Raw genomic sequence first — 268,977 nt, 5'->3', positions numbered from 1 at the left:
GGGGGCTCAAGACCTCTCGGATCAAGAGCCCCGCTGACTCATCCCAGGTTGCTTTTATTGAGTTCGTGGCTAACATTCTCAGGTTACACTCATAAACAATCAAAGGCCTCACATGACTGAGGCAATTATCTTTGTTTACTTCCTGGGTCTGAGTTGAGCAGGTGTGGATCTGAGCTGGGGGTGGAGAGCAAAACAGCCCTGGGGGCAGGAGACCTCTCTCAAAAGGATTAAGGGTCTGTGCCCCACCCGTGTTGGCCCCTCTGCGACTGTGCCTGTCTTAGGTTGTTCCTCCCTTGAGGAATCTTACCCGTCTCTGGCTAACCAGTCATCCTCCAGGGCCAAACACGGTGATATAAGGAAGGTTCTATGCACCACCCCTGTTGGCCCCTCTGCGGCTGTGCCTGTCTTAGGTTGTTCCTCCTCTGAGGAATCTTACCCGTCTTTGGCTAACCAGCCATCCTTCAGGACCAAACAGGGTGATGTTAGTCTCCACGCCCCGCACCCTCAGTTCCTCCACTGCTCAAGCAGGACATTCTGAATCCCATCGCTCGGCCCACATACTTCAACATTTTCAATGTTTCAAAAAGGTTCCAGAATGTCTTCCCACAGAAGAGAGATTTGAGGATGCTACATTGCTGGTGTGAAGATAGAGGAAGTGGCCAGGGGCCAGGAGCCAAAGGATGCAGGCAACTTCTACAAGCTGGAAAAGGCAAGGAAACACATTTCCTTCTCAAGCCTCAAGAAGGACAGCTGATTATTATTATTTTTTTAAATTTTAGCCCATTAAGACTGGCTTTGGACTTCTGACCTCCAGAACTGTAAGATAACAAATTTGTATTATTTCACACCACTGAGTTTGTGGTGATTTGTTATGACAGCAGTAAGACAATATGCCTATAGGTTCAGGCACTGAGAAATCAGAAATGACCCTGAGCAGGTTCCTTGAGATGCTATGCTAAGGCGGTGTCAACCCTTAGTTGCCAGATTGTGGAAGACCTGCATGGTCATGGAGGTGGGGCAGCACGGCCAGGGTGGGGGTTGACACTGGAGGGCTGGGGGCGTGGTTATTTACCAGCCACTGTGGGAATATTTCAATATTTTTGCAGTCAGAATGTGTGTGCCAGTGAATTTTTGCTGTGCATACACTTATATACAACTAAATCTAAAGAATATAGAGTAGATTCTAGCAACATTCTTGAATTTTTCTTCCCTAGGTCTCTGATATTAACTTTTTTTTTCTTTTCTGGTATTAACTTTTAATCAAAGGAACCAAGGCAATGATTCTAACAGATTTCTAGATTCTTTTCTATATATCCTACATGGAGCTTTTCCTGAGTGTGGACTGAGATGACTCCTTCTTGCTTAAAGGCTTTTATTACTAAGTTCTTAGTTTGTTTTTTCAATTTACTATCTGAAATTTCCATCTGTAAGTATTGAGGTTTTTTATTTTTAAATCTCTCTTGTATCCTTTTCTTTTTTACTCTGCCTCTCTAACCCCACTTGAAAACAAGTGAAATAAGGGGGAAAGAGAGTCAGCGACTTGCTCAAGGTCACATCACTATTGATAGTTATCAGCCAAACAGAGCCCTGGACCCGGGTCAGCACTCTCCATTCCCATCCAGTGATGTTTAGTTTCCTCTCCATTCCCATCCAATGATGTTCCCTCCATCAAGGGAACAGTGTTTAGTGGTCACCTTTTATTCTTAAAATGCAATCATTCCCCTCCAGAGCCCTTTTATGGCCGTCCACTGTGTTTTAAATAAAATCTGAACTCCTTCCATTGCTTTCAAGGCCCGGCAGGATTGCGCCCTGATAATTTCACCAACCTCATCTGTGCTGTGATCCCATTGGCTTCCTCTGTGTTCTGCAGATGCCAGCTCTGTCCAGCCTGAGAGACTTGATGAAACATAAATGTGCTGTCCACGGCCTGTAGCAGGTCTCTGCCCCACGCTCATAGGTTTTACACTGTCACTCACTCTGTGTGTATTGAGCTAATGAATGTGTGTTCTTTGTGTCCTGTAGCCCCTGTAGGCTTCATGCATGCAGAGAGCTCATTCATCTGTTCATTGCTGTGGCAGAGCCTGGAACACAGTAGTTATTCAATGAACAGTTAGTGAATGATGTTTGTGGTCATTCCTCATGGCCTCACCCTAAAGTCCTGCCACCACTCTCAAGCCACAGAATCCCTAGTCCACCTTGTAAACTACCGCGACAGGCTGGCCAATCAGACGCTGGGACTGAATAAAGGAAAGACAAGATGCCTGGTCACTTATAGAAAATATTGTAGCTGGTCCTAAAAGGAAGTGGAAACTAGCTTTCTGACCTCTGCAGTTATCCACTAACACTGTTCAGCAGGAGATTTGAATCATCTTATCTACTTCTAGACGAGAATATTATGTTTCATCACAGCTACAGCCTTTAGGACTGAAATACATTTTATGAGTAATAGCATCTGTAAGTAAGATAAAAGACATCAAAGGAAGAAAATGAATGCATTTAAAATACAACAATTACCAAAATAAAATCATCTTTAGGACATGCTTCTGACAAGTTCTCTTAGGCTTTATTAATTTCTTCTAATACCGTCATCATGAATCTTTTTTACGAGTGTTTGTATCCCGTGTGCGTTTATTCACTTGAGGCTAAGGCACAACAGAGTGCAGGATCTCAGCTGTTTCCTGCTTTTCTCTGTGTTAACACCTTGGAAATGGAAATAGTAAAGGTAGACTATCAAACGGTTTAGGAAACCTGTGCATGTACACGTTTTATAAGTAGAATAATGAAATAAGGACAGAATTACAAGACTCAAATTTCAAATGATGATATATACACGGCTTCAGTAATTCTAACATTTCGCAGTATTTCGTAATTTGTTTTCAGATATTTAAATTCCTTTCACTGTCTTTATTTATTCCCTTCAATTCTATTTCAGAACTGCTTACTATTACCTATTAAATAATCAGCTTATTCTCTGTTTAAAATGTTTCTTAGGGAACTCTTTTATTTAAATGCTAATTAATTGTTTCTTTTAACCATCTTACAGAGTTTCCGTATCCTATTATCAACACATCTGCAATGTCAAATAAAAGATAAGGTTTATGAGCCATGTAAACTATGGTAAAACATTTTGAACTGTCTATGGCATCATGAAGGGAAAATAATGGCAGTGTTTGGCTTTTATAATGTAATACTACTATACTAAGGCCACTAAATTCATTTTAAATGTTGGAAACATAAAGTAATTTTATCCTGACAAATGAGCAATTTTGCAAATTATTTTAAGAAGATATAGGATTTATGGTTCACTCTACCTGCACGTGTGTATGTACATATGTACATTTTTTAAAACTTTCCAAAGAGTCACTGTGAATAATTCATAGGAAGTAATAGAAATATTGAAATTTACCCCACATTTCCAAATAGTAACTATGATTAATTCACTGAAATTAATAGAAATTCTCATAAAAATTGTAAGCAAGAGATTAGAGTAGAATATATTGATTGTTGGTTTAAATTTGGACCTAATAACTCTTTAAATCAATTATTTACAAAGTAGCCATGCACTTATTAGGTAGGCAAAGAGTACATTAATAACTAAAATAAGTAACTGGTAAGAAAACAAACAAGCAAACAAAAAATCTTATATTTACCTTTTAATTCTTCCTATGTAATCCCCAACCTCTTAAATTTATTGTCATGGAAACTGTAACTTGATACAACCAGATTTAAAGCCCCTTGTTTATTCTTCTTTGTAATCCCAAATTCTTACTTGCCTTACATATAGTATATACCCACTAAATATTTATTAAATAAACAAATGAATTACACAAGGTGGAGAAGAGTGGTTTTAAGTTTTGTTTTATTTTTGTTTCCTGGGCCTGACAGTCTAACCTCTTGGGTAGGGCACATGGAGTAGCCCTCCTGGACCCTGTGCTGGGCTCTGGGCTCTAACAATGTGAAAATCAAGTTCACTAGATACACCACAGTTTTCTTCTTCCAAAACCTTTGGTATTAATGACTCCTAATGTGTTTATGAAATTTCTTCATGCAGTATATTTTACAGCCAAAAACAAAAACCTTCCCTTTCTTAATCAGTAATTAAGAATTGACAGTTTATTTTCATTTCTATTGTGGAAGAGTCCGAAAATAAAATTAACACCTTTAAGAATTTATGTTATATATAAATATGTATTTTTATTTTACATATGTATCTATATATGTATGTATGCATGTATGTTTTCTCTACATCTATCTACCTATCTCTGTGTGTCTCTCTTTGTCTCTGTCTCTCTGTGTCTTTCTACCTATCCATCTATCTATCTATCTATCTCCTTAATGGGGAAGGACTCTTGCAGTAGATGAATTGCCTGAGGCCTGCTCTATGCCCTAGTTGTTATACCTTTTCTTCAAACTCTTACTAAAAAGTTCAATATAGAAAAAAAGATAAAAGAGGAGTTGTTTTAACTGGAGTAGTTGAAAGCCACTGGTGAACAAAAAAGATCTTTTGTTGGAACAGAAGGAATTAGGAGGGAGTTCTAGACTTAGTTCTGACATTAATTGCCTGTGCAATGTTGGTGAAATCCATCATCCTCCAGGCCTCAGTGTTAACATCTAAAAAATAAAAGGATTGTGCAAGATATTTTCTAAAGTCCATTAAACCACTAAAAATGCTTTGATTGTAATATCAATAGAAATAAATCTTAAAATTAAAAAAAAAATAACTCTTTCCCACAACTTAACTTTTAAGGTTTGTTATGGTTTGAATTGCGATCCCCAATAAGATATGTGAAGTCCTAACCCCCAATAACCCAGAATGTGACCTTATTTGGAAATAGGGTTGTTACAGATGGAATTAGCTGAAATAAGGTCATACTGAAGTCGGGTAGGCCCTTTATCAAATATGACTGGTGTCCTTATAAGGGGAGGAGGACAGACAAAGAGGCAGAGACACACAGGAAGAACGCCAAGGAACAAGAGAGGCAGGGATAGGAGTGAGGCATTTGCCAAAGATTTTGGAACACCAGAGATTACCAGTAAGAACAACAAGCTAAGATGACGCACAGAAAAGACGCCTCCTCAGTGGGCCCAGAAGGAACCAACTCTGCTGACATTTTGATTTCAGACTTCTGGCCTCCAGAACTGTGAAAAGATAAATTTCTCTGGTTTTGAAACCACCCAGTTGTGGGACTTTGTTGTCACAGCCCTAGGACTCTAATAAAAATATTAAGAAACTAATATGGTACTTTGTATACTAATTTCATTTTTTTCATTTTACATATTAATATGTAGCTGGTTAAATAAGCATTTACAAGGCATGACTCATTCTCAATTATTTTTCTTTGTAACACATTTGATTTTAGTTTGTTATAGATGCATTGTGTTACTAATCCCAATTCTAGAAATCTGAAAATGTCTTTTAGAAAGACCTTAATTTGTTGATAAAAAGCATTTTTTAGGAAATGTATCTGTCTTGAAATATAACACAGCTGCTGAAATAGTCTCATTTTCTCTAGCCTCTTGTTTTTGGAGGCAGTAAATGAAGTGGTTAAGGGTTTCCCTTAAGAGACTATCAGGGTTCAAATCCTGATGCTTCTTAGCTAGTATATCTAACCTTGGACAAGACACTGAGTTCTCCCTACCCCCATTCTCTAATCGTAACGTGGAAATAATAAAAGCATGGATCTCATCGGACTGTTGGATTGATTAAAATTATGAAAACATGTCAAGGTCTCAGACAGGGGTTGGAACATAGCTATTAATAGATATTAGCTGTTAGTCTGTTTGGTTCTAGTGCTTCTAACCAATTGCCAGATTGACTGCATACAGCAATTCTGACATGCCACTCACCAGCTAGCAAACATTACGTGAATCTCCATCATGTATATAAAAATGTTAAACACTCCAAAAATTGGCCTCATGTAACTTTCTGCTTTTTTCCCTTACTTGCTATTTATTGAAGTTTCACCCTCCTTTAAAATTTTGCTCATATTTTATCCCCTCCTGAAAAGTCTTCTCAGATCACTTACATCTGACTTATTCTTTCTCCCTGTCATGTTTCCATAGCACCAGCGTTAAGCTCTTATACCCAGAGTTGTGCATGCTATATCCCATTTGATAGATTATGACCTCCAAGAGAGTAGGGCCTGTATCTTTCAATTCTGTATCCTCCATAGTACCTAGCAGAGATTTTACGCTTAGTAGATATTCAATAAATTGTTGTTAAACTTGGTTGAACCCACATTTTTTTTTTCTTCTTGGCAGATGCCCTAAGAAAATCATAAAACAAATGAATTACTTTTCTTCTTTTCATTGCAACATATATGCCCTGGGCTAGTGGGTATTTGCAAGCCTGGTTTAGAACTTAGGGAAGTCATCAATCTAAGAAAGGAAAGGAAATGCATTTTAAATCACAAGAGCAATATAGCCTTATATAAGGCCTTCTAGCAAAGCAATTATCGATGGCTCAATAACCCAGGTGCTAGTGTTATTATGAACAAAAATATGAGGTTGAGAGACAGTGAGTGATCTCAACTTTTATATTCCATAGGTACGCAATTCAATGAAACATGTACAGATGGAAAGTTTAGATCTGAAAATCATATGTGGGTATCATAATGCAAATAATTGGCTTTCTTTCTAAAGAACATCTGTTGAAACATCTGAAAGCAGTTGTTTATACTGCTGCCAAAATGCTGAAAAATATAATAATTCTCCAGTGAGGTTACAAATATCCGGGGGAAGAAAAATACTTTTTATGTAGTTCTGTTTTTATTAAATCCTGTTGTCGTTTCTCTAATACGGCACATAGGAGATGCTCAATAATATTTGTTGAATGAGTAGCAGAGACTCATTAAACAGTTGTTGAATGAATCATTTCTTTCTTTTTAGGTTTATAAGACACATTTTCAGAAAATAGAATGCCCTAGTTTTACCATGTTGTATATCATTTTTATTTGGCATGAATTTAAGTAATGCTACCCTTGCTCTGAACATTATAGAACATAATCAGCACATATATCTATAAGAAAAATATCTTAACGTTATGGGAAATATATGAATAAAGCTAGATATATGAGAGCAACATCTTAATATCTTACTATGTTACTCACTATTATGAAACACTTCTCAAATTTGAATTGTGACCTTGCATAATCATGTTTGTTTCTATAAATAAAAAATCCTGTTAATGCCTATAGTAATGGTAGCTCTAAGAAGACTCAAACTTCTTTGATTTTGAGATTTAAAAACACTTTGGATTTAAAAGCACCTAAACATTCCGGGATGTGAAGAAGACTACAGAAGATGAAGCAGCCATTTTTCCCATGCCCCTTTCCCAGAATTTCCAGCAGCGTTCCCTTCCATAACTCCTGTGTGAGTGAGGCGACTGGGCTCCCTAAAGGCTGCCCAAATTTCACTCTGCCAAGTTTCAGTACAGAAAGAGCATGTTAAATAATAAATGTGAGTTTCAGTGTAACTAATAAAATTGGAATGTTAAAGAGCAGCATGCTTTTGAAAACCAGCCTCCTTGTGAGGATGCTCCCTGTGCAAGTCCACGGGAAATAATTCTGGAGGGAGTGATATTAATTAGTAATATAATTTATCTTCTGGAAGCTCCTTCCTTTGATGGCTGCTGTGGCACAGTTCATAAGCCTCCAAACGAGTGCTCAAATAAAACGGTTCACCCCACAATTTCAGCTTTGTTTTCCATCCTTGAACAGATAAAAGAATCAAATTTATTTCAATATATCTAAATTTTACACGTGCATCCACTGATGGAGGATTATAAAGTTATAAAATTGTATTAACAAAGAGTTTTCAATGAAATGGTAAAATGCTTGTGATGTAATAAGAGGGAAAAAGAGCAGAATCCAAAGTCAAATTCATGCCCTCTGATTTCAGATTTCTTGATTTCAGATCTTGCTCTGACACATACCAGATATGCAACCTTGGCAAGTTCCGTAACGTCTGTGCATCAGTTTCCTCAACTATGCTATGAAGGTTATAGTAAAAATCATCCCAAAAGGGCTTACATTTTTCAGAATAGTACCTGGCAAATACTCAATAAATAATAACATTATTATTATTTATTCACAATATATTTGTAAAGAAAAAATGCAAAGTGAGGAGAACTACCTGAAGGCAATAACCAAAATGTAATTACTATTTGCTTCTGAATGATATATTTATGGGCAATCCTCTTCTACTTCATTACACTTTTCAGTATGTATTCTTTATAATAAAGTTTAAAAATTAAGTTTTATGCATACATAGCTTGAAATTTAGGTGGAAATTTGGAAAAGGTTAACATTTATAACCAATTATACTACAGCATTAATGGAATATTAAGTTTATTGTAAAGATGATGGGACAGAACTTACATTATCCTTTTTTTTTAGTAATACTAAATACATTTTTAAAGTTTAGCCAATTTCAATTTAACATTCAGATATAAAGTCAAATGTTTATTATAATCTTATAATAATTTTATAATCTATTTTGACCTACTAAAACTAAAAATATTTTATTTTTTAATTTAAAAATCCCATACCAAAGTCCCAAAGGTGCCTTTCATGTTTAAGCTTTAATTAGCAACCACTTTGGTCTCTGACACACATTGCGCAGATATTGAAGTGTTAATATTACTGCAGCTTGATTACAAAAGGCAATGATTAATTTTAAAGCAGACAAAAAAGATATGCCCTGATTACAAAGGAGTGATTAAGGCGAATGTCAGACATTGCACATTTATAGCAGTCTTTCCCATAGTCAAAAGATAAGACTTTGCAAAAGTTTATTTTTAGAATCACGGGTACTTTGTACTTTATTGTAACACTGGGTTCGTGCCTTGGAGATAGAGCACCCCAACTCCAAGCCCTGTCTAACACCTTTGGGGGCCACATGGCCAGAGCAAAACAAAGCAAAACCCCTGGACGCGCCATGGGCCCAACGAGACGCCGTAGTTTCACGTCACACGGGACCCAGCGACCTGAGGCGCCGGCCGCAGCCTGGTAGGAAGTCTCCAGTCCCCGGTGTCATTACGGGTACGTGTTTTGCTGAAATAAAGAGCACCTTGAGGCCCTTCTCCCCGAAAAGGCGGGATGTGGGGGATGAAAGGCAAAGGCCGACCACAGAAGGGGCTGCTGCCCAAACTGCTCTGAAGCCGAGCCCTCAGGGTCTCCTTTTTTTTTGTTTTTGTTTTTCCCTAGCAGAACAAAAAAATGAACCCGCACAGGGGCCAAGGCCTTGTGTGAGGGGAGCTGCGCTCAGCCAGGGGGAAAAGGGCAGTTTGAGACAGGTCACGGGAGAAAGGAGGGCTCAGGGGAGGGAAAAAAACGTGCTTGTCCATCCTCACGGAGGCAACGGAGGCCGCCGGAGCCTCGGGGCCTCGCCGCTCCCCGCGTGGGCCGGCCGTGGGTGTGGGCGGGGGACAGGCCGCCGGAGGCTGAACTAGGAGGAGGCCTGGGAAAAGCCTGTATGGTGCCTTCCAGGATCCTCAGACTCGGTTATAAAATGTTTAAGGCGAAGACGGGATCGGCAGGAGCCCGGCCCGAGATGAGTCTGGAGTCGTTGTTTCAGCACATCATCTTCTCCGAGCACCAGGCGGAGGAGAGTCGCCGCTTGATGAGAGAAGGTCGGCCGCTTGCGGGGGGACCTGGTCTTTGAGTTGGGGGCTTGGAGCCGGAGGGAACGGGGAGGCGGCTTTCCATGTGGAGGGAGAGGCAGCTGAAAGGTGTCTTATCACAGGCCCCAGAAATGGGGGCTCCGGAAAGATGAACGTGCTTACGCATTTAATTTGTATTACAGTGAGGTCGGAAAGAAACAGATGCCATGAAAAAATTAAGAAAGCAGTAGAGGAGCTGAATGAAGAGAAAATCAAGTTGGAATCTAAGGTATTGACATATAGAGCATTCAGATTATCACTTGAAAAAGCGTTTCGCTTGACTTTTTGAGGATATCTTACTACTTAACTGGTTGTCCTTCGATTACGAAGCACACTACTGTGCTAGTGAGTGTAGTTCCATGTTGTCTGGTAATATTCAAAGTTCTGAATCTGGCGACACCCTCCATCCTAACATGAGTTAGTCCTGAAGAAACCAGTTTAAGTGATGAAGAATTCATTGCCTGTTGTGGGCAATTCATTGCGGGATGGTTAATGTTTCAAAAGAGCACAATGCCGTTGGGAAAAGAATTATTCAATAAATAGTTGGTGCGGGAAATAAATTTTGGATAGTAAATAATTTAAGAAGTGTGTTGTGTTGATCTAACAATTGAATTGTAACTTTCAAACGAGTCTCTGCTATTTGTTTTTCAGTCCTCTGCCACATTTTGGACCTTTCGTCCAAAAGGATCATTTTTACACTTGCATGTCACTCTTTTCTGTAGCATTTATAAAGTTCTGTTCTTTTGCACAGAAGCAAGGGAATCTGATGGCTTCTTGAAGGAGGATTTTGAAGTGTGGGTGGAATTTTGGAGAGGCAAAGAGAAGTAGTAGGAGAAAAGTATTTGGGGAAGGGGGAGACTATGAACAAAAGGGAGGCATAGTCAGGCCTATTGGGAAGCTGAGGGCTGATACGTGGGAATAGGAGGAAACCGTTGCAGGCTTTTGATCAGGGAATGGTGTGATAAAAGCGAATTATAGGAGGATCTCTCTGAGCTCTGGGAGAATGGGAGCTAAGAACATCATCCAGATATGTCACAATGAAGGCCCTGCTATGGGTGGTGGGCAGACAGCCGTACAAAAATATTTATTCAACTCCAAAAGATAAACGATGTGAGCAGTGTGCAATGGGAAATCTGTTTGAGGAAGTCTGTTTGCTAAAATAAGTCAAATACACTTACCACTGTGAGAAATTTCCAGTTCTCTTTTTGGATAAAACAATCATAGATTTTTTCCCTCCCTTGCAGGTTTCTCCTTGTTGTTCCTTCCAAGCCTTGTTCAAAACATCACCTGTGAGCCCTCCCTTGTACATCTTGGAAAATTTTTTTGTCATAGCATTCGGGATACCATCTTACAATTAAACAATACATACTTGTGTTTATGTTTGTATCCCTCACTATTTTGTGAGCAGTACATTTGGAATTTTTTTCTTAACCGTCTTTTATTCCCACAGCCTGTATTCCATGCCTAGCACATAGTATATATTAGTGTTTTGAATGAATTAATGAGTACTGATAGCGAGATGATAGGGAGAGCGCTGTCTTTTAAAATATCAGTAGAAGTTGAGACCTTATGCAGTGAGACCTTAGGTCCTATTTTGCATGTGAGTAGCAGATAAACTGGCTGCTAAAAACTGATGGCATGGGCAAAGCATAAAGAATGTAGTGATGTAGCTTAAATTTTTCTTCATAAAGAATTAAGATTCTTTCAGGATTGGTAACTAGAAGCTAATGTAAGTAATAGGCAAAACATGCAGTTACATAATGCATTGCTAACACTTACTGAGCACTTGCTGTATGCTGGGCACTGTTCTAAATGATTCATTTGTATTAATGTTGCAGAAATCAGTCTGTTGAGAAACCAAGCACCACACTCGGAGGGTTGGAGGACTTGGGTTTATTAAGCTGGCGGCCCCAGAGGAGCTAACACTCCAAAATTCTAGGCCCCGAACTCAGGGTGAGCTTTACTTTTATAGTGCACATGTTCACAGAGCATGGAAGTTTCCAAACAGAAACTTACAAGAGCAGGTGCAGAACCTTCCATTTTTTAGCAAAACATCTTAAAGTTACTTTGGATTGTTAGGTCATCCTGTTTTCTGTTTTTCTCCAGGCAGCAAGCATATTTCACAAAAGCAAAACAAGCATGGAGTTATTTTTAGCTGAGTGTAAGTTTCTAACTTTCCTCTTCATTAACTCTTAATCCTGCTAGGGATCTTATGATGAGGCATGATCATGAATCCCCCTATTGGAGGAGGAAAGTGAGAAGTTAAATGACTTGTCTGTGGTATGTAATTTAAAAACAAATGGCAATAATGAAAGTAACAATTGAGTAATGACAGTGTATTTTATTAAACCAGATTTTTTTTTAGCTTATCTTAAACGTTCTTCTTCATGAAATTCACATATAATAGTGTCTCTGAAGCTTCTGCATCTAGTCTAGGGCAGTATTTTTAAAAGGTCACTCGTGTAAGTTCTTGTACAAATGTATTTTTCCTAGATTGGTGAAGATATTGACCCGACAGATAACAAATGTTAAAAAAAAAAAAAAGCTTTACTCTGAATATCTTCTTTGGAAAAAAGTAGGTTTGTTCTTTGTAATATTTTCTCAGTTAGCCTATTTTGCTGAAAATGGAAATGTAGTTTGTTGATATATACTCATACATAAAAAAGCTGATTCAAATAGTTACACTTAAGAGAAGACAGAGCAAATCCTTGGAATTGTTTAGAAACATTTGCTGAAATTACTAATTAATATAGACTCATAAATGCACATTGCTTTTTAATCAGCTCATATATGTGGTTAGTAATACAATTACTTTTTACTAGTAAAATTAACATATGAGGTTCACAGTTCATATAGTACTAATTTGCAATTGAAATAATTTGATTTATAATATAGTCAACATGGGGGGGTGGTATGTGTGTGTATATAAAGATTTTTAAAGTGGAGCCGCAATTACAATGTAAATGACTAACGAGAAGAACTGAAGAAGTAATCATAAATTGATTTCTTGTTTCTTTTATTCTCAGAGTTAATTATATGTCTGCCAATAACAATGAAAATATATTTACTTGAATATTTGATTTGGCATTTATTGACCAATTTATCAAGTAGAAGCAGCATAAGGAGAAACCAGAACATAATTTGAATAGGCCGGTGCTTGAGCTATTTGCACAGTGATACATTCAGAAACTGTTTTGGGCATTTATTTTGGAAGTTGCTCGTGGTCAAAAAATGTATTCAGGAAGTACAGTATTTATTTTTTTCTGTTCTGTAAAACCTAGGTAGCATGTAATTAGAACTTGAATAATAGCATTTGCCTTTCAGGGCTCAATGAGTCCTTTAAAATATATGGTTGCGAAAATCTCAGATTATATAGTATGAGTACTTTGTGAATTGGAGAGCCATAGTATGCCTGGTTAGTTTGGTAATATGAAAACAGAAAGACAAGAACACGCTCTAGATTTGCGTTAATGCTCACCAGTATACCTAAAGCGTCTGATCATTCAGGAAAGGTTTTATAGTATCGGTGACAGAGAACCAAAATCAAGGACTCAGAGAACATTTGTTGTTTCTTTTAAGCATCTGAAAGAGTTTTTTCTTTTAAAAAATAGTAGTATATATTTAAATTGGTGCATTTAATCTTTATAAACTTATTACATAAAACCTAACAAAAAGCCATGCTCCCTCAAGAGGAAGTAAATGGATGAAAGTCTGAGGCTATTTTGTTTACTTTTTTTCTTCTCCCAGTTTTAAACTATTGTATAAACATCATAACATGAATGAAATAATATTCTATGAATTTTTAAAGGAAAGTGATATTGAAAGAAACAAGTAACTTAAGATGGCTTAATTTACTTCTTTACTTCAAAATATACTTATTTTTTTTTAATTGATAAAAGTTAGCAACCCTCCCAGAACAGCAGGCAAAGTCATATCCCATTAGTACTCTATTACCTAATCAGGGAAGGAACAAAATCACAAATTATTTTCATTTATAATATTAAAAAAGAACTTTGAGATTTTTTTCCCTTTTTTAAAAAGTTTAATCAAAGAAAAATTTGTATCCTACTTAAGCTTAATTTTATTGTTGATTAAAAGCTGCTTAAACACATAGATAAAAGAAAGGCATTTTTTTCCCTCTCTAACATTTGTTTAAATAATAACATGTGAATCATTTAATCTTAATTTAAAAAAATAAAGTGGAATTTCTCCTTGTCACAATTTAATACATACCTATAGTTCTGTTAGGTGTAACCAAGACACTGTTGAGGATATTTATACTTAATTGCTTTTAGTCTCTATGACTTTTTCACATGAAATTCCTTTACACAGTTCTTCTGCCTTGAACATGTATAGCTGATTTTTTAAAGCTGTAATACAGAAGTTTAAGTATATTTCCCCTTCTACATTCACCTTGGTCAGTTGTACAATTCCATAGCCAGTCAGTATGTATCTGAGTCAGGAGTCTCTTCTATGGAAGATGGTTTTTCTTTCACATTCAAGACGCTTCATAGTTGATGAATCGATGGATGCCTTCCTGACTCCCCAGTGCTGCTTCCAGGATGTTATTTCTCTTTGTGCTTGTGGTAGTTAGTTAATGCTGTCTTCTAGATTCTGCCAACTTTCCCCCCTCCTCTTTGCTGTCATCCTAGTAACATAATTTCCCCTGTTCTTTAGAATTTGGCACCTGGCTGTGAGGCTTCCACTCTGTCTCAGCTCTTGCCACCACCTTCGATGATGTCATTGTCTATATGCACTGTTCAGCTACCAACCTGGCCTGTTAGTTTTTTGGTCTCCACATTTTCAGTGACCTTTTTCTCTGTTCTACCTCAACTACGTATTTCCATAATGATGAGTCAATTATTTGCTACTATGCCAGCACTCAGGAGATCCCAGGAGAGACTGGATCCAGTATACACACATGGACGTTAGCTTCAGCCTCAGCTGAGACTGCCACACTGCTTGGAAAGCTGCTGCATTTTTCTTTCTCACTCTCTGCAGTGACTATTGTAAATTTTTACTCTTCTCATGTATGTTATCCTCTCTTCTGAACTACTTAACTCTCATGATAACTTTGCCTTTTATTTCAAAGAGAAAATGGAAATCATCCAAAAGGAAAATTTTTATTTCCCCGCATACAGATCTCCAAACCTGCCTAAGTTGAAGAACCTTCTTCTCCCCTTTCTTTCCTGTTACGGAGAAGGTGCCCCCCCCCCCCTTTTTTTTAATTTTTTTTTCCTGACAGTGGACAGTTCCTCCACCTATGCTTCAAATTCTATCATCTCTTGTATCATCAGCAGCAGATCTTCATCATTATTATTGCTTTTATGCATGTTAGTGGGAAGGGGCCTATAGAGAGAGGTTGAAGATAAACACTAGAGAGGAAAGATAAGAAGATGGAATCCAGAGCATAAGGTAAGAACTGGCCTTAGACAAGAAGTGGGATACTTATTCTGTTGTAAAACTAAACAAAATAGGTAACATTTAGTAAATAATATATATCAAGCCTTATGCTAATCATTTTACAAACATTATCTCAGTTAATTCTAACAAGAACCCTGGGAGGTTGGTAGTATTTTTGATTCATTTGAGAAAATCAAGGCTCAGAAATTTAAGACACTTTCATGAGGTCACGTAAGCGGTAAGTAATAGCTCTAAGGTTTGAATCTATATTGGGTTAACTAAAGAGCCCTTGCTCCTAACACCTACAGTGTTGTGTAAAAGGAAGGAATAAGGAAAGGATGGGGATATAGAAAAGTTTAAAGACCTAGTAACAGGAAACTGAAGGTGTGATTCACATAAATTAGTCTCCTGGCTCTATTATCTCAGCTAGTTTGATGAGTATGTGTTACATATGTTTAATGACATTATTAATGTTTCATTTCTTTGTTCCTCAGCTTTACCAGTAGGATGGCCTTTGCAGCAAAGTTAGTACCTTGAGTTTGGAAAATCACGTGGCTACTCATTGCTCAAGATCCATATCAGTCAGGCAGCAGTTTAGGATGAATAGTATATGGCCTTTGCCCTTGAGGGACTTAGAGTCAAAGCAGAGGTATTATCCCTTCCTTGCGATGAGGCTCTGTCAGTTTAGGGTGCTCTTGATTGCAAGTCACAGAAATTCAGTTCAAAACGGCTTAAACAATATTTGAAAACCCAGCATTTAATTCAGCAGTTGTATCAGTTGAAATTGCATCAGGTTGCTTAAAATAAAAATCTAGCCGTGGTGGCTTTACCAAATAAGGATTTATTTTTCCTCGTGTAATGGGAAGTTTGGAGGTTGGCAGTCAAAGGCCATTTATTAAAGTGGCTCAAAGAAATCCTAGAAGACCCCAGCACATACTATCCTTTTGTTCCACCATCCTTAGCAGGTGGCTTTCATCCTTGTAGTCACAGGTACTGCTCCATCCCTAGTCATGATATCTGAATTCTAGCTAGAAAGAGAGGAAAGGATGAAAATCAAAAGGCTTTTTCTTGTATGGCTTTGTCATTGTTTTGGTGGAATGGAAGTCCTCTCCAATGACTTGGCCCTGCATCTCAAGGAATACAGTTTTGTCAAGAACCCTGAAATAGAATCTGGGAATATGAATATTTATAACTGGATGCATTATTGCTGTGAATAAAACTGGAATTTTATCCTTTATTAGTAAAGAAAAATGATAGAATGGCTGGTTGTCCTTGTGTTCTCCAAACAGTTACTAACAACTCCTAGAGTTACATGCTTTTCAAAATCAGGGAGAGAGAAAAGGAAGTTTCCAGAAGCTTTCTCTGAAAAGCAGGGAAATTGTTTTTGTCAGATACCTTCTTTCGTGTCATTTTCATGAACTGTGACATTTGGCTATCCCTGAACCAATAACTGTGGTCAAGGGGTAGTAACTTCCCCCAAATTCAGTGGGCTGTCTGGGGATGGTGCAGGTTTCCAAAAATAATTAACTAGGAAATTAATTACCAAGGAAAGGACGAATGCACATTAGGGAGACAACCGAATACAATAGTATTTACGACAAAGGTTCTAGTGGTTAAAACCAGGATGGCCATGTAGAGAGTCCCTGTAGTTGGTTGAAATATTTCATGTTAATTGTTATGTTTATTGTTTAATCTTACCATGATTTATCATATATTATGGAATATAATGCAAGTTTTTCCCCTCTAAGTTACCCCTCAGTCAAAAAGGAGTTGCTTTATGTCGGAGTCCTTAAAAAGCCTTTCGTGTTATGAAATGCACTTTAAATTCCCTTATTTTGAACAAGAACTCAATTAATGATGGTTTGGGATGCTTGGAGAAATCACCTGGCTGAATTGATAAAAGAGTAGGTAAAGCCATTTAACTGATTTAGTTATTATTCCTGGGAGTATGACCTCAGAATTCTAAGTGCTAGGTGTCATTGTAAAAAAGCCACTTGATGATATAAAAAAAAAATCATAAATTACTGAAACATAATATTGTGATAAAAAAGCAACTTATAAAAGTTACATAAGCATGATACCATTTAAAAACACAGAACAATAATACATCTTGTAAGGGATTTATACATGTATACTGAAAATATCATGACATACATGAGAATGATAATAGCACATCAACTTAGTGATTGTCTCTGATGGGAGTGGAAGATAAATTAATCAGGGAAGGGTTTACAGGGGATTCCAGCTGTATCTATAATGTTTTATTTCTTATGCTGGGGAACATAGCTATTAGGTTACTTTAAAAAATAAAGATATATTGGGTTGGCCGAAAAGTTCATTCAGCCTTAAGTAAAAATAAAAGACACATTTTTCATTTTCACCAAGAACTCTACTGAACAACGTATTCGTTAACCAAATGAACTTTTTGGCCAACCCAGTATTTTAAAAGTTGCAGAGCAGTGGCTTTTAGTCCATCCAAAAGGTTGTGCGACCATCACTATCTGATTCTAGAAATTTTCATCACCCCCAAAAGAAACTCTGTACTCATATTAGTCAGCGCCCCCAACCTCCTCAAGCCCCACCAGCCCTTGGTCACCACTAGTCTAGTTTCTGTCTCTGGACATTTCATATAAGTGCAATCATGCAATAATGGCCTTTTATGACTGTCTTCTTCCGCTTAGTATGTTGTCAAGGTTCATCGACATTGTAGCATATGTCAGTACTTGGTTCCTTTTTATGGCTGAATAATATTCCCTTGGATGGATGCACCACTTTTGTTTACCCATTCATCAGTTGATTAACGTTGGGTTGTTTCCACCTTTTAGCTATTGTGAGTAATGATGCTGTGAACATTTGTGTACAAGTTTTTGTATGAACATGTGTTTCAGTTTTCTTGGGTATTCCACCTAGGAGTGGAATTTCTTGGTCATATGGTAATTCCAGGTTTAACTTTTTGAGGAAATACCAGACTGTTTCTATAACAGCAGCAGCATTTTACATTCCCACCAGCAATATATGAGGGTTACAGTTTCTGTATATCCTCACCAACACTTATTTTCTTGGGATTTTTGGTTGGTTGGTTGGTTGGTTTGATAGCTGTCTTAGTGGGTGGGAGGTGGTATCTCATTGTGGTTTATATTTCCAGTTCCCTAATGAGATTAATGTTGAACATCTTTTCAGATGCGTATTGACAATTTGGCACATCTATTCTTAATATACTTAATTAATGGTCATATAATTGGTTGCAGTTCTCTTATGGAGGGGCCTTGTCTCTGAGAAGTAATCTCTCTTCATATTAATAGAACTGAAATGATTATATTTCCAAATGAAGTAAAAAATTATCACATATAGCATTTGTTGGACTCCTTTTTCTTTATTTTGTTTTCACGATCTTAAGAAAATCCGAAGAATGTTTCATGGTCATAGCAGTTTAGAGCAAACTGTATAACAGTATGCCAGATAGCCTTTCTATTTGCAAGTGCTTATAAATCACAAAAGTTGCATACTTCCTGGCTTGGATCCACAAAGTGGAAAATCTGCTGCACTGTTTCTAATTGTTAAATCTACTAGTGTGCCTCTATTCCTTTTTTTAGAAAGAGCTACTACAAATAAATTGTTTACTCTTAAATGTTAGGAATGTTTTGAACAGAAAAAAAAAAAATGCTTCCTTTAAGGAACTGAGAGAATGGTCTTCTAATTAAAGACAGTAAGTTTGTGGCTCAGTATACAAAAATCATGAGATTAACATTTAGTTTGCTAGCCTCGTAAGAATATACAGCACAAAAGAATGCCTTTTTAAAAGTTTACCTTTTGATTTGTGATTTCTCAGAAAATCAATTAGCTATGTTCTTCACCTCTCCTATTCATTCACTCAACAAACATTCATTGAGCAGCTCCTAAATCACACCAAGAGTAACTGGCAAATAAATTATATAACAGCTTTCTGCCTTAGAGGGTTGACATCAAGCAACTTCAGCAACATAGTCATAACTTTAAACTCAAAATTCTTGATGTTCTCATTTTTTAAAAATTATGTGATTTAAATTTTCTCTATGTAATTCTGTAAAGAATGGCTTATCACATTTGTCATGAATAATTATCTAAAATGTGGAAATAGAAGAGTTCACCAGATATCTTTTGAGTGAGGCACTGGGTATTTTCTAGTAGCCCATGTGCCTAGGGATAATCTGATTTTCTAGCATGTGTACCTTTGCAATGGGTTCTTTTATTCTTAAATACACCAACCATTATTTGACCTCAGGGCCTTTGTGCTTGCTGTCTTTGCTTCCTGAAATGCTTCTTCCCTCAACTGTTAGTGTTTTATAGACGCTCACTTATTTTAGCTCTCTCCCAGTAGGGTGGCCAACCATTTTACTAGAATTTGAGACTTTGAGTTCTAACATTGGGACAGTCCCATGCAAATACTGATGGTTAGTTACCTTACGTCTCAGCTTAGTTGCCACTTTAGAGCTGTAGTTCTCAAAGTATGATCTGTGATCCATAGGTATCCCTAAGACTCTTTCAGGAGTTTTGTGAGGTCAAGGTATTTTCTTAATAATACAAAGCTATTATTTTGCCATTTTCACTGTGCTGATATGTACATTGATAGTGCAGAGGCAATGGTGAGTAAAACTTTTGGCACCTTAGCACAAATTAAGGCAGTGGAAACAAACTACTAGTAGTGATTGTATTCTTCATTGCCACCCACTTACAGTAAAAAAACCAAACACACACAAAACCCACCAGTTTCAGTTTATGCGCTTGATTAAAGTGTAAAAAATATCGTTTTGAAAATGACCATTGTGTGTTTGTGTTTTTCATATTGTGTGTGATGAAATGGAAGGTTCACATAAAGTACTTCTGTATTCCAAAGTACAGTAATTGTGTCAAGGGAGAGTATTTGTATGGATTGCAGTATGAAATAGCTGTTCTTTGTCTGGAACACCATTTTTACCTGAATAATTGACAGATAAGTCTAGTTATTTAAACCTCAGTATTTGGCAAAATTTTCCCAAAAATAAATGAAATGACCCTGACATTTCAAGGCAAACAACTGATAATATGTAGTAGTAGTAGTTGTAGTAGTAGTTGTTGCAGTAGTAGTAGTAGTTGCAGTAGTAGTAGTAGTAGTAGTAGTAGTAGTAGTAGTAGTAGTAGTAGTAGTAGTAGTTGTAGTAGTAGTTGTTGCAGTAGTAGTAGTAGTTGTAGTAGTAGTAGTAGTAGTAGTAGTAGTAGCAGTAGCAGTAGCAGTAGCAGTAGCAGTAGCAGTAGCAGTAGCAGTAGCAGTAGCAAATTTTGCCAATGATAATAGTCAGCCTTTCAAACAAAAATTAGAATTTTGGAAGATTCAGATCTGTTATTGTAAGCTTGACAGTTTTCCAGTACTGAAAGACTTTTCTAGTGAGTTTGTTGGTGATATTAATATGTTATTTTTTAATATTGTATTATGAAGTGTATCAACATTTGGAAGATCTGAATAATTCAGTGAAGGAATATATTCCAAATGACAAGCACATAATTTTACAGAATTGTGCATGGATAAAAGATCTACTCAAAGCACAAAATAGACCGATGGTTTTTATTATAACAGAGGATGAAAAATTTATTGAAGTGGTTTCAGATTCCACATTGTGGTTTCATATTCCACATTGCAACTAACCTTTAAGGAACTACCACTTATTAAGTTCCTTAAGAATATGCGTAAATGTTCAGAAAGGGTATTAAAATAACGCTTCCATTTCCAACTATATATCTGTGTGAGGCTAGATTTTTTTCATATACTTCAACCAAGAAGCATATTGCAAAAGATTGAATAAAAAGAAGCAGATATGAGAACCCAGCTGTCTTTTATTAGAAGAGATTTGCAAAAAAAAGTAAATGCAACTCTTCTTACTATTTGTTTTCTTTTGGAAAATATTAGATTTTCATAAAAATGTATTTTAACATACACTGGATCTATTATTCCTAAATGAATTAAATATTTTCCAAAATTTCTCAGTTTCAGTCTTTGACACTGAAAATATTTATAGATATAACTCACAAAAATAATCAAAGGCCTCAATAATTTTTTAAGACTTTAAAGTCTTAAAGACCAAAAGTCATAAGGTCAGAAAGTTTGCAAACAACTGCTGTAGAGAACCCTCCCTTAGCTTTGTATATTAAATCATGCCATCACTATCTCTGTCTTCTATTCTGCTTTATTTTTCTTTGTAGCACTTACTTTCTCCTGATGTATTTTTTTATTGATCTTTTACTGTTTGTCTCTTCCCAGTGGAACATAAGTTTCACAAAGAATACATATTCATCTATTTTGTTCACTACCGTTATTCCCAGTATCTAGAACAGTGCCTGAGTCACAGTAGGTGTTAAATAAATATTATTGAGTGAATAAATTAATTTAATCTTTTTCTCTTAGAAGTCTCTGCTTTCTGTTTTCCTCTTCTGTGAATTCTGCTTGTTTCGTCTGATGGCCTTCTCACATGGTGGTACATTTCCTTATGAGCTTTAAAATTTTTTATTGTGAGCTTATCTTTAGTAGGGCTTTTCTTTCCTGGGAGTCCTACATACTATCTTGATAAAAAAGATATTCCTAAGGAGCAGTTTCACCCCTGTTGCCAGAACCTTGCAGATTTCATTTGTTCGGGACCAATTTTCATGTTAATTTTTAAGTTCAGGATTTCTGCACTGCATGGCTAGGAGACATTTGAATCTTACATTCTTGAACAATTCAAACTTGAGTTTGGGGTTTCTTGGGTATGATTCCTCTTCCACTCATGGATCAATAGAGGCAGCTCACTTTTATGCTGCATCTTTAAGCCAGTGGATGGAGTTTTGCTACTCCATGTACATAGCCAGAATAGGCAATTTTTTTCCTTAAAAAAACAAAAGCAACATTTTATTTGAAAAGAGTGATGGTTGTTGAAGTCTTTATACTCATTCTGCTGCCCCATTTCCAGGCTGAGGGGTAATCTCTTCATCAGTTTTCTTCCAAGCATTTTTTTTTTATTGAGGTATGGTTAATTTATAATGGTGTGTTAATTTCAAGTGCATGTGTGTGTGTGTGTGTGTGTGTGTGTGTGTGTGTGTGTATTCTTTTACAGATTATTTTCCATTATTGGTAATTATAAGATATTGAGTATAGTTCCCTGCACTATACAGTAGGTCCTTGTTGTTTACCTATTTTATATATAGTAGTGTATATATGTTAATATCAGACTCCTAATTTATCTCTTCCCTGTGCCTCACTATCCTCTTTGGTAAACGTAAGTTTGTTTTCTATGTCTGTGAGTCTATTTCTGTTTTGCAAATAAGTTCATTTGTATCATAGATTTCATAAATAATTGATATCATATGATATTTGTTTTCCTCTATGTGACTTACTTCTTTTAATATGATAATCTCTAGGTCCATCCATGTTTCTGCAGATAGCATTATTTAATTATTTTTTATGGCTGAGTAGTATCCCATTGTGTATATATACACCACATTGTCTTTATCCATTCATCTGTCAATCTCATTCTTGACATGCTTCCATGTCTTGGCTATTGTAAATAGTGCTGCTATGAACATTGGGGTGCATATATATTTACGAATTATAGTTTTCTCCACATAGATGCCCAGGAGTGGGATTGCAGGATCATATGGTAACTCTGTTTTTAGTTTTTTAAAGGAATCGTCCTACTGTTTTCCATAGTGGCTGTACCAATTTACATTTCCACCAACAGTATAGGAAGGTTCCTTTTCCTCCTCACCCTCTCTAGCATTTATTATTTGTAGACTTTAATGATGGCCATTTTGACTGGTGTGAGGTGGTACCTCATTGTAGTTTTAATTTGCGTTTCTCTAATAATTAGCAGTATTGAGCATCTTTTCTTGTGCCTCTTGGCAATCTGTTTGTCCTTTTTGGAGAAATGTCTGTTTAGGTCTTCTGCCCATTTTTTGATTCGGTTTTTTTTATATTGAGCTGTATGAGCTGTTTGTATATTTTGGAAATTAATCCCTTGTTGGTAATATCATTTGCAAGTGTTTTCTCTCAGTCCATAGGTTGTCTTTTCATTTTGTTTATGGTTTCCTTGGCTGTGCAAAAGCTTATAAGTTTAATTAGGTCCCATTTGTTTATTTTATTCCTAACTTTATCCAATGAGCCCTGTTTCGTCTCCCTTTGGCTTTGACTTTGAGTCTTATTTGGGCATTTTTAAAACCATAGCTCCTGCTTAAAACCATATCTCAAAGATACCCCTTGGATTTGAATTCTAGCATGAAGATTTCTGGCATGATTATTTCTCTCTTTTACTTTTTGGCTTACCTATGTAAATGATACATATTTTAAATTAGTTATATTTTATCCAGCATTTCTCTGTCTTTGAATACAAAGTGGGTCCTTCCCCTATTTGTTTGGACTGTCATATTAACCAGAATTCTTCACTGTAAAATTCCTTAATGCCTCAACTTCCTCATTTTTGAGTTCCTATTTTTTATTTATCTTTTGGTCAATCTGTATAATTTTTCAAGTAATTTTTTAGGAAGAATATGTGCATGAATCTATTCTAGTTCTTTTTTCTTCCCTAGTTGCTTGTAGAAATTGGTTTTTTTATCCTCATGATTCCACATTTGTGCACAGATACATGTACCTGTTGATTTTGTCTAGAACAAGGATAAGTCTCCCATTTTAACCATAACTATTATATTCTGGTTTATTTTTCAAGTACCCTTATTTCTTCTAGCTTGGATCTTTGTTCTCTGAATCTTTTATCTTCTGTTATTTGCTAGTTTTTAGTGGTCTTGGATGATTCTTTATACTTTACATCACTGATTCCATCTTTTGCAGTGTTAATTCTGTTATTGAATATTCTCTGTAAATTTAAGTTCTGTGTTGCTGTCTTTTTAACATTTTTTTAAAGGTTCTATATTTTTATCTCAGCTTGTGTTTTTATCTTATTTTCCTATGTCCTCGCTTACTCTTGTTTTTTAATGGGCATATTTTTGTTTGCATCCTCTTGAGGACATCAAGTAGTTGATTAACAAAAAAAATTTTTGTACTTTGTAGTAAAATTATTATAGATGCATACAGTACTCTTTCTCTGCAATCTGTCAGGCAATTCTCTTTTTCTCTTGTTACGGTATTTTTATAGGGTTTATATTGTTATTCTGTGAGAACTGTTCAGACTTACATTTTGCCAAGTTACAATATAAAAATTGTTCTTTGTCTCATTCTTGTTTTCTTGAGTTCTTGAGAATGAACCGTCTTTTTAAAACCAAAGCTGCTGTTTGACAAGTTGCTGTGAATATCCCTAACCCAATTTCTAGTATTATTGTGGAATATTTGACTGAGGTGTGATCTTTTCTTGCTTGTGTGCCAAGTGTTATTATGAGGAGGAAAATGTATGTTTTAAAGAATCTGTGACAATTTATAGATCTTCCATTAAAAGAAGTACACGAAAAATCACTACTCTCAGCATTTCATTGCTTTATATCCTGACAGAACAGGAAGATGTAATTATAGGTAAGATAAGGTACTGCCTCCTAAGTTGTCAAATTGCATGGAATTCACCTTATTTCAAAGGAGCTGCCCAGCGAGAGTCTTTCAGGTTAAGAAGTATCATTACAGAATGTTCTTGGCCTATCAGTATTTGTACTTTACTCTTCTTTCCCTAATCAGATTAATATCTAGCTGAATCAGCAGTTCTCTAGAAATGGGAGTTTTATTTGAGGAAAGGGGGGAGAAAAATTTTGGAGATGGAGGGTTATTTTGAGAAGTGTGAATTTAGGTTATGTATGGACTTTGGAACATCAATGGGTTCAGAAAAGGTATATGGAAACAGTCAAAGGCAAACTGGCTATGCATAGCTGTGCCTATGGTCTCCATGCTGCAGGAAGAATTTCTCACATAGCCTTTGGTGCTTGTGTGGTCTTATGAATTGTTATTGCCTGAATTAATATTTCAAGATAAGTTGAAAGGCTGCCTACCTCAGCTTCTTTTGATTCAAACTAGTTCCATGGCCTTAAATATAGTCCAGTTTCTCTTGGTTAAAACTCTAATCAGTTTCTCCCAAGAGAAGATAGAAAAGTGGAAGGAATGGGAGATATGTGACCACTACAGTAGGAAAGTAGTTCAGGCTGTTACTCTAAAATGTTCTTTTCCTTTTTATTATGAGCTCCTCTTCCTCTCAGTCTTTATTGAGAGTGCTTGCTTGTGTCCCTCCTGGAAGAGTGGATTATATTCCTAGGAAATTCTCAGGGTCTTCTGCCATTCTGTTTAGTGAACATGCAGTTTTTTGTTTGTTTCTTGCTGAATTGAACTAGCTTATTAACTCTTCATAAAAGTAATGCCTGTTTATTGCAATATTTAAAAAATAGAGATAGGCAAAAAGCGGAGTGAAAACCACCTATATTTCTGCCATATAGTTAATATTTTCAGAGGTTGTCTTTCAGAATTGTTTAAATGCATGTGTATTTTTTCTTAAATAATTTGCTTTTTTCCATTTACTACACCCTGGGTATATCAGTAAATACATATCTAAGTAAGCAATTTTTAATGGTAGCATGGTATTCCACTAAATGGCTATACCACATTTTAGTTAAGTAGTTTTCTATTGATAAATATTTACTATTACTATTAATACTGACTATTATTAATATCACTGTGATGATACTTTTATACATGCATCTCTGTGCACATATTTTTTTAGGATAAAGTCCTAGAAATCAGATTGCTTTGTCAATGAGTAGATATAGTTGACCCTTGAACAACATAGCTTTGAACTGCATGGGTCCACTTATGTGCGGGTTTTTTAAAATAAATACCGCAATACTACATGATCCGATTGATTGAATGTGCAGATTAGAACTGTGGATATGGAGAGCCAACTATAAAGTTATATGGAGAGCCAACTATAAAGTTATATGCAGAGTTTTGACTGCATCAAGGGTCAATGCCCCTAACCCCCGTGTTGTTCAAGGGTCAGCTGTACTTTTAAAGCTTTTGATAATTTCTAAATTGTCCTCCAGAAAAGTTCCAGTTTGTATTCCCACAATATCACTATTTGTACAATAGAAATTATTTTTTTACAAATACAAGAAAAATGGCATATTTTATGGTTTTAATTTGAACTTTTTAGTTTACTTATATTTTTTCATTTGTTCAGATTATTCATATTTACTTTGTATTTTGTCTAGTCATATCATTTCCTTGTCTTTTTCTTGTTGAATTCTGGCTTTTTATATGCTATAGATATTACCCTTTCTTTGTCATTTGTTGCAAATTTTATTATTTGTAGTTTGGTTTTTTAATGACTTTTTAAATCAAAATTTAGAATGTTTGTGTTGCTAGAATTTTTAACCCTTTTGTTTCTCAAATTCAGTGTCTTTTTTCCATTACTTTTACAGGTTTTTTTCTTTACTATTTTAAATAAAAATTTTCGCCTGGGTAAGTGTCACATGTTTCTCATTGATTGGAAACACTATGATATAGTTATATATATGTGTGTGTGTGTATGTGTGAAACTGTGTGTTTATGTCTGTTTTTAAATATTCTGTATTATTCTGTTAATCTACTTGTTTTGGCACCAGTATTATATTCACTTAATTACATTATATTTAAAATATCTTTGACCTCTGGAAAGACAATTTCTTTTTCAGAATTTTTCTGATTTTTTTTTTTTTTGGTTTGTTTTCCTAGATAAATTTGACATCATTTTGTGAAGTTCCAACAAAACAAAAGTATTGGGGTTTTAATTAAGATTATACTAATTTCATTTGGGCAGAATTGATATATTTACAACTCTGAATCTTCACATTCAAGAATACAGCATATCTTTCTATTTATTTATACCTTCTTTTATGTTCCTCAGTACAGGCTTTTTCATATAGGTCTCAAATACTTTATGTTAAGTTTATTTGTGTTTTGTTTATTTTGTTTTTGTTGTTGTAAATGGGATCTTTTCCATGCTTTTTTAAATTTATTGTTGGTAAATAGAAAAAAATACTAGCTTTTGATATTTATTTTGTTGCTAGCCTTTTTTACTGAACTCTTCTTTATTTCTAACGGTTTCTTGGATTTATTAGGTATACAATAATCACATTCACCCACATAAACAAAAGAGTGAGAGAATTGTGTGCCAGCTTTTTAAATAATTATATCTCTGTTCCTTTTCTTGACATATTGCATTAACAAGAGCTTCCAGAACAGACCTAAATACCGGAGGTCTTATCAGACATCCTGATAATCCTTAATGAAAAGATGAGAGATGAGCTAAGACTTGACTGAGGTTAAGGCATGAACCATGAGGAATCTGGGGAAAGAGATTTCCAGGCAGGGAACAGCCAGTGCAAAGGCCTTGCAGAGAGTGTGGCTAGATGTTCAGGGAATAACAAGGAGGCCAGTGTGGCTAGAGAGGAGTGATTGAAGAGAAGACTGGGAGGAAGATTAGATTAGAGAAGGAATAAGGAAGGGAGTGCAATCATGTAAAGCCTTATAAGCAATTGTAAGGACTGATATTTACTAATATTGAACCTTTCTTGCTTACTATATTAGGATTACTGTATCATAATGAGTTATTCTTTAAGCATTGCATCTGTGGTTAAGAAATGTATTTGTAAAAAATGGGTCTTTTTTAAAAAAAGTTAGTATCTGCAATTGATACAGTATTCATTGATGTTCTCTAGTGTTTAAATGTCTTTTGTCATAGTCATAACAAACACATTCTTTCCCCAGTTGCTGTGATTACAAATGTGAAATCTTCTAACTTTCATGCTGTTTTCTTATGTAATGTTGCCTATTTTACTATCGCAGAGTATTTAATCAGCAAAATATCAGTTCCTGAAGGCTGAAATTATTTTAAGCAACAGCAACCACAACAAAGTGTAGATTGTACTTTGTACTTTGCTTACTTGGACCCAAACATTAATTTCAGATCCTCAGTCATTCTCAATTTTCAAGTTATTCTGGTAGAAAAATACCTAAAGGCTCCCAAGCAGCAAGAGTAGTAGTGAAGGGTCACAAATCATGGCTATGCTGAAAACTGACCTAGTTGACCAGATAAGTCAGCTCACTGGGAAAACTACAAGCTCTGTTGATAAATCAAATATCCCAGGAGAAATAAGACAGGGAAAGGAAAAATAAAATCTTTATTGCTGAGAGAAGTAAAATTAACCAGAGTGTTGGCACTGTTATAAATTAAAATTTTCCAAAACAGCAATATTTTCTCACAAAACTTGGCTATTTGATTCTAGAATATAACTTTAAGGCTGCACGCAGATATTTTCATTTCATTTGTTCTCAGAGGAAGGAAAGAGATGAGAAAGAGAAATTTGAACCTTCCACCCTTTTCTTTTTATTGTTTGTAGCCCCTTGAGATCACTGGATAATTTAGCAGATACTGCTGTTAGTTTCTTCTTTTTTTTTTTTAAAGGCATTTTCACTTTTTATGTATTTATGAATTTATTTATTTATTTATTTATTTATTTTATTGGCTGTGTTGGGTCTTTTTTTGCTGTGCGTGGGCTTTCTTTTTAGTTGCGGTGAGTGAGGGCTACTCTTTGTTGTGGTGCGTGGGCTCCTCATTGCCGTGGCTTCTCTTGTTGCAGAGCATGGGCTCTAGGCGCGTGGGCTTCAGTAATTGCAGCATGTGGGCTCAATAGTTGTGGCTCACGGGGTCTAAAGTGCAGGCTCAATAGATGTGGCGCTTGGGCTTAGTTGCTCCGTGGCATGTGGGATCTTCCTGGAGCAGGAATCGATCCCGTGTCCCCTGCATTGGCAGGCGGATTCTCAACCACTGCGCCACCTAGGAAGCCCCAAGCTGGTAGTTTCTTAAGTTTTTATTTATCATGGATGTCCAGGCTACCATGGATATAAGATAGTGTCTCAATTCAAACCTGACTCAGGTAAGTTAAAAAATATCTGTTTAAATCACAGTTTTACATCTCTTATAGTATTTTCCCAGTTCTGATTCCCACCCATCACTTTTGCAACAAAAGAAAGATGAGAGACTTCTGATGATAATTTATTCTGTGAAATGACCTCATCTTGTGATCCTATCAACATTCTCAGGGTTATATTTGGAATATTTATATATCAGTAAGTCTGGTTTTCAAAAGCAAGAATGTGAGAAATAATTTAAGAAATGAGTTGTGATAACAGGAAGACAAAAGGAACAATGAGAAACATTCTGCAAATAGGTGGTCTTGAAAAGCTTTTTTAGTAGTGAAAGTTAATAATTTATACTTGGTAGAGTGGAACTGGATGGATCCTAAGGTGTTTGTCCCATTAGTTCCATTAAAACAGAAGGTCTAATAATATTAGACCCCATGTAGTTTCTGCAACCACAACTTATTGCCTTCCTCAACTTTTAAGTCAGTGGATCATAGGCAATCTGTTCTTTCTTGACCTTCCTAACTTGAACTTTGCCAAAGTCCTGCTTTTCTCTATTACTCTCTTTTCCCTACTTGCCAATTCCATTATGCATTAAATATTTTCATCACAGATCCTAAGTAAATTTAAAAATTAATGTTACTGTAATCTTTCTGTAGTTATTGATTCTCTGGGACTTTTTAGGTCTTGATTAAAAGAGGAAAATGTATGAGTAAAAGATAAAGATGGTGTAAAACAGAAAGAGTGAAGAGTACACCAATAATAATAATTAAAACAAAGAAGTAAAAAAGACCTCAAAATGGGTAATTGACATAGAATTTTAGGGAAGAGGAAAATTATAGCTATACCCTTCTTATAGATCTTTTGAACAGTTGTCTAATTTTCATTTGGGGTATTAGGGTTCATTTTTTCAAGTTATGCTATAACATTCTAATTAAATGCCAATATGTCTAATATCTCTCCTTAATAATTGTTATTTTCCATTTTAAGAAAGAAGAGCTCAGTGATAATTTTAGGTCTTGGTGATAGTTGGAACAGAACACCTTAATTTCTGAGTCCTTAACATAAGGCCTTTCTGAATTTGAGTAATAAATTTGCTTGTCTTATTTTAAAATTCTTTAGTTTGATAATATTTTCTCCATTTTTGGTTTTCAATGTAGGTTTGACTATAGACCAGTGGTAGAAACAGAATCAGAATTCCTAAATTAGGCATATTACATGAAATACCTGATTGTATTAAACCAAAATTTATCCAGCCTGATATTTGGTCTCAAAGCAGTTTTGTAGACATTCATGGTTATTGTTCTTAATTGCAACTCGGAGAGTTAGGAATATACTGCAAGCAACCTCCTCTCAATAAGTTCTGGTGGACCTACTATTTGGTAATTTTTCTGTCTCTTAAACTTATATGCTTTTAACTTATACTGTTGTCAGAGACAAGTCCCTTTTTAGTTCCAAAAGTATCTTTTTGTTACTTTGAAATAGTTCTCTTATTTCCATGTTAGTATCATGATTTAGAAGCAGTGAAATCAGAAGGCCTGAATTTTAGTCCTGGGTTTGCCCATAATTAATTGTATAACCTTTGCTGAGGTATTAACTTCTCTGGAACTCATTTTATTCTCATTTATATAACATATACTAAACAGCTCAGAAGTATTTTCTTATTCAAAATAAATGTGATAAAATTCGTGATCATACTCTTATTCACCTTTGTTACCAGTTTCTATATGATTTTATAGATCAGACCATATGTTTTCTAATTTCTTTCTTCTCAGATAGTAAAATGCTAATAACTGCCCCATTCTCCCTTCCCCTAATTTTGAAAGTATTTTCTGAATTCCTTTGGTCATGTAAATTGCACCTTTCTAATCTTTCTCTATTTGATATCTTTCTTGAGATAGAGTTGATAAAATCAGCACCAAGTGCTGAAGGTATGGGCAGATAGGGTATGATATTATATAAATTTAAGATCATGTTTTCTGTTTTATTGCAGCTGCTTTCTTTTTAATGCCAGTATTTCTAGGGCTTTTTAGCCATATCATTTCAAAATGTCTTTTAGGCCAACCCTTTGCCTCTGGACTAGACTATTCCTAAGCTTTTACTATTCAATATCTTCTGGGACAGAGATTTCACAACCTGTCTCTCACCTTGAGGAAGGTCTTATAGCTAACATAAATCTTGCTTTCTGCAATTTAAGTTGAATTTATTTCCTTTTTCTTTTCTCTGTGGAGATGGGAACAGCCCCAGACTTGAAGTGATGCTTTCTTATGAGGGCCAGTACTGAATGTAGTAGAAATATTATTTCCAGTCTGGCATCATTTTTAGCTTTTATATATTAAAGCTTCCTGACTTTCATTTCATTATTCACGGTCTCAAGAGATGCTATTCTTTATAGCCCAAATGAAATAACTGTTACATATCTATTATTTATTTATTATATCTTTTGCTAGTTAGAACCAAATGAGGTACTAAAATAAAAAATGAGTTCTCAAAACCCATTTGAGGACTTCAGCAGATTGGTGTTTTATTTGGTGTAACTATAGTCATGGGGGCTGGGTTTTTGCCTGTGGTTTGTAGGTTTTATCTCATTATTTTATTAGTCATATTGTATACATGATTTATTCATCCATATCTTCCATGTAAATGATGAGAATAGAAATTTGTTCTTTAAAACAAGCTGTCTTGAAGCAGATTTCAATGTGTGTCATCAAAAAGCTTTAGTACCTAAACTACAAAATGTGCTAGGTATTAGAAAGGAAAAAGCAAACATATTCTATGCCCTTGAGGTGCCTATAGTCTTATTAGGGGAAGAGTTATAAAAATTATAATTATAAAGTATTTATAAAATAATTTAAGATAGAGCATATAAAGTAAGATGTTTAATGTGAATTTATTTTGCATTTTAAAGATTAACATAAAAATTTTTATACTACACAGATCTGTTAACTAAGGTACCCAAAAATGTCTAATTGTTTCATTCTGATTTCTTTTTCTTTTTTTTTTTTACTTTAAAGGTTCAGCAGTTTTCTCAAAAAGCCTTCCTCTTACAGCTTTTGAAAACTCATGAAAATGCCTTAGAAAGACAGTGCAGTGAAATTAGAAACCAAAGGAATATGCTTCTCCAAACCTTTGTAAGTCTCTAGCCACTTAGAAAACTTTATTTCACTAACTGTATCAAAAAGTGTTAAAATATTCTTAGGTGTACTTTTAGAAAAATTATCCATATGCATATTGGCAGATAGTCCTGTTCAGATATGAAAGATTATTAAGTGCTATTTTAAACCAGTTGGTAGAGTAATATAGCGTGAAAGAATTTTATTGGCAGGGTGCAGTATAGAAATTATTTGCAATTGTAATAAGCATAAAAGAAATGGTGAAACTGATTTGAATTGCTCAGGCTTCAAGACCTTGGTTTCAATGCTTTTGAAAGGCAGAGAGATTCACACTTTGGGCATATTAATGGATGTGGGTAAAAGGATAGATTTTGTTTATCTTTTTATCATAAGTCAGAGGCAACAGACTCTCATAGTTTTAAATAAGGACAGTTTAGGAATATGAATTGTAACTAATAGACATTTTGAAAAAAATACATTTTAAAATATTAAAAACATATATCTAAAGTCAGAATCAACAGAATCAACCACCAAATGGTTATGAATGACATGGCCAGTTTCAAAATGTAGCTCATAATTAGTTACATTTCTTAGAAAAAAAGAGGAGAATGCAGTAAGGTTTAAGTTCTACCGTTGTCAAAATGTTTAGGTTCTAGCATTGCTTAAAGTTTTTGGAAATTCTTATTTCTACTCCATGTTGACATTTCATGAAATGTAACTATTATTTAGAACTGAATTTGAAATGAATATATAATTTTACCTTCATTGTTTGAATTTTAAAAGGTTTTCTTGGATTTCTTTGTTTGTTTGTTTTTAAATTCTGTAAGACAATAATTCCTTTGAGTATAGACTTTCATTTTCAACTTTGGTCATTTAATTATTTTACCACCCATTTTTCAATGACAAAAGAGCATATATGGCTGTAAGTTTAATACACAAACAAACATATACATAATGATGGATGGTACAATTTCTACCTCAGTAATTCTCCTAAAACATTGTGAGTAAATCTTTCACTCTCAAAATAGTTGCTTGTAATTATGTAATAACTTCAGTTTTTTAATTAATATTACTGGAGGAGTACAGCATTTTAATACAAGGAAGTATAATTTTCTATTTTGTTGTTAATATTTCCAAATGATTGCATTTTAAATCACTAAAGAAAAATATTGTTGCAATTATTACCTATATTTGATCCTTTGTCTCCTTTTCTCAGGAGGCTACAAAGAGAAAAGTGACAGAGGAGGAAGAAAAATTTATTAAGGAAATTACAGACTTCAATAATGAGTATGAAATAACAAAGAAACGAGAACTTTTGATGAAAGAAAATGTCAAGATTCAAATATCTGACTTAGAAAACGAGGCTAACATTCTGAAAATGGGTATGGATACATAGTACCACCTCATTTATCTGGCATTAATGAAAATAACTTATTAATTTAACTTTTTAATAAGTAAATTGGGTTATTGCATAGCTATTCTATTTTGTCATAATTACATGTATCTTTTATTGTGAGCAGTCTTAAATTCTTTAGACGTAGATGCGACGTGAGTGTTGGTCATTATTTAATAATCAAATTCTGTTAACTACCTGTTATGTGTTAGCTACTATTTAGGTCCTGGGGATAAAAAACTAAAAAGTAGAGGAATCAAATACATAATCAGATGTTTATAGTATAATGTGATAGAAGCTATAATAAGGTAATACTGATTCTGTGATCCTCATTTTACCATCAATCCAGTTTAAACTAGGAAACACAGTTACACAGTGGGGTGGGGAGAATTTTATTTCAGAAACACTAGTATGCAGGTTATTGCAGTCTTTGATAGGATCCTGAACTAAAGAAGTCACCAAAGAGAGGAGAAGATGAATTAAAAAGATGTTTAGGAAGAATGACAGGACTGTATTGAACTGTATCGTTGATTAATGTAAACAGATATATAGAAAGTCAAGCATGAGTCACAGTTTTCAAACTTCAGAGATTGGGCAGAATATGGTGCTAGTCAGAAGAGCAGAGGTAGAGGTGAACTATAGCCTTTTCTGGACAAAAAAGATTAAGTTTTGTTTCAGGTGGTTTTAGTTGGAGATGTCTAAGGGATGAGCAGGTGGAAGTGTCCAGGTAGCAGGTGGAAATTTGGTTGTGAAGCTGATACGTGAGATCAGAGCTAGACTATTAGGTGGGGAATCCAGAGGGGTTGGTGAAATAATTCAAAGAGAACATGGAGAGGGAACATAGAGGTGGAGCAAAGACCAAAGACAGAAACTGGGAAAGCATAGCATTTAAAGAAAGGAAGAGAAGAAGAATGAGACAGAGACATCAAAGAGGACAAAAGGAGAACCAGCAGAGAGTAATACGTGATTTGGGGCAAGATACATAAGTTTTCTTTGCCTCAGTTTCCTCATCTGTAAAGACGGAGGATAATAATAATGACCTTAACAAGGTTGTTGTGAGGATTCAATGAAATAATTTTTAAGTATGTGGAATGCTACCTGGAACATAATTAAACCCTTAAAAATACAGGGATCATGCTTTTTAATTAGTATAATTTTATAGATGAAGGAAATGAGGTTCTCAGGTAAATTGCTTTGGGTAGAGAGTATAGGATGGAGGTTCTTAACCACAGGCACACATCTGGGAAGTTTTAAAAAAATACATTAAATGCTTGAGTCTCATCCCAGTTTTATTGAATCAGAATAGGGAACAAAATTTTTTAAGTCCCTTAGAGAATATTCATGTTTACTGTTATTTAATGATCATAGGTGTAGAACACAGGTTTAAATAGGTATTAACCTTAGGAGATACTCTAAAATTACTTTTCTTTAAAAAGTCATGGATGTCACCACTTCTATTCACAACAGTATTGATAATTCTAGCCAAATCAGTTAGGTAAGAAAAGGAAATAAAAAAACACCCAAATTGGAAAGGAAGAAGTAAAATATCTCTGTTCCCAGATGGCATAATCTTATAGGTAGAACACCTAACAATTCCACAAAAAAATCAAACAAACAAACAAAACAAACACTTAAGCTAATAAATAAATACAGCAAAGTTGCAGAATGTAAAGTCAACACACAAAAATTATTTGTATTTCTATGTACTAACAAAGAGCAATATTTCAAAATTTCACTTATAATAGCACCAAAAGGAAGTACTTAGGAAGTACTTAGGAAGAAAAATAACCAAGGAGATGAAAGACTTGTACACTGAGAACTATAAAACATTACTCAAAGAAATTATAGAAGACCTAAATAAATGGAAAGATAAACCATGTTCATGGATTGGAAAATTTAATATTGCTATGATGGTATTATCCAAAGTAATCTATAGATTCAATACAATCTCTATCAAAATTCCAACAGCATTTTTTTCATGCATAGAAAAACCCATTCTAAAATTTATATGAAATCCCAAAGGATCCCAAGTGGCCAAAACAAGAACAAAGTTGGATGACTCACACTTCCTGATTTCAAAACTTAATAAAATGCTATGGTAATCAAAACAGTGTGATACTGGAATAAAGACAGGCATATAGAACAATGGAATAGAATAAGGGGCTCAAATATAAACCCTTATGTCAAATGATTTTTGATAAGGCTGCCAAGACCATTCAATGGGAAAGAACAGTCTTTTCAATAAATGCTGCTTAGAAAACTGGATACCACATGCAAAAGAATGAAGTTGAGCCTTTATCTTACACTGTACATAAAAATTAACTAAAAATGGATCAAAGTCTTAAATTTAAAAATAAAATAATGAAGCTTTTAGAAGAAAACATATGGGAAATACCTCATGACATTGCATTTGGTGATGATTTCTTGGATACAAAAACAGGCAATAAGAGAAAAAATAGATACATTGTACTTGTTCAAAATTAAAATCCTTTGTACATCAAAGGACACTATCAAGAGAGTAAAAACACAACCCACAGAATGGGAGAAAATATTTTCAAATCATATCTTTGATAAGGGAATAATATCCACAGTATAATAAAACTATAACTGAACACCAAAAAAATAAACATCCCAATTAAAAAATGAGCATAGGATTTGAATAGACCATTTTTCCAAAGAAATGGGCAATAAGCACGTGAAACATGTGCAACCTAAATAGTCATTAGGGATATGGAAATCAAAACCACAGTGAGGTATCACTTAACACCCATTTAGGGTGGCTATTATTTTGAAAAAATTCAGAATCTCCACAGCATGATATTCACACTGTTCAGGATGCAATCCAAAATTCCTTGACCTATGAAGAATCAGTGAAATGTGACCTAGTATCAAAAGAAAATCATAAGATGCCAAACCCATAGTGGTCTAGATATTGGAGTTGAAGACTTTATAGCAGCTTTATTAACTATGCTCAATGAGTTAAAAAAAATGCACTTGTAATAGATGAAAAGATAGGTAATCGCAGCAGAGAAACATAAAATGTAATAAAGAATCAAATGGAAGGATAAAAACCATATGATAATATCAATAGATGCAAAAAAAGCTTTTCGCAAAATTCAACATCCATTTAAGATAAAAAAATCCAGAAAATGGTCATAGAAGGAAATTACCTTAATATAATCAAAGCCGTATATGACAAACCAACAGCCAACATCATTCTCAATGGTGAAAAACTGAAAGCATTCCCTCTAAGAACAGGAACAAGACAAGGGTGTCCACTCTCACCATCATTATCCAACATAGTTTTGGAAGTATTAGTCATAGCAATCAGAGAAGAAAACGAAATAAAAGGAATCCAAATTGGAAAAGAAGAAGTAAAATTGTCACTCTTTGCAGATGACATGACATTACACATAGAAAACCCTAAAGATTCTATCAGAAAACTCCTAGCACTATTTGATGAATTTAGTAAAGTAGCAGGGTACAAAATTAATGCGCAGAAATTTCTTGCATTCCTATACACTAACAATGAAAGAGCAGAAAGAGAAATTAAGGAAACACTCCATTTACCACTGCAGCAAAAATAATAAAATGCCTAGGAATAAACCTGCCTAGGGAGGCAAAAGACCTGTACGCAGAAAACTATAAGACACTGATGAAAGAAATCAAAGATGACACAAACAGATGGAGGGACGTACCATGTTCTTGGATTGGAAGAATCAACATTGTGAAAATGACTATCCTACCCAAAGCAATTTACAGATTCAACGCAATCCCTATCAAATTACCAGCGGCATTTTTCACAGAACTAGAACAAGAAATCTTATGATTTGTATGGAAACGCAAAAGACCCCGAATAGCCCAAGCAATCTTGAGAAGGAAAGATGAAGTTGGTGGAATCAGGCTTCCTGACTTCAAACTATACTACAAGGCTACAGTGATCAAGACAGTAATGGTACTGGCACAAAAACAGAACTATAGATTAATGGAACACAATAGAGAGCCCAGAGATAAACCCACACACCTTATCTTTGACAAAGGAGGCAAAAATATACAATGGAAAAAAGACAGCCTTTAATAAGTGGTGCTGGGAAAATTGGACAGCTACATGTAAAAGAATGAAGTTAGAACACTTCCTAACACCATACACAAAAATAAACTCAAAATGGATTAAAGACCTACATGTAAGGCCAGACACTATAAAACTCCTAGAGGAAAACATAGGCAGAACACTCTATGACATCCATCAAAGCAAGATCCTTTTTGACCCACCTCCTAGAATGAAGGAAATAAAATCAAGAATAAACAAATGGGACCTAATGAAACTTAAAAGCTTTTATACAGCAAAAGAAACCATAAACAAGACAAGAAGACAACCCTCAGAATGGGAGAAACTATTTGCCAACAAAGCAACTGACAAAGGATTAACCTCCAAAATATACAAGCAGCTCGTGCAGCTTAATACCAAAAAAGCAAATAACCCAATCCACAAATGGGCGGAAGACCTAAATAGACATTTCTCCAGAGAAGACATGCAGATGGCCAACAAACACATGAAAAGATGCTCAACGTCACTAATCATCAGAGAAATGCAAGTCAAAGCCACAATGAGGTATCACCTCACACCAGTCAGAATGGCCATCATCAAAAAATCTAGAAACAATAAATGTTGGAGGGTGTGGAGAAAAGGGAATTCTCCTGCACTGTTGGTGAGAATGTAAGTTGGTACAGCCACTATGGAGAATAGTTTGGAGGTTCCTTAAAAAACTAAAAATGGAACTACCATATGACCCAGTAATCCCACTCCCGGGCATATACCCAGAGAAAACCATAATCCAAGAAGAAACATGTACCATAATGTTCATTGCAGCACTATTTACAATAGCCAGGACATGGAAGCAACCTAAATGCCCATCAACAGATGAATGGATAAAGAAGATGTGGCACATATATACAATGGAATATTCCTCAGCCACAAAAAGGAATGAAATTGAATTATTTGTAGTGAGGTGGATGGACCTAGAGCCTGTCATACAGAGCCAAGTAAGCCAGAAAGAGAAAAACGAATACTGTATGCTAACTCATATGGAATCTAAAAAAAATGGTACTGATGAACCCAGTGACAGGGCAAGAATAAAGATGCAAATGTAGAAAACAGAGTTGAGGACACGGGGTGGGGGCGGGGAGGCAAAGGGGAAGCTGGGACAAAGTGAGAAAGTAGCATTGACATATATACACTACCAAATGTAAAATAGATAGCTAGTGGGAAGTTGCTGCATAACATAGGGACATCAACTCAATGATGGGTGATGACTTAGAGGGCTGGGATAGGGAGAGTGGGTGGGAGGGAGTCACGGGAGGGAGGGGATATGGGGATATATGTATAAATACAGCTGATTCACTTTGGTGTACCTCAAAAACTGGCACAATAGTGTAAAGCAATTATATTCCAATAAAGAGCTTTAAAAAAAAGGATCAAATAAACATTCCTTTAATAGAACTGAAAGAAAAAATATCTGAAATAAAAATTTCACTTAATAGCAGAATGGAGTGACAGAGGAGCCAATGGCCATGAAGCTAGATTAATAGAAATTACCCAATCTGAAGAAGAGCAAAAAAGTTGGAACAAAACAAAATGAAAAAATAGAAACTCAGGGACCTGTGGGACAATTTCAAAATGTCTAACATGCAAATGATTAGAGTTTCTGAAGGAAAGAGAATGGGGCAGAAAATATTTTTGAAGAAATCATGGCAGAAAATGTCTTAAATTTGCTGAGAAACATTAATTCATAGATTCAAGAAGCTCAGCAAAAGCAAATAAGATAAATTCAAAGAACTCCATGCGTAGGGACATAAAAGTAGTCAAATAATTGAAAAGCTGAAGATAAAGAAAACATCTTGAAAATAGGGAGCAGTTAATCCAATGACCTTGTACTTGTCACTAGAAACCATGAAGTCAAGAAGACAGTGGAATAACATCTTGAAAGTGTTGAAAGAAAAGTAAATCTCTATATCCAGGGGAAAATCCTTCAAAAATGGAGGTAAAATAGACATTTTCAAGTAAAGGAAAATCAAGAGAATTCATTGCCACTGTGCCTGAACAACAAGAAGTGCTGAAGGAAGCCCTCCAAGTAGAAGTAAAAATGACACCAGAGACAAACTAAGATCTTAATGAATTAAAATAATCAGAAATGGCAAATGAAATATAAATACATATATATTCTCTTAATTTTTAAAAATACATATGACTTCTTAAAGCAAAAAAATGTATCCTCTTGTGGAGTTTATAATGCATGTAGAGGCAATTTGTATACATGTATGTCATATACATATATGACAACTAAAACATTAAGAAATGGAAAGGGGGCCTGGTAAGTGGATCTGTACAGTCCTATGTAACATTCAGAAAACCAGGAATAGAAGGGAACTTTCTCAATCTGGTAAGTATCCTGTATGAAAAGCCTACAGCTAACATTATACTTAATGGTGAAATATTGAATACTAACATCATACATAATGGTGACATATTAAATTCTTTCCCACAAAGATTGAGAATAAGGCAAGGTTGCCCATTAATACCACTTTTATTCAACATGACTCTGGATGTCCTAGCCATTTTAGCCATTGCAGTAAGACAAGGGGAATAAAGGCATACAGATAAGAAAGGATAAAAATAATTGGTAGATGGGTAGATTACATGATTGCTTATGTAGAAAATAAGTAAGGAATTTACAAAACAATTACTAAAATTAATGTCAATAAAGTAAGTTTGCAGAATGCCAGATTAATGTATAAAAATCAGTTTAATTTTTATGTGCTAACAGCAAACAATAAGAAAATGGAATAAAAATGCCATTTAAACAGGATCAAAAAATAATATAGGAACAAATTTAATAAAAGACATGCAGGACTTCTACACTGTAAACTAAGCATTACTGAGAGACATTAGGGAAGGATTTATCTATGTAAGTAAATAGATATACCATGTTCATAGATTGGAAAATTCAATTTTTTAATTATGTCAGTTCTCTTCAAATGGATCTTAGGTTCAACAGAATCTCAATAAAAGTCATGTTAAGGTTTATTAAACCTTGACAAGAAGATTCTAATATTTATGTGGAAATACAAATGACTTAGAATGGCCACAATTTTTTAAAAAAAGAACAAAATTCAGAGATTTATACTCCCTGGTTTCAAAATTGCTAAAAAGCTACAGTAATCAAGATAATGTGTCATTGGCTTAAGAACAGACATGTAGATCACTGGAATGGAAAAGAGTCCAGAAATCGACTTACACATATATGGTCAATTAATTTTCAGTGAAAGTAGCAAGGCAATCCAGTGGATAATGGAAATTCCTTTCAATGCATGGTGCTGGAATAATTGGACATCCATTACAAAACAATGATTCTTAACTCTTACTTCACACCATATTAAAAATTAACTCAAAATGGACATACAAGTAAATATAAAAGATAAATTTATGAAACTGCTAGGAGAAAACATAGGAAATCTTCACGATCTTGAGATAAGCAATGATGCCTTAGATAGGACACAGAAACATAAACCATAAAATAAAAAAATACATTGGACTTAAATATTTAAAATACTACTTAAAAATGAAAAAACAAAGCACAGACTTGGAGAAAATATTTGCAAATACACATATCTGGTAGTGTACTATTATCCAGAATGTAATGAACTCTTACAACTTGATAAGGAAGCAATGAAACATTGTAAAAGGGGAAAAAGGTTTGAACTTCACAAAAGAGTATATACTAATGACCAATGAACATGTGAAAAAATACTCAATATCTTTAGTTGTAAGGAAAATTCAAATTAAAACCACAAAGTGATATCACTGTTTATTCACTTTATTAAAATTAAAAAGATTGATCATAGCAAGTGTTGACAAGACTGTGGAGCACTTGAAATGCATATGATAATGATGCAAATGTAAAATAAATCATACAACCACTTTGGAAAATTGTTTTGCAGTTTCCCAAAAAGTTAAACGTACATTTACCATATGACCCAGACATTCCACAGCTAGATACTCCAGAGAAATGAAGCATATGTCCACACCAAATTTTTAGAAACTTTATTTATAAAACTGAACATAGCTTAAATGTTGAGGTTAATTAAGATAAAGAGATGAGTGGATAAACAAAATTGGTATATCCATGCAATGGAATACTTAATAAAAATAATAAATCTGCTGACACGCAACATGGATGCATCTCAGAATGATATGGTGAGTGAAATAAGCTAGACACAGAAAAATACATACTATATACAGTGCAGACTATATATGCCAGCAAGTGACAACAAGCAGATCAGTGGTTGCCTAAGTTGGAATGTATGAACTGCAAAGGGGCACAGGAATTTGGGGGGATTGATGGAAATACATGATTTATTAATTGTGGTAGTGGTTTCATGGTATATATGATGGTCAAAACTCATGAAATTGTATGCTGTAAATGGACAAACTTTATGTAAATTATTCTTCTATAAAAATGATAAAGAAAAAAGGTCCTTGATGCCACAAATAGTGTAGAAGCCCCCTATTTTATGTCCTTTCTTCAAGAAATATGAATTTATTTTAGCAGATTTGCTTCCATGGTACTTGAAACTGTTGGTTCTATACTTTCAAAAAGTATGTCTCTAGGGTTTCCATATGAAATGTAATCTCCATAATGGCGGGGACTTCATTTTGTTTAATGCTCTATCTCAAACAGTATAAATGAGATAATCATAAATTGATGACTGCTTCAGAAAGAGAAGTACAAACTGATATATGTACATGTAAGAGAACCTAACCTGAACTAGATAGTTAAGAAAGGACTACCTGAGCAAGTGACTTCCAGACGAGATATGAAGGGTGATAGGGATTAGCCAAGTGAGAGGTTTGGGTCTAGATGTCAGATAGTTGGATATTTAAGTTAAGAACTCAGAGAGAGGTTTGGGCTGGAACTATTAAATACAGGGAATTACCTAGGGAGACTGTATTGAAAGAAAACACTAGAACCCTGAGTAACACCATGACTTTCAAGAAGAGGAAAAAAAGCCAGCAGTGTGTGAGAAAGAGCTTGGAGAAATGTAAGCACATTCAAGAAAGGATACATTGCTGTGTGAGGTTGGAATCACCTAGGGGAGAGAGTATTTGAGAGTATTCAGCAAAGCTGCCAAACTGTCAACCATAAGGACTAAGAAGCAGCAACTGGATGTCCCTGGTGATCTTTAGGAAAAGCAGCAGATTGAGGTAATTAGAGAAGAAGGGCAGAAGCCAGATTGTAATGAGTTGAGTAGTGAGGAGAGGAAATGGCGGCCATGAGCGTAGATAAATCTTTGAAGAAGTTTCTCTGTGAATAATATAGAAAGAGGGTGTGAGGTCAGGGGAGGGTTTTTAGTGAGAAAGTGGGATTGTCCTTTTTTCTTTTATGAGATGGGAGATATTTGAACATATTTAAATATTGATGGATTGGAGCCAGTAGGGAGGTAGAGTTGAAAATTATAAAAAGAAGCTAAATTCCCAGTGAAGGTGGGAAACGGTACACAGGTGGTGCTACTGGTGGTGATTTGAGATGAAAACAAAATAAAATAAAAATTAAGAATCAACCTACGTGACCAACAACAAGGGCCTCTAATTATCTGCGTGTTATCTCTCTGTATTTTTGTGAATGTATTTGTGTGATAAAAATCTACTAAGGAAATTGTTAAGTCAAAGGGAAGTATTAAGAGGCTTAATACTAAATCCCACTCCTTATAGCACTGAATTAATTTTCCTACCAACTGCATAGGAATGCCTATTTTCCTAAATTATTATCCCTTACCATTACCAATCTGGGCATTATCGATGACTTTAATCTTTGCCAATCTGACAAATCAATTTTCATTGTTGGTTTAATTATCATTTCTTTTGATTTTGCACTGTGTTGAATTTATTTCTCCGAATTTATTGACCATTTATATTTTTCTTTTTCTTTGACTAATCTGTTTATATTCTTTGTTCATCTTTCTGTATTTTTACTCTTACTGATTTATATGAGCTTTTTGTAAATTAATGAAGTTAGCCCTGTGTCATGTGTTATAACTCTTGTGCCTTAGTTTATTGTTTACGTTTGTGCTTATAGTAAGTCTGTATGTATCTCTGGGGGTGTCTGCGTAGATCTGAGTGCCGTGCAGAAATTTTAAACTTTTGCAGTTGTCTTCATCATTCTCTTCCGTTATGGCTTCTGGATTTTGTCTCCAGCTTAGAAAGGCTTTCTCTGTACAACATTAATAATAATAATAATAATAATAATAATAATAATAATTCCACCCATGTTTACTTGTGGTAATTTTCTGTTTCATTTTTCCCACTTATATTTTATATCCACCAAGAGTTTATTTTTGTGTTAGAGGTTAGGAATTCAGCTTTATTTTTTTCCGAATGACTAGTCAGTTATTTAACACTATTTATTACATAATTCACCTTCTTCCAACTAATTTGAAATTCTACATTTATCATATATTAAATTCATACTTTATGTGTATGTGCATGCCCGTGTGTCTTTCTGTACTTTATCTTCTCTATTTGTTTTTTCTATTAGTCTAGTTTCATAGCATGATTTAATATCTAGCAAGGCAGTCTTCTCTCCTTAATCATCATTATTGATTCTTCTGTGCTTATTTTCCTAGATAAAATTGTCTCATTTAACAAGTCCAAAAAAATCTTGTATTTAATTAGAATTGCATTAATTTTATTAATAAATTTAGAGAGATTTGATAACTTCACAATTTTGAGTCTTCCTATCCAAAAACAAGATATGCATTTCAATTAAGTCCTTGCGTTTTTCTTGTTAGTATTTCTCTAAGTGTTTCTAACTATTGTAAATGGAATATTTTCCTGTTATTTTTTCTTACTGGGTGTTTGTTATTTATAGATAAATATTTTCATATTCTAATTTTCTAGTAAGCCACCAGACTGAATTCTCTTATTGTCTGTACTTGATTTCACTGATTTTTCCATATGTAGTTGTGTCATCTTCAATTAATGGTAGTTTTTTGTCTTGGTTTACTAATATTTATTACATTTTAAAACAATGTCATTGGCTGATCCTTATAGATCACTGTTAAATAGTAGTGACTGTGTTTGTCTGTCTAGGCTGCTATAACAGAATACCATAGACTGGGTGACTTATAAACAACAATAATTTATTACTCAATTCTAGAGGTTAGAAAGTCCAAGATCAAGGTTACAGCAGATTCAGAGTCTGTTGAGGACCTGCTTCCTCTTTCATAGACTGCATTCTTTCTGCAGTGTCCTCACATAGTGGAAGGGGGCCAGATAGTTCCTCAGGGTCTTTTCATAAGGGCACCTAATCACCTACCAAAGGCCCCACTTCCTAATACCCTCTCACTGGGGGCTGGGATTTCAACATGTGAGTTTTGGGAGGTTGCATATGTTCAGTCTTTAGCAGTGATGGTATCGGATACCCTTCTCTATTACTAATTTTCATGGAAATACTTCTAGAGGTTTACTGTTAATCATGACGCCAGATTGAAACCTTCTCTCTTTCTTCTTCTGCTGTCTCTCTCCCCTCTTTTTTCTTTCCCTCCCTCCCCTCGACCTTCCCCCTTTTGAGATGATTGTATATGCTTTTCCCACTTTAATCTATTAACATAGTGAACTTCATTAATAAATATCCTATCATTAACCTTATTTAGCTGTGGTCTCTTAGTCTTCTAATGTTTTACTGAATACTGTTTGATAATGTTTTCTTTATGATTTTTATATCAGTATGTATAAGTGAGATTAATCTTTTTGTGTGTTATATTGACTTAACAGAAAGAATGTAAAAGCTTTCTTCTTTTTTCAGCTAGAAAAAAAGTAAATACTAGAATTATCTGTTCCTTTGAGGTTCAAAAGAATTCACCTGTGAAACTGTTTATGGTGACTGTTTCTCCCTGGTGGTGTTGGTGGAGAAAGGATTTACTCAAATTTTAAGCAGATACTAGAGCCATTTTCTCCTCAGAGCAGTTTTAGTTTTCATTTGTCTTCTGTCCTGTTAGTGGTTGCCCTTCCATTCCCTCTCCTAATTTGTACCACCACATCTGGTGTTTCCTGACACTTGATTTTTCTCTTCTCTCTTCCTTCTTCTTTTGGCTGCCTGCCCCCTCTGACCTTTCCCATTGAGCTTTTAGGCCATAAGTATGATTAGTCAGCAAAAGTTACATTCGGTTTTGAATAATCTTCATCTTCAACTCTCCATAGCTAATTTGTTATTTTCTGCTACTTAGAGTTTTCTTTCCACTGCCTGATATCTTCCTTGATTTACTAGTTTTCAACTTAAGATGTGGATGCTGTTCTTACCTCTTAGAGTTGCCAGAATATTAACACCCATATATTTTTAGAAAGAATTACTAGTCCTGGACTATTACTATGAACCTCTTAATTTAGTTACATTATGTTTTGAAATATCATGATCAACATAGCAAACCAACTTCTGCAGCTTGTTTTGCCAGCCCTACACAACCTAGTATTTCTCCACCTTCCAGGGATACATTATGTGTATGTGTGTGTGCACACAAATATGCATGTGTATGTTTTACAGTATTACATAGATGTCCTGGGAAGGCCTCACAGATGAGGTGTGTTTTGAATAAAGATCTGAAAGAAGTAAAAGAATGAGCCGAATGAATATCTAGAGGAAGAGCATTTCAGACAGAAGGTTAGCTGTTACAAAGTCCACAAAGGGAGATTGTACCTTGTCTGACTTCAAGGGAAAACAAAGAGCCTGATGTCTTTAGAGTAGAAGGAGAGGTTGTGAGGTCAGAGAGGTGACAGAGCCACTATAGAAAACAGTATGGAGGTTCCTTAAAAAATTAAAAATAGAACTACCATATGACTCAGCAATCCCACTACTGGGCATATACCCTGAGAAAACCATAATTCAAAAAGGCACATGCACCTAAATGTTCATTGCAGCACTCTTTACAATAGCTAGGACATGGAAGCAACCTAGATGTCCATCGACAGATGAATAAAGAAGATATGGTACATATATACAATAGAATATTACTCAGCCATGAAAATGAACGAAACTTGGTCATTTGTAGAAACATGGATGGACCTAGAGCACGTCATACAGAGTGAAGTGAGTCAGAAAAAGAAAAACAAATACCATATATTTACACATATATGTGGAATCTAGAAAAATGGTATACATAATCTTATTTGCAAAGCAGAAATAGAGACACAGACATAGAGAACAAATGTATGGATACCAAGGGGGACGGGTGGGGCAGGAGGAATTGGGAGATCAGGACTGACACATATACATTATTGATAGTAGGTATAAAATAGACAGCTAATGAGAACATACTGTATAGCACAGGGAACTCTACTTAATGCACTGTGGTGACCTAAATGGGAAGGAAATTCAAAAAAAATAGGGAATAAATGAATATGTATAGCTGACTCATTTTGCTGTACAGTAGAAACTAACACAAGATTGTAAAGCAACTATACTCCAATAAAAATTAAAAAACAACAAAAAAGAACCCAGATCATTTAAAACCTGTGGGCCATTCGAAAACCTTTGGCCTTTACTCGAGTGAAATCAGAAGCTGTCGGAGAATTTTGGGCAAAGGAGTGAAAGAAAGGTCTCGCATATGTTAATAGGATTTCTTTGGCCTCAATTGAAAACACACTTAATGCAGGTAAAGGCAGAAACAAACCTAGGGAACAGTGGCGGTAATCCAGACCAGAGGTAATGATGACTTAGTTCAGAACTGGAAGCAGTTGAAATGGTGAGAGATGTTTGGATTCCGGATGTATTCTGAAAATGGAGAAGCAGGATTTCATGATGGATTAGATGTGGGGTGTGAGAAAAAGAGAGGTGTTAACAATTGACTCCAAGTGTTTTTGGCCTGAGCAACTAGAAGTATTGGTATTTGATATTCAATATATATTTGTGGAATTAGTAAATATTTATTAATTTTGAACACCTGGTAATTCATAGATAAAAGGGTCCATCACTTTTGGCTTCAAAATAATGACTATAATGATCGTCATAACATTTTTCTCAGAATGTCCCTGTTATTTATTTCTTCCAGTTGGTGAATCAGTTTTTCTTGGATGTTAGATAAGAGGAAGCATATTACACTCCTTGCTTGCTAGTATCATTTAAAGATAGGTGATGTATGTACACTTAGATGAGAAAGACAACTCACGTTTCAGAAGATGGGAATGAATTTTCATTGTCTGAATTTTGTTTAATATTTGTAGCCATAAAACCTAGCTTGATTAGAACTTTGTGGATTTTAAGCAATGGAAGGAAGTAAAAGTTATCACCACATCAATTATACCTCAATAAAGCTATAAAATATAATAACAAAATGAGGCAGTAGAAAAGTGGGAAAAAAGTTATTACCACAGACAGCGTGTTTATTCTTTCTGTTGTCTAAGCTTCATAAGCAATTGATACACGTCTTATTTTGGGGGGAGGGAAGAAACAGTCTTGGAACCATGCCTTTTCCATTTAGCCCAGAGACTTCGGACTAAGAAAAATAATACATCCTCTACCTCAGGATGTTGAAGTCCAAAATTTCTCTATCATTCTTGCCCAAGTTTTCCAAAGATATTTTATCACAGAATGTCTAATAAATCAGTTAATAATGAATAAAATATTGTATCACTTTTTTAATCTCTTAAAGATTGTAATGGTATCCTGGAATACTTCTCTTAATTATTAGCATGTAGTTATGTTTATATTTTAAATATTCATTTATTAAAGAAACAGAAGCATAAATGTAAGTTTATTAATTTTCTTTTCATAGAACTGTTTGTTTTAAATTAATTGACAAAAACACTACAGATAATAAAAATCTTTAAACTCAATTATATGATTTACTTGAGTTCAGTACAGCACAATCTCTTGAGCGCATGCTACATGTTCTGTATATACTATGACAAGCACATCACAAGAATTGGAGTTTAAAGATAAATGAAAGCTCCTGTTTTTAAGGAGCTTGTGGGAGATAGACTAGTAAAAGGATAATTTAAGTAGTATGTGGAAAACTTCCACTTATGATCAGGAGAGAACACAACAAGCAAGAAATATATTAAAAAAATTATTTTTACATATTGAGGACAAGAGGCTGGTCAAGACTGTGATTCCTAAGAGAAGAGAAACACATGAGGTATGATTACCCTAGCTTTTTACCTGATGCAATTTTTTGACAGCTTGACAGAGAGGAGCAACTTAAGCAAAGCAGAAAGGTCTGATTGAGTTGAGGATACAAAGATTGGAGTTCAGGGAGGCTGAAATTTTCAGGACAATGTACTTGAGAGGGAAGAACAACACAGACAAAAATCTCCAGAAATCTGCATAAAGGTTGCTTTGAGTCTTTGGCTGTATATTACTCTGTGCATACTTAGGTGAAAATCCACTAGGCTGAGTAAAGAAAAACTGCTGGGGAATCATAAGGTCAGCAATTCTAAGAGCTCACAAGGACTGGGAGACATTCATGTTCCATCCTGTCAGAATAGAAAGATCTCATTAAACAGAAGAGCCCTGCCTTAATAGTAAGATTCAGTTAGCCTTACATTTAAGGCTATTCTGGATACACTCTTTTAATAAAAATCTTAAAAGCAAGGTTTGAACCTAATCATGCTACCTAACTGCCTGATAAATAACAAGCATCAACATGTTTCAAGGGAAGAGAGCAAAATGCAAACATTCAAGAAAATAGTAGACACAATGTTTAGTATGCAATCAAAAATAACTGTACATGTGAGAAAGGAAATTGTAACTCATAGCAAGGCGGAAATTAGGTCAATAGAAACATCTGCAGAAATCATAGAGATAATGCAATTATTAGAGAAAGACTTTTAAAATTGCTCTTATAAATATACTCAAGACCATGAATATAATGAAGAGAGAAAGAAATAAAATAAGCAAAGATTCAGAAAAATCATTTGACAAGATCCAACACCCTTTCATAATAAAAAAAAATTCAATAAACTAGACATAGAAGGGACCATTCTCAGCCTATTAAAGGGTATCTATGAAAAACCTATTAATGATGAAAGGATGAAAATTTCTCACCTGAGTTTGGGAAAAGACAAAGATATCCACTCCTACTACTTCTATTCAACATTTTACTAGAGATTTTAGCCTGGGCAATCAGGCAAGAAAAAGAAATAAAAGATGTTTATATTGGAAAGGAGGAAGTAAAACTCTATTTGAAGATAACATGATCTTGTGTAAAGAAATCCTAATGAATCCACAGGAAAATTATTTGAGCAAATAAAAAGTTCAGCAAGGTTGCAGGTTATTAGATCAATATATACAAATCAATTATATTTCTATATACTAGCAATGAACAACTTGTAAATTAAATTAAAGAACATTCAATTTACAATAAAAAAAGTAAAATACTTAGGAATACATTTAACAAAAGTTCAAGACTACAGAAAACATTGTTGAAGGAAATTAAAGAAGACCTAAATAAACGGAAGTCATCCCAAGTTGATGGATTGGAAGATCTAATATTGTTAAGAAGGCAGTACTCCCCAAAGTGACCTACAGATTCAATACAACCCCTATCAAAAATTTCAGCTGGCTTTTTGCAGTCTGACCCTAAAATTCATAGAAATGCAAAGGACCAATAATAGCCAAAACAAAATTGAAAAAGAACAGAATTGGAAGACTCACACTTCCTGATTTCAAACTTACAACAAAGCTGCAGTAATCAAGATATCGTGGTGCTGGTATGAGTATGGGCATATAGATCAAGGGAATATAACTGAGAATCCAAAAATAAACCCGTACATTTTATGGTCAGTTGATTTTTACATGTATGCCAAGACAATTCATTTGGAAAAGAATAGTCTTTTCAAATAATGGTACTAGAATAACTGGATATCCCCATGCAAAACGATGAATGTGGACATCTACCTCATACTGTACACAAAAACTAAATCAAAATGGACCAAAGACCTAAATGTAAGAGCTGAAGATATGAAACTCTTAGAATAAAACACAGTTGTAAATCTTCATAACCTAGGATTAGGAAATGTTTTTTAGGTATTTGCAAGCAGCAAAAGAATAGATAAATTGGAATTCATCAAAAATAAAACTCGTGTTTCAAAGGATACTATCATAAAAGTGAAAAGACAACCCACAGAATTGCAAATATTTTCAAATCATGTATCTAATAAGGAACTATCATCCAGAATATATAAAGAACTCTTACAACTCAACAATAAAAAGAAAAATAACCCAATTTTTAATGGACAAAGTATTTAAAAAGGCATTCATCCAAAAAAAAGGCATACAAATGGCCACATAAAAGATGTTCAAAATAATTAGGGAAATGTGAATCAAAACTACAGTGAGATGCCACTAGCCTGGCTATAATAAAAGAGTGTTGGAGAGGCTATGGAGAAATTGGAAACCTCATACATTGCTGGTAGAAATGTAGACTTATACAACTACTTTGGAAAACAGTTTGACAGTTTCTCAAAATGTTAAACCTAGGGTTACCCCCATGACCCACAATTCCACTCCTGGGTATTTCAAGATAACTGAAAACATATGTCTACCTAAGAACTTGTACATGAATGTTCTTAGAAGCATTGTTCATGGTAACCAAAAAGTGGAAACAACCCAAATGTCTATTAACTGAAGAATGCAAAAGCAAAATATGGCATATCTATACAATAGAATTTTATTCAGGCATAAAAATGAATTAAGTACAGATACATGCCTCAGCTCTAAATCCTATCACATTCGGGATTAGGCGTCCACATATGAATTGGCTGAGGGAGCAGGGAGGGGCACAAACGATCATTCCATAGAAATGTGTAATTGAAGCCCCAGAAGATGTGGTGGAAAAGAAAAAAATATTCGAGAAATTAGGAGATGAATCTTAAAGGGTGAATTGGAGTTCGTTGTGGGAATAAAGGGAGGAAAGGCATTTAGGTAGAAGAAACAATATTAGCAAAATTGTAGAATCTTGTAGCCATATAGTGAGTACCATGCAATGTCATTTTAAATATGCTTTAGTTATGAAGAATAGAGTTTTCTTCATTGGGAAGCTTGTTTTACTTCGTAATATGGCACTATTTTGAATTCCTTTTCGGTAGTCTAACCATGAACTAACTTATTCTTTTGTATCCAGTTGTTGCTTAAATAATCCTTGTCAGTTTATTAAGAAAGAGTTCCTAAGTGGCCAGGTGAAGCCTGTTGGGGCTTAAAATTGACCATATACTGCTTAAACTTTTACTACACAAGAAAAAGTTAATCATTCCTGACATATATAAGGCAAAGCTTAAAACAGTTAAGCTAATAGTTTTTTTGTCTACTTGTTTCTAGAAATGAAGTCAATGCAACATGATAGTAGCCAGTTAAATGAACTTCAGAAACAAAAGAGTGAATTAATACAAGAATTATTTACTTTGCAGAGAAAGCTTAAAGGTATTACCTTTATGAGTTAATTTTGTTGAATATTGTTATATATCTGTTATAGGGTACTATTATTCTTTCAAAAAATTTATTCACCCATTGGGATATAGTGCTGTTATTGATGTAAAAAAGGAATAGGTAAAACACTGAAATTGATCAGTGTTAGATCTGGTATTTTTAATGTCACAAATTTTGTTGAGATCTTTTTTGGTGTGCCTTTAATTGCTGTATTAAAGTAGAAAAATAAAAATCACTAGTGCATATATTTTACAGGAAGCACTGAAATTTAGAGTATTGTTCTTATGAATGAAGAAAACCTTTATGTTTAATTTTTTAAAGATTGTAAGAATATCTTAATTGTTTAGGTTTTGAAGATAAAAAAAATGAAGCCATTTGTACTACCAAATACCTAGAGGCAGAAAAAATAAAAATCAGTGAAAAGCCCCAAAATGATGCTGAATGCTTAAGGTAAGGATTGCCTGTTATACTTTGGTATAAAATCTGGTAATTTTCCAAGTTGTCAAGTAGATTTCAGCATAAAACTAAATGCACAGTGTTTGTTTGTTTTTTTTAAGTTCATTTAAGACATTATTTCCTTCTATGTGTATTCTGTATTCTGAAACATGCCAATAAGCAAACATTTTACTGGCTAGAAAGTGCTACACATAAGTTTCACTATACATCAAGTTGATAACGTTGAAATGAATTTTATCTTTTCTTATATCTCATGGTCTCTGAGTTATTCACAGCCTAACAGATTAAGAGATAGTGTTGTTTCAACAACTCTCTTTTCTATTAGCCCTAACTTTTTGGAGTGAAATGATTGAAATTAATTTTTGCCCTCCTAGATTTCAGGGGAAAAAGAATCACAGTCTACTATTTTACTTGAAATCTGTCACTCTGGTTTTGTTCCTAAAGATTGAAAATGTATTTTCTGTATGGAATATTTAGATGTTTTTTATGTATTTGGATAGTGAAAGAATGGCTAAGGTTTGAAATGACATAGTTGTATACTGAAGGAGAGCACCCCCCAGTTTATTAATTTCACTATTATTTATTAATAACTCAGTGTTATATTTGCTGGCTTAATTTTAAAGAACTTCCTATACTTTCTGCGTTTAATGTAAGAGACAGAAACCCCATTACTGAATCTATGAAGAGGCAAATGAAACCTTCTTTCACATAAATCATATAGGAAATATGTCCACTAAAGCTGAACAAATGCTTCATATTAGCAGTGTATTGCCTTAGGCCATAATTTTAGTAGATTGTGAGAAAATATTTGCAATTTAATTTTATGTTAAGTTTTATAAGCATGAAATATCAATCTCTTGGGTGATATGTTTGATGCAGGATGAGTTTCTGTAATGACAATCTGCTCACTGATTTTTTTTACACTTTTAAAAATGGTAATGCCCACTGGTATCATTATAGTTAGTAGTGTAAGGGCTTCCAATATGAACTCCAGTTTTGTGGGTTTATCACTGAGTCATAAAAATTTGCCCTGGGTTAAAATTAAACACACAAAGTCTGTTAGAGAGAGCTTTTTCCTTCACAGATGGTGACAGAGGAAATTTGGATAGAAAGAAACCTCAATCAATATATCTAGTCCATTCTTTGCATGTTAACAGTTACTGAATGAAATGCCAATATTTATCAATTCCCACTTTAAATTCTTTAATATGTGTAGCTTAGTTTCCCTTCTGGTATGTTCCATAAAAGTTATTTCAAGTATGAAGAGCAGAGTCAAAGTACTAAGCATAAAGATTTTAGGAAAGAGGGCCATCAGTCTTATAATTAGTGCAATAGCAAAGAGCTTACAATGGCAAGAAATGATATGACATTTATTGAACATCATTAAGGCCAAAATTAAGTTGGTTTTATCCCTAAATTTTGGAATAGAATAATTTTTTTCATCTATGTGTTCAAATGTATACTGAATTCTATAGTAATTGCCTTTATCTTAAATTTTCAGATTTAACTACTATTGGTGTCGATGCTATGTTTATAGCAGTGGTTTCTCAGACTTGGCACTGTTGAGATTTTGGGCCAAGATATTGTTTGTTGTGGGAGAGCTGCCCTATACAGTGTAAGATGTTTATTAGCATTCCTAGCCTTTACCAACTAGATGCCAGTAGCAGTACCCACCCCCAGTTGTGACAAACCAAAAATCACTCCAGATATTGCTGAATGTCCCCTGGGTAGAGACGGGTGGGCAAAATAGTCCCCAGTTGAGAACCAGTTTTATTTTAAAGTTATTATAGTTGTACTTCTGCTTTTATTAAACTTTAACCAGTAAGAAAGCAATTACTTACAAAAAATTACAAAAAATTAATTATAAAATATTAATACTAAATCTCTATGAGCTTATTGTTTCTACTTTTTGTAATTAGAAAATTTTTATGCATGTTTTATTCTGTCTATATTATTAAAGTTCTTTTATAATGATTGTGTTTTTTAAAGTTAATCTGCCACGTCCAGGTTGATGATTGGACTCTAACCTAATGCTGTCTATTAATGGAGAGAACCAGTACTTTATTTATATTCACAGTGGTTTAATGGTCTCTGCTTTAGGTAATCTTTCCCTATTTATAAATTACAAGATGTTTGTTTATTTAAAAGATTCTAGAGTGAAGTGTGTGGGATTACTAATTAACACGTTAAAGCAACTAACTTATAGAGTATTGCTATGATTAACACCTAAACGAGAGGTTGGGTTAACTTCTGAGAAGCATCCCTGAGGTTTATATAACTGACCGAGTTAATTTTTTTCACATAGTCCATGGAGGACAGAAATGTTAAACCTCAGGGTCTCAAGAGGCAGTAAGCATAGAGGTTATGATTACAAACCCCTTTGAATCCCAGCTCTGCTATTTTTTTTATATAAATTTATTTATTTTATTGGCTGTGTTGGGTCTTTTTTGCTGGGCACAGGCTTTCTTTTTAGTTGCAGTGAGTGAGGGCTACTCTTCATTGTGGTGCGTGGGCTCCTCATTGCCATGGCTTCTCTTGTTGCGGAGCACGGGCTCTAGGCGCATGGGCTTCAGTAGTTGCAACACATGGGCTCAATAGTTGTGGCTCACGGGCTCTAAAGCGCATGCTCAATAATTGTGGCGCATGGGCTTAGTTGCTCCGCAGCATGTGGGATCTTCCTGGAGCAGGGATTGAACTCATGTCCCCTGCATTGGCAGGCAGATTCTCAACCACTGCACCACCTAGGTAGCCCCCAGCTCTGCTATTTACTAGATTAGTGACCTTGGGCAAGCAATTTCACTTGTCTGTGCCTCATTCTCTACATCTATAAAATGAGGTTAATACTGGCACCTACCTCACAAGATTATAGTAAAAATTAAATGACTTAATATGTATAAAGCCCTTACAACAGTGCTTGGTACACAATAAATGCTCTATAATTATTAGACATAATTATCATTGTATAATTACTTATGATTTCATTTTTATTTCATATTATGCATGTGAATTCGTGCCTTTTAAGCTTCTTTCTCGTTTTTCTTTCTTCTGCCTGTCCTTTAAGTGCAGAGGCTCCCTAAATTTAGTCATTGATTGCATTCTTACTTTGTACTCTCCATGAGCTATCTCATCTGGTCTAAAGCTTTAGTTATCATCCATAGATAATGTTCAAATCTTTATCACTAATCCTCCTTCCTAAGCTCCAGTTCTGAATTCCCAGCAATTTAATATAAACATAGAAATAGATCTGAAGTGATGCTGCCTGGATTAAACACATGAAAACAAAAACATAATCTGTGCCATCTCCCTGCATTTCTGTCACATACCCTATTCTACTAGCACATCAGAATCTGTTTGTGGAATTCCAAATATGCCACAGGACTTCACACCTCTGTGTCTTTCTCTCTCTTCTCCATTAGTTAAAATCTGATTTAGTCCTCAAGGCCTAGCTCACATGTCATTTTTCTTGGGTATTGCTCAAACCCAAAATGTAGCAGCCTTGTTTGATGTGTTCACAAATCTCATCATTCTCACCCTACCCCAGTACATCACCAAATTTTGTTGCTTTTACCTCCAAAATATTTCTATAATCCTTCCACTCCTCTCTCCATGGCTACCATCCAAGTTCTAGCCGCTACTCTCTCTCACCTGTATCATAGTAACAACCTCTCTTCTGTTCTCCTTCCATTCACTCTTACAACCTTCATTGCATTGTAAACTTAATTGTGTCATCCCCTTATTAAAATCATCAATGGCTTCATAATAAACATAATAAACCTAAAGTCCATGACGTGTCACAATGCGGCATATAACCATCTCCCTGATGTTATTTTCAACCATGGTCCCCTTCTTACTCTGCTCCCTCAAGCACTGTAAGCTTTCTTCCACCTAAGATCTTCATCTATGCCTTTTCTTCTCCTCGAGGTATCTGTTTGCCTTTTGCCTGCTAGTCTCCTACCTGGTGGGACATGCCCTATCCTTTAGATCTCAACTGAAATATTTCCTCAGGAAAGGATCCCTGTGATCTCAATTTTATAAGCTGTTATTTTTCCTAATAACACACTGTTTTTTTTTCCTTGATAGCATAAATTCCATTTTGTAATTACATATTTATGTGCTTTATTTTTATTAATGTCTGTCTCATCATGTGCTCAGTAAGGGGAAAGATCTTGTCTACTTTGTTTACCATTGTATACTCATGGTCTAATACCTTGGTACAGAGCCTGGCATATAGTAGGTATTTAATAAATAAATGAAGGAATAAATGAACGTGATAAATTATGAAAACATTCCTCTACTGTTCCTTTCTCAGTATTCACAGAGAATATGTTTATAATTCTGTTATATCATTTATCATATTCTGTGTTAGTTATGTGTATCAATCTCTCCCACTGAACTGGGAACTCCCTCTACTTCTTCATTTTTCTATCAGTGTCTGCATCTGACATAGTCAAGGGCACTTAGTGTTTAATAAATATTTGTTCTAGTGATTGAGTCTACATACTTTTTTTTTACTACAAAGAAGATAAAAGTTCCTCATATATTTTCAATGTTATTTGCAAAGACATGGCATATATTAACCACTGAGATAGCCCCATGGAATTCTTCTTTCCACTCCTGATTTTTTATTCCATGAAGAAAAAGCTTTACTGGTTTAACCCTCCTAGTTGTCACCCCCACCCAGAACTCCTTCTTTCATATTTTAAGGGAGAGAGGAGTGATTTAATCTGATTGGTGAGTTTGGAAGGATAAACTGAAGCCCAGCTGTCTTTTCCTTATCTCTTTGGAGTACAGCTTGCCTCGGTGTGTTATGTTCCACTCTGCTCCTCTGTCCCTGAAATTTTACAGTAATAGGACTCCATCAGAGAAAGCTTGTGGCATCCAATTCTGCCTCTAATTGTGTGAGTTAGAGTAGTCTAATTCTGGGGTTCAGTATAAGTAAGTCCTTTGCATGCATATGTAAGCCACATTCTCCAGTCTCTGCTGTTTTAGTAGCAAACTTGACATCTTGACCTCCTTTCTGCCTTCCTTATTTCTCAGATGGGCAGACTTCAGGTAGGAAAGAATAGCATTATATATTGGACCACTTCAAACTCCCAACACCTATTACTCAACACCAGGGTCACCAAAATACACTTCTTCATCATGACCTTTTATTTACTGCAGTAGTAACATACCAGACAACTTGAAACATTTCAGGCATTTTTCTTACCCACAATACTTCTTAGAATGGTTTTACATTTTTTATAACCACGGTTTGTGCTTGTTTAATACAGCAGGAAGTTTGTTTCAGAAATGAGGCTGTGAAGACAATAGAATGGGATTTTCTTTCTGAACATTTGAAGATAGTGTGGTTTTGTGAAGAGCGTATTTGCAATGGAAACAGCACAAAAGTTAATATACACCTGCTGCTGAGAGACTCTAAATGCATGTATATGAAGTAGTAAATCAATGCTGTTGCCTCTTCAGTGAAAAAGTCATCCAGTTAAGTTGGTCATAGAGGTCACACTGATGGTCCTTAGATTTATAAGAAGGCGTAAGCACATGATGATGTTAAAATACTTCTAACCTCTCTACAGGATACACAGAAAAATATGTATATTTACATATGTATATGTTTTTTATTTTACCAAATATGTACAGATACTTTTAAATTCTGAGAGTAGGCTATGTTGATTAAATAAAAAATTCAAACGTTACAAAAAAGTAAAACATCAGTCTCCTCTCTCATTGTCTTGCTCCAGAAACCTCGGTGTAACTATTGTTAAAAATTTGGCATATATCCTTTCAGAGTTTATGTATCTCTCTGTGTGTGTATGTGTGCAAGCACACATATACCTGTGCACATGCATTCATGTGTGTGTGTTTAGCAAAAAGATAGGATCACACGTACTGATCTGTAATTTGCTTTATTAATTAGAAAATACAGACATTTCTCATTAATACGTACTAATCCACTTTATTCTTTTTAATGCCAGTGTATGGAGATGCCATATTTTGTAACCTTCCTCCCACGGATAGATGTATGAGTTCCTAAATATTCATAATTAGAAACATTTTTATAAATGTATCCTTAAATACGGGTGGGAGTGTTTTTGTAATATTATTTAGGATAATCATCATTTAGCAGAGTAATAGGAATTGTTATTGAGGCTACATTGAGAAAACAATGCGCATTTACTTTGCAGCACTCTGTGTTATCAACTGGAATGAACTCAAAGTGGACAAGTGTAACAAGATCTCAGTTCTAAAATTTCTGGAAAATACTAGTCAAAAATTATATATCTGTAGCCAACCCATATCATCTTTCTCTTTTTTTAACATTTATAAAATATGAAAATCCCCATTTAATTCCAGGATCATTCTTAGCTATGTATTTTGTTGAATATTTCTGTTGACTCTGCATTTTTTCTGGTAAAACTTCATCATTTATTCACCAACAGAAGTGCTTCTACAGCATTGATTATGTAGCCTTCAGGCTAATAGAGATCCCCTGTTTTGTGAATTCTTGGCACACACTGTTGTTATTAAAGCTTCTAAGTAAATGCAAGGGAAATTTTTATGGTAGAAATCAGTTGATTATTTTAAGTGTTATATTCTGATATAAATGTGCCTATTTGTAAATGTATCAAACTTTGAAATAATTTTGTTTATTATATGAGTCATATATAATATTAATCATTTCCAAAATTCATTTGTATCTTTGATATCATAATGCAGATTTTTTTTCATTTTCATGTTTACCTTTACAAACAACCCTTTTTGGTGTGGGAATGAGGAAGATGATAGAAAATATGTGGTAAAAGGATATGCCTAATCCACCCAACCCAGGGTTCAGAGTAATGGAGATGCTAGTAGAACCCCTCTCTTTTTTACCTTCTTCTCAGTAGATGTCTTTATTTCAGCCTTATACACCTGTGAAAGTTCCTACATGTCTGCTGGTGGCCTGGATTGAAAGAAGGCATAATTAGAAAATTGAAATTCTACTTTCACACAATCAACTTTCAAACCCACTCTTAGAAATAAATTGGGTATTAAAGAGAATGACATACATATCTTTAAAAGGGAGTATTTTGTATTTAAATGGCAGCGAAATAATTTGCATATGAATTATTACAGAGACGTAATGTTTAAAAAGTCAAGCCATGAAAACACTAGTGAAAAGCAGTAGGAAGGACTGCTTATTAAAACTTTAGTGTGATTAAGGAAACCAAAAAGGATAAGATTAATAGCCTCAACACATAAGATTTAAAATTCTATGTGTCAGAAATGTCCTCAACACAGAATGATAATCTGGGAGAAATCTCTAGTACTTATTACAAACAAAGGGTAACAGTTTATCAAATAGCCGATAAAAAAATCAGTAAGAAAACACTAAAAATCAGTAGTTTTTCATTCATGTATTCATCCAGCAAACATGTATTAAACACTTGCTTTGTTCCATACACTATGCAAGTTACTAGGGTTACCAAGATGAATAAGACAATGTAATTCAGTTACACTGCCTATCAATTAAGTGCAGATTAAAACTACTGAATATCAATTTTCTATCAGATTTTGAAAGATATACTTAAATGACCATAATCAGAATTGGCAGCAATGTGGTACAGAGATAATTCATCCATTGTAGCAGTATACATTTCATATATTTGGAATGCAATTTGATGTATATGAATTATTATAAGCATCTTTAAAATGTTTATGCCATTTAATGCAGTAATTCCACTTATGACCTTTATCCCAAGGGAAATAATTCTAAGTACAGAGAAAGCTTTATGTACAAAGGTGTTCATAGCAATGTTATTTATGGTAGAAAAAAATAGGAACAACTTAAATGCAGTGCTATAAATGAATGATTAAATTAACTGTGGTATAGCCACTTGGACTACTATATATTTATCTTAAATGGTGTTAATTGGCATGTGTAATTAACTGGGGGAAATGTATATGATAGCATTAAGCAAAAGAAGATTATATAATCACTATCATATAGAAGCAAAAGACCTAGACAAAGTATACCTAAATTTTAACAGCATTGAGTTTGTGTACTAGGACTTTAGGTGAAAATTGTCCTTCTTTGTAATTAAATAGTATTTGTTTACATTTCTATAGCTGAAAAGAGTATTCTTTTGTTAAGGCTTTCCTATGACACTAGAGGTAACAAAAAAATGGAGTGATGCAGGATATCATAAAATACATGGAATATACATTTCGGTAAACTAACCAGCAATGTTGGCCCATCTTCATCAATATCTGATAATTCAGGAAAAGTGACAATAACCAATGTGCACTGCCCTTAGTTATTGTGCAGTGGGTGAAGGAAGTTCTTCCTGACCCTTGTAGGCAATCAGGCTATGCACTGAAGCATGAGATCTGCTTACCATTAAATAGCTTTGGCCTAGCTGCAAATACCTGAATATTCACACCATTAACATCTAGCCTCTTTTAAAGCTAGCAACAGTAATCTTTTCTTTAAGTGCAGATCTAAATTCTACAGCTTGATTATATGCTGAATAGTGAAATACTTTCTATAATTCATTCTAAATGCCATCCTTAATTTCAGTAGTCTCTCATCCTTATGGTGAGCTAACTAAAAGGGGAAGTGGTCACCACCCGATTCTGATGGGCATGAGAGCTCTTAGCAAACCTGTAGTCCATTTGAACTGAAAAGGGGAAATGGCAAGTATTGATGTTACAATGGGAAGAAAGATCCCTATCACTGTATTTGAAAAGGTAAATATATTAAAATGAAGCCTTATGTATATTGTATAGCAGCATCTGCAGTACATTGTAACTCTCCATTTAACTTTCCACTTACTCTTTAAAAATATTTATTACAAGGGATTTTATGCTTGTGTAAACATCTAATGCTCAAAATTAATAACTTTTTCTATCTTCCCAACTTGAGCATTCCTTCAGAATTTTTATTCACTATTAAATTCCTACAAGTTCAGAACACAATGAACTTCACATATATGAGGCATTGTTTCTCCATCCATCCTTGTAACTATTATGTTTTTTCCCTAGCTATATGTAAGTTCTAAAGTATAATAATATACTGAGCACTGTGAACTAAACTAGAACATTACCAGTATCTTGTTATGGGATCCTCTGTTAACCCACATTCCCTTCTTTACCGCAAATATAATTGCCTTCTACATTGTTTCATTTTCGTGTGTGTGTGTGTGTGTGTGTGTGTGTGTGTGTGTGTGTGTGTGTGATATGACTTACTTGATTCATTTCTTGCTTACATATAATTTTCTTTGTTACTTTATGATTTATTAAAATTTGTCATGTATTTATATATGTGATCTACCTGTCATTTATATGCATGCCAAAACAATATATTGGTTATTTTTGCTTGTTTTTGAGTTATGTAAAAGTGGTATCATACTGTCTAGGACTTGCTTTTTATTCAGCATTGTTTCTAAAATTCATCCACATTATTGAGTGTAGATGTGAATATGCTACAATTTTTTTTTCTCTTTTTAATGCATATTTGGGTTGTTTTCAGGTTTTGTCATTGCAAACAGTTCTGTTTTGATCATCCTTGTACACATGTGCAAGAGTTTCTCTAGGATACATGCCTGGTGGAATTGCTGAGTATAAGGCATATAAGTGTTGAACTTTACAAGATAGCAACAAACTATTTTTCAAAGTGATTAAACCAACTTATACTTTCATTGGCACATTATAAAATACCCCACTGATCTCCATTCTCTTCAATGCTTTATTTTCAGACTTCTTAACTTTTGCCAATCTTGTGGACATAAAATGGTACTTTGTGGTTAATCTGAGCTGCCCTGACTACCTATGTGATTGGTTACCTCTCATCTGTTTATGGGCCATGTGTTTCCTTTTCTGTAAAACACCTCTTAATTATTTGCCTCTGGGTATTTGGGTAATTTTTCTTTTTCTTACCAATTTCCAGAAGTTTTTTAATTTTTAGTTTTTTAACAGTTCTGGATTTTGTCTGTTATGCATCGAAAATATCTTCTCCCAACTTATGAAGTCTTTTGTTTGTTTGTTTCTTTTTGGTGTTCTTTATGGTGTTGTGCTTGAGCAGATCTCCTGCTTTTACTGTGGTTGCAATTATCAGTCATTTCTTTCTGTGGTTATCATTTTTGTGTCTTAAGAACTCTTTCCTTTCCCAAGATCAGAAGGTTATTCTCCTATATTTTCCCTAATAATTTGTAAGGTTTGCGTTTCACATATAGGTCTTTAGTTTATTTGGAATTGATTTTTGTTTACATTCACAGTAAGATACACTTTTTTTTCCCACCTGTTAACCAGTTGTCCCGGCAGCACTTATTGAATGGTTTTTCCTTCCTCTAGTGATCTACAATAGCACATCTTTTATAAAATCATCATCATAATAATATATCTATGGATCTATTTCAAATTTCTATTTTCTATTCTGTTTCATTGGTCAATTTATGCATTACTTTCAAAACTGTCTTATTTACTACTAAATGCATACTATGCAGTTTTAACTATTTACTGTTACTTTATAATGAATCTTGATATAAGGAAGGACATCTCCCTTTATCCTTCTTTGTCTTCGTCAAGAATGTCTTGGCTATACTTGACCCTTTGCTTTTTATATACGTTTCTGAACCAATTTATCATATCCATGAAAATCTCTTGTGATTCCACCTATTCCGTAGTCACTTTTGAGAGATTTTACTTCTTTATTGAGACTTCCCATCTATAAACTTAGAATATATTGATGTCTTATTTAATGTTTTAATAAAGTTTTTAATGTTCTATTTATAAATCTCACACATCTTTTGTAAGTTTTATTTTTAGGTCCCTTGTAGTTTTAGACATTGTAAATGGTTTGGTTTTGTTTTTTTAAATGACATCAATGTTCTGTTTATTGCTGGTGCTTAGAAATATGACAGATTTTTGTATGTTGACTTTTTGGCCACTATCTTTGTTAAACTCTGTTTCTTAGAAAAATTATTAGAGAAGATTTAAAGCACATACAAAAGTAAGAAAAAAAAGTGTAATGAATCCTGTATACTTATCACTCAACTTTAACAGTTATCAATTTATGGCCAGTCTTGTTTCATCTATATTTCTACTCATTTTTCTCTTGTATTATTTGAAACAAATCATACACATCATATTATTATCTTATTATATCTCTCTTAAAAACAGAACTGTTAAAAAAATGAGTCCATTATTACACATAAAATAACTGACAGCAAATAATTGATATCATCAAATATCAGGTCAGTGTTCAAATTTCCAATTATTTATATATGTCATTTTTTTGTTTGTGTGAATTAAGTTCCAAATAAGGTCCACACATGACAAGCGGCTGATATTTTAAATCTCTTTTAATCTAGAAGCTTCCTCCTCCTTCTTTGTTTTTTTAACTTATAATTTATTTGTTGGGAAAGTTAAATTTTTTATCCTTTATAGTTTCCAACATTTTGGATGTTGTGGATTATATTGCCACTGTATGATTAATATGTTCATTTGACTTATATTTTCTGTAAAATGATACTTGAATCTAGAGGCTTGATCAAATTCAGGTTGAAAATATTTGACAAAACTATATCAAAGGTGGTGGTGTGTCTTTACATTTGGAAGATTATGATGCCTAGTCCCTCTTTTTTCATTTGTTTTTTTGTTTGGTGGTTTGTTTTTTTTGGTTTTTTGGGGTTTTTTTGTTTTTTGTTTTTTTGGATGTTGGTGACCACTGATGCTGAATTCCTAGTAACTTTCTAATTATTTTTTAATATTTTTTCTTGTGACTTAGACTCAATTATGCTTCCGAAGCTAACAACCCCCAAATCTCAGTGATTTATAATAATTTCTTGCTCGCACCACATGTCCTTTGAGAGTTAGCCACATTTTTCCTCCTCATCTTCATTGTGTGACCAAGTGTGAAGGAGCAGACCCTATTTGGGATATAGGATATATCGTTTTTTTAATCAAGTTGTTTGTTTTTGTGATGTTGAGTTGTATGAGTTCTTTGTATATCCTTTATAGTTACCTTTTCTTTTTTTTTTTTAAGAGTCTAGGCCAGTTGTTTTGTAAAATGTCCCTCAGTTTAGATTTATTTGTTCCTTTGAGATTAGATTCAGGTTAAATAATTTTGGACAAGAATAATATGTAAGTAATATTGTGTCCCTTTAAGAGCATTGCATCAGAAAGTATACAATGTCAGTTTGTTTTGTTTTCAGTTATGTTAGGTTTGGTCCCTTAGATAAGATTGTGTCTGCCAGATTTCTCCAGTGAGAAAATATTCTTTTCCGTGGATATTTACTAAATGATTTGGGATGACTCTTGAGACATTGTGCATAGCCTTTTCCCCAGTAACTTTTCATGTAATCATTTTAGTGTCCACAAATGATTCTTCCCTGAGTCAATTATTACATTAGTGGTTGCAAAGTGGCAATTTCTAATAATGGAATTCCCTCTTCTTTTATTAGCTGGTAAAATTCTGGGGAAAAAAAGGACAGAAGTTCCCTTTCCTCTCACCCCATCCTTTTAATTTCTCCCTTTTAAGATTTTCTATGGACTCATGGATTTCTTTTTTATTTCATGTGTTATAATACATTATTTTCATTATTTTTGATGCTCAAATTGTCCCAGATTTGGCTAGAGGCCGTCCCTTGAACTCAATTTCTTTGTCTTTTGACATGTTCCCATCAGTTTTTGGTCACTTTCCTTCCTTCTTGTGCAACAAAATATTCTAGGCTCACCTTGTATATTATAATACCTACCTTAGCCCTGGGACCAATTATTTCAAGGAGTCCTGGTATCTTTTAGTTGGTACTGGTTTTAGAAACTAAGATTAGCATGCTAGATGTGCTTGTTACTGCTCGGTGTCATTGCTTCTGAGTACTTTAAATGGACAGAAATAAAAATACCATTTTTTTAAATCATGATTTTTTATACTGATCCCTTTCATTCCAATCCAAAATGACAAGTTTTTTTTTTCTCCTCCCTTCATTTTCTATGTATATCTTCCTTCTTCTAGTGAAAACTCTGGTTCTTAACAACATCGATGTAATTATCCATTTCTTACAATCTTGTAAAATAATTTTAAAATTACTAGCTGTGTACCTTCACTAACAACAAAAGTAATAAATAAAATTTAAGATTCCTTTATAATTCTTATTGCCTTACAACATATCCCACTGAGGGTGTATAGACTACTATGTTTAAAAATTACTTGAATTAATTATTTTTTACTTTTAATCTGTGATTATAAATTTGAAAAACAGATTTATTTGTTTCTGTTTGTGTTTGACTCAACTGTTATTTTGTGTTAAGCCTTGATTCTTTTCCTCAACTTTATTTAATTTTATTTGTCAAGTATGTAAATAACCATCATGATTTAAAAGTCAAAAATATATAAAAAGATATACCCAGAGGGGTTTTGTTTCATTCCATATCTATTCCACCCCATTTTCACTCCCTGCTGTAGGTGACTATTTTCACTAGTTTCTGGTTTATCCTTCTGTGTTTCTTTTATCTTCATCTTCATTCTTTTTATACTGTACATAGTCCATTATATGGATGTGCTGTAGTTTATTCAACCAGTCTCATAAGAATGGACACAGGTTGTTTACAGTATTTTGTGATTACAAATAATAATGCAGTAATAAATTTGTGCATATGTTGTTTGTATTTATAGGGTGTATTACTGATGTGGAATGGCAAAGTCAAAAGAAAAATATAAATGTAGTTTTGTTATATACTACCAAATTCTCCTTCTTTGAAGTTTAACCATTTTAAATTCCCCCATCAATTTTTGAGTACACCTGTTTACCCACAACCTTATGAAGAAAGTGTGTTAAGGTTTTGGAGTTTTACCAGTCTGGTAGAGGAGATAGGATATCCCTGTGTAGTAAATTTTCAAGTCTTTATTATAATAGAAATTGAACATATTTTTATTATGAGTGATATTAAGTACTTTTCATATGTTTAGGGATGATTTTTATACTTTTTTTTCTGTGAACTGACTGTTTATGACTTTACCCCATTTTTTAATCAGTTTTGGTCTTTTTTCCCCTGTGATTATAAAGTTCCTGTACATATTAGAGAGGTTAGACCTTTATCTGTGATAATATGTGGCAAGTATTTTCTCTCAGATTGTCATTCATCTTTCGACTCTACTCATGTTTTGCTATGCAATTTTTTAAATGTAATTGAATTGAATACTCATATTTCATTTATATTTTGAGCCATAGTGAGAAAGTTCTTGACCACACCCGCTTATAAAGGAATTTCCCTATTCTTTCACTTTGTCCTTACATAGTTTCATTTTTTACACTTAAATCTTTGATCCAGTTAGAGTGTATTTTGGTATATGCTGTGAGATTCAGAGCCAATTTTAGCTTTGACAGTTCACTTATAGCCACATAGCACATAGCTATCCAGTTTTTCTAACACAGCTTATTAAAAAGTCCATCTTTTTTTCTTTTTACAGTGGTTTGAGGTGGCTCCTTTAGCATATGCTAAATGTCCATTTGTCCCTTAAGCTATTTCTGTCTTCTGTGTCCCACTGTTCTATTTATATGCCAGTCCTGCACTCTTTTAATTATAAAGGGGTAATGGTATGATTTAATATCTCTTAGGGGTAGTCACCCTCATTTTCTCTTTTTTCAGGACTTTCTTGGAAAAATAAAATTCAAGAGTTTTTCTAGAATGTTCTTTTTTTAAATATGAACTTTAGAATCAATTTGCCTAACACCAGGGGGAAAAAGTGTTAGTATTTTTATTAGGATCAAATTTAATTTTATTTAAGTGGATAGTTAACATTTTTATGATGCAAAACTTCAGACTTCCGTAGCCAAAATGGCAGTGTCTCTAAACTCCTCAGGATTGATCTAGATCCTATGTAAGGACAGGCATAATCCAGGGGCCATGCAGTCAAGAGCACTGACAAACTTGCCAGTATAGGTGGTAGTCTCTTGGAGGAATTGCTCAAGCTCATCAGTAAGGAGTTTAGAGAGGGAGGAGTGTCACTTTTATGCTTAATGAAAGATGTATAAGGAAGGGAGGGAATACGGGGATATGTGTATAAAAACAGATGATTGAACCTGGTGTACCCCCAAAAAAATAAAAAAAATAAAGATTAAAAAAAAAAAAAAAGATGTATAAAGCCCATCTGCACAGAATTCAACTTGGCCCTTTCAAATGTCAATGATGGTATAAGTTACCAATTTGCTTTTTGGAGGTTGTGGCAACTAAACACACCATCTCTTTGCCCATCTTCAGCTCTCCTAAATGGAGATGGTGGGGTTGGGAAAAACGGACTTGTGCAGACTGGCTTGTGGTATCTATGACTTATCTAAAACACAGAACGCCTCTCCAGTGGTGATGGGGACACGTGTGTGCTTGATAGAGGTAGGAGAGCCAAATGAAACAAGCAAAATACTGAATAGTTACACTGGAATTGGAATTATTAAAAAAAAAAATCAAATTTAATTTTATTTAACTGGATAGTTAACAGTTTTATGATGTTGTATCCATGAAAAAGTCATGTTAGTTATTGCTGGTGACAATGAAGGCTACTTATTTTTGTTTGCTAATTTTGTATCTTGTCACCCTACTGAATTATTTTATTGTTTGAGTTGGTTTTATCACTGATTCTTGGGTTTTCCAAGTATATTTTCAAATCACCTGAAAAATGAGGTAGCTTTATTTCTTCTTTCAAATTCTTGTTCCTCTAATTGTTTTTCCTAGACTAATTTTAATGGCTAGATCCTTACAGAATTACAGAGAATTAAAATTTCTTTCCAAATTCTTTAATGTTAACTTGAAGTTCTGATAATAGAAGCTACAAATCCTCCACTATTCATGTAATAAAAAATTATTATACAAGTTTATTGATGAACTAATTAATAGAGTGTATTTTTCCTTTAAAACAGACTTAAAAAAGAATTAGAACTTTATAAAGAAGATGACGTGCAAAGTGTTTACGATGCTCTCCAAAAAGAAATAGAATTTTTGGAGTTGGTAAGCCATCATTGATTATTTAACTTTTGTTCAGCACTCTTTTTACCTACTGCTAAGAATGGTTTTACTGGAATACATCTCATCGAATTAGTATTGCGCCCTTCACAGGGATTTGCACTAGATACCAAAAAATGCAAAATACAAACCATCAGCAAACAAAACTTAAGGTCAATATATAAATCTGTGAAATGTTTTGAGTCTTGGAAAATTAGATGCTGCATAAGGCAAGTTATATCAGTATTAAAGAAACTATGTACAGTTACAATGTCAAACTAAGTTAAAAAAAATTCAAACCTGACCTCACAATATACCCTTTACTGAAACTGTTATTAGAGGATTAATGTACTGAAAAAGCTTAACTATCATAATGCTTAAAAGCTTTTTGTTTTGATAGGCATAAATTATACTTTTATTGTATTTGATCCTAAAACTTTCATATTACAGATTTTTATGATTTCAAGAACTTTGGATTCAATTATTTGAAACTTATTTTCAGATTGTGTGGGAGCACTTCAAATTGCTTTTAACCTCTTACTTTGGTTGTTTATAAAATGAACATAGTATTTGTCATGCTCTGTTTTAATAGAAGACATATATAGCTAGCTTTAAAGTATGTTAAAATATAGTTTTAATTTAATACACTATATTTTCTTCCACTTTTATTTTCTGGAAACATTTTCTTGTTTAAGATTTTCCAATAAGTTATATTAGGATTTATATTTTATAGGATTTATATATTTATAAAAATTTTCAATAGTAAAATTTAGAAATGCCCAGACTTGTGCTAAATTTACATGAATTTTATGTAATTCTTTTATTAAGAATTTCATTTCTCTCATGAATAATTGTATGTTTTCATTTCAGACATTGGCACAGAAAGATCTTGATGAAACAAATAACTTGTAGAGAATTGATCAGCTATCTAAGATTTGATTAAAGCATCTTAGTATCAAATCTTTGTGGTAGGTACATGAATGATACCCATTACAACAGATTCTTGTGGAAAATGTGAGGCTTAAAATGTTCAAGTTGTTGATGTCTAGAATTGATGTTAGCAGTTTAAAAAAATAAGTTTTTGGTCTTGTTACCTGCTGAAACTTAAGGGTTTTTCTGTGGTTTGATTGTGTTTCTAAAAGAAGAAAAAAGGAGAAACAGATATTGTATTCTCAGGCTTCTTATATCCCCCGATCCTTAAGCTGATCTGTACTTTCTGATGTTGTTCGTTCTTTGTTATAGCTTACCTCGGATCCAATCAAACATGTGTAGGAAGAAAAGCTCAGATTATTGACCCAATTTTGTCAGTGCCATTTGCACCAACAAAGATGCTTACTTTCATTTTACTCCTTCTCTAATCATAAGATGTCTTTTGACAGAGGCCTTCTGAGGCCTTTCATCTACAGAAGCCAGTTTTCTCCACTTTTCTCTAAAATGTGTCTATAGATTTAAGTCTGGGGCACCTGCAGCTACTTTCCAGCAGTTTGTGCCTGTCAGTCTTCTTCCTAATGTCAGTGTTGATTAGAATGAAATAAGTCATTTCCTTAGGGAAGTACATAGTCTCCTATGGCCATCAGGATTCATTTTTGCTGGTGGCCTAAAATATTGCAACTGATAACAGTGTACTTATGTTTGGATCAACCTTGATATTGCCACAAAGTTTCCAAAATCACATCTCTTTCTGCTATTAGCAGCCCTAACTAGGAAGAAAGGTATATTTTCACCAGTTTCTTAAAAAAGTGTATTGAAACTATTCAGCCAGGCCCTAAATTGTGGTAGGTGAGGAGGGGAACAAAAGCTACTTAAGGATATAACTAAAAGTACTGAGTGCAAATGTTTTCTTTTGTGATTGTAGTTGAATTAGTTTAATATCAAATATAAGATGTTTACAAACTTCTTAGATCTATTGATGTTAAGGTAGTCTTATTTCAAATCAAGTCTTATTTGGGCATAGGTTTTTGTATATGTTGTTTTACATCCTTATTTTTTAAAAAGTAGCAAAGTTAAAACTCTCCTTTGAGATGTGTAGCAATTGCCATCTGTTTGAATAACTTGCATTCTCAGAAGTTATTTTTATTTTGATTCTTTAAATATTTAATGGTAAATTACTTTTGCTTAAGAAGAAAAAAATGAATGATACCAGGGAATTGCAGTCTATTTTATATGCAAATATAGAGTGGGAAATGGTTACTGGCATTAGTCATGACTTCAGTTCTGTCTTATTTTAAGTCCATTTATCTAACCACATTCTAAGTTCTAAGTCTTGTGAACATTTATTATTAAATGTGTATCACATCATTAATATGCAGGCTAAGTTTACATGTAAAGTCTTTTTCACAGTAATTTTTGTTCATTATTGGTTTTGTAGCTAAAATATTAATGTGAATTAGAGATCTTCCAGTTATTTGCATAACTAACACACAATGGCTCATAAGCAGAATAAACTCTTACTGGTGTAACGGTCTTTTCATGGGTGTGTCATATAGAATATCTAGATTAAATATTCAGTAATGGAATAAGAATTCATATGAATTGAATTTGAGAAAAAAATGGAAGGCTCAGAGTGTATTTTCATTATTTCAAAATGCTTAAAATGCATATTTTAAAATTAAACTAATTTTCAAACAATTGGATGATCATTTTAGCACTGCATGATAGAGAATTACAATGCACTGCCCATGTAATACCAACCAAAATAACTAGGACTATTAGAATCAATGTAATCAAAGGAACAAGTTCACTGAAATAAGGAAATACAACAGTCAATAGAAATTTCAGTGTAAGAAACTACACTGTCAATATGTCAGCAGATTAGGTCTGTTTTTAGTTTTTTTAAGAATTAGTAATTCATAAAACTCTTAAGTAGGAAAAAATAACTGAAATTATCTAAGTAAAAGTGTGTCTCAGACTGACTTTACTCTGAAAGTAAGACTTTGGCTATATAAAGAGGCAATTTTTAAACGAATGCTCATTCATTAAATAAATTCACTAAATTTTCCCTATACTTAGTTATAACCAAAGCCTAACTAACTCAGAGTAACACTGATACAGGTCTGAGGTTCCTGACATGCCACCATAGTTCTTCACTGTAACAGGAGTTCTTTTGGAAGCAAATTCCTAATTCTCAGCTCTCCACTGGGGATAATACTAGGAAGTATAGATAGTTTGCTGCATATTTTTCCTGCTGATTAATGGAGCTATTTGGCTAGGGGAAAAACATCAACAAAATGATAGGATGTGGGGCATGACCACTGGTCTAGAAATTGCTTTCTTTATTCCCTGGCCTAATTATTGAAATGGGAGGGAAAAACAAAGAAAAGGAAAAGTTTTAAATTATGTACAGTCAGGAAGATTTCTAAACTACTCATTGTTTTATCAATAGTAGTGTTTTCTTCTGTAAAAGAAACAAAAATTGAGGAGCACATTGTCTGCCTATCTTTTTTCTCTTGAAACTTGAAAAATCATGATGAGATTCTTGAAATCCAAGATAAGGTTGAAGTCGTATTGTAATGAACTGAAATCTAGAAATGACTCTAAAACAGAGTCTACTGAGGTTTGTAATTTATTGTAGAGTAAAAATTATGCTGAGAAAAATCTATTAAGTCTTTTACCAGAAGGTCAATCAGTAATTCATCTGGCTAGCTGCAGATGGACAGACAGCATGCACTGGACAGGCCCTGTTCTAATCTACGCTGAGGACAAAGTCCCTTTCTATTTCATACCAATCAATCATAAATAACTGTGTCACATTATTATGAATAAGTCATTTATTTGCAGTCCAGAAAACAGTAGCAATTCAGTGACATGATTAGAAATAAATATGATATGGTTTTTTAATCCTGGGTATAGAAGGGTAAGGTGTTCTGTCATTCAAATATTTATATATTGTATAAAATTTGATATTTAAAGTTGTTCCATATACTAAAAATATTTTAATATTTGAAGCAGATATATTTTAGTTCAACTTTTATGTTTCTTCTTGACTCTTCTTTTCTCCTTTGTCATCCTGAAAAACTTAAATGAAACAAGTGCATTTGCCTTTCAGAGTCTAGTTCAGAGCATTTTCTGTCTGGGGAATTTTTTTTAAGATGTGAACTAAAAATGAAAAATATTTTTTGTCATTAGCCTGAAGCAGGGATTAAGTCTTGGAGTTTTGTGGCCCTTTTACCTTAAGACAACAGATTTTTTTTCTGTTTTAATGGAAGAATGGGAAGAATGAAGTTATCCTTAAAATGTTGGAGATAGGAATATATAATTAGTTACAATTTGTGCTTTCTAAACAGTGTATTTTCAAGTTTAAAGAAGTTTTTGCTTGGCTTGCTCATGATAAAATCATCATACCAGTGAAGAACCAATTTTATTTTCTTATTAACTTTACTGACATTTGACAAAAGAATAATACTGAGACAGTGTTGACTAATATATGAATGAAATAATGTAATAACTCTGTGCCTCTGAGGGAGAATCGGGATTTCATTGGTTTGTTGCTATTCATTGTACTGAGGATCACATTCATTAAACATGAGGAAAATTTTACAGCGTAATACTGATTGTAAGAACATATTTACTTTGATTGGAGGAAAAAAAGAAAGCATAGCAAAGAAAGCCATAACTGATGGTAAAATGCTCTCCTAGCTGCTGCTGTGAAAAGTATCAAGAGCAAAGCTGTCAGAACCCAATGCTTATTTAAACAACTGCTTTTGATACAAAGAGAATTTATTTCTAAAAGACCTTTGTGAAATTGACAGTAGCAGAATTCAAAAGTCTGGGAAAATAAAGAGTAAGTAAAAATGTGAAATTAATAACAATGACTGATATAAGTAGCTGTGCAAAACGAGGCCCATAGAGTGGGAGAAAAATGATTTTATTTTTTCTTACAAACAGAAAAGCTATACTATTCTGTTAATTCTAAGTTAATTATTGTCGTACTTATAATAAATTGTCATTCTAATTAGTTGGTAAATAAAATCTGGTTAAAATAAAATCCTCTTAATCTACATTTAATAGATGCAAATACAATTACTAATGAATATTTCTGGATAGGGCTTTGTGATTGCTGAGAGAAAGTGTTTGTGAATTCAAACCACCATTACATGATGTTGACAGCTTTCATGCACTTTAGACAAAGAAGCTCCTGGTTGGGCATAGGTGACATAGAGCAATCATAGAGTCAGTGCAACGTCACCGCTAAAATCTGGTGCCAATTAAAATTTGTAAAATAAAGGTTATATTTATAAAAATTCTTTTATCCAATAAAATCAAAGCTCTTTATTGAGATTCTAGTTGGAGACCAAGCATATATCCCAGTTTTTGGAGAAGGAACTATTTTAATTGATGATCTGGTTCATGTGAGGTCACAAAGGGCGGTGGGCCTCTTTATTTACTGTTTAATAGCTTGAGCTTCAGTTCCACAATCTTAAAAAATACCTTGCTTTTGAAAATATGCTTATAATAAACTTTTACACAACAGGTAAATATTAGAAGATAAGAGAAATTTGCAAATCATTTAAATCATCCTTTTGGTACCAGAAAAAATTGATTAATCAGAATCAGTGAATGTGAATCTTTAATTAATTAAGAATATCCTTTACATTCCATGAGAAGAAAGGGGCAAATCAGTATAAAACAGGCTCAAATCAAGTATTATTGAAAATTCACCTTCTGGGTATCTCTTGAAATTAATACCTATTCATACTACTTTATTACATTTTCTGCAGATTTTTTTTTCAGTGCTACCCTGTGGTCATTGATAATTTAAGGTGATAACCTGAGGTATGGCATCTTCTTAAAATATCCAATAATAAGAGTTATATTCATTTCTTCATTACCTGCTAAGGCAGGAATATGGATTAATGGAGAACTTCCAGAAAGATCAACATGTAAAAGAATCTCTGATTAACCTAAAATTATCTCTCTTTTTATTTCTTTCTTCTCCCTTTCTGTTGTTCCTTCCATCCATTCTTTCACCCATTCATCCTGGCTCCTAGCTACCTCTTGGAACTCCTGTCATACACTCTCCTTGCACATTCCTCTGCAGCCACACTGCCGTTCTTTCTGCTCCTCAAATAGGCCTGACTCACTTTGACCTTGGGATCATTTTGGAAGCTGTGTTCCCTCTGCCTGGGATGCTCCTCCTCCTGACTTCGTATGGTTGTCTGCTGAAATGTCACCTCCTGGGAGAAGTCTTCCTTTAAACAGTCAGTCTAAAGTATTCACATGATCACATTATCACACACTCTAGTTTAATTCTCTTCATACTGCTTGTGATTTCTGATATCTTTTTTGTTTGTTTGTTTGTTTGTTTCTATTTATCACTACTAAATCGCAAGTTCCATGAGAGCAGTGGTATTATTTATCCCATGAACCACTTTTTTCACAGAGCCTGGAACAGTGTTAGCATATAGGAGGTGTTCAATAAATGTGTGTTGAAGTATGGCTTGAATTAACTTGTTCGGTTAACCCATATTTATTAACTGATGATTTATTGATTATCCAGTTAAAGAAACTGAGTTCATTTGTTTTTGATTCTCTTTCTTGGTTGAGTTACCATATCCCCTAATTTTCTTACTCTTTCTGAGCCTCTGTTTACTTAGTTGAAAATGATGGTAATAATGTTTCCTAATTTGAGAACCCATCTATATAGAACAACCAATAAAATCATTAGAAAGAAACTGGAAGAAAATAATGATCCCATCTCCCAATATGGGAAAAGTTTGTGAGTCTCTCAATGGTCACTTACAGCTTTCTGTTATCAGGCTGTTGATTGGCAGGTAATGATTATGAATGCTTGCTTTCCACCAACTGCTAGAATAGAAAGTGAAAATTGTAAGTTGCTTGCAAGCTATGAATGTGCATTAGAGTAGCTTAAAAGCATTATTTCTCCATGGTAATAGAAAATTTTGAAATGTGTTTGCTTCCGACTATGATTTATTCTGTCTTTCTGGTATGAAATATAGTTTAAACAATTCTGTTTTTAATTCAGCATCAAATTTAGAAAAATGTGTGAGTGCCATCTGCTGGTTTTCTCTGGTACCACCTTGAACAAGATGATACAACAAAATTTTAAGTGACCCTTCCTTCCTTCATTCTCTTTTCCCTCCTTCCTTCCTTCCCCATTTATATAGGTATGTTTTAAATTTCTCTCTATATATATTTTCCAGTTGTTCCATATATAATTTTCAACTGCTACATATTTGATACTTATTATTTTCAGATTAGTATCACATGTACCCTTGAGAAAATATAAAGTTTAAGGGATGTAAAAGTGAAACTTCAGAAACATTACAATACTGTTTTTACTTTTGCTAAACTTAAAAGAGCCTTATTGGTTTAATAAATACATTTTGTTTATTTTTGAATTAAAAAATGTAAGTAACAGACCTTCACTCTGAGACCACATGAAAAGTTGATGTTAATTTAAGTTGATTATTTATATAACTTCTGGGTGAGTTAATCTTGATTATTTAGTATTTGTCTTTAGTCTTCAAAGATTTATCCATTAATCAAATAAAGTGAAGTCATTCTACTTAGGATCTTTGGTAATTGACCTGCCAGTCAGCTTTATCACCAGATATGTTTTTCCTTTAAAGCTTTACTTAAAAATTCCTATCTCCTTATCATTTAACATCTACATAATTCATGATATCAGAATTCATGTTGTTTCATGAGTTAAGTGATTGGAGTATTTCCTAGTGCAGCGCTGTTGATGAAGGGAAATTGGGCTGAGTGTCTGTTGACTCCAAGAATATCTTAATAGTTGAATTTTTGGCAATACTTCATGTGTCCAATCCATCAGCAAATCCTGTTGTCTGTACCTTCAGAATACATAATCAGAAACCTCTCCTTATGGTACCATGGCTACTGCCCTGATGTAGGCTCCCTGATACTTCCTGTCTTTCTTTTCTGCTTTATTTGTCTCTTAGCACTTATCTGATATATTTTGCTTATTTATGAATTCTGTCTTATTCACTGTCTATTGTTCCAACTAGAATGTAGGGGGGTTTTGTCTCTTGTTCACTGCAATCTCCTCAATGCCTCGAACAGTGCCTGACACATCATATGTACTCATATAGCCTATTTCTTACACAAATGGATTTGCTTTATTTTCCTCTTTCTCAAAATGTTTTATAAATTGTATAAGTATGGACATATTCTTGATCCTTTTTTCAACTCTAAATTAAAATGTCCAAATAAGTGTAACCTTCTTATCAGTTACATACACTCAGTTCGACTATCCTTCACTGTATTTTAAGGTGAAAGATTAGCACCTACTAATCAGGATGTCACAATAGCTGTGGCATAGGTGACTAATATATGGTCCTTGTGCTTAAGGAACTTGCACTTCTTCTTCCTGAGGATTGTTAATAGGTTGTTGTGAAATAAAACAATTCAGCCTCAGAGCTGCTAGACTTATTCTTCAGTGAAATAGGAGTTGGGTTTTTTTTATTATTGTATTTTGCTTTATTTTGCTGAAGGGCATCAAACTTGGCAATGATTCGTGAGGAATTTTGTGTTATTTCCTGATGTGTGAACACTTGACCTGTATGTATATTAGCGTCAGAGAGTCTGAATTCAGAATTCCATCCTTAACCTCTCATGCTCGGTCCTTTATGTAAATCATCTCTAATCTTCACCACTGTCCTAAAAAATGGGAATGCTGATGATTATCCTACAGCCAAAGAAACAGAGGCTAAGAATATCATCAAGATAATACAGTGCCAGTTCCAAAGCAGACTTAAACTCAGGACTACTTGAATGTAATGCTCTGTGATAAATGCTGTATTTCCCAATTCAGAATAACTAGGGACTGATTTACCCGGGGTTAGAAAGGGAGCAAAGAGCCATTTCTTTCATAGATGCAGAGAGCAGTTTACTAGGTACCAAGGATGTCTAAACTGCCTTTTCCCCATTGGAGGCCACTACTTCTTCCTTCCCAAAAAGTATGGAGATGATTGAATAGGAATGTTCATTCCTTTCAGATATTGCACAAGTGTTCCTGCCTCTGCCAAGTATCTCCTGGTACCACCAGGCAAATTGAGTATGCCCTCTGTGCCCCATAGAACTTTTTCTGAATGTGCATTATAGTATTAACCAGCAGTGGTATAGTTGTTAGTCACTTCTGGGTTGTGAACTCTAAGAGGGCAGGAATTTTCATTCATTTATCTTTGCATATTGAACCCATTCCAGAGTGCTTTGCACATAGCAGATACCCAATAGTTGTGGAAGACTTCATGCATGTGATAAACTTCGATTTACATATTTAATGGGTTGATCAGGGTTTATAGACTGGCCTGGAACATAATCATTTTCAGTATTCCAGGTGAAAGAATGGTGTATGCTAAGATTTAATTAACCTAATTAATATTAGCTTGTGAACACTAGGAGCCTACCTTTATTTCTTTCTCAAATTCTTGTTCCTGTGATTTTTCCCCCCAAACACAAATTTGCGTTTAGTACAACCGATTCCCATTTTTCATTCACAGCAGCACCTTGATAGTGTTAAAAGGGAAATTGGGAATAGTCACTAGTATGGGAATATTTTTAAAAGAATGGAGGAAGCATCTTGAAAGAATAGCTGATGACAGACTGCTAGGATTAAACAATTAATGTATACATACAGACCAGTGGAAGAAGTTCTCAGGAAAGGATGCTTTGGTTAACTGTATCCTGAAAGTGTGGAAAGAAGTAGACTTGGCCAAACCAAAACAGTATTATGCAGTGATGATGTTGTGCTAAATGGACTACATACACTTGTTTAATTCAGTTCTAGTTTCTGTTTTCTTAAAACTTCATTAATTAGGTTTGACTGGGAATAGACGTATTTGAAATAGTGAGAAATGGAGTCAGTTTTTGTTCTAACAAAAAAAAAAGTGATGATTTTATTTTTACTTTGCACGCTAAGTTAAATGAGAATCTGTCGGCTTGCTTGAGAGAGTAAGACTAACGATAAGTTTACATACGTTGGCTAGTCGATTGTATTAGTTTCCTGTTGTTGCTTTGAAAATCATCACAAACGTCATAGCTTAAAACAGCACACATTTGTTAACTTACAGTTCTGGAGATTAGAAGTCTGATGTGATTCTCACTGGACTAAATGCAAGGTGTTGTCAGGGCTGCACTTCTAGAGGCTCAGTTGATTAGCAGACTTAATTCCATTTGCAACCTGAATTCCTCTTTGCCCTGTAAACTGAACATATTCATAGGTTTTAGAGATTAGGGTGTGGCCATCTTTGGAAGGGACATTATTCTGCTGACCATGTCAATGAAATATTTGTCTTTTCCAGTCAGGTTAAGCTGTCTTCTAAATTGTGCAGCACATTTTGTTAGTTTTCTTAGCAAGTCCTTTTAAATTGAGTGAACAATTCAGTGTTAGTTAATAAGATTTTACTTTTTATGATTCTGTGACCCATCTCCTGGCCTGAAGTAGAGTAAAAACATGTTGTAGTTGAGTAATTTTTTTTCCTTCCCAGAAAACAGGATCCTGTAGTCCTATAAAAAGACACTCAAGGGCAGCTTTAAGTTACCACTTTTTCTCTCCTTTTCCATCTCCTCCTCCTTCTAATCGTTACCGAATCTCTGCTTTTCCTTTCTGAGCTTCTTCCAAACAAGCTTAAATTTTTTTTTCTTTTATTTTTCACCTCTACTCTTGTTGCCCAGACTTGTCTTGTTTATCTCTCTTACTGGATTACTTCCACTCTTGGGTAGTAAGTGAAGCTGTGTCCCTTTGTTTTTTAGATTATAAAACTTGATGATTACTCTCCAGCTGAATCTCCCTTTTCTGATAAAATTCTTCATTTGGAAGTCTCCCTAGAAAACATAAACTTCAGCGTGACCTGTATAAACTAAAACAAAAATAACCACCCTCAAAGCATCCTTTGGGAAAACCACCTTGTTGGTTCAAATGCTTAGGATCTGTTTTTGTTTAAAGAAACAGAAGATAGTGCAAAGTAATGTTAAGTAACAAGGTCTGCATCTCTGAAGGGGTTTCTGTCCTGTTGATTGTTTTGGCAGAAATCCATCTAGTAACATACCATGTATATTTATCATAATCGTAAGTGAATTTGTTCTTGTGCATTATTCATAGAGCTATTAAGTATTAAGTCTCCAATTTAATGAAGTTTTGCTCTGATGGGTGCTGTGTGGGTCACACACATACGCAAAATGAGATGTAGTCCAAATCTGTAAAAAACTTGAAATCAAGTATGCCATGTACATTATGATATCAGCTTGGGTTTTATGTTCAGAATAAATGTTTTGATTTGCTTTTAACTCATAGTATTTCAAAATAGTTATGTGGTGGCTTTAGAATAAGGCAGACCTACAGTACTATTCTGGCTCTGCCCTTCCTGTATGACCTTGGAGTGGCTTCTTAACTCTTCTGGCTTTCAGTTTCTTAGTTGATATTAAAAGAATAAAATACATGATGCCCATCTTATCAGATTGTTGTAAAGATTCTATGAGATACAGTACGTAAAGGAACCACCATAATTCTGATGTTGGGTATATGCTCAGTGAATTACAGTCATTTTAATTGTTATTGGGCAGAAGATAGTACCTTAGCATGGTATTAATGTTTTTACTGTTGTTCTTTATATGCAGAGATGAACTTTCTGGTTCATACACTTTGATTTCTTGCCTTGAGTCACCAGAATTTCATATGTGTAGCTTGTATCCCAGACCTGTGACACACTGGCTGTGGGAGAGGTACAGTCTGAAGCTGTGAAACAGATTTTTCTGTGCAAACACAGTGCATGTCTTTTGCCAAGTCTGAAACAAATAAAACTGACCAGCCTAGTGGAACTTTTGAGGATAATTCAGTTTGCTTTCAAGTAAATCCTGTTTGTTTTATATTCTGAGATATAATCAGAGTCTGGGAATATGGTTTGTTGAACACTAAATACTCTTCTAAATTCCAGTTGAAGTTAGCAAATTGAACACAAACATTTACCTCTGCTTCTCTCCCAAGCTCCACTAATATGATAGTAAAATGCCTTTCTTTTAAAGTCCTAAAGGGCCAAGAGAAGATGATGTGGAGAGTTGATGGCAGTATGATTTTAGAAGTTTGGAACTAGGTGGATGAATGGGAAATGACTTAGCAAATCTGAAAAAGAAGAGCCCAAACTGACACAGAAAAAGATGAAAACCACCTTGATTTTTCCCTAAAGAATTCTCAGAACAGTTGGAAATTGGCAAGACTGTGTACCTCTGGAAGTGGAGGTGAAGGCAGGACTGAAAACCAAGGGATTGATTGAATATATGTTTAAGAAACACTGAGATCCTCAGATCCTATGCCCCATTCCATCTGGGGAACATCCCCTCCCAAACTCTGGCAGAATATTTTAGGCTTATTTTCTGGAGACCATAAAAGAGAGGATCTCTGGACGGAGGGCAGTAGGCACTGTCGAGGGAAGAGTATAGTTCCTGAGAACTGAGGGATTAGGAAAGTTTACATTCTAAAGATTGTAATCCCAGTACTTTACTGTAACTCAGGTCTTGCTTTGGGCAATCCAGGCCAGCCAGTGTTCTCAAAGTATGTTCCCAGGACCAGCAGCATTAGTATTGTCTAGGAACTTGTTACAAATGCAAATTTGGGGGCCCTATCCTAGACCTACTGAGTCAGAAACTCTATAGGTGGGACCCAGAAGTCTGTGTTTTAACAAGTACTCTAGCAGATTCTAATGCACACTCAAGTTTGAGAACAACACTGCTCCAAGCAAAAGATTGAAATCTTCTTCTCTGAGGAATTTCACAAGCTCAAAAGAGAAGACTTAAGGAAAGAAATTTTTCAAGAAAACAGCCCAGCCAGATAACCCCAGAGTGAAGCTCACAGCTGACAAGCACCACGCATGAGTCCACAGCTTCAGTTAACCTTTTACAGCCTCACTCTTGAATAGAAACAGTCTACATTCACAAGACATGCCTTTCACATAAAGAGGACCTATCCAAACAGGGAAAAAAGCAGCTTGGAAGAAAAAGATTATGCAGAAAGATGGACGCTTTTAAAAAATCATTGATATCCTCAGAGAGATGAGGGGATATCTGCCACTATAGGATGCAAATAAATGAAATTTAAAATGTGTTTGCAGTTTTCCGAAAGTAATAAAAGAGTTAAAAGATAAAGTTGAGGAAACCTTCCAAAAAGTAGAGCAAAAAGACAAAGAGAAGAAAAATGGGAAATAGAGAATCAGTTCATTTTGTTCAACATCTGAATAACAGGAGTTTAGAAAGGGTAGAAAAAAACAGAGAAGAGAAGATTTTCAAGAATTAAAGGATATGAGTTTTTAGATTGAAAGAACCCATAAAGGCCCAGTGGAATCAATGAAAAGACCTGCTGTCCAAGTGACATCATTACAAAATTTCAGAATATGGAGGATAAAGATAAAATCCTATAAACTTCGAAAGTGAAAAACCAGTCACCTCTTAGGGATCAGGAGTCAGGATGCTTTGGACTTTTCAACAGCAATACTTGGATGTACAATCCAACAATTGGTTTAACAACTCACAAGGGAGGTGACGAGAATCTCACAGATATGGGGAAGGTAAATTCCAGAATCATAACTGTGTACCAGCCTAAACAGCAGTCAATCCAAATGAAACCAGCCTCCAGAGAGATGTTTCCAAGAAGATTAAATTGCTAGAATACCTGGATATGTTTGAACTATTGAGATAAATTTTAAACAATTGGGATAAAAATTTTGGCAAAAATCAGTGATAAATACGTAGAAAACTAAGCAAATGAAAGAAACAAACCATAAGAATATCACTAATTCCAGAGAAAACAAAAAGTTGTGCAAGGAAGGAAAAGTAATACTAATCATAATACTGCACAGCTCAGCTGTGGATATTTTTATAACTATATTAGTGTAAACACTGAATATTGACCTAACTAAAAGTATAACACAATGTTGAAAGGATAGAAGTGGTGTGAAATGTTTTTGATGGTGGCAAATGTTTTGTGGGAAAGAGGACTAAATTCATATCTTCCATAGTGGGAAGTCAGTAGATAATACCAAAACTGAAAAAATAAGTAGCAGCACGAGCATGTCATTTAGTGACATGAAGGCACATCCAAAAATAAACAGCCAAAAAGAGTTGAAATCATTGTTTGTGAGTAGTGGTGATAGGATGAAAAGGGGAGCAGGGAAGGAGGTACTGATAGTCTCCATTAATCCAGATAATCTTTGTAGGACTATAGTTTGGAAACTTTGCTATGTTTATTGTCCATAACTCTAGACATGACATAGATGCAAAGCAGATCTTTATTTTAATATAAATCATAAATTCAGTTGTGTGCTAATAAACCAGCTCTTGGGGTGGGAGTGGGTTTGGGGAGGCCTGATTTGTAATGTGTCGTAAAGACTTCTACCATGGCCAATTTTGAGCTAACAATAGTTTAACAGCTGACTTGCAAGGTTACTAAAATTTAACAATGAGCTCTTTCAAGGCAGTGTAAATCAGCTTATAAAGACTTCAATAAATGTGCATGTTTGGGGTGGTTCTATTTTCATTATGAACTTAGTTTTAGGGCAGGGCCCTTACTCTGGGGTGTGGTCTCTATACTAAGGTTTGGTTTTCCTGAAGGTTTTAACCCCACTCCTACTTCTTACCCTACACTGCCCACTCAGATCTCTTTGCTCCCATCCTGTTGGGTAGCAGCTTCCTCTTAGGTAGCCTGCCACACAAATTAAACTGCTTCGGCTGCCTGGAACTTGGGTCTGTGCCTTTTCAGCTCAGGAAGACCACCTGTCTCACCTCTCTCTGCTTGGAACTTACCTCTCTATGCAACAAATGCAAAATTGCCCCAGACTCACCTACTTGTGGTTCCTGTTTCAAAGGCTGTGATTCTGCTCTGCCTGTCCTCAGTGCCTGAAAAAGTTGTTGCATATATTCTGTCCCATTTTTCCCTTGTTTTCAGTGGGATAACAAGTCCAGTGCCCATTACTCTGTCATGGCTAGAAGTAGAAATGTATAGAAGGATTTGACTTTTTAAGTTATAACTTGGATAAAACTAAAAACTGAGGAAAAACAACTAGCATCTTTTCACTGCCTCTTTTGAGAAGAGCCTTCAAATGGTAACTGAGCTCCTAGAGAGTGAGATGGTGCCTCATCCGTTGTTCATATTTCCAGGGCCGAGCACTGGAGCCAGCACTGTCAGCTGTCAATGAATGATTATGTAAGTGAATGAATGAACAAATGACCAAATGAGTAAATATGCAACAATGCTAAAAACTTTGAAAAATAGTAAAGCATAATATAGTCATCCCTTGATCTCCTCTCCCCCACGCCATAGGATAAATGAAGATAAAGGACTGGTTATTTTAGCTGGAGGCCAGGTGATAGGTGGTGAGGAGGCTAGTCTAAGGATCATTTACTTGTTAGAACAAGGAACGAAGATACTTTTGTTCCTATAGTATGGAAGGGTTTTTTGGTTTTTGTTTTTTTAAGTTTTTGCTACTACAGCAGTAGCCAGCTGTGGCCCGGGAATCCTGGCCTGCATTTGGCCTCCACAGCAACAACCTCAAAATTTGCCTCATTAAAGAAAGGTGACTGTGTCAAATGAATGTTCTTGGAGGAAGATGTCATCAGTGTAATTTCATACGTCTGCTCCTGGAGGAAGGTGGATGCGGTTAAGACCTTGTCTACAAAGGCTATGTGCTATGGCAAAACTGTAGAGGTGTACCCCACAGGTAGCCTGGAAAAGGCATGATGTCCCTTTGGAGGTAAAGGCAAACCGCAGCTGAGAGTCTGCTGAAGTCGGCACTGAACAGAGCATGTTAACCAAATCTGTAAGAGCAAAATATTTGTAGTTGTTGACCGGAGTCAGTAAGTTTAATAGTATTGGGTATTGAGTATGAGTCAGTTAAAATGTCCTCTATGCCCTTCCTAGAGTTATCCCTCCAAGCTACACATGCCTTAAATTCCTTTGGGTTGCATTGCCTAGATACAAGGCCATGAAAATTTGAACATAGGCTACTTCACTCCATTTTAAATTTCCTAACATATTGTGACCAAAGCTGATTACATAACCTAATAAATATTTCCCTTTTTAATTCCTGTTGTCTGAATTTTTCCCAATCCCAGAGTATATGGCCCAGAGGGGTACTGGTTGGGATTTATGCAGGCTGATCCATTTCAGACCCAAACCTGGGGTGAATGTCTCTAACTCTTGTGCTATCCAAACTTCCACTCTTAAGTCAAAATCCACTGCACAATTTGGTCAAGATTTGCACTCACGATTTTAGATGCTATCCCTTCCAAGGTAGTATCCCAACCAGGTGTTAGTGCCCGAAAAGTTGCCACGAGGGAATGATACAGAAGGTGTCCCCAGTGGTGTCCATGATGAGTGGGAGTTGGTCTGACTGCAAGTTGGGAATTAAGGGTCAGCACTTGTAAGGGTCAGAGGGAGGGGTGCAGAAGCAATAAAAAGTACACCTTGGTGGTCACACAGGTTTTCTGGGGTGAATGAAAGCAAGCAAGTAAGCAGGAATGACCAAGAATGTAGGAGAAAAACCTCAGAGTCAAGGGGAAGAGAATGGAGATTAACGATTTTGTGCTGGACCTGCTGTTGGATGTGCAGACATCCAGCAGAGCGTCCTCCCCAATATACCTGGCTCTCAGCATCCCACGGGCCTCTTTAGGACCAAGACCTAACTCTCAACGTTTTCTAACCTTATCACTGTCCCTTCGTGGGACACCAGCTGAAACTGCGCTCCTCAGATTGGGACTTGAACCCACATGGCTGGGACTTGAACCCAGCCAAAACGCATGGTCTTCCGAGATCACACACCTGGTTTCAGGACTTAATGAAGCTCAGGTTCTTGATTTCTCATCGCAGAAAGAATTCAGTGAGAGACAAAGTGATAGGTAGGAAGTGGATTTATTTAGAGAGAAACACACTCCATACACAGTGTTGGCCATCTGAGAAGGCGAGAGCAGATGGATAGAACACGAGCATTAAGTAGTAACCCACTTTCAGATGCATTTTATTTTTTTCCAGGTTTAGGAACAGGTGAAAGTGGGCTGTGAAATGGAGAAGTCGTGAGAATGATCACCCCTTCGTTAATTAGGTTTTATATAATAAGTTTTTATCCTTGAAGGCTCTGTTTTAATTTGCATTGGGCCATATTAACTATTTTAACTGGGAGCCCATAAGGTCTCATTTATCACTTATAAAGTCAATTTGTAAGTGCTAAAAACTTGCTTCAATCTTCCTTTATTATTCACTGCGTTAGAGCATTTATACCCAATATGGGATATTTTAGGGCAATGGGTACTATGACTGTGGGAAATTTAGGCAAGGCTACAGTTGAAATGAGACACGTCTATTTTTTAAATTTTACATATAGTCATCCTTTTAATATTATAGGGGCAGATTGTTTAAATTTAGTGGGATCTTCAGGTATAACTATAACTTGAGCACTAGTATTGATTAAGTGTATGAACCTCTGAAAATCATTGCATTTTAGAAACTGCTAAAGTTAATTTAGAACCTAGGTTTTAGAGTTACAAAGCCAATTGGTGGCCCTTTTCATATCTTTGTTGTATAAATTCTTTAGCACATAAATTTTAGATTTCCAATTAAAAAAAGAGATAGGTATGCTAGAAATAAGATTGTCAAAGATAGACTATGTTTGAATTATGTTAAGAAACAGAAATGAGATTTTGTGTGTATGGAAAAGTTGCGACATTGAAATTACACATGACAGGTTGCGAAGATCTGATTCAATAAATGTGTAATATGATAACGCAGAAGAGGTGATGAAATCATGTCCTTATGAGTTGGCAGTGCTCTAGTCATAATGCATGTTGTTTGAATATAATACAAGTTATGCAAATCTTTGGTTATAAATTAAGAATAGCAATTGTTTCCTGGTGCTTGTCAAGAAGAAATGACATCATTATGTTGGTTTAAGGGTTGAGTCTAATAGCTTAATATACATATAATGAATAAGTTCTGTAACGTTTCCTTGAATCTTTTTGTTCAGAACATGAACAAAATGCATAGCCTTCTTTGAACAAAACTGGACAAATCATTGCTTTATAACGTACCATGATTCTTAGGTATGACAATTTGAGGGATGAGGAAGGAGCCTTAATATAGGTACTTTAAGAGACATCAGAAACCTTGCATCTGTGGGCTGCTGAGAACAGAAATATATATACTCTCCTCCATTTTTAAGAAAGGTTAAATCCAGCTGTCCAAAACCTAATTTCCTCCTTCGCTTATGCTTTCACCTACAATCTTGTCTCATGTTTTCTGCCTGGTAACCTGGTATACTTTTTAATATTTATTAAGCATTGAATAAGCTGGGACACTTTTTACTTGCAAAAGACTAGAGATTCAACTCAAACTAGCTTTAAAAACAAAACAGAAGTGTGTTGTCTGAGGAGGTGGATGAAATGGCCTGGGGAAAGTGAGCAGGCTTAGAAGAAGGCCTATGACAGACTCTGGAAGAACTACCAAAATTTAAGGGTCAAGTAGAGGAGGAGGAGCCAGCAAAGAACAGCGAGAATTGCCCTAAGAGATAGAAAAATACAGGAGAATGTGACATTGAGGAAGCCTAGGAATAGCTTTCAAGAAGGAAGAAACAGGCAACTAGTTCAGCTTCTGTCAGGAAAAGTAAGGATTAAAACATGTCCACACTGCCCAGCACCTAATTTCATTCATTCCTTCATTCATTCATTTGTCAAATGTTTATTAAATATCAACAGTTGTGCCAGGCTCAGTCTAGGTACTAAGAATACAAGATTGAGTAAAAACTTTTAGTAAGTGGTTGATAGATATTTGTTGAGTAAATGAATAATTGGGCTGCTTTTGTTAAAAATTTAGATGAACCTGCTTGAAAAGGAGATAAAACATATAGCATGCACATCATTGTATGACTAATCTTCACGAAGCTTTCTGCTTCTCCCAGTGGCTGAACAATTTCAGTGACAGAAAACTGTTTTGGGCTCAGTTAATCTAGGCCAAAGGAAGGTGTCATTGGTAGACAGAAGACTTATTAGGAGAGTATACAGGAGTGATTAGAGTCTCACTCAAAAGGCCTGTTTGCAAGTGTAGTTACCTGTCAGATCTCATGCCCTCCTAATTCCTTATGGGCGCTCTACCACTTTTTCATCTAGGTTCACGTAGAACCTGTGATTCTTTTTAAAAAGTACCTATCTTATCTGATAGCACCTGCAGAATTCTTTATATCATTGAAGGCTACTGGGTCAAACCAAGCAAGATAGTTTACCAAAATCTTTTCCTTGTGGCAGAAGGTGCACAGGGAATACAGTGAATACCAAAGAACATTCTTCATTTCTTGTCCAGTGTACATTACTTCTCATCCAGGGAGCATGAGACAGTGACTACAAGGCCAACCAACACATATTACACCTGTATTCCATCGTCTGAGGACATTTGGTTCTCAAAGATCAGTCATAAGAATTTAAATTACTTTCTGATGCTAGTCATGAAAACTAGTATCAATATTTTAGTATGAGTTGGATTAGATTAATTAAAACTGAACTTCCTGGAGATTTAAATATAGCTGAATTTGTTATTGAATTTAAGTTTAGCTGGTTTGTTAGCAGAATGTGATAATAAGAAAGCAGTAGTTCTCCCTGACTGGGGGGTGGGGGGAGGGGTCTCACCTAGGTCAGAAGTGTATACAAAATGAAGCAGTTAGCTTCCAAAAGGACTTTATTAGTACAGACAGATGAGGTAGGTTCATTGTATCAGCCATGCCCAGGACAGGATTAATAATAAAAGTTTCATGCATTGAATGCCTACTATGCACTGGACACTATGCCAGAAGCTTTATAAACATATATCTAATTCTAATACTTAAAAATAAAAGAGCAAGAAATGACTTCAAGGAGACATGAGAAACTTTCTGGAGTGATGAAATTATTCTATCCCTTGGTTTGGGTGGTTGTTACATAGCTGTTTACCTTTGTCAAAACTCATCAAACTGTCCACTTAAAATCTGTGCATTTTGTTGTATGTGAATTACATCTCGAATATTGATTTAACAAAAGATATCCAACACACACACACACATACACACGTGCACACGCAAAACTGGGAAAACATTTGCAACAAGTGATAAGTGAAGGGTTAACATAAATAATGTAGAGAGAACGTCAAAAAATTTAAAAAGGTAACATTAGAAAAATGGGCAAGCGATACGATAATTAATATAAAAAGATACAAAGGTTAATATTTATATGAAAAGATGCTCATTTATAATTCAAGAAATGCAAATAAAAACATTTATATGAAAAGATGCTCATTTATAATTCAAGAAATGCAAATAAAAACAAGATACAGCTTTACCTGTAAATTGGAAAAAATTAAAAAGATTATGCCAGTATTGTTGAACTTAGAGGGAGAGGGCATGAATATTTTTGGAGACTCTATCATCATTTTTATTTCATAATTTATAACTTAGCAGGTACTACAGGGTACCAGCATGGGTTGTGTGAATGTTTGTGAACAAGAATACAGCATCATAGGTACTTTTAAAAAATTTGAAATTGGCCTAAATATGGAATCAAGGGAATACTATGCAAATGTTGAAAACTGAGGAATATCTATATTATCTGTTTTGGAAAATATCCGTGATATATTGTTAAGTAAATAAAAGCAACTTAGAAAATATGGTACAATAACATTTTAAAACATGTAATGTGGAACTTGCGTATGTGTTGATATTATAAATAAGAAAAAATCAACGAAGTCAAAAACTTGATCCTTTGAAAGATTAATAAAATTGATATACCTCAACAAGCCTGATCAAGAAAGAGAGGAAACACAAATTGCCAGTATCTGGAACGGTATGGTTTGTATACATACAATAAACTATTTGGGGCACTGAATGAATGAACTGCTGTTCCATGCGACGATACAGGCGAGTCTCACAGGCATTGGATAAAGCCAGATTCAAATGAGTACATGCTGTATAATTCACTTATATAAAGGTCAAGTCCAGGCAAAACTAATCCACGGTGAAAAATAATCGAAATGGTTACCTGAGGCAGAGGCAGGGGTGGGAGTAAGAAACATGCAAAGAACTCTTAAAACTCAACAAGAAAGCAAACAACCCGATTAAAAAATGAGCCAAAGACACCTCACCAAAGGAGGTATTCAGATGGAAAGTAAGCATATGAAAAGATGCTCCACATAATAGGGGAGTTAATGTTTAGTGGGTACAGAGTTTCAGTTTGGGTTATGAAGTTCTGGAGATGGACAGTGGTGGTGGCTGCAGAGCAATGTGAGTGTACTTGATACCATTGAACTATGTACTTTAGAATGGTTAAAATGATAGATTTTTATGTTATCTATAATTCACCACAATTTTTAAAAAACTCATTGAAATGAACACTTAAGATGTGTATATTTTATTGGATATTAAATATATCTTAATTTAAAATATTGTTAAAAGAGAGAAGACTGCTGAAAAAACAAACAAAAACCAATGCTAAGACTTTAAAGATCCCTGTGTAATTCAGCTAAACTGAATATTCAGGGAAGTCTGAGAAATACTTTAATGGTTCTGGTATTATTTAGTTTCTTGGGGGAACCATTTTCCAGTTGGCCATTCCAGAGCTATTGGCCCATCTGCACATTGTGCTGGGTGTTTCAAAGTTGGATTCCTCAGCAACCATCACAGAAGACAACCCTGGTAACTCCACAGATTTTGCCAAGACCTAATTTTTATTAAAAAAGAAAAAAAAAAAAAGAATGAAGGGTAAGTACAGGTGGAGCAGCCTTAATGATTTTCCTGTGAATTCTCAATTTGCTTAGAGACAGGTGAAGCCGAGTGAGGCACCATCTTCTTGTCTCCAATGGACAGACATAGATTTTAAAAATTAAACATAGGACAAGTGATACTGGAGTGATTAGAAACCCAGTGACTCTTAATGGCAGTTTTCTTCAAAGTGTTATCTACATCATCCATTCCACTTGACTAATTGCTGGAGGCAAAGGACAGTTCAAATAATCCCTTAGTTCACAGACTGCCCATTGTCAACATGGACAAAGTGATTAACTCATTCACTCAGATGGCTCTGAGTCAGAAACCATCTGATCTAGTGATCTGTCTGTTGCAAGTAACTACAATACAGCTATTACTGCGTCACAAAAGTCTGTGTTGTTGCTGGTGGATGAAAGCCAGATAATTATTTTGTTTTTCATACCTTTGAGTTGCACTCCTTGGTAGGGTATTGTGGAAATTGGGACAATATGGATTATACTAATGTATCTCTATCTCTGTCAGTTGTTTTTGTGGGTGGGTGGGTGGTTGTTTTTTTATCCCCCTGTAAGTCTGCAATGCTTGGTTCTCTTGCCTCTTCCTGGTCTCCTTTCTGTTTGGAGAAAAAAAAAACACTGGACACTGTCCTGGCTACTAGGGGACATATTTCTGAACCTGGATATTCTCTTGTGGATATCTCTTCTCTATCATGGCTCCAATACCTGACTTCATGTGAATAAGGCTGGGATTCTCCTTGCTATTTCTGTCAGAAAGTTCAGATCCTGTTTATCCAACCACCTACTCCCACCAGGCTTAACTATTTGCACTAAGACTCTTACAGTGGCTTCTCTCTGTCCACTGGTTCAGAGCAAATGCATCCTCCTTGTAGCCCAGAAAGCAACTTGTGATCAATGTAAATTATAAGACATAATTGCTCTACGTAACAGTTCTAGAATTATGTCTAGAACTTCTGGACTCTGAGATAGGATCAAGGGCTTCCTTTATTTGGTTCCATTTTGAAGATGACATTGTCCTATAAGAATGAGCAGTTAGTATAAAAACAGATGATTGAACCTGGTGTACCCCCCAAAAAATAAAAAAAAATTAAAAAAAAAAAAAAGAGCAGTTGCCCCCTCAGCACCGTCTGATTTCTTAATGTGAAGCAGAAGAAGTTATGGCTTATGTTTGTAATGTTCTGGCACAAATTCAAGACTCAGTACCTGCTTGGTATTCCAGAAAGCATCTCTGTGCTGGTGAATTTAATGTCATGTAACAACATTTTTCTAGCGGGCTGTAAAATAATTCAGCAGTGTTTCACATTTATTGAACAAAAATATGGTAAAAACTGAGCAGCTCAAAAGCACTAAATACAGGTGCTTAGGTTCTTATTTGATGGACCGCTGGTGGTCTCTCAACATGTTCCTGTAGTTCTGTGTTTGGTGCCTTTCTGAAGGGTCTTGGTGTAGTCCACTGGAGTCCTCCCACTAGTCTGAGGCCCTTTTTTTCCAGTAACTTAGTTGGTGTTCAGCTTTTTTTCCCCCTTAAAGCAAGAAATACGTATTTCATTTTTCAAGTAAACTGGTGTAATGTCTGAAACCAGGTGGATTATACAGGTTTCTTTTTATAAGCTCCCAGTTCCCTGAATTGTATTTTAGGAAATTTGTGAATCATTTCTTCCCCAGACACTTTTATAAGCTGTACCCCTGCCTGAGTTGCTGTTGCCCTGCTTTGCACTCCTTCTAGCTACATCAGATATGGTGCTTATCTGTGCCACAGACCATGTGAGGAAGTCGTCACTGTTGATTGACTCCCAAGAACTGCAATAGACATTGCCAAGTCATGGCCATTTCAAGGGCTACTACGAATGTTTCCCTGCCTTAAGGTCTATGCCCTAGTGTAGACTTTCTGAGTAAAACCCTTTTATAGTCAAGGTCACATGAATATTCATATCCAGTCATGAAATTTATTATACTGTTGCTAAGTCGTCACCCTAATGGCAGCTTCACTCAAAGCGGCACTTCCTGAGAAAGTATACATATGGTATCCTTGAATTTGTAGGTAAAGCTTTAGATACTACATACCCTAAGCCATATGGCTTGTCTCCTTATATTCTGATGCATGCACTTCCTGTGTTCTGCTGGCTCTGTGGGCAGCAGCTTTCTCCTTGTGTAATATGGACAACATTAGTATTAGGATATATTTCTTTAGTTATTGTGATGCTTGGTTATGTGGTCTCACTGGCTGGGGAATTTACCCAGGCCTGAGTTCAGTCAGAAAGTATTTTGAGAGGATTTTATTGGTAACTCCATGTTCAATTTTGTCCTGTGTTGTCTAAGAAATGCAAAAAACTTAAATTTGAGAAAGATACATAGGTCTTTAACCTAAGCAACTTAGTTCTTGGTTCCACTTGTGAAGGGGTAACTTTTGAACAGTGTCTGAGGTTATGGCTCTGATGATCAATGGTACTACTGTAAGTGAAGCAAAAATGATGGAAAGCCTTATCAAAATATGTGAGCAGATTCCATAAACTGCTCAGAGACCTCTGTTTCTTTGTGCAAAGGAAAGCCATCAAGGAAATCCTGGGACATATATTGATCAAAGTAAAACTCAGTATGTCCCAAAATGCTCATTTTAAAACAAAGGATCTACTTGAGCGCCAGGATAGAGATCAGGGATAATGCGAGTGAGCTGTTTATGCTCTTCTTTGTCCAGTTTTCTTTTCAACAGAATCCCACCCTTGTCTCCAAAAAATAGATAAGCCATTTCTTCCATGTAGCTTTTTATTAGGTAAAAAGCAATTCTAACCCCACCTTGTTCTAAAATATTGCCACCTGCGATACAGGAATTCAAAAGGGACAAAAATTCTAACAATTGATCAAAATAGTCCTTGACATGCAAAACTTTAGTTTCCAATCCAGTGGTATTTCTTTCATCCCTGTCCTGTGGTCAATTGGAAACCAACCCAAACTTTCAAATCTCAGTAGATGAATGCAAATTTTTGAGTGATTTTCACTAATTATTTTCTATATTTAAAATCAATAACAATAATTACTCTTATTCTTCTTTGGGGCTTAGCCTACAGTCCTAGTTAATGAGACGTTGTCTTCACTTCTCTTCTAAAAAGACTCATGGCCATGGCTACAAATAGAATCTCAACTGTTGGCCTTTCACCTATTCATTGATTCCTTCAGCACTCTTACCAAACTCTGCCTGATTCTCCTGCACTGCTCCAGGTGTGGGAGGTAAAATGGTGAGTAAAACAGAGCCCTGCCCTTGAAGAACTCAGTGCAGTGAGGTAGTTAGACTTGTGCACAGCCTTGGTTCCTACTGACTAGGAGGTTACAACCCAGAGGTGGCAAGAATGCATTATCTTTTTTAAAAAACAAACTAGACTTGGTTTAATTTCTTGCATTCCCCTACTACCCTTCTCCCCACACCATCCCCTCAATTAAATAAAAAAAAATGAGAGTGAAATTTTCTTTGGAAAAAGTTCCTCATAGTCAGCTGTGGAGAAGGATATTACATTCTAGAGTAATAGAGTAGGGAAAAAATATTCCATTTTAGGTCCACACTTGATTTTATAGAGCTAGGGGAAGATAACCAGTGAGAGCTATTAATTTTATTTAGTGTTAAAGCAGTCAGATGTTTTCATCCTGTGTTTCTTAAATGATGGAATCACCTTTGCTTAGCGTTAGGTATTTCATAAATGGACATAAATGCAAAAATGGATAGATTAACTGGATGGTATGAGCTATAAATCCAAACTTTTCATTTGTGAGAATTTACAGTTTGAAACATAATGCCAACATTTAAAACAATTTAAATTATAACCACGTTTTTCTGTGATTATTTAAAACAAAGATATGTCTGTGTAGATTTTTAGTTTTATATAGATATAATAGCAGATATTAAGGCAGAAGAAGAGGAGCCCATAGGTTACAGACATATTATTCTTTTTCAAAAAAAAGAAAAAAGAAAAAAATCTTAGCCACAGTAGCTAAGCAACGCATTAAAGATGATTTTGAGGAAAAGAGATCTGTTCATTACTTCATGAAAGAAAAATTTTATAATACTATTACTGAAAATTGTAGTGTTATATATTGATAATACATTGCTGTCTTGTTCATTTTATACTTACTTTAACTAAAAGTTTAAGTTTATCCTCCAGGTTAATGAAAGAGAAAAAGATTCCATTGGAATAAAATATTATTTTAAAAGATGTTCAGAAATATCCATGTTTCTCTAGGGCAAAACATCCTAAAAGGGTAAATTTTCATATTTTATGATCTTAGACTGGTTGAGTTCTTCTGTTTACTTTTACACAATTAAAACTTAGGTGTCATCATTTTTCATTTTCATTCATTAACAGTTTGAAATTAGTTGAATATGACAATATCAGTTAAAAATATAGTATGAAAATTATCCTGGTCATAGTTGATTTTTTCTGAGAAAGCCTTTGAACTAGTTTGTTTTTAAGATGAGAAATTTCATTAAAATCACTACATTTTTAAAAAACAAATTTGATCTAAGCAGGCTGGATCACATTCTTTATACACATTGATCATTGTGAACACTGCTAAAATTTTTATTAATAGTGTATTAAATTTTTTGAAGAATTTCAAAAGCTTAGATATATATTCCACTTAGGTATATATTTCATATAAGAATGAATATATACTATGTATTCAGTAATTCATGTGAAACTTTCAAGAAAACATGTGAGGTTGGATCAATAGGTGATACTCTCTCCATTTTATGTGCGAAAAAAATGAGCATTTAAGTGTGTTGCCTGAGACCAATGACCCACTGAGCATGTCACTAGTGGAACTGGGCAGGTTGGTCACCAGTCTTGTGGGGTAGATCTCTCTATTCATCTGAATACCTTGATTGATTTTTTTTTTCCTTGATTGATTTTTGATATGCAACTTTGGGGATGAAGTTGTAAAGAGAAAAAATTGATCTGCATAACAGAAGGAGAACAAGTTGGGGGTTCCTGGGACAATTCAGGAGCAAATGTATAGAGATTAGAAAAGGACAAAGAAGAAACCAGAGAACTGGGTAGAAGCACGACCTCCTCAGGTTCCTTAAATCTTTAATAATTTCTACTAATTTTCCAAAATACTTGGTGTGACTGTATTTTTTGTGAAACTTGAATTTTCTATAATTTTGATTTTCCTTGAGCATTCATCTGTTCTTTCAGTGATTAGTGATAAACTGCTATAGGCAAGCCCTGCTCCTTAGTGCTGAGGATGCAGTGAGGATGAGACTCCCTCCTCATCCTTATGGAGATTATGATCTACTGCCAGGTCAGCAATCTATAGCCTGAGGGCCAAATATGGCTCACACACGAAAAATGCTTTTTAAGTGGTTGAAAAAGAATTAAAAGAAGAGTAATAGTTTATGATATGTGAAAATTATATGAAATTCAAATTCCAGTGCCATTAATAAAGTTTTATTGTACCATGACCACACTCATTTGCTTATGTATTGTCTGTGGCTGATTTCACACTAAAATGCAGTGTTGAGTTAGTTGTGGCAGTCTGTCTGGCCCAAAATGTCTATGATATTTATTACCTAGCCCTTTATAAAAAAAGTTTTCCAAAACTAGCATCTAAAGTAGATATTAAATAAGAGATTAAGGTTAAGTATAGTAAATTATGGTGAAGAAAATTCAGGATTGTACGGACCATATAGCTTGTCAAACAACTCAGACATAATTGGTAATATGAGTTATCTGTACTAGTCAGATACAGAGTCAGGGCTCTGTTGTAGAAACCCACCCTAAACCAGCCTAAGCCAAAAAGAGAATATATTGGTTTATATAACCAGGAAGACCAGGGAAAACCTGGCTTCAGAAATGGCTGGATTCAGCAGTTCAAATGATATTACCCAATTTGTCTCTTTTGTTCCAGGTTGTTTTTTTTTTTTTTTTCTTTTTTTTTTTCTGGCTCTGATATCTTACTCCATGTTGGTGTAACTTTAAGTAGACTCTTCCTGTATGGTGACAAAAATGACCAGAAACAATTCTAGACTTCGTTGTACTTTCAGGTAGAGTGAGTCCCAAGGAAAGAGAGTATCTCAATTGTCTAAAAAAAACTTGGGAAGGATTCTGACTGGGATGGCTTGGGTCATGTGCCCATCCATAAATCTCAGAACTGTGGCTAGCCTGCAGCACATAACATCCTCTCTATGATGACAGGTGCCATACATCCATCCAGTAGGGACACCCCCACCAGGAGGGAGAACTTGTTGGGATAACAAAAATAAGAGATTCACACTATAAGTTCACATCTATAAAATTTTTTGCAAATATTTGAGGTGTTCAGGAATGTAGAGCACTCCATGGTGGTCGATATAGTCTCAGAAAAGTAAAATTCTGTGAAAATATCTAACGCTTTGATACAGAGATTGCATACTGATTGCCTACGGGGCTAATTCAGCTTGCTGAACTATTCTGTCCAGTCTATCAACTTGTACTTTGTTGTTGTTTTTCTTGTTGCTTAATTGAGCCAATCATTTTCAGCTTCTCTTTTTAGAAAATTTATTTTGACAATATTAGACTTGCATTTCTGTATGAAAATATCCAGCCACCTTTTTAATATGGAGCAGTAGCAGTGAGTCTCTTAAGATGGAACATTTGCTCTCTCGTTAGCCACAATCACCATGACTCCTTATTGTCTCTCTAACACTGCAGCCGCTTTTAGTTGCCACTTGCACTTGTTTCTCCTAGAATAGAGGATAGTTTCTCTATACTCTGTCTCCACTGAATGTGGGAAAAGGAGACTTGATTCAGGCACAGTGGGAGAGATCATCTTTTTCTGATGAAGTAAAGAAAATTCTTCCATATGTATTATGCAAACAAAAGATGTCTGTATTGAAAGAACCACAACTTAAATGGTTGTGAAATATGAAATAAACCATATGAAACCACCGGAGATAAACCATGATAAGATCCAGGACTGCTATATGGAGAAGATGAAAAATGAAAAACTTAACCTGAAAATAGGACTGAAATGTCAACAATTGTTTTTAATATGAATAAAATATACTACTATAAATTAGGCTATATATTAAGTCAAAATTGCTGAGATAGCAAAAGCTTTTTTTTTTTTCAATTTTAAAAAAATTAATTAAAATTGAAGTATAGTTGATTTACAATGTTGTGTTAGTTTCTGGTATACAGCAAAGTGATTCAGGTATACATATATACATATCCTTTTCATATTCTTTTCCATTATAGGTTTTTTTTAAAGAACTTTTATTGAGATACAGTTAACAGACAATGAACTGCATATATTTAGAGTGTACAATTTGGTATTTTTTTTCTTATTAGTGATGCATATATGGCAATTCCAATCTCCTAATTCATTCGCAAAAGCTTTTTTAATGAAGGAAAATTTCATAAAAGAATACAGCAGAAATTATGTTTTCTACACAGAGACAAGCATTTTGTAATAAGTCTTACTGGAAATTCTGTTGATCAGCAAACTGGTCATGTCTTAGCACTTACAGAAAAGTTGCATTAAAAAAAGTGAAATTGGTTGTAGCATTTTCTATTCCATGAAAATAGGTGATGAGAGCACAGATTTAAATGATATCACATTCAATTATATTAAATTGGTGATATTGACAAAAAGATGAGAGTCGCTGATTGGAATTTAGCAAATGACTTCTCTTTGTAAGAAAATTTGCAAAATGTAATGTAGTTGGTCAAAATTGTCAGTATGATTCAACTCCTGAAATGGACAGAGTTAATGTGAAAACTTAAACTCAAGAAGGTAACATTTTCCAAGAGACATAGAATTTAGCTCACCTGATTACATCATTTTCCAGCAGTGGCTTTGTGCTAAAGAATTTAAAGTGTAATATATATGAATGTGTGGTAATTAACAGTGTGAACTAGGTAAAATCCCATAGCATGAAATACAGATACTCCAGGCCTTCTTTTTATGGATTAGCTGTGCACTATGGTGGCCTGTTGTAGTACATGGGTTTATATGGCTGAGTGTTGAAAGATATTTTTATGTATTCAAGAGAAAAATCCTTACTCAATATCTAACAATAAAAAGTGGATCAAAGTCTTGGCTTTCAGGTTGATGTTAGAACCTATCAACTTTGAATAGTTCTCTGCAAGGGCATTCACAAACAGCTACACATATGTATCATTCAATTGGCTCACTTGAAGTGAAATTGTACCTTTAAGAAACTAATTTGGCAAGGAATAATCTGGCCCATTACCCTACACTAAAATCATTTTCCTGAAATGAAAGTCATGGCTTGAACCACATTACCAAAGCTGTAGAGTTAAAATGAAACTCCAAAATGATTCCCTGATTTTAAACTCTATGAAAATAAACTAACATTGAAATATTAGGAAGCCTACCTTTATAATTTGATATTGATAATAAGAAAAGAGAACTGCAAATTGAAGTTGTTGAACTGCAAGACAATAAGTAACTGAAAATTAAATACAGTGATGTTGGAATGTCATAACTGAACACTTGTCCAACATGTTAAGTAGCACTGGTGTTTGTAAGTTCCATTTTTGCATATGAAATTGAGTAAATCAGATTATTGCACCCAGTTGAAGGATTTGTTGTTTAAATTTACATGATCTGATGGTGATATGTTAGGTGCAAAGGCAAGTCAAGAATTAATAAATTGTGAAAGAAAACTCAATTAATGAAATATTTCCATTTTCTCATTGTTATTTTTTATTTTAAAGTTTCATATGTCTCTCAGAAAAACTGTACATACCTGTTTATACTACATTCAGGAAATATAAAGTAAATTTGGTTGTTTTTGTGACACTTAATTTCTCTAATGTCTCATCTGCTTCACTTATTTCCATGCCTGGCTGGCCCTTGTAGGCATTTGAATGAGTAACCATGCCTTGACCAAAGCCTCTATATGATGTGCAATCCTTTGATGAAAGATTATATTAAAGGGAAAGACCTGTATGGTATCTATAAACAGAGATTCGGGAAGCAAGAATTTGTCAGAGTGTCTCCAGCACTGTCTAGGGGAAAAATGTACCTAACCAGTGGCCTCAAGGATATTGTTACTGTGGAAATAGATGCATCAGTCTTTTCTTAGATGGATAACAGTGGCCATAAATATCATTCAACTAGCTATCCGTGATCAGATGCTGTGCTCACCAAGCAACAGGAACATTATCGATCTGGCCTAGGGGAGAGACCATAATTATCAGGCACCAGAGAATCTTTTCTCCTTAGAAGTGAATTTTTCCCTTACACATAAATAAATTTACTTTCCAGTTTGCATAGCAACCTCTTGTCAGTTTGGGTGGCTAAATCAGTTGCTAGGGCCTTATCACCCTTAGGTGTAAGAAAAGGTAGGTATCTTAGCCCATGAACAATGGACCAGATCCTGCTACCTATTTATTTATAACTCAGTGTTCTAAAAATGGTTGGACCATACCCATTACCGTTCAACTGCCTTTATGCATGAGTATTTAGGAACGACTGTGAGAGGCTCCCTACCACAATAATTTAGAAATAAAAGTAATCTTCGAAAGCCCACATAAAATGGATGAGCTTAGGCACTGGTGAAGACTTTTGGAGAAATCTGGGGACTACTTAAAATGCTAATTACAGTTACTAGTGAGTAGTTCCAGGAAAAGATGTTTATACTAATGCTTTTTTTTTCTTCTTTTTTTTGCTTTATTTTAATCTAATCCAGTGGCTTTACATTTTGAAAAATGCACCTAGTAGGCTAGTTAAATATGAATTTACTGTTAACAGAAGTCACATTAAGGAAGATTGTAGGCTGAGCTGCAGGGCTCCCAACCACGGCCTGTAGCTGCTAGCACTTCACTAGATAAGGCACAGGTCAAGTGGGTAATGGCCCTGGTAGGGTTTTCCTCAATAAATTAATTAATGTGGGTTTACATTCTTCTCAGAGAGAATCGGTGTTCTCTGACATGCACCCATTAATATAAGTTGAGACGAAGTATTTTAATTATGTATCACACCACATAAGGCTTTATAACATGTACCAAGACTATCAATATTGGAGTCAATAAAAGTTGAGTGACTGTGAAATAAGATTATGAACAATTAATCTTAAAGCTAAAATAGTCTGAAAAGTGAATGGAAATTATAGATGTATATAAGTCTATTATATTAGTTCCATTTTTCTGGTTTGTATTACATAAAATAATTAAGTTTTACTTTAAAAAACCCATCATGATTATACTGTAAAGAATGTTGGTACCTGCCTTTTCAGAAATAGTTTTAAATATGCTCTTGACTTTTTAAAACTGATTGAATTCTCAGACATGTTTTAAGTAAATAATTAAGAATGTTTGTTTTAAGAGCTTATGTTAGAAAATGATTTCTTACATTTCTGCAAGAAAAAAACATCTAACCAGCTGTGAGTGGAGCAGAAAATTAGACAATCCTGTTTTTTAAAACATCCGTATTATAGTGATAGTTTTAATAAAACCACAGAGCATTTGTTGGAAAGGATCTTGAAGGTCATGTACAATAGTTAACTTCCTACCAGATGTATAAATCTCTCTTACGTCACCCCAAATAGTCACACAGCCTCTCCTTGAACATTGCCACTGACACTGGATTTATTGCCTTTCTACTCAGTTCATAAATGTTACCTCTGTCTGGTTTTAGAGCTCTTTATGTATATGCTGTATGACTTCTACCAGACTGTCATCTCCTTGAGGGCAGATTCAATATTTAAATCCCTAATATCCTGTTTATAACAGGTGTTTTCCCTGTAACAATGTTCTCAAATGAATTATTATTTTAAAAAATACTTATTTATTTATTTATTTATTTGGCTGCTCCATGCCAGGTCTTAGTTGTGGCATGCAGGATCTTTATTGAGGCAATGTGGGAGGCATGAGGCATGCAGGATCTTTAGTTGTGGCATGTGAACTCCCAGTTGCGGCATGTGGCATCTAATTCCCTGACCAGGGATTGAACCTGGGCCCCCTGCATTGGGAGCGCGGAGTCCCAGCCACTGGACCACCAGGGAAGTCCCATCAAATGTATTATTGAAGTAACCAATAAGTTCCAGTTTGGGGACATTCTACTTATTAGAAAATTACTCCTTAAATGAAACTCTTCAGCTTCTGTCAGCTGGTCCTATTCCTTTCTGAAGAGTCTCCCAGCCCAAGGGTGGGGCTTCATCTTTAAGGTGAAGCAGCTCCTTATTATTGCCTCCTTGTTATTCTTTTCCATGGGGGGCAGGGCTGGGGAATCTCAGTTTATGGGTTTCTTTAAAATAACAGTGGTACTCATTTTCCTCATGTCACTGCAAGGTCTCAGATTTGACTGGACCTAAATCAACCCCTTTACTCACCAAAGCACATTGGTTCTTTGTTTTTTTTAGTTGCTATTCCAGTCATTCTCTATTCTTAAAATTACTTCACGATATCCTGCTCCAAGAGAAGAGTTCCTTTCTGGATGGTGCCTAGAGTCACCACCTGGCTATGATAAATACTGAGTCAGTATAGGTGTTAAGAAATAATCACACTTCAGGATGGTTTTATGGTTACAGCCCCAGACTTATTGTGAGAGAGTTCCCTCCTTCCCCTCAGGAGAAGAGCTTTCTCAAATATCTATGAATATGACTCTTAAAATTCAAAGCATAGACTGTTTTGGAACCACAAAGGACAGTACGTTACAAAGTTCAGATTCCTCATTTTATAGACAAGGGAGTCACACTTAGAGTGTATTGTCCTAGGTTAGCTAGCTAGCGGCGGTATGAGAAGTAGAGACGAAGACCCTTTATTTCTGCTATCATCTCTCTGTGTCCAGAGTGCTTTCTCATACAGCTCTCTCCAGATGTCAAATTGGGTTGTCTTTTCTATATCATGTACTGTCACATAAAATTTAAATATAAAATCTGCCAGAGAGAAATAAAAGTGCTCTGGATAAAATGTGTTTTGTGGTTATCATGTAAGAGCTTAAGGATATGTATTCAATAAACCTCAAATAGTAACATGTCATTCTGTCTATAGGAGTGCCAATACTGGCTCTCTTGTGAAAAGAGAAAACCCGATTGTCTTCAAGTTGCCCCTAAGTCATCTTTTTCTCGGAAAATTTAAATTCATTAAAGTGGCAACTAGACATTTTGGAAATATGGAAGCATAAATAAAATTGAACTAGTTAATGAAATAATTCAGTATTTAAAGTACTTAGAGGTAAATGTTCATCAGTACCAAAGCTGAATTCTTGGCTTTATTTGCTCTGGGAATATATATGTATATGTATTTGTTTTATTGGGATATATATACCAATTTTAGTATCTCAATGAGAACAATACATAATGGTGATCCTTGGATTTCAGAGAATGGGAACCAGGCCTGAAGTGTATTTTTTAAGTGCCTACAGGTACTAGAAAACATGAAGAATGGAATGAATAAACTTGTAGAATTGCTTCCTTCTTCATAAGTTGTTGAAAGTTATAATTGTAGAAATTTGGACCATAGACAAGAATTTTACTTTTTGATACGAGGGTGAGTTAAAAATTATCTGCACTCCGGTTATATTAAAATTTCTATTGGCCGCACTCTCTTATCAGCACTTTCTGTTCAAGGCTACTGTCTCCCCCATCACTGCTGTGCAGGTGTGAATGTGTTACATCAGTTCATTTGTAACTGTGGTGCGAGCAAAAATGGATGCCCCACTTGTGATTTACACCAAAGAAGAGCAGTGTGCAGTGATTCGTTCTTTGTGGTCAGAAGGTATACCTGGTGCCATTATTTATCAAAGACTGTGCACAGTAGGAGAAAGTGTTTTGTCATGAAGAAGTGTGTATGAATGGATAGGTAAGTTCAAGGAAGGTCACACAAGTGTTAGCCATCAAGAAGGAGCGGGATGCCCATCCACGTCCACAGCTGATGACAGTATTGAGCGTACATGTGAAATGATTCTGTCAAATAGATGGGTGACAGTGGACTATGTGGCAAATCATTTGTAAATCAGCCATGGCTCTGCCTATAAAATAATCCGTAACAGACTTAGGTTTCGAAAGGTTGTGCTGAAGCCTAAACTTCAGATTAAATGCAGAAGACTGCTATCCAAGGGCGTTGTGACTTCGCATGACAACACATGTCTGTACACTTCTGCCCACACTGTTGACACCCTGCAAAAACTTTGTTTTGAGGTGTTAAAGCATCCTCCCTATAGTCCTGATCTTGCTCTATCAGACTTTCACCTGTTTGGTTCCCTGAAAGCAGCCCTATGAGGACAAAGATTCACTTCTGATGAAGAAGTGAAGACAGCGGTGCATTCATGGCTCAAAGCTCAGCCTAGAACATTTTTTAATGAGGGAATACGAAAGCTTGTTGACAAATGGACAAAGTGTGTTGAAAAGCAAGGAGATTATGTCAAAAAATGATGTATTTTTCTTTTCTAAAAGTTAATTAAAATAAATTCTATAGGACTTCCTAGGTGGCGCAGTGGTTAAGAATCCGCCTGCCAATGCAGAGGATGACACGGGTTTGATCCCTGTTCCAGGAAGATACCACATGCCTCAGAGCAACTAAGCCCGTGCACCACAACTACTGAGCCTGAGCTCTAGAGCCCATGAGCCACAACTCTTGAGCCCGTGTGCCACAGCTACTGAAGCCCTCGTGCCTAGAGCCCATGCACCACAACAAGAGAAACCACTAAAATGAGGTGCCCATGCATCACAATGAAGAGTAGCCCCTCCCTGCTCACTGCAACTAGCAAAAGCCTGTGTGCAGCAATGAAGACCCAACACAACCAATAAATAAATAAATAAGTTTATAAAAATAAAATAAATTCTACAGCCAGAGTGTGGATAATTTTTGACTCACCCTCGTATATTTAATCAAATTAGTCTGAGTCCATTTAATATTTATTTAGATCACTTCTTTCCTTTCTTCATTCATTCTTTCACTCAGTTATTTATTTGTTAAAGTATCTGTTCAACAAGTACTAAGTGTCCACCAAGGGACAGGCCCCTTACTTGATTGTGGGAAACACAAAAACAGCTATGATACACTGATTTCCTTAACCTCAAGATGGTGATCAGTTGGAATAGTCCAATGTATAACTATAATTTAATAGCATCAGAGTTAGAGATATCTCTGGATAAGTGTGGAGGATCCCAGAATGAGTGATAATTTCCAATTCAGGGGTTAGGGATGATTTCACATAGTAGGTAATACTTGAGCTGGATCTGGATGGAGGATTAAAAGTTTACCCAGTAGAGAAGGGGGAGAGAATGGTGTTGCAGAAATAGTAAAAATGAAGGCATGGAGGCATAGACACAGCTAGCTTGTTTGCAGTGCTCTAAGTTTTTCCGCTGGATGAACGCCTAGGGTGAGGAGCAATGGGAGAAGCACAAGCAGGCGGTTTTAGAACGGCCATGCATCACATGCTGATGAGTATAGGTCTTACCTCATAGACAAAGCAGGAGAATGGAATGATTAGATCTGCGTTCTGGAAAAAGACTATACTAATCAGATATCATAACAAGCATACAAATATATAGACTTGGCTTTCAAGTTTACAGGGTATTAATGGAGATGAAAAATAAGTAATATGAAAATTTTTACAGTTATAGGAAGGATAAAAGGTAATTATTCGCATTATTTACAATAGAAAGACATGGAAACAACCAAAGTGTCTACTGATGGATGAATGGATAAAGAAATTGTGGTATTTATATACAATGGAATATTTTTCAGTCATAAAAAAGAAAGAAACCTTGCTATTTGCAACAACATGGATGGACTTCAAAGGGATTATACTGAGTGAAAATAAGTCAGACAGAGAAAAACAAATACCATATGATTTCTCTTTTATGTGGCAAAACAAACAAAACTAAGCTTATGGATACAGAGAACAGACTGGTGGTTGCTGGGGGCTCAGGGGTGGGGGGAGGCGGGAGAAATGGGTGAAGGGGTCAAAGATAAAAAGGAAAAAAAAGAAAGAAAAATTGGAAATTGCACAATATTAAAAATGGAATAATAAAAAATGTTATAAGTAGGATAAAAATAATACAAGATGCAGTGGGTATCCATAAACTGGAGAAATCTTATATGACTGAGGGCATCAGCAAAAATATTCATGAAAGAGATTGTCACACTTGAACTAGTCCTTGAATTATGAGGGTGATTTTGCATGCAAAGAAGGGTGAGGAAGAACCGTCAAGGTGGAAGAAACAGCAGGAGCAAAACCTCAGCAGGTCAGCGGGTGCAGTGGGTGTGAAGGGGTGTGGACTTGAAGGCTCAGAAGCTAAACTGAGGAGAGGATAAGGAGGTCCCTTGTGCAGATTAAATAGTTTGTTTCATTTAAAAAAGACCTTTGAGGAGAATGTGATTAGAGATGGGTTCAAGATGAATAACCTATAAATAATTTCTAGAATCCATGATTGAAGAGACAGCAGTGATATTTCAGGCAAGAGATGAAATCCTGACTGTGGATTGTGACAGTGTGTCTCATAGTAGGAAACGAATGAGGGAAACACCAAAGAGGAAGCATTAACAGAGTCCAGCAGGACTCTCTGGAAGCCAGGGACCTTGAGAGTGTCAAAGACAATGTGGACGTTTCCAGCCAATGACTCAAAGAATAGCAGTTCCTACAGCAGGAATGGGCAGGGTGTGAGGAAGAGCTCTTGGGAAAGAAAAGAGTTTCTTAAAACTCGAATATGGTAACTTTATGATTCAAATAAAACACCCAGGTAGAAAGGCCCAGAAGACAGTTGGCATTGCTGGGCAAGAAGCTTTGGAAGGAGGATGGAGGAAAGTTTCTCACAAAGAGACAAAAGGTGAAGTCATCGGAGGGGACCATCTTGCCACAGATGGAAATAGCTAGGTATTTACAAAATATGGAGAGAAGAGATGAATCTTCGAGAATAATTGTATTTGAAAATAAGAAAAGAAAATTGAAAAAGCCACCAGCAATGGAATAAGAGAAGGTGGGAAAACAGATGATTTCAGGGACCTCGAAGATAAAGATGCGCGTTTCAGTGCCAGGGAAAGTAAATGCAGCAGAAAGATCAGGGAGGGCCAACAATCTGAAAGGCTATTGGGAGACATTGTAGTGTTTTGGGTTTATACTGGGTTCAAATCCTACGTTAATTTTCATAATTATCTTGGGGATTATTTCTTTAACCTGTGTAACTTCATCTTCCTTATCTGAATAAAAATGGAAACATATCAACCTTGCAGGGTAATTGTGAGAACAAAATGGGCTAATGTATATGTAACATCTAACACCGAACCTGATTAGTAAAGGTTTATTACTCACATCATGGGTCTTTCTAGGAAGAGCAGGGCAGGCTCCTGGGCTAGTCTAAAATGGCTGGAGAGGGGAGAGAAAGGATATTGGCTTGGGGGCTTTATGGTGGTGAGGAGGTGGGGCTGGGGCGAGGGTTCCCATTCACATGGGCAGGGGCTTCCATGGTTTGGACTTCACACCCGTGCCAAAAGAGGCTTTCTTAGCCATTCGGGCTTTCTGAGCGCATCCAGGTTTTCTTAGCCTGCCTAGATGTGGGGCAAAAAGGAAATAGGTAATGGTGACTCTTAAAAGCTGTCAGCAGTCAAACATCGAAAAATGGAGTCACTCTTTCTTACAAATTGTTTCCCTAAATCTCATGTAGCTGGACTCCAGAAATACCCACTGCCACTCTAGCACCACCCTCACAAGAGGAAGTATGATGGAAGGAAAGCCAGAATGGAAAGACATTTAAGAGTCTTAAGCAACTGAGGTCAGTATATCTTAGCAGATGAAACATTGCCAAGACTCCTTCCAGGGCCTTGAAAGCACCTGTGTTAGAGAGGAGCCTTGAAATCCTTTTATGGAGAAGTATTTAAGTTGTTTTAAAATGTGTTTAGCTGGGTTTGTACTACTCTACTTATGCTCCAGTTGTCCTTGGGATGGGTGGAAGTATGTGACAGAACTACCAGCCAAGGGTACAAATGCTGTTGGTCATGAAACAAGCGCATAAGGCCCAAGTTTAATCCACACTAAAACAAATCACCACCCTCTGATCTCTTACCTATAAGTCACCTTCCTATAACTTGTCTTTGGACATACTTTCCTTGTTCTTCCTGAAATCCCCACCCATCAGTCATCCCTTTCCTCACTTATATCTACCTACTTCATCATGCTTCCTAATGAGTTGGTTTTCTATGACTCTCTCTCCCCACAGTTGATTTCTGTTGGTCCACATTCCCTCATAATTGCATAAGCCGTTCACATCCAGACTTCCCAATTATTATTTCACTTTCTCATAAGACCTACCCATTGATGACCCTCCCTTCCAGTCCTGCCTTTCTCCTAGGCTTGTTTGGACAAGTACCCAGCCTCAGTGACATTGAGTACCACTCCACATATAACAGGAGACTGGGTTGGACCTAAGAAATAATAATAATTATGATAGCTCCTATTTATTGTTTACTATTTGCCTCATGCTCAGCTAAGCTCTTTATGAGCATAACCTTGTTTTTTTGTTTGTTTGTTTTTGTTTTTTGATAAATTTATTTATTTATTTATTTAATTGGCTGTGCTGGGTCCTCGTTGCTGCACACGGGCTTTCTCTAGTTGCGGCGAGTGGGGGACTACTCTTCCTTGTGGTGCGCGGGCTTCTCATTGCGGTGGCCTCTCTTGTTGCAGAGCATGGGCTCTAGGCACGTGGGCTTCAGTAGTTGCAGCACATGGACTCAATAGTTGTGGCGCATGGGCTTAGTTGCTCCGCGGCATGTGGGATCTTCCTGGGGCAGGGATCGAACCCACGTCCCCTGCATTGGCAGGCGGATTCTTACCCACTGTGCTACCTAGAAAGTCTGAGCATAACCTTGTTTTATCTTCACAATAATACTCTATGGTACATAATCCCTGTATTAATCAATGGTGGTAATCATTTCATGATGTATTGATATATCAAATCATCACATTGTATACTTTAAATATATACAATTTTATTTTTTAGTTATACTGAATAAAGCTGGGGGAAAAGGAGAGAAGTGAATAGTTGGATAAAGGATAAAAGGCAAACTTAATAATATTCAAAATAAAATTAGTACAGGCAGTGTACTCAGAAAACTATAAGACACTAATGAAAGAAATCAAAGATGACACAAACAGATGGAGGGACATACCATGTTCTGGGATTGGAAGAATCAACATTGTGAAAATGACTGTACTACCAAAAGCAATTTACAGATTCAATGCAATCCCCATCAAATTACCAATGGCATTTTTCACAGAACTAGAACAAGAAATTTTATTATTTGTATGGAAACACAAAAGACCCCAAATAGCCCAAGCAATCTTGAGAAGGAAAGATGGAGTTGGTGGAATCAGGCTTCCTGACTTCAGGCTACACTACAAGCCTACAGTGATCAAGACAGTATGGTACTGGCACAAAAACAGAAATATAGATCAATGGGACAGGATAGAAAGCCCAGAGATTAACTATGGTCAACTAATCTGTGACAAAGGAGGCAAAGATATGCAATGGAGAAAAGGCAGCCTCTTCAATAAGTGGTGCTGGGAAAACTGGACAGCTGCATGTAAAAGAATGAAATTAGAACACTCTTTAACACCATACACAAAAATAAACTCCAAATGGATTAAAGACCTAAATGTAAGGCCAGACACTATAAAACTCCTAGAGGAAAACATAGGAAGAACACTCTTCGATGTAAATAACAGCAAGATCTTTTTTGATCCACCCCCTAGAGTAATGGAAATAAAAACAAAAATAAATAAGTGGGACCTAATGACACTTCAAAGCTTCTGCACAGCAAAGGAAACTATAAGCAAGACAAAAAGACAACCCTCAGAATAGGAGAAAATATTTGCAAACGAATCAACAGACAAAGGATTAATCTCCAAAATATATTATATAAACAGTTCATCCAGCTCAATATCAAAAAAACAAACAACCCAATCAAAAAATGGGCAGAAGACCTAAATAGGCATTTCTCCAAAGAAGACATATGGATGGCCAAGAGGCACATGAAAAGCCTCTCAACATCACTAATTCTTAGAGAAATGCAAATCAAAACTGCAATGAGGTATTACCTCACGCCAGTTAGAATGGGCATCATCAGAAAATCGACAAACAGTAAATGCTGGAGAGGGTGTGGAGAAAAGGGAACACTCTTGCACTGCTGGTGGGAATGTAAATTGATACAGCCACTGTGGAGAACAGTATGGAGGTTCCTTGCAAAACTGAAAATAGAACCACCATATGACCCAGCAGTCCCACTGCTGGGCATATACCCAGAGAACACCATAATTCAAAAAGACACATGCACCCCAGTGTTCATTGCAGGACTATTTACAATAGCCAGGACATGGAAGCAACCTAAATGTCCATCAACAGATGAATGGATAAAAAAGATGTGGTACATATATACAATGGAATATTATTCAGCTGTAAAAAACAATGAAACTGGGACATTTGTAGAGACATGGGTGGACCTAGAGACTGTCATACAGAGTGAAGTGAGTCAGAAAGCGAAAAACAAATATCGTATATTAACACATATATGTGGACTATAGAAAAATGGTACAAATCAGCCGGTTTGCAAGGCAGAAATAGAGACACAGATGTAGAGAACAAACATACGGACACCAAGTGGGGAAAGCGGGGAGGATTGGGGGGGGCTGAATTGGGAGATTGGGATACCAAATTGTACATTCTAAATATATGCAGTTTATTGTATGTTAACTCTATCTCAATAAAAGTTCTAAAATAAAATAAAATTAGTACAGGCAAGATAGTGAGACGTATACTTATTACTTAGTCAATGTACAGAGGGACTCAGAGGCTCAGAAAAATTGAAGTTGTCAAAGATCATGCAGCTAAAGAAGTCCTGCCTGGCTACGAACCCAGATCCAATTCTGAAGTTCAGGCTCCACATCACCATTCTTACCATGAGAGCCTGCTTCTAGAATTTAAGCCTTTTCAAACTTGTGTATTGAAATCCCATACATGATTTGCCAATTCTAGACATAGCTATAAATCCTCCCAACCTCTCCTCTCCTTACAGTTGCCTCTTGGATGGTGATATTTTTCTATATTATATTATTCTGACTTCTTTGCTGAATGTGGAAGAATTTAATTTTTCGAAGTGTAATTTTAATATGCCGCATTCTAGTATGGCAAATAGCTATTATGAAAAGTGTGCTGCTTGGAAACTTCAAGTAGCCTTCTAGAGAAACTTGTAATTATAATGAATTGTGTTGATGTTATGTGCATTTTTATTGTATATAATTTAACAAGTATGTGATGACTATCTAATTATAGTCTATAGTTCACAAAGTAATAGTTTACAACAATATTTCCTCAGTAGAGGTTATACTTCCATATGAGATTCTTGTTTTATGTGTTACTACAAAATGTGCATACAAATAAAGCCTTACTAAAAAAATAGACTTTAGAGGCATAATCTGTTTTAGAAACACATTTTTGAAAGTTTGCAGAAAAAATTACTTCTTAAACCAATCAAAGTAAACAATTCATTAAAATATTTTCATCCTGTCAAACATTGTAAGAAATATTCTGACAATAATCATGATAGAAAATCCATTATTCAAGAATAGGACAGGAAAAAAAGGAAATTCTTCTACCTCTGTGAAATGCACTGAGTATGTTCCTAAATCATTACATCCTTTAAGCACTAAATCAAAGAATAGAGATAATAACAAAGGAAATGCTTTTGGCTCTACCTTCAAAGTGTATCCTAAGCTGATCCACTTCTCACTACCTCCATTGTTACCTTCTTGGTCCAAACCACCATCATCTTCACCTGAATCACTGCAACAGCTTCCCTATCCTGCAGTCTACTGGCAACAGAGCAGCCGGAAAGACCATGCTACAACCAAAGTCAAACCAGATTCCTTCTCTACTCAGAGGCTTCCGCTGGCTTTCTCCTCTCTGAGAGGAAAAGCTGATGTTGTTACAATGACCATCAAGACCTTACCTCCAAACCCCTCGGTGACCTCATCCTCTACTCATCCGGTTTCTCCCTCTGCTTCTGCCACACTGGCCTTTCTGCTTTTCCTCAAAGATATGAGGCATACCCGTGCCTTGAGACCTGGGCTTACCTGTCCTTTAGCCTGGAGACACTTAGTTACCTCCCTCACCTTCTTTGAGCCTTTGCTCAAATGTCACCTTCTCAATGAAGCCTCCCTGGACTTCATAGCAACCTTCTCTTTCAAACAAATCCCAAATGCCCCAATCTCCTTTACTCTGCTTTTGTTTTTTCCATAGTACTTAAACCACCTTTTCACATACTCTACTATTTACTTGTTTACTGTGTTTATTGGCTGCCTCCCTAACTATAATATTCAAGAGGACAGGGTCTTTGTTTTTTGTTTTGTTCATTGGTGTGTCACTAGAAACCAGAAGAGTACCTGGCACATAGCAACCACTCAAATATTTGGTGAATGAATGAATGAGTGCTAAGATTACTAAGGCATTTGTGTTTGTATTTCACTCTTTCTTTGCTTCCCCAAAATAGCCATGATGCCAGCCTCCTTGAAATCTTGGGTAAAGAGCTCAGCATTAAGAAATAGCCTAAAAAGTTATTTAAGAAATTATTGCCAGGTTATTCAGGGTTCTGACATTAATACTGAAATATTCATCATGACATCTTGAAAGGTTCTCTGCCTTACTAAATTCTCAAAATAATTTATCATGTCAGGGACAAAAATTAATTGAATTATTTTATACCCTTGAATCAAGAATTCAACTGATTTGCTGTTTTTCCTCGTTTTTGGTGTGCTGTCATACATAAGCACAGATTTGATTTTGTGATGAACTTTTAGAAGCTATTGTTAACTTCTCTATGTGACATTTTTCAGGCAGAACTGCCATTTCAGTAAGCATCTGGGATTCACCAGTATCTGATCCTCGTTAAACATAATTGTTAAAGTATAATGAGTCTTCAACTCTCAGAATGATAATCTCTCTAGGGAAGGAATTTCCTTGAATGATATGAGATCAATGAAATCTAATGCTTTTTTTTTTCTCTCAACAAATATTGACCATATGTTTACTGTGATAGACCTATCACTAGATGCTAGGAGACCAGAGATGAACAAAAACCATTTCTTGTCCCAGAATGGTTTAGTCTGAGGAAGGAGACTCATTTATAGGTGTTTGCCTAACAAGTCTATGTTATGCTAAGTGCTATAGCAGACTCATTGAAAAGTGCTGTGAAAACATAGAAGAGAGCATTTTTTTTTAATTCCTATATTATCATTGTAGATCTTTGTATTTTTTGCCATTTAAACATGTTTATTAAGCACCTACTAAGTTCCAGGCATTGTGCTTGTCCGGGATGCGGACATGAATAAGACACAGTCTTCTGAGAGGTACTGCTGCCGATAATGTTATTCATGCCGATCCCACGTGTGTGGCTGAAAACATTGATTTTTGAAATGCCACTTGGGAAAAATAACCAGCTGTAACTGGTGAAGCTTTTAGAGCACACCTTTTCCGTGGCGTAGTTACTGGACACTCAATGTGCCAGGCACTGAGCTTAGTGCTGCTGAATGGTTTATTCTCTAATCACTACACATCAGTGTGCCAGGTGGACTGGCTACTAGGAGTTCCAGGAAATATTTCAACCAAAAAAGCATCCAAGACTTGTAACTAATCTTGTTCATAATCTCTCCTTTGTCTAATTCTTGCATAATGTAACAAGTTTTATGTAAAAAGGCTAAATTCTTCATAAATAATTTAAAATTTTAATGCTATTATGGTGAGGGTAAAACATTAAGAAAAACTAAGAGATACCTCAGCCGTCTTCTATGAACATTTAAAAACTGAGAAACTGACTAAGGATATCTGTGAATTGATCACTTATCATTTTAAGTTGATGGACTAGCCAAAAAGACAAATCTGTATTACATTAAAGTGTATTATGAATCCTGTGTACAATGATGTAAGGGTATATTTAGCTATATGTGAACATAAACTTGCTCTTATAACCGTTAATATACTTGAAAAATGACAATAATAAAATTAACAGAATATAGTACTTACTATATACTAGGTATTATTCATATAATAAGTAATTCAATCACCTAAATGACCCTATGAGTTAGGAACCATGATTATCCCTATTTTACAAGCAAGGGAAAGCACAGTGAGTTTACCAGCCCAAGGTCACTACTAATAAGTGGCAGAGCCAGAATTTGAATCCAGGTGATTGGGTTCCAATCACCAGGCAACTGCTATGCTACATTGCCACACAGGTAAGACAGGCAGATCAACCATGTTCAGTATTTGACTCATAGCATATTCTAGCAGGGCCTGTTTGAATTAAGTGGATGTTTGCACTCAGAAATGTGTTAGGTAATATTCCATTGTGTTCTTATCCATTTATCCATCAGTGAACATTTAGGTTGCTTCCATGTCCTGGCTGTTGTAAATAGTGCTTCAGTGAACATTGGGGTGCATGTATCTTTTCAAATTATGGTTTTCTCCAGCCATAAAAAAAGAATGAACTAATGCCTTTTGCAGGGACATGGATGGATCTAGAGATTGTCATACTCTGAAATAAGTAAGACAGAGAAAGACAAAAATCATATGATATAGCTTATATGTGGAATCTGAAAAAAAAGGTATAAATGAACTTATTTACAAAACATCAATAATGCTGCAGATGTAGAAGACAAACTTATGGTTACCAAGGGCGAAAGGGGGGCAAGGGATAAACTGGGACATTGGGATTGATATATACACACTACTATGTATAAAACAGATAACTAATAAGAACCTACTGTATAGCACAGGGAACTCTATTCAGTACTCTGTAATAACCTATATGGGAAAAGAATCTAAAAAAGAGTAGATATATGTATAACTGGCTCACTTTGCTGTGTGGCAGAAACTAGCACAACATTGTAAATCAACTATACTCCAAAAAAATTAATTAAAAAAATAATTGTGCTAGAGGAAAAATATACAAAGTATATAATCCTGACTTGGAAAAATTTTTCTTTTTTAAATGTTTATTAACTACCATCCACCCCAAAGCATTAAAACAACTTTCAAGAGTGACTCAGTTTGTGCCTAATCAAAATGTTACTAATGATGAAACAGCAAAACCTCAGGAGTTTTAATTACCCATCACATAAAGCAGGGCACACCCTGCTGATAATATCTCTTAATACGACACTAGGAGTCTAAACTGTGGCACATTTGCTTTGCAGGGCAGAATTAAAGGTAGTGTGGGTTCCATGCTTTTCTAGACCTAGAACTTAAGTACTGATTGATGCCACTTTGAAGAAAACTGCTTAAAATTTTATAGTGAGATGACTTTATAAGTGAAAATTTTCAGGAAGATTTTATGTGATTTTTAAAATCAACTTAGATGTTTGGAATTTGGATTGCTGCCCTTTTATTCTTTGGCACATCAACAGGTAAGACTCATAATTTATTATAAGTTCTTTAAAATAGAGTCTATTCACGTCTAAAATGTAATTGACATGGACTATGAAATATTGGCTCTGTTTATGTTTTATTCTTCATAAAATTATCTAAGGAAAATGCATCAGTTTCATAATAATGAATCTGATGAGCATATGAAAAGCATCTGTTTCCAGTAAAGTCACTGGACAGTCTTATACTGGTCCTCCACTCACCTACTAGCCTTATGGCTTTGGTCAAGTAACTTATCCACTGAAGTCTCAATTTCTTCAATTCTAAGATGAGTATGTAGCAGTAAATAAAAACATACATATTTCCATTTTCAGTACCTGATTCACAGTATGCTCAATAAATGTCTGAATGGATGAATGAATGAATAATTAATACTGATTGGAACCTCCACATTGATTTTTTTTTTCCACTTGGTCATGATCTTACATATTAACTCAATATTCATTGACTTGTGCAATTTATACTGTGGACTCCTTATACATTACCTATGCAGTAGTTGTTGGTTTCTTCTGGTCTTAGCACTCTGGTTCAACACTGCACCTGTAAGCATAGTAAAAGTTAGCCGATATGTTTTAGCCAAAATAAAAATCAAAGAATTTCAGTGTTTTTTTAATCCCTGCCCTCCAGCTCTCCTCTGAGATAAAAAATAAAGGGGATGGAGCCATCGTTAGTTTTAGTATATGCCAGGAATTGTGCTCTATTTTCCATGTTTTTCCTGACCCAGACAGTCCCAGTTGAAATCTGAAAACAGATTAATGAGTTCCAGAGCAGAATTAAGAAGTGAGTGAAGTATGCCCTGGTCTATTTTCTTATCTTGTTGCATCTCTTCTCAGTGGTATCTCCTTCTAGAGTTCAGTGCTCTTTTTGCTATCTCTACTTGCAGCCCACCCCTCAAAATCCTTTCTGAACAATATTAATACATTTTTCAAATCAACAAATACAATCACCTACTATGTGCCAGGCACTATGTTAAGCTCTGGAGACACAGTTGTGATTGGTAAGTTCCCTAGAGCCCATCAGAAATATTTGCTTTTCAAATATTTGCTTTTCAGTAGGGAGTGACTTCTGCTTAGAAGCTCATTGAATTAAGCACAAAGTATAAAATGTCAGGTACCAGAGGACTGAATGCAAATGGACTCTGTTACAAATTTAATGCACTCAATATAAGTAATAATACAAATGTGATGTAGATTCAATTTTTTAAATTATGGCAGCTGTGTAATGGGTATATGTGTGTAGTAGAAATATATGTAATCTAATTTTCGTATAATTGTATATTTTTTTAAAAAACACATTTTTATCTGAACTCTCTCCTCAGCCCCCTCCTTACCCAGTTTAAATGCCATGATCAATCATAATCCTTCCTTAGCTATGCACATTGCACTTCTCTGCTGCTCTTGATTCATTGGGCTTAACCATGACCCTGATTAAACTCAACATTTTGCAGCTTTGTGACTGCACCTGTGCAGCTGAATGTGCCTGGAGGAAAACACCTTCCATGCTGACAGTCTCACTGTGAAATCATGTTAAACTAAAGTGGACCATGAATCTGCCAAGCCATCATATTCTGCTTCCCTAGGCCTTTCATTTTCCCAGGCTCCTGGGTTATTTCATTCTTCTCCCCTCTACTCAAACCTCCAGTGCCTCCCTGCCCACCAACTCTCTTGGCTGATGGTCTCGTTTTCTATTTCAATAAAGGAATAGAAACAAAAAGAAGAGACCTTCCATAAATTCCCAGCACCACATCTATCCATCTACCTGCATATACCTGTCCACACATTGTGCCTTCTTTCTTTCACAAAAGGTGAGATGTTGTTGCTCCCAAAAAAGGCCAACCCTTCCTCCTAAATGTTAGATTCCATCTCCTTTGACCTGCTCAAGAATAATACCCAACACTGCTCCCTTCTATTTCTTCCACTTCACCAGTTTTCCTCCTCTCCTACTGGACTCCCAGCCACACCCAAATATGTGTCATTTCTTCCATCTTAAAACCTCCACTTCCAGATTGTCTAGTTGAGGTTTCCTATTTCTCCTCCTCTTGTTTCTTGAACTCACTCCAATCAGGCTTTCACCTCTGAAACTACACTTATCACAGACCCCAGTCACCCCCATGTTGATAAGCCAGTGGTCAATTCCCCATCCTCATCTAGTTGGACTTAGCAGTATTTGGTTCTCTTGATTGTTACCTCCCCAGCAGTATGTGCTTAATTTGGCTTCTAGGATGTCACACTCTCCTGGGTTTCCTCCTACTTCTCTAACCACTTCTTGACGAACTTCTTTTCCAGACTCCCTCATCTTCCTGATTTCTTAATGGTGGAGTGTCCTAGGACTCAGTCCTTGGACCATAGCTCTTCTTTATCTGCAGTCACTCACCATCTTTGTGCTAATGACTTCCAAATTCCTATCTCCAGCTGAACTTCTCTCTGGAATTCCAGTCTCATATATCCAACTGCTTCTGTGACATCTCCACTTAGTTGTATCTAATTCATATAAAATCTACATATCCAAAGCTGAGTTCTTGATCTCTACCCCCAAATCTGTTCCTCCCAGAGTCTTCCCTGTCCCAGTTAATGGCAACTCCAGTCTTCCAGGCACTTTGGCTAAAAACCTTGATGTCATCCTTGACTTTTCTATCATACCTCACTGCCAATTAGTCAGCAAATTCTTTTGGATCCTCCTTCAAAAGATATCTAGAACCTGACCACTTCTCATTACTTCCCCTGCTACCACCTTGAATTTAGGTACCATTGTCTCTCGCTCTTTATTTATTTATTTGTTTGTTTGTTTATTTATTTATTTATTTTATTGGCTTCATTGCTGAACACGGGCTTTCTCCAGTTGCTCTGAGTGAGGGCTACTCTTTTTTTTTTTTTAATTTTTTTTTGGGGGGGTACACCAGGTTCAATCATCTGTTTTTATACACATATCCCCGTATGCCCTCCCTTCCTTGACGCCCCCCCCTTCGAGTCCCCCCCACCCTCCCCGCCCCAGTCCTCTAAGGCATCTTCCATCCTCGAGTTGGACTCCCTTTGTTATACAACAACTTCCCACTGACTATTTTACAGTTGGTAGTATATATATGTCTGTGCTACTCTCTCGCTTCGTCTCAGTTTCCCCTTCACCCCCCGCCCCCTCCCATACCTCGAGTTCTCCAGTCCATTCTCTGTATCTGCATCCTTGTTCTTGTCACTGAGTTCATCAGTACCATTTTTAGATTCAGTATACGTGAGTTAGCATACAATATTTGTCCTTCTCTTTCTGACTTACTTCACTATGTATGACAGACTGTAGTTCTATCCACCTCATTACATATAGCTCCATCTCATCCCTTTTTATAGCTGAGTAATATTCCATTGTATATATATGCCACATCTTCTGTATCCATTGATTTGTTGATGGGCATTTAGGTTGCTTCCACGTCCTGGCTATTGTAAATAGTGCTGCAATAAACATGATGGTACAAGTTTCTTTTGGGATTATGGGTTTCTTTGGGTATATGCCCAGGAGTGGGATGACTGGATCATATGGTAGTTCTATTTGTAGTTTTTTAAGGAACCTCCAAATTGCTTTCCATAGTGGCTGTACCAACTTACAGTCCCACCAACAGTGCAGGAGAGTTCCCTTTTCTCCACACCCTCTCCAACATTTGTAGTTTCCAGACTTTGTGATGATGGCCATTCTGATTGGTGTGAGGTGATACCTCATTGTGGCTTTGACTTGCATTTCTCTGATGATTAGTAATGTTGAGCATCTTTTCATGTGTTTGTTGGCCATCTGTATGTTTTCTTTGGAGAAATGTCTATTTAGGGCTACTCTTTATTGTGGTATGCCGGCTCCTCATTGTAGTGGCTTCTCTTGTTGTGGAGCACGGGTTCTAGGCGCATGGGCTTCAATAGTTGCAGCACACAGGCTCAATAGTTGTGGCTCACGGGCTCTAGAGTACAGGCTCAATAGTTGTGGCACACGGGCTTAGTTGCTCTGTGGTATGTGGAATATTCCCAGAGTAGGGCTCGAACCTGAGTCCCCTGCATTGGCGGGCGGATTCTTAACCACTGCACCACCTAGGAAGTCCAAGGTACCATTGTCTCTTAATTAGTTTTCTACAATAGCCTCCCTATCTCTTTGTCTCTACCCTTGGCCTGCTTCAGTCTGTTCTCAGCACAGAAGCCAACCTAAGTCAGTTCTGCATCACTTTTCTGCTCAGAGTCCTCTAATGAATAACCATCTTGCTCCAGAGTAAAAGCCAAGACATTTCCAATAATCTCCAGGCACTGATTGCTTTAGCCTTCAGTTACCTCTCTAATATCACCCTCTGCTAACTTGCCCACCATTCCTTTTTCAAACACCTGGGGGTCAGATGCACTCCAGAATTTAAATTTTTTTTTTTTTCAGAAGGGGACCATGGTAAGTGTATTGTTATAATACAAAGCCTTCAGAGGAATCTGGGTTAGCACCCTGTATACAACCATGAATGTATTTCTGTAGTAAAATCTATGAATATTCATAGATGGGGATAAAGAGCATATATATATTATATATATTGTAACTCCTTAAGCCAGTTTTTGCTGCCAAATGAGTTTGCTGGAAACTAAAAAACAAAACAAAACAAAAAAAAAGGACCCCACTTTTATTCCCCAGAGATATCTTAGATTTTGAAATTGCAGAATAAGATGTTGTAGACCTGTCTCTCCCCCGTTTCTTCAGCTCCAGTCAGGGCAGCCTCCTCATAATTCTTCAGTCACACCAGGCACACTGCTTCTCACCGAGTCTTGTGCTTTCTCTTCCGTCTGCCTGGAATGCTGCCCAGGAAATCCATAAAGTTCACTTCTCACCCCTTCCAGGTCTGGCTTCAAATGCCGCTTTTCTTAGTGAGGTCTTCCCTGGCCACTCTATTTGAATTGTAAGCTCCTCCTTACCTGACACACATGCACCTTCACCCCTGTTGTGTTTTGTGTTTCTCCCAGCACCTGCCACTCTTTAACATATACCATATTTTATTTATTCTTATTCATTGTTTGTCCTCCCCCCCTCAACTAGATTATATACTGCCCTATTTTTGCCACAGCTGAGTCCTCAGTGCTGAGAACAATATCTGGCACATAATAGGTACCCAAATAAATTTTTCTTGAATAAATTAATGAACATATTTTCTAGCTCTTCTATGTCATTGGAAAATGCTGCTCACAGTGTGATAGAGAAAAGGATCATTTAGAAAGTGGAAATTAGGAAAATACGAACTAATATGCCAATTTATATGATTTCTTAACCAGTTAAAACTAGCTTCATGTAATGTGCTGTATTTCAAATGCTCCTTTAAGGAACTTTTAGGTCAAAGAGGAAATAAAACATTTCAATTGCAGAATATAGCAAAATATGACAAGAACTGAAGTGACTACGAAAAGAACAAGTAAAGTTGAAGGAAGAATTTAATCAATAAAAACAAAGTAGATGTCAATGCATTAGAAAAACAGGAAAAAAAATATAATTGATAAATCTATGTGGTAGATGCTTCCTAAAACTAAAAAAACAGAAAATGGTGATGGCAGTTTAAGTAAACAAAGGGAAATAATCATGCATGTGAAAGACATTAAAATGATTATATTTTGTATAAGTTCATGCTAAGAGAATTGAAATTCTAGAAGAAAAATATTACTCTTTACACCAAAGTAAATCCCAGATAGATGAACATTTAAAAGTAAAAGAGTGAAACAATAAAAGTATGAGAAGAAAACAGAGTGAAATTGTAAATGATCTTGCAGTAAGGATGGTTTCTCTTTTTTTTTTTTTTTTGGCTTTCAAAGAATATTTTATTTAATGGTTCTAATTAATTTTTATAGGTTGAATAATAAAACTACAGACAGTGTAAGACAGGCCTCAAATATTTATCTTTTAAAATATTAACATGTCCTTGGAAGCAACCTAAATGCCCATCAACAAATGAATGGATACAGAAGATGTGGCATATATATACAATGGAATATTACTCAGCTATAAAAAGGGATGAGATGGAGCTATATGTAATGAGGTGGATAGAACTACAATCTGTCATACAGAGTGAAGTAAGTCAGGAAGAGAAAGACAAATATTGTATGCTAACTCACATATACTGAATCTAAAAATGGTACTGATGAACTCAGTGACAAGAACAGGGAAGCAGATACAGAGAATGGACTGGAGAACTCGAGGTATGGGAGGGGGCCGGGGGTGAAGGGGAAACTGAGAAGAAGCGAGAGAGTAGCACAGACATATATATACTACCAACTGTAAAATAGTCAGTGGGAAGTTGTTGTATAACAAAGGGAGTCCAACTCGAGGATGGAAGATGCCTTAGAGGACTGGGGCAGGGAGGGTGGGGGGGAATCGAGGGGGGGGGAGTCAAGGAAGGGAGGGAATATGGGGATATGTGTATAAAAACAGTTGATTGAACCTGGTGTACCCCCAAAAAAATAAAATAAAAAAAAAAAAATATTAACATGTCCTTACAATTAGGCTTCTCACCCTTTCCTATCAGAAAATAGGTCATTTCAAAGAGAAATTCACAATGCAGACTTAGACATTGAAGATTGAACTAAGAATTTGAAGACAAAAATTGTTTTCCCTAGTTTACCATAGATCAAATATCTAATATCTCAGTTATATACCTGGTAATTTAGTATGTGATAAATTATAAAATACTACTTTCAGTTTTAAGGATAAATGTTATAATTTGACTCTCAGTGTCTCAAATTTTAATATGGTGCCCATACATACTTTCTTTTTACCTTTTATATAAGTCCCATTTCATCTTTTTACATTTCAGGAGTAACCAATCATCTTTAAAACACCAATTTTATGCCCCTACTAGGCAGGAAAGTATTCTTAGAAAGCATCTCAGATGCATTGTCAAGAGGATAGTCTTTCTAAACAAGAAAAAACTCCAAAGCCATAAAGGAACTTTAGCTTCAATCCTGGAATGAAGAAGACTGATAAATCAGCACCACATCCAACCTAAAACCGTTGCAGCCAAAATATAACATGAACAAGAAACGAACCTTAAATTTTTGTGAGCCAATGAGATTTGGAGGCTATTTGTTACCACAGCATAACCTAGCAAAAGCTAATTAATGTACCTCCTAATTCTACTTAGTGATAAAATGACCTGCATTATGGTTCATTTTTTCCTACCACTTAATAGCAATGAAACATTGAGCAAGATATATACTTCTTCTAAGTCTTCATTTCTTGATGTGTATGACACATAGGGCTCAATCTGTTTTTGCTATTTTAATTATTATTAATAAGACAAAGAAACCAGACAGGATATAATTTGGTGAAGCCTGTTGTGACTTTTATTCATTATAAAGGTAATTTGTATTCATTATTGGAAATTTGAGACCATAGGTAAATAATATAATGAAGAAAACAAATATCATGCTAACACCATTGTTAATATTTTGGCGAACTTCCTTTGAATTTTGTTTTTTCCTCATATATTTTAAATGAAACTATATTCTACATAGTTCTGTCAGCTGTCTTTTCCCACCAACACTATATCATTCTCACTTACATTAAAAGTTTCATTACAAATTCTCTGTAAACATTTAAATGGCTACATAATATCTTTAATTCTATGATTTTAGAACTATGTCCTTTGTTTTGGGCCATTTAAATTACTGACCCAATTTCAACTTATTAATTTTGTACCAAACGTTATTTTTAGAGAACTATTAATCCTTCCATTTTTTCCTAAGTGGTTTTAATAGCTTATGAAGTTGATCAGTCTTTCCTTAATCACATCTAATTTCTTCAAACTTTATGCCCTTTCTATTGCCTTATGGAAAATGGGCCTGGTGACAAATACCCCTGGCAAGTTACAATAAAAAACATGCAATATTTATAAAAATCTCCATTTTTAAATCCAAACTCTCTTCCCTAGACTGAATAATGTAGTTGAGAAATTAGGGTGAGGGGAAACTATGGAATACCAAAAATTAAGGCAGCTGGACATTCTAGGAAAAATAAGACAGTTGTACTAGAAAGCCATGATCCAGTGTGAAATCATTGGTTCAAATTAGAATGGGATGTATGTGTGCTTCAAGGGGAAATACAAAATGGATTCCAGGCAGGAGAAATATTGATTGAGAAGCCACACTGTACTAGGGATATGGAGAAGAAGGCACATGTTTACACTTCCAACAAGAGGAAACGAATGTAACCAGAGAATCCCGGAAAACAAAAATGGCGCACAAAAGGCATGCTCTGAATACGGAGCCAGCTACAGTGGCACTAATCTAGAGCAATCCATGTATGACAAAAAAATAGTTCATTTGAATACTTTCCTTTGAAGGGAATAGGTGTGTGAACAATGGAAGTGCAGAGGAGGAAATGTAGTGATAGCATGCTAGCTGGCTCTGAAAGGAAAAAATATTTATCTAGCCATAATAATATAAATTCTGTTTACTGATTTTCAATTTTTTGGAGTCAGAGTACAGACAAAATATGGAAGACTTAATTATGATTATAAAACAAGGTCTGACTGTTATCCATCTTGATAATATGAAAGTGAAAGTGCAGCTGACAGACCTTGGAAGATGGAAGGGAGGAAGAGAGAGGCAGTAGCTCCTCAAACTTTGTCTTGCAAAGGTATGGAGTCAAGTTATAAGGGATATGAGGTACGGATCAAGACCTAGAAGATAGCTATTTAAGCTTACAGTGGAAGTCAATAAATAAGCTGAAAACAGTGTTATTGACTGTGTTGGAGGCGGAGTTGAGACAAAGTTGAGAGCAGGATAGGCTGCTATTGAGCTGTTGTCCCTCAGCTTCAAGCCACCCTTGCTTTTGCCAGCGCTGAGAAATGGCAAACACAGTTCACCACTTCAGTCACTCCTGGAGAGGCACTGTCAGTAAGGGACACTAGAGGGACACTGAGGCTCCAGGACAAAAGTGCTCCTTCCTGTTTGCTCCTGGTTCATATCAGTTTTCCCAGCGTGGGCTTTTCACTCCAGCCCAAACAGCCATCCAAAAGCAGCAGCTGGCTCCAGTTGCGTTTTCCTAATACTCCCAGAACCAGATGCATGGTGCCCACTCAAAGATGCCAGCCCTAGCCACCTAGCACCCCATCCTCAGGGCCCTGAATACCAGCTCTGGAGTACAGTCCCCCCACCCCCAACCCCGGGTCTAGCAAGTTTCCACATTTGAATAACTCCACCTCTTCTGTTTCTTCCACCAGCCCTCATGCTGGTAGCTGCTCCCCACAATTACTCCTTTTGTCTTCAGTTCTCCAATACCTGATTAATAACAATTTATTGTATTTAACTCGCACAGTAAAAATAATTAGTGTGGTTTCTGTTTCTTGCCCTGGATGACCAAGGGAATAGGTGGATTAAATCCTCATTTATTATTGCAACAAATTAATAGATCAAGTGTGACTAATGTTGATAAATCAAAACTTGGTAGTGTAAGCACTTTATATAGAGATATGGATGTAGCCACAAGAACTGCAGACATGTTTAAGTTGTTGCCTCTGGGGAGAGGGTTGGGTTTGTAGGTGGGCAGGTGATATTGCTCATCTGCACATTTTTTTTAATGTAAAAAATTTCTTTAATTAAAAATATTTTTAAAATCCCTATCCTCTCTATATATTTACTGTGGAATCTCATCCTTAGGGAATGGAGAGAAGCAAAATTTGCTAAAACTGTGAAGTTAAAATCTAGTGGACTTGAGAATTGAGATTTATTTACTATTTTTGGTAAGTGATGAAAGAAAATCCTCAAATTCAAGTCCTCAAATAGCTCTGACCAATACTAATAATCATAAATTGAATAAATTATCATCAATTTAATAATAAATTGAATAAATAATAATTATAAATTATAATCATAATCAAATAGATTAAACTATCTCTATGAAAAACAGCATGAAATAAAATTATTTAAAAATTTATTTAAACTAAAAAATTCTCACAAAAACAGTTCACCTGTTTCTCCCACCTCACATCCCCCAGCCTCTGGCAACCACCAATCTGTTCTCTGCATCTATGAGCTTGATATATCATCTTTATCTGATTTATTTCATTTAGCATAATACCCTTGAGGTCAATCCATGTTGCTACAAGTTGCAAGATTTTATTTTTTATGGCTGAATAATATTCCATTGTATAAACATATATACCACAATTTCTACTCATCAGTTGATGGAAACTTAGGTTGTTTCCATCTTTTTGCTATTGTAAATAACACTGTAATGAACATGGCGGTGGGGGTGTCTTCTCACGTGTTCTTATTTTCTTCAGTTGAATACCTAGAAGTGGACTTGCTGGATCATATGGCAGTTCTATTTTTTATTTTTTGAGGAACTTCCATACTGTTTTACATAATGGCTGTACCCATTTACATTCCCAACAGTGCATGAGGGTTCCCTTTTCTCCACATCCTTGCCAACACTTATTTCTTGTCTTTTTGATAATAGTCATTCTAACAGATGTGAGATGATATCTCACTGAGGTTTTGATTTATATTTCCCTGTTGATGAATGATGTGCAGCATCTTTCATGTATCTGCTGGCCATCTGTATGTCTTTTTTTTGAAAAATGTCTATTCAGATCTACCCATTTTTTATTCAGATTTTTTTTGCTATTGAATTGTATGATTTTCTATATATTTGAGATGTTAGTTCCTCATCAGATATATGATTTGCAAATATTTTCTCCCAGTCAGTAGTTGACATTTCATTTTGTTGATGGTTTCCTTTGCTGTGCAGAAGCTTTTTAGTTTGATGTAGTCCCACTTGTTTGTTTTTGCTTTTGTTGCACTTGCTTTTGATGTCAGATTCAAAAAAGCATTACCAAGACCTGTGTAAAAGAGTTTACAGCCTATGTTTTCTTCAAGGAGTTTTATGATTTCAGGCCTTATGTTCAAGTCTTTAATCCATTTCGAATTAATTTTTATGTCTTGTATAAGATAATGGTCCACTTTCATTCTTTTGCATGTGGTTGTCCAATTTTCCCAACATCATTTATTAGAGACTGTCCTTTTCCCATTGTATATTCTTTGTTTGTTTGTCATAAATTTATTGACCATATATGCCTGGTTTATTTCTGGGCTCTGTATTCTGTTCCACTGATTTGTGTTTTTGTTTTTAATGCCAATATCATACTGTTTTAATTACTATAGCTTTGTAGTATAATTTGAAATCAGGTAGTGTGACTGCATCTAGCTTTGTTCTTCTTTCTCAAGATTGCTTGGCTATTTGGGATCTTTTGTGGTTTCATACATATTTTTGGATTGTTTGTTCTAGTTCTGTGAAAAATTCCGTTGTAATTTTGATAGGGATTCCTTGAACCTGTAAATTGCTTTGAGTAATATGCCAATTTTAACAATATTAATTCTTCCAATCCATGAATACAGAATATCTTTTCATTTGCTTGTCTTCTTTAGTTTCTTTCCTCAATTTCTTAGGGTTTTCAGTGCATAGGTCTTTCACCATTTTGCTTAAATTTGTTCCTAGGAATTTTATTCTTTTTGACGCAATTGTAAGTGGTATTGTTTTCTTATTTTTTTCTTTCTGATTATTGTATATAAACAACTGATTTTTACATATTGACTTTATATCCTGCAACTCAACAAATTTGTTGATTAGTTCTAACCATTTTCTGATGAATTCCTTAGGGTTTTTTATATACACTATCATGTCATCTACAAATAGTGACAGTTTTACTCCTTCCTTATACTTCCAATTTGGATACCTTTTATTTACTTTTCTTGCCTAATTGCCCTGGCTAGGACTTCTAATACTATGTTGAATAAAAGTGGTGAGAGCGGGCATCCTTGCCTTGTTCCTGATCTTAGAGAAAAAACTTTAAGCTTTTCACTGTTGAGTATGATGTTAGCTGTGGACTTACATATATAGCCGTATTTATGTTAAGGTATGTTCCCTCTATACTCATTTTGTTGAGAATTTTTTTACCATAAATGGATATTGAATTTTGACAGATGTTTTTTTCTGCACCTATTGAGATGATTATATGATTTTTATTGTTTATTTTATTAATGTGGTGTATCACAATGACTGATTTGCAGATGTGGAACCATCTTTTTGTCCCTGGAATAAATCCCACTAGATCACGTGTGTGATCCTTTTACTGTATTGTTGTATTCTGTGTGCTAATGTTTTGTTGAGGAGTTTTGCATCTATCTTAATCAGGGATATTAGCCTGTAAGTTTATTTTCTTGTGGGCATCCTTGTCTGGTTTTGGTATCAGGGTAATGCTGGCCTTGTAAAATGAGTTTGAAAGAGTTCCTTCCTCTGCTATTTTTGGAAGAGTTTGAGAGATTGGTATTAATTTTTCTTCAAATGTTTGGTAGAACTCTCCAGTGAAGTATCTGGTCCTTTTGTTTATTGGGAGCTTTTTGATTGCTGATTCAATCTCCATAGTAATTGGTCTGTTCAGATTTTCTATTTCATCATGATTCAGTCTTTGTAGGTTGTGTTTTCCTAGAAATGTATCCATTTCTTCTGGGCTGTCCAATTTGTTAGCATATAATTGTTCATAGCAGTTTCTTATGATCTTTTGTATTTCTGAAGTATCGGTGATAGCTCCTCTTTCAGTTCTAATTTACTTGTTTGAGTCTTCTTTCTTTCTTGGTGAGTCTAGCTAAAAGTTTGTCAATTTTGATTATCTTTTCAAAGAACCAGCTTTTAGTTTTTGTGTTCAGCTAGTAAATAAAAATGAAAATGTAAGGTCATAGTGAAAGAATAAATTCAAGTCAGTGAATTAAAGAAATGATTAAGACCGAATTTCCCCCAAACCTCTCATTTTAGAGGTGAGTAAGGTGAGCTCCATGAAGATGAGATGGTTGAAACTAAATGAAACTTTGCTCTCGTTATAGTCTCTGAAAGATATATTGGACTCCTGCTGTGTGCTGGGCATGGTGCTAGGCTCTGGAGACACAAAGATCCCTTTCATCAAGAGCTTTACATCTGAAAAGAAAAGGCAGAAGCTCAGGGAAGACACAGTATCGCATCTTATGTCTCAGGCCCATTAACAAGGGCTGTCCTGTGTAATAGTTCATTTCATCTTCATAACCAGGCTGTAAGGTATTATCTCCATTTTACAGAGCAGGAAACTGAGACTCAAAAAAGGTAAAATAATTACCCAGAGTCAGGAATGTATCGTTCCAAAGTCCGTACACTCTCATCTGCAGCATTGCCGTCTACACAGTCATGGCCATAATATGGAAAAGGGTTGGGAAGGAAAAGCTAGAGGAGAGCATTTTTTGAGGAGACTCTCCCTGAGTCAGACTTGTTTAAATTAAAGACTAATTTCAATTAACCTTCTTATTGGGAAACATAGCCTCTCTCTGGGCCTGGTTTTTATAATACTAACACTCTTTTTTGCTGCAGGAGAAGAAGTTTGCTATGAAAGGGTGGGGTGCTTTAAAGATGGTTTACCATGGACCGGGCCTTTGTCAAGACAGTTGGCAGGTTTACCCTGGTCTCCAGAGAAGATAAACACTCGCTTTCTACTTTACACTAGACATAATCCCAAAGTCCATCAGGTAAGCTAACTTGCTGCCTTCACAGATAGATTGTTCTAAAATATAAGATGTAGCTGCGTATATAGAAAACATAGATACAATAAACTATTCTGTCATAAACTGTTGAGTTAAAGGAAAATATTTCTTTTTAGTATTGTGAGCCAGATATGTTTCTCGTATTTGTCCTAGTGTTTAAATATAAAGATTGCTCTGAATATGTGTTTCATATGAGGTAAATTTGATATTTCATTCAGTTACTATATTAATTGAGAACATTCCATATGTAAGACTGAACAAACAACAATACTATTATGTATTGAACTGAATAAACAAGACAGTGTCTTAAATTTATTATATAAGGGGAAATGAAGTATGTAAACAAATACCTTTACTGTCACACAAATTTTGATCTGTGATGTAAGATACAAATAAAAGACTCTAGGAACAGAGTGAGGAAGGGCTTACCTTCCCCTTGGGGGTGGGGATGGGAATCAGGAAAGGCTTTGAGGAGGATTTGAGGTGTGTCCTGAAGGATGGACAGGGTTTTCAAAAACAGAGACAGAGAAATGGTGTGAACAGACACACAAAAGAGAGCAACAACAGAGCATGTTTGGTAAGTGACATCATGTTGGGTTAGACTGGAGGCAGAGAGGAAGTCCTCAATGTAGAGTTAGTTAGAAACATAGTGTAGAGACAATTTATGTAACTCCTTTCTGGGGAGTTTGGACATTATCCTGGGAGCCAAGAGGACCCACTGTGAGTTTTTAAGAGGCATTAGGACATTTACTCTGGCTGCAGAGTACTTTCTTGCCTGCAGCTGGGAGAGCCTGGTGGGGACTGCCAGACCATTTAGTACTGTACTGTCCAACATGGTAGTCACTAGCTACATATGGTTCTTGAAATAAAGTTAAAATTCAGTTCCTCAGCTCCACCAACCACATTTCTTCAAGTGCTCAATAGCCACATGTAGCTAGTGGCTACTGTATTGGACAGTGCAAATATAGGATAGTTCCATTATCACAGAAAGTTCTATTTGACAGCACTGAATAGAAAGCTATAGTGCAATTTGAATCAGACATGGGAACTAGCCTGAACCAGATAATGAGAATGAGTATGGTAATAGAAAACTGATGTGCTAAACTCATCAACCATCCAGAGATTTTACATATGCATGATAGGAAGGAAAATGACCCTTTTGTCTAAAAAATTTATGGCAAAAGAAAAAGTTAAATTTTTGACAAGTGAGGCTTGTTCAGATTATTGGAGTTTAGTGGGCAGTCTGGAGCTAGAGAAATGCATTCAAAAATCTTTTACCCAGAGGTGAGAGTTGAAACTCAAAGTGCATGAGATCTCAGGGGAGAGAACAAGTACTAGACCCAAGTGGAGCATCTATATTTAGGGAGCAGGTGGGAAAGGGGACCAGAGAAGAAGCAGTCCCCAGTGCACGATCATCTCCAATCTTTGCCTGCATCTATAACCTTGAGGCTCGCTTTCCATCAGAGCCATCACGTGTAGGGCAGGTCTCACCAGCCAAGACAGCCTTCCGCCGTGCATTCACACCCTGCAAACATAGCTATCTACGTACCAGACTCACACATACATATGTACGCATAGCTCTTTACTGAAATATACCGTCTGCTCTATAGATGATGGCTCTAGCTAGAACAAAGAAGAAAAGACAAGACCTTATCTTCGCTACAGAGAAACTTATAAAAAAAGTGTCCTCAAAAGTTTGATTTTTATAACTATCAAGAAGCAAAGAGAAGAATATTACTCAGCTCTAAAAAGGAAATGAAAATCTGATAGATGCTACAAAATGGATGCAAACATTTTGTGAAATTGAATAAGCCAAACACAAAAGGACAAATACTATATGATTCCAGTTATGTAATGTACCAAGAATAGTCAAATTCATAGAGACAGTAGAATAATAGTTACTAGGGGCTGGGGGAGAGGGTGATGGGGGGTTATTGTTTAATGGGTACAGAGTTTCAGTATGAGATGATGAAAATGTTCTGGAGAGGGATGCGCAACAATGTGAATGACAATGCAAGTGAATTTTACCCTTGAAATGGTTAAAATGGTAATTTTTATGTTATGTGTATTCTACCACAATTTTTAAAAATGTAATACAAATGTTTGGGGGCACCTCTGTCCATTAGGACCTTCAGGGTGTATTTTTTCTATTCAGGAGTAACTGTATCCCCCGGTCTTGACCCTCAGTCTTCATAGGGCTCATTGATCCTTTATCCTTCTGGACAGAGCATGCACTTGAACTTTGCAGAGCACAGGCACTAAAACAGAAGGTGATGAAAGCCAGTGTTTAGGCAAGGCTGAGCCCTAAGGGCAATGAAGAGAACATCAGAAACTGAATACTTTCCTAATAAAGGTGCCACAACAACGTTTCCCACATCTTCTCCACTCCCTTCCATTTGGAAAGAATCATATGTGACAAACCAGATCTGTATCTGAATTTTGCAATAAATAGACACCCGAGGGTTTGCTGTTAAAGTGGTTTTTAATGACAGCTAGGTTGTAGGATGAGTCAAGGTGTGATACTAAAAGCAAGGATCGTCCCAGGCCTGACCGATATGCTATACTGTGTAAATTTGATTACCTTTGTTTATGAGTAGGCGGGAGTAAACTACGCAATGGCTTAGCAATTGAGGAATTGTCAAGGATAAACGTTGCAGTAAACTTGGTCTTCTGAGTCATAGGTCTTCTCAGCTACCTTTCTGGAAGAATAAAACCAACTTCCTTTTCCCATGAATCTATGGCTTATTAACTTGGAGCGACTCGTTGCAGTTGCTAGTCATGATGCAGAGCTTGCATAATCACAGTGATTTCTGGGCCTGCAGCTTTCGTCAAGGCTAGAACATGCCTAACTGGTGACTATTTTTGACTCACTGGAAATGAGATCACATGGAAAGTAGTCAGCACTTGTAGAAGGGGTTGATCTCATGCCAGTTAGTTTCCACGATCCCCCAAAGATAAGAATGTTAAGAGAAAACTCCCCAGCACCCAGATAAACATCATTACTTCAGCCTTGCCTCTGAATAACATTCTGTTATGACACCCTTATTAGTTTCCATCCTTGTGGCAGCAGAATCCAAGTTGTCTTCTTTTGATTCCGTGATGCTGTTTGGATTTTCCCATTTTCTAGGTTAGTGTGTCATTTTAGAGGGGTGTGCTAGATTGAATATAGAATGAACAAAAATGGTTTTTCTCCCTTTTCTACTTTTTAAATCCTTAATGGCTTTTGTGACAACAGAGGATGCTTGGATCCAATAATACTTGTCAGATTGCCGTTTTGAGGCTTGCTTGAGGCCTCTCTTCTTCAGACTATTCTTATGACAGGGGAATACTAGACAAACTTTTTCTACTAAACGACCTCTCCAAAATAAGTGGGGTTTTTTGGTGTAGAAACAGGAATATAGTAGGTGTTTAAAGGGTTCCAGGAATGAGCATCGGGTTCTTTTAGATACACAGATAGACAGATGTCTTTGCACTTGGATTAAATTATTTAGCAGAGAAGTGCTTCCTGAAAAGCCCAAATACAATTGATTTTATTACCTGCCTTACAAACTTCACATCTGGCATGCGTCCTCTCAGTATAATCAGATCGCTATGATCCGATCGCAACTTGAAAGCCCAGGGGTTAAGTGCAGGACTTCAGAGAAAGGCCACGTGGGTTTGAATCCTGCTCCAGGACTCATTAGCTGCAGTACTTTTGGACAAGTGACTTGGTTTCTCATTATGCCCCTTCCTAATTTGTAAAGTGAGTACCTGCCTCACAGTGTTGAGAGGGTTAAATGAGCTACTCTGTGGAGTACCTATAACGTAGATGTGAGTTTTATCTGTGTTATAATTATTCCCATGTAAACCAACTTGGGATTCTCATAATCATTTGCTTACAGTCTTGGAGAAACTTTAGTCAGTAAGTTGTATGATTCATTGCATATACTGTTAAACACAGGTAGCTAGTAATAGGCTCTTCATTTCAGTTTCATAGGTATCTAAATGTGTTGCTTTTCAGTTTAGGATTACCGTTGTCAAACTTGCTATTTGCTGATTAGAGCTTTTATTTTTTTTCAAGAGAATTGCTTATACTTGTGAGTTTTAATTTTTCTCTTAATGACAAAATCACTTAAATTCTTAGTATTCTAAAGTCTTTGAAAGTTTGGTTATAAAAACCACCCAACAAAATACAAGAAATACACAACAATATTTAATGTAATCACATAAAGTTATCTTTAATATGCTCTTGCATTTCATGTGGTGAAAGTCTAGCTTCTATTCCTCATTCGTAAAGTGTGGTGGACAATCTACTTTGCCACCTTTGGAGCACGCTTCTAAACCTCGAATAAGATAATTCTCTGAATTATATTAACAACTAAAACATGCTATACAAAAGTAAGGCTTACTGAAATTCGGATTGAACCTGACCCAACATTGTCTTATAAACACTGCCTTAAAACCAAACATTTTTATTTCCTTTCTTTATGATTAAATTTGTATGCTGCATTTTGTAATGCATTAATAATTTCTTGGTACTTTTGCAATATGTACTAGTAACTATTTCTTTGATGAAAATGTATCAGAGAAGACTGTTAAAATCAAATTTAGAGGAAGACTTTTGAGCATATTTAGAATAATTTTACTAAATGGTAAATAGTTTTCAATTATTTTACCTTAATTTCTTTTCACCTGAAACAGGAAATCAGTGCAGTTAATTATTTAACTATCCAAGCCTCACACTTTGGAACAGACAAGATCACCCATATCAACATACCTGGATGGAAATCAGACGGCAAATGGCAGCAAGACATGTGCAATGTATGGTGTGCATAAACACTTCTTTACACTAGTATGAAAGCTTTCTGTTTCATGTGAATGTACTTTGCAAGGTAGTAATGCGTGTTCATGGAAATTCTCCATTCAGTTACTTACATTGTCCATGTCCCAAGGCCTCGAATGAATTACCCAGTTCCCATTTATTTTCACTTATTATGAATTGCACAGATTATGATGGAAGGTTTTTATAATTATTCTTTGGTACATTCTCATCTTTGACAGAAGATTGAATGGTATGATAAATTTCTCATTTAATTTAAGGAAAACATTTCCAGGTTCACTCCATGAAATTAATTTTCCCCTCTTATACTCAAGATTAATAGACTGCTAACATAGTAAGCAATTAATTATTTATAAGCCATGCTGTGTGGTAGAGTCAGGCTGTCTGAAATCATATTATGGTTCTATTTACTAGCTCTGTGGTCATGGGCAAGTTAATTAACCTATCTGTGCCTAGGTTTCCTTATCTTTAAATGAGTATTAAGTAAGTTGATATATGTAAAAGTGTTAGGACAGGGCCTAGTATGTAGTAGGTTCTCAATACCTACAAATGTTATTTCTTATTGTGGAATCAATTGTTCAGGCACCTTGGTTTTCTTTCATTCTTATTTATTAATACTTACAACAAATCTTTTCAGGTGTTGCTAAAAGCAGAAGATGTGAACTGCGTCAATGTAGACTGGATTAACGGTTCGCAGCACTACATCGTCGCGGTAAACAATTTCCGTGTTGTTGGTGCTGAGGTGGCTTATTTTATTGATGTTCTTGTGGTAAGAACGGTCGATTTTTTAAAAATTATATTTAACTGGCATTGTATCATAACACCAAGAATTTGGGGGCAATTCTATGTTCTTTTTCTTGGTTTACACAAATACTTAACATGTGAAATAATAAGCATTAGTGTATGGTAGCCAAAAAGAAGTTAATTCTTGTGAAAGAAGTGCCTGTGGTTCTACAAAGTGCCACTTGGTGGCAGTGTCCCTTCACAGGCTCCTGACCAAACCCTTCCCCTCCCCCCGAGGTCTCTGCCTTGGTCAGCGTGTAGGGCCATCTCGGTCCCTTTTCATCACATTGTAAACCTATCCTTAATAACAGAGAAGAAACTGTTTCAGCCGTATGGGTGCTATTTGTGTAGAACGTGAAGTGCATTTGCCCACAGAAACTGGGTTCTATGGCAGTGAACTAGGTCCATAGGCCAGTCCAGGCACAAGTCTTTAACCTACGCATTTTCTAAAAGAATAAAATAGACTCTGCTATTTATGAGGGATAAACTTTGAGACATTTATAAATCTCCAAATGTTCTACCACAACAGAAAGTAATTTCCCACGGTAAAATGCAGTGAAGTAGAATCTAAAGATTTATGACCCTTTCAGATTCTTAAGGAGAGTTCACTCCTTCCGTTCAACAGCTATTTCATTCTGCACTTGCTGTGGGCCCAGCTCTGTTCTAGGCACGGAAGGTTCACAGTGAGCGAGACAGTGTTTCTGCTCTGACAAAGTGTGGGGACAGTACTGTGGAGAAGTCCAAGGCCACGGGATGGGGAATGACAGGAGTGGCAGCTCACTTAGACCGTCAGTCTCACTTAGACGGTCGGTCAGGGAAGGTAATGTCCAGCACTGAGTCCAGTTAGGAAACAGCCTGGAGATGAGTCAGGGAGCCAGACACTCACCTCTGCCCCCACTTCTCTATCTACCCCCGCTTCCCTGTCTGCCCCTCACTTCTCTGTCTCCCCCCTTCTCTCTCTGCCTCCCCCTTCTCTATCTGCCTCCCCCACTTCTCTTTCTGCCCCCCCCACTTCTCTATCTATCTTCCCGCTCAGTCAGTGGAGAATAGAGTACAAGGAGGAACTTAGAGTGTGTCTTTGTCCACAAAGGATAAAATCAGATTCACCTCCTCTTAAGAGAGAATAACCAGTCCTAAGCCTTCATGAATTTCTTCCTTGATCTTGGGGCCCGAACTGTGGACTCTTAAAGGTCCAGGAAATAAATAGCAGCAGCTTGTAGGAAGCTGGGAGGAGATGCTTGCTGAACTGAAGGGGAAAGTGTTGGCTGACTTAAATGTTCAGTGAATTGTTCGCCCCCTTGGAAGCCCAAGGTGAAGAGCAGGAAAAGATCTAGGGTGAGGGCGCTTGGAGCCCCCAAGAGTCACTCAGGAGCCAGGCCTGCAGAGGGAGCAGCTAAGGAGCAGATAGGAGTCTCTTCCCTGACCCTTTTCTGTCATCTTATCACAGGATACTAGGATTGGCCCTGGGGCAAGCGGGTGCCTGGAATGGGGTACCAGGTAGATGGGGAAGGAGGAGGAGAAAGCTGAAGGGGAGGAGGGTGAGAGCCAGTCTCAGACACAGTCTGTAGGGACAGAGGGGAAAGCAAGCAGAGATTTTAAATGGTGGCAGCGGAGGAGGATAGGGCCCACTGACGACAGGAGCCATCGGGGCAGCCATTCACAAGTGGAAGTGCTCTTCATAATGCAGCACATAGTACCATCATTACTGGTGAAAAAATAAACAGAACATTTGAACAAATGACAGACTTATCCAAGTGAAGACAATTGCCAGATTTTCACTATTGTCACAAGGAGAGCCTGAAACTTCACTGAAGTTAAAAATGCTTTGCTCCTTTGTTCCCCATGAGGCAGATTGTGTGTGTGTGTATGTGTGTGTGTGTGTGTAAACTCTCAGGCCACACAGTCGCTTTGTGAATGTTCTTAAAAACTCTTTTCTGAAGGCCAAAGTCATCCTAGACGTTTGCTAGAGTTGCCTTAAAGTGGAGAGAGAGACACAGGCCAGGTGGGTAACAGCATGGGCGGGGGCTGCCTTTGACCTGTGTTGGGGGCATGGTGGATGCATTGGGCCTCAGGAAGGATGGGTATGGGCTGGAAGCCACAGACATGGTCCCTGGGCTGTTATTCCTGTTCCCGAAGACCGTGAGGCCCCTTAGCACAGGGAGAAAAGCTCTGACAGAAGGCGTTCCTCCAGCCCGCCCGATGCTCTCTGCTCCAGCTGGATAAGGATGTAGGTGGACATGCAGTTGCTTTGTCACTTTGCCAGTCCTCATCCTGGGTGTGAGAGGGAGAAACATGTCAGGTCCTCTTTCCTTTTAAGCCTATTTCAGCCATTCTACCTACTCTTTTAAAAATATTTGTTCTGTTTTCCTTTTAAAAAATCCCATCAGAAAAAAATTGGATATTCCGCTTCTAAAGTGCACTTGATTGGCCACAGCTTGGGAGCTCATGTGGCTGGAGAAGCTGGGTCAAGGACGCCAGGCCTTGGAAGAATAACTGGTAAGCCTGCCCTGGAGATGGGCCTTGGGTTTGTCTATGTATTTGTTTTCACACAAAATATCAAGTGTCTGAACACCAAAGGAAGTCGCAGGAGCAAATGTAAGAGAAAATATGACTTCCCCCAAACTAAAACGTGAAGTACTTCCAAAACATGAGTGTGTAAATCCATGTTCAAGGGTGTTCACCGCAGCGTTATCTGTGGTGGGAAAGTAATGGAAGCTGTGATCGTCCACCTATCTGGGGTGGTTGACTGAATTGTGACACATTCCATGCTTTGCAGTTCCATAAAGTTCACACACAGAGTGAGATAGAGCCCCGTTGACAGTCCTGCTCACCAGTGTAGCTGGCAGTGCTGAGCTGCTTTGTTTAAGGCCTGTACCATCCCAGTTGCGAAAATTTTGAATATTGCCCTTGGATATAATGTTAAGTTTAAAAACAAGTTGCATAGTGAACGCTACGAATTAGGGTTTTGAGGGTGATATTTAATCATATCCCTTCCCTGCACTCTGACTTCCAAACTACTTGAGTCAGATAAATAGAGGTCAAAATATCAGCTCCATTATTTGCAAGCCGGGCTGGCCCCTCCCTCCTCTGCATCCCCCACCAACAATCAATCAGCAAGTCCCATGCCTCCTTCATCCTTCATTCTTCTGCATCTGCTTTGAGCCTCTTTAAGGCCCGGCCACTGTCCTAGCTCAGGCCTGCTCCATCTCCTGGATTTCTGCTGTTCATGTCTGGTACCCCAGTCTTACACAGGTATTGCCAGTGTCATTATCTTTCTAAACATAGGCTGTGCCACTCCACTGTTTGGAACTTTCCACTGTCTAAAGCTCCAAAACTTGTCATATAAATGTTTCATGTTTTATCATGTTTTTTCGTGATTCTATGCCTTTGCAAATGCTATTCCCCCTCACCCTAAACACCCGCTGGTCATCCTTCAAGATTTATCTCAAATGTTTCTTCCTCAGGCAGAGTTCCTCTGGGCATCCCCACTCTTTGATATATGCCTCTATTATATTTGAAAATACAAATACTGTATCACAAATCTAATTATTTATGTGCCTGCTATTTTCAATAGACTCTGAACTCCTTACAAAGCCTCCCTTGAGATAGGATTAAGATGGCAGAGTAGGAGGACGTGCGCTCACTCCCTCTCGCAAGAGCACCGGAATTACAACTAACTGCTGAATAGTCATCGACAGAAAGACACTGGAACTCACCAAAAAAGACACCCCACATCCAGAGACAAAGGAGAAGCCGCAACGAGATGGTAGGAGGGGCGCAATCACGTTAAAATCAAATCCCATAAATGCTGGAGAACAGTTATACTGCAGAAGTCCACCCGCTAGAGTGAGGGTTCTGAGCCCCACATCAGGCTTCCCAACCTGGGAGTCCAGCAACGGGAGGAGGAATCCCCAGAGAATGAGACTCTGAAAGCCAGCGGAATTTGATTGCAGGACCTCCACAGGACTGGTGGAAACAGAGACTCCACTCTTGGAGGGCACACAAAAAAATGTGCTCACCAGGAGCCGGGGGAAGGAGCAGTGACCCCATAGGAGACTGAACCAGACCTACCTGCTGGTGTTGGAGGGTTGCCTGCAGAGGTGGGGGGGGGGGCAGCTGTGGCTCACTGAGGAGGCAGGGGCACTGGCAGCAGGGGTTTTGGGAAGTGCTTATTGGTGTGAGCCCTCCCAGAGTCTGCCATTAGCCCCACCAAAGAGCCTGTGGGCTCCAGCACCAGGTGGCCTCAGGCCAAACAACCAACAAGGTGTGAACACAGCCCCACCCATTAGCAGACAAGCAGATTAAAGGTTTACTGAGCTCTGCCCACCCAGCCCTACCCACCATCAGTCCCTCCCATCAGGAAGCACACAGGAGGGTCCTAGATAGCTTCCTACACAAGAGGGCAGACAGCAGTATCAAGCAGTATCAGCAGTATTTCTTCTTGTGGAACTGAAAACCACAGCCACAGAAAGATAGAGAAAATGAAAAAGCAGAGGACATTGTACCAGATGAAGCGATAGGATAAAACCCCAGAAAAACAACTAAATGAAGAGGAGATAGGCACCCTTCCAGAAAAAGAATTCAGAATAATGATAGTGAAGATGATCCAGGACTTTGAAAAAAGACTGGATGCAAAGATCAAAAAGTTTACCAAAGACCTAGAAGAATTAAAGAGCAAACAAACAGAGATATGCAACACAATAACTGAAATGAAAAATACACTAGAAGGAACCAATAGCAGATTAACTGAGGCAGAAGGGTGAATACGTGACCTGGAAGACAGAATGGTGAAAATCCCTGATGCGGAAAAGAATAAGGAAAAAAGAATGAAAAGAACTGAAGACAGCCTAAGATACCTCTCGGACAATGTTAAACGCACCAACATTCGCATTATAGGGGTCCCAGAAGGAGAAGAGAGAGAGAAAGGGCCTGAGAAAATACTGGAAGAGATTATAGTTGGAAACTTCCCTAACATGGGAAAGGAAATAGCTCCCCAAGTCCAGGAAGCACAGAGAGTCTCAGGCAGGATAAACCCAAGGAGAAACACATCAAGACATATAGTAGTCAAACTGACAAACATTAAAGACAGAGAAATATTATTAAAAGCCACAAGGGAAAAACGACAAATAACATACAAGGGAACTCCCATCAGGTTAACAGCTGATTTCTCAGCAGAAACTCTGCAAGCCAGGAGGGAGTGCCAGGATATATTTAAAGTGATGAAAGGGAAGAACCTACAACCAAGAATGCTCTACCCAGCAAGGATCTCACTCAGATTCAACGGAGAAATCAAAAGCTTTACAGACAAGCAACAGCTAAGAGAATTCAGCACCACCAAACCAGCTCTACAACAAATGCTAAAGGAACTTCTCTAAGCGGGAAACATAAGAGAAGAAAAGGACCTACAAAAACAGAAACAAAACAATTAAGAAAATGGTAATAGGAACATACATATCGATAATTACCTTGAATGTAAACAGACTAAATGCACCAACCAGAAGACACAGACTGGCTGAATGGATACAAAAACAAGACCCATATATATGCTGTCTACAAGAGACCCACTTCAGACCTAGGCACACATACAAACTGAAAGTGAGGGGATGGAAAAAGATATTCCATGCAAATGAAAACCAAAAGAAAGCTCGAGTAGCAATACTCATATCAGATAAAATAGACTTTAAAATAAAAAATGTTACAAGAGACAAGAAAGGACGTTACATAAAGATCAAGGGATCCATCCAAGAAGAGGAGATAACAATTATAAATATATATGCACCCAGTATAGGAACACCTCAATACCTAAGGCAAAAGCTAACAACTATGAAAGAGGAAATGCAAGGCAGAAATAGAGACACAGATGTAGAGAAAATACACATGGACACCAAGTGGGGAAAGCGGGGAGGGTTGGGGGGGAATGAATTGGGAGATTGGGATACCAAATTGTACACTCTAAATATATGCTGTTTATTGTCTGCTAACTGTATCTCAATAAAAGTTCTTTAAAGAAAAAAAAAGAAAGAAAAGCAAAGAAAGCCTTCCTTATTGCACTCCCACCCCAGGCCTGGCACATAGTAGGTACACACTTTCTGTTCATCAAAACAATAAACTGCAGCTCTGGTGTACACATGTACACACACACATATATGATTTAATTTCAAATTTAAATTTAAAACATTTTTTCTAAAAACTGTTAAGAATTCCAAATTGGGTTTAAAGTATTTTGCCTCTGTAATCTCTTGGTATAACACGCTTTTCCTGCTGAAAGTTTTCTCCTTCTCCCAGCTCTCTGATCCCAACTCCAACCCTAGCCCACCATCACCATTCTTGCTTAGGATGATAAAAATTGTATATTTACTCTGAAGTTACTGTGTGGCAAAATCCACCTTTGCTCTGTTTTCAAGCTCAGAGGAAGGAAGAAATGGGCCCAACTTGTGCAGATAGGACCTCAAGTGGCCTGCATAGCCTGTGGGGCTTTTCAGCTATAAATTAAACAGAAGAACATTGCCAGACAGGTATTGGCTGGCCAAAATGTTTGTTTGGGTTCTTCCGTAATGGAAAAATCCAAATGAACTTTTTGGCCAACCCAGTGTTATAAATTCCCACTGGGTTACAATAAATTCATGGAGATTTTGTTTTCCTGAATTCTTATTCAAAAATCAGATACTTTTTAACTTCAGTTTTTCCTGCCAAGTGAATTATCCTGTTGAGTAAATAGAAAAAAATAAATTTTAAAAGCTCTCTAAACGTCCAAAGAATTTATATAATTTGGATGCTGCAATCTATATTCCTTCTAAGTGATTAGTCTTTGAATAATCATGTTCTTTGGGTAACAAAAGAACTGAGACCTCAAAAAAGATTTTGGCTTTATAATAAAACCAATTCAAACCAAAGTATGACAGACTTTAGGACATGCATAAGTTTCTGTGTCTATGGTAATTATCTGTAACTGGTAGGCAGTTGTCATAAATGACTATAGCATGGGGGTTTCTCAACCAATTCAAGATTTTATTTTCCTTTTATATATAAATAGCATCAACATTTTCCCTTTTTGAGAAAAAAAAAATTACTTCCTCTACGCTGATGCACACATGCACCCAAATACATACACACTAATAAACTCAGATCCCAGACGGTGAAGCTTTTGCTCATATCATAGGGGTCACACCTCCCCACCTCAGATCAATTAAGAGGTTGAACCTTATAATTCTCCCTTCTGTTGACCTTCCTCTTGAGATATTCTAGAACCACAAATCAAAGATTCCCTCTTCCCTGCCTCTTGAAAGGACTAGCTGTCTTTTTTTTTTTTTTAACTTTTTATCTAGTTGCCTTGTCCTCAGATCAGCATAATCTGAGGTGTACCTGCTATATTTGGATGTATCTGTACTGAGCTCCTGACATCATCAGAAGATTGTATCTAATTAGCAATTGTACATTAGCAAAAAAAAAAAAATTCTCCCTAGAGTTGAAGATTAATTGTGAGACAGATGCTTTTGCATCTTTCTTTTAAGCTTGGACATTGTGTTTGGATGCATGTTGATTTACTTCATTGACCTCCTGTCTAATTTTATCTTTCTACCTGTGCTCTGAGTTCCTTGTCTGCTTTGGGGACCTGTCATTTGTCTTCTTTTTCTCACCTCTTGTCAAGCCCTTTTCCTCAGCTGTCTATTAGCACTGCCACGTGCTGGTTCCTCTTAGACCACAGCCTTTTCTAACTGACGCCCTGGCCCAACTCACTCCTCAGATTCCAGCTCCTCCAAAATGAAGTTGTCACATTTCCTTAAGGGCTATGCTCTCCTCAACCCACTGCAGTCTGGTTTCTTCCCCAGCCCTCTGGCCAAACCACTCTGGCTAAGACCACCAAGGGCTTTTTAGTGGGATTCTCCCAGACCTTTCCCATCTTTACCTTCCTTGGCACCTCTGCAGAATTTGACCTGCTGACCCCTCCCACTCTGGTGAACCCCCTCTCCTCTTGGCACCTGTGGTTCCGCATCTTCTTGGTTGTCTTTGTTCTTGTCTGACAGCTCCTTTTCAGGCTCCCTTGCAGGTTCCTTTTCTTTCACCTTCCCTTACTCATTGGTGATCTTCAAGGTTCTATCCTATGTCCCCTCTTCACTCATTCTATCATTTCTCTCTCCATGATTATATTAATCAGAAAAATAAAAGCAAAAACTGAATCATGTGAGGGGCTATTGTGCTGAGGTAATACACACCCCACAACTGTGACACATTCATTTCTCACTCATGCCACATTTTCCCGGGGGTCAGCTGCAGCTCTTTAATGAGTCCTCTCCACTCTGAGACCCAGCCTCTGTTTAACGGCAAAGAGACTTTGCTAAAATACAAATCTGACCGTAAATCTCCCCTTCTGCAAACTTGTAAGAGCTGCCCATCGACAACCAGGTCATGTCCAGACTCATCGTGGCTCAGGTTACATCTGGCTCCTGCTTACAATGCTATCTTCTTCTTTCACCAAACTCTATGCACCAGCCCTTGAAAGTTAGCTACAGTTTCCCAAACGCAGTCAACCCTGTCACCTGATGGTCAAGTATATTCTCTGTCCTCTTCCCAGGATGCCACTGCCCAATCTTCACCCTGGCTGAATCTTCTACTCCCTCAGATCTCTGCTTGTAGTTCTCATCTCCAGCAGAAGCATGTCCTAGTTTCCCAAAACTGGGTTACATGTTGCTTCTCTGTACTTACATAACACCTGTGCTCACCTGTCTCAGCATTGAGCACACTGCATTGCAGTGCTTTCCCACCAAACAGAAAGCTCCTTGAGGACAAGGCTAGACCTTACTCACTCCTTGTATCTGGGTGCTGAACCCTGTTCCTGGCACATAGTAAGTGCTTGATAAATAATTGTCAAATATGTAAATGAGGAGTTAGGTGAATGATCATAATATTTTAAAGACCCTAGATATCTTACCATTTTTTAGTAGACATTTGAGAGTCTGGCCAGCAGGGTTCCTGGTCCATTTCGCATCTAACATATGATGGCCTTGTTAAGTCCCTTCACTTCCCTGAGCATTTGATTGTAATATAATGAATGAAACTAAGACTTAGCTTAAGAACCATGATTCTATTATTTTAACTGTGTTGCTTTGAGATACATATTTACATTTTGCAGAGCTCTTATCTTTTATATTTATTTTTTTTACATACAAATGTTGCTTTTAAGATGGTCTGCAGTCCATAACCTTATTTGTATGTGTGGTATTCCATGCACAGACCCTAGAATAGCCACTTTGACTTTTCTGACTTTGTTAGCTGTTTTGGCATTGTCTAGACATGGCCTCACTTGTGTTTAGGAATCTGACATTGCTGTATTGCATTTATAAATGTAAACAGACCCTACAGTTTATGTAGCTGTCCCTCATGCTGAGTGGTGTTTGACCTACAGAAATCATATAAGAAAGAATACCTTGCCTTCACCATCTATCCTTCCAAAATAACAACACTGTCAATGTACTTTTGTATGTCTTAGTCTAATACACATTATGCTTTTTCCTAGGGTTGGACCCAGCTGGGCCAGGTTTCCACAACACTCCAGATGAAGTCAGGCTGGACCCCTCAGATGCCAACTTTGTTGATGTTATCCATACAAATGCAGTTCGCCTCCTCTTTGATCTTGGTAAGTTTTTTTTGTTGTTGTTTTGTTTTGTTTTTTAACAGACAATAATAAGCAGCATATATTTAGAGTGTACAATTTGGTATCCCAATCTCCCAATTCATCCCCCTCCAACCCTCCCCGCTTTCCCCACTTGGTGTCCATGTGTATTTTCTCTACATCTGTGTCTCTATTTCTGCCTTGCATTTCCTCTTTCATAGTTGTTAGCTTTTGCCTTAGGTATTGAGGTGTTCCTATACTGGGTGCATATATATTTATAATTGTTATCTCCTCTTCTTGGATGGATCCCTTGATCTTTATGTAACGTCCTTTCTTGTCTCTTGTAACATTTTTTATTTTAAAGTCTATTTTATCTGATATGAGTATTGCTACTCGAGCTTTCTTTTGGTTTTCATTTGCATGGAATATCTTTTTCCATCCCCTCACTTTCAGTTTGTATGTGTGCCTAGGTCTGAAGTGGGTCTCTTGTAGACAGCATATATATGGGTCTTGTTTTTGTATCCATTCAGCCAGTCTGTGTCTTCTGGTTGGTGCATTTAGTCTGTTTACATTCAAGGTAATTATCGATATGTATGTTCCTATTACCATTTTCTTAATTGTTTTGTTTCTGTTTTTGTAGGTCCTTTTCTTCTCTTATGTTTCCCGCTTAGAGAAGTTCCTTTAGCATTTGTTGTAGAGCTGGTTTGGTGGTGCTGAATTCTCTTAGCTGTTGCTTGTCTGTAAAGCTTTTGATTTCTCCGTTGAATCTGAGTGAGATCCTTGCTGGGTAGAGCATTCTTGGTTGTAGGTTCTTCCCTTTCATCACTTTAAATATATCCTGGCACTCCCTCCTGGCTTGCAGAGTTTCTGCTGAGAAATCAGCTGTTAACCTGATGGGAGTTCCCTTGTATGTTATTTGTCGTTTTTCCCTTGTGGCTTTTAATAATATTTCTCTGTCTTTAATGTTTGTCAGTTTGACTACTATATGTCTTGATGTGTTTCTCCTTGGGTTTATCCTGCCTGGGACTCTCTGTGCTTCCTGGACTTGGGGAGCTATTTCCTTTCCCATGTTAGGGAAGTTTCCAACTATAATCTCTTCCAATATTTTCTCAGGCCCTTTCTCTCTCTCTTCTCCTTCTGGGACCCCTATAATGCGAATGTTGGTGCGTTTAACATTGTCCGAGAGGTATCTTAGGCTGTCTTCAGTTCTTTTCATTCTTTTTTCCTTATTCTTTTCCGCATCAGGGATTTTCACCATTCTGTCTTCCAGGTCACGTATTCACCCTTCTGCCTCAGTTAATCTGCTATTGGTTCCTTCTAGTGTATTTTTCATTTCAGTTATTGTGTTGCATATCTCTGTTTGTTTGCTCTTTAATTCTTCTAGGTCTTTGGTAAACTTTTTGATCTTTGCATCCAGTCTTTTTTCAAAGTCCTGGATCATCTTCACTATCATTATTCTGAATTCTTTTTCTGGAAGGGTGCCTATCTCCTCTTCATTTAGTTGTTTTTCTGGGGTTTTATCCTGTCACTTCATCTGGTACAATGTCCTCTGCTTTTTCATTTTCTCTATCTTTCTGTGGCTGTGGTTTTCAGTTCCACAAGACGAAATACCTGATCTTGGTAATTTTTTAACACAAACCAAAACTACATTGAAGCATGGAGGAGAATTTTAGAAGCATTTATCCTGCTTGTTTTTTTTTTTGTTTTTTTTTTTTAATTTCAGGTGCTGGAACTATTAATGCTTGTGGTCACATTGACTTTTACCCAAATGGAGGGAAGCACATGCCAGGATGTGAAGATTTAATTTCACCTTTATTTAAATTTGATCTCAATTTTTATAAGGAAGGTAAATACTTTCTAAAATATGAGGACTGCTGTTATAAATTCATTGAGCTCCCTGCTTGGCCAGAATCCACATCCTTTTGTATATAATATAATTTAAAAATATATGTTAGCCCCTAACACAGTTGCAAGCGTGAAGCTCCCACCAGTTGTGAGATCCGCAAGGTCAGGGTCAACGTCTTAGTTACCTTCGTAGCCCCAGGGTCTAACAGAACGTCTAGCAGGTTGTGCTCACTAAATATGAACAAGGAGGTTGTATTCACCCAACAGATATATACTGAGTACTTACTGTGTGCCAGGTATTATTCTAGGAATAGCAGATGTAGGAATGCATACAAAAGACAGAAGTGTCTCCCTGATGGAGCTAATAGTCTAATTTGCTAGAAAAACAATACTAGAATAAGTGCTAAGAGACAAAACAAAGCATGTAATGGGAATATGATGTGATGGTGACAGTGGTGGTGACGTAGGGGAAGGAGGTTTTTGATAGTGTGGCCAGGAACTCCTTACTGAAAAGATGACCTGAAGGAGTTAGCCATGAAGATACCTGGGGGAACGGCAGCCCAGGCTGAAGGGTATGAATAGCAAGTACAAAAGGCCTGGGGCAGGAGCCTGTGAAGTTCATGGCAGTGAGGAGCCTATTGTGGCTGAAGTGAAGTGAAAGGCAGGAGAGTAGTAGGACATGAGGTTAGAGAAGGAACAGGACAGAGGGCAATAATACAGGGCCTTATAGACTTTTAATCAAGTGAAATAGGAGCCATGGGAGGATTTTGAGCAGAAGAGTGATGTGGTTTGACTTGCTTTTTAACAGAATCACTCTGAGTCACAAATTAAATTAATCACAAATTAAACAAATAGTGTTTAACCTTTTATAGTGGTTTCCAATAATAATAATAATATCTATAAGGCACTTAGTTATAAGACACCAAAAAGTTATTATTTGGGAGTTCCATTCCTCCCTATCTCTACATATCATCATGTAAATAATGAAATAGACCATGCATAATATATAATAATACACAGTAATATAATGTATGAAGACATGATAATAAATATCTGGATGATTCTAAATATCCCATAACCTGATCCCATGTGGTCAGAATAGCTAGATGATGTGATTATTTTATCTTCTGTTTGGCTGTTGTAGAGGAAAGATAACACAGATCATGACACTGAGAGTAGCTCAAATTTCCTCTTCACTAGAGATAAGTTACAAAGTTTTAATATCTGTTCTGAAAGAGTAAATGTAATTGGAAATATGTTTGCAGTGACTACTTAAAAAAAAAAACTGGTGAAACCGCAGATACTCAAAATGAGAATTAAAGCCAATTCTACTTAGTGCAGGTAAGCAAAATTCATTCAAAAAAGGCCTATTATAAAACTTATCTCTCTCATTATTTGCCATATTATGATTTAAAATTAGTTCTATTAGGATAAAATATAGATCATCAGACTCCTTTACATAACTATATTAAGTGTTATATACTGAGCACTTGAAATTCTGTAAAAGAATGAATTCAAATAAAACATACAGTTATCATAAGCTATCATTTTGAGATAATTCCTACAACTTTATTGGATTAAAAGCACATTTATCATTCATGTTAAGTCTTTAGATGGCTTTTGAGCTTCAAGATATTCTATTTTACATTATATTTATTACTAAGAAACCATTTACTTTTAAAATTCATAGCTCCCTATATTCTAGTGAACATCTTGTCTAAATCGCTTAATTAATAATGAATATACTCATAAATCTGTATGTAAAGAAACCTGATATAAGGGAGGTCCTCTTTTTGAAAAAATGATGCCAATTCTTTATCTCTGCTATGTTGCATTTCTGAAATTATGCTGTCTCAGTTATCTAGTGCATAGTGAACTATAGTGGTTTAAGAGAACAATGGTTTTGTTGCCCATGGCTCTGAGGCTCAAGATTCAGGCAGAGTTTTGCCGAGATTCTGCTTTGCGATGTGTCCGTTGGGTGAACGCGTGTGATTGCATCCAGCTGGGAGCTGGACTGGGCTAAACTGGGTGGGAACATCCAAGATGGCCTTCTATGTCTGGGGTCTTGGTACTAGCTCTCCTCTCTAGGTGATCTGTTATCCTTCAGAGCCTCTCTCCCCAGCCAATTAACCTGAATTTCTTAACACGGAGGCTGGGTTTCCAAGAGGGCAAGAGTAGATGCTGGACGGTCTCTGAAGACCAAGGCCCTGGAACTTGTACAGTGTGAGTTCCTCCACATTCTGTTGGTTGAAGAAGTCCCCAAAGTAGCCTGTAACCCAGAAGGGTAAAAAAAAAAAAAAAAAAAAAAAGAAGAAGAAGAAGAGTAAGCTCCATCTCTTCAAGGGAAGAATAGTAACATGATATTGCAAAGGGATGAGGACCTAGGAAGGAGTGATTCTTTGGAGATTCTTTGGAGGCCACTATTATAGATAAGTGATTTATCACATATACTAAAACCAAAATCTGGTTTCTCAAAGATTAGCCAAGCTGTGTAGGTCATTGAAAGAACAGTCCATACCAAAGAATAAAAACGTTATTATGTAAGGAAAAGAGAGCATAAATGATTGGAATGCTATGATAACTTTAGAATGCACAAATGTACTTTGAACTTTTCTGTGTTATTGCAATAATCCTACTAGTGGCAGTAGTGTTATGCCTGACAATGACAAAACTAATTTGTATGTAGCATTCTTTACAATACCTTCAATGTGTCACACCTTAAAACTCAGCTGAAGGTGTACACTGGTTAACCTTGCTAGCTGTTTGATGATTGAATAGGAAGGAGTTAGGTTATTCCTGCAGAAACAGGGAGACAGAGAATTAATTTGTCTAAGGTGGAGATGCTGGGTGCACAGTGATACTTAAAGCTCTAAGTGCTTATGTCAGAGATCTGAAAAGTGTTGGGGATATTAGTGTCAGAGCAAGGTCACCTACATTTGCATTTGTTTATTTACCATGCTTGAATGTCCCTTTAGAGTCACACAAAGAATTCTTTGGTACAAGAAAATGTAATATTGGTAAATGTGCAATATCCAATCCTACATACAAGGTCTGGTGACCCGGACCCAAATCAAGAAACTGTCATTTAAAGTTACTTTTTCCAAGAAATGGTTCATACTGTCAATTATCAGTTAATCAGTTCATTGCTATCGGTTAATTGGAAATTGTTTTCACAGAAGTGTCTTCCTTCTTTGCTTGCAACCATGCCCGAAGTTATCGCTTTTATGCTGAAAGCATTCTCAATCCTGATGCATTTATTGCGTATCCTTGTAAATCCTACAGATCTTTTGAAGCAGTAAGTAAAGCATTTTGCAGTGTAATTTAATTAGCAAGTCATTTTTTGAAGCATGATCAGCCAACTAAAAATTAGAGCATTGAGTATGTGCAAAAAATGCATCTGCCATTTTGGGAAATAATAGATTCTTTCTGTGCTGAGTCCTGAACAGTAGCTGGGGTTGCTGGAGGGCTTAAATAACTAAACCAACTATTTGTGTTCTGATTGTTTCAGCTCTTTTGAATTATATCCAATTTTGTGTTTTTGGCCATTTGTTAGGCAGTAATTAGATGCTACTATGTAATAGGGCAAAAATTTTTGTGTGTTATGTATTTTAAATGTCATCCTCAAAGACGCCCCGAGAAGGCTGAACCAATCAATAGCTACAATCAAACATGTTACTATTTACTTGGAGCATGAAAGTTATTTTTATTAAATTTTAATTATTTATACAGAGCGGAACTGAGGCATAGATAGCTCACAGGAGTTCCATGCAGATCAATACATTATAAAATACCAAATCTGATTTTGCTTGAGTCATAAAGCACATAGTACCAGATCCAAGCTGAACATATTTTCATTTGGTTATCACTATGAAAAGGAGAAGGAAAATCTGTTTTGTAGTGGGAAGTGGAAATATTTTCCTGCTTGTGCTTTAGAGACCTATCCTGTTTTATCAGGGTTGAAAAGTGTGGGGTTTCCAGCCGAAGTGTGTTGTAAGTAATAGCATTTTGTGAATAAGTACAGTGTTGGAACAGGAATAAGTATTTCCCTCCTTTTACAGAGCAAGGTGAGTGAGCCCTCAGGCCTTCTTCTCAGTTTCCTGAGCAAGTTGGTCCTTACTCATAACGTGGCTGGTGAACTGCCGTTCTTGGAAAGCTTGCCAGCGAAGCACTGGCACTTCCCCAAAACCTCCTTCAAGCCCCAGATGCTGCTCTGAATGGCTAAAGGGATCCTAACATTTACTATACCAAAGGCAGGTGGAAGCAGGTGCTCAGAGTCACAGAGTCACAATATATTCAGAGTTAGAGGGGTTCAATCTGCTAAACTGGAGAACCATAGGCTCCTAGGCCACGTGGATGCTAATTATGACAACAAACTAGAGAGGATCAAGTCAATTTCCTTGATATGCTTTATTGTACTTTTACCCAACAGTCGTAAAAAATGAGATGAAATTTTTTAAAATAAATAAAATAAAATAAAATAAGAAGGGGTTTTAGTGCCAGGCTGTCTGATTCACTTTCTTTCTCTATCACTTGATAGACATGCAACATTGGACAAATTGTTTACTTCTCTGGGCTTTAGTTTCCTCATCTGCTAAATAAGGAGACTAAAAGCATTATCATAATAAGGGAATTGGTGAGGATTAATTGACCTAAATGCATATAATGTGCCTCAAACAGTGCCTTGCACATGATAAGCACTGAGTAAATATGAGCCCTTATTATTTTGTTAGTATTTTTATTCATTAAAAATGGAGTTTTAAGTGGGATGTTTTACTATACTCCTAGCCGAAGTATCTGTAGTTTATAAATCTAAATGTTCAAAACCTAAAATAGCAAATACTCCAACACTGCTACCCAGATTTTTTAAAGTTAATTTTTTGTTGTTTTGCTTTAGATTTTAAAACATACAGATAAAATTGAAGTACTTTATATTTCTTTCATGCCCTTCCCTAAGGCAGACTTTGAAGCAAGTCGATATACATATATCATATAAATAGTATCATACTGTAAGTGTCTTTCTGAATTTTTTAAATTAAATTTTATAAATTTAAGATCAACATTAATGTGTATAGATCTATTGTATTTATTTTGTAGGAATCGGCCACAATTTATTTATTCATTCCCCTACTAATGTGCATTTTGGTTGTTTGCAGCTTTTGCTACTAAAAGCAATTCTGCAATAAACACCTTTGTATATCTCCCTATGTACTTGTGTAGAAGTTTCTTTATGACATATAATAGAAGTGAAATTGTGAAAGCATATGTGAATTTCCATCTTTATTATACATTACCAAATGTCTGTCTGCAATGTCTGTTAATTTATATTCCCATAAGAAGCAAATGAGAATTCCCCACTCCATGTCTTACCAATACTTGGTATTGCTAATTGTCTTAATTTTTGCAGATCTGCTGAGTATGAAATTATATGTTGCTTTAATTAGCACATTCCTGACAACTAGTAAGATTGAGCATCTTTTTACATAGTATTGACTATTTGAGTTTCCTCTTCTGTGGATTGTCTATTCATATCATTTACTCATTTTTCTAACAGGCCCTTTTTCTTTTCCCTCAGTTGTTTTTGTTTTATTATGTTTTGTTCTTGTAAACAGGCAGAATGGTCTGTTAGGCAACTTAGTCTTTTTTAAATGCATATACTTTATTTAGATTCCAAAGATTTATTATAGTTTAATAATACATCCTGAATTTATTGAAGGTCAACATTTCTAATTACACTTCGAATTACCTCCTATTTTCTGTCATCAGGGAAATTGCTTCCATTGTCCCAAGGAAGGCTGTCCAGTGATGGGTCATTTTGCTGATAGATTTCACCTCAAAAAAATGAAGCCTAATAGACCATATTATTTTTTAAACACAGGGATTTTTCCCCCATTTGCCCGTAAGTATCGTAGCTGAATTTCATTGTAATGCTTTAAGGCACTTATCTTTAAAAATTTAACAGTTTTTACTGAGTGTCTACTAAATAACTAGGCATTGGGCCAGACTCCGAGGAGGTGGTGAAGAACAATACGGTGAATTTAGGCCAAGGGGCAGGCAGGAGGAAAAAAAACAAAAAACAAAAAACCAAGAAACAAAACAAAACTCAGTTTCAATCCTGAGTAATAACCTTTCTGTTGGGAGATGCGCAAAGCAGGAACTTCTGCAACCAGGTCAGGGAAGCCTTCTGAGGGAAGGTGATTTCCAAGCTGACTCCTGGAAAGTAAGTAAGAGGGAGAAGGAGACGGAGTGTTCCAGGCAGAAGGAACTGCACATGAAAATGCCTGGAGATAAGAGAGAGCTGGAACCACCAAAAGAAGATTCCCCTGCAGGGATTGTAGAGACCACGAGGCAGGTAACCTGAGACGAAGTGGGAGAGGTAAAATAATGAAAGAGTGCTTCATGTGGGAAGTTTGGGCTTTATCTTTGGGCAGGTAGAAGAAAAAGGAGCTGGGTGAATGGATTTGAGGGATGCAGAAAATGGAGCAGTCAAGGATGATTCTAGCTGGGTGGATGACATGCCGCTTGCTGAACTTGGTAACACAAGCAGAGAGGCTGGTTTGGAGTAGGTTGATGGGCTCAGTTTCTAACGCGTTAGATCTGAGATGCTGTTAGGACTTGGGTGTGTGCAGTTAGATATGGGTCTCAGCCTCTGGAGATCGCTGTGGTCTGCAGTTACAGATTTAAGTGTTTAGGCAGTAATCTAAACTATGAAAGTGGACGATGTAATTACCCGAGAAGGGTGTGTCAAATGAGAAGAAAGAGAGCAGAGAAAGAGGCCCCTGTGACAGAGACTGAAAAACGGGTAGAGAGAGAAAAGATAAAGCTGTGTGGGAGCCAAGGAAAGGAAGATGATGAGGAAGGGAGGATGCATTCACTGCACCAAATATGCTAAAAGGTCAAATGAGACAGGGGCCCAAAGGGGCTCTTGGGATGAGGCACCACTTCCATCATTAATAAGTTTGGGATTTCAGTGGAGAGGTGACAGTGAGAGCCAAATTGCAGTGGAATGGGCAAGGAGGAAAGGGAGCTCTTTGGCAATGATTAACCTTTTTTCCTCTTTCAGATGCTTTTCAAACAATTTTATGAAGAATTGCATTTTTTCTGTGTTATTAAGCATACAACAATTTCAGAATTCAGAAAGAAAGATCTGTTTAGCTCTAGATTTTTTTTTTTTTTAAGTTACACTTAACCATTTGCAAGGAATTTACCCTATTGGCAGGCTTTGTGCTGACCCAGACCTATAATAACTGGGCATTCCTAGCACATAGCCCTGCAGGAGAGGAAGGGACAATTCACTTTGCCTCTAAGTCATTTTAAAAGCACAGACCTTCTTGCTCAATAGTTTTTCTAGATTATTTTTCTGGGTTAGTCTTCAAACTATGGCAAATTAAAACTTGGCTGCAGAAAGCATACACACCGCAGAATACAAATTTAATGGGTGAAAGGACACACATTTTTTTAAGTCATAAAAATGTCTGGAAAACTAAAGAATTTTATTTAAAAATATTATTAAACTATTTACATTTACAAAACCAAAATATGAATGTTTATATGTTTTTTAAAATATAACTTCTCACCGAATTCACTCAAGCTATATAAAATTGTATTTTTCTCATGAACATGAATAGCCCTGTCCCACTTTAACCCTGAAAGTTGTCTTTACATTAAAGTAGCCAGGATGTCATGCTTTCCACATGTTTTTAATCCTTCTTTCTCTTTCTCTTTTTTCTTTATTTCCAGGTTGGAGGCATAAATTGTCTGTGAAACTTGATGGAAACAACGTCACTCAAGGAAGCATATATCTCCGTGTAGGTGGAACGACTGGGAAGATGGGGGAGTTCAGGGTTGTCAGGTAGGCAAGGTCCAGGACCTGAAAGGTAACAGTGCTGTACTCAGTTCTCAGTTCATCTGGCTCAGTAAGGCTCAGTCTCTTGTTTTCCTACAATACCGCCAGCTATCATGTTATAGTTAACTTTTCTTTTTACTTTATATTTTCCAAATATAAAATATAAATCATAATATCAATTTTCTCCACAGTTCCAGCTACAAACAGAAAATGTTAGGAAATGATACATGAAAATACAGATTAAATAATAAAGCAAGTAGGAAAAAATTGACAGGGAACAAGATATATTTTTAATCCAGTCCACTAATGTTATAAAAATTTGGGCAGATCTCTTTATTTTTATAGATTCCATATGAAATAAGACATTTATATGAATTGCCAAATTTCCAGTAAGCTCTCTGAGTAGTACCCACAGATATATGGTATATGTTAGGACAGTCAAAAGTAAGAATAATTCAGTAGAGACATTCACTGCGCATGTTGGGCGAAAGTCCCCTTTTATCTTGAGTTTTCCTTAATCTTTTATTTGATCAGCCTTAGGATTTTTGTATTACATCTTTTACTTTCATCGCTTAATTCTGCAATTCATTTCAGAATTAGCATCGTACATACTAATTAGATGTCACCATTTTGCAAACTGATGAACGGATTAGATGCTTTGCCTCTGTGATTTGCAGCATCTTCAAATACTGGGCAGAAGCACAGAAAGCAGAGATTTTGCGGTTGTCAGTTGAGGGCTGCATCAGATTCATCACTCTGGCAGCACTGGTGCTCATCACCTTGCCTTGGTGCAGCAGCCTGGAAAGATGGGTTCAGTCAGCGATTGTCTGGATCTTGGTTCACGCACAGGCTGCAGCCCGTGACTTCTAGCTTCATTCATCTTCAGCTCTGTCATGTTATCCTGATTCCACTGCCCTGCATTAAATAGATCCCGCCCTTTCCTCCCTTCCTGACTTTATGCATGATGTTCCCTGTTCCAAATACCCTACCCTGTGTTAGCAGGTCTCATATCCACTTGCTCTTCATGTCTCCATTAAACTATTCCTCTGAGAATAGTTCAACACAATCTTGTGTCTGTGGCTCTGAGGCCCACAACACACGCTCTGCCTAAGGCAGTGGGGTTTGTGTCCCGCACAAAGGCAGCTGATCTGGGGCGGATGGGGAGAAAGGTGCGGCTCTTGCTCTTTCTAAGATTTGTGAGAATGTTGTGACATCTCTCTACTTCTTTTGCTAATGTCTAAAGAAGCTATTTGTAATGTCTTTGCATAGTTATCCAATCCTCTTTTTTAAGAATAATTAAGCATTTCAGGTCTACAGTAGATGTCTCATCTTGAAATGAAGTCAGCTAAATCGATTTGTACGCTAGCCTATCCCCACTCTTCAGTCAGGCTTTAAGAGCGTGGAGTCACTGTAGATTATATTTTGGTTATTTGGGTTTCCAATGACACTGTCATGAAGGGCTGCACTGTGTGTGCACTGAGTGAAGGCAGTTCCTGGACCAACAGGGAAATTAACCCCTAATAACCTGGAGGAAAATTTGTCTTGTGGTAATTAAATCAATTAATTCTACCTGTAAATGGAATAAGACAGGCCCTAGGAATAGCAACGTTCATTCATGCATTCAACAAACATTTAAATGCCTGTTTTACACCAGCAATTGTTCTAACTGCTGGGGAAACAGACACAGGTCCTACTCTCATGGAGCTTATCTTCCAGTTAGAGGAGACAGACAATACATTAACAAAGGAATAAAGAAATAGCAGGAAGAAAGAAATCTCATCTGGTCTAATTTTGGCTTGCATAAAATATGCCTTATATCTCAAGATAATCCACGTCTCTCTGCTCTATTTCCACAGTCACCAAAACATCTTTTTTTATCATTACGTTGGTTACTCAGTTCTTTTTATACAGGTGAAGAAGTTTAGGAGAACATTTTGGTTAATAAAAGGGAAGCATTTCACCATTGTGAGCTGATAAACAGGCTTCTAGTTTTTATATGAGTTTTGTGTGAATTTAGTCTATCATTGATGGTTTGATCATTGGTGTCAGTAAAATCTAATTTCTAATACCACAAAGCCAGAACCAGATCTTTCATTATGGAGAACTCATCCCCTAAAAGTCACCTAGTCAAGCTTCCCATTTACCTCACCCTTTTTTCAAGCTTCAGAATCATGCTATTCTGAGGGGTTGACCAGTGTGAATGGAAAGAATAAATCTCCTATAAGCAAATGCCAGGAAATGAAACTTTCTCTTCCATGGTACACACAGATGTTGTCTTCAGCTTTAACATTGTGAATACCCAGTGCAAGCTTATGAGTCTTATTGTTTTGTTTACAGTGGAACACTGAAGCCAGGCATGACTTATACAAATTTAATTGATGCAGACATTAATGTTGGAAACATTACAAGTATTGAGTTCTTTTGGAAAGAACTCTCATTTGAACATTCTCAGAATAAGTTGGGAGCAGAAATGGTGATGGATACATCTGGAAAATATGGATCTGAGTAAGTCTTACTTTTTCCTTTGCATTTTAAAACATAGTTTAAGCTTTGTAAGTGACATTTAAAACCCATATAATTTGAAATTTGAAAATAATATAAGAACTTGTGCCCCTTAAAAGTTTGCAATTAAAGTTATTTAAGAAACTAATACTATACCTGTGAAAGTGTTTATAAAATAATAACTGCTCATTAAATTAGAAGTCTACCTATGTCCTCTACCCCACCCACCCTGGAATCATATTAATATCTTCTTTTTTCTCCTTTAAATTTTTCAGATCTACCTTCTGTAGCCAGAACATTGTAGGACCTAATATTGCCCAGATCCTGAAATCATGCTAATCCCAGATATAAGCTTGATGGATTTATTTATTGGGAGCAATGGAAAAATTAATCTCCTTCCAGCTGGTATCCAGACCAAACTTGGCCCTTGTAAATGAGATAGAAAGGTATAGTTGCCTTTTTTCTGTATAGAATGTTTTTCTTATTGACAAGCTTTTATATGTCCCTTAAAACCAGACTGAGCCCTGGGACAGGGTACAGTATTACGATCTATAGGATCCTGGGTATCAGTGACAAAATAGAGCTGTGTTGGAGTTTCCCTGAATAAGAGGAGGTGTTACAAGTGGTGTAAACTCATCAGTGAAAATGAGCCTCTGTCTGGTTGAATGTTTGAAGTACATTTAGAGTATTTCCAGGTGGAATACTCATTGTTCTAAAATGATTTGAAGAATATTTACTAAGCTGTTAAATCTTACTAAGACAGATTATGTCTATAGCTCATGATGTATAGTAGATGATAACCCTGTGGTTTGATACATCTATCGATTAATAATGAAAACTAATGAAAGCCCATTATTATTTCCAAGGTGTTCCATGGTCTTCAGGGTATGTGTGAGATAACAGAGATCTTGGAGCCTATCTGTGATGTGTGTATCAATTAGAAATGGTCCCTCAGGATCATCATCCCCTTTTTCTAGAAGCCCCCTACCATGGAATTACTCACCTCCCTGGGTCTTGAAGGTCCTGTTGCAAATTTGTATTTAGCCTAAAGGCAGCATTTCATTTCTAAAGCACTTGTGTTTATAATAACAGTATTGTAATATTTAAATGTCATTAGTGCTTTTTCTTTTATTCTGCCTCAATTTCGTCTAATTCAGTTGTCCTCATCCAGTGAATATAAAAGATGAGTGTTTTCAATTGCTCTGTTTTCTATCACTGGGCTCAGTGGTTGGCCTATAGCACTGTGCTATAAATACTGCTGAAAAGAAATGATGACAGATACTCTGCAGAGGGCTTCTTGATTCTCCTTGGTGCCTTGCTGCCAACTGAACCTTGGGAAGAGACCCATGGGTGTATGTGAACTTGAGTTGTGGCAGAAAGCAGAGAACAAAGTGGGGTGACCTTCCCATTGAGCAAGGAGGAGATAGAAGGTTGACTGGAGAGCAAGGCTTGGTGGAAGGAGGAGAGGAGATGAGGATGTGTTTGGCCTGATCCAGCTGAGCATCCTAATTCCCTGGTGCCATATCGGCCCGAGGCCCACGCCAGCCCAGGCACTGGGTGGTCAAGAACAGCCCCGGCCGAAGTGTCTGAACCCTACTGAGTGTGTCGCAGCCCCAGTGCTCCTGAGCAACCTGGTAGTGCGGTCGGCTTCATGGCTCTGGGGGACAGAAACCTGCTGTGAGAGCAGCTGCCCTGAGCCTGCACTGCTGTCTGCTCAGCCTTTCTTCCTTTCAGGAGGGGCTTGCCAACTGGGAGGAAGAATTGTGAGCCAGGATGCAGCACTAGGCTCTGTGTGTCCTGGCCTGCTTCCTTGTTCAAGGGGTCTCTGGACTGGCTCTTTCTAAGCTTGAAAAGACAAATTGGAGTCAATTAACTTCTAGGAACCCTATTTTAATCAACTATAGACTTTCTGTCCCATTTTTCTCACTACCTGTCCCCTTTTTTGCATTATAAGAATGTCGTGAGTATGAAAAATAGTGCGTGAGCTATCCAGGAAGATCTGAAAGTTTGAAGTGACAACGTTATTTTCTGTGTGTATTGCTTCCTAGGGAAGCTCTTTAAAAAAAATGATGCCCTTTCTCTCTGAGTGCCCTGTATTACTATAGCAGAGTATTTGGGGTGAAGACTGTTAGGAAATTCTTCTGCTTCTTAAGTGAACTGCCCTTAATGCCAAAAAGTGACTTCCAATCCCATTAGCCATCACTTCTTCCACTGCGCATTGCCAGCGATTCACACTCATGCATCATCATCACAATACTCCCAAACGCTCTCCTCTAAACTTGCACGTGGGACCGTCCCCCTCTTGGACCACAGCTGCTTCCCCTTCAGGCTGATGGAGTGAACTTCTCAGACCTCCTTGCAACTTCTGTTCCATTACTTTTCGAGTTCCTTGCAACCCACCAACACATTTCCTTTCATACCCAGCTTAAGTTGCATGATAGTTTAGTAATAATGCCTATTAACACCCTAAACTCCCTTTTTTTGTATCCTGTTGGGCAAAACCTCAACCTGAGCACACCTCGTGTTCCTCTTTGTCTAGGCCAACACGCAAATAATTGAGGGCTACTGGGATTGTCACATCTCAGAGAGGACACGTGTAACTCTAAGGTAGTCATCAACCCTGTCCCGAAATTCTACCTGTTTGGGGTTTTTTGTTTGTTTTTCGCTTTTTAACAGCTTTTACCCCAAACTCTCCACCTACTTTATACACAAAACGGAGGTCATCAGAGAGCAAATTTCTCCTCTTTTTAATCCAGACATATCAATTACCTACATCTGCATCCATTCTATCCTTTTTCTTTCTAATAGGGAAGCTGCCCCTTCTCCCATCCAAGGCCAGTGCCTACCTCTGTGCATTGGATTTCACTCTCTCCAGCTTTCTTGGGAATCCTATCCTATTGGTTACATTTTTTTCCTTTGCACATTTAAGCTCTCATTGCTTTAGATTTTTTAAAGTCTGAGTCTCTCCCATTGAGGGGAAAAAAGTCATTCTCAACCTTGTTTTCCCCTTTAGTCCCATCTGACCTGAAAACAGCTCACACTCAGATTTCCAGTGACTGCCAAGTACGAAGTTGAATGGGAAATTTTATTCATTTGTTCCATCCCTCAACAGAATTCAGCACTGCTCTCAACTCCCTCCTGCTCTTTCCTTTTAAAATTAAAAAATATATATATTTTTACTTTTTACTGTAGAAATTTTCAGATATTCACAACAGCAGAGAAATTGGTTAAGTAAAACTCCCAAGTACTTGTCAGCGAGTTAAATGATTTTCAGATTTTGCCAATTCTTTGTTATGAGTGTGTACAAAAACACACACTCCCTGTGTTTGTTTTGTTTGTTTTTGCTAGATTATTTTAAACCAGATCCTAGATGTAATACCATCACTCCCATTTAAACATCAGTATGAATCTCTAAACAATAAATTTCTTGAACATAACTATAATATCTATTTTATTAAAATTAACAATAATTTTTAAATGAACTTAAGATTAACTAAAAGAATTAACCATAGTTCCTTAATGTCATCTTATATTCAAGTTGTTTTTAAATTTCCCAGATTGTCTGAAAAAGGTCTTTCGGCAGTTGGTTTGTTTAAATTGGGATCCAAGCAAGATCCACAGATTGCATATGATTAAACATATCCCTGAGTCTCTTTTTGTCAATGTTTCCCCTCCCCGCTTTTCCACACCAGTTGTTAAATTAATCAGGTTATTTGTCCTGTAAAGATGGGATCCCCTTGGTATCATTTAGTACATTCCTCTCTCCCGTGTATTTCCTGTAAACTAGTACTTAGGTCGGGACACTTGATGGGATTCAGGTTCTTGTCTGCTAGGCAGTGGGGATTGTCCCCCTCCATGCAAGATCGATAATTTCTGCACCTTACTTACAGCTCTCAAGTTAACTGGTGATCTTTAATTCATTCAAAGGATTATGTATATACTAGCACTTTATAAATTTGAAAGGGCTATACCAGTTAGAGTTGTAGGTAAAATAAAATATTGACTGGCTTCAAATCTAGTTGCTAAATGGCAGGCAGAGAAAGGTGACTTGAAGAAGGTTTACAAGGGTTTGTGCTCCAAAGGAATTGGAGGAAAGGGGCAAATTGTGTAAAGATCCAGTTATGGAAGAGGCATTGAACTCAGCACTATGCCTATGGCTAAAGGACGTGGATCATAAATGCTCCTGCAGAAGTTAAGGAAAATCCAGATATCTGGTTGAATTGTGTGTCTGTTTCCCCAGGCTGCTCAGATCAGAGTGAATAATAGAAATTACCCTTCTTAACAGAGCCCTCAGGTTTTGTTGACTCTGCAGCTCTTCAGAATAAGCAGAGGACCTCGGGAACAGAAGTATAATTTATGCCAAGTTATTGTTTCCCAGCCTTTTAAAACCTAAACTCATGTTAGATAAACATAAAAGTCTCATGTCCCTCCTGGGGTCTTTACTCCTCCACTTGGGAAAATCCATCTTTTTTCGTATACCCTCTGGCCAAAAATATTTCATAAATCTTTACTTTCTGCAGATTATGCAATAAAAATGATAGGTGTGCTTTGTATTATGTTGTGTTATTTTTTCCCCCAAATACATACTTATGATACCAGATGGCCTTCTTTGTTTTACACATGATTCTCTAAGAGTTCTGCTCTAAATGATTTAAGTCTTATACTCAGGAGAGTGGAGTCTTTCCACTAGATTTCACTCCAATATGAGAGAATGTCTGTGTAGACTGGGCCAAAGATTTTTGGTAAATGTTTTCTCCCTTATACAGTCTATTTCCAAAGTTTGAGTTTTGCAAACATTTAACCTTTACATAGTCATATATCTTTCATTTCTTTTCGTAGGCTGTTTTTTTTCATTCATTCATTTAAAAAACATTTATTGAGTTACCCTTATGTGCCAGGCATTGTGCTAGGTCATGAGGTTATATGAAAAACAAGAGATAGCCCTTGCTCTTGAGGAATACATAGCATTGCAGAGGACACAGGAAAGTAAATCCTTGATTATAATACATCATGACAAGAACTGTGATAGAAGCGGGCACAGGGGTGAGAGTGGCTTAGAAAAGAACCAGCTTACTCAATTACTCTTACACCTTTACCCATCATTGATTGATCTCCTATAAAAGCAATGATGATAAAGAAAAAGAGCAGTAGGTTTTCATTTCTGAATTCTGTGGTTATCATATACATTGTTTTAAGTGATTCCATTTTGGAACTCAGTGTACTTTATTTTTCCAGTACCTGTGGTCCTGGAGAAACAGAACTGGCATTTCGCTCAAACATTCACACATAAATCTATCCATCAAGGATCTATTGACTGTCAGCTGTGGCCAGAGAAGCAATAATTTCCTTGAGGGTCCCAGGAAGAGGAAGCAAAGGCCATGCCCAATAGATTTAGGATTACGCCAACCAGAGCATGACTAATCCATTCATCTCGGGCTCTTCTAAGACACAGTCCAGTGGTCCTAACAGAGTCAACTGCAGAACAATGCCCATGGATCATGAAGACAGATGCAATTACCAAGCTTCAATCCATCATTTAGGAATAACCACAGCAAACCTAACATTTAAAATAACTTAAGGGTAGAAATGTATGTGTGGAGATGAGAATGCCAACTTAAAAGTAAAGGAAACACCATTTTTTCTGGACCTTTACCTTGAAGAGCAGGTGATGCCTCTGTGGGCGGAAGCTGATGCCTCTGGATGCTCTTCATTAATATGAGATGACACCCTCCAGCTCTTTGGTTAAATAAGAATTCTGTTCAAATCATAATACCACATGCAAGAGTGAGAAAAAGGAAGTGTTAGAAGATTCCCTTCTGGCTTAAAATGAAAAGTGTTAGTGATTCCCTTCTGGCTTACAATTCCACACTTGTAGCTTCTGGAAAGCAGAAAGGAATTTAAATTTTATCTCCACAACAAAACATTTTTAAGTCGACCAATCAGAATTAGACCTTTTACATGATGAGGGTTACTTTCACAGGATATAACATCACCATCTAAAGTCCACGTGTTTTACTAACATTTTCATTATACACAATGCCATTTGCTTTTTCTCCAAAGCTACAGGGGAAAATGCAACATTTCCCCTGTATTACTTGCAGAGGTTTCTTTTACCAGCACTTATGAAGGCTTGTGGATTTTCAAGTGCAGAAAATGTAATTCTATTGGTTATCACAAAGAGAGAGACAGGCCCAAGGAGTCCAAAACACACAACTTGGAAAAAGAAAACTTCAGAAAACAAATGGAATATGGGACATTTACTACTTTGTATGAACAATGCAGACGATGTTTTCAGAGATCTCAGAAACAGAGGGTTATTTCTTTTTGAACTTTCAAAATATCTTAAAATTTAATGTAGTAAATGTAGAGCATGGAATTGTGAATTGGAGGTCTGTTTCTGATTCCAGAATCAATTCACAGGCAAATAATTTGGCTTTGAGCCTCAGTGTGTCCACTTATAAAACAAAGATCATGATTATGATTTCTGGGATTGCTTTCCCATTCTGAAATCCTTCAGCTAATTAGGTGAGGGTATGTATACATGAATAAGTGGATAGATGGCTGAATCAATCAGTTAAAAATAAAATTTGGATTTTCTGGTGTGTTCATAATGCTTCCCAACCATGTAATGCTCTCATTAGGTATCTAGATGTTTCTATGATGTACACTGATTTTCCCTAATAAATTCATGTTTTAAGTTTGATTTTGTCTTTTTATTGTGGAAAGCCTTGCTTACTTGTTAATATATTATTTATTAAGCTGCCCTCTAGTGGAAGAATGAGCATATTGTCATCCAGTGACAGCTTAATCATCAACAAACCACTGTACAACATTGTATGCTTTTTTCATGAATCAAACCTTGGTGCTATCTGCAGTGAAATTTTTAGTTCTCAGGATCTCAATATATTGCTCTGGTTAAGTTCACTCCAAATTCTGCTTTGGAACCAATCTTAAAATTTAAGAATAACAACATATGTAAAGGTAGAATATCATTTTTAAAACCTCCCCTGAATAAATAAATAAATAAATAAATAAATAAATAAATAAATAAATATTATTAACACACACACACACAAAAAAAAAAAAAAAAAAAAAACCTCCCCTGACCATTGAATTGCTGCTCTTGGAGGAACAGTGTGCACTGGGTTATATAAAACAGAGGAAATTTTGTTCACCAAATGTATGAATTACGTGGGTAAAGAAGGAGAAGGTTGGGGTCCTGGACTCTTTGCTGGTTTGCTGTTTCTTTCCCCCAGCACACGTTTCAGGTGGGACAGGGACTGCGCCTGTGGAACCGAGAAGGTGAGCCCTAACTGTAATAGTGATGGTCTAACTTCACAGAATGTCTGGTGTGTGGGAGCAGAATGGGCACACGTTGTGGGTGTTCTTCAGGCATCTGTCATCAGGTTATATAAGAACTTAGAGGTCTTACTCACTAGCCTCTGTTACAGTGTAATTGCTGTTGTAATTGTAGTAATCAATAAAGATCTTTCTCTCCAGAGACTGAACTTTCCCCTTGGTTGAACAGCAGCCGACAGTGTGTGAGCACAACATTTAAGCTCTGTCCACAAGTCAATTTAACACAACTAACCAGTCAGTTTTGTTTTTAAAAAGTGACAAAAGCATTTTAGTCCAGCAACAAAGTTGATTTTTTTAAACAGAATTTCACCAATTATTGATTCAGCTTTAACACACCAATGCACCAATTCATCCAAAATATAACATTGGTTGTATGTATAGAGTGTTATGGGGAAAATAGAAAGATAAAAAGAGATATGGTAACTTGAATGTCACAGGGTTAAATAACTACCTGGATTAGTTTTTTTATAGGGCAACATTTGACGTGGTAAGTTTCTATAACAACTCTTCACATTAAATTTAGATTACTCCCCAAAGCAAAAGGACAGACAATAGGTAGCTCTATGACAACTGATTTCAAAGTTAGACGAATTTCTATTTTATGAAACGATAGAAAAATTTTATGATTAATGAATCTTCAAGGTGCTGATACTTCTTGTATTGAATGGGGCAAAACCCTGCCATCTCTTTATAGCTCTTGTTATTGAAGTGACTCATGTTTGTAGGGGTTCTCTGCATCTTTAATCCTCACACTTTATATCATTTCCTTGTTCACTCCATTGACCACTGGGCTGCCACACTAATGGGGAGGTTAGAAGGAGGATAAATGGGGCCGGTGGGTGAATCACATGTTTGTAAAGAGAGTGTAACCCAGGCCACTGTATAAGATGGAAGCCCCCAGGAGAGGGACTTCAATGTTTGCTTTCATTTAAATTTCTTTCTATTGTAGTATTACAAACATACAAGAAAGTGCGCAATCATAAATTTACAGCTCAGTGTATTTTTTCAAAGTAAATATGCCTATGTACTTTTTTTTTTTTAAAAGAACATCAGTGACGTTACAGAAATCTCCTTTGTGCCAATCTCACCCATAGGTAACCACTATTCTAATTTCTATTATCATAGGTTAGTTTTGCTTGTTTTTCTTAATTTGACATAAATGGAATCATACAGCATCTATTCGTTCTTAGTTTGGTCAACGTTATGTCTATGAGATTGTTGCAAATAGCAATAGTTGGCTCTTTTTCAGTGCTGTGTAGAATTCTTTTGCATGACAATTTATCCATTCTATGGTTGGTAGACACTTAGGTTGTTTCTAGTTTGAAGCTATTATAAATAATGCTTCTATGAACATTTTTGTATACATGAGTGTTTTGAACGTATATTCTGCATGCATTATTTTGACTATAAACCAAGGAATGGACTTGCAGATTCATGAAGTGGGCACATGCTCCGCTTTGCTAGGAACTGCCAGGAAGCTCTCTCCAGGTGAGTGTAGCCATTCATACTCCTATCAGCATTGTTGAGAGTTCTTTTTGCCCCCACATCCTTACACACTTGGTATTGTCAGTCCTTGTAATTTAGCCATTCTAGTGAGTGTGTGCTGATATCTCATACTGGTTTTAATTTGAATTTGTATGATGACAAATGATACAGAAAGCATCTTTTCATGTCCTTATCGGGCATTTACATATCCTCCTTTGAGATTATTAAACATTTATGCCCATTATTGGTTTCTCTATCTTTCCCTCTTTTTCTCATTGATTTGTAAGAGGTTTTTTTATGTGCATTCTGGACATGAGTCCTTTGCTGGATATACATATTACTAATACCATCTTGTCTGTGGCTTGCCTTTGCCTGTTTTGTTTTCTTAATAGTGTCTTTTGATAAAGAGAAGTTCTTGACTTTAATCCATTTTAAGTTCAATCTATCAATCTTCCTCTTGATTATATTTTTAATGTTCTTATTAAGAAATCCTTTACTACTTCAAATTTGTGCAGATAAGCTCCTGTATTATCTAATAAAAGCTTTAGTGTTTTATTTTTAATACCAAGGAATTGATTTTTTTTAAGTATGCTGTGAGATAAGAGGAGGGGCCATTTCAGTATGGATATTTAGTGGATACATTCTTGAAAATATCACCATTTCCCCCACTGAATTGCACTGATACCTTTATCATAAATAAGATGGTTTGCATACCTGTAGGTCTGTTCCTGGACTCTTCTGTTTCATTGATCTTTTGGTCTATATTTGTGCTCATAGCTTATTATTTTAATTACTGTATCATTATAATTAATAGTGACATCTGACAGTGCAAATCCTCCCAACTTTGCTTTCATTTTTCAAGGTTGTCATTACTTTTTTAACTTTTATCATTTCCCTGTAGTTTGGGGCAAATTAACATCTTTCCAATATTGATCATTTTAATCTATGATCATAGTATATCCCTCCATTTAGTTACTATACATATACGTCATGAAGTGATTACCACGGTTAAGCTAACATATCTTCTCCTCACATAGTTACTATTTTGTGTGTGTGTGTGTGATGAGAGTACCTGAGGTCTTTTAGCAAATTTCCAGTATTCAATACAGTATTATTAACTGTAGTCATCATGCTCTACATTAGATCCGTAGATGTATTCATCCTACATAACTCCAGTTTTGCACCCTTGACCAGTATCTCCCCATTTCACACCCCCCAACTCTCAGTAACCACCATTCTAATTTCTGCTTCTGTGTATTTGACTTTTATAGGTTCCATACGTAAGTGAAATCACGGCAGGTTTTTTTTTTTTTCTATGTCTGGCTTACTTCATTTAGCATAATGTCCTCCAGGTTTATCTATGCTGTTGCAATGGCAGAATCTCCTTTTTTAAAGCTGAATTATATTCCATTATCTTTATCCATATCTATATCTATATCTATCTCTCTATCTATGTATCACAATTTATTTATTCCTGTCAGTGGACACTTATGTTGTTTCTATGTCTTGCCTGTTGTGAATAATGCTGCAATGAACATGCTAGCACAGAAATCTTTTCGAGGTACTGATTTCACTTCCTTTGGGTATATATCCAGAAAAGAGGATTACTGGATTATATGGTAGTTTCATTTTTAGTTTCTGATGAATGTCCATGCTGTTTTAAATAGTGGCTATACCAATTTACATTCCCACTAACAGTGCATAATAGTTTTTTTTTTCCCCACATCCTCACCAACATTTGTTATCTCTTGTCTTTTTGGCAACAGCCATTCTAACAGGTGTGAGGTGGTATTTTATTGTGGTTTTGATTTGCATTTCCCTGGTGATTAATGATGTTTAGCACATATTCATATACCTGTTGGCCATTTATATGTGTTCTTTGGAAAAATGTCTATTCAAGTCCTTTGCCCATTTTTAAATTGGATTATTTGTTTTTTCAGTATCGAGTTGTATGAGTTTCTTATATATTTTGGGTATTAACCCCTTATCAGATACATGATTTGCTAATATTTTTTTCCCAACTTGTAGGCTGCCTTTCATGTTGTTGATTGTTTCCTTTGCTGTGCAGAAGTTTTTTAGTTTGATATAGTCCCACTTGTTTACATTTGCTTTTTTTGCCTGAGCTTTTGGTGTCATATTCAAAAAATCATTGCCAAGGTCAATTTCAAGGAACTTTTTCCCTAGGTTCTCTTAGAAGAGTTGTATAATTTCAGTCTTTGTCCATCTTATGTTTAAATATTTAATCCATTTTGAGTTGATTTTTGTGTATGGTGTAAGATAATGATCCAATTTCATTCTTTTGCAGGTGGTTATCCAGTTTTCCCAACATTATTTATTGAAGAGACTGTCCTTTCCCCATTGTGTTTTCTTGGCACCCTTATCAAAACTAGTTGAACATATACAATTGGGTTTATTTCTAGGCTCTCTATTCTGTTCCATTGGTCTATGTGTTTGTTTTTATGCCAGTACCATACTGTTTTGATTTAGTACAGTTTTGTACTATAATTTGAAATCAGGAAGTGTAATGCTTCCAACTACATCCTTCTTTCTCAAGATCGCTTTGGTTATTTGGAGTCTTTTGTGGTTTTCATCCATTTTAAAAGATTCTCAGCCAGTACCTTTTCAAATATTGTCTTTTGACTCATTGTCTTTCTCCTCTCTTTCTGGGACATCAAGCACAAATGTATCAAGCTTTGTCTTTGTGTGCCATATTTTGTTTATGTGCTTTTCTATGTGTATCAGCTCTGTTGTCTCTGTCCTTCAATCTGACCTTTTTACTGGCCTATATTCCAGTGTACTCATCTTCTATTGTTTCTGACCTGCTATTAAACCTATCTATTGAACTCTTTTTTTTAATTAATTAATTTATTTATTGGCTGCATTGGGTCTCTGTTGCCACACGAGGGCTTTCTCTAGTTGTGGAGAGCAGAGGCTACTCTTCATTGTGGTGTGTGGGTTTCTCATTGTGGTGGCTTCTCTTGTTGCAGAGCACAGTCTCTAGGCTCACAGGCTTCAGTATTTGTAGCACAAGAGCTCAATAGTTGTGGCTCTTGGGCTCTAGAGCGCAGGCTCACTAGTTGTGGCACACAGGCTTAGTTGCTCTGCGGCTTGTGGGATCTTCCTGGACCAGGGCTCGAACCCGTGTCCCCTACATTGGCAGCTGGATTCTTAACCACTGAACCACCAAGGAAGTCCCTTGAACTCTTAATTTTAGTTATAACATTTTTGTTCTACATTTTTCTGTTTGGTTCCTCTTTTTAAATTACAGTTTTCTAGTGAAATACTCCATCTCTTCATCTACTTTCTTGAACATTTTAATCACGATTACTTTAAACTCCTTATCTAACACCCAATGCAATCAAAATATGTTGTTGTATGACTAACTGGAATAGCCTATTTTAGAAAAACTTCTCTTATAAACTGAATTAACGTGAAAACAGTTTTATCTGAAATTCCGTGTATAAATTTGCATGGCTGGAGACAGAATTGTGGTATTATATATATAATTTAAAAATATAATTGGTTTATATGTAGCATAGAATCTTTAAATATGATATTGAAAGTGAAATATGAATCACATGCCACTCATTTTCAATATTTATTAAACTTAAGTTTGGCAATATAGTCATTTAGCAAGTAAATTACTGGATTGTTTGTTGAGCAGGTAATATTGATAAGGTAGGTTGCACTGTAAGAGGGAAAATTATTAGGCTAGTTAGTAGAAGTAAAATAAATCACTTTAGGAAATTTGAAGAAGATTAAACAGGTTGACATGGCCTCATGCAGAAACAACCTGACTCAGGAAGAAGTTAGCAGATTTCATCACTAAAATCCATTAAGCATACACTGTATGCCAGCTATAATTCCAAGGCTTTGCACATTTTCTGATTCAGTTTTCACAACAACCCTATGAGGTAAGTATTATATACATAGGAGGCACCTGAGGCACAGAGAGATTAAGTGACTGGCCAAAATCACGCAGCAGGTTAATGATAGAGACAAGATTCATATCTGTACAGTCTGGCTCTAAAGTCACTAAGCAATACTGCAAAAGGTGAGTTAGTTGGTGTCATTGAGAACTGATAGTTTTGGTAGGGGAGAAAGAATGTACAGATACAAGATTAACGAGCTAAAGTAAAATCTTATAGTACTGAATTTGCATTGGAAGTTCCAGTGTGAACTCATAATCTATTTTATCTTCTTTAAAAAAGCTCTTTTTTAAGCCAGTTTTTTAAGGCCAAGAAACAATGACAACCCAGTAGTGAAGAGTACCCCTCGCATCCAGATTATGGCCTCTAAATGCCATTTCTTACTAAAAAGAGCCAAGGCTCCTTGGAGCAATGGCTGATTTCCCGAAGGAGAGAAAGCTGGAACATCTTGTCAGAACTAAAAGCAAGGAAACTGTCAAGGATCAGTAGGAGCCAACAACTCCTTAGAAGCTCCTACTGGTTGCAGATAGAACAAAATGAGCATCAATAAACAGTAGTTATGTGGCAGTGGACTGAAACATTTTAAGTATATTTTATCCATGAGTTCCAATTGGTAGTTTTTAAAAAACCAAAATTTTTTTGATCACCTTTAGAGGCTATTAAGCTCATTACTTTGAAAATTGACAAATAAATGAGAAATTGATCATTTATCCTTCTTTTCCTATATGAACTGTAACTCAGAGTAACTAAATAGTTACTAAAGAGGCAAATAATAGTAATTAAAGAGGCAAATTTCTCTTTATGGAAATATTCCTGCTAAAATATGAAAAAGGAATGATATAAGTAGCATATCAGTATTTTTAAACCCTAGAAGGATCTGGGCAATGATTATCCAATGGCTGCTAACATCACAAAAACAGACAACCAGATATCTGGACATCTGAGTCTAAGAATATACTATCTTTCATTGCTGTGTAGACTCCCTAAGCAACAGCTTTGACAAACAGCTTCCTAGGCATTCTGCTGGGAAGGATCCAGGTTTCAGTTCTCCTGAGTAGATCTTATCACTGTCTTCCAAACTTGCATGTGAATCTGAGTCATCACAGGATGCTTTTTTAAATACTGAATCGTAAATACTGCACCTGAGTATATGAGCCAATAGGTCTCAGTTGAGGAATTGATACAATAAAGTTCCATAGGAATTTCTGATATTCAGTCAGGTATGATTTGATTTGTGTCACTTATTGTCCCCAAAGCCCCACCTAGTATCCTGCATGGAGCAGACTATAGGCAGGTGAAACCTTGGGATTTTTGGAGAATCCATCAAATAGCTGATATTCTCAATCTCTCTGTTACCTCATTGCTGACACCTTAAACTCCACCATCGGTGCTTAAAGTGTTTAGCTTTTTACTGCAAGATAATTAACTAAAGATGCGACTGAAAAATGTATGCCCAATGTGATACCAATTTTCACTCCCAACCCACACTCCCACTACTAATTGATCACCATCCTCTTTCCCACTGAAATCAGATGTGACCTCAGAATCCTTCTCACTCCAGTGCTTCAGGCAGTCACTACAAGTAAATCATTGTTGACACACAAATCAAAATCGATTTGTCATCCTGGGCTCGAGGTGTGACTGTTATCCCTTGTGCACTTTGAGTAGGCAGAAAGGTATAATCTGTTTACACTTACTTTTTAACATGCATAGAAGATGATAAAGGGGGGAAATCAAGAACACTTCAGTATCTGAGGCTGGTGATGTGTAAAGAGTAGGTATGTACATAGTTGACTCTATCTAGGTCCCCGGCTGGGCAGCAGCGTTCGAAAGGAGGAAATACAAACACGGTCCTATCCCTGTGGAGTTTTCTGTTCCACACTTCTCGGGGGGATCTGTCAAGGAATGAGCACGTGGTTTGGCAGTTTCAGAGGAATAAAGAGATGAAACACGTGTACCTCAAAAGCTGGTACAAGAGTGTAAAGCAATTATATTCCAATAAAGAGCTTAAAAAAAAAGTAAATGAAATAAAAGACATGACAACTGAAAAAAAAAGAAGAGATGAAACAATTTTGTTCACGTACACTTGATAAATACAGAATGTAACACTTGCTATGATTTCCACGGAAATCTGGTTCTCTTCTTAACCATTGCAGCATGTGCTGTAAGGATCCAACAAGTCCTTTAGCCTCAGCACCCTTTTTACTTAACAAGAGCAATTCCCAGATTCCCACATCATTTGTGGGTTTATTTATCAACTGAACTTGTTAATTTACATAAGTTGTTGTTGCTCTTGTGTCTGATATACCCCAATTATACAAAAAAGGGTCAGTGGCTCAAAAGTTATTCACTGAGATGGAAAATCAGAGATGACAAGAGTAGCAAATACCATAGCACAGACTAATATAACAAATGCAAAGCTGGCTCTGAGTCAGATGAATCTGGAAGGATGAGAGGAACAAACTGAATAGCAAAACATCTTCCATTTTCCTTCAGGGCTCCAGTGTATAAATATTTCTCCAAAAGTAGCTTAAAGTTTTTGACACTCTCATGACATTTTTAAGCAGAATATAGCGACCTCTTTGATAAGTATATTGAGTATTTTTTTTTAACACAAGCAAAACATCATACCTTCCAGTATGAGGTTTATTAATAGGGGATGAGATCAAGAACACAAAGGCATTTTTCACACTCACGTTCCTTGTAGCAAAAACAAATGCAAGTCACAGTATCACAGAGGAGTTTACAAAGCCAGGTTCAAGGTCAAAGACCCATTTTTGAGAGAGCACAGAATAAGCTATTGGTGAAATTCCTTTATCGGATGAAATTTTTGGACTTGCATAGCACTGTAGGGGAGGAAAAATATATCTTTTTCCTCTACCCTTTACATTGTTGACTGGGACCCCTGTAACAAAAGACAGATAACAAGAGAAAAGCATACAGATTTGTTTAATATAAGGTTTATGTGACACAGAAGCCCTCCTAGGGAAATGGGGACTTGAAGAAACAGTTAAGCTTGAGTGGTTTTATGCTAGGTTTGATGAGGAGTGGAAAGTCATGGAAAGATGTGATAGGGCAGAGAGTATGAGCTAAGTATAATAAACGGGGGGAAATTTATCAAGGCCTGTTCATTCACATTCCTCTCTGTGTCCCTTCCTCTGGGTAGAGGGAGGGCATCTCTCACGTGAGGGTTTTATGACCTGCTCCAGGGAGGGGCAGAAAGTCCTTCCTATACATGTCAATCCTCAAATTCCTTCAGTTTAAAATGTTCAATATGCCAAGGTGTCATATTTTGGGGTAGCATGTCCTGAACCCCATCGGTACAAATAGCATACCACCCCATGGAACTGCTATCACTTGTGTGTACTGTAGGCACATAGCTGTAGAAAGCCAGACATGTAAAGCTGTGTAAGGAGAGATGTTGGATGACTTTTCCTCCTCCTGCTGAAAGTCCGTGCTGCAGGGGGAAGGACTTCCATTCAGTAAACGACTGGCTTGTGAGCCATGAGATCAATTGGAAAAGGGGTACTGGGATCATCAGTATAGACAGCACCAACTGTGTTTGCAGCAAAACGTCTGTGACTACACGACTGAGAGGCACCAGAAGGTCAGTTAATGCATGGCTGGATCGGCAAACAACAGTTGGTCAACAAAATGCCTTCTGATCCTGATACGGTGTTGAAAAAAGTGGTGACATTTTGAATATGATTGTGTTATGGCCGTGGAACGTGTGTTTAGCATGCTGTGTGCAGAGAAGTGCGCTTAAATTCCTAGGGGAAGTGTGTTCATGTGAAGGAGACCAGAGCACTTTCAATACCCATTTTCAATGCCCCAATGATATCTACTCCACAATTTCAATACCTCAGCAATATATTCATTCATTTTTATTCAAGAAGTGCAAGCCTGAACCTCTCACTTCTTGAACAAAATACAAGTTTTAATGCCGATGATAAAATTTTAAAATTTCTAAGAAGAGCAAATTGCTCTTCTTCTCTGAAAAACTGCTTGATCTCCAAGATTTTAATATTTACCATCACTTGGTAGTTTTCCCCTCCACTTTGTGCACCCCTGCTCCTGACACCAAATAGGCACACTTTTAAGAATAAAGAGGAAACCTCCTTAATATGTCCTTTAAGATGTTTAGAATGCTGGATTCTCAGATATTTTTCATTCTCTCTGTAAAACACACCAACTGATATCTACGGCACAGTAACTCAACATGTGCCTGTCCTTATGTGTGATCTCAAAGACATTTGCCAATTGTACTAGTTAATATATGTATTCAGTTTAATTAAACATTGTGCCATCATCAATATAAATGATTATACCATGTCATTCCATATCATTTTAACTGGTGATATTAAAGCACACACCAGAATCTCATGAGGAGCTTTAAAAATCCCAACATCTAGACCACTCTCTAGCCCAATTTGTATTAGCATCCTTGGGGGTGGGTCCCAGGCATCAGTATTTTCTTTAAAGATCTTCAGAGGATTCCAGTATGCAGCCAAGGTTGAGAAGCAAAGATGGATCACAAGCCTATCTTAATTAAGTAGGGAACAAAAGAAAAATTTCAGCACAAGTTATTAGCTTAGTTTTTTTTTTGTCACCTCTCTTTTTATCACAGCTCACAACAACAGGCTATCTTCACTCATTCTGAAGAATTTTACCTCTTTCCTTTTTTGATTGCTTTTACTGAGTAGTGGCATTTGACAAGTCTTGTGATTACCATTTGGGGGCTCCAGGATGTAACCTAGCTTTATGTAACTGCCGATGAAGTTTGAGATATTGTGAAAGAAGGTCTCTTCCCTCTACCCACCCCCTATCCCCAAGAAGTCCTACATGCATAGGCATAGTCAGACACCTCAATAGCTTGCTAAACAGACAGAGAACACTTAAAATAGGTTGGGAAAAAACAGCACAGTGGGGCTGGGCTGGAAAAGAGCACTCAAGGGAAATATTTCATGCTCAGGAGGGAATTACTGGGCAGATGCCCATGCAATGCCTGCGTGGTGGTGTGGATCATTGGTGAGGGAGTCTCCCCAGTGCTCCCAGGTGTGGGGAAGCAGGAGATGATGCTTCTGCTTGAGCAGAACAGAGGAGAGAGGAGGGAGAAGAGGTTAAAGACTGTCAGCCCTGTATCCCCAGGCTCTTTGTGGAATTCCACTGCTCTGCTGAGCACCATGCTTGAAATCCAGTCACTGCCACCTCTCTAGAATCCACGTGCGAAGCCACGGAAACAACTGTTGGTCTTTCTGTAAGTTCTTGTTTCTCATAGGTTCAAACTCATTTTCATGGATTTATTCAACAAATATTTGCCTAAGGTAAGAGCATGTGTGTTTGAAAGACAGCACAGGGTACAGTTTGGTCAGAGCCCAGAGAACAAGGGAGAAAGTGAGGAGACATAACATCAGGGAGCAGAGAGACCAGCCTTATAAGATGTGATAAGGAGTTTAGAATTTGTTCATTCCAAGAAAGCTGGGAAACCAGTGGAAGATTTTGAGCATTTCTGTAAGTTAACTCAGTAAAATAATAACTTTACCCTTCACTTTTGCAGAGCTGTTGGCTAAAGATGTGTCCAGTTTTTATGAATACGTTTGCTATTAACAGACCAACATCAGCCTGGTGACTTCAGTCATCTTATTTTTTTTTCTTAAATTCCTGTTGGGTGTTTTATTTAATGAGTTGATCCTCCTGAAGAATGACTTACTTGCAAATTCTCTGCAAGTAAATGTCTTCTTTTCTTTCCTAAATGCTTTTGTTTCTGAGTCATTCTTTCATCCAGCCCACAGGCCTTAGTGAAATCCCTGTGCTCAGAAAGGAGAGCAGATTCATGAGAACTGCCTTCCCTCCTGCCGGCAGCTGTGACTGGTGGGAACCTGAGCTGCGCAAGGGTGCTCATGGTTGGGCTATCTCAAGATGTGATGTGTGACTGAAGGACAGGTTTTCGTGTCCACGCAGCCCACCTGTGCTATTTGTGTTTCTGGCTCACTGGGCAACTTCAGCCACACGGAAGTGGTGTCTGAGGACCCAGGCAGCACTGAGTAAATCTGCACTGGGATTTTGGGTTTCACTTGACTTCAGGCTGCCTGGGAATCACAATTCCCACAGGCATGATAAGAAACAAGGGTTGTATTCAAGTGCTCTACCAAATCATGAGTTTTAATTTAGGAACAGCAAATGGAGAGGGATTTTTTTTTTCTCATACAGAATAGCTCCTTTCAAGATACTAGAGTTATGGACAAGTATCATTTCTTCAGAAATATTCATAAGTATGGCCCAAACCATTAAGGATGTTTGCAGCCCCATAGGAGATTTTTTTTTTTCACTTGAACTTTTAATGGACTTTAGGGGGAAATCATTGAATAATGAAATACTGAAATATTCTAAGCTCCTTTTCTACTGGGAAATAAATGGCACTCTAGAGGCCTGAATAAATCATTACAGCTAATAAAATTTCCTGATATTGCCTCCAGTAAATTTGCACCAGAAAATTGAATTTGCATAGATTTCTACAGTCAAATAAGGTCAGTCTATATAAAAGAATGCTGTTTATCCAGCATTTGGGCAACATAGAGTATTCATTATGTAACCATGCCTGCAGTGGGTGCCCTTTGTAGCTTTCTCGAGATTGGAGGATAGAAGAGTTACATTGCTAGTAATACTTATTACTGCCAGTAAGAGAGGGCTCTGTAGGATTCGTTCCAGGAGATTTGACTCTAAAGTCTGTGTCTTCAGTCATTGTAGGCTTTTGTTTTTTTCCTTGTCAATTTGATATCTCATTTTAATTTGCATCTCTCATTGCTATATTATTACATTTCATATATCTTGTTTTTCATATATAATTTTCACTTTCCATTATTATATTTATACATGTTTTTAGCCTCTTTTATATGTGTGGTTTGTCCTTTCCTTATTGGTTTATAAAAACTCTTTGTATATCAGAGATATTAATTTTTTGTCTGACATATATTGCACTTATTTTACCCCAGGTTATGGTTTGTATTTTGTCTTTATTTTTATGCTGTGGAGATGTTTTTAACTTTTATGCACTGTCAGATTTGATGTAAGAAATGAGGTTAGGATTGACTTTTTTTTTAAATCGTTCATTAATTACCTAAAATTCATAATGTTCTACTTGTTTAATGACACTTTTATATTAGATTATATTTCTGTAGATACTTAGGTCTAATGCTACTTTCTCTGTTCTATTCATTTGTCTATTGTAGTTTCTCTGCCTTGGCACTATTGACATTTGGGGGCCAGATTATTCTTTATTTGGGGCCAAATTATTGGCAGGGGTGGGAATGAGGGGCTGTCCTGTGCACTGTAGGATGTGTAGCAGCATCCCTGACCTCCATGCACCCGATGCCAGTAGCACCCTATCGCTGAGTTGCAACAATCGAAAATGTCTCCAGATATTATCAAATGTCTTTGAGGGGCAAAGTTGCTCCAGTTTGAGAACCTGGGTCTATTTCTATCCCAGTACCTCATTGTCTAATAACTGTGGCTTTATAGTACATTTTAATACCAGCTAAGGCAAGTTACCCTCCTCTTTTCAGAATTTCCATGTTTAGACTTCCAGAGCTTAGAATCATTTAGCAAATTAAGAAAAAAATCCTGATATGAATAATTATAAATCAGTAAAGTTGTTACATTCTGAAAAATTCTGTCAGAATTTTATTGGGTTTGCATTAATTCAAATATAATCTGATAGGAACTGACTTCTTCCATGGCATGCAGCCATCCTCTTCACAACATATCTCCACTGAATTGGGCGTTTTTATGATCCCTTAGTAGAGTCCTGTGGTTTTCTTTGTAAAAGGTAGAGTGGCAGTCTTGCCTAACAGTTAAGATTATGAACTTTTTGGTTCAAATCCTGACTCTGCTCTGTTCTGTGAATGACCTTGGGAAGCTATTGGACCCTTCCGCAGCTCAGTTTTTTCAGTTACAAAATGAGTATAGTAATAAAACATAACCACAGTTGGCTTTGAAGATTAAGAGATAACGTAAAAAAATCCCTCACCCTCAAAGGGTATTTGTTATCCGTTACTCTTGGGATTCCTAGATATTTAATATCTTATTGGTTTTGTGAGTAGAATCTCTTCTTTTGTGACGTGAATTGTTTCCATAGAAAGGAATCTGTTGAATTTTGCATATAACATTTATAACTGACCACCTTACAGAATTCCCGTATTGTTTTCAATGCTTTTTTCATAAATATAAGTGATAGCATCTGGTAATAAGGGAATATTGCCTCCTCCTTTCCAGCTGGTATATTACTTGTTACTGAATTGTTGCATTATTTAGCACCTTCAGAACAACCTGAATTACAGTAAATAACGAGCATCTGGTGTAAATGAAAATGCTGTCTTTCATCATGAAACATTGATTCCTGAGAAATATTATTGTTATGTTAAGGAAGTAGCTTTCTATTCTTACTTTCTAAAGTGTTTTTTAAATGAGGTGTTGTTAATCAACAGGTATAAAGTTTCAGTTATACAAGATGAATAAGTTGGAGAGATCTGTTGTGTAACATTGTGCCTATAGATAACTATATGTATTGTACACTTAAAAATATGTTAAGAGGGTAGATCTCATATAAACTGTTTTTACCATAATAAAATAGAAATTAAATTAAAAGAGCAAATGTTGAGAGCAAAAAGGTAGACAAATAGATCAATGGAACGCAAGACAAAGACCCACACAAATGTGGAAATGATACATATGGAACTGGCATCTGCAGACCAGGGGGAATAGTTTGTATTTTTCAACAGATAGTGCTTGGAAAATTGGTTATCATATGAAGTTGGACCCCCTACATCATGCGATACATTTAAAAAATTCTATTCCAGGTGGATTAAGACACACATATAAAAGGAATGACTATAAAACAATTAGAAGACAATATCAAATATCTTTACAACTTCTTAGTTAAGAAGGATAACTGACAAAGGGAATAATATATATTTAATCATACTAAAATTAAACACAAAGCAAAACATGAAAAGAAAACATAAAGTAAAAATTCCACAATCTCACAACCAGAAGAATATAGTACAACACGTGTAACTGACAAGTGATTTATATCCAGAATATGTAAGGAATGCTTGCAAATATGAAAGAAAAAAATAACCCAATAAAAATGGTCAGGAGGAAGAAACCCAAATAGCCAAAGAAAAGATGCCCCATGTCATTGATAATCAAGGAAACACTAACTGAAACCACGAGGTGGTTTTGCTGTCAACAGATTGGCAAAACTATAAAAGCCTGATAACACCAAGTTATTGTGAGGATGTGGAACAACAAGGACAGCTGTACAGTGATGACAGAAATGTAGATCGGAACAACCTCTTTAGAAATAATTTGACGCTATGCAATAAAGACTAAGAACAAAAGACCCTACAGCCTATCAAGTCCAGTCCTACATATATAATCTGAAAACACACAGTTGCACAGGTTGTATGTGAGAATGTTCACAGAGACAATTTTTGTAACACCAAAACCAGATACAACCCAAATATCAACAAACAGCAAAATGAGTAAATTAATTGTGGTGTAATCATGCAATAGAATACTATACAATGGCAAAAACTGAACCAAACATAATGTTGAATGAAAAAACCAAATCGCAGAAAAATGCGTGCATTTATAGAAAGTCAAAGAGATGCAAAACTAAACAGTGTATTTTTAGGCTTACAAATATATATTGTGTTTCAAACACACAAAGTATTTTTTAAAAAAGCAGGGGAGTGACAAGTTTAGATTCATGGCCACCTCGAATCAAGGAGGAAATGATGGACTAGAGGAGGGTCACACAGGGGATTTGTCCCATTCCTTCAGGCGGGTGCTGGATGCAAGGGTGTTTCCTCACATATGCGCTCAACAAATATTTATTCAGAGCTCTCAGTGTATCAGGGAAGCAACAGTGAACAGAACAGACATTCCCCTCTTTGGAGCTGACTTCTGATGCTTAGAGCTAGATGACAAATATAATTGATAAACAATATATGTTATTTAGTGATAGATGATAAGAATTTTTAAAATGAAGCACAGAAGGAGGCGAGGAGATGTTGACTGGGGTGAGTTGAAATTGTGCATAGGGTGGCCAGGGAAGGCTCACTGTGGAGGTGGTGTTTGGGTGAAGCCCTAACAGAAGTGCGGCTCAGTCCTGTGGCTGTGTGGCAGAGGAAGGACTGAGGCCTGACGTGGGAGCAGTCAGCCCTCCAGGAACAGCAAGAAGTCAGGTGGCTGGAGCCAAGTGGGGGAGGGATGAGGAGGAGACAAGGTGGGAGGTGCCAGGTGGGAGTGGACCACAAGGAAGATTTTGGCTTTACTCGGAGGGAGATGCGACACTATTGGGAGTTTTGAGCAAAGGATTAAAAGTCACTTCATCATGATTCTTTAATGCCACACACATATTTCACAAGTATTCTTTTGTGACAATTCAACATGAATTTTTAAAGCTATTTAAGAACTAAAGTCAGTCCCTCTCCCTCTCCCCCTCCCCTTCTCTCTGCTTTATTCCCATGGGTTTATGGAACAGGAGATAGGTGAATGTGCAATTCAAATGTTTTAATTAGTAAATAAGCTTTGAACACAATCATAAATAACAAAGGCTGCTGTCCTTAGGGATTCAGGTTTTCTAAATAGCAGCCAGGAGAAGCTGTGCAGAACTCACCTTTGTGACAAGCCCAGACATAGCCTCTGGCTGTGACTGAAAGGTTAGCTTGATGGTCACATGACCAAATGCCTTGAAGAATTAGGACTCTGGTTCTTAGAAGTATCTGTTCTCTGATGTTTAAACCCAATTCTGAGATAATGAGAGCTCATTAAAATCCCCATGCAAGATTTTACAGGCAGCTGGTGCACCTAGGCCCATTGTACAAGATAATTCACTCTTCCTCTATCCATAACTAATCTGATTTTATCAGAACTAGTTCTTTTCTCTGTGTGTGTCATTACAAGCAGGTGACTCACCAAACTGCTTGATCATTCATTATACACAAAGATCTCTGCCCTTTTATTCACCTTGCTTTCTTTTTTCTGCACCTGCTGTGTTATCTGGGCACAGAGTCATCTTTTTTAGGGACACATATTCAGGACTCAATGACACTGATTCTTTTATCATGAGGCTCTGCTCCTGGCCTCATGGAGTACGTATGAGCCAGTAGACCAGACAGACGCTGTACACATAAATCTCCAATTCTCCTCCCAAGAAGGTCTTTTCTGACTATCTTTTTCCTGGAGGGGATTTTCCAAGTTGAATCTCAGCTTACTCTCTTTCTCATAACTTCATCGGGTGGTCTACAACTTGTTCTTCCTTTATGCTTTAACCACGGCTCCTTCATTTAGCTCACTTTTTCTTCTGCATTATTGTCAAGAGGTAAATTGGCCAGCCATACTTTATTCTAAGTCAAAATACACCCATTTTTCTAAAATGACTGAATCATTTGGTTGGGTTGGCAGTGATCTTTAATTTTCTGTTTCTGAATTTACTGTGGGTTAGACAAGCTGTTCATAGAAAAAATACGTGGGCAGGTGATTTTTAGTGTTTGTTTGGCAGCCTTCCTGAACAGACTCTGTGGTAACGAAGTTCTTTTCAACCACAGCATATATATACTCAGAACTGTGCAATAAAAAAGAACCACACTGAAGTAGTGACTCATTTAAGCACTGACTTCTCAGATGTAAAGATAAATTTAATGTATATACTGATACCCTTCCCTCAATTGTTAATGATATAAGTTTTTCAATGGTTAACATAGGAAACATACCCTTGGAAATTTCTCTCTTTTTTTGTTCTTTTTCCATGGAATTAACAAGCAAAAGGAAATATTTACCCGTAAAAGAGCATTTGTATTCTAGCATGATATATGGAAACTCCTGAAACTACCTGGTGAATTGGGAAAAATTGTCCTATTTAGTCAGATATTACAAATGCTTTTTTAAATATGTAAAATTTATTTCATACCTGCCTATCTATATTTAAATTAAATTTAAATATATCATGGCTCTGAGCTTTCTGAGTGATATCCACTTAAAAATCCCACTGTTAAATATCTTCAAGAGTTTTTTTAGGTATAATTTACATAAAGCAAAATGGACAATATGGTTTAAATGTAAGGCTTGATGCATTTTTATGTATACTGTGTAACCTCTACCCAGATCAAGATGTAAAACATTTCTGTCACCCTAGAGAGTTCCCTTCTGGTCCTGTCCAGTCGGCCTCCCCTGCTCAGATATCACCACATGATAGTTTTTCCTGTTCATGACCCTCATATCTTAGGAATCATACAGTATTATTACAAATGTTTTTAAATTCTTAAAAACTGAATTATTAAATAGAATTACCATATGATCCAGCAATTCCACTTCTGGATATAGACCCAAAGAAATTGAAAGCAAGGCCTTAAACAGATATTTGTACACTGGTGTTCATAGCAGCAATATTCACAGTAGTCAAAAGGTGGAAGCAACCCAAGTGACCTTCTGTGAATGAATGGGTAAGCAAAATGTGGTACATACATATGATAGAATATCATAAGTATAGAATATCAGCGCTACAAAGGAGGGAAAATCTAACACAAGTTACAACATGGATGAAACTTGAGGACATTGCTCTAAGTGAAATAAATCAGTTACCAAAGGACAAATACCGTGTGACTCCGCTTAAGTGAGTTACCTAGAGTAGTCAAACTCATAGACACAGAAAGTAGAATGGTGGTTGTCAGGGATGGTGGGGAAGAGAGAGTGTGGAGTTATTCTTTCATGGGCACAGAGTTTCAGTTTAGCAAAGTGAAAAGAATTCTGGAGATGGACGGTGGGGATGACAGCACAGCAATGTGAGTGTATTTAATGCCACTGAACCATACACTTCAGAATGGTTAAGATGGCAAATTTTATGTTATGTGTGTTTTATCCCAATTTTTAAATTGAATTGTTTCAGTTGTTTTCCCATTCTTTGAAAGCTAGATTCAACAATTTTTTGGACTTGTTTGTAGATGCTGCTGTTGGGTGCAATGGCAGAGAAACACAAATACAGTATTTAAAGAGATGTCTTATGGAAGCTTTTGTAAAGTGCTAAAATTCTATGCTTTCAACTTACTCAATGGGTAAAATTTTGGATATGCTGAATATTTTTTCTTTAAAATCTGTGTTCATAAAATAGCTTTAGAATTTCAAAAGAAATCCACACATTGTTTTGCTTATAAGTGCACTTGAATCCAAGATACCTCCAGTTCAAGACAGAGAGGGCAGAGTTCATGCATGAAGAGGAAAGACTTCTGGCCAGGGTGGGACCCTTATGCTCTCAATTTAAAACTTAAACCAGGAAAAGTTGAAAACCAGTATTGCTCCTCCCTCTGAATTAATGGTCATGACTACTAGCATTGAGTGGGAAAAAAAAAAGAGTCTGAAAGTATGACTGACCTGAGAAATGCCAGGGATGAGACCCTTCCTTGCTTAGAAAAGAGCATTATTGCTGCTGATATTGAAGTTAATTGTTGACACATTTGTTTGAATGTTTGGATGTGAGTTGCTGGGAGGGAGGATAGAAGGAAAAGAAATACCTGCTACAATGTGTGTGTGTGCGCTTGTGCATGTGTGTGTGTGTGTGTGTGCGTGTGCATGTGTGTGTTAAGAACACTTAACATGAGACCTACACTCTTAACAAATTTTTTTGTGCACAATACAGTATTGTTTGCTCCAGCTACAATGTTATACAGCAGATCTCTAGAGCTTATTCATTTTGCTCAACTGAAATTTTATGCCTTTTGATTAGTAACTCCCCATTTCCCTTCTACAGCAACTGGCAACCACCATTCCACCCTCTGTTTCTGTGAGTTTAACTATTTCAATACCACATATAAGTGGAATCATGCAGTACTTGTCCTACTGCGACTTTATTCCATTTAGCTTACAGCCTCAAGTTTCATCCACGTTGTCACATATTACAGAATTTCCTTCTTTTAGAGGCTAAATAATATTCCATTGTGTGTATATGCCACATCTTCTTTACCCATTCTTCTGACAATGGACACAACCCAATATCATAAAAGCTAATAACCCACTTTAAAAATGGGCAAAGGACTTGAACAGCCCTTTCTCCAAAGAAGACAAAAATGGCCAACAAGTGCATGAAAAAATGCTCAGTGTCACTAATCATCAGGGAAATGCAAATCAAAAGCACAACAAGATATCACCTCACACCTGTCAGATTGGCAATTATCAACAGAACAAAAGACAAAAAGTGTTAGTGAGGATGTGGAGAATTTGGAACCCTTGCACTGTGTTGGTGGGAATGCAAAATGGTACAGCTGCTATGGAAAACCATATGGAGGTTCCTCAAAAAATTCCCATACAATCCAGCAATTCCATTTATGGGTAATTATCTGAAAGAATTGAAATCAAGAACTCAAAAAGATATTAGCATTCTCATGTTCACTGCCACATTGTTCACAATAGCCAAGATGTGGAAACAAACCTAAATTTAACTCATCATGTACCATTTGGCAAAGAGAGGTCCTCAAATCACATTCTGGATAAACTTAAAGCTCATTCTGGAATGCTTTTCACAGAATTTTCCATAAACAGCCATCCTGGAATCCTCCTCTGGGGAGGATATTAATGTCTGCTCCTCCAACAATAAGAAGAACAAACTTCAAGATTACTTATTTTATTTTTATTTAATGCCTATGTATTTTATCTAATCAAAAGTAAGTTAATCTTACAATGCTTTTTATTTATGATGCTGTACTTTTGATATATGTCCACGAGAAGTTATGGTTTATGTTCCCAAATACTCATAGCATAATGTAATAGCCAAAAACCGGAGACAACTGTCTGCCAGTAATAAAGTGGGTAAATAAACTGTGGTATGTTTATGCAATGAAATAACATGCAGTGTTGAGAAGAAAGGAACTATGATACATTTAACAACATGAGTTATTCTCACAGACATAATGTTGAGTGAAAACTGTCAGACACAAAAGAATACATACCATATGATTCCACTTACACGAAGCTCAAAAACAGATAAAACTAATTAGCAGAGGTGATATAGGTCAGAATAGGACTCTTGGGAGTAATTTCTGACTCAGTGGGATCCTGGGGAAGTCTTCTGGGTGCTGGAATATTCCATATCTTGATCTGAGTGATGGTTACATGAGTGTATGCATGCATAAAAATTAATCAAGTGGTGCACTTAATATATGTTCTACGTAAGCTCTTTATTTTTAAAATGTTAAATTTTAAAGTTTAGATAGCTTAAAATAGTGAAATTGTATGTTTGGAGATCTTTAGAATCAGTAAGCCCAAGTCATTTATGTAATTTAATTTTAATTAATATATTACATTGATATTATTTTTGTTCTTTCATGTAATAAATACATTCTATTATTGACTGCTTTTTTCTATGAAATGTGGATTTTAGTAGCATTTACTCTTAGGGCTATTTTTTATCCAACTTTGTTATAAAGTTTGTGATTTAAAATAAACTGCACTCATTTAAAGTGTACAATTTGATGAGTTCTGACAATTATATAAGCTGATAAAACCACCACCGTAATCCAGATATACCCCCAAAAAGTTCCTCTTGCCCATTTACAGTCCATTCTTCCCTCTATCCTGGCTCCAAGCAACCACTAATTTTTCATGCATGCACAAAAGATTCACTTGTATTTTCTAGAACTTTCAGTAAGTGGAATCGGGCAGTACATATTCATTTGTTTCTGGCTTCATTCACTCAATGTGATGATTTTGAGATTCATCCATGTTCTGGTGTGTATCAGTAGGCCATTCCTTTATACTGATGAGTATTATTCCATTGTATGGACGTGCCACAGTTTGTTAACCTGTTTATCTATTGATGGGCATTGGGTTTTTCCAGGTTTGGCTATTGGGAAGAAAGATGCTATGAACTTTCAATAAGTCTTCGTGCGGACATATTTTCATTTTTCTTGGGTAAATATAGTACCTAGGAATAGAATGACTGGGTCATTTGGTAAGTGTATGTTTAACTTTAACAAACCGAGAAATATTTTTTTCCTAAGTGGTTATATCTTATTACATACCTACTAGCATTATATTTTCCAGTTTCTCCATATTTTTGTCGATACTTGGTATTGTCAGTCTTTTAAATTTTAGCCAGTCTAATAGGTGTAGTGGTATCTTATTGTGGACCTTAATTTGCATTTTCCTGGTTATGCTAATATATTCAATGGTATAAAGGATATTATGTCATAGGGAAGGAACACAGAGAAAATCTCAAAAGAGAAAAACTGTAAAAAAGTATCAATTGGAAATTCCAGCATGAAAACATAAAATACATGAAATTAAAAATTCCACAGTCGGGCTTCATAGAAAATTGATGATGACAGAACTTGAATATAGATCAGTAGAAATTATCCAATCTTAAGAACAGAGAAAAAGATTGAAAAAATAATAAAGGACAGAGCCTCAAGGACCTGTGAAACAATATCAAAAAGTCTAACATACTTATTATAATTTGAATCCTAGAAGAAAAGAGACAGGTGGTACAAAACAAATATTTAAAGAAAAATTCCCCAATTTGTTGAAAGATATAAATTTATAGATTCAGCAAGTGTAGTAAACTGAAGGAAGGGTAAATGCAAAGAAAACCACACCTGGGCACAATATAATCAAAGTGCTGAAAACCAAAGATAAACTCTCAAGAGCAGCCAGGGAAAAACAACATATTACACATGATTTAAATAGCTGCCCACTTCTCATCAGAAATCTAAAGGCCAGAAGAAAATAGAATGTCTTAAAAGTGCTAAAGGAAAAAAGCCATCAAGCTATATATCTATATCCAGCAAAATATCCTTCAAGAATGAAATGAGAAGAAAACAAAAAGACTATCTTTTTGAGATACATGCATCCCCATGTTAATAGCAGCATTATTTACAATAACCAAGATATGGAAGCAACCTAAGAGTCCAATAATGGATGAGTGGATAAAATAGATGTGAGATATATATATCTTACACACACACACACACACACACACACACACACAATGGAACAATGAAATACTACTCATAAAAAAGAATGAAATTTTGCCATTTCATTAAGCTAAGTGAAATAAGTCAGACAGAGAAAGACAAATACTGTATGATCTCACTTACATGTGGAATCTAAAAACAAAACAAAACAAAGCAATAGCAAAAAAATCCCCCAAGCTCATAGATACAGAGACCAGATTAGTGGTTGCTAGAGGTGGGGGTGGGGGTGGGGGTAGAGGGATTGGGGGGCAGGTGATACAGGTTAAGGAGGTCAAAAGATACAGACTTTCAGTTATAAAATAAATAATTCATGGGATATAATGTACAGCCTGGCGACTATAGTTATAGTCGTTTATTGCATATTTGAAAGTTGCTTAGAGAATAGATCTTAAATGTTTTCATCACAAGAAAAAGAACTGTAACTATGTATGGGAATGGATTGTAACTGGACTTTTGGTGGTGATCATTTTGCAATATATACAAATATTGAATCATTATGTTGTACACCTGAAACCAACAAGATGTTATATGTCAATTATACCTTAATTTTTTAAAAGATTTTAAAAATGAAGGGGGCCCTGAAATTTAAGCTCCATTCATAAATCTGGCTTGGGATGATTCCTGCTGGTATTCTGATTGCAGATTTTGTTTCTCCTTTTTCAAAAACGTAATACCAATCCTTAAAATATAAGCCTTCAGTCTTGACTGTCTTGACTAGGGCTTGATAACCATACTTCTATTCCTCACTCTATTTCTATTTCTGTTCCTAATTGCTGTTTCTCAATCTGGGTCAACTTGAGAGCTAACAGAAATGGAAGTTTCCTGGGAAGGTCCTGTACGACATGGAAATCCTCTGCTCTCAACAACCATTCTTTTGTAGCCTGAATCTTGCTATATGCCACAATTTTAGGCAAGAACGGTATCTTTGCATTGATTTTTTTTTTAACCTAGAGGACTCTTCCATCTGCATCCAGAGCACTTACCTTAATAGTGTGAAGTCTCTCTTGTTAGGAGGTCTTTCTTCCTTTTCCTGTCATCCCTAATCCATGTATTAGCTACTTTTCTGAGTTATTGCAATTTCGTCACTTCATGTTCCTGCGTATAAATAACTGGCATAGTAGAAAGACTGTGGAATTTCAAGTCAGAGGATCTGCATTTAAGTCCTGACTTACTCTACATATTATGTTGTCTTCTTTCCTCGATAACTTGTCAAGAAATGGGGATAAAGTTATTGTGAAAGAAAATAATACAAGAAAGCAATTGTAAAAGAAAAGAATGTTTTAAAAATAAGAATGAAGTGAAATGAAGCCATTTTCAGATCAAAGAAAACAAAGTGAATGCATGCCCACTGAGCTACAAGATATTCCAAAGACGGAAACCTAGAATGAAGCACGTTGGAAATGGTAAATATGTGGGCAGATAAAAAAGATTATCTTTCTACCCATAACTTTTTTAAAATCTGTGACTTGATTTTAATATCATTCTGTGGGGTGTCATGTTACATACATGTAATAGATATGACAACTATCCCATAAAGGACAATGAAGGGTGGGAAATGGACCTACACAGTTGCAAAGTTGTTAACATTTATGTGAAGTGGTACAATATTAAATCTAAGTAGACTGTGAAAAATTAAATATATATGTCTCCCTAGGGCAACTGCTAAAAACCAATAGAGAAATTAAAATAAGACAGTAAAAATTTAAATCGGTGAATTTATATAATTAGAAATAACCATAGCAACACCAGAGGGGAATCCTGGGACATAATTTAAGGCCATCAGTGTATGGCAGGAGGAGCACAGTTCCACCTATAGTGATGAAAACAGCAGATTTCGCTGGTGGTCCAGTGGTTAAGACTGCACTCCCAACGCAGAGGGCATGGGTTTTTTTCCCTGGTATGGGAACTAAGATCCCGCGTGCCACACGGTGCAGCCAAAAAATAAAACACCTGATGCTCAGCCCAAAAGTCAAGGAGTTCTGGGAGTTTTCCCAGGACTTGAGAATCAGAAGGATAATTATTTATTCTAGATAGATAGATGATAGATAGATAGATAGATAGATAGATAGATAGATGATAGATGATAGATAGATAGATAGATAGATAGATAGATAGATAGATAGATAGATTATGTCAATAGAGGCAGAGAATACTATTACATTAGAGAATAGTGGGGAAAGCATGGAACCGCGGCTTGGAGTCTGGTCCATATTCTGCAGTAACTGGTGCTCTGGCCCTGGGCAAATTATTCTCCTCTTGAGCCTTGGTTTCTCCAATTTTGGTGAAATTGAGAATGTTAAAGATTATTTCTAAGATTGCTTCCTTTAAAAGAAATAGTATTTGGAATGAGGCAAGGGTACTTCTAAATTAATTACTTTTAAGGGTGTTTTTTGTTCGGGGGGGGGGTTTGTTTGTTTGTTTTAGGTTTCCATCCAGCACTAACACAGTAAGATTCTATCTTTTATTTTACTTATGACAGTCTCCTCTGATCATAGACTCCCTGCTTTATAAAGCTCTGGTTGAATATCTGTATGTTTTCATTTGAAGTAACTTTCCACTGATATACATTGATGGTAGAGATTAAAGCCTTTTGATTTTTTTAATGGTCTTTTAATCATGAAAAAAAAACTTTTTTCACTTCCCTTAAATATGTTTAGTTGAGGGGCCCTCTAGTGGAAGAATTTTGCATATAGCACTGCAATAGTTAAGCTGCTTACAAATTTAATAGCCCATGATACTACATTTTATACATTAAAAAATAAAATATCTATGTCTATATTACAATAAAATTCTCAATATTCAGGTGTTGCTTAGACTAAACTTCTAGTGAAATCAATATTAAACTATAAGGAGACTACAAATACAGGATTATAACATTTGAATTCTTTCTGTACTAATTATTGTTTGTTGCACGAGAATGTATAAAATAGAAGTGATATGTTATTCCCCAAAATGTGTTCAAAGAGAAGACACTTGGGTCCCGAATCATTTACCTCTTTCCGAGACAGTTCCTGCATTTTTCAGGTTAAAGATATAAGTACAACTGTGTTGACTGGAGAGAAAGCACACTAAGGACATAGACTCAGGTCCCACAGCAGTGGGAGCTGAAGCTCATCTTCTGTGGGTGTCGGCCAGGTAACTGTGGAGCCAGGTGACATTGCAAAGTGGTTTCCTGAGGTATTTTCCCTTTTGTTTACATGGTCAAAAGGAAAATCGCAAACACTTCTAATTACAAAATGTACCATGTCAAAAAAAAACAAAAACAGAAAAACAAACAAACCACAAAAACCCTGGCTTGTTACCAGTGTGCACAAGCCCTGCCCTCGGGAGTTTGTTCCAAAGCCATTGTGTAAGTGCAGTAATCCAGACACATTCTCCCCTTAATTCAACAGAAAAGTACCATGAATGGCAATGATTTTTAAGCTTCATTCAGAAGCCAGCTTGACCTCATTTGCAGTCAATTCTGCTTAAAAGACATAAATATATCTAAAGCAATTTAATTAATTAATCTGGCCTTTAAACTGAATTTCATCCATTATTAGTTTCAGTTTTAACAAATTGATATAATTCATCCAAAATATCAAATTGGTTGTGCTATAGGGAACATCAAGGAACAAGTGAAAAGCTGAACTTACTTAGCAGAAAGGGATGTGAAAATCATCTTAGACTTGAATTTCATGGGGTTAAGTAACTATTTCATTACTAGTTTTTAAAGAAATTTCCTAAATTAGTTTCAAATAGCAAGATCCTAAAATGACTCATCATTAAATTAGCTTTCTTTTCACAGTAGAGGGGCAAGATAATAACCTGTGAGAACTATTGATACCTTAAGAGTTAGATGTAGTCTTGTTTTATTTATAAAAATAAAAGAAAAAAATCATGGCTAAGGAATATTTGGAATGCTTTCGTATCTTCCCTTGAGTGGACCTAAATCCCATTGCTCCTTTGTAGATGTTATTGTCAGATTATTTTGACAAATCAAGGTGCCAGAGATTCCCACTGAGTACACTATTTTATTATTGACTCGTGTCGGTACATTCTGAAGCAGTTTACTCTCCAGAAGTGGGCACTTGTCTTCTGAGGTTCACATCACTGGAGACCTTTAGGATCCCAGCCTCCCAGGGAAGCTGAAACGAGGACAGATGGGGCCACCAGGCAAATTACAGCCTGTTCATCCTGCAGCTCTGGGTAGGAAAGGCAATGCATTTAAGAGGGAACTTCAAATAATTACATGTTAGCCTGGGAGAGTCATTTCCAAATGTTTTCAGTCCTGGACCACATGATTAGTAATCCAGTGTCCAGGGGTAGGTGGTAAGCATGATGTTCTTTTCTTATTGATGCCAGTCTTGGAGTTGGCAGAGCACATTTTTCACGTATAAATTTTACCCCAGATCAGGTGCCTTACAGACCTCATTCAGGAGGATCATTGGCTATATTTGGAGATGCAGTTCCATCATCTCCAAATGGATGTGCTTCTTGACCCCAGTTTCCAAGGTGATCAGCTCTTATTCTTTAGTTGGCAATTTATTAACCTCACCTTCTCCCTGTTAAAGTATATCAGGCTTTGGAATGAGCCAAACTGGGGCCTTCCTGATCTGCATTTCTCAAATTCGAATGTGCACACAAAATCTCCTGCGGACCCTGTGAAAATGCAGATTCCCACTCAGCAGATGCAGGTGGCTTTTGCATCCCTAACTAATTAGCTCCCAGGTGATGGTGACCCTGCTGGCCCATGGACCACACTTTGTATAGCAGGAATCTAGATGTCTAACAAATAAAGAGAAAGAGATATCATATGAAAAAAAGAATTCTCTCCTACACTCTGCAGATGGTGACTGAGTCTGGGACTGTAAAACCATTATACGTATAAAGAAATTTCCCTGGGAAAATGTTATGTTTTGCCAGTCTTGCTAAATAGTTGATATCATGTAGGTCTTTTTCTTTATGCAAAAGAATTTCAAATATTATTCCAGAAACTTGCAGTATTCTGTGAGCATTCTACCAGAGCGAGGAAAGATGAGAAAACTGTCAGAGAAATTATATTTGTTATAAACAGTGAGCTAATCCTGATTATCCATTAATGAGTTAGCCTCATCTAAAGGAATCAATCTTTTTTTCTAAATTTTTTCACACGTTTATCCATGATCTAACTATTCAGAACAGCTCTTGGGAACTAAAAAATGAGTCATAAGGTGCAATTTCCTTCATGACTGTCATTTGTCTCTCAGTGTGATTCTGATCCAGTTGACAGTAATCTATCCCATTGGTATATCCTGATCAGGATACTATCTAGGAAAAAATTGGCTTTAAATGTGTAATCAATTCTGATTTCATAAGAGAGTTTATGGTGTGTAAATACTTAAGAAGTGGTTATTCTAGTAGCATTCTCAACTCAGAGAGCTTTGCAAGATATCCTTGCCCTTCCTGTAATGTTTAATTGAGAAAAGTATTTGTCATGACATGGCAATGAGTAGGGAATTATATCACCCATAACAAATAGGATATTATTTCCAGTAATTTTTGTGACTCATACAATTTTCTCATACGTTTAAGAAATACTTTATATAACTGCTTATCCAGGAAAGTCTATTTTCGAGAAAATGGAATTTAATTTAACTTTAAACTATATTTAATATAACTTTAGTTATCCAAATGACTGCCTCATCTGGAGTATTTGCTTTTCAGCTACGTGTTCAGTACTTTCTCGAAAAAGTTACAGTCATCATATAAACAAAAAAATGTAATTGGCTTAATTATCTGTTGTGTTGACTGTGATTTTCTGTGTGTGCTATTCATTACTTGTCAATTACGTCTTATAATCAAGTTAAAAAAATACATATACTTATTAAACTCAGACTTGGTGAATATGTATCGTTTCACAATGAAAATATCAAATTATGTGTTAAGCATGTGGTATTAACCACAGGTAAAATCTATTGGCCTAGAAGAAGGAAAGATATTGAGTTTAACTAGAGAAAATAAAATAGATTGTTACTAAATTCTGCAAAGCATTATAGAAGCACAAATAAAATAGGAAAAGTTCATCAGAATAACAATAATAACATCAATTGTCTACTGTGTACGAGGCCCTATTCTACATGCTTTCTCCCATTTATTCCTCACAGGAACCCAATGAGGTAAGTTCTATAGCATTCCTATTTTATAGATGAGGAAACTGAGATACAAAGAGCTTAGTCTAAGCTAAGATCATTGAACTTCAGCAGTGTTACTATGATGTGCCTCTGTGTGATTTTCACTGGATTTATCCTGCTTGGGGACTGTTGAGTTTCTTGTATGTGTAGGTTCATTTTTAAAAATCGATATTAGACATTTTCAGCCATTATTTCTTCAAATATTTTATTTAACATCTTCCCCGGGATTACAATTATGTGTATGTTAAACTGCTTTTTATTTTCCCACCAGTCACTGAGGTTCTTCCATTTTTCAGCCTTTTCTTCTCTGTGTACTTCAGTGGGATAGTTTCTATTGTCATGCTTCACTTTACTGATTTTTTTCTTCTGTAGTGTGCAATCTTTTATTACATCCATTCTTAATAATTTCTATTCCTAACTCATATGTCCATGTTTTCCTTTGGATCTTGAATATATTTATGATAGCTATTTTTAAATTCTTATTTGCTAATTTTATTATCGCCATCAGTTCTGGATCTATTTCTGTTAACTGATGTCCTATTTTTCTGCTTCTTTGCATGCCTCATAATTTATCATTAGATGCTGGGCATTTATAATTTTTCATTATTGAGTATATTATTGTGTCCTACTAAAGAGAATTGTGCAAGTTTAATTTTTCTTTTTTAGTTGGATGGGGCACTCAGTTCATTTACTTGCAGATGAGTTTAATCTTTTTGAGGTTTATTCTTATGTTTTGTTAAGCTAGATTGGGAATGACTTTTATTCTTGGGATATGTTAGCCATCCTCTTAAGGCATGGCCTATTGAGGGGTATCTACTGAATGCCTTGATCTTTCAATGAAATCTCTCATTCTGTTAGGCTGGATGTTTCCCAATTGTGTATGAGCTCCAGGAGTTGTTCAGATTATAAATTCCCCCAAACAGTTGGTCTTTCCCTAACAGTTATTTTTTAATAAGCCTCATGGAATCCTACTCTTTGCAAACACAGCTTAGTATTTATCCAAAGATTCAAGTGGACCTGCATGGCAATTTCTGAAAACTCTCCGTCTATGTAGCTTCCTGGACTCCAGTACTTTGCTCTGCAAATTCTAACTCCTTTAGCCTCCTTGAACTTAGCTCTTTATCTCCTCAGCTCAATAAGTCTGCCTTGCTCTGACTGGAATCTCCCTCCTTATGCTGGGGTCCAGGAAATGCCTTCAGGCATATAGCTAGAGTGATTGAAGGTCTCACCTCATTTGTTTTCCTTTTTTTTTCCCATTTATTACAGTCTTGCACTACCCATTGTTCAATCTTTGCAAATCATTTTTATATATGTTTTGTCAAAACTTTTAATTATTTATGGTAAACAGGCAAGTCTGATACCAGTTGCTCCATCATGACTAGAAGTAGAAATCCCTCAGCTTAAAATTTTTTAAATGGACTTCTCTACTTGCCTTACAATGTTGGTTATGAAATGCACATGGTGAGACAGCCTCTGGCTTTGCCTGCCCATCTGTAAGTTTCCTCAGGTCATTTCTAATTATTTGATCCCCAAAACATCTTAGGCATAAAACAAAAGAATTTTTGGTACAAATTATTAGTTTAATATTTTCCTTAACTCTTTTTTTTTTGCTTTGCTTGTTATCTTTTGTCCCTCTTTCACCATAGCTCTCAGTATCCAAGCTGTGATCTCTGGTCTGTTGAATTTTGCATCTCTCTACCTATTTGCTGTCTCTTCCTGCTCAGTGACATCTGGTAAATCTTGTTATTCCATTCTTTAATTACCCTGTAGTTGGATCCCACTAAAATCTCTTGAGAGCTCATGTCTTGAAAGGAGTTCATAGTGGCTGGGAAATGGGCCAAATGAGTATGCAACAAGGTTAGAAACCTCAGAGAAGCTAACCATATCTGTAAAGCTTTACTTGTGATAAGAAGAATTAATTTGATCTAGAATTGTGCTATTCAATACAAAAGGCACTAGCCACACACAGTCACTTGAAACGTGCCACATGTTGAAAAGATAGTATTTTGGATGTTTCAGATTAAATAAGTTATTAAGATATATTTCACCTACTTCTTTTTACTTCTTAAAATGTGGCTTATAGTATATTCCTATTAGGCAGTGCTGATCTAGAAAGCACAGGTCAGGGAAGGAGCCTGGGGTTTTAAGACAATAGTGGCCAGTCTGCATTTTCAACCTGTCAGGCAGTGTGTAGAGGATATACACCAACCTTCTGAGGGCAAGAAAAGCAATTAGAAGACTACTGTGATGGTCCAGGAAAGAAGTGACTATCATATTTAATATCACCAAAATTGTATTTCCCTTTGAAAAAAAATTGCCATTTGATGCATTAGTAATAAGGGAACAAAGTACAAATAAAACAAGTTATCCAAAAAGTATGTGTGACTTTGTTTTGGAAAGCAGATACCCAGTCTTATACACACTTATATACATACACATTTAACATCTACTGTACCCTTTCTTACCATTTTTTTAGATCAACTCTGGACTAACACAGCCTTGGAGAACATGGCCTTTTGTGGATTTACACAAGTCATCAGGAGGAAAGAATCTGTCTCCAAGATATAGCTCTCCTGCTTACCAACAGTGTGACCCTGGAAAGGTTGCTTCAACTCTCTGAGTCTCACTATCCTCATAAGAAAAATAGTTAAGCCTTCCACAGGTTCTGCGAGAGATTAAATGCAAAAACTATAAAAGTATGTAAAACTGAATAATTAATGCTATAAAAATTTAAGTATGCTTGTTCTTCTATTTCACAAAGTAAACCATCTTCATACATAGCAGAAGAGGGCTGACTATAATTTCAGTCCCTGAGTCTGGGTGAACTGAAAGCCCTCACATTTGGCAGGACGGTTAGTCTGGAAGGGTGAGGCAACAATAACCCCCAGATTATTTCAGTCTCCTTCTGCTCAGGGAAGTCTGGCATCCTCAAGCAGGCATGTTCTCTCTCCTATTGAAGGCCATGGCCATGGGCTGAGCTAGATAAGGGAGGACAGGACAGGCTCTCTGAAGGTTAAGTAAATGAGACTCCATTTGGCTAACATGCCGGTTATCTAGCCACACAGGTGTCCCAGGGTCTTTCTTTCCCTCACCTGGAGTTTAGTATCACAAGGTTGCCAGAATCAGAGCCTAAACATAAATCAATATTTAACTCCTCTGCAAATACAGCTCCTGGATTAGAAACTTCTAAGTTTATCTTGTTAAATGTCCAAGGTTTCAGAGTCAAAACTGAATCAATGTTATGTAGTTCTTTGCTGAATCCAGGAGATATAGAATTATTTTTCAATGAAAGCCCACTTTCAATCCCATGCAATGCCTGGGGAAGAACTGCCATGGCTCTATCACCCCTTCACAGGGCCCACCTTCTAGCCCACAGTCCTGAGATGTGAGGAGTAACAAAAGCTGATGGAGAGCAGAGTTCTGGTGGTAGCTCCAATCCACCTACCTGTGATATTTCAGAGTCTCCTATGTACCCAGCACACTGAGCTGTTCTAACTACACATAAGTTGCATCTGGGGGCCCAGGCAACATTGGGTGAATTTTCACTAAGCCTTGAAGTATCATATGGCCTCAGGTTGCTTGTGAAACAATGGTCACTGTCAGAGTCTGAACTGAAAAATACCCATTAGAATTAAAATTCTACAAAAATGAGGTGAAGAATTGAGTAATTACTTTTTATAATTTGGGAAGTGACAGGAAAGGGGATTTCTTTTTTTTAAAAATGAATTAGAAAATAACCTATCAAAGTATTCATGGTTTGCATAATGTTTGCCTCCAAATCTCATGGTAAAATTTGAAGCCCAGGATTCAATGTTTGGTACCTGAACTGTTCTTGGAAGTAGGAGAAGTCATTGTACCATATAATAATCTCTATTGGTTGAGGTAATACTAGTTGATGTATACAATGAAATATCCAGTGGTTTAAAATAATTAGAATTTATTTCTTGCTTATGTAAATTTCAAAATGGGTGTTCATAATTGATGGGTGGCTTTCCTGAGGCCAGCAATCCCTTCTATATACCCTATAAACAGACATAGATAGCAAGTTAGTGATCTGAATGAAACAATATAGCTCATAAAATTTTACAACCCAACTAAAGGGTTCAGCAAGATTGAATTTAGGAGAAATCATTCATCCAGAATTGACATGATAGACTGCTGATTATGTACAGTTCCTTTCTTAGCTTTTATAACAGTTTGGGAAATTGACTTTTCCCAAAACACTCTAAAATTTGAAGCTATTTCAGTTTATATAAAAACAAACAAACAAACAAGCAAACAAAACTCCCCATGAACTCTAGTCTCTGTTTCAGAACTTAGTGACTTTTGATCCTAATTCTACAACCTATATTGAACAAAGGTCACCTTAACTACGGATTAAATTTTGTACTATCTAAAATAGCAACTTAGAAATTTTGAGTGAATTATTTTGTAATTCACACAGTGTATTTTACTTAACAGTAAACTCCAGAGTGAACACTGGCTCCTTTTTTTCTTTTTGTTTGTTTGTTTGTTTTGAGTTAAAAACACAGTTCCTTACTGTGAAATTGTGTAGGCAGCTGTTCCCCTATAGCAATTATTCAAACTATATTGCTTTTTATATTCATTCCCACAGTTGTTTGTTCGTTCATTCAGGGGGGATATGTTCAGGGCCTACTTTGTGCCAACCTGGCCGGATGCTGAGGTGTGACGAGGCCTGGAGAATTCCAGCCTTCTCAGAGTTTATGATCCACCACTGATTGTGGTGGATGTCAAATGAGGCTAGTTCTGAGGGGAGGTGTTTCTAGAGGAGAGAGGGAAACCAACGTAATCAGGGCTGGAGAAGAGTCCCTATGGATGGAATTAAGTGCTGAGACTTAAAGGATTCGGGGGGACTTTGCCACAGTTCCCATCCATGGGATTCCTTCCTTGCAACTTCTATCCTGATTTTAACATTTCCCTTGCCCAACTTTCCTGAAATTTCTTCATACACAAATAAATTTGTTGCTTTTTTTCTGTACCTGTAAACTTTGTCAGGGAACTGAATTATTTGACCATTTTTGACCTACAAACATGACAATTTCATATGAGTCAACCTGCATCTGTGATGCTGTCAGGCCAAATGCTGCAGTCTCTTAAAATTATAGAATCCTATCACAGTCTTTTTAAAATGAATTTTAAGCAATCTATCACCAAGTGAAAATATCCTAGTTCTTTTCTATCAAATACTTCTCTTCCATATTATATTTCCCAGACCATGTTTTTCCAAGTAGAATTTTGTTTTTCTCTTATGTGTAATTTCATTTGGAGATGGGGTTACTGATTTCACCTCTATGTTCTTAGAAGTACCCCTTGTTCCTTCTATCAGTTCATTTATTCTTTCCTCCATGTTACTGTGGAGAAATAAACTAGTCCTATGGACTATCAAAATAAAATATCAACAGCTTTCCTATAGCAAATGAACTCTTTTGAAGAATTGCCTCTATTTCACTGTTTTGGAGGGTAAGGCAAGGTTGTATGAAATTGCATGAGCTGGTAAGCTTTCAGTATTTGTTGTCAAGACTGCTGCTATCAAATCTGTGAAAACAATTTAGTTTCAGCCATAGCCACAGAACTACAGAGAACTGTAAACTAAAAAAGGGGCAGACTAGAACCTTCACTACAATTATAAACTAAAAAGGGGGCAGACTAGAACCTTCACTACAATGAAATTATGGTGATTCTAAGCATTGCACTGAAAGAGAACTCTTCATATCTACCCTTTTCTCATCTTTCTAAAAGTACTGTGGAAAACTTTACCTGCTCTATCAATCCTGGTTTATTTATGATTAAAGTTAGAAATACATCCTTGGAACCTCCTCTTTTTTCATGCCACTTTTCCATGGAACTGCTCAAAAGATAAGGTTTGCCTATAAAAGGACCTCTAGGTGCTATCTGGTTGTGTGCAGAACTTAACAGAACTGCCACGGTGAGTCTGGAACATGTTTACTAAGTCTAATTTATTTGAATTTACCTATTTCCCCTCAGAAGTCTAACTGAACTTGAATTACACCAATCTTTTAAAAACTTAGCTGGACTCAATTATATTTTTAAATCTTATTTAGATGCTGCTAATCTGGACACTTTCGCTGTTGCTGGGAGCAGTAGTAGGTAAGAAAAAATGTTTATGTCATGCTGGAAGAGACTTGTTCAGTACTTTGTAGAAAGGCTACAACAGCTGAAGTCAAGAGTGGAGCGAGCAGGAGGCATCTGTGATTAGGAGCACAGGCAATGGGAGTAGGGCTGCCACAGAAAAGCTAAGATGCCCAGTTAAAGTTGAATTTCAGATAGAATAAAGAATATGTGACATAGTTATATAAATAAAATTTATCATCTTAAAAAATAACAGAATTTAAAGTTAAGAAAATTTAAATTTATTATTATTGTTATAATAAAAATGTGTTGTTTATCTGAAACTCAAATTTAGCTTTTTTTTTATTTGCTAAATTTAGCAACCCTAGCTTGGAGTCAAGTGTAGGGTTCGAACCCTGGTTCCATCAGCCACAACTGTATTTCCCTGAACAAAATTCTTAACCTCTCTGTGCTGCACTCTCTTCATCTGTGAACTGGGCATATAACATCACCCCTGTTGTAGGATAATTGTGAGACCGAGGTATGATAAGTCACATAAATCATCTTCCTGGCACCTGGCACGTAGTGAGATTTCAAGAGTGCAGCCCCCACAACAACTGTTCCTCCTACTTCTACTCCTAATGGAGACTTTATCCTCCTGGAGAACCTTCCTTTATGTTGCTCTTTTATGTGTTAACACTCAAGTGCCAAGTTGTGTCAAACTATGGGCTTTCTGTTTGATTTTGATGAACGGCTTCTTCATTACAAAAATCCAGGATGCCCCTCAAATATAGGTCAGAGACCTAAATACTCATTCAGGTAGAGATATGAAGTTTTGGCATTTGCATGGAACTTAAGCACTCAACCCAAAGCCCAAAGCCAGAAGATGGTTACAAGGGGGTAAGCGCCTCATCCCCCACTACCCAGGCCTGGGGACACAAGGCTGCTCCCTTCTTGGACACCTATAGCCCAGAGAAGACATCTGAGTTGAGAGGCTCAAACAAGCCCTAGCATGGGACTGGACAGAGACAGGAGGGGAATGAGGCGGTCCCACATGGTGGAAATGAGAAGCAGCAGCCTGTCCTTAGCTGGGATGTTGTCTGTTGAAGCTGTTTTGTGAATGTGTATATAGGAAGATGTTTGAGGATGTGGACAAAGAAAATATGCCACAAAAATGTGATTTAACTCATATATTGGCAGAGAGACCATTAAAAAGAGCATTCTGGTGAAACTAACAATTCTGTATGCTTGCAGGAAAAGAAGTCTGCTACGAAAGGCTTGGCTGCTTCAGTGATGATTCCCCTTGGGCAGGAATTGTAGAAAGACCCCTCAAAATATTGCCCTGGTCTCCAGAAGATGTCAACACTCGTTTCCTCCTGTACACTAACGAGAACCCAGACAACTTTCAAGTAAGAACACTCATGGTTTTTAGAACTAAGTTTCATCTGTTTTATGTAATGAGGATACTGAATTTTGTCTTCTAAAGAGAAAAAATCAGTCAGTGGAATTTGCACCTCTGTAGACTTTTAGGGCAGTGAGCTTAAATATTATTTTATCTAACCTGTTTATAAAAGTTTTGGGGCTTCCTAGGTGGCACAGTGGTTAAGAATCCACCTGCCAATGCAGAGGTCATGGGTTCGATCCCAGCTCCAGGAAGATCCCACATGCAACGGAGCAACTAAGCCCGTGTGCCAAAAAATAAAAAAAAATAAATAAAAGTTTTGTTTGGTAACTTGTTTAAAGTATGCATTAACTTGACATTATTCTTATCCTACCTCTATGGTACCATTTAATACAATATTCTAAATATGGATAGTACATATATATAATCTCTAGGTATTATGTATAACCTCCCAACATATTTTGTATCTATAAAGCGCGCACGCACACACACACACACACACACACACACACACACACACACACACACACACAGAGTCTTCCCCTGGATGGAGACAAGACCCCACCACCAATATTATAGCAGACATATTACCCCAAGTAGAGCAAATGCAAAACTGTTATGACATCTGGAAAGTAGTGCCTTGGTGATGATTGCAAATAACTTGGTTGTAACGGAGAATCCTTTCTCTCAAGGATCCCAAGTCCCAGGAGTCTTCTCCCACCTAACACTTCCCTCCCCATACAAGCTCTTCTATTGGATACTTTCAGAAACTTGACGTTAAACACTTTTCTCCCCCAAACAGCAAATCATTGCAGATCCCTCAACTATCACAGAGTCCAATTTCAACACAAATAGAAAAACTCGCTTTATTATTCACGGATTCATAGACGAGGGAGAAGAAGACTGGCTGCACAATATTTGCAAGGTGAGACTGTAAATCTCTTAAGGGAAGCTTGTTTCTAGAGTGATAATTAACAACAGAAATGGCAAGACCCCCCCAGTCAAGACAGATTGCTGCCACCAAGAAGCTGTAGGATCCTTTGGCCCCACTGGGCCTGGAGTTCCCAAAGAAGGTCCAGGAGGTGACACAGGATGGAGGGGACCTGGGACAGCCAGACCAACAAGGCTGGAAGGCATTTGGTAATCACTCTGGATAGTGATTATTTAATCACAAATACAGAGGTATTTCAAAATTTTAGCAACAGATGTTGCTATACTGATGGAACATTTATTGCGTTTTCAATAGCTTTTTTTTCTTTTTTTTTGTGAATTTTAAAGAGTTTAATCAAGTCATATTTCAAACTGCAGCTGATGTTGCAGATGTGGGCTACATTGGAATGAATCAGTATGGATGTTGCATCAAGGGAGGCTTTTGCTCCATTTCTTGAAGATAAAATATTGAAAAAATGATGCTTTTACGTAGAAAGCATAATATTGCATTCAGATAAAAAATATCAACATTAATATCATATCAACATTAATCCTCTCATTCAGTGCCCCAGTGTTTTTTTTTAGCTCTTTATTGGAATGTAATTGCTTTACACTCTTGTACTAGCTTTTGAGTTACACCAAAGTGAATCAGCTGTATTTATACATATATCCCCATAGCCCCTCCCTCCCGTGACTGCCTCCCACCCTCCCTGTCCTGGCCCTCTAAGGCATCACCCAATATCAAGTTGATCTCCCTTTGTTACACAGCAACTTCCCACTAGCTATCTATTTAACAGTTGGTAGTGTATATATGTCTATGCTACTCTCTCACTTCGTCCCAGCTTCCCCTTCGCACCCCCCAACCCTGTGTCCTCCAGTCCATTTTCTGCATCTGCATTCAATAGCTTTTAATCTCTTCAATACGCTTGATTTCTATGTGAAGAACTAAGATATTTTGCCCAAACTAATCATTTTCCCTTGATTTTCACTAGCTACTCCTTGATCTCCTATGGTAGCAATAGCTAGGAAAACTGTGCAGATTTTCATTTCTGGTTCCTGTTGTTTCAACAGTAATGATTTTATTTTCTTAAATTTGCCTTTGGTTATGTGCCCTGTGATAATGGAGAATTAAAAGACAGAAAATCAAACAGAATAAATTTTCCAAGTAACTGCTAGTGCTTAAGGAACATTATCATCGATTCATTTCTTCATCAAGTTTTTGTGGCCAGCTGTGGCACAAAGATGCAATCATTTCTTTAGAGGTCTTATTTCAGGCCTGCCTATGATTCAAGCCAAAGTCTGATTTGGGTTAACTCCAGAGTTTTGACTGATTCTGAAGACAGTTAAAATGAAGGGGCTAATTGACTTCATGAGTTTAGAAATAATCAGTAAAACCACAACTTGTCTTCTAAAATAATTTATAGCTGATGATTATCGGGCTGAGGGAGGAGGGAGGGTAGTAATAGATTTCTGTACTACAGAGAAGAAAAAATAAATAAATGATACTCAGCTCAAAAGGTATATAGATTTTCAGATATGTGTATACAATTTATTTCTGAAATCCCAAAGCAGATATGTTTTTCTTGCATTTGATTTGGCTTTGGGCGTTATAATGGAGACATGAGCACATTAAATTAGAAGGCTAAATGCCCTAGATTCCAGTTCTGATTCTATCCTTAGCTAACCGGACACTAGCAAATCGTTTCCCCTCTTTGGATTTTTCTATCTGTAAAATGAAAAAAATTGGAGATGATTTCTAAGATTGCTTCATTCTCAAATACTTCTTGGAAAAAAAGGTGGGGATATGCATGAATACATACTAAATAAACAAAATTCCCACCAGATCTAACATTCATGAAACTATCCTTGACCCCCATCAAACAAGTCTTCCAGTAGGTACCTGAAAGGTTGTATTTTTATGTGAAATAACTTCAGTGATGTACAATAAAACATGTTCATACAAAAACTTTGATTAGGCTTTCCATCATGGAAAAGCTTCTTCATTTGCCTTCAATACCATCATTTAAAGGGTCCTAACATAGTCTTTCATTTATTCAATTATTTAGTAAATATTTATTGAGTACCTACTACGTGCCAGGAACTTTTCGAGGCACTGAGAATACAGCAGTGAACAAGACAGGCGGTGTCCTGGGGTGCATTCTAGTATGGGACAATGTAGCCTTGTGAAGTCTTTGACGCTCTAATGAGATAACCCTTTGCACCACATTTTATACACTTTCCCCCGTAAGAAATGTCTATGCATCTATTGCTGTAGAGATCCCTAGAACCCAGTTCCTATTACAGCCAAATCTCTAGTTTGGAGCCAGTGTTAAGCTTTGAAAACGATTCCATAACCATAATAGATTGGAAGTTTTGTTTATTGATTTGGGGTTAAAAACCAAGCATGATATTGTGTAGGTCAATATCATGAGAGAATTAACACTAGTCTTCAAGAGTGTTAATTAGTAATTAGTAAAGACCCTGAATTATTTACCTATTTATCGTGTCTCTTCCACCAGAACCTGTTTACTGTGGAAAGCGTGAACTGCATCTGTGTGGACTGGAAAAGTGGCTCCCGAACCGGATACACACAAGCCTCTCAGAACATCCGGATTGTGGGGGCGGAAGTGGCATATTTTATTGAAGTTCTTCAGGTAACTACCTCTGGGTTATATAAAAGCCCATGCACATTGCTCTCTGGATTTTCTTCCAAAAAAACCCAATTGCTGTATGTATGATAATTGATGAAATATTTTCCTACTAAGAGTTGGCATTCCCCTTGATTGAAAAGAAAAATGAAAAAAAATCTAGATTTGGGCTTCATCAATATGCCTATTAAGGTGAATAAGCTAATTTTTAAGTGCTATTATTCAAGCAACCAGGTAAGTTGTTTCTACTGAATTCCACCACTAGTTCTTTCAATCTTATCAGTTATTAAGCCAAGTTGACATGATAATTAAGATTGAACTAGGGGTTTTGTTTGTTTGTTTGTTTTTATTTTTTTAAGAGAAGCATAGTGATAACAAGCTAACCTGATTTGGTAACTAAAAACGTAGAAAATGTTAAATTTGAAAGGGCTTATGTAATTGTTTTTGTTATTCTTTTCTTTTTTTCTTTTTTTTAAATTGAAGTGTAGTTGATTATATTCTATTAGTTTATATTCTATCACAATATTCTATTAGTTTCAGGTGCCTATATATATATATATATATATATATATTGCAATGTCTGGTTGGTGGAACTGGCAGAATATTTATTAAGTTCATCTTACATGAGTGCGGTTTGTGGCACCCCAAAACAGTTACAATAGTAATATCAAAGGTCACTCATAACCATAAGAAATATTATAATAATGGAAAAGTTTGAAATATTGTGAGAATCACCAAAATTTAACACAGACACCCAAAGTGACAAATGCTGTCGGAAAAATGGCAACAATAGACTTGCTCAACGCAGGGTTGCCACAAATCTTTAATGTGTAAAAAACACAGTAACTGTGAGGCGCAATAAAGCAAAGCACAATAAAACACGATATGTCTGCACCACATCTTCTTTATCTACTCATCTACTGATGGACACCTAGGTTGTTTCCATAGCTTGACTATCATAAACAATTCTGCAATGAACATAGGGGTGCATATATCCCTATGTTGGGGATATGCGTTTTCATTTGGAAATTGGAATTCATGTTTTCATTTTCTTTGGAAAAATAACCAGAAGTGGAATTTCTGGACCTTATGGTAGTACTATTTTTAATTTTTTGAAGAACTTCCGTACTGGTTTCCATAGTGGCTCGTACCAATTTACACTCCCACCAACAGTACATGAGGGTTCGCTTTTCTCCACATCCTCGACAACACTTATTATCTGTTGCCTTTTTGATAATAGCCATTCTGACAAGTGTGAGGTGGTACCTCACTGTGGTTTTGATTTGCACTTCCCTGATGATTATGAAAAGATGATGAGCATCTTTTCATACGTCTGTTGGCCATCTGTATGTCTGACTTGGAAAAATGTCTATACAGGTCCTCTCCTCATTTTTTAATCAGATTGTGTTTTTTTATATTGAGTTATGTAAGTTCTTTGTCTATTTTAAATATTAACCTCTTACTAAATATGTAATTTGCAAATATCTTCTCCCATTTAGTAGGTTGCCTTTTTGTTTTGCTGATGGTTTCCGTCACCATGCAAAAGCATTTTGGTTTGATGTAGTTCCACTTGTTTATTTTTGCTTTTGTTTCTTTTGCCTGAGGAGACATCCAAAAACTATTGCTAAGATGGATGTCAGAGTGCTTACTGCCTATGCTTCTTCCAGGAGTTTTATGGTTTCGGGTATTACATTTAAGTCTTGAATCCATTTTGAGTTTATTTTTGTATATGGCTTAAGAAAGTGGTCCAGTTTTATTCTTTTGCATGTAGCTGTCAAGTTTTCCCAACACCATTTATTGAAGAATCATTGTTTTCTAATTCAAATACTTGCTTTGCCACCTCTGGGTAACAAGTCCTCATATCCACCAAGGAGCCCCTCTGTGTAGTAAAACAATAAAGGAGAGCATTACTTCCACCAGTTTAAATGTTACACCATTGCCATTTCTCATTATAAATGAAAAGAAAAACAGCAATGAAAATCAATTGCTTTGAAGGGGCAGCATGTGTTCTTAAAAGTTGAGTTTTCAGAGCGTTCTCTTTTCTGCCCATCTTGAATTTTGCCAATTTGAAAACATTCTGAAGAAGTTTTCTTTCCAACAGTCATCACTTGAATACTCACCTTCCAACGTCCACGTCATTGGCCATAGCCTGGGTGCCCACGCTGCTGGGGAGTCAGGAAGGAGGACCAATGGGACCATTGGACGAATCACAGGTTGGTCAAAACAGTGAAAGCTGCAAAATTAGACTAAATGAAGCCTATACAGGGTCTAAAAGGATAGAAGTTTGACACAGACCTGCTTTTTACCTGAGGAGACACGTTTTCACATTTTCTGAATTAGGTCACATGATCAGAGAAATCAGTGTGTTCTGAGACCTTATGAATTTGTTATTAATACCAATCTTTGGTCTACAGAGCCCTGTTTAACATATAAGTACTGAAAGTAACTAAAATGTGAATTAAGAACATCTGGAAGTCTTATTCATATCTATTTCCTCTTTGTCAGGTATTTACATAGGATGAGTTTGGTGAAAAAAATAAATAGCATAAATGAATAGAAGAAATAGAATTAATCCCAAGAAATGTATAATTAATTATATTCTGCTTCATAACACTTTTTAATTAGTCCATCCTCATCAACCACAGCCCGAGAGTGCTGAGGACCAATAGTCTGGGTGCCCTGGGCTGCCAGTGCTACATGCTGCTAATTAGATAGATAAAAAATATTCGTTTACAAATCTCAGACTGGTTGCATTTAGCCAATGGAGTCATACGTTGGATACCCAGGCCCAACAACAACCCTGTAACTTTTTAAGAAAGACTTTGCTCTCCTGGATCTGAGAAGTGACTGTTTCAGGGAATGATTATTTTATTCTTGCATCTTCCCACTCTGCCCCTGACCTCCTGATTCTCTTTTTTAATACTTTGGAAAAGTTGGTTACATTTGCATTGGTGGGGGTATCTGGAATATCTCTCTTTAATTTGCTGGAGAGAACATTCTTTCTCATAGTCCATAAATGCTTATGAGAGCCTGCTCAGCCAGGCACTGTGCCAAGCTGTGGTCCCAGTGACTGTGAAAGCCAAGATCCTTGCCCTCACGGGAGTTTATAGTACAAGTGGAGCTCTTTTAGCCTGAAAATCTCTTAGGAGTCCAGTGTCTCCCAGAGTCTGGCTCTTTGGTTGTAACTGTGCTATTGACTGGGATTGTCCCAATGACTAAGCATCCATAAGTAGGGCCAAATTCCATGATTTGAGGAAAATTCACTTTAATGCAAATAGTAAAGTAGACACAGATTTCCCTTTAGAAAATGGTAAGATAGGGAAGAACCAGCTTATTTCTTTGCATGTGTTACTCATGATTACCACCAGTTATTGCACTCAGGTCTGTAACTAATGAGAAAGGCGAACATGCATGTCCACTGATAGACACTGACATGACGCATCCTATCTATTTTAGGGTTGGATCCAGCTGAGCCTTGCTTTGAGGGCACACCTGAATTAGTCCGATTGGACCCCAGCGATGCCCAATTTGTGGATGTAATTCACACAGACTCTGCCCCCATAATCCCCAACCTGGGTGAGTTCCTCAATTCGTCCTCCTGGAGTGTGTTTTGAGTCTATACATGAGCGTTTTAGAGTGTTTTGAGTCTGTACATTAACAGCAACTTTCCCATATTTTAAAATTCCTCAGGTTTTGGAATGAGCCAAACTGTGGGCCACCTAGATTTCTTTCCAAATGGAGGAGAACAAATGCCCGGATGTAAGAAGAATGCTCTCTCTCAAATTGTTGACATCGATGGGATCTGGGAAGGTAAAACTGTTGTGTATGTGAAGAGATTTTCTCAGGGCTTGGGATGGGGGGAATCTGTGTTTCCTTTTGATAAACTTGCTAAATATTTTGGTATTGTACAGGTCTCACATTTTCTATAACAAAGGACTTTTAATTGTATCCCCAAGATACAGGTCTTCACCAAGGAAAGTGGGCATGAGAAGGCTTATAGGAAAGAAAATGTATTTGTAGTCAAATTTCCAAGGATCTAATTCAGGGAATATATTACTCAATTATACTTATACCTATATGGACCAATCTTTTTCCTCCTAGAGTTATTTTTCCATTTCATTTAGCTACGGCATAACTATTATAACCTTAAACAGTACATAAATTCTGATTGCATCTCACATCATAACTACACTTGATTAAATGATTTTGTTCTGTAACTGCCATGAGTTCACACTAATTAGTATTAGTAATAGTATTAGTATTAGTATATTCCACAACTATATTTTGACATGACGTCAACTTGGGAAAAAAATCTGCCACTGATGTGTAATCATGTCTGATTTCAAAGGAACTCGCAACTTTGTGGCCTGTAATCACTTAAGAAGCTACAAGTATTACGCTGATAGCATCGTCAACCCTGATGGCTTTGCTGGATTTCCTTGTGCCTCTTACAGTGTTTTCAGTGCAGTAAGTAGATTCTATCTTGCACCTAAAGAATTTCATGACCATCACTTCTCATGACCAGTGTGGTTTACTGTACACGACATGCATTCAGTGAATGTTGCTATATGACTGCCACAATATTTATGCTTTCAGTCATACATGTTTGTTTTAATAGTGATAAGGCATTGGAGAACTTGAGAGAAATGGGCTTGCAAACTGAAATGTCCCGAGTCTACCTTGTTCTCTATCACTTCTGTGTGTCGGATAAATGTTCAAACTTGCTTTGGGAATAATTCTAGGTGCAAAAATTGTCTGTGGAAATCTGAGCTATGGCTACAGGATGCAGATGAACACGGAAAACTTGTCTTAAATGTTAACCTTATAAAGGTAAATGATTATGTGGACATTTCTGTGCAATCTCATAATTGCCAAGATTTTTTTGTGTTCATCTTTTTTGGTATCGTCTAGATACCTAAGTTGGGATCCTTAAATCTGATCTTGAATATGACGTATCAATTGTTTGGGGTTGCTTTTTTTTTTTTTTTTAACCATTGCTTTTTTTTCACTATAATTTTTTTCAAATAAAAATGTATACCCTATATTATTTAATACATAAATTTTCAAGTAACAATTACAGGTGAAGTTACAATTATCAAGGAGATATACTTTAGCAATGAAGGGAGAGGATCTGATTCCTAGTTCCACCTTTGAATAGTTGAATGATTTTGGGCAAAATACTTAACTTCTCTAAGGCACTTTCTTCATTTCAAAATGTAAATAAAATGGTAGGTTTCATAGATTTGGTGGGAGGATTTAATGAGATCACGTTTTAATTACTTAGCACAGAACCTAAAATATAATAATTAGCATTCAACAAGTGTTAGCTATTGTGTGTAAGGGAGAGGGGATGGGTGCATATTTTATTCACAATACAGCTTGCATATATAACAAGAACACACCGCCTTCTTTGCTCTAACTTTATTTTTATTTTCTTCCCAAATGCCCATTTTCTAGGTAATGGGGAAAACAAGCAAAGAAGCTTTAGGTTTCATCCAGTTAAAACTTAATCTGATTCAGTAATATAAACAGTCCTTTTAGGAGATGCTCAGACACTTTTATAGGAAAAAAATTCTCAGTTTTGCAGATTTCTCAGCCTTTGGACCACCTGTCTCCAAGCTGGTATTGGGCAAAGTGATCTTGGTGCTGGTGGTCAGTGTCTGTGCAGGGCAGAGAGGAAGACTTGGGGGTCCACCTTATTGATGGGCTATGTCTGTCTGCCTCCCCCTCTGTTCATCCCTCTCCCTCTCTTCTTGGCCCACAAAGAAAGGGCATTTTCCTATATGATACCCTGACCTCATGGCTAAGCCTTAATGACCAACTAGGGCATTTTCCCTTCACACTGGGCGAGTTCTGAGATCTGAATCTTCCAGACCTTGATATGCTAAGTGGGAGCTAAAGAAATTGAGAAAAACTTGACTTTTAAGCCTATTATCCTCCCAGTGGGTCCTGCTTTGTGTATCAGAAGCTGATTATCACCTCCTGCTCTTTCTTTTGCAATTTTTCTAAAATAAATTCTATCTCCCTAAAGGCAGATGGATGTCTTGGGGCAACTGGAGCAACTTAGAGAGACAAAAGAGAGAGGATTAAAATCTAAATATATATATATATACTCAGTGATTTTTATAATATTTTTGTTAGTATTTTTATTTAACAGTGAAATTGCTTATTTGTCATTGTAAATAATGAGACTCATTTTTAACCTTTGTTGAGACACTGTTAAAGTCTTCTTTTACTATCAGAACAGGATTGGCTTTAGAATATTTGAGAATTCAGCAACACATGGAATAAGATGGTATGCTATTAAGAAAAGAGCATCTTCATTTATCATTTGTTTATTTTCCCTAGAACAAGTGCTTCCCCTGTCCAAGTGAAGGCTGCCCACAGATGGGTCATTATGCTGATAGGTTTCCTGGGAAAACCAAAGCAGAGAACCAGATATTTTATCTAAACACTGGTGATGCTAGCGATTTTGCCCGTAAGTCCCTATTTTATTTGTCTTAAATTCTCAGTGCTATGTATTTTGTCACATCCAGTGGAAATGTGTGAAATTGCTTTTCTGTACAAAAGTTTTAAACATTAGTCCCCAAAATGGAAAAATGCTTCAGTGCCATGCTCAATGTGAACATGCCAATTTGGGTGGCAGAACAGAGTTTAGGGCCTGAGCTATCAATGATATAAAAATAAATTTCTTCCCAATTGGTTCTGGTGCAAAATTCAGGAGGCTTCTTCTGCTCCAGCATACTCTGTTAAAAGTTTCACTGCACAAAATTTTGAGGTTTTTTTACAAGCAGAAGAGTAACCCAGCAGAGGTTGTGGGAATGGAAAGGAGGTGACAGATGTAAGAGATGTTAGGATTGTAGACTCCATGGGTGATGAGGAATCAGAGGACTCAGGGACAGTGAGGCTTTGGGACAGATCCTGGGTTTCTTTTCTGGGTAATAGAGGAAGAAAACTATTTGGGTGGGAGTCAAAAGGGTTAGCTGCATTGTAAAAACTAAAGCTAAGTTTTATCCCCCTCTCAATTTGGCCCAGGCTAACTCTAAATGGCAAAAAATGGTAGTCCACTATGGACTAGTACCATAAAAAGGTTACCATAAATTAATACAATTCCAATGGTGATGGAAAGTTGAATTACAGAATGTTTAAGTTAAATGTAGATTTCTTAAACAAAAAGATGGGAGTACTCTAAAATATCTTGATCTATAAAAATGAAATAAACTGATGAAAATATTATACTTTATTATTTTTCCATTATCTTTTAACATAAAGTTCTTATAATGTTCCAGAATAAATTGTTAGGTTAAAAAAAATATATCACTTAGTCCCTTGACTTGAAATTTTTTGAGTTTGGAAAGAGTCTGTGTTCCTCCCCTCCCCCAGTGTCTGCCCTCTGAACGTTTAAAGGACTATCCATCACTATTTGATTAGAATAATTACCAAAGCCATACAAAAAATCATTCAAAATTCAGCAGTAATGGAATCCAAGTTAGCCTGTTTTTAGGGTAATTTTTATAAAAGCTGATATTTTGCAGATATTTCCCCCTTGCAGGTTGGAGGTATCAGGCGACTGTCACACTGTCTGGAAAGAAGGTTACAGGACACATACTAGTTTCTTTGTTTGGAGATAAAGGAAACTCTAAACAGTACGAAATTTTCAAGTGAGTAAACTATTACTCTCAGCTCCTTAGATGTTGGAATACTTCACACATGTAATGTATGTCATGGACATAAAAGTTTTTTCATTATTATGTGGGAATGTTGGGAAGGAAAGTTTTTTCCTTTACCTTTCTTGACTCTTTAACCAGTCTAATAGCCAAATTAACGTAAGACAGGTTAACAGGAACAAAAAACTCATTTAATTGTGTACATATGGGGGTCCCATAGGCATACGAGACCCACAGGCAGTGAGATGATTGAGGCTTATATGCCATTCTGAGCTAAGGAGAAGGGATCAGGGGTCTGGGACTTCAAAGAGAAAAAAGACAATTCCCAGGAAGATGCGCAGAACGAATGTTTGGTGAACAGAGGTTTGCCATGCCAGGCAGAGACAGCGGGACACGGAGAGGAATTTGATCTCCAGGCCCAGCTGCGCTCCCCGCCAGCCTAGCACACCTAGCCCACATTCCTTGCAGTTATCTCAGGTGGTAGTTCTCTTCCTGAATTAGGCCTTCTATCTAAATTCTTTTAGGCAGTTAAGGGAGAGGGAAAAGTTATTCTTGAATCTGCTGGGTCTTGATTTCCTTTAGCTCAAAATAGTCCACCTGCCAAAGTGGTGCTTCTGGGGAGACTTGTTCTGAACCCCTTCAGAAGTACAGTACTGCCACGTGTCATTAAAAAGAAGAGATTATTTCGCCTTTGTACCTTAATACATTTTAGAATTCTGTTTCTAAATTTTTTCTCTGCTATTTCCTGAGAAAACCACCGATCTTTATTTTGATGCCTGGCATCTGATTTATAATCACTAAATAATGATTCTACCCATAAAACAACTGGAAAAGGATGATATAATGATGTCATCATTTATCAAATTGTTGGAGGATTGTGACTATAACATGTTTGAAGTTTTATTAAAGTAAGGATGACTTTAAAGTAATGAGTTATTGATGGCAAATGAACTACCACCGAGTTAGCCTACATGTCTGCATTTATTTAACTATTAGATTGACCAATGTACTATCAATCATCTTACTAGAGATACATTGTCAGCTGTATTTTAGAAACATATATGTGTATATTTGTATGTATATTTATGTACGTTCCTGTATGTTTTTATTAACTTCTCCACTCCCAAGGGGTACTCTCCAACCAGACACTACTTATTCCAATGAATTTGACTCAGATGTGGAAGTTGGAGATTTGCAGAAGGTTAAATTTCTTTGGTACAACTATGTGATCAACCCAACTCTACCCAAAGTGGGAGCATCCCAGATCATTGTGGAAAGCAATGATGGAAAAGTGTAAGTGATAAAAATCTAGAGAGATTTGAAGCATTGATTCATGTTTATAATTCTACTCCCACTGAAAGACAACTTTAAGTTCAATCACCTACAGTGGTTCTCCTATGTCTCAGTCACTGCTGCTTCCTAATACCTTCTGTTTCTTTAGGAGAAAGTGTAGAACTTTAGGAAAACAACTTTGATAGGTTTGTAGATGACTGTTGTATGATCTGATACAAGTTAAGTGTTAGAATGAGAATCTGGCTTCACGATCCTAAGGTGCAAAGAATGATTTCACTTAGCAGCTGTGCCTTGTGCTCTGTGTGTACTTAATATGTGTATTAGGAAGATACACAAACTTTTGGGTTCACCAAATTGCCATTTGAATTACCAAGAAAAACCTTATCAAGGAATACAAATAGATTGTTCTGTGTCATTTGTCCTTTTAGTGAAGACAAAGGTCGACCCTTGATTCTAATCAAGGCTAAAGTGTGTGTGTGCACCAACGGATATTTACCATGGTGAACTGCCAGAAGTAGTGAGCTGATAATGGGGCTAATCATCACAATACCAGCACGAGCCCCAGTGTTCTGAGTATAAAGCCGAATTGTGAGGCGTGCTGCTCTGCTGCTTCTGCCATCATATCATTCAGTCCTTGAAGAAGTCCCATGAGGAGACTTTTGCTTCCGACAAAGATGGAGTAACAAGAGCCCAGATTTACCTTCCCGACGGAAATAAACAAAAACTCAGACAAAATACATCAACCCACAGTCTTCAAGACACTGAACATTAGGCAACAAAGGAAAGTGATCTCTGAGAGATATGAAACAAATAAGGTAGAGTCTTTAAATTGTCCCAGCTAACTGCCTTGAAAGAATCTCCAGGATGTCACACAAAGAGGAAAAATTCAGGCAGAGCCCAGTAGACTATACCTGAGTTGAAGAAGCAGAACTAAGAATGCAGAAAATCCAAGGCAGCTGCGTTTCGCAGGACAGAGTACCAGAGAGGTGAGAGAGCTACAGAGAGGGAATCTCAGAGAGCTGGAACATTTCCTTAAATATTCAGCAGAGTACTGATGAGCACACATGTATGAGGAAGCTAGCCAAGACCTGTGAAATAGTCATCTGAAAGGAGTATAGAGAACAGCACCCAGTACTCTTACAGGGCTGGGAATAGCACTTGTTTCCACCAACCAGACCAGAAAAGCCCATAATTCAAGAAATGTTGGGTAGAGTATTTAGAAAGGTTTTCTCTCAGTAGTGGGAAAAAATTAGCCTAGAATGAGCAAGATCTGAAAGGATCAAACTGTTTGCAAATAACTGCACCCCAGAACAGAGCTCAAGAAAATTTATAGGAATACAAAATTATCCAGCAGCTCACAGGCTAAAATCCACAATATATATGACATTAAATAAAAGTTTTCCATGTATGTAAAGAAGCAGGAAAACACAACCTATAATGAGGAGAATAATCAATCAATTGAAACCAAACCAGAACTGAAACAACTGTTAGAACAGCAGACACAGACTTTAAAACAGTTATTAAACCTGTACTCCATTTGTTTTAAAAGGTCAGTAGAGGTATGGCATATATAGAAAAAAAGGCCCAAGTTGAATTTCTAGAGGTGACAACTACAATATCTGAAATGAGAAATATACTAGGTAAAATTAGGAGCAGGTTAGCTATTGCAAGAGAAAAGATTAGTGGACTTGAAAACATAACAGAAAGTATCCAAAATAAAACAGAGAGATGTTTGATGAAGAGAATATCAGTGATCTGTGAAATAATTTCAAGAAGTCTAATATAGTTCTCATTGAAGACTCCAAAAGAGGAAGGAGAGAAATATATATTCGAAGAAATAATGACTTCAGATTTTTCAAATATAATGAAAACTATAAACCAATAGATCCAAGTGATACCACACACACAAAAAAATGAGGAAAACTATGCCAACACATATCAAAATCAAACTGCTCGAAACTGGTTATAAAGAGGAAATCTTAAAAGCAGCCAGAGGTAAAAACACACGTTACCTACAGAGGAATAAAGACCATAATTTCAGCAGATTTCACATCAAAAACAATGCAAGTGAGAAAACAGTGGAACAATATCCTTAAAGTACTGAAAGGAAAAAACTGTTAAGCTATATCCCCAAAAATATCTACATCCAAAAAAATATCTTTCAGAGAAAAAAGATGAAATAAAAACTCTTCAGATATATCAAAGCTGAAAGAATTCATCACCAACAGGTCCACACCATGAGGAATGTTAAAGGAAGTTCTTCAGAGAAAGGAAAGTTATACCAGTTGTAAAAGAATCTACAGAAAGGAATTGAGAGCGTACAAGATAGTAACTACATTGAGAAACATATGAGATTTTTAAATATTGTTATTTATCTTTAAATATAATTGACTATTTAAAAAAATGGCAATATTTGGGGGAGGGGCAGTTATAACATGTATAAGTGAAATATATGATAGCAATGCCATTAGACATTAGGTAGGAGGGAAGAAATGGAAACATACTATTATAATATTCTTATACCATGTGTAAATTAAAATATTATCACTTGAAGGTAAAATGTGGTAAGTTAAAAACATACAGCATAACTTCTAAAGCAACCACTAAAATAATAAAACAAAGAACTACAGCTAATAAGCCAGCAAAGGAGATAAAATGGAATTTTTCAAGGTATAAAATAAGGGAAAAAAATAAACAACATAGGGAACAAATTGCAAGATGATAACCATATCAATAAATATATTAAATTAAAATAGTCTAAATACAACAATGAGAAGGCAGAGATTGTTTAACGGGATTTAAAAAAATCAATACACAACTATATGCTGCTTACATGAAATGTACTTTAAATATAAAAACACAAATAGATTAAAAGCGAAAGAACAGAAAAAGACATACTATTAGTTATTAGGGAAATGCAAATTAAAACCACAATGTTACCACCATAAACTTATTTAAATGGCTAAAATTTAAAAGATTGGTAATATCAAACATTGATGAGGATGTGAAGAATCTTGAATTCTCATATACTGTTGATGGGAGTGTAAGATGATACCACCACTTTGGGAAACAGTTTGAACATTTCTTAAAAGGCCAAACATACACCTACCTACAGTTTAGCCATTTCTCTTTTAGGTATTTACCCAAGAGAAAAGAAATCATATATTTATACAAAGATTTGTACATTCATAGCAACCTTTATAGCAATGGTCAAAAACTGGAAATAACCCAATACCCACCAGCAAGGGAGTGGATAAATAAATTGTGGTCTTCCGTACAATGGAATACTACTCAGCAGTGAAAAGGAAAGAACTAGTGATACATGCAGCAACATAGATGAATCTCAAAATAACTATACTGAACAAAATTATACTGAATGAAAGAAGCTAGCCAAGCGTGCATACACCTTTGATTCCACTCGTATACAATTCTACACAATTCAAACTAGGGTATAATGACAGTAGATCAGTGGTTACCTTGGGGAAGGGAAAATGGATTGAGATGGGAAAGAGAGACTACAAAGGACAAGAGGGAAATTTTAGAATAATGGATATGTTTACTCTCTTGATTGTGGTGATGGAAGGTAAGTTCTATTATTATCCCCATTTTACAGATAATTCAATGAAGGCTCAATGCCAGAATTCATGTGCAGGAAATCTGACTCCAGCAAATCCTTAACTACCACAAAAGAAATTCAGTTCACCTTTATTTATATATATTGTGTGCCCTTCATTTCTTGTGACCCTTTCAATATTCGTTTTTAACCTTTCATTTGCTATTTGGACGTCTGCTAGGCATTAAATTACAGGGAAGAAAATGAAGATGAAGAGAAAAGAGCATTTTCTGAGCCTTTTTATGTCCCAGGCACTTTACATGTGCTTATATATTTTGTTAAAGAAAATTATCTCCAAAACATCCTAAGTATTGTTCAGTCTTCATGAGTAAATGAGTCATTTGAATTCAATATTGAATTAAAATAAGAACGCCTCGCCGGTGTAACCCCAGGACCTCAGGATTGGTACTCAGGCTGATTTCCTGCCGCGCTGCTGACCCCGCTCTTCCTCAGCTGCCTTCACTGACAACGTGCCGCGTTTAGTAGGTGCTCCGGGGATGCGGCAGGGACCTTCCCTGTCCTTGCAAGTGTCCAGTGATACCTCTTCCCTCTGCTATTGCGTAGCCATGGAATAAAATTAGAAAGGAAAATGCAATCCTTTATACCCAAGAGGTATTCCCTCAGCCAGTATCTAGTCTTGGGCACCGGGTGTGCCACTCGCTCAGACCGAGGGGAGAGAAGTGGCTCTCATCAAACACAACACACCAGCTGTCTGCCGGGAAGAGCTGACGTTTTCGTTTCTCTCCCCAGGTTCTACTTCTGTAGCCAAGAAACTGTGAGGGAAGAGGTTCTGCTTACCCTCACCCCGTGTTAGGAGCTGCTGACATGTGAACACTGAATCTTACTGCTAATAAAATCTAGTGCCGAAGCAATACGTTCCCTTCTTTGCCATCATGTCCATTATTTCTAGTGAGATTTTTGGATATTGTGATTAAGATCCAAAATTTGGAGTTGGTCTGAAGAACCACAAACGACTTGTTGAATTTTGCTACATGTTACTTGGCCTTTGAACTTGGGAATATTGTTTACTTTACTGGCATCATGCCCATTACTAATATTACTGATGTCATTCTGATCACTTAAGGCAGACTTCCAGGTCCAAAGTGACCCTGCAGGTGGTGGTGGGCACACGCGATAAGTACCCACCTTTGCCACTTTTTTCATTGTCTTTAATTGGACATCTCAGGAGGGCTGGCACATAAGGAGTCTCCAGTTCTGACCTGAACTTTTCTCTTTCGGCTCTTTGGCCATGTCTATTTCTGTGTCTGTGTCAGTTGGGTCCTCTGGGAGGCAGACACCAGGATGGGATCAGACATGCAAAAGATTTATTCAGGGAAATGTCTGTGACAAAAGAGGAGAAAGCAGGAGTAGGCAGGAGAAACTTCAGACCTCGACGCAGGTCCAGCAGCCATGAGAGGGGGAAAGGAAGGAAAGGTTGGGTGAGAAGAGCCCAACCCTCAGCAGAGGTCTGAGAAGGTCTTGGCCAGGTCGATGGGGCACCCCCAAGTGAAGGTGGCACTTGGCAGGAATCTTGCTTCAGGCAGGATTGGGTGGGCTCTCATACCCATGCCGTGCTCAGTCATGGGTGGAGGCAGCCAGCAGAAGCGTGGCCTCTGCCTGAGTGTCCCGTGGATCCAAGGGGCAGCCGGTGGGCTGTCAGTCATCTCTGCTCCTGCAGCGGGTGCTCTTGAAGGGATCTGAGAGGCACACGTCTGTGGCCACCATAGTGACCCATTTTGTTCCTTTTTGGATTTCTCTGGAAATGACACCAGCTTCGTTGCTTTCTCATTGGAACTGAATTAAATATATTACTTAATTCAACAAACATTTATGAAGCCCCCATTACTATATTCCAGACACTGCTGCTGACACTAAAAATGTGAACTAAATAAAGTACATGTCTCACCTTCTAGGAGCTTGTAGTCTGACGAGGGAGCTAGACAAGGAAACAGTTATGAAACAGTGCCAGAAAGTACCAGTAAGTACCGTGCGAGGAAAGAAGGGCTGGTATTTGATTTGGGGAGAGGTTGAGAGCAGAGGTGGGATGGAGAAAGGCTACATAAAGTGTGTAAAGGGAAAGTTAAAGGGGGTTAATGCCTCCAGAGTTGACTCAAAGGGTGTAGGGGCCAGGGCTAGGGTAGCCAGTGCCCCAGGTACCCATCCTATGAACAGTTCTGACACTTTCTTCTGTGGTTCAGATTGCCCAGCAGAGTCAAACCCCAATAACACTTCTCCTCCTCCTCTCCACTCCCTTACTCCCACTTCCTGGAGTCACCTCCCAGATAAACTCTCTGCACCCAAGCCCTTGTCTTAGTCTTTGTATTCAGGGGAGCCTAAAGTAAGGCCAGGGTGAGTATTCCAATAGAGGGGGCAGCTTGTCCAAAAGTATGGTGTGGCCTGAGTATGGAGTGTTCGGCAAACTCAAGTGTGTTATGTCTTGTGGACAATCTTCAGAGAGGGGAGTCTTAGGAGATGGGACTAGATTGGTCTTGATTGACCATTTATTCCTCCAACAAGCATGTGTTGATCACCTACTGTATGTAAGGCACTCTGCTAGGCACTAAGGACACGCAGTGAGCAAAAGGCGGATCCAGTGCCTGCTCCTGAAGGCCCATGGCCAACAGATGATGGAAGACTCCCTCAGGGATGAGCAGAGACTCTGAAGGGCTTTGAGAAGGGCAGTGACTTGCCCCACATTTGGGGTTTAAGTCAATCCCATTGGTACTTGCATGGAGTGCGAGTTCTGATCATTTCCTGATCTAAATCCTGCTCCACAACTTCCCAGTACTCTGGGACTCTCAAAGCTGGGGCTGTTCTGGAAGTTCTCAGGCCCCCTATAGAGGGTGTAGACTTTTGGACCTAATTCTTCCCAACTGGCACCAGGGTCTGTCTGACCTGAGACTTTTACTTGTTGGTCAGCCCACAAGAACTGGTGGAATCTACCTATGGCCATCAAAGGCTTTGGGAAGTCTGAGCTACACTCAGAACCTGAGTTCACTTCCCACAGACAGGGCATTGCTGCTGAAAGAAAAAGAAAGAAGTCAACAGTTGACTGATAATAAGGCAAAGTCTTGCACCCCACTTCCATTACAACAAACACAGGGGGAAATTCAACCAGTTCAAGGGATACTTAGAATGCCAAACATTCCATACTGTGATTCAAAAGAAGGCAGGTAAGTGTCCAGATTGTAAAAGACTTAAAAAACAGCTTCCTCAGGACAAAAACTTGTTTGGAATTAAGGGGCTCCTAGAACCCAGCTTGAACCAACCTACTCTTCCCCTAGAATTTACAAGATCATTCTCTTATGAGATGACAAGGTATCTGTACATTGTGAACTTGAAATCGAAGGAGAAAATCAGGACAGGGCTAATTGGCTAGAGGAAAGCAGCTGTTTGTTTCCATCTGGATGTGTGGACATGGAAGATGATAGCTGGTAACCTCATTCTTTAGCTTTGTGACTTTCAAGGAGTCATACTTCTTGAAGACAGGAGAGCTGCCTGGTGGAAATGCAGTCACATTTTCAAAAGAGATCCACAGATTTGTGTGCATATGAATGAATCCTGAATGAATTCTCTGAATCTGACCAGGATATAAGTTCATTCAACATATTTCAGTTGTTATTCTTATTGAAAAGCCTCACCAGGAATCTTCCCATCTACTGTGGAATGAATTAACTGGTCTAAGAGGCATTAAAGGAAAAGCAGCTTAGATCTCAGTCTTGCTAGGGGTTTAGTCCAATTAAATCCCTCAGGGCATTTAAACAGGAGCCAATGCATTAGAGCACAGTGTATATTGACAGTTTTCTCACTGTCTTAATAAAGAATAGATCCTCAGCTGATGCTGTGTGCCCAAGAAGGGTGACAGTGAGTGCAGTGATAGCTGCTCTCTCTCAATTCCAGGCCTGGCTGAGCTGGGTTCCTGTATTGGTTAGCTGCAGCTGCATAACAAATCATCACTAAACTCAGTGGCTTTAAACAGATCTGCTCACAAATCTCCAGGTTAACTGAGTGTTTCTTCTAGTCTTGACTGGATTCATTCCTGTGTCTGCAGTCAGAGTGGGTTGAGTCAGAAGTGCTGCTAATCTTGTCTGGGTCTCTCACATACTGAGGGGTCAGCTAGCTTTGAGCTGGTCCAAGATATTACTGCCATCACATGTAATAACCAAACCAAGTCACACAACTAGCCAGATTCAGGCAGTGGGAAAATAGACTCCAGTTATTGATGGAAGGAGCTGCAAGATTGCATGGCAAAGGGCAGCTTCAGGAAGGGAAGAAGGTAAAGAACTGTGACCATTTTCACAAGCCATCCATCACCGTCTCTAACCTGTTTCTCCACCCTGGGGAGTCCTGGGACTTGGGAAGGAACAGGTCAGGTGTCAGGAAGGTTTTCACAGCAATAAGTCAGCCTAGGCTCCAGTCTCTGGCCTTCAAATACTGCCTTTTCCTCACTGCTGTCATCAGAAGCGAAGGTGCCTTTTTGGCTCACTTGCTTTTGACTTTTGTAGAAAACAAAGTGCTCCAATCCAGCACACTTGCCAAACAACTAATGTCGAAGAATACAGGGCTGCTGCTTCTTATCTTAGCACAATGCAACAGTCCTGATCAGCAAATCCAGTCTCCAGCATTACCAGTCACTCTTGACAACTCAAAGGGATCATCTCTTCATTATTTCAAATTACAGTAAACACAAGTAATACTTTTAAAGAAATCCCCTACCTATTGGCACTGCTTCACTAACTGTGCACTTTGGTGCAAAGCAAGTAAAGTCAGTTCATTTTGGATTGCTATTTTATTACTGCAAAACCACATACCTCTTGCGGTGGCTGCCCAGCTCAAAACTGCACCTCCGTCTTTGGGTGCACATCCGTCTTTGGGTGCACATCCAGACCGGCCCAATAGGACCCATATCCCATTGCTAATTAATTCAGGAACAGCTCCTGACCTCACCCGGCCAATCATCTGATAATTAGGAATTCTGGGCTGAGGTGTACAAAGCCAGGGCAACCTTGTGGTGGAATCAGGTTCAAGGCAGAGGGGATCTGAGGACGAGCTGCCAAGGTCTCCAGGGTGGTCCCATTTCTTGGTCTTGCTTGGGTGCCACAGTTCAACAACTTTACAGATTCCATGAGATGCCCCAATATTCTTCCAACAAATCTCTCCTTCTAAAAAAATTTAGTTATCCAGAATTGATTTCTGTTGTTCACACCCAAAAGCCACACAACTAACAAAGTTACCTGTTTAAATAGCTAATGGTCTCTCCTTCACTCTTGTTTCAGGGGTGGGTGAGGCGAATAGCCAACATACACAAGGATTTCTGACAGAGTTATCAGAACATAGAAACAAAGCAGCGACCACTATCAACATGTTAAATGTACATATCTTTTGCCCCTTAAATTCAACTTATAGAAATTTATCCCACAGATATGCCATCCATCCAGAAAATAAATGTATAAGAATATTCAGTAAGGCATTGTTTTTAATAGTAAAAAATTGGAAACAACCAACTGTTCATCGGTAGAGGACTGATTAAGTACATATCCAAATATCAGAGTACGGTGCAGCTGGTAAAAAGATTGGAGCACAACTATATGCACTGATAAAGAATGGTTTTCAATACATATAATTAATTTTTGAAATCACTTTGCAAAATAATATACAAGATGTGTTAATCATTTATATTTGAAAATATACACACACACACATAATGGATAGAGTATCTCTGAAAGGACACATAAGGAGTTGGTTAAACATCGTTTTTAACTTTGTATTGTATCAGATGTAGAGGGGTATATATTATCTATTTACGAACATGAGTGAAAAAAAATTTTTAACAGAAAAACTAAGCCCTAAATGCCCATACCTCTACCCTTGAGTGTCTGGAACACACACTTGCTTTCATCCCACCAAGTGGCTGCTGGAGATTAAACCTTCCTTTCCTGCCCAGAGGACATCACATCAGCCCTGATCACCTTAAGGCAGTTTCAACCATTGAACCCCTAACACAGGGGTGAGCGTGGAACCCATAGATGAACTTGGCAGTGAGGTGAGCTGAGGGGGAAGTAGGCAAGGGAACCTGACCTCTGGGCAAACTGTGATAGATCGTGTGATGATTGTGTCTCCTAAATCTAATCGGATATTCATATTCTTCGTGCTTCTCTGAAGACCATCTCTTTTTCTTCCCCTCCTTAGAACTGTGCCCTCTCAACTTTCCCAGGCCTAAAATCCACTCTGAAAATAAGGATAAAATGTCTATGAATTCTATTCATGTGTACCTTCTTTCTTTCATTAATTCATAACTACTTCAGTGTCAGTCATTGTTCTAGAAACTGGGGGCACAGCAGTGGCAAAAGTAAATGAGGTCTGTGTCCTTATGGAATTGCATTCTAGGTGGGAAAAGCAAAATTGCAAATAAATAAACAACAACAAAAAAAAACCAAGAGAGATAATTATAACTTGTGACAGGTGATGAGAAGGAAACAAATAAGGTGCTAAGAAGCAAGGGTCTGGGATTGGGTGGGAGGTTGGTAGTGGAGGGGCTTCAAAGGTGGCCAAGGGTGGCCTCACTGAACAGGTGACATTTAAACTAATTATTGAATGACAAGAAGGAGCCAACCCAATGGAGATCTAAGGAAGAGAGTTTCGGGCCATGGGAACAATACATGCAAAAGCCCTGAGGTGGGAAAGAACTTGGCATGATTGACAGAGGCCACTGTGGTCATATGGGGAGGGTCAAGTGGACAGCAGGAAGAGAAGAGGTCCAGGAGGCAGGCAGAGTCATCTGACATCTCCTATCTGCCAACTTACCTATTTTACCCACTGTTAGACTACCACACATCTTGTCCTATGTCAGCACTGCAATGTCAAAGAAAAACATAAACACTTTTGTCTTCTCCACAGTCTTTGTCAAGTACTCCAGCACCTGCCTAGACCATATGAACAGACTTCCAAAGTTTGAGTACCTCATCACTTAGGTCAACCAGATGGCTCAAGTCTGGAGTAGGGGGAAATTTATTTTCTATTTTGATCTATTCTATTTTGACTTCCCCTATTCTTTGCGGTTGATTGACACTCGACAAATCTTGTTGATAACTTGCTCAGAATAACTGATATTCAACAACTCCTTGTTTCACTCTGGGTAGTCTGGATTCAAATCCCCTCTCATCACTCATTAGCTGTGTGACTTTATAGCCAATTAAAGGCCTGAGCCTTGGCTTCCACATCTGTAAAAGGAGGCAAATAATGGTACCTACCTCATGGGTTTTTGTAAGACTTAAATTAGGTAGTGCACAGAAAGTACTCTGACTGCACACACTAAGCCTTGGCAACTGTTGGCTGCTATTCCTTATTGATCTAGGGCAAGTCCTTTCCATTTTCTTCACAGGAGGGCCCTCTCCAGTGTCTTGATTATTCAGGAGCAGTGTGAACTTTGACATAGACGCATATTTAACTTGGGGGTGGGGTAGGACACCAATGGCATTCGCCATGTGAAAGCTTATCTGCTTGTTGTGTGAACCAGCCAAGCTGCTCACAGATGTGCGTGTCAGTGGAGTAATTCATGACAGAGGGTGGAATCTTTTAGGACAGGTGTGCAAACTTCAGAGGGTCTGAGGAAACTCGACAGACATTACGTGGTCTAGTGACATGGGCTTTTATGGGCTCCTGAACCCGGCTATTCCAAATTATAGCGGGATAATGTAATAATTGCTATTGTTTAAACCCTTACATTTTGGGTTGGTTCATCCCATAGCAATAGGTAACTGGAATACCAGTTAGTGGGAGATTGTGGTCAGAGGCTGTTATGGGGGCTGTCGACTCTGTCTCCAAAGCTCATGTGCTCAGGTATTACTAGACTGCCAGAGAGAAGGAGACGGACAGACACACAGACAGACAAAAAGAAAGAGAAGGTTTTCTTACACACTTCCCTTTGCTATCAGCTATTTGCAAGGGCATTTTCATCCATTCTAAGTGAGAAATGCAACCCTCCATGATTAGAGTTTGCTGCAGTGTCCTCACTGGGACTTGTAAAGTACTAGGTGATAAAATAAAAAATTGAAAAGTGGGGCCCACTTGGTTCATAATCACATGCACAGATACATAGGTGCAAAGTTAGAGACCTTTCACCTCCTTTTAATCAAGCCTTCTTTCGTCTTCCCAGACTTGTGGGAAGATTTGACCACTATTATTAATCTTGTTTTGTGTATTTGTGCAGATTAACATATGAAGTGTACACAGCATGTTCTATCATCACCTGCTGTTTCTTTGAAGCAGTGTCCAAATGATAAGGCTTACGTATAAGAAGACAGCCCAAGGACTTGATCCAGAGGAAAGGAAGGCCTGGAGCATCCAACAGGGTAAGTCTCCCACCAGATGTGAAGGAGGGAGGCGGAGCAAAGAGCCTTGGATTCCTGAGTCTTTGCTCACTGCTCTGGTCATGCTTTTGGTGAGGCCAAATGTCTGAATTTATTGTAGATGGTGGGCATCTGGACAATCGCGCTTTTCCTGCTAGGAACAGCCAAAGGTAAGAAACATCCCACCTGCCCCTTGGGAAGAGCTTAAACCCAACAGCTCGGCACTGGCCAGAGAAAGCCTCAGCTGTGGCAGGGCTTCCAGTGGCTGCAGACAGCTCCAAGTTTCCAAAGAGAGGCAGGTGGGGCTGACCCTGGGCCTGGGCAGAGAAGGCAGTCTGTGGGGGACCCACCTCAGAGCATCTCTCCACCAGTCCGCTCAAGGCCAGACTTTTCTGGATAAAGCATTAAACACCTGCCTGGGTTAACATATTGACTTACCAGTGCCTGTTATCACATTAGTCAAATATACGTACCCAAAGAGCTGGCCATGGAACACAGAACTTTTAAGTTTTGATGGTGGTTCGAAGCAGAGAGGTCTCTGTGGGATTCACTGAGACTGGTCCCTGATCCGAAGGTGGGCACCGAGGGCCAGCGGGGGAGGAAAGGAGAGAGTGGTTGGGGCAGAGGCAAGTATGTGCGTGGTCTTCAGCCTCCCCCCGAGCAGGGGAGTGACCAGGCCAGCCTTCGGAGCTAATCCCTGAGCAGAGTCATCCTTTATCTTATAGGAAAGGAAATTTGCTTTGATTCCATCGGGTGCTTCTCTGACTCCGAGCTCTGGGCCAGGACCGCTCTCAGTCCCCTGAGAGTTGTCCCGTGGAGCCCCGAGAAGATCGGCACCCGCTTCCTGCTCTACACCAACGAGAACCCAAACAACTTTCAAGTGAGACCCCTGCCATTTTAACATTGCTGTAACTGGTGAGGGGCTGTGCCCACCCAGGGACCAGGAGTTCCTTACCTCTGTACCCTGCTCCTCCACCGCATCCCTCCAGCTGCCCCCTAGGCCTAGCCAGACCTGGACAGAGTAGGTCTCCAGTAAAAAATTTGGCTTGAATGAATGAATGGTTCACATTCGTCAGAACCTTTAGCTGGTTATGTGATTCTGCTCTGGGGCAAAGAGCTTACCAAAGAAACTATGGGAGGTGTAAGACCATGAGCCACAATCCAGACCCAGCAGAGGCAGTGAGTTCTGACTTGGGAAGGTGGGATGGGGAAAGAGAAATCAGGGTGGACTTCCTGGAAGAGGTGGCTTTTTGCTAAATTTCAAAAGTTTGGGGCACTGGAACAGGCAGAGATGGGGAAGAAAGAGACAGGCCAAAGTGGCTGGGCTGCAAAAACATGGAACCCTTCTGTGCTTGTTACAGATTCTCCTTCCCTCTGATCCATCAACGACTGAGGCATCCAATTTCCGAACAGATAGGAAGACCCAGTTCATTATCCATGGCTTCATAGACAAGGGAGACCAGAGTTGGCTGGTAGACATGTGCCAGGTAGGGCCCGGCTCTAACCCCTGTGACCTGCGCTGTGGGCAGCTGCCACTGCTTCCCACTAATGTCTCCACCTCCCTTTAAGCAATCTCAATTAGTAAGCTAGAAACAGGAAATCCTGACATACTGAAGTAACTTTATGCAATTGAAATGCCTCTTCACAAAAATAAAAATCCCCTTCCACATTTCTGGACTACATCTGTAGCCTGAAGCAATGGCATTTACTATAAGAACAAACACTTCCACCCTCACATTTCTGGTTAAATCAAGCCTAAATATCTTCTGCTTCCATTTCAGTGAGGCTACTTTGTATTCCTATAAACGTGGGATTACGTTCTTTTTGCTCAAGCCTTTCCCACTTCCCTGAGAGTCAGAGATGTGTGCTATGACCATTTATTTGAGATACAGAGAGATAAGGCTGACTGGGTGCACAAAATGGCAGAATAGAAAGTGCCAAAATCCACTGCAATAGAGCGGGTTTTTGCTCAGAAGGATAGACAACAGAATAACACACATGTACACATACATACACACACACTCACAAATGCACATATGCAGAGGTGCACACACACATGATATACCATCATCCCTTCTTTTCTTGTGTTCACTGATTCAATATGTTTTTCTGCCACCTAAGAATTTCCCGTAGCAGCCTGCCTTCTACACACACATTAATAACTCCAACCTAAAATGTCAGCAGGAAAAGTTACAAACCCAGAAAATTAAAATCATGCTGCATTTGACCTTGGTTTTACCAGGCATTTAACTCTTAGTATCGCTTCTGTACCATCATTAATAAGTATCTTAATGTATCAACTGTAAGATATAGTTTATACCCCCAATTCTCCAGATTTGTAACAGATTCCTCAGGGCTGCTTTAAAAATAAAAGTCCTGAGAAAACAACTATTGGTGTCTGTGTGTGTGACCACACATATTAATATCATATATGTGAAAAGATTCTAGGTGGATTTTACATTTAGAATACCATTTTAGACTCAAGCTGGTCATTGTGTCCTGCCTGGCAGAACTTCTAAGGATGTATCAGTTCCTTTGACATCCAGCAAGAAGTTTCCCTTTCAGAATTCTTCAATATCTTTTAAACAGTGCACTTCTATTTTTCAAATATCTGCAGTGTGTGTTTTCTCTATGAAATACTGTGCTACCCTGAGTGTAAAAAATAGTGACACTTCCCTCCCACCTTAAAACTTCATAAATACCCAGCAGCCTGGAGGGAAGCAAACCCAAGCTTTGCAAGAGGCTGAAAGGACCCCTAGCGGTCAACTCCACAAAGTCATTTAGAGCCTGGCCACCAGAGAATGCACGTGACACCTTTTCTTTTCGAAATAGGGCTCTTTGAATGATGTTCTGGTTTCAGCCACCTTGTTGAATCAACTTTATTGAATCTGGTCCAAGAAAACCAGAGAGTGGCCAACTTTTAATTACTTTACGAGCTAGAAGGGGCATCGATTTGCCTTTCTTGTAGCATTTGCCCCGAGCGATAACTCTTATAAGCAATGGTATTCCTAACAAAGTCGAGTTCATCCCAGTGCCCCAGCTAGGAAGGGACAGAAGGACGGCCAGTGGTAACTCCTGTGGGCCATTTCTGAGCTCTGGTTGGATGTGGTTTCACGAGCCCCCATGATAACCCCCTGGTGTCTCTCCAACACCAGAACATGTTCAAGGTGGAGGAGGTGAATTGCATCTGTGTGGACTGGAAGAAAGGTTCCCAGACCACCTACACGCAGGCTGCCAGGAACGTGCCTGTGGTGGGAGACCAGGTGGCCCAGATGCTGGCCATGCTCAAGGTGAGTGGCAGCCGGGCTGCAGAGGAGGCACACGGCACCCACTGATCTCTGTTGGGTAAAGACGCAGCTGAGGGTTATAGGTTTAAAGAGGAAATGGAAAGAATTGATATTTCTCTCGGAGTCTTAATTCTAAAACTCACCTTAAATCAAAACCTACGGTGTGTGTGCTCAAGGCGCTGTAGGCCTATCATAAACAAGTACGTTTGGGTGAACATCTCTGAGACCAGCAGGTGCGAATACTTTGAGCTTTGTGTCATCTGTTTGTTCATCTGATATTTAGGGGCACAATGTCAGGAGCTCTGCTAGCAGGTAAAGAGGATGGTTGAGGTCCCAGGCCCTGGAGGAGTTTACAGTGACAACAGAGTGTGGTCAGGGTTCTGATGCGGGGGTAGGGAGGGGGTGGCTACAGGCTTCACAGGAGCACACGGCGGGCAGCTAATCCAGCCAGGGGGAGGGTGGGCGGTGATTCAGGATGTCTCCCAGGAAGAGGCTTCTAGGTTGAGAGCTGATGGCTAGGCTGTGTCCATGTGAACTGGGCACATGGTTGTGGGGGCCAGAAGACAACAGGAAGAGGAGGGCAAAGCATACCCAGAGGTAGAGACTACGACACATTTGAGGGCCTGAAAGTTCCACTAAGGGTTTGGCTAGAAAAGACTCTAGAAAAACAGGTGTTGAGTCAGGAAAGCTCTGAGGCTTTTGTAATGAGTTGGGCTTGATCTTATGGGCAGTGGAAGGTTTTCAGCAGAGGAGTAACAGCCTTAGACTTGCAAACACCACAGCACAGAAATGTCCTGTAAATATGATCTTCCCTCTCCAGTCAAACTACAGCTACCTACCTTCCCAAGTCCACCTCATCGGCCACAGCCTGGGGGCCCACGTGGCGGGAGAGGCAGGAAGCAAGACTCCAGGCCTGGGCAGGATTACAGGTAAGACCCGAGGACCGGGGCCCCAGGTTTTGTCCTCAGTAGCCGCAAAATGTGATGTAAGACCACAGCCTAGCTTGGAGCTGGCCCCGTAGAGTCTGTGCCCTTGGCGGTGGCACGGCCAGTTAGAGGGTGCACAGAACATTTTAGGAAGCCTCCCAGAAGCTTACTTTTGTTGCAGGGGAGGTGCTGGCTTTGTTCCCTTTGCTGCCTCCGCCCCTGTCCCCATCCCTCCTCTCTAGATCCACTTATTCGGGTGATGTGGGTTTCTCGGCAGGACTGGGCACCCAGGAAAATGCAGAGTAAAGCTAATAGGGACATGAGCAAAAACACAATTAAGACAAGTCCATACTGTCATTCCTTTCCCCCTTCTCTGAAATCAAGGACAGAATAGAACACAAAAATTTTGCTTCCACTGCCTTTGCTGGTAGAAGAAACACAGCCACCATCACACTAAAAGCAACATTGTAATCCAAGCAAAGCCTTTATATTATAACAACAAATTATATCTATATAATATAATCATTACAATGCGAATATAATAATTATAGTAAGCATAGATTAAGTGCCTGCTTATCCCAAATACTGTGCAAAGTGCTTTACATTTTCTCATTTAATCCTCAGAACTAAAGAAAATGGCTGAGGGAAGCAAATGACTTGCCCAGGGTCACACAACTAATCAGTGGTAAAACTGACCTTCAATGCTGGTCCTGCTGTCTTTTGGCTCAAGCAAGTCTCTACCTTTATAAGAACGCTCCCTTTTATTTTCAACAGGCAATCACGTTCACGCCTTTTCAGCTGCTCTGATCAGAACTTCAAAAACAATTGTTAAATCTAGGAGTCCTGTCGAGAAGGAAATAGAGTCAGGGAGAAATAATACTAAACATTTACTTACACACCCATAATGATGTGCCAGGCACTGTGCTCAATGCTACATATATCTCACTTAATCTCATTACAGCCATATTATTACCCCCATTTTATAAATGGGGGAACTGAGCAAAAGTCGAGTGATTCCCCCAAGGTCGTGCAACTTGTTCAAGAAACAGCTGAGTAGGGATTTGGGGCCAGGCATCCTAGTCCCAGAGTCTTGTGTTTTTAATCATGATACCATACTACTTCACCCCTTTTTCCTTCAAACTTGGGGAGAGAAAGAGAATGTTGAAGAAGAAAGATATACAAGTAAGTGGAAGAATCTGATGTGGAAAAAAAAATCCTTGCCTCAACAAAATTTAAATTGCTTTGCTCACCTGTCCTTCTCTATCCACGCCACTGGAATGTAATGAGCGTCACTGAGACGATGTCTCCATACTCAATACCCTGGCATGGCACTGCACAAATCCAGAGTACGGCAGCCCTTGAGTTAAGTAGTGCACAGCCTGGGCAACTGTACAACCTCAGTCCTGCTGGCACCTACAGCCAGGCCTACTGTGTGCAACACTGGCCATCTCTTTTAGGGTTGGATCCCGTAGAAGCAAGTTTTGAGGGTACCCCTGAAGAGGTCCGACTCGACCCCTCCGATGCTGACTTTGTTGATGTGATCCACACGGATGCAGCTCCCCTGATCCCGTACATGGGTGAGCCCTGCAGTGTTCCACCTGCAAGCACATGCAATTGTGTTTTTGTTTTTTTTTTTTACAAATGAGTATATAATTGTGTTTTAACCAGGAGAGCCCTGCATTATGAAAAGCTCATTGCTGTTCTAAATGTTTCAGGCTTTGGAACGAAACAACAGATGGGTCACCTTGACTTCTTCCCAAATGGAGGAAAGGAAATGCCTGGATGCAAGAAGAATGCCCTGTCACAGATTGTGGACCTAGATGGCATCTGGGCAGGTAAAGCCAGAGCAGAGTGCTGTCATTACTTCTGTGGGGGAACAATGCCATTCCCACAGCAAATCTTAACAATGAAAACAAACTGCTCTTTAAAAACATACAATCCCCCCTTCTAGACCTTATTTCTTAAAAATATAGCCGTGTATCATTGGTTATATCTCAGCTCTGCTGATTGTATTTCCTTAAAACATTGCTGTGGGTGTCCTGGAGTGAACAAGCAACAAAGAATTACAAAACCATCGCTTAAAGCTTAACTCCAACAATCAATTGATAGCTACCTAATAAAGGAAGGAAATACCATAAAAGTAAATATCCTGACTCTAAGAGAACTTTTCTGCGAATTCTCCCTTGGGAGTCAGCGATATGGTTCAAGCTTATATAACTGGCTTCAACCCCATGTACAAAACAGGAATATTCCCAGTCATGTCCATGGCCAATCCATTCACATGAGGGTGACCGCTCCTCTGTGTTGGGGCAGAAAAAAGAAGCAATCTCAGGTAAGGAAGTTTAGAGAGAGGCTGTGCTACTCAAGGCGACTATTCTTTAATCATTGATCAGCACACCTGGGATAAAAGGCATCTTTCAGATACAGCTCTGACTCTGTATCAAGGTCAAACTGACAATGAACAGGTGAGATTTTCAGCCAGACTCATCATTTGGCACCACACAGGTTAAAATCAAATGAGTAAAGATTTGTATTGAACATGAGCACAATGGCCTGGCAAGTATGGGTACCATCAAAGCAAATATTAAGAATGAGGACCTATGTGTTTGTCTTTCACAGCTTTATGAGGCTCTGCATGGATAGCATAGCCTAGACTCACCATCAGTAACGGCCAAGCAAGTTCAGGCCAGGTCTGGAAGGTGTGCTGTGACATCTGCCACTTGGCAGGAATTTGTAGGGGCCAAGGAAGTTTCTTAGAAGGAGCAAGACATTATGAGAGTGAAAAGGATGCTCATATAAAGCCACCTGAAGCTACTCAACCTTCCTTTCTATTTGCCTAAACATGGCATGAAAATGTGCTTGCCCTGGTTTACTCATGTCTGGGAGGTCATGTCACATCTGATTGTGTCTTCGAGGACCACTAGCCTGGTGCCTGGGACACAGAGTTTAGAGGCCTGGGCTCAAGCACCAGATGGACTTGGGTTTAAATCCCAGCTCCACCACTTCCTAGCTGAAATCTGAAATCCGAGGCTGTAGTCTGTACATCTTTCTGTAATTAGGGATGGTATGTTACCCACCTCCGAGGAAAGGCGAGGCTTATAGGGACAGTACACATAAAGTGCTCAGAACACTGCCAGGCACACAGAAAGCAGTCTTTATATGTTAACTGTCATTTTGTGGCTGGATTTTGGACTAATCTTAAATTTCTGAAAATACGGTCCCACTTTGGAACCATCTCAACTTGGAGAGAGAGGCAGAGAAGTTGTCATGGGCCCCCAACCACCTGTACCGACTTTCTCCTTTGCTTCCCCAGGAACCCGGGACTTTGTGGCTTGCAATCACCTGAGAAGCTACAAGTATTACTCCGAGAGCATCCTCAATCCTGATGGGTTCACTGCGTACCCCTGCACTTCCTACAAGGACTTTGAGTCTGTAAGCTATTATCCCACCTTGAGTCCCACCATGGGGCTGTTGTCCTGCTATGTTGGGAACTGCAGTGCTCTCTCACCAGTGTCTGATCATCCCCTAATTGTTTTGCCCTGCATGTCAGAGTTCACGGTCCTGTGGCGTGGAGGGGAAAAAAAGCTTAGGCAGGAGGTAGCTAAAATTCTAGAAAAGTCATGTGGGAGAGAAAGATTGTGGGAAAGCAGAGAGTAGAGCAGTCAATTCAGTGATCTCAGAAGGCTTCCTGCAGGAGGCAATGTTTGAATCTGGCTTAGAAAATCAGAGTTTAGAAGGAGGAGAAGGAGTGCACATTTCTGACAAGGGCAGAGCACAAATAGAATGTGTGAGAGAATAATCTACACACCAGAGAGAAGGAAAGGTGGAGGCTGGGGTTCTACATGCTGGGCTAGGGGTTTGTGCCTTGTGCAGCTGGCAACAAGAGAGATGGAAGAGATGATACACCGGAGCCTGCATATTCGGGCTCACGAGAGCCGGTGTGACCATCTCTTCCCGACTGCACATTCAGTGACATCATGTTGGTAGCCTGAAATTGGCCACAGTCACAGAGTATTTACACCACGGAAATTGGTAAACAATTCAACTGGGACTTTTTTGTCTCAGAGTTCACCAGCACACCACTCAATGGAAGGCTTATTTGATCGAACCCGGGACCCAGGCATCAATATTTTCTAAAGCTCCCCAAGTAGTTCTGATGTGATGTGCGTCAGGCTTGGGGACTACATCCTGGATGAAGGTCGTTTAGAGACCATCTATTCCAATCTCTTTCCGGTTACAAAAGAGGAAACTGAGACTATAGGAAAATTGCTCCCCGGATGTGTGGATCATAAGAAGACAAATTCACACCTTACAGCTGGATCCATTTTTTTCTCATTTCTCATTAGAACAAGTGCTTCCCCTGTCCAGATGAAGGGTGCCCGCAGATGGGCCACTATGCTGATAGATTTGCTGGCAAGACACGTGAGGAGCAGCAGAAATTCTTCCTGAACACAGGAGATTCCAGCAAATTTGCTCGTAAGTTGCACTGTGATTTACCCACCCAGGTAAAGAAGGTTTAGTTTCTCTTTTACATGAAGGACTTGCCTCTAAACTGAAATATTTGTGGGTACATTTCATCTTAGTAAAAGGACACATCCACCCAAACTATGCCATTGAAGACTCAGCTGAGGATTTAGAAAGGGTCTGCTTTACTTCCATTTGATTTCCATGGGATGAAATGAGTGAAGGCAAATAGCGTAATTAATGGGATAACAGCAATTTACCTGTGTCTGTGGCCATCTTCTCTGAATTTTCACCACCCCACAGTTCCTCGTCCTATGCATTTTAAAAATTGTGTCCTCTGTACCTGTTCGATCCATTCAAAATTTAGTTGGTGCCAACTCTGCTTATCTAGCCCAACTCCAATCTCAATTCCCAGCCTCTGTCCGCGTGTCCCTTATGCCCATGGGTGGGTGGGGATGCATCTCTGGTGGAGGGTGGAAGGGAATCAGAAATGGGTAGTTTCCCTCCAAATTCTGCTGAATGGACTAAGACATAGGGTAGAGTCGGGCATGTTTCAGCCACTTTGTGCCAACCTGCCCTATGACAGCTCCCTAAGATACCGTACTGTAAAAAAGAGATGGTATTTATATAAATACGTAAAAAATAACACAAGGCTTATATAGTTTTTTAAGTCAGGTTTATTGAGGTATAATTTATATACAACCAAAGTCACCCCTTGTAATATATAATTCTATGAGTGCTGATAAATAAAAAGTCATGTAACCATCTCCAAAATCAAGATATAGAACATTTCCACCACTGTTTACATATTTTTAAAAAAGACATTGGTTAATCAATCCTTCCTCTGATGTAGTGAGGCATGAAATACTTGCCCGTATTTTAAAGCAACAAATTAAACATTCAGAAGCCATATATTCATTCTTCAACTAACATTTATTTATGGGCCACAGACTATGCTAGACGTGGGGGATGCAAGGATGAACAAGACAACCTAGCGTGAAATTTATAATCTGGCAGAGAAGACGGAAACTGAGCAAGCAGCTACACGTGTGCTGGGCTCAGCAGCTTCCTGCTGTGACATTGTGGGACAGAGGACCCGGCCCTGGTCAGAGGAAGAGGGAGGGGAAACACCTCTAAAGATGTACAGGACAAGTAGGAGTTAGGCAAAGGATGTGTCTGTGTGTTTACGTATGCATGTGTGACTGTGTATGTAAGTATGTGGGTGTGTATGTATGTGTGTGCATGTGTATATATGCCTGTTTATGTGCGTGTGTGTTTGTGTGTGCCTGAGTGTGTGGCCATATGTGTGTAGGTTTGTGTGCATGTGTGTCTGCTCATGGGCGCTGAGACAGCCCTTCAGGCATAAATCTGGATGACCACCGTGTCGGAGACTGCCCAGGGCCCTGGAGAGGCAGAGGGAAGACACAGAGCTTGCCCTTGAGGCTCCCAGGACTGCACCCCCGAGCTACCTTTCCAAATGTGGGGACCAGCCCTGATTCCTTCTCTTTCCACATTAACTCATGTACTGTCCTTCCAGAGCAGAGCTGTCCAACAGAACTTTCTGCCATGATGGAGATGCTCTGTGTTGCCCAGTGCAGTAGCCACTAGTCGCAGGTGGCCATTCAGCGCTTATAGTGTAGCTAGGGAAAGCGGGGAATTGATTGTTTATTTTATTTAATTTAGGGTTAAATTTAAGCAGCCACATGTGGCTAGTGGCCCCTTTATTGGGCAAGCAGGTCTAGAGTCAGGGCCACTGCCAAATATGTGTTTCTCCTTAAGGCCCAGTTTGAGTTGTAGGTTAACATGTAGAACTTCTTCTACTTGGATGGGATAAGAATCTGAGATTTGGGTCAACTATTTTGTGCATGGATAAATTGAATTCTTTTCTATGTCCTGTGCAGGCTGGAGATATGGAGTTTCTATAACTCTGTCTGGAAGAACAGCCACTGGTCAAATCAAAGTTGCTCTGTTTGGAGAGAAGGGAAACACTCACCAATACAACATCTTCAAGTAAATTTCCTTTTTTGGTACCACCTCTCACTTGATACATAAGGCCTTCACATCCATGCACTGACATGTTGATTGTCTCTTTATCAACGGATTTTAAATTATTTACTTTATATATTGAAGTTAACTTCAGATTTCTGCTAACAAATTCTTCTCTCTATTATAAACCCAGGCATTTAATTCTTTCTCTCTCAATAGATCAGATTTTTTTAAGATAAATCTAGTGTTAGCCCAGATATCATGTTTTCTGATTAGCTGAGTCACACGTGTTTGTTGTGTTAAACTAAGTGGATAACTTGTTATTGTACAAATAATTCTACCAGAAAAAAATAATATGAAGGAATTATTTACTTTTCTATAAGAAAGTTTTGAGGACAAATTAACTTACACTTGAGGAAATAATATTTAAACAGTAGTTTGAAGACCTCCCTGGTGGTCCCATGGTTACGCTTCCGCACTTCCACTTCAGGGGCCACGGGGCTCGATCCCTGTTCGGGGAACTAAGATCCCACATGCTGCATGGCGTGATCAAAAATAAAATAAAATAAAACAAATAGTAGTTTGAGGCTGTCGGCATATAGCTTTTTTTTTCATTTCTCTAACCTTTATTTGAGAATTAATTTGGAAAAATTGCCTTGTTAATCTAGAGTAGAAAAGAGTGGCAGGGACTTTTATGGTCATTAGAACTTGTTTCAGTGAATGGGAACATTTCTATTTCTCTGTTTCAAGGGGGATTCTCACACCAGGCTCCACCCACTCCAATGAGTTTGACGCAGATATTGATGTTGGAACGATTGAGAAAGTCAAGTTTCTTTGGAATAACAACATGGTGAACCCAACCCTCCCCAAAGTGGGTGCAGCCAAGGTCACCGTGCAGAAGGGAGAGGACAAGACAGAGTGCGTATCTTTGCTGGCTTGCGCCAGGCTGTTTGTAAAGATTTGCGTTTGTCATGGAAACTCACCCCAGAAAGTTCTCAGCACTGTCTGCGGAAGGCACAGATGATATGGCCCTGCCTTCAATGAAAAACTAAGGCGGAAAAATAAGAAAATCAGAAATAATTTCTGAAGGGTATAAGGTTGTAAGTATGGGTTAGAGAGCGGCTACACGTTAAAGGGGGAGGATCAATGGACGTTCAGGGTAAGAGAAGGAAGAAGAAATCAGTTTTAGCAAAAGATATAAAATTTGAGATGAGACAGGCGAGAGCTGAGGGGGCAATACTTGCAGAATCTTCATCCTGACCCACGGTGTCCCTGGCTGTGGGGATGGTGGGGAGACGGGGGTCACGGCCAAAGCTCAGACCCCAAGTCTGGCCAGCAGGACACCCCCATGTGGCTTGGCGGGAAGGGGATCCTGGGCTCTTGGTCACTGATTGAGGTTTGGAGGTTAGGTGGGGGTCACTAAACTCAGGCCCCAGGGAATGTCACTCCTCCCGGGCAGGGGGCGGGCAGGGGGGTGGGCTGGTGGACCTCACAGCAGTTTCATCAGCTGGATGAGCCCCGTGAGGTGCTCTCCATCTCTGTGAGGGGAGGACCGAGGGGCTGGCCCTGGCAGGTGGTCAGCGGAACACGTTCCTCTCAGTGAGAGCACAGTGCTGAGGAGGCTGGTGGGGAGCCCTGGGCAGGCCGGGGGTGCAGCCAAGGCCTCCCCTGCCGGCCCCCATCGGAGGATACTAGGACTCTAAGAGCAGTGGCTCAGGCTCCGTTAGGAAGTGGACCCATTGCCTGGATCCTGGGATGTGGTTAAAATCAAGTCACCAGAAGGTGGTCTCACTGGAATCTTTAAAATATGAGGCGATCCCAAGGAGATGACTTGCTCATAGATAGATTCAAGAAAGGAAAAAAAGTACGCAAGTAAATCAGCCAGGGCATTGCACCCTCCAAGTGTTCTGCGGAAAGGCCGTGGCTTTCTGCACTTTCTAGAAATGGAACAGAATGTGCTTGAGGCCGCGCCCGAGACCCTGAGACCATCAGCTGCCACCTCAACCCTCCCGGGACCTGAGTTTGGCTTCCCCACCTGCCAACTCTGAAGGGAATCTGTCCAAGAGACGCTAGATGGTGGACATCAGAATTTTTAAATATAGGAAGATCAAGTGTCACGAACTATAATAGTTTGGGGAGTAAATACGCCGAATTCGTCAGCTTATTCAAATATTTTGCTGTTAGGAAAACAGCCAATAAGTAACACTTTTTTAAAAAATAATAATAATTGGGAGACTAAAGAAAATTAAGACTTTGGTGCAACCTCCTCTCAGATCCCCCTCAGATTTTTTTAGTCACCTCATTGGGACTTCAAGTCCGACTAAGGAAACTGCTGACAGGAATTCCCTCCAGTGACATGGTATCAAAAGAAAAATGCAGTTTTCCCCCCTTTATTTCTCTTTGTCCCCACACCATCCTCCTCCCTACCTCTCTGACTTTATTAAGTACCAGGTATGCTCGGCATATAGGAGGGGACGCGAAGACAGAGCCTGCTCTCGAGGAGTGTACAGTGTAGCTGTTGAGAAAAATGAGACGTACGGTTCATGGGAAAGGTCAAATGACAGAGTAAGAACTTCCCGTGAGGGGCCCAAAGAGAGGACGGGCGAGTCAGGCAGAGGGCCAGGGGAGGTATGTGAGGGGCAGGGTGAGGCCAGGCTGCTGAGGGCAGGGCTCCCACGCAGAGGACAGGATTGTAGGTTAGGCTTAGGGCTTCCAGGAAAGACACATGAAACACAAGGAGAAAGTAGCGAAGGGCCAGTGAAAATGAGGAGAGAGGATGAAGCTTCAGAGCTCATAGGTGGGGAGGCCTCATAGAAGCCCGTGTTTCTTGGAAGAGCTGTAACCATACCCATAACATCTGCATAACATCTGCAATTTTTTAAAACTAATTACAAAGCTTTTTTTATATTTATTGTCATGAGATGCTGCATTATTGACAGGGGATTCTCACCAATCATGGGAGGGAACTATGCCCTCTTCTGCAAATGAAGACATCACTGCTGAGACTCGAGTAACCAGCCCCATGTCACGGCTGGAAGGCTGGAAGGCGGGAGGGGGGAGCCCAGGGGGAGAGGCAGGCCCCTGACTCCAAGTTTGGAAGGCAAGCCCAAGGGAGGTTTGACGTTGACCCCACCATAGAAAATGTGGGCCACAACATCAGATAGACCTGTATGTGCATCTTGGTATTTCCACATATTAACTGAGAGCCCTCTGTGCTTCAGTTTCCTCTCCTGTGATGTAGGACTCGTCACAATACCTCCTCACACTCGTGTCCTGAGGAGGAAGTTCGCATTGCCCAGTGAATCAGCTAGTGTCTTTGCCGACAGCTAGTAAGAGCTCCATCTATTGTAGTTACTGTATTTTCTCAAGCTGCTGTAGGTTGAAGCGGGTCCCCAGAGTGACTGAGCCAAGAGCGAGTCCATCTGTAAACCCATCTGCCGGGTGTATGGGGGGCCCGCATGCATTGTGAAGAGAGCCATGAGAGGTCCCGTCACTGCTCTAAGAAGCCCACAGTGCTGGCCTCCAGAGGACTCAGAGACCAGGGGCCACTTCTGAATGACCCCTGACCTTGTCCTGGGGTCCAGCTGCCCCCCTGCCCCACCCCCGCCCCGCACTGGAAGCCCTAGAGAATCAGGGACTGTTTGAAACCAGCACCCTAGTGCCTCCCTCATCCTTCTGAACTGTAAATCAGCAGTTACCTTTACTGAATGACACGAGTTGCCAGGGAAGGATGCCCAGCACTTAAAAAGCCTTCCTCTGTCTCCACAGATACAATTTCTGTAGCGAAGACACCGTGAGAGAAGACATCCTGCTCACTCTCACACCCTGTTTAAATTCCAGGCGCGATGCAGCCGTCATGTAATACCAATAAAATCCGTTCCTGCATCTACCTGCTCACAGCCTCTGTCGCTGGTGTCAGCTGCCCCTGTGGGACATTTGGGAATTGGATGTTTTAACATGTCCGCACATTTCCTTATATTTGGGTTTCCTGCCCTTGACCTCCAGTTACCGCCGCTTTCCCCCCCAGTTCCCTTGGTCCTCGCGCCCACCGTCTTCTCCTCACCTGGGGGGTGGGGGTGGTGACGAAGAGCAGAACTAGAGGGCGGGGGCTGGGGGCCCCAGCACAGCCTGTAGCCCCGCCCCTCATCCTGCAGGTGAGGAAACAGAGGGGTGGGGCTTGCCTGTTCCAGCACAAGTGATCCGTGTCCGGTCGGGACTGAGGGTCGGGCCCCTGACTCTGGCTCCAGGGCCCCTCCCTGACTCTGCCATCACCTTGAAATCACGGAAGGCCGTGCTAGGATGTGGCCTCTTGGTGGTGGTAAATTGTGTAGTGATGGGACCACTTGGGGTCTCTGACTCTTGATGAGGTTAAGGGGCTCCAGCATCTGAGACTGTGGTGGGCACATCTGCAGAGCACAGACGGACTGCCTGCCCCTGCTGCCCGGGCCTGGGCTGGGGCTGCCTCAGAGCCCTCTCTCTGCATGTCGGGCAGGCACCATCCCGGGCAGGGCCGGGCACTGCGGAGGGGTCCAGGGGATGCCCTTCTGAGAGGGGTGCCCCATGCAGGCCCTGCTGAGGGGGCACTTTTCTGTCATGGGAGGGGACGCAGCCAAGCAGCCCTCACCGCGGGCCCCGCCCACACAGGTGTTCTGTCCTCAGGGGAGGGGAGTCTTCAAGGTGGCCCAGGCTGTGCCATGATCATCCCCAGGGGCTTGTGCAGAACCAGGAAGGTCACTGCCTCCCCCGAGTGTCTCCCTCTTGGTCACCCACCGACTGCAGCAGTTTGTAACCCCCAGTGGCACGTCGAGCTATTATGGAGCTTCAAACTTGAGTGCCAGTGGACTCCAGAGCCTTCCTTGAAAGCAGGTGGTGTGGCAAGGATTCGCCGAGTGACTGTAGTAAAGGCCTCGCGTAAAGGGCACGGGGTGGGCGCTCAGTAAACCATGAGGAGGAGGGGGTGGGGGCACGGAGCAGAGAGACCCAGCGCAGGCCGTGAACCCGCACTCAGGCGAGGCAGCCCATTCCATCAGCGGGATGTGGAATCTGCAAACACTCCCTAACACCAGCTCCGTGCCAGGCACTGGCGCGAGAGGGAAGCAGACTTCCACGTGGTGCCGGGGGCAGCACAGTGGTAGGGGGCCAGCACCTAAACAAACACAGCCACGCTGCCCACTGGGTGCAAAATGCAAGGTATATGCCAGGACAGGGGCGCCCAGAGAGGGAGGAGCAAGATGGGGAGGTCTCCGCAGAGCCATGGGTTCTAGGCCCAAGCTTGCAAGGAAGACCACCTACTGAGACTGCAGGCTAGGAGGCCAGCAAGGAGGAGGAGGTCCCCGCAGACATCCAAGTGAGAAGTGAGGAGATGTGTGAGGGTGGCCAGTGGAAGCAGGTATAATGGGGCAGGGGGGTGGGGGGACTGGTTGGCCATGGTGAGAGGACCCTCCCCGCTCAAGGACAGCCTGTCTCACCTGCTCCCCAGACTGATGGATACGGCCAGTAACTTGGAGAAAATAATTTTAATACAGGGAGGAAGCTGAGACGAGACTGCAGAGAGAGGAAGCCAGTTGCCAAGGCTCCCCTAGGCTGTTGGTCACACCATAAGCACTCAGCAGAGGCTCTGCCCTGAGCCCTGGGTGAGCTGGGTGACCTTGGGCTTGACTTCAGGTGCACTGTTGGCCAAATGCTCCAGGGACAGGGAAGGCAGCTGATGGAGACCCAAGCTGGAGCAGGGCCAACCTCCTGTTCACTCCTCCCGAGTCCCTTTCCTAGAGTGAGTGTAGGTCCTTTTATCGGATACACAGCCTGAGAAAACTCCCAGGAATGCAAAGAACAGCAGGCTCCACGATCACCACCATGGACCTCGTGTGTGTCTCAGGGCCCAGCGATAAGGCCAGGTAACAATTGCGGGGCTGGAGATACATGAAATGTAGCCAATATTCAATTCACAAATCCCTTGGTTTATTGAACACAAACAGCACACAATACAGCTCAGTCAGAAGAGGGAAAATAGGAAAGGGGGTAAATGAACCACTACAAGAAGTCAAGAAGGAGGCATCTCAGCACGAGCGGAGGTCCTGGTCCTGCCATGGGTCTGGAGACAAGCATGAGTGAGAAGTCATCCTCTGCTCTAGCAGGGCCTCAGGCAGCATCCATCTGCAACCGCTCAGCACCATGGGATCTGGTCCTCTAGCCAAGAGCCTTCTAGTCGCTGGGCTCAGTGTCTCTTTTCAAGAGTGGGTCAGTAGGTTGTAGAGGTTGCTCCTTCAGTTCTAGTGACATAAGTTGCCCATCAAATTTCTGCTCAGTTGATCAGTCTAAGACACTTGCAGCCCTACAGCAGACATTTCAAGACAAGTAATACGGAAGTTCACATTGGCCACTGTGACTCCATTTTGAACTACTTAACATAGCTTAAACCCTCTAAGTTTCACACAAGGTAAGTAGGAATCACAGCACAGAAGTCACATCACAACACTGTGGCTACAGAGCCTCCATTTCCTGTCCCCCCTGGGCCACTCAGGTGAGAAGCTTTCCCGGATTCCTTGACCAACCTGTGGCTGGAACCAGGAAAGCATGGATGATGGGACCTACAGATTATCTGAAGTTGTCTTACTAAACCTTTGTCAAAAATGACAATCAAGTTACAGAAAGCCTTGGCTGCTATTAGTATGGGTGGTGAAACCAAAGAGCTACACAATCCAATCCCTTTCCTAATGAGGATGGAAATGTCCTTATAGGAATATAGAGTCAGGAAAGGGAGGTGCCCAAGGCCCAGCTAACCCACCAGGTGGACCACGGGCCTCTGAACCACGGCAACCGTCCTCTCTCAGAAGATGTCCGGTGGCTAGATGCTCCCGCCGGCGCCCCAGAGACAAGAGACGGCCCAGCCCAAGGGCTTATCCAAGGGACTGTTTACAGAGCTGTGGACAGGGTTAAGGGAATCCGCTAGGGATGCTGAATCGCCGGGGCTTAGCAGCAGCTGGGAGCTCTAACTTCCCTGGAATTCAAAGCTTGGAGGGAGGAAGCTGTCGTGAGAGTTTGGAAGGAGCTGGGGGCCAGGAGAGGAGCTGCTTGAGAGGAGCTGCAGTGTCAGGAGAGAAATGCAGCCGTCACCTGATCACCGCACAGAAGGGAGAGAGCCTGGGGAAGAAATACTCCAAACTCTCCCTCCTCCCACCTCCCACCCATTGACTGAACCCAACCAGAAGGCCAAGGGCAAGGAGTGCAGGGAGGCCATCCATGGAGAGAGCTTCCAGGGCACAGAGCAGGGAGGAGAAGGCAGGAGAGATCTGGATGGTATCCAGCTCACCATTAGCTTCCAGTGTTTCATTCGTTCATCCAGCAAATGTTAATTGATCGCCTGGTACCTGCCAGTCACTGTGCTAGGTTCTGGCGACACAGCAATGATTCTACAGATATTGACCCTGCCACCAAGGCAAGGTCTAAGCAAATAATCACTGAAATATAGTTGCCAATTGGGATGCATTCCATGGGAGAAAAAATAAGGAGCATGAAAAGAGAAGTAAAGGAAGGTCTGGTTCTTCCACGGGCATGGAGAAGGCTTCTTCAAAAATGTAACATTTCAGCTGAGCCCTGAGGGATCACTTCAGTTTAGGCAGGGAAAGAGTGAGGGCAGTGTGTCCAGGAAGAGTAAACAGCATATACAAAGACTCCAAGATGGGCACTTTCAAGAGACTACACACAGCTGGTGTGCCTGGAGCTCGGTGAGTGAGACCCAAGGTGCGGGAGGGGAGAGAGTCACGGCCGAGGTAATGCTGCACCCTGGTAATCAGTTTGTATATTTTCCCAAGAGTGGTGGGCAGTCACCACTCTCGGGCTGCCCATGTCATGGGTCCAGGGTCCCATTCAGCCTAAAGCATGAGGGTCAGGTCTTGGACTCACCTCCTCCCTCAGCCACAGGACGCCTCCAGGAGCTGTGGGGTGGCAACACTGGGCTTTGGGGTCATTGAGGCATAGGTGACCCCACTCAGCTTCATCATCACTTTCCACAAACCTTGACTTTTCTCAAGCCCACTTGAGACAGGGAAGTTCACTTCTGGGCTTTCCTCTGCACCACCTTGCTCACCTTCAGCCTCAGAGTTCTCAGAAGGGAAGTTCACCAAAAAAAGAAGCCATTTTCTACACTTGAAACCCTCAGGAAATTGCTGGCCACCTTAGTGCTTCTGGGACTGACTGAAGGGCAGGAGTGGAATACGGAGCAACTGGTACCCTTGCCCAGCTGTCGGCAGGAGTTTGTGCAGGTGCAGCCACTTTGGAAACATGGCAGCAGCTCCTAAAGCCCATCCTGCCCACACCCCAGGAGCCAGCATCGCTACCCCTGGGGACAAACCTGAGAGATGAGTATGTGTGTCTACCAAGAGACTTGTGCTAGACCAGAATGTCCCCAGTAGCGTCGTCCATAACAGTCCCAAACTAGAAAGAACCCACGTGTCCACCAAGGCAGAATGGATACACCAACTGTGATAGATTCACACAGAAATGTATCATCGCAATAGAAAGGAACCAACGACTGGGCTTCCCTGGTGGCACAGGGGTTAAGAATCTGCCCGCCCATGCAGGGAACACAGATTCGAGCCCTGGTCCGGGAAGATCCCACATCCCTCGGAGCAACTAAGCCCGCGAGCCACAACTACTGAGCCCACGTGCCCCAACTATTGAAGCCCGCGTGCCTAGAGCCCGTGCTCCACAACAAGAGAAGCCCCCACAATGAGAAGCTCGTGCACCACAACGAACAATAGCCCCCACGCACAAAGACCCAATGCAGACAAAAATAAAATAAAATAAATAAATTTATGTTGAAAAAAAATGGAACCAGCTACTGATACGTGGCACAACATGGATGAAGCTCGGAATCGTGTTGACCATGTTGGGTGAAAGAAGCAACACTATAACCAGCACCCACTGCATAATTCCATTCACATGCAGTTCCAGAAGAGACCAAACTAATCTATGGAGATAGAAGTGGGAGCCTGGTTATGGGGGTGGTGGTAGAGGGAACCTGAGAGACACTTCTGGCCACTGGAAATGTTTTTCGATCTGGGGCACATACACAGGAGTATTCATTTGTCAAAACATTAAACTGTACTTAAGTTTGAAACTTAAGATGCCCTTTGGAGCATCTAAATTATATGTCAACTTTAAAAACACCGCAGCAGCACCTGACTATTCACCCAGGCTCTTCTCTTGGCCCTGAAGGAAAGAAAACACTTTCATCTTTCTTATCTCCAGGACATAGACTATATTCTTTGCAAACAAAGCTATATTTAGTGTTTATTTTACTCTTTTGAGTGCCTCCACCAGCAGGGTTTTTATAGCTCTCTCCGGGTTCTTTGGAAGGATGCTCTCCACCACCCCACCCGCAAAGTAACCAAGGGCCATCTTCAATAACAGGTGCTTCCACTGAACAGCATGCCTTCGGACTGCCCACCCTTACACGGCTCTGCCAGTATCTTCAGGGCAACGAGATAAGTTTGGGGTTCCTGTTTCCAAAGGGATTTTGAGTGGGTGGCACTACAGCTTGGTGCTTCCCTGTTATCACCTGCGGAAAACAATCTTTTGGCAACTGTACCTGTAAAATCAGATTAACAGAAAACCATAAAGGCAGTTTTCTTTTCCTCAAATCTCACTTTATAAACAGTCCTGCTCCCCAGCTGAGCTGGCTTTATGTGCTTATGATAACCTAGGTTCAAAGCAGGCAGGTACAGAGCCCTATCTATCCTCCCCCCACCCCCCTGCCACCCCCATCCTTTTGCAAGGAATCCAAAAGATAAAACCTGGTTATAAAAGGCTGTGGCTAACCTGCTGGGCTGCGCGTGGAAGCACTGGGGCTGCACAGTAAGTCACGACCCCGGGGACGGGCAGGGAGCTGGGTGGGGCTGGGGAGGCCAGGAGGGGGATGTAGCCCAGAAGAGGGGAGCTGAGGCTGAGTCCAGGGTCTGAGAGAGGCATTGCCCAACTCCCTGTGTGCAGGGAGGCCTCAGCCTCAGGGTCCCCGCCTCAAGGGAGGGCCCCGTGTGTGCTGAGGGCCACTGCTCTGTCCACCAGCCTCGTGCCTGTGCCTCTGGGTGTCCGTGTGTGTCTCTGTCTTCATCCACGAAGATGCTGCCTACTTGGACCATCGGCCTTCTCCTGCTGGCCGCCGTCAGAGGTGAGGATGCTGTCACCATTGCTTTGGGGAGAATGTGGCTGTGCCTGGGCTGGCCTTTGGGTGAGACAGAGGCACCATCATCATCCTAATTAATGTCAGTATCATTATTTCATGAAAAAACAGTCACTGCCATTCAGGGAATGCTGACTCTAGCAAATACAGGGCACTGTGCTCAACACGGATGATCCCAGCATCGTTCAGCTTGGTCCCCTTCCTCCTGCAAAGGCTCCAGTGGCTGGAGCAGGTGCAAGCAGCTGGGGCAGGTGGAGGGTGGGGCATTCTTGTCAGGCCTCCAACACCCTCAGTCCCTGGGCGTGCTCAAGTGCACATCTGCAGACTGAAACCGCATGGATGTGTCCCTCTGAGAACTCCCGTCCTGCCCAGCCTCCTGCCCAGAGGAAATGCAGAAACCCCAGTTCTACTCGTCCTAAAACCTCCCTTGTTACCAAAGCTCCCTTGAACCCCAACCTGCTTATTTCCGTCCCCTCCCCCACAGGTGTACCTCGCAGGTGTACCTCGCAGGTGCGCTCCTTCCCACGCTGCCAGGTCTTCTCACCTCCTCTCCCATCAGTCAGAACCCCTCCCTGCCTGGATTGCGCAACCCTGCTGGGCACGCCCTCCCCACGAGCAGACGTGGTCTCCTCCCGTCCCTGCAAGGGCGTTCTCCTGCATCCTGACTCTTTCCCCTGGTCTCCTCAGCTTGGCCCCAGACTGTTCTTACGTTTCTGGAATTCTACCCTGGGCCTTGCAGCAAGACCCGGCCCCTGCAAGCAGAGCCCGCGTGAGGTCTGGGCGGCTCCTCAGGCCTCCCTGAGCCCTCTCGGTCTCCTCTGCTAATCTGCCGCTTCCTCCTGCCCCAGGTGTGGGCATTCCCAAAGGTCACTCCCAGGTGCCCTCCTCATCCTTCTCTTCCTCACGGTCTCCCCCTTGCCCAGTTCCCCCCTCAACACCCCCAGCCCGAGTCCCTCCAAGTCCCAGACAGCTCCACCAGGACCTCCCACCACGCCTCAAACTCACGTGCGCCAAACCAGGCTTGGACACCCGTCCCACCCCCACCTCCCCACCTTTGCCTTCACTTCCTCCGCCATCAGGCCAGGACACCCATCCCCTCTCCAGGCCCACCGCCCCTGTACCCCAGACTCTCCTGCCTCTGAGCCCCTTACACTTGGCCCCCCAAAACACCTTCAGGGAGCACAGCCCCCACCCCACTGGCCAGCTCAGCACCCCCAGCACGTCCCCATCATCCACCTAATGGCCCAGGTGTTTGAACCTGGCCTTCAAGCCCGTGCATTTATCACCTGACGCGAAGGTTGCTTTAGCCTCCTGTGGCCTTTCGTGTGGGACCGTTTCCTCTTCCCAGAATGAAGTCAACACTGTGATGACTCCTTCCCCGTGAGATCCCCTCTCTTTCAGGGCCGGTTGTGATCTAATTTGTCGGTGGCTCCCCAGCTCCTACTTTTATTCGCAATTAAGCTTCTCGGGTTCAAATCATGACAACCACTGGCTGTGACCTTGGGTAGCTTACCTTGTCTCTCTGTGCCTTGGAGTCCTCTTCTGTCAAATAGAGGTAATACTAATTCCTTACTCATGGGGCTTTTTGGAAGCTACAATGGACCAATACTGGTAAAGTATTAGTGTGGTATCTGGCACATAGCAAACAACAAGGATTAACAATTACCAGTTATTGAATGAATGCCCACCATTTGGCACCATTAGTTGAGGAAGCCTGAGAGAAAATCCACTGTAATTCCTTGGATTTGAAACTATGTCACCCTTGGTTATACTGGGGGTGACATAATCATGAGAATGTGTCGTGGACTAGAGAAAGGACCCTCAGATTTAGATGGGGTTATTCAGGTCATTGATGCGTGTACTGGGCCCCCACTGTATAAAGTATGATGCAAAAATAAATTCTCTCTGTTCCTCAAACATATGGATACCAAGGGGGAAAAGGAGGGGTGGGATGAGTTGGGAAATTGGGATTGACATATACACACTATCGATACTATGTATAAAATAGATAATTAATGAGAGCCTACTGTGCAGCACAGGGAACTCTACTCCGTGCTCTGTGGTGACCTAAATGGGAAGGAAAGCCAAAATAGAGGGGCTATATGTATATGTATAGCTGATTCACTTTGCTGTGCAGTAGAAACTAACACGACATTCTAAAGCAACCGTGCTCCAATAAAAATAAATTAAAATAAATAAAGAAATAAATAAATTCTCCCTGTTCTTAAGACATTTACCTTTTCAAAGAACAACAGGGAAATCTGAAATGGCAGAGAATAATTTGGAAAAATAATAGGCGCATAGAAGGATGACATGAAGACATGTGCACTGGACAGACGCCCAGGAATGCCCACTGTGTACATGGCCCGTGCCAGGGGTAAGGGAGACCTTAAGACTTATCAAGTAGCATCTCTGTGCTACAACATTCGTAGGCACTTGATAAATACTTGATGGTTGATGAGTGGATGTAAAGGGCCATCTAGGAGTTTCCTGGAAGAAGTAGTTTTCAGGCTGAAGATTCCCAGGAATTCTCAGTGATTCCCCCAACTTGCCTGATGAACACAGGCACTTAATAAATATGCTGTTTCCAGGGCCCCACCCCAGACCCTCTGCACCAGACTATCTGAGGGAGGGGCATGGGAGTGTGTATATGCTCATTCGCCCCCAGGGGGTTCTTATCACCGCAGAAGTCTGAGGACTACTGACAGCAAAGATAAAGATGGGCACTGGCTTTTGTCAGCCTGGGCTGCACCCTGAAGAGTCCTCCTGAGTAGCTGAGATGACAGTGCTCCTTGTCAGAACCTCACAAGGGCCCTGTTTGTTCCTCTTCCTGCCCCAGGAAAGGAGATCTGCTATGAACCTTTTGGATGCTTTTCCGATGAGAAACCATGGACCGGGACCCTTCAGCGGCCTTTCAAGTTATTTCCCTGGTCCCCGGAGCACATCGACACCCACCTACTTCTGTATACAAATGAGAATCCAAATAACTACCAAGTAAGAGGGGCATAGAAAGACCGCGTGGTGGGGGATCTGGGGGCCCACACTGCAGCCTCCACGGGGCTGTCTAAAGGATAATTCCCTGCTTGGAACTTGCCAGATGATACTTCTTCACCAGTGTTAGACAGAGCCATCTTAGCTCTAGAGATCATAAATCCCTACGTGCATCTGATGCAACCTGTGGACGCCCAGCATGGAAACTGACACATTCACACCCTTGTGCGTAGAACGTCAGGGCTTCCCAGGTTAGAGCCCTGTTTCTGGGAGGAAAGGGGTGTGAGCAGCTCTATGGAGAAAGCCAGGCCTATGTGTCCTTGGGAGGGCCTGTCTTCTTTCCACACCAGGCAGTGGAGGGAGCGAAGCCCCTCAGCGGGTAGGGATCGGGGGATGTAAATCCTTCCTCGGAAGCTAGAAGGGGAAGAGGGGACATTTAATGACAAAGGAGAAAAGTTGGGGTTGCTCAGAGCAACCTTCAGTTCCCAGAAGACCTGCCAGGGGGAGGCCGGCAGGCTTACTCCAGGTGCTCAGACGTGAATAGCAAGAACTTGCTCAGAACTCAAGACGCTCACAGCTCCGACCCCAAACCAAGTTTGAGAGAGCAGGGTGTCTGTCTACAGGTCCCCGACATCACCTACTGTGGAATTCTAGGTGACAAACTCCCCACTCAGAGTCCCTATTTAAAAGATAAATTTTTTAAAATAAAATTTATTTTATGCAAAAAAAAAAAACCTCCTGAGGAGGGACCCGTAGGCTTCCCCAGATGGCCAAAGAGGTCCTGGCACAGTAAAGCTGAGCAACCCCTAGGCCAGAAGCATCAGGCATGAGGGGATATGCAGCTCAGTGGAGTAAGAGGGGCTTCAAATGCATTAAATAAAAACACTGGATCACAAAGGATACTAATTATATTGGAAAACAGTTATCAGAACATTTAAAAAGATAAAGATGGGATAGAGTAATGTATGTGCTGCTTTGGTAGCTTGCTAAATAACAAGGTCTAGGGGTTGGTCTAATAACTTCTGTAACTTTAAATAGTCATGAGTACAAATGATATTTTTAAATATCTGTAACAACCGTAATATAAAATGAAAATGCCTGTGACTTCTGTTGGTGACAGAGTATTGCTAAGACTACTGTGGTTTGCTGCTCAATGTCACAATTAACAAAAAGGCTATATTTCAATATGGAAAAATCCATAAACTTGGACATTCTGAATTCTATCCTTGAACCCCAGGTCAGGAATTCCTGTTCTAGCCTCATCCAACTTCATGGAAATTGAACCTGTGACCTCGGTCTTATGGGAATGGGCTCTCATGAGTCTGTGGCTTGGAACGGCCAACACTCAAATTCATCTTTTCTAATTTAACCAGCTGATCAATATCACTGACCTATCCACCGTCGAGGCTTCAAACTTCCAACTGGACCGCAAGACACGCTTTATCATCCATGGCTTCATAGCCAAGGGGGAAGAGGGCTGGATAATGGACCTGTGCAAGGTAGGCACCCCCGCCTCCTGGTGAGACCAGTGCCCAGCACGCAGAGTCAAACACTGAAGCCCCTGCGTCTGGGAAAGGATAACCTCCTGGGAGAGATGGGTCCATCCTAAAACCACAGAGGAAAATTCAGGTTCTCATGGGCACCCAATGTCAAGGTCTCCCAACCCACCAACCTTTAGCCAAACATCTCCTTTTGAGACTGAAAAGACCCAGAGTCCAATCAGAAAGTCCCAGAGGTGGAGACAAGAGCAGATTACCTGGCATTTGTCTCTGATGGTTTATATAAAACCCCTGTGTGACATAAAAATACTTCACCCCCTACAGCACTGCTGTCCAATAGAACTTTCTGTGACGACGGAGATGTTCTATATCCACACCGCCCCAATCAGGAGCCACTGGCCACCTGTGCTTATTGAGCACTTGCCACGTGGCTAGTGTGACCAAAGAACTGAATTTTCAATTTTATTTCATTTTAATTAATTGTGAAGGGCTAGCGGCCACAGTATTGGGCAGCCCAGCTCTGTCGTGATCCTGGATAAGACTGATGAGTTATTATTCACACCACCCATTTCTGGAGCACTTACTGTGAGTCCAGCATTGTACTCCTCATTCCACAGTCCTCGTCCCGTTTAACCCGCCCAGCCACGCTGTCAGGCAGGCACAGTTATGGTTCTCACTTTATACATGAGCAAACGAAGGCACAAAAAAAGCTCACTACTTGCCCGGAGTTGAATCCAGAGGTGGGAAGTGAGATCAGGTCTTCTGTCCACAAAACACCGCCATCCCGTGTGTCTACAGCTTTAGCCTGCCGGACGTGCCCACGGCAAGGTGCGTAGAGGCTTAGGCTGCACTGAGATAGACCTCGAGCAGCTTCTGCCCAAAGGCTCTCTGCTCTTCTTGATCTGGGGTTTCACACGCGCCTTCTGAGTCCCGGAGGGAGGCTGTGTGCACCTGGAAACTGGAGAGCCAGGGTTATGTGGTCCACCACGATGCCTCGACCTCCAGCCAGCTCCTCCCAACTTCAAAACGCAGTCCAGGACCCCCCCAAGCGAGCAAAGGATGGAGTGTAGTCCTTTCTGATGCTTCTTTTTCCCCTCAAGGGGCCAGTGTCTGTGCCTGGGTCACACAACGTGATATAAGAGATGCATGTATCCGGGAGAGTTGTGTCTCACCTCTGTCTAAATTTCATCTTATTAAACTTCTCCCTCAATACTTTAGATCTCCCATAAAAGCATTGTTGGGAACATAAAAGTAGCCTCCCTGTGACTTCAACCAACTACTATAAGGGTCTGCAAACTTTCCTGTAGAAGAGCAGGTAATAAATATTGTAGCATTTGTGGGTCATATGGTTTCAGTTCATATGGCTTCTGTTGTAGCTCTGAAGCAGAGATGGACAATAGGTAAACAAATGGATGTGGCTGTTTGGAATAAAACTTCATAAAAGCAGGTGGGTTTGGCACTCAGGTAGTAGTTTGCTAACCCCTGACCTAGTAAGTCATCTTTCTGGCCTGTTTGTGTCAGTGACCATCTGTAAGACCTTAGACAAGTGACTCCGTTCCAGGCCTCAGTTTCCACATCTGCTAAGTGGGAATAAGTATACCCTGTTCATAGGGCTGTGGTGCAGATCAGCACAAGTGTGAGGAATATTACAGCTCTGACACAAGCTGGATGCTTGCTGGAGTGTGCAACCCACAGCTGTTAATAAACTGGTTTCTCCCTCATGGCTGTCTTCCCCAGAAAATGTTTAAAGTGGAAGAGGTGAACTGCATCTGTGTGGACTGGAGGCGCGGGGCCTGGACAAGATACACGCAAGCCGTCCACAACACTCGGGTCGTGGGAGCGGAGATAGCTTTCTTAATACGAGAGCTGTCGGTAAACCTCTGCCTGGGCCACATTCTTGGGTAGGGGGCGGGGAGGGGAGCAGGCCGGCACCCCATGGCACCCAGGGCATACCGGGGACCCACGGGTAGAAGCAGAGCCTGGAAGCTGGTAGCCTTTGCTACATGAGGCTGCAAGAGGTTAGTCTGCCTCAGGCCCCACATCTAGGGATCTTCAGGACAACCCTGAAGATCCCTAGCTGTAGAGAGAGGACTAACCTCTTCCAGCCTCAGTTTCCCCTCTTGAAATAAGCCTTCCTTGCAGGCTGTTCTGGGCATTGGAGAGCAGGCTGGAATGCCCCGCACTTCTCTGCCCAGATGAGTCTTCATTCTCAGGGAAGGTCCTTTACAGCCTGCAGGAAGATCGAGTCTGGAGAACCCCAGAGCTGGGCCCACTCCTCACGTTCTGGACTAGTCCAGCCCCTACAGCCCACGAGGGGAGGGAGGTCCTCGGTGGGGTGCAGGTGGGTTCCGAGCCGGGTGCGCACGGCCGGGCCAGTCCCGGCCAAGAAGGCTGGCAGATGACGGGGTGGCCGCTGGTCAACACGGTTGCCCCGCACGCCAGCCAGACCCCAGGATCGTAGACTGTGGCCCCCTGGGGGCGGGTCGCACTGTCCTAGGCGGCGGCCTGGAGTCGAGGGTCATTCCTCTCAAGTTTCCAGCCCGGGTCCTGCTCTGATCCCGGCTCCCCGAGAGCTAGCATGTCGTTCCCCCCTCCCCGCCCCCGTCCTCTGGGACCTGACGCTCCATCCCTCTACAGACCAAGCTGGACTATGGCCCGGAGAACGTGCACCTCATCGGCCACAGCCTGGGCGCGCACACTGCTGCTGAGGCGGGCAGGCGGCTGGGGGGCCGCGTGGGCAGGATCACAGGTAGGAGCATGGTGGGGGGTGTGGAGGGAGGTGGGGCGTGGGTGGAGGGGGTGGGGTGGCGCTGAGGAGGTAGGACGCCATCCCAGCCTGGGGAGCGGCGGTGGAAGGCGAGGCCACAGCAGCGCACTTCCCACGGCCAAGGGCGCCCCTTCCGGTCCTCCTGGAACTGATTTTAGGTCGTCCAGGGGACTTTGAAAATAATTGTTCATATATTTTCATGTGTACTAGAAAAGACATGATGGTAAGCGAAACTACATTTATTAAAAAAAAAAAGAAAAATATAAGACATTAAACTCATGACTTCAGGGTTATTATTGCTAGAGTATGGCAAAGTTTTTTTTAAAAATGAGCTGATTTCTTTAAAAAAATCAATTCATCAGTTCCACAACTACTTACTAAATGTCTTTGCTGTGCCAGGACAGGCAGAAAATGAAAGTGGCTGGCTGAGACCTGCCACAGGAGGTGCTCAGTAAAGAATGAATGGATGGATGGATGGATGAATGAATGAATGAAACACCAGGCAGCAGGAATACACAGACACAGACACAGACAAGTATTCTGTGCTGCCAAATCAGTATGTAACTTAGACAAACTGTTCAATTCAACATTTAATGAACATGTCTGTTGCTCTAGGCGCTGGGCTAGGCTTTGGGTGAAGGATAAAGGGTTGATAGTTCATGTTTACCTTGAATTTTTCAGTTTGCAATGTCCTTTCTCTTACATCTTTTCATGGGATGGGGCTTTCAAGCCCCAGCAAGGGGCTTTTTGTTGTTATTCTCACTTTCCAAGTTCAGGGAGGACAGGCACTTGACCTTGAACAGAACAGGCACTAGATATAGGTCACCGAGTCCTGAGTGCCCTGCTCCTTCCACCCTCTGCTTCTCTTTGAAGATGAACTGAGCACGGCCCCTGCCTCAGGAAATCCACAGTCTAATGCAGGAGGCAGACAACTAAGAAGGCAAATAAAATCCAAAGCAGATTAGCAAATGCTACAGAATCCTATACAATGAGGAGGGAATGCGCCAAGAAAGGAGAGGCTACATTTTCCATGAGGAGCTGGTGTTGGAGGGGGTCTTGGAGGGGAGAGATTCAGATAAGGGGAGAATGTAGGGAAGCGACCGTGCGGGGGCTCGGAGACTGGGGAGGAGGTGGGCCAGGCCCGGGAGCTCTGTCTTGGAGAGCAGTGGCCAAACAAGAACGTGCGTGAGGGGCAAAAGGAAAAGGAGACGAGGGGGCTAGGGCACCACCCCACTCTTCCACGGAGCCAGGCAGTGGGGATCTCTGGATTTTCTCTGACAGGCAGCAGCCCCACTGGTAGCCTTTCTGTCCCAGTCTCTCCCGCAAGCAGACCAGGAGCTGCAGACCCAGTTCTCCAAACTATGACTGCGGGCGTATGGCGCCCTTTGCCCAGAAATCCCCATGGATCTTGTGGGTTCAGGGTTTAGATCCTGGGTGGTCTTAGAATGCAGCCTCCCTGTCCACCTCTCCCCCTCTCAGGGCTTGACCCAGCACAGCCATGCTTCGAGGGCACGCCCGAGGAGGTTCGGCTGGACCCGTCCGATGCCATGTTTGTGGATGTGATTCACACGGACTCTGCTCCCACAATCCCTTTCCTGGGTGAGTTCCTTACCCATCTCTCAGGGACTAGGGCTGTAACTGATGAGAGAAGGTCCAGGCATGTGCCCCCTCCCACCCTCCCCCCCCCCCACACATACGGCAGGGTGGTATTTAGAAGGGTTAACCATGGGAATAGTTTGGGCACCAACCAGTCAAAATGAGTGTCAGCCAAAACAAACAGTGCCAGTGATATCAGCCTGAGGCCCCAGGTGGGACAAAAGACTCTTCTATAACCTATGGAAGGCTCACTCAGTCTCCAAACTCTGCATCTTTCCCTACTCTGTCAATACCCAGAGTGGTATTTATTATTGATGTTTGACCTGTACTTGCAAAATGCAAAGTTAATTTTTGAAGTTTTTTCCTTCTTTTGTCAAAGCTTTGGTTACAGTTTGTTTTGTTGGAGATTAAATATAGCCCTTAATTTAATTCTTCTAAAATCAATGTTCTTTTTTCAACATTTTCTTGCATAACCCACTCATGAATTGTGCCAATAAACGGTATGTTTTTGATGATGCTGTCACTTGTGGAGTGTTGACCATGTGCTGCATTGAACATTTTGTACACATTAACTCATTAATCATTGTAACAACCCTGAAAAGTGGGTATTGTTATGACCATTTCATAGCTGAGGAAGCTGAGCTTCAATGAGGTCAAATAATTGCCCAAGATCACGGATCTGTAAGTAGAACCAGGTTGTGATCACAGGTCTGTGTGCTTCAAAATCCAAACCACCTAGCCATTATGCTGTGGGTCTCAATATAACAACAAAGTTTATGTGCGCTCAGTGTAACACTATAATGTAGAAACCAAAATTTTAAAATGAATAAAGTAATAAAAAGTGTACCAGCCCTGCCCTGACATGTGTCTTCTGATGCGTAATGGTATCAGGTCTTATCAGTATTGTTCAGGGACTCCCCAAAACAGACAGACACAAATACATGTGTGCCCACTCACCCAGAACCTTCCTTCCCCCTCACCTTCCATCCTCTGCTCTCTCCTCCTTTCTTGCCTTGCCAAGTGCTCATGTCTGAGAACTTTCTGCAGAGCCAGAGACAGGGTGGCTGTGCTGCAGGGAGAATTTGCCAACAAGGCTCTCGCTCCTGTTGCAAAGAGTTGAACGCTCCTCTGCAGCCACCACCAGACTCTGGGACCACTTCCCTCCCTGCTCACCTCTGCTGCTAATGTTTCAGGCTTTGGAATGAGCCAAAAGGTTGGCCACCTGGATTTCTACCCAAATGGAGGAAAGGAAATGCCTGGATGTCATAAAAATATCCTGTCAACCATCATTGATATAAATGGAATATGGGAAGGTATGTAAATAAGAGAAGGAAGACAGCAGCTGCTCTACTTGGGGAGAAGGCAGGATGTGTGGTCTGTGCCAGACATTTTCACAGCAGTGGCACAAGATAGTTACTGTGGTTAGCCCCATTTTACAGATGAGAAAACTGGGTCAGAAAAGCGATAAAACATGCCCAAAGCCACCTTATATTTAAGCCCAATTTCCGGCTGCAAAGCCCAACCACGTGCCCAGCCTGTGCCATCTCCCCCCTCATCAGGATGCTGAGATGTGACCTGCACTGGCACATCGGTTTGGACCCAGCTCTGGCTTTGGCTCCCATCCTTCCTTCAGTGCCAGCTCCTTGAAGAACTGCAGGGCATAAGCAAAGATTTGAAGGGCTTTGACTTTCTGGCCATTTGCTGTTGCCTGGCATTAGGAATGTAAAGGGACTGAGCTTCTTAGGAGACAAGGGGAGGGGAAGGAGGACATGCTCTGTACGTTTGGGAGGCACGTGCGTGCAGGCGGAGGCCTGGGGGTCTGAGGGACCAGCCTTGTGTGGTCTCTGTTTATCTGAGAAAGCAGGCTCAGTACCCCTAACGTTAGGTGACCTAAAGTACCATCTCCATTAGCCATCCCTTGTTCTGGCCTTGGGCTATTCCTGTCGCCCCTCCCCTGCGAACAGGCTTCACCCTCCTCCCTGAAGGTGGAGGCTCTGAGTCTGTGATCATTTCATTTTAGTCTTTATTTTTCTGAGCAGGGAGTCCCCCGAGGCCAGGGGCTATGTCCTGGGCATCCCTCAGTACCCTGTGTGGGACCTGGCCCAAAGCAAGCTCTAAGTCCAGTTCAATACCTTGAGCTGAGTGGCCTTCTGTGGCATTTGAATCTTGCACGTGCTTCATGTGAAAGAGCAGAGTCGATAGAACAACAGCCAACATCCACCAACAGTCAGTGGAGCTTTTGACCTCCTCTCTGCTCAGCACCAGGTAACTCCAGGGAGGGTTCCTAGGCTGATCCGCTCCCTGAAAGAGCACCAGAGTCACAATGAGGGCTGCCCGCTTCCCGAGGTGACGAGCAGGGCACACATAATAGGAAGGAGCCCAGGCTTAATTAGAGAGGCAAGGGAGAGAGAACAGCCGGACACTGGAGTGCGCTTCTATTGTGTGCGCCAAGGCACGCGGCGTAGCGGCTGGGGAACAATGACATCCACTTGCTCCTCTATTATGGAATCCCTGGGCAGCAATTTTGGATGAAAGAAACAGTTAAGCTCGAAACAGGTTCTGTTGTCTGGTAATGAGTGTTGGTGTGGGGCACGGGACGGGTAACTCCAGCTGATCCCCCCCAGCACAAAGGGCAACGTTCCTTTCCCCAAGGGAGGAGGATAAGGCGCGGCAGAACCCCCAGAAGTGGTCCCCAGGTACGCCGGGCTCACTATGGCTCCCTCCTTGGGAAGTTTTGTACCAAGTAGCTGGAGAGATGAAAAAACAATTTCCCAAACAAGAGGACTTTGGTTTAAAGAGAAAGATGGTAAATAAAACACGGTGAAAGAGTGGCCAGAGGCCATGGTGATCTTGCTCTCCATTGCTTTTACCTGATGCCTGGAGGAGTAAGAAAGAGGAATTTCTCAGCCTGAGACCATAGGCAGAAAAGCTTGATTCATGTAAAAGGTGAAATATATATATGTTTATATATTATATATTTTATATATTATTATATGTTTATATATTTTATATATATATATATTTCTCACTAACCATCCCCCCCCAGGTCCCCAAGCCCTCATCATTCATTAATGTTACATGCCTGGCCCTGGAGGATTAGACAAAGGTGCTTGTTAGAACTTTTCACTCTGTAACACTTGCCTACCCCTGAGGGGGACCTTCCCAGAAAATGGACAGTGCCGGGGAGAGGAAAGTAACTGTGGCCAACCACCACTACTAAACAAGCCCCCAAATTTTCTACTTGCCCCAAAATATGTCAAGGTCAATGATAGAAATTTTGAATTGTGACCAAGGTGTTCAGGAGCACTGACACCCTCCTATGAAATGCAGAGGTCATTCCTCACTCGGTCAGGATGGTTCAGGCTTCAAAAGTTTAGTGCCTCCTGTGAGCTCCCGTGACCTTTGCTCTCTCAGGAATCCAAGACTTTGGAGCTTGCAATCACCTAAGAAGCTACAAGTATTACTCAAGCAGTATCCTCAGCCCCGATGGCTTCCTAGGCTACCCCTGTGCCTCCTACAATGAGTTTCAGAAGGTAGGTCACACCAGGGGCCCAGGGAAGATGTTGGTCGTGGTGGTTTTGTCCCTGTGGCTTGGAACAGAGCAGAGATGTAACTCCACATCTAATGAGATGAGGGACTAGAAATGCTGAGCCTCGCAGAGCCTTCCTCCCGGGAGTAGGGTGGGCAGGAGGGGGCAGCACAGACCACAGACTGTGCTGGGCATTCCCTAGATCCCCAACTTTTCATTCTGGAAAATCCCCAATGGATGCACGGATGCATGGGTAGACGGATGCATGTGTACATGGGTCAGTGGATGGGGCAGAGGGGCTAGAATGAGTACATGAATGGCAGGATGGATAGGTAGATGAGAAGATGGATGAGGGATGGATGGGTGGATGGATGGATGGATCAATAGATAGATAGAAGAATGGAAAGGAAGATGAATTGATTGATTGAGTGAGTGAGTCCAAGGCCTACGACTCACAGACACATTGTTTTCTTTCACTAGAGTGGCTGTTTCCCTTGTCCAGCTGAAGGATGCCCCAAAATGGGGCACTATGCTGACCAGTTTCGGGGGAAAACCAGTGCCCTGGAACAAAAGTTTTTCCTGAACACAGGAAGCAGTGGTAACTTTACTCGTAAGTTTCCATTTCACTCATTTAAAAATTCTCGCAAATAATTTTAGTGTGTCAGCCTTCCTAGGACCCTTGGTAGCAACTGACAGAAACTCAACTCCAACTAGTTTAAGCTGTAATGGAAAGACAGTAAAATGGCATTTGTCTTGGATCTCAAGTTCACCCCTTTAACCAAAACTCCTGATCCATGGGACAAAGCACAGTGATGGGCCCAGGCTGGGCCACACGTCCGCCCAGCCCTGGGGCAGGAAGGATGGGTTCATCAACAGAAGAGGACAAGGTGGGGCAAAGTCGCTGTAAGTTGACAAGTGTCCCCACTAACTATCTATCACGCTGGTCCCCTACACACACACAGTCCCACTGTGTGTTGTTTTGCCCAGCTTCTCTTTTAAAAAGTACAAGATAGTGAAATGATCAAGGTTCTTTTGTTATAAGTAATATCACAGGGGAGCCAAATAGAAGAGCAACTATTTTTCAAGGGAGTTGTAACATCAAAGAAAAATTATGTAGCACTTCACAAAACTCTTTTCACATACAGTATTTCCTGTAATCTTCACGGTATTTCTCATGAATGATAACAGTTTGGCAATCTCTGTAAAGTCTCACATGCATGTTCCTTTAATCTCGTCATTCCATTCCACTTCTCAGAATGCACCTTAGGAAAAGATTGGCACCTGTGCCTGAGAATGTGTGCTCAAGGGTGTTCACTGCAGCATTGGTTTTTGTCTGTTTGTTTTAATTTTTATTTTTATTTCTTAAGCTCTTTATTGGAGTATAATTGCTTTACACTGTTGTGCCAGGTGCTGCTGTACAACAAAGGGAATCAGCCGTATTTATACACATATCCCCATATCCTCTCCCTCCCGCAACTCCTTCCCACCCTCCCTGTCCCACCTCTCGAAGTCATCACCAGTCATCGAGTTGACCTCCCAGCAGCATTGTTTTTAATACCGGATGATTGGAGGGAGAAACCTTTTGGTAAACAACCAAATACTGTATGGAACCATTAAAAAAAAAGAAAAGAGAGATAGCTCTATGTGCTGAAGAGAGCTCTCTAAGGCATATTTAGTGAAAAGGCAAGTGACAAAACAGCCTACAACATGTCATGTGTCAGTCAGGGTCCCAAGAGGAGACAGAACTCATCCAAGTGGCTCAGATGGAGAGATTTTATTGAAGGGCCTCCTGTTAGAGGTGTGGGCAGGGTTAAAGGAACAAGCAAGGGATTGCAAGGCACCCAGAGAGTTACTGCAGTCTCCTGGTTCTAGAACAAGGAGGGAGCCCGGGAGCAAACGCCTGCACCTCTCTCCTTCTGCCTTCTGACCACCTGCGTAAGCCTAGTATTGGCTAAACCCAGCTATAGGCCAGCAGCAAGATCCTGGGTTGGAACACAGGGCAGGACAGAGAAGGGGAATCATTCTGGGGTAGGGATGGGTGGAAAGAATAGAGAGTAACAGCACATACTGTTTAAAGAAGGAAAAAGCAACCTATATTCTTTTATATACATATGTGTGAGTGTGTAAATGCCCAGAGAAAGCTCTAGATCAGCATCTCTCACGACTGGCATTTGGGGCTGTATGATTTGTTGTTGTGGGCGGCTGTCCTGTGCATTGCAGGTTGTTTAACAGATCCCTGGTCTCCACCCACTAAATGCCGGTACTCTCCACACCCACCCCACCTCACCCTCAGGGTGACAACCAAAGAAGACTCCAGACATTGCCAAATGTCCCCAGGGAAGCAAAAATCACCACCTGATTGAGAAGCATTGGACTTGACTAAGTGTAGAGACCAAAGTGGTGACATCAGGAAAGGACCTGGGATGGAGGACAAGTAGATTGGGTGCTGATGAAGGTTGTTTTTCTTTTTAATTTAACTCGGTTGTTTTTCTATTGGGAACGTCTGTTGCATGTGAAAATAGCAAGAAACTAAATGAGCAGTAGGTGATTTATCCAAAGATTAGAGCCATAAGCATCTTCCTCTCCCTGTGGGCTTTCTGGGGATGGCCAGTGATGCGTACCAAGGGTACACAGGTGCGGTAACCAGCTGCCCTGCGTCCATTAGGGCACATATATTGCTGTATTGATGAGAGATTGTTCTGAACTATACTGTTTACTTCCTCCTGAGTCCCTCACCCCCGCCTAGAATCTGAATCCTGGGACCCCCAAACCTCACTTAAGGAAATCATTACTTATATTTACCCTACCTCTCACCCACAGGGGACTTAGAGCTTGAAATGAGACTGCCTCCATGGGGTCCATGTTCTCAGCAAGAGGAGTTAATTGAATGATTGTATTTCTTTGGACAGGTTGGAGATATAGGGTGTCTGTCACACTGGCTGGTAAAAAGAAAGTGAGTGGGTACGTCAGGATTGCTTTGTATGGAAGTAACGGAAACTCAAAACAATATGAAATTTTCAAGTAAGTTTGATAGGAACGTGAAATGACCATACTTTCCATAATAGATTATTCATACAAGATTGGGTATAAACTGCTTTATAAATCTAGCCATCTATTATACAGAATCATTGAATCCTGGAATGTCAAAGCTGGAAAGAAGGCTTAGCGCCTGGTTCAATCACCCCATTTTACACACAAGACCAGTAAGGCCTAGAGATGGGGAACTCACTATTTGAAATAAATGCTAACTTCTTTTGTTGCTTCCTGACTTAGGTTTTTTTGGTCTTTGTTTTTGTTTATTTATTTATTTAGCTGCATTGGGTCTTAGTTGCAGCACATGGGATCTTCTTTGCGGTATGCAGGATCTTTCGCTACGGCCTGCTGGTTCTTCGCTGTGGCGCGTGGGTTTCTCTAGTTGCAGTACACGGGCTTCTCTCTGGTTGTGACTTGTGGGTTCTAGAGTGCGTGGGCTTAGTAGTAGTTGCAGTGCGTGGGGTGAATAGGATCTTACTTCCCCAACCAGGGATTGAACCTGAGTCCCCTATATTGGAAGGTAGATTTTTAACCACTGGACCACCAGGGAAGTCCCCTGACCTAGGCTTTATGAACATCAAATTCTCCTTAGGCCAGGCACATTTATATGGGAACTCCCTCCCCAGCAGCACACACACTCCATCCCCTACACATATACACACAGGAAGCCTGAGGCCAGCTTCTCGTTGCTGTGGTAGCCTCAGCACCTACTTTTGCTGGGCATGTGAGGTGCTTGGTAAATGTGTGTTGGGTGAATGCATAACCATGCTATAAAAATAGATTCTGTTTTTCGCACAAATATTTACATAATAATTTTCACGTTAATTTAAAAGTTCTTTGACAACTTCCTGTGCTACATCTGAGAGGCTAACAAATGACCTCAGCTGACCCATAAACATTTTTGAACATAAGACGTTGCGTTAATTAGTCCTGCAGTGAAGCAGTAGGGTTAAAATGCCACCCCAAACATTTAACTTCCCTCTAGGGACAAACTAAGACAGTGGAAATCTAGAGCCCAATATTTTTTAAAGGCGTGTTCTTCACAAATACATTTGTGTTTTAGCAGCCCCTGGCTGTATATGAAGTCATACAACCTACTTGCAGAAAACCAGCAACAGTGGCCATTGTTGGGAGAAACAATAGATTGCTATTATCCTGTGTATTTTTATATCCAGCTAATACAATATCTTATGTCTGTCTATGTTTTCAGAGGATCCCTCCAACCAAATGCAAGTCATGTGCATGACATTGATGTGGACCTCAATGTTGGAAAAGTCCAGAAGGTCAAGTTCCTCTGGAACAACAATGTGATACATCTCTCCCGGCCCAAACTGGGGGCTTCCCATATTGCAGTACAAAGTGGTGAAGATAGGACTGAGTGCGTATCTTTTATTCCACCCAAGTTTTATTTTCTGTATTTAGCTATCAATCTATTCACCAATCCATCCACCCATCCAGTCACCCACCTACCCATTTATGTATTCATCAACTCATCCATTCATCGAGCTCTTTCTGCTCATCTACTTACCTATCCACTTATCCATCTAGCCATCTCTCCAGACACCTGTCTCCTCATCCTTCTGGCCATACAGCCATCCAACCATTCATCTACACAACTATTCATCTCTACTCTCCATCTATCCATCCAATTTACGTTGAAAAATCAATCATTTTCCTTAAGCCAAATTCAACTTGGCAAGAGCACGGCATCAGTGGTAAGGCATAGATTCAAGAAACAGGCAAATATGAAACTCTTAAACAATAAGGAAGACACCTGGGCAGTACTTGTAGGAAATCTCTGAGTTAATTTCAGCTGGGGTGCAGTTATTAATGTAAATTGTATTTTTTTTTTTTTTTTGGAGACTCTGGCCTGTATTGAGATCTAGCTTATAGCGGCAAGATTTTCTCATTTGGAGGGAACAGAATCTTACTTGATAGGAATTGGAAGAGAACCTAAATGTGTTTAAAATATGGAAATAAAGAAGGCCACCTTAAAAGAGGATCATCATTGCTAGGCCCAAAACCCCTTGGGTTTTGAAAATCCTTGGTCTGACCTCTGATTTACTCTCAGCTCATTAAAAGTCCAAGGAGGGGAGGAGGTTCTTTGAGTGGGTTTGCTTAGTGAGAATCACTTGGACTCTGCCTGGTGTAGCAGAGCTTTTCAGTCAGAGGGGTCTGGAATCCAGCGGCTTGGCCAAAAACAGTTTACTCATCTGAGGTCACATTTCCACAAGCAAACCAGCCTCATGCTGAAAATGTTTTCCTCCACAGGTATAATTTCTGCAGCAACGACACAGTACAAGAAAATGTTTTACAAACTCTCTCCCCTTGTTAAAAATGTGCCTCTTTATCTTTGTGATAATAAAATTTTTAAGGGCCTTGTTTTGACGTTGAGGTCTTCGTTTGACATTGAGGTGTTAGTTTGACATTCTCCTTGTTCTGGGGTCACATTTCAGAAAAGATTTGGGGGACTGGAGCCAACTTGGCCACAGGTAATGCCTAAAACTTCCCACTGGTCCATCTCTGCCCCCGTCTCTCTCCTTCAGGGCACTTCATGTGGCCTGTCCTAATGTATTTTATATCCATAGACAGTGAAATCCTGTCCTATTTGAAAAGGTTCCACACGTTGCCTACTCAGCTTTCAGCATCCTGGGGCAGAGAGCAGACCCCACGTAAGAGCAGCCTATGGCATCAGTGACCCTGAGCATTATTTAGGTGAAATCTGCCTGCGCCGAGGAGGAAGAGGGGCTTTAAAAGAAGTTACGATGTGCACACAGCACAAAACACAAACGATGCAGAAGAATGCTCATATACAAGGTACTTGCCTTCCAGCCTTGCCCTCGGGCCTCTCAGTTCCTCTCCCCAGAGACAGCTTGAGTTTTTTTCCAGAAATATTTCTACATATAAATACTCATGTACCTATCTAACATACCCCAGCCTCACCCACCTTTTTTTTTTTTCAAACGAATGGAAGTATACAATACGTACCGTTCTCACCTTGCTTTTTTCACTAACACTAAATTTGATATTATTCTCTAATGGTCCGGAAAGGGCTTCTTCATTCTTTGTGTGGCTTCACAGCTTCCATCCAGGGATGTGATGTGGGGTGGTTGTCCCCACTGATGGACATACAAAATGTTCCTATTATGAACGTTCATGCAACTACTATCTTTTTATGATAGTCTAACATGACATGAATTTTGTCCAAAAAATGTTTAGGATGTTTATTTTCATCAGTATCGCCAAGTTACACTCTGATGTACACTCCAGCCAACAACACAGTAGGTTGAACTGTATGAAATTGCCGCTCTTGGGAGCCAAAGAAGAGATTCAGCCCCTGAGATTCTGAGAATGAGGTCAGAAGGAGCCCGCCCTTCCCTTTGCAGGAAGGCTTCACATTCACAACAGAACTGAAGCGCCTGAGCTTGAAAACCTTGGGGGCTTTCTTTCATTCTCCTTTTTTCTTTGTATTTTCTAAAAAAATTGTTTCTTGAAGCCCTAGGCAGCATGTAAAACCTCTGCCAGGAGCAGTGACATAGGTCCTTGTCTGAGACCTTCTTGACTTCCTAAATCTCAATAAAACGACAAATGATAGAACAGAAGTTCTCAGCCTAGGCTACATACTAGCATCAACCAGGGAGATCTCAAAGAAAACCCCATGTCCAGGCCACACCCTAGACCAACCAGGATTTCTAAGATGGGGCCCAGCATCAGTACCTTGTGAAACCCCTGGGAGACATGCAGCCAAGGTTGAGAACTGCCATGTGTGTTTCCTTCTAAGATTTCCTAACCACACTTTCTACTCTTTCCTCTTGCTAATTCTCTGGGTGTGATATAGGACTTAAATGCCCGGCTCTGCAGGAAGGGGGAGCTGGCCTTGGTTCCCAGTTCTCTCTCTACCCTACTACCTGGGCTGGCTTCTTCACTTCTCCACATCGACACAGTAGCCCTCCCGTACAGGGTGCTGTGACCATTAAATAAGATAAAACATGCACAGCACTTGGTACAGTGCCTGGCACAGGATAAACAGCCAATAAATGAAGCAGGAAGGGCAGGCAGGCCTGAGCTATCCTTTAAGAGTAACAGAGACTCCCAAAGACAAGGATTGAATACAAGCACAGCCACAGAGAGGGTATCTGAAATGTACCCAACAAAGGATTAGTATTCAGAACACGTGAAGAAAAGGACAGCCTCATGGACATGAGCAGGCAGCACACAAAGAGACACCTGAATCATCAGTGTTTTAGATCCATCTTCACTTGTAATTGAGAGAATACAGATGAAATTGACGCTGATCTGATTACCCAAAACACAACTTCAGCAATGACAGAGAATGAGCTAGGGTCCACATATATCACCAAGAACAGATCTCCCAAGTGTTCTGTTGAAGAGACTAGCAAGAGCCAGGAAGATACCATTTAGATACAGAAGTTACCACGTGAGTACATTTCTGTTCACAAAGTACTACTACTCACTGCAGATGTGGTACAAAACACCAAAACAAGGACATTTAAAATCCTTCTTTATCAGTCATGTCATGTTTATTTTTCATTACAAAAGGATGTGAGGCAAACATGGCAAAGGGTTCGTTCATCTTTGCTAATTGCAGGTAGTGGTTTATGATGGTGTCGGTCAATGTTATTTTTTGGTAGGTTTGATCTTTTACCCAAATCTAAGAGAAAAAGGAGAGGTTTACAATATTTTGGAGTTCAGAACCTGAGGCTAGTAGGAGGAGTCACTGGTGAAAAGTTTCTAAGACCCCAAGATGGTCCCCATCTGTATTTGAATTCAGATCCTGATTTATCTGCCACTGTTCCCGAGACACAGAGCAAGAGCATCTCCTCTTACTCTTGGGGACCTGTGTCAGTCACATCAAAACTCTCCATCTTCACTCTCAGACAGTCTTGCCACTTGTCCTCAGTGTCCTGCTGTCATCCCTGTGCCAATGGGATGACACTACTGATCAGGACCAAACCCAGAACCTGGTAGCATCTTGCTGGAACCAGAGGAGACCGCACTTAATGTAAACAGCTTTATTTCTTAGCATTTACCCACCCAGGCACAAACCTCATAATTCCACAAAGATCTCACTGAACCAAGATGTTAACAGCAACAAAGATGCGATACAAAGCTCTCCATTAAGAACCTAAGAACCGCCATCTTCATCCTGTCTTCTCAGCCTCCATGGGGGAATAAAAAAATATGAATACTTTACAAAGCTATTTCGTAAAATGTTATGTTAAATGAACAACAAATTACTTTTTCTTTTACTAGCTTTTAATGCTAATAGTGCCATTTATTCCTGACCTTCAGAAGTATGAGATATTTTAAATGACAACATAAAAAGAGTTCTGCTTTGAAAAAGCAAACTACTTTAGACTGCATATTATTACTTATAAGTATAGCGTGTGCCAGCATCACTCATTTCAGCATCCCATTTACACCTAACTGGTATATATTTCAGTTGACATTTATTGTTCTCCTGCGTACGTGTCAAATTCCTTAATGATGACTCTGACAAAGGCATAGAGCTCGGTATATATAAATTACGTTTGCTACCATATAATCAGTGTTATCTATTAGAATACTATTTGTGACAAATCATGTTCCAAATAAAAATTGAATTGATTTTTCCATTATTTTAATATTGTGCCGCTCACAGCGAGCCTTTGATTGAATCTTAAACACTTTAATGCTCTGTTTTTGTTTGAGGCAGATCAGAAATGGAGTTTGCATGATTCACAAAGCTAAAACAATTTGTAAAACAACAAAATCAAATTTCCAAAAGCATCTTTATTTTCAAGCCAAGGGAATAAATTTGGTAAAGCTATCATTACAGGGTACACAGACTAACGACGAAAGCCTCATACGCGCAGTTAATTTCTATGCGTCCATTTTCATCTAAATTAGATTTTAACTTTAATGCAGGGTATGAAAAGCCTCTATAGGCCTTTGCTTCTACCTTTTCTCTCAAGCAGTTGCAGGCTTTCTCCCGACTAATCTGAGCTTCACATCACCTGGGTCACTCTCCCTCTTGGCAAGTGGTTTTGAGATACGTTCTCAGTTTTCTGGGGTGCATGGGGATTCTGTTCCCCAGATCCTCCACAGGGGCCTCTCCCTCAAGAGGACACTTGCTTGACCTATACTGCTTACAAAATAACTCACAACTGGACCCTGGCTAGCGTCAACCCCTGGGCTCAAGTTCTGGTTTAGGGCAGGGGTCAGTGACTTGGGCCCATGGGCCATTTGGTTTTGTACAGCCCTCCAGCTAAGAATGGTTTTCACATTAAAAAAATTTTTTTAATTCAAAAGAATAATCTTTCGTGATACATGAAAATGATATGAAATTAAAATTTCAGTGTTTATAAATAAAGTTTTATTGGAACGCAGCCACACATTCATTTACATATTGTCTATCGCTGCTTTCCTGCTAAAACAGCAGAACTGAGTAGTTGCAACAGAGACCATATGGCCTAAAATATTGACTATGTGGCCCTTTATAGAAAAAAGTGTTCCACCTCTGGTTTAAAAGGAAGGGCTTTAGTGATTTATGTCCAATTAAAAGGGTGAGCACCTTCAGGGCAGGAGGCTGAGGTAGCACTCAGACAAATGCTGCATTTGACAATAAACCTCATAGAAAGGTTTTTTAGGCACTGGCTAAGAGGTCCTCAAAATGTTCGAAAGTAGGTAAAATGTGGAAAAGAAGGACAACTAAGGGAAACAAAACACCCCCAAACTTCACAAAGCTGCATATGTGATCAATGTGCACACGAATCGTAAATCAGAAATGCCCTTAGACAAATAGGTTTTAAATTCTTTAAGCACCCACCCAAACTGGGTTGAGTTTAAGCAAATAGGAGTGATTTGAGGTAAACTGAAGCTGGGGTCTGGGAGTGTGGAGGGCAGGGGTGTGTGTCCCAACCAGACAGACAGCAATGGGGAGAGCTGCCCTTGGTGTGACCTTCAGGAGAACACAAACCAGAAACAAGGTCTGGAGACCTTGAGCTGGGTGGCCAGCTCTTCTAGGTCACCAAGTGCCTGGTGTCCTTTCCTGATGGTTCCCTAGGTTGGTCACGAAAGGTGGGGAACATGCTTCTTCTCAGCCTTTGGAGAATCCAGACAAGCCCAGTTTGAATCCAAATATTGACATGGGGCTCTCGTTGGGGACATAACAGCTGCCTTTGAAGGGGCCGCCTGTATTTTTTCTGGGGAAAAAAGAATGGCCCTGCGTGAATTGTTTAACCTCTGTGTGCTTCAGTTTCCTCATCTGTTAAATGAAAGTATTTATACTAAGTAATACTAATTAGATAAGCTATTCCAGGTAAAGGACCAGAGTCTGGCACAAGTAAGCACATCAGCAGGGCGGCTGCTGCTGTTTTATTATTAGCCAATCACACCTGTTCTGCCTGCCTGGCAGGGTTAGGATCTCTGGAAGAAAAGTGCAGCAGTGAAAAGAACACTTCATTAGGGGCCACGAGCCCTGGGTGCTGAACCCTTTTCTGTTGAGAACTCACTGTGTGGGCTCGTCACGCCCCTCCTCAACCCATGCCAGCCCTAGCAATGTCCCTGAGCAGTTACCCCAGTGGCAATTGATCACATTCATTGAGCACGTGTGGGCCAGATTTACATGCCTAATGTCTTCATACTCTGGTTGGCTTTTCTATGATCTTCATTTTACAAAATAGAAATCTGAGGCACAGAGAGATTAAGGAAAGTGTCCAAAGTCACACAGCCAGAAAAAAGCACAGTTGAGATCTGAACTCAGGAAGTGCCTGACTCCTGGCCACATGCTTCACAGTTGTGCTGGAACAAGGTTAAAGCCGTAACTGAGATCCTGTTTAGAGTCACCAGTCACCACCCTGTGGGACAGGGACAGGGAACCCAGGCATCCCCTGCCAACATCCTTCCTCCGGGGGAGCCGTCAATTCTCCCACAGAAAGAGAAAGAAGGGACCCCCAAAGGAGCACTTTACCTGCCACAGAATTCAAACTATCCCCACAAAAGGCCCCATTGTCATAAGAAAACATACAAACCCACACCCTCCGTTTCTTCAGCATTTCCAGATTCAGGGAATTTTGTCCTATCAGGTAATAGAATTGTTTTTAGTGGCAAGAATGAGCTCATTACGGATGCAGCTTGTGCTAATAACGATAATTTGCTGTGCAGTAAAATCACCTCTCTCCCTCCCCCGACAGACGACGCTCTAGAAATTATAGGCTAGGGAGAAACAGAAAGGATAAAGATTAAGGAAAAGAATTGCAGTGCGGAACTGTTTCAACAAAAGGAGTTTGATTTGCACATTGAACTTGGTGACCTTAATCACGAAGTTGTAGAAGAATTAGATACTATTAGACAATCTTTTAAATGCCTTTATTCGATTTTGTTGTTTCTGTCATTAGGGTTGTTGTGTTTTGGTTTTGTTTTACTGCTCGTCATTTTTTAAAGGTTGGTGAGTTAGCTAGTGACTTAAATATTGACACAATTCGATCCCGTAAGTGAGATCAAGATGAGGGCAGTTGCAAGAAGTGGTTTCAGTCCCAGCATCCTTTAATTTCATGGGCAAAGACTTCTAAAACCTTGGGTCCAGAGCAGTAATCTGCAAACTCTAGGGGTTTGGGAGAGGGGAACAGGCAGAATTGCCTCCCGTGCTCTTCATAGCAGAAAGGCAGCAGCCTGGACCACACAGCCCTGGGCAGATGAGGGATCTGTCTCCTGGTTTCCTTCCTGAGACTGTGGGATCACTCTCCCAGAGTGTTAAGAAAGCTGGAAAAAATCCCAGCCCTTCACTGAATTAGTCCCAGCCCTTTGAAGAGAATGCAGCTACCTTCTATTGAGTCATGACTTTTTTTCTTTAAACATGCAATCTCTAACAGATTAGTTTTTAATCACTTCAAATAAGGATTTAATCAATTCAAATAAGGAAAATAACTTTTCCTGATTATAAAAACAATACCTGTTGGCTGTGGAAAACTGGAGAAAACACAAGAAGGTAAAAAAGACCAATAGCACCATCATCCAAATAATCACTGCTAGTATTATGGGTTAGCTCCGTTTACCCCTCCTCCCTTATTTTTAAACAGAAAAACAGAATTATAGTGTAGTGTATGTGTATGTGTGCACACGCACATAGGGTTGCTGTTATTGTACTGTCTCATGGTCCTGCTTTTTCCGTGTACTGTATCATAAATATTTTTCCACAGTAGCATCCTTCTATCACATTATCTTTTAATAACAGGATGCATTGTAATGCCACATCCCATTGGGTTTGGGTTGTTGTTTTGTACGACAATCACCCTTTACACACGTCTTTGCTTGTCTCCCAG

At 38.5% G+C, this 268,977-nt stretch overlaps 5 protein-coding genes and 1 long non-coding RNA gene across 15 annotated transcripts; 5 read left to right on the top strand and 1 right to left on the bottom strand.

Annotated features, from left to right (window-relative positions):
* The first annotated feature begins 9,494 nt into the window (after nucleotides 1-9,494).
* CCDC172 (coiled-coil domain containing 172) lies at nucleotides 9,495-69,446 on the top strand. Its single transcript, XM_057737390.1, has 8 exons — nucleotides 9,495-9,631; nucleotides 9,805-9,890; nucleotides 31,946-32,062; nucleotides 33,261-33,426; nucleotides 51,803-51,904; nucleotides 52,258-52,360; nucleotides 68,260-68,347; nucleotides 69,212-69,446. The coding sequence occupies exons 1-8, from the start codon at nucleotides 9,511-9,513 to the stop codon at nucleotides 69,251-69,253; spliced, it is 825 nt and encodes a 274-aa protein (XP_057593373.1). The 5' UTR covers nucleotides 9,495-9,510; the 3' UTR covers nucleotides 69,254-69,446.
* A 20,341-nt stretch (nucleotides 69,447-89,787) lies between these two features.
* LOC130854470 (uncharacterized) lies at nucleotides 89,788-116,380 on the bottom strand. Its single transcript, XR_009054029.1, has 3 exons — nucleotides 116,273-116,380; nucleotides 114,990-115,044; nucleotides 89,788-90,034 (listed from the first exon to the last, which is right to left on the bottom strand). It is a non-coding gene; the product is annotated as an uncharacterized LOC130854470 (long non-coding RNA).
* PNLIPRP3 (pancreatic lipase related protein 3) lies at nucleotides 114,253-194,013 on the top strand. Of its 8 annotated transcripts, none has more exons than XR_009054026.1 (13): nucleotides 114,253-114,485; nucleotides 127,885-128,039; nucleotides 132,735-132,854; nucleotides 133,511-133,642; nucleotides 136,044-136,152; nucleotides 143,171-143,290; nucleotides 144,990-145,112; nucleotides 148,288-148,406; nucleotides 150,875-151,007; nucleotides 152,849-152,960; nucleotides 155,292-155,459; nucleotides 155,732-155,902; nucleotides 193,882-194,013. XR_009054026.1 is itself a non-coding variant. In XM_057737327.1 (12 exons), exons 1-12 carry the CDS (start codon nucleotides 114,437-114,439, stop codon nucleotides 155,793-155,795), a joined length of 1,404 nt encoding a protein of 467 aa, XP_057593310.1. In that variant the 5' UTR covers nucleotides 114,253-114,436; the 3' UTR covers nucleotides 155,796-162,159. The 8 variants fall into 8 exon arrangements, 2 of the variants coding, with proteins under 2 accessions (XP_057593310.1, XP_057593311.1); XR_009054025.1 differs by lacking the exon at nucleotides 193,882-194,013 and adding an exon at nucleotides 160,692-162,159; XR_009054027.1 differs by lacking the exon at nucleotides 193,882-194,013 and adding an exon at nucleotides 159,697-162,159.
* LOC130854469 (pancreatic triacylglycerol lipase) lies at nucleotides 193,963-223,399 on the top strand. 2 transcript variants are annotated; one of them, XM_057737329.1, is made up of 13 exons: nucleotides 193,963-194,101; nucleotides 197,489-197,534; nucleotides 198,750-198,904; nucleotides 199,700-199,822; nucleotides 202,347-202,481; nucleotides 204,577-204,688; nucleotides 205,932-206,051; nucleotides 206,166-206,285; nucleotides 206,824-206,942; nucleotides 208,824-208,953; nucleotides 210,028-210,136; nucleotides 211,271-211,435; nucleotides 223,258-223,399. In XM_057737329.1, exons 2-13 carry the CDS (start codon nucleotides 197,489-197,491, stop codon nucleotides 223,325-223,327), a joined length of 1,404 nt encoding a protein of 467 aa, XP_057593312.1. In that variant the 5' UTR covers nucleotides 193,963-194,101; the 3' UTR covers nucleotides 223,328-223,399. The 2 variants fall into 2 exon arrangements, with proteins under 2 accessions (XP_057593312.1, XP_057593313.1); XM_057737330.1 differs by lacking the exon at nucleotides 223,258-223,399 and adding an exon at nucleotides 215,799-215,923.
* PNLIPRP1 (pancreatic lipase related protein 1) lies at nucleotides 223,324-237,946 on the top strand. The gene is made up of 13 exons (XM_057737326.1): nucleotides 223,324-223,399; nucleotides 223,518-223,566; nucleotides 224,122-224,276; nucleotides 224,758-224,883; nucleotides 226,552-226,686; nucleotides 227,504-227,612; nucleotides 229,067-229,186; nucleotides 229,325-229,444; nucleotides 230,923-231,041; nucleotides 231,956-232,085; nucleotides 233,975-234,083; nucleotides 234,810-234,977; nucleotides 237,828-237,946. Exons 2-13 carry the CDS (start codon nucleotides 223,518-223,520, stop codon nucleotides 237,919-237,921), a joined length of 1,434 nt encoding a protein of 477 aa, XP_057593309.1. The 5' UTR covers nucleotides 223,324-223,399; the 3' UTR covers nucleotides 237,922-237,946.
* Nucleotides 237,947-244,178: 6,232 nt separating this feature from the next.
* LOC130853658 (pancreatic lipase-related protein 2) lies at nucleotides 244,179-262,038 on the top strand. 2 transcript variants are annotated; one of them, XM_057735876.1, is made up of 12 exons: nucleotides 244,179-244,227; nucleotides 247,079-247,233; nucleotides 248,604-248,729; nucleotides 250,467-250,601; nucleotides 251,367-251,478; nucleotides 252,976-253,095; nucleotides 254,286-254,405; nucleotides 256,507-256,625; nucleotides 257,102-257,231; nucleotides 259,531-259,642; nucleotides 260,865-261,032; nucleotides 261,926-262,038. In XM_057735876.1, exons 1-12 carry the CDS (start codon nucleotides 244,179-244,181, stop codon nucleotides 261,987-261,989), a joined length of 1,410 nt encoding a protein of 469 aa, XP_057591859.1. In that variant the 3' UTR covers nucleotides 261,990-262,038. The 2 variants fall into 2 exon arrangements, with proteins under 2 accessions (XP_057591859.1, XP_057591860.1); XM_057735877.1 differs by having other exon boundaries at nucleotides 247,079-247,244; nucleotides 248,618-248,729.
* The last annotated feature ends 6,939 nt before the right edge of the window (nucleotides 262,039-268,977 follow it).

The sequence above is a fragment of the Hippopotamus amphibius genome, chromosome 5 (genome assembly GCF_030028045.1).
Source record: "Hippopotamus amphibius kiboko isolate mHipAmp2 chromosome 5, mHipAmp2.hap2, whole genome shotgun sequence".
In the NCBI taxonomy this organism is placed as follows: domain Eukaryota; kingdom Metazoa; phylum Chordata; class Mammalia; order Artiodactyla; family Hippopotamidae; genus Hippopotamus; species Hippopotamus amphibius.
The sequence above is the reverse complement of the archived record's forward strand: the minus strand, read 5'-3'. Positions and strand labels throughout refer to the sequence as shown.

Coding starts and splice junctions, on each gene's coding strand:
- PNLIPRP1 (XM_057737326.1), top strand. CDS start 223,518: ATGGTGGGCATCTGGACAATCGCGCTTTTCCTGCTAGGAACAGCCAAA. Junction 223,567..224,121: donor CCTGCTAGGAACAGCCAAAG/GTAAGAAACATC, acceptor TTTATCTTATAG/GAAAGGAAATTTGCTTTGAT. Junction 226,687..227,503: donor AGATGCTGGCCATGCTCAAG/GTGAGTGGCAGC, acceptor TTCCCTCTCCAG/TCAAACTACAGCTACCTACC.
- CCDC172 (XM_057737390.1), top strand. CDS start 9,511: ATGTTTAAGGCGAAGACGGGATCGGCAGGAGCCCGGCCCGAGATGAGT. Junction 33,427..51,802: donor GGCTAACATTCTGAAAATGG/GTATGGATACAT, acceptor ACTTGTTTCTAG/AAATGAAGTCAATGCAACAT. Junction 68,348..69,211: donor AAATAGAATTTTTGGAGTTG/GTAAGCCATCAT, acceptor TTTTCATTTCAG/ACATTGGCACAGAAAGATCT.
- PNLIPRP3 (XM_057737327.1), top strand. CDS start 114,437: ATGTTTGGAATTTGGATTGCTGCCCTTTTATTCTTTGGCACATCAACA. Junction 128,040..132,734: donor ATAATCCCAAAGTCCATCAG/GTAAGCTAACTT, acceptor CACCTGAAACAG/GAAATCAGTGCAGTTAATTA. Junction 132,855..133,510: donor GGCAGCAAGACATGTGCAAT/GTATGGTGTGCA, acceptor AAATCTTTTCAG/GTGTTGCTAAAAGCAGAAGA.
- LOC130853658 (XM_057735876.1), top strand. CDS start 244,179: ATGCTGCCTACTTGGACCATCGGCCTTCTCCTGCTGGCCGCCGTCAGA. Junction 250,602..251,366: donor TCTTAATACGAGAGCTGTCG/GTAAACCTCTGC, acceptor ATCCCTCTACAG/ACCAAGCTGGACTATGGCCC. Junction 253,096..254,285: donor TCCCACAATCCCTTTCCTGG/GTGAGTTCCTTA, acceptor CTAATGTTTCAG/GCTTTGGAATGAGCCAAAAG.
- LOC130854469 (XM_057737329.1), top strand. CDS start 197,489: ATGCTGCTAATCTGGACACTTTCGCTGTTGCTGGGAGCAGTAGTAG. Junction 198,905..199,699: donor AGAACCCAGACAACTTTCAA/GTAAGAACACTC, acceptor TCCCCCAAACAG/CAAATCATTGCAGATCCCTC. Junction 206,052..206,165: donor CCCCATAATCCCCAACCTGG/GTGAGTTCCTCA, acceptor AAAATTCCTCAG/GTTTTGGAATGAGCCAAACT.